At 38.5% G+C, this 266,838-nt stretch overlaps 1 protein-coding gene and 1 long non-coding RNA gene across 10 annotated transcripts; one reads left to right on the top strand and one right to left on the bottom strand.

Annotated features, from left to right (window-relative positions):
• The first annotated feature begins 24,191 nt into the window (after positions 1-24,191).
• Positions 24,192-36,244, top strand: LOC124158284. The gene is made up of 4 exons (XR_006864759.1): positions 24,192-24,383; positions 26,086-26,394; positions 27,229-27,418; positions 35,996-36,244. It is a non-coding gene; the product is annotated as an uncharacterized LOC124158284 (long non-coding RNA).
• Positions 36,245-49,507: 13,263 nt separating this feature from the next.
• LOC124158224 (protein NDRG3) lies at positions 49,508-181,208 on the bottom strand. Of its 9 annotated transcripts, XM_046533422.1 has the most exons (11): positions 145,447-145,596; positions 144,770-144,984; positions 142,050-142,100; positions 87,359-87,558; positions 79,934-80,054; positions 61,507-61,648; positions 60,588-60,734; positions 58,911-59,210; positions 57,174-57,258; positions 55,010-55,051; positions 49,508-50,984 (listed from the first exon to the last, which is right to left on the bottom strand). In XM_046533422.1, exons 2-11 carry the CDS (start codon positions 144,970-144,972, stop codon positions 50,698-50,700), a joined length of 1,578 nt encoding a protein of 525 aa, XP_046389378.1. In that variant the 5' UTR covers positions 144,973-144,984; positions 145,447-145,596; the 3' UTR covers positions 49,508-50,697. The 9 variants fall into 9 exon arrangements, 8 of the variants coding, with proteins under 8 accessions (XP_046389378.1, XP_046389384.1, XP_046389390.1 ...); XM_046533428.1 differs by lacking the exon at positions 55,010-55,051; XM_046533434.1 differs by lacking the exon at positions 142,050-142,100.
• Between the last annotated feature and the right edge of the window lie 85,630 nt (positions 181,209-266,838).

Raw genomic sequence — 266,838 nt, 5'->3', positions numbered from 1 at the left:
ATCTTGAAAATTCTTCAATTTTGGGTCCATTCTGTACTATGTTTATAAGTAGCAAGCTTAATTTTCCTAAATCATTCCACAATCTTGGCTGTTTCATTCTTTTGGGAGTTCAAACAGAAATTTATTTATATATTAGTACTTTCCGGATTAGAAATACTGACGGCGTGATAGTTCCTTGATGTAGAGGTAAAGCGCTTAACTCTAAAGATCTAAAAAAACGTCCATATGCTTTCTCTTTGTACACCTCTTGCAAACACGCAGCTTTTAACTGTCACATCACACAAGGGTATTGCTAGATTCATAGCTCAGCTCACTTTGAGTAGTGACCTATCTTATGCTGGGCGGCACGTGTACGCTCAGGGCGTCGCCCATACTTCCACTCTTTCTTCGCCTACATACATATATATATATGCGTATGAATCCGCCACCGATTCCCTTTCGGGGTAGGAGTTCAGGCTGCACACATTACTAGTACTTGGCTTGCTTGAAGTGCTTTGGCTCCGTTTCAACGTCTTTCTTTTTGCCAGTCACCGATCCTCTGTGTTTAATTACTGTGATATTTTTGATGCATGTACACCTCTTGAATTTTGGAGTGTTCACAAATGCAATAGTTTCGAAATATTAATGGGCTTTTCGGTTTCTCTACATCATATTTAGAGAGATTTTTTTGAAAAATTTCCGAGGTTGCTGCAACAATATTTAGGGATGTTCTAACGTCCTTAAAATCAAAAATTTCAAACTGATCTCTAATGAGGGTAAAATGGTGAATGAGACTTGAAATATCTCCAAAGAATTTTTAACAGCGCCATAAAAATACATGCATTGGCACATGCACTCGCATTTGGGGTGACATTTCTTCAGGCCAAAACTTTTCTTAGTCGAAAAATCTCTGTAACTAAATGATTGCCTATATCTACGGTTTTTTAAATGTGTTTGATTTTTGAAATTAAAAACAATAAAAACACGCATATTTAAAACAATTAATTTCAGAAAAAGTACAAGCAAAACTTTCCAGACCGTTTTAGAGATAATATGAATATTTGTCAGCTATGTTGCTGAAAGGACGTCAAAGTTTGATATTGTGCATTCATGGCCACTCAACATGTAAGCAGGTGTAACATTAGGCTGCAGAATCGCTAAAGTTATTGCTCATCCCGCCTACATGAGTGATCTACTTTTCCGGAACTGGCGCGTAACTCACATATGTTATCCACTTAAGCTGTTTTTGTTTCCTGTATTTTTTCCTACAATCGATTTATTTTTATGTAGAGTATGTATTTCTTAACAGCGTATTGTTGTCAAAAGCGCAAATAGTAAATGAGCAAATAGTAAATATAAGCAGTTTGTTTCGAAGAGATGTCCATAATATTTAAGTCTAGTATACTCGAAGTATCAGTTCCTTTACTTTGCTATTTTTTTAACATTTTACCTCACAGTGTTGATCTCACATTATTTGATGCAATAAATGCTGCGGTATGATTTCTAAAATCAAAGAGAATACAAAAAGATCAATTTATAAGTATATCCTTCGATTTCTCTGCATGCTTGACGATCCGTGACAATTGCCGCTCTCTAAACCCCTAGAATTCTATGAAGAAGTACTATTCATGTGATTTTGAGAAATTTCTTCTTCGCAAAGACAACCATGACTTACGTATTGCATGTACTCAACCCGGATTCAACCTCAGAAACCTTTGGTAAGGTGTGTTTTGTCTTCAAAGCTTCGGTTCTTTGGAAATTCAATTTTTTAGAAGAAAATCATTCTTAACCGTTTTCCGATTAATTTTGACCTCAACGTGTGTGTTGTCATGGTTCCTATACTTTCATTTGCATTGAAATTTGTTGTTGTACTATATCTCCATTTTACTTAAGATTAAACTTTCTATCTACCTATTAGGGTTTGTAATAGTGGCGATTTAAGAGCAAATAACGATAATTGATGTTGAAAGTAAAAATATTTAAAATATATTTATATCTACGTTATTCCTTTACGTTTTTCGTTTTATATTTTGTCTGTTCCTACGGAAATCCTCGGATTTGTTTTTTTTAATCTTCCATCCTTCACCCAGGATAATAGTAGTAGTTTAATGTATCGAATTCAAATGGATGGTGAAAATTTTCGGGGATTTGAATAGTGTTAAATGTTATTTTCAATAATTCTGATTACTCCTTCTATGCAGCTGCGTAGCCTTCCCATCATATTAACTGGCGGTACTATTCAGGCATCACTTACTTTAATATCAAACGCAGCCGATAAATGCTGTCGTTTGCTGTTTTGGTACAGTTTTACTTATTTAAATCATTTTTCGCATACTGCCCTGACGCCAATTGTAAGTGAAAAATTTAACAACACATAAAATGAGACGAAAACAATAATTTGCCAAATTAAAATCTGAAATAATGGTCACTTCTCTACCACTAGCATTATACAGGACGGGGGTTGAAGGTTTAAAAAAAAATAAATTTGAGGAGGTCCGTAGGGCAAGAAAAATGGTTTACACAAATAAAAAAACAGTACGACAGCGGTGAACGACGGCAGTTATTGGCCGCGTTTGATGTTAAGGTAAGTGATGTCCGGATAGTATACTACATACCAGTTAACCTCTCTGAACTGTTGCTCAATATTGGCTAGGATTTTACACGATCATTCGCCGCGCACCAGCTCAATGGAAGACTGATTCTATAATACTTAAATTTATCATCCAATTAGTTCGAAATTTTTTTAATCATCGAATTCAACGGTGTCAGTTACCGATTGAATGTGTTTTGCCAACCCCGTCCCTCGCTAGTGCCTCCAAACTGATGTCAACCTTCCCTCCCGCTTATTTATGTTGAGTCACTCTCGAGTAGTTCTGAGAAAAAAAAGGGAGCGGGCGCGTGCGCACTCATGAATCGCGGAGCAGGAAGAGATCGAGCGTAGCGGAGGTTGTCTGCATGCGGGAATGGGTGTTGGGGTGTGGAGGGGGAGCAGATTCCGGCGGTGCCGCCACCATTGGTCTGAGGTCGTGAAGGGAGTGGGTATCCTTACCGGACGGAGAAAACTATGCGTGCATACGCGTAGATCGGAGGTGGAAGGGCGAAGCATAGAGATAAAGAGAGAGAGAATGGAATGGAGAGTCCGGTCGGGTGGGCGTGGAGGAGGAGGGAAGGAGTGGAAGGAAACGTGCGCGACACCTAGCGCCCGCTAGCGGAGGAAAGTGAAAGCGGGCGGGCATCGTGGGGTGGTGGGTTTACGGGCGTGAAGTGGACGGGGTGAGCGTCGAAGGAGGTTAAAGCACGCGCGCACGCACTCACTCACTCCGCCGTCTTTTGCCCTCGCAAAACGGGCCGAGCCGGGATGTGAGCGGGTTCCGCAAGGAAAAACGGAGTGGGTATGGTCGCTCCTTTGGTCGCTTAATCTTTCATCACATACGAGCCTTTCAAATCGTATCGCCAGCCATCAAGATTTTTTTCCTCCCTCTCTCTCTCTCTGCCCCTCCACTCGTTCTGTCGGCTTAATTAACGTGCCTCTTATGTGCTCCCCATGTAGGTTCGAGCCAAAAAGGTAACTCTCCCCCACAATCTCGATTGAAAATATGGTTTCATCCGACGATCGGCGTGCCAAGCCCTGTGGGCTCGAGTGGACATTTGCGACTGGAAAGGAAACGCAGCCTGACCTTGTCCACGAGTGGCAGCGGCGTGAAGAGAAGGGTGCAGTCATGAGGATCAGCTTTGAATTACCCCCCCATTAGCTCGCGCTCAGGCTATTTCTTAGTTTCTGCCGTAATTTCATACGATAGTAAATCCACTTTCAGTCGCGAGGCTTTAATTTTCCTGTCAACGCTTTAATTGCAATGGGCTCGTGCGGCACGTACACATCTTGAATTGAGACATGTTGCCAAGATGGATGTACTCCTGAGTATGACTGATGGGTGGAACCTCTGTCTTTGCGGTTAAGATTAGCAAGAGATGTTTCTGTCAGCACTAGAATATTTTCCATTTCCTTCCCTGCTTTCCCCAGTGAATCACGTTCTAATTCCGTTTTGATTCTCAGCATTCTCTCAGTGGTCAGTGCCGCTCTTTTCACGCTCGTGCAGATTCTCCGCTTCCGTGTAAAACAAAAAATACGTAAAGTTCGCTTTTGATTCAAAGGGTTTTTAGAATTATCCGTCGAGAGATGAATATATTCCAGTTACGGATTGTGATAGTGATACACACCCCATTAAAAACTGCTACAATGTTTAAACAGAACGCTATTCAGGACAACGCAGAGACTATGAAAAATATTGGGTGGCTGCTTATATTTGATGTAGATTTACTGTTCTTCAGGGATATATAATTTGTCTAAATTCTTTTTTTTTCTAATTCTCATTTTCAAATAATGTCAATAACCTTGAGGTCACCAAGGTATGCAACTTGTCTTGGCAAAATCATGTGCTAGCCATCATCAACAAGGTTTATATGATCCTTCATCAGCTTAAAATTCAGAAAAAAACTCCTAACCCATCATATACGTAAGCAACTTACCTCCTCGATGTTTCCCCCACTTTGGCTATTGATGCCTCGTGTACCATGACATTACTGAGGAGCTTAGTGTTAAGTTAGAACGTCTAACGAGTATATGTGCAAGGATTATCTTAAACCCCAAGAAAGATGACCATATTTCCCCCTACTTTACAGGCTTCCATGGCTGAAGGCCAAAACCAGCAGGTAATATTTGCGTGGTTTATATGTGTATTGTCTCTTTCAAAATCAGCAACCTGGTTATCTGAAGCAATATTTCCCTCCTAAAGAAAACATGGCTAATGTTACCACCCGAATGACTCCTGATTATTTGATTCCTCCTACACACAGGTGGAATCACATCATGGTTACCATCGCAATACACCATGGTTACAATTTTACTGGATTCATTGAGGAATTTCAGGAAAATAGCAACAATGAAGATCTATTCAATTATTCCGATCTAGGTTCACCTCAGTACAATTCTGCTCCCTCCCCCGTAAGCGGTAGCGTCAGCTTCGGGAACAACTGGGTTAGGGAGCTCTTTATAATAATTGCATTTGGAAAGGCATTGATTATTACCTAATCTGCTATTTATAGTGTTTTTTTTTTCTCTAGCGCGAATAGAATTATATGTTCAGGGAAGAACTTATTGAAGTAAAATTACGGCTGATGGATTTAGAATGACGTGATGCATGTTCCTTTCAATGCAATTCAAGCGAGTGTGGACAAAATAAATATTTCATGCCATAAAAAACGGTGTAATTTCCATTTCTTGTTTTTGTGGAAATTTGTTCTTATGGCATGAAAGTTACCTCTTGACGCGAGATTATTGGGATATTTTTTTTCCCTTTTTTATTTATTGACAGCCCAGTTTACGCCGTTCGAACCGCATTGCAATGAAAAGGCTGTTAAGAATTTTTTCCTCGGCTCCATAATCCAGTTTGAACTCGTGAGGAAAAGTATGAATTAATGACTTTGCGTGCATTATAACAGTGTAAAAATTATTATGTAAAATATAAGGAAAATCAATGAACCAACGTGTAATCTGAGGAAAATTATCTACAGCAAACGTCCTTCTTGTTTACGTTGTCTCAAATCCAATGTGTTTTTCTTTGTTTACACCAATGAAATGAAAACCATAATGTCGGTGAAATATGCTACACGTCAAAAATCATAGCCATTTTCTTCGAAGGTTAATTTCAGACTATGAAGGAAGAAAGGATGGTTGATGGGCGGGTGGTGTAACTTGTTGTATACCTGCCCGCTAATTGGGAGAACTAAGTTCCAATCCTAATGATTTGTTTCATGCTGAATTTCATTAAATAACTTCTCACCCTTGCGAGTTTCTGCGTACAAAGTCACATTGATCTGCAATCCTTTTTCTATTTTATGCATTGGATAGTGATTTTGGCGTCATTGATATTTTGATATAGACGATTAAAGAGCACTTTCTTACGGATTAAGGAATTTTTATTTTACTGCGCCGGAGTGGTACATAGATTCACGCACTAAGTGCTGATTGCTGGCTTGGCTATTGACGAATGGACCTGAAGCGATCTACTTCCTCACTCGCTCCTCAAGCACGTAAAAAAATTACTGCCGCGATGAAATAAAAGCCTTTCGTGGATACGACTTCCAATATCCTTGTCAGAAAAATTCTCTCGGCTGTCAAGGATATCTAGAGGGAAGTGGGGTTAAATGTGAGCGATTACGAAGAATGCGTGCCCAGGAAAAGGCATGGCGGGTCAGGCATATATGTATGCAAATCACAAAATGTAAACACCTGTTTCACAGAGTAGGAAGATTTTTGGGAGACCTGATTCGTAGCTGGATGGATCTTTGCTATTAAATATTTGTTTCCCATCAATAAGAATTGTTATTGAAACGAATGCGGACGTGAGTCATTTTTTATGACTTAAAAAGTCGTACGATTAGAAAGCACTACAATTAACCCAAGGGTATTAACATACAGCAATAACTTATTGGGATTCTGTTCCTGTTTATAAACTGGGAGCCGTTTCCATTTAACTACATTTTTAGAAGGGAATATTAAATCTTTATTGGGAGGAGATCAAGAGATTGCGGAAGAGAGTGAAAAATACAAAGATATTAGGAATGTGGATACAAAATGTATACAATCTATGAAGAATAGAGAAATAATGCATTTAGGATTTATATCTTTGGGATATCAATTTTAAGTAGAATTTGAAGGCTTAACATTAAAATAAGCATGGACGAGTTTCTGGAAGGGCTGTATGAGGAATAATTAGGAATGAAACTATAATTATTTGAAGAGTAAATAGTGGGATTGCGAGTGATAAGAAAAAATAGGTAGAATAATATGTTTATGTTATAATAGATGAGAAGACAGCGAATCAGAATAAGAAAAGAGCGACGGTCCATTAATTTTGAAATTATGCTCTTCGAACTGGGAAAGATTTTTATAACCATGGAAGGGTTCATCTAACAGGGTATTATTTAGAATTGGTGCGGTAATTAAACGTTTTTCCTCACGTAAAATATTGAGCTTTGGATTATCATAAGGATTTTAGTGACTGGCTGGAAAATAATTTGCTGGATGTATAGAATAATATGGAAGCACAAAACATGTTATTTTAATGGATGTCTGTCTACCAGTGATATTAATATTAAACTGATGATCAACGAAGATATCGTATTTCCCACAAATTTTATTATAACATCGTATTATACGCGTTTCGATTGTTATATAATCATCATCAGGTTGTGTAGCTATTGAAACACGAGTAGAACGCTGTTATAATAAAATATATGGGAAATACGATATCTTCGTTGATCATTAGATATGTTGTTCCACGACATCTGTCCGCAAAAAGTTGATTTTATTGAAATGATGATGAATTTTTTTCTCACTTAGTATTTATACATATAAATTGGATTCGTGCCAGGTAAAATTTATTCCTCATTAGTTGAAATTGTAAAACAAAATAAAAGATAAAATTCAATTAGAAGGATACTGAATATGACAAATATTTTCCAGATTTCATCTGCATGATTACCCGCAAGCTACCTCAATAAATGTGCGGCGGGGGTTGTTAGGACACCAGCCGTTTCTGTGATAATGGTGAATATTTTCGTGACTGTGTGGTCAAATATTGATGAACATGATTGTCTCTGAATTTCAGTTTTGCTTTAGTCTTTGGAGGGATGAAACGGTTCTATTTTGTAGCTCAAAATTTAAAAGATTGATGTGAAGTTACTCGTCATTTCCTTCCGCGAATGAATGAGGCGGCAGGAACTTTGAAAAGAACTTCTGTTTATGCTATGAAGGCTATCATGAGTACTACTGTAAAGCGATATCATTTAAAGTTCTCGCAGGTACAATCTTCTGTAATATTTTATTTAGTAAAACACTCACGCTCAAAAGTCACGCGAAGGGTCAGCTGGACCGGTTAAAAATTCCATCTGGAGAAGTGGAAAGACGAGTGATAAATGGAAGTGCAGTTGGGAGAGAAAATCCAGGTGGGCGACCTGGAGGCTGGTGAAAGGACGAAAATACGGGCCGAAGAGAGACTCCCGGGATTCTTGATTCGGATTTTGGGAAGGATTTCTGGAACGTACGGCATTCAAATTAGCCGAATTCCAGTTGTACGTTAAAATGTTGAAATCAATTGTGTTTTGCTGTAACAGGGCGAATTGTGAGTCTTCCGGAGATCTTTTCGCAATGGATTCTATACATGGATTCTGTCTGTAAATTTCCTTTCCGTATTTTCTCATATAGCTGGCGATTTTACATGAATTACCATTACTGAAAAAATTGAGTGAGCCAATGAGAAAAAATTCCCCTGGACCGGGAATCGAACTACCGTCATTTGGCTTTCCGGACCACTACGTCATCCAGGTTCCTAAATTCCCATGGCAATTGTATCATCGTCATCGTCACTCTCTCAATCATTGTATTATGTCTGTTGCAGCGTTTCGCTTTGTTTTGACGATTACATTATCACCCTCCCTGATGAATTAAAAATGTCACTTGCACTATGGCTGTGCATTAATTATATTCACTCTTATTTCACTGGATCCATTTTTTTTCTAAATTCTCTTTATTTAGGTATTCTAATTTTTTATACCATCTTCTCTCTTTGCTTTCTAAGTATTTATGTTCCTCATTAAATCCATAACATGAAACTTTCAGGACGAATTTTGCAAGTAGCTTTAATTCAGTGCTAGACATTTCACTCGTATTCTATTATCCCAAAGCCGTACTCGACACTATGGCTTTTCCACTCTGTTATGTGAAATCAATGAGCCATCTTTCAATCTTGCATAATTTATAAATACAACGATTTAACTTCGAGCAGACAGGCGGCACATCCCTTCCCATGAATCCTCTCTTCGTTCATCATATTCTGTCCGTTGAAAAGTTCCGCATTCTTTTAACGATTACGTTACAACTTTCCCTGATGAATTAAAAATGTCACTTGCAGTTTGGCCGTGCATTAATTATATTGACTCTTACTTCATTAAAAAAGCACTCCTTCTTCGAATATCTGATAAAATTTCCATAATTACGTGGGGATATCATTAAACCAAAGTCGTATTCTTGCTCGTAATCTGGATTGCAACAGGTCTGTAGTACACGTATTCTTTTTTCATCCCATGACTTCAGTTCATTAATATATATTTCTGATATACCTTTCTAAGTACCTTTTATCCTAATTTTTTGTACTTTTTCGTTGTTATTATTCAAAGAATCATTCATAGATCGTAAAACTTTCTTATTGCATTCGGAGTGCACTTGCATTGGGACACTTTCTGGTTTTCATTCCGTTACCCGCCTGCATCCCATTCTTTTCCTATCAATTGCATTTTACTTAAGCTCATATTTTTGAATGGAGAAATTTTATTTCGGATCGGTACGATCTTTTGCTACCTTAAATAATCTACGAGGAACAATTACTGATTGTGGGACTCGTATGAAATTATTATGCAATATAGTCCAGCTTCCATTTTCCAGACGAATAAATGGGAAAGTTGAGTTACATTTTAGAAAGGTTTACGAAATATATTTTTGGATGCTTTCTGTAACCTTTAATGTAATTTAGCATCGTCGTAACTTTTTAATATACCTGTGACGCTACCGTTAGTCAATGAAACCATCATGAAGGCAGCTTTAACTTTGGTTTGTAAATGACATTTAAACCTGGATAAGTAAGTCATCGTCGCTGGTACACAATGCTAATTTTGGTTTAATGCAGCTCCACACTCAATTTGCATAAAAATGTGGTGGTTTAGCTGCAAGTCCCCACGATAAAAATGTGATGGTCTCCCCTGTCCTTCCTAATTGCGATACTACAGGCGTTAAGGTCACCGTTGAATTCTAAATGGGTGGTCTTTAGTAAAAATAAAATATTATTAACCAATTCATATAATAGGGAACTTGCATATATTTCAGATATAATCAATAGCCCCAAAATTATATAAAAATATATGTTTGCATACCTCGGTGAAAGTTTTTTTATTATTTTATGACGTGGTTTGCGATATTTAATGCATCAAAGTTCACGAAAATTTTCAAATTCAAGTGAGAAGCGAAAACGCCCGATGATTGGCTGGTAGAAAAGTGACGTCATAGTTCAGTACAAGGAGGCATGGCCATAGTACTTGAATTGAATACATGCGACGGCGTGGTTATGATTCATTTATTGAAGTGCAGACGTATCGGAGTTGTTCATTGTGACTTCAGGGCTATTATTTGATCTATTTCTCCTCCATCGAAAGCGATAGATTGCGTAAAGATGAAGGCATATGGTTATTCTTACGCTGATCCTAGCAAGCTTCCTGTTACTGATTCCATCATGATAACAGGGTATTTTAGTGAAACTGTGGACTTCGTCGGCTCGGAAAGTCGATGCCGAGAAATGGAAAGGTAGCTGATGTGCATCTGTAATGTTTTATAGTTCATAACAAAGTGAGACTTGCGTATAATATTGGCGAAAGCGTATACTCATGTGAAATGTGTATTCTTTTGGCAGTCCGGTAGAGTCTTATGGTGAACTTATTTCCACCTCGAAGCTGTCGATGACACTTTCAACTTAAAAATACCTTGCCTGGAGGGCGACAGGAAGCTCTGAGGAAGCCAGACTATCAATGTTTCAATTAAGTAGCGATAATATTGACGAACTTCCAACACAATCTACCATCTTGTGACTAAAAACCCCGAAGCCACTTCCTATTCTGCAGAAAGAATCGGTCAATCGCACTTCGATCAATATAATAAACACAACGTCTTCAGGTGTTAATAAGTTACTTTTGAAATGAAATACTTCCTAAATTAGCATTAAAATGTGCATGTTTTCCAAACAGTCTTTAATACATTTTGGGAGCTTTTCTCACGATATATCTGAAACCTACTCTAAAGGCGAGCTCATCGTCATTGCGATCGGTTGTCACTTAAAAATTCCGTATCGGAAATCCTAGAGGGATGACTTTCGACGATGACCGTGATCACCTGCACTCTCACTATCACTGGAACCCGTGGTGAAAATATCATCCCAATCCAATTTCTATTTGGTTTTAACCGGGGAAAGAGCAACGTAAAACTGCGCATTCTTTGGGCAACTTTGGGTTTGACTTTCCCTCAAACACACCATTTCCCCTGTGGTGCACATCAGTCCTATCTTTATACGATGGCCTGACAACCTTTAAATGGATCCTTGGTTTATCCTGACAACCAACTAAATGGAAATTGCTGATCCACACATGTCCATTCTTATCTCCATAGTTTCCAAATCAAAGGCAGCGGAACATTCCTCTTGTGACTCAACTTTTTTTTTGAAAAGCAAGCAACGGCGTAGAATAAAATCAAAGAATGCTGCGATTCATTTTTTGTGACCACCTCTGGATTCCATTCTTTTTCCATCTACAACTTCCTTTATCTTTCGGGGTAAACCATGGGACAAGATAATGTTTAAATATTTTCATTAATTTATAACAAAATATAAGTTCGAAAAATACCCAAAAGCCATTTTATTAATCCGCACTGATGAGTGTAAATTAATGTGGAAGATGAATGCTGTAAACGTAGTAGTTTTCCTTAGGTTGAGTTGCAAAGTTCATGAAGTTGACAAAACGGCTAATATTTCGGTGCGCGGAGTCATTTATTGCACTGACCGTGTCTACATTTTTCAATTTTTTTGTAATAAAATAAATCAGAATTTAGGATAAAATTTCCTTTAAAATGACGTATAGTTCATTATTATAGCATGTAGTGAAGCCAGGATATAAATTTGCAAAGTACAGCGGCACATCATTTTGACACCGACAGTAGAAGAAAACGCTGTCTTCTTGGCTGGCACTCGAATGCATGAGGATCAACGTTGCTCTATATTTTCATATTTCCTCCTTTGATTTTAAACATCATGGAATTTTCTATGTCCTTCCGTAACTGAAATTTGACAAGTGCCTTAATAATTTGAGTCCATCGTAACCATCGAGAAACACCTATCTCGATTTTTGTTCGGAAGTTGAGTTTTTATTCTACGGCGGCCGAATTATCGAATAATCTATGTTTCAAGTTATTCAGTCAATGAAATATGGAAATATTATTAATATTAAAGTTATCTTCGCTCAAATAGCACACGGGTTTATCATTCCGTTTATCATACTCTTATTTTTCCGAAACGCTCATCCCGACAGACGGCATGCATCGAGGCTTTTCTTCTAATTTCCTCCGTGGGAATGCAGACGAAATTTTTTTCTGGGGTGTTATTGCACAGAGGAACAATGCACCACTTGTACGTTTTCCTTATTTCACCCATGTTCTCCTTTAAACGCAACGTGGCTCTTCCAAACCTGCAGTTACTGGGCTTGGATCTTGGACTCGTACTGAACTATGACGTCACAGCCAAAGATTAGTGGGGGCGGTATTTTTTAGCCCGCGAACCTCGGGCGACTTTTGGGAGTCATTTTCTAGGGTATAAACTGAATTTTAAGCGGAAAAAAGTATATTGCTGTACTAAGTGTTTACTGTAGTATATCAGCATACTGTTTATAAAAAGTATGCAATTTCCCTATTATCACCAAAATTCATTTGCAAAAGGTATGGTAGAGAACTTCGTAGGAGAGAGTAATTTTTCTCGGCTGGACCTCATGAAATGGAGCCATCTTTTCCTTAATCTTCATAAGTGAGTGTGTATTCCGTAACGCAGCATGAGTGTGTATTTTTGCAACGCGAGTTTTTACACTCATTCCGTACAGTTTTTCTGTAAATAAAATTTTTTCATCCCTTTCCATCAAGGGGTGGCGAATAAACAAAGATATTGTACTGCCCACCAATTTTATTTAACAGCTTACAACACAAGCATCATCAGATACTGAGCAATGAGTGTAGCAATCGAAACTTTTGTGTCATTCGATATCCTGTTCCACGATTTCTATTCGCATAGAATTGACGTTTTTCTGTGGAGATGATAATTAGCTCTTAAACATAAGCCATCGGTAGCAACAGAAATTAATGAAATTGACTGATTTATTTTATTGTATTGTTAATATTTTATGAATAAATTGATAGATGGCCTTTAGATATGAGGGTGATGAGAATTTTAATCTGTTGTAGTTGAGACAATTTCTCATATATACTGTGACAATTGACTGTCGATATTGCGGTGTGGGAGAAGGTGTGTGGCCTGCTCGGGCTAGACCAGTCCGTCGAGTCTGTCCAAGTTGGTCGGTACGTGTGTGTCGGTTCGGTCGGTTGGCCGCAGTCATGGTGCGAAGTTCGCTAGATCCATTCGTGTATGGTGTATCATATCCTTTTTGTCTTTTGGAATAAAGTTCCAATACCCAGAGAACAACTGTGCAAATTGATTCACCCCTCCCAGATAATCAAATAATACAACTCATTTTCCTTCCAATTTCGGAAACTAGATTAACTAATAGCTCGTAATGCATCTATATCAGGGAAGATTTCTCCTGACTAGCATAAATGTATGAAATAATGGCTGAATGAGAAACATCAATGAGAGATGTGAAAGCCATGGTCCTTTGGTCATCACCCTCATAGACCTGGTTCCATTGTACATGTCTTTTTAAACCATACGTTTAGAGTTAAAAAATATATGATTTGGACACAGCTAAAAGTATTTCTATCGTCTTTTATTCGGTAAGATATGTTTCAATAGCTCTCACAAATGTATCCCGTTTAACAGCCCAGGTAGCATTCGGAATATCTGAGACATTTTTTTAATTTCTCTCTGGTCATCTAATTGCCGGCCTTCTCCCTTTCCAAAGTGTAACTCCATGATTCTTTCCGTCTCTTCGCCAACTTGCGTGGAATACATTGTAATCACAACTCAGCAAATACCAACTTTCACATGAAACTTGAGCCTAGTATGGGCTTACTCCTTGTCTCCCCCTTTTTTGCTTTAGGGTCTGAAATCGTATATCAGAAACCAGGACGAGACCTTGAATTTCACGTGAATGGCTTGATAAAATTCTAGTTCATCTTTAAATATGAGGCGGTTAGTCGCTTTCCTCATATACATTTTTTATACATATTTCCTGTGTCATATGTACCTCTGAAATGACATTAAAACGACCCCAGACCAATAGTCGACTTTATTTTATACACATTTTTCTTGCTATCGATGTGGTGAAATAAGAGTATTTTTATTTCATAGAAACTTATTAAATTACTGGATTGGAATTTTAAAATATGGAGAACGTTTTCTAGTCACCTCACATATTTTCAATGCAAATCCAATTTTCACATTTCCGCAACATTGCGCTCAATCATCATACATATTGAGCCATGGCGAATCCATGAAAGATGGATTGATGGATGAAGGAGCGTTCTTTTCGTGACGAGTGTCACTGATAATGCGGTAATTGAATGAGTCGTTTGGTTCCATGAAAGAGGGGAAAAATATGTGAAGTTCACGTTCAAATTTCCGGTTTAGCTGCGAGTTGAAAAATTGCTGAGTTGGAATTATTAGATTGTTTTTGCGGAAGTGTACTGCTCGAATTTTTCATGGTCTTTGAGGGTTGCTTATAGTATTTGGAGTCTAATGGCTTAGAGCTCTTGATGAGATGGGATAGAGATAGGTGATGATATTATATTATATCTACGTAAAGGAGTACATAATGTGCATCTAATAGCCTACCTAACAGCTTAAGAAAGGAGCACAAGGGTAGACTTCTCTGGTTTAATAATGATTTTAATCAGATATTGTATCTCCCGAAGTCCGAAAACATAAGGTAAGATGTAATAAAAACACCTAATGAAAAGCATTTGTGTGAATGAAATTGTTATGTGATAAACATGGACGCCGGCAAGGCAGATAAGAGGATTCTTGCTGTAGTGCTTCAGCAGGATGCCAAACATTCCTTAAATAGACGAAGTCTGTGGTAAAGAAGTTCTCGCACGTGTGGGGTAGGCCCCTTGTTTACTGAATTCGCTTAAAAAGAGAAGAAATATGTGGTTCGGCCACCAACTAAGGAACAAACCTTGCTGGCCGTCATTTTCGAAGGCACAGAGGAGCTCTTTATCTGCCTGAGAAGGCTAGCATGGAGTTAATTGAACGACCGTTGAAGGCGTCTGGCCATTTCACGCATGTGCAGTTGGTAAGAATGGCACAAAACCGAAAAGGATCGACAGCTGGTAAATGAGAAACGTGTAAACAAGGCCACACTGTGGATGGAGTGGATTAAAAAAAAACAAATGCTAGATGATAGGGTTTTACGGGCTTTGCCTGTTATTTCAAGGGGTGGCTAATAGAGTCCCCAAGAAAACGGGCTGTTGTTAACCGCATAGTTATTCTATTGTTAGTAATTACTTGTTGGGGACTGTAAGCATTAAGGGATTACATTATCTCAGCTCAAGAACCAACTTTATGCGATTCCAACCACTTTCAAGCATATCTCTCAATATATTGTGCTGTGAATATTCTAACTAGTACTTTCTTTTAACTATGATGCCTGCTTTTTCTCGGGTGGACTTTTGGAAATTTTGGTGCCAATATTTGTAATTTATACTACTTTTCCGTCTCCTGGAGTATGAGGATTTTTTTCTAATCACAATGTGACTCAATGTGCAGATTAGTTGGTCCTTCAGATCATAGTAATCTATGGATGTTTTCCTAGTTTCATTTTACTTTTAGGATTTAATATAGCATCCTTTGAATAAAATAGATACGTCGTGTATAGTTGTCTTTTTGAAGCACGTTGAAGAAAGTGAAAAGTTACGGACATTATGCATTACCATTCGGATTCAATGTCTATAGAAAAATAAAGCACCTGGCTTCTGCGAACCATAACCAGGGGCGGTCTAGGGTGATTTGGGGCCCTCGGCTGGGACTCATGATGAAGCCCCACATTACCGGGGGAATTGAGGGTCCTCCCCCGGAAAATTTTAGGAAATTGTATGTAAGCAATTACAATTTCCAAAGAAAAAAATACGGTGAAGGGTAAAAATTTCACGGCTCGTAAAATTTAATAATGCATTATAGTTCTATAATCTATTTAGCGAATGTTTTCGTTAAAACTGCATTAAAATCTATAAAACCTCTAAATAACCTTATTGGATAACCCTTTCAAAATAGCGTCAGGTTGTCTTTTGTCTTATGAAACTTCCATTGATTTATTTTTCATATGCTATTTTTACACTAAGTATATTGTAAATAATTCAGAATTATGGAAACGTAGAATTTATAATAGCAAAAAAGTTGGACTCAAGTAATCAGAGCCTTTTTATTACACCTTTCGTATAGGCTTCACGGTAGAAGCGAGCGTTGTGGGGGCCCCACAAGCTCGGGGCCCTCGGCAATCGCCGACTAGCCGATCTGGCCAGACCGCCCCTGACCATAGCTAAAAGCAATGAGGGTGCATTGCAAAGCGCATTTTTATTTTAACATATTCTACGGTGATATTTTTCGGTGAAAATGAATTGTCAAATTTTTGTTACTCGCAAGGTTTTGGTATGTAGGCCAGTAAACAGCTTACTTAAACTAAATTGCTAGTGTAATATACAATTTTAATGGATGTAAATGTATGCATTTAATTCTATTTACGACTTAGGAAAATTCTTATGGCTTAAATACTTACGAATTTCCTGGAAAATGAAAATTTTTAAATAGCCTGTTCATTTAATACCCTACCGAGCCAAATGTACGATTCCGAAAACTCCGATTTTACAAATGATTAAAGACTTATAATGCTTCAAGAGCTGGAATCTGACTGCCAAGGAAAGCTGAATCTGATTAGGGATTTCAATCCGAGAATAAGTTAGAGCTTTTTATAAATGGGCATTGGTGAGAGTTGACAGGCTTATCGCGCATAAGCCTTATTAAGTCGACATTGATGTGTAGGTCCTACTCACTTTTTAAATTGGCATCGATATTAAATTTATTCGAGTCCATTATCCCTCTAACGTTAGACAAGATCAGAAAAAGGTAAGTACTTCTCCTATAAGCACCTTATATTTCCACCCGCCATAATGTCTATTTCCATCGACACGGAATCGCCCTTCTATTTCCCCACCATCCTCTGGGAATCAGGTTCGATTTTCCTCAGCTATACCTTTTTAATTCTCTCTTACATCATTTCTGCGTATGTATTTTTGTAATATTATTCTTACTTTAAGAGCAAAAAAATCTCATACGCATTCTTACTCTAAGTTACTTCCGACATTTAGCTGTTATGTATTAAATTACTCTATGTGTAATACGTTGGTTAATATTTATTTATGATGCATCCAACTTTCATCGCCCTTTACCTTCTCATATCTAACATGTATTATTATCGAAAAATCGCTATGTTGTATTTAATTCTCCCCAGCTAGCAGCACCCACACTCCTCTCAACCTCGCCAATCATTTACAATCATAAATAAAATAATTTAATCTTTGCTATCTCTCTTTTGTATAGGTAGTTTGATGAATGATAAATATTTTAAAACTAATTTATTCTACTCAAGTAATTCTTTTCCCGAGCACACGTCTTTCATTATCATTTAACCCCATAAAACTGTTTCATGTCACGACTTTGCATTAGTAAACTAGTCGATTCACGTTTATTGCCAATTTACCATGGCTTGAGGTGTAATGGTTCAGAATTCTTCATTATGTGTTTCTTTTATTCGCTACGCTAGCGCAGTGCGAGTGTTTTGTTCCATTAATCAGGACATTGTTAGTCATCTAGTGCTTTGGTTATGGCCAAGTTTTTTCCACAAGTATTTCATGACTCGTCAATATTGAATGGCGAAACAATCGGATTATATCTTCAATTTTCCATTTTCTTGGATAAAAAGCGATATGAATCAGAGAAGCATCGTATTGAGACTAAGTGATAGAAAAAGCTTAGTGGTTTTGTGCTTATGCTTGTCGTAACACTTTGTTCGTGCGTATCATAACGTTGAAGAAGTAAGGCCATTGGTGAAGTGTGAAGTAGGGAACGTAAATGACTTTCATTCGTATGAAAATAGGTACTCCTCCGTAGAAATATGACTGATTTTTTCAAATAATTGTTATAGAAACGTTTTCAGTTACTTTCTCAATTGAATCTCAATGAAATGTATTGCTCCCTCTCATTGGTTTAGTGGTCATTTGGGTGGCGACTGTTTACTGGGGGATCATGGGAAATCTAAGGGTGGTATGAGGAGAAATATTTAGAGGGGGAAAGGTCATGCCATTTTCTTATTAATCTCCACGACAAATCCCAGAAGAGATAACACTTTTGTCTACCACATGGGGGGAGTGGGCTACACTTAGGGCATTGGTCTTCTAATCACGAATATACATTGACTGATTAATTAATTTAGACTGTAAATATATACTCTAAGGCAGGGGTTCCCAAATTTTTTTTACCCCGCCCCCCCCCCCCCCCCCGCTACACATATCAGCTTTCCATTTTGCTATACCCTATTTCCACGGTGCCGTACATACCAACTCCTACTTGCACAAGTACTTGTACTCGTACAATTATGTGCCTGCTTGATGCGGTGAGTAGGTAGATTTTTTTGTTCACTGTTGAATGCGGTAACGCAGAATGGAAAGATTACAATTATGAAAACTTAGAAAGAATTTATTTCAAAGATCTGAGGAAATTATTTTTGTAATTTTTTTATTTATTTGATTTGGGTGTCACGCCCCCCCTGGAATTCCTCCACGCCCCCCAGTTTGGGAACCCTTGCTCTAAGGAAACACATCGACCATATACATTGAGGTGATTACGTACTCTTTCTTAGTTAAACCTGTTCGATACCTCGAGGGAATTAAAAAACATTGCACACGATTTCGGGAAAAAATGCCACAAATATGAAGTATACAGAAGTATATAAGAAGCCAAGTATACATGATAACCGCATTATAGCACGTTGAATATAATCATTTCAATTTGATCAGTGTATGATGATGGGGTTGTAGGAAAATTGTTCGGGGAACTCGAGTGATATATGTATTTTTACGGGGAACAGAACTGTTGCGAATTGCGAAACCGTTGGGGTCGGGTTCAAAAATACTGCAATGACTTGCAAAATGATTACAATTGCTTTAGGCAGAGGAAATAGCTTTTGTTCACACTTCGCCATGTTAATTTTTGGATTATCTTATAAGATATACTCGATGGAATGTTTGATTGTGTATTCTTTGTACTTTTTAGATATCTAACTTTTATCCTCCTATTTACTCCTACAAGACTAGCTGAATGTGTCATATTTGTGATGTCCTCCAACGTCGTCAGATAGTGGCTCTACCTTAAATCGTCTGTCTTAAGGTCAATCTCATCTCGATGTAATTATTGATCTTTTCATACTCCGCTATAAGAAAATGAACCTACCAAACAGGAGCATTCCTTCCTCGTAACGCGAGAACCAGTCTTCTTCGTCCGGTCAACAGCCTTCAGGCTGGTGGAGAATAGCTCCTCACTCTTTTCGCCTACCTCCCTTTCCTCTTGAGTATGCTGTTTAACGTGCCACCCGATTCACATGTCATTTTATCCATCCCATATCTTCTCCATAAAATCCAAATGTCAGTAATAAGTGGTTAAATCGATTTTAAATGAATTCAAAGTGTATAAAGCCTTCAGATTGACTTCTCTGAACTGGTTTCTCTCATTGATGTCCGAGCTCCTGGTACGTCCACAGGTTCGCATTCCTCATTCAATGACGTACGTACCCAGTATTACCCTCGTCAGGCGTTTATCCGCCATTCCTCCCATATTTATTCTTTGCCTGATAATATTGATTCATTTTTTGATATGATTTCTAAGAAAAATGATCTATTATTATAATTTTATTAGGTATTTGAGGCCAAGTATTTTTATTTAGAATAATAAATTTAGTTTTTCATTCTTACATGAATCTTTCGTAAGTCGTGTCATCAATTTGTTCATAATGGAATTATTATTATTATCAAAATAATTTTAGAAAATAATTCCAAAGCAGGAATTGGTTTATGCTTGAATTGTAGGTTTACTGCTACTTGTATAATTTTATCATTCTTGCTTAAGGCCGTTTTACTCGGTGCAAGATTTTCTACAAACAAATGAACGTGAGAAAATATACTTGTCCGAAATAAATTAGAACAGGTTCTATTTTGCACTCGGTCATTTACCCCATTTTACACTTTACACGATGCAATTTGCCGCATGAAAGGGTACCACGAAAATTCAGATTTTAAACATTAATATTTTATTGCGTTGTGTCAATAAAAAATCTATCCCTGTAAGCCTAACCAAAATGGATATTTTTCTCTCCTAAAACTCATTGATGAAGCGTATCTTCTTTCATTATCAGATAAAGACCCGAAAATCTCCCATTATTCAAGAGTTTTCCTTCGGTTATTCTTCCATCCCATATTTTACTTATATGCTTGAATATTTTTACCATTTATTTTCCTGTATTTTTATCAACTTTTGAAAAACATTTAATAGTAGAAATGATGTATGAGAGCAAGTAAGTAACGAAGTGTATAAACAAGTCTTCCGCGCACGATAAATGGCATGTGCTTTTGGTTGCCTGTACTCTGTAATATCACGAGTAGTTTTTTGTTTAGTCATGTCTTTGTTTTTTTCCTATGGATTAATTCCTATATGAAGGCACGTAGTGAGTTACCAGAGTTATTGGTTTATTTCTTTTGACTTTAAAAGGAGATAATACTGAAGATTTGGGGATTGTGTGGGAGATGGAAGACCGCAAATCCATTGCCGCAACCGCAAGTTGCGGTAATGAAGTCCAGTATATTTATGCATCTTGAATATGTGTAGCATTGTGAACAGATGACATTAATTTGAAAAAAAGTGTATTTTGCTAATTTTTGTTGATTTTCATCCATCATTAGAATAGTTTACACAGTGTGACACTCTACAGGTGATTTATATCTGTGTAAACTTAGTAAATTTCCTAAACGCAGTATCCCTTCTCTATATCAATAGAAATTAACGTCAAGTAAATACCTCTATAAAGTGATATTTTTATAGCCAGGTGCATGTGAAAGACATTATTAAAAGTGAATATACGTTGTTAAAAATTTCAAACTGCACTTGTAAATCTTGAAACAAAGAGAAGTGACGGTAACGTGTCGTGTGAGGGCATTGTTGAGGAATTAATATGGAATTAAAACGAAATTAAGTGCTTTTTTTTCTCTAAAAATTGAAATATTGATAGTTGTTTTTTTTAGGAGTATGGCTATTCTAAATTAGAATTTTGATGTGTCGTCAATATCAGTATCTTTAGCAACGTTGTCGCGACATACTGATTTCCATGATAATTGAAAATCTCTGAATTCTTTTTAAGCCTGCCTCCATAAAATATGTTTGCTAATCAATATTCGTTATGTTTATACAAAATGCCTTTTTTATTGCATCCCTATCCGTGAATGACTAAATGCTTATTATATTTTACTCCAAGTAAAATATCGCTTATTAAAAATGTTCCAGATCGATATCATTGGTATGCCGTTTAATTTCGCTGCTACTCTTCTTCTTAACTAAGTTGCAAGCAATATTAATCTGCATAAAGGCATCCTTATTGTTTCTGCTTTGTTTTCTCTTGATTTGCGGTCTTAAACGTTAGTTTGATCTAACTGTAGACATCGTGATCGGATTCCTAAGTTCATGTTCTATTGTACATCTCTTATTCTTCTCTAGTTCATCTCTTATTCTTACAATAAGTGGATTTTTATAAACGATAAAGTCTAAAGTGTAATAGGATCACTACAAATCCTCAGAGTTTTTAAAGTTAAAATTTTAACGGCGATTGTTTTTTCATATTCGTCCGACAAAATTCTACTCTTGATATTTGTAATGCAATTCAGTAAATAAATATGAGTTCTTTAAATTACAATGAATTAATGTGCTATCAATTCCAAATTTATTTTTCTTGCATTTAATTTTTGAAAAATTAAACTTTTCTTAAAATTGTCATTTTTGACATCGAAACCTCTTTTTTTAGTATCTACAAGTTGCTAGTAAGCTTACCATTCAATGTTAACGGCTTTTGGGATACCCCGCCGGTTAATCCCAACTGCCACACACATAAGAACCTCCTTACGTTACTGATTGTTGAAAATTATTTGGAAATTTCCTTTATTTCTGTCTCTCAAAAATATGAATTTATCGATAATCTTTTTTACTTGGTGTCAAATTCCCCCTTCTCATCGATTTATTTTGCTCAGTGATAATCTGGTGGTGACCATGGTTATTATCTCCTTCGCCCTTATAGTCGAGGTGTTAATCTTTGGTCCCCTTGTCCAGGTTCGTATTCCTATCATCACCTTTACTGAAACTAGATTTAGCTGCTGCCTACGTTATTATTGTAACGTACAATCCCGTGTGCGAAGGCAACGCTATCATTCACACCCTAGCAACTCTTAAAACATGCCCAAAACTATCCATTGAGGATTTTCTCCGCCCTTGATTTGCTCGCTGAAATGATAAGAATAAGATGTATTAGTTAGACGTTAGGTGGAGGCTTCTATGTAACTTAAATGGCACTAGTTTTAATTAATTAGTTGCAATTAATTATCGGGAAATAGTGGAGAGTGAAGTTCTTCATTACAAATTTTTTCGTGGATTTTTAACTACAGAGTGTAAGTAACGTAGCTTATATTTATTATTCCCTATTTATAGAATTAAATATATACTTATATAATGATATCTTTGAAGTATAACTTCTATTAGAAGGAAAGGTATACACCTAAATCATGAACAGGCTACAGCTTATTATAATAAGCTTGCTTTTTGGTAAATAATATACCTCCGAATGAGGAGGATCCATGAGGAGTAGTTTTGTTGTGAGGATTTCGTTCGGATCCTCACGTTCTTCCATCTCTTTCTTTTTTGTAAACATCCAATTATTCTACTAATGGATTTTCCTCTTTTGTCGCTTCACAATATCATGAAATACACTCAGTGTATTAGTATAATAAGACCGGATAAAATGGAAGGCTTTTGCAGACCAATCTAAGGATTTTGACCCTAGGAAAAGAGGATTTAACCTTGGCGCATAGTGCACGAACCTCATCTTCTGCTTTTTTATATTCGCTTAGACGTCAATCCTTCTCATGGTTCAGATAGAGTTATAGAAAGGACCTTGTTTGAAGTTATCATTTCATTTTTTTACTATATTTCTATTTGGGTATTCATCCTCGAAGTATAACCTTGTGTGACAAGAGTCAGTCAAAACCGTGGTGTATGAAGGTGTGTACTGCTGCTTGTAATTAGATAATATAAAAATGTTTTTTTTTGTGTGTTACTCTCCGGGAATTCATTTGTGGTATTTTGAATTCTTACCCTCAATTCTCTCCTCCCGATTTTTTCGGCGGAAGTGGAATTGGTCTGATTGGCACTATTATCAATTTACCATGTACATTGTACATTGCGATTCAACTAAGGTGAGCGAGGTCACTTAAGGGATATGCAGTTGCAGTTGCAGCTGTGCAGCTGAGCCGGCATTAAGCACCGCAGTATGTTCGGCCTAGCAACGAATTGTAAGCTTCTTATCAACCACTTTCCTAATTGATATCGTAGCCTTTCGCCCGTAATGCACTGACAGTTATTTTTTAATGCATCAAATTAGCAATTAGTCCCGCTGGTCCTACTAGTAGTAGTATAGTAGTCCCAATTTAACTCCTTCCCCGTTCTATTTCACCACCACTCATTGTTAGTTGAGTGGGCGACATCATCTTGAGGACGGCGCGCGGTCGGCCGTTGTCTACCCATCAGGGAGGTCGTAACAAACACGTGACTTCTGCGCATATGTTCACCACGCGGATTCGATCTTTCTTGATCAAGAATTCAGGCTGAGCGGACGGGCGAGGTTCTTGCAGGACTTGGCTTTACGGAATTCTCGAAGTGTTTTCTTGCGATTAGCTTAGTCAAGGATAGACCTCGAATAGTAAAGACGATTATGTACTACTGCTTTCAGCATAATTTTCATAGCGTTTAATTATATATTTTGACAATTTTTCTACTACGCGAATGCAGTCTTCCTGGAATTCCTACCTCAGATTCTCCGTGTTCAACTTCGCCGGAGGCGGAAATTTTTTATTGTCTTAGTGAACGTGGATCTCTGGAGTGGTCTATTGTTAGAACACTAGTAATCTTTATCTCATAATTAGTTCTTGTTGCTTGTTACCGAACCTAATAGTGATTGTTTATGATCGTCATCTTGTCGCGGAAAATGTTCCAAGTTATTTTTTTAGCTGTAATTCCCTCTTGGATGTTTATTGGCCCATGATGACCTGCAATGTCCGTATCTTAATAATTTCCGCTACAAATTTTGTATTCTTATCCTTTATTGTTCTTTATCCAGACAAACCGAGTGGATGGACGAGGTTGGAGTAGGACTACATTTGGTATTATTGGCATTATTCTAGAAGTTTATTCTTGAGTGACAAGAGTCCGACTAAACCGGGGTTAATGAAGGTAAGTGTCACTGCTTGCAATAAGATTATCTGAAAATGAAGTTTTATAATGTTCTATTTTCATGAAATTCATTTGTGATATTTTGAATACTAACCATAAATTTTCTATACCCGATAGTTTAGGTGGAAATGGAAATGGCCTATCGAAATGACCAATTTATGGCTGCAGTGCTTGGGTATTGGGTTTAATCGACGATTCTGTTTTGGTAATGAGTGAACTAAAATTTTGCTGCCGTAGTGAACGCTATTAATTTCCACATTTCAAAATTTATTTTATTGGTTCCTCCAAGAATCCATCGCATTCTACGTTTTGCGCTTTACAAAGTCCAATTGTTTTTTTTTGCACTTAAATTTCTTCTGAAGTGTAACTGACTTATGTGGGCTCGAAATATTCAGAAATATTCCCAGCTAGTAACAAGGAATATATCTGCTGGAAATTTGTTAATTTCTATTGGCTTCGAATCCCATGTACTCAGTACTCCAACAAAATCGTCTTACTAAATAATCCATCATTCCTAATTTATCAGTTTGTTGGCTTTCTAAAAATATCCGAAAATTGTCGTGATTTCATTCGACTTCCCTTGTAGGTGAATCATTTCCCATTAAGGGAGCGAGAAAAACTCTGGTTTTCGCGGTAATTTTTTATGCGATTCATTCTACCAAGATATAATACCTCCATGGATAAACAAGCTCGCTCTTCGTATCAGGTGCTATTTTTCGAGCATGCATTTACTTCTTGCAGGATCAAGTTTTTACGAACATGGAAGTAGAAATTAAAAATATTATAAATAGTATCTAACTGCTCCTGGGCAGCAACGGCAATTGCCAATGCTGGTTTCTATTCACTCCAACTGAATATTTGTTGTCGATATAAGCAGTGATCTCAAAGTGGAAGCCTTAAGGTCTCCTAATTTATTGGCCGATATTCTACTGTGTGATTAATAGAAATGCTGTGTTGAAAATGGAGGCCTTAACTATAGAGTGCTTAATTTGCATGCTGGAAGCCTCGGGCATTTCCTACCTGCACTTAGTGCTCGTCAGGTTAAAACTCAGGCGTAGATACTCTAGGAAGTCTGAGAAAAACGCAGTTTGTTAAATTAGAGCAATTTTCATAGAGCCTTATTTCTAAATAATTATTTTAAAGCGGTACCTCTAAATGACTTCATCTGAGAAACGACGTTTCCTATTGAGTTGAGCGTAATGGAACGGATAAGGGAGAACGCGGTTGCAAAACTGGTGGATCATTATATCTAACGGAAAACAAACATCGTGACTAGATGATAATTTCTCGAATCAATCTCGTATCCCCCAGGAAATGGCACCGGCCATTCCTTCACAAGATTATAAAACGGATCTGCTCTGTTACTAGCGTGGGGAAGGAGAGGGCCCTCGTAAATCCCGGAAAAAATTATAAAATAAAAATTATTAAGTGTGCTTTGCAATTTTATTTTTTATGCCACTAGATCAACAAACAGTATTTAAAGGCAATTAGAGAATATCTAAACTGCCATTTATCTGAGGTGACGCATTATCGCTCAGAGGTATTGCATACCACCGAGGCATCGCGGAAATTCCAAGCCTCCCCAGAAAATAATGACTATCTGTAAAAATAATAAAAGATGAAATATTCGTATTATAATGAATATATACGCGTGAAGACTGTAAAATTAATATGAGATTTACGCGTATCTTTTTCGTTTCAGATGAATTACCAAGCCACGGTCAACGAGACAGTTATCGAAAGTTCATCTGCCATGAAGAAATGAAGACTTCTCGATCAAATGGAGTACGCCAGATAATTTCATCCGCTCGTCTCCATCTTCTGTCGACATCCGTGTGGTTTCTCCAATTGGTGATTAGTGAAAATTTGCTTTAAAGCTAAGCTTACATAAAAGCTTATATGAGGCAAACATGAATCAAGAAATCAAGACTATGCAACTTGTGCGATGTAACCATAAAATAAACATTCTGGATCAACATTTTTGAAGCAGCCTAACCTGCTAGCAGTTAAAGTAAGTTTGAAATTTTGAAATTTTCATTGCAAATAAAATTTAACAAAGGCAATTTAGCGTTACATTGATCTAATTGTTGAAAGCAAGTTTTGCCGTATTTCGTTTTCTGCTTGAAAACAATATTTGCGTCGAATTAACTTTCAGATACGGTCAGATTAAAAAAATATTACCTCATACAGTTATTGAATACAAATTTTTATCTTTTTTGGCTTTTGCTCAGTAGATATAGTTGTAATGCTGTGGGCAGGGGCGCAGCTAGGAATCAAATCTAGGGGGTTTTAGGCACAACTAATACTGAAGGATCTGGGGGTATGGGATACCCGCCAGAGTAAGCGGGAACCATCCCCCATAAAATCCCCCCCCCCAGAAATAAGATCAATGATTCAAAATGGTGAGTTTTATGGCTGAGTAAATATTTGATGTTTTTTTTTGTGAGCCATCCGCCCCCCTAATATTAATAGTAAAATTTGTCGCATTAAAATATTTTTATAAAACAAATTTCTCTGAGCTCTAAGGGGGACTTTATCCCCCTAAACTCCTCCCCCTCGCTACGCCACTGGCTGTGGGTAGCACTGTTTACAAATTATGGCTTTCAAATCAATTCAGCAATCTGAATCAGTATATATGGGACTGAAATATGTTTTATTTATGTCACTGGTAATTCAAGATACCGTATTTTATTCGAGGTGGTTTCTGCTTGTTTATGATGCACGGATGTATCCTTAAATTTTTATGAAAAAATGTATAGTTAAATATTCCAAAAAGTCATACTTACAGTTGACTAGGAATGATTTCAATCTTTACCATGATTTCATTTGTGTTACTTTCTTTTAGATCCATTGGGTTCAACTGATCATGATCACTTGAGAGGAACGGTTGGGTATCGGTTGATCAATAACCATGAAGTAATGGAGACTTCAAAAGAACGTACTATGCATTGGATACATTAATGCAATTGCAACTATGAGCCAACCATTTCTTAGAGATTGCTCCATTCAGCGAATGAAGAGAGGGAGGAGGTCAGGTGAGGATTTACTTATCTCCATACTTGTCATCATGTGGGATATGCCGCGTAAGCAACTACGGCCCATCACTTTTGCAAATAATTTAAGTGGGTAGTTTTGAAATCGCTATTTCTTTATGTAGTTAGTTTGGAGTTTTACAGCTTGTTTGAAAGCTTTGCTGCATTTACCTTTCTGCTCGAATGAGATCTTCACTCGCGCCTAACGTATCGCTTACTGCACAATTCTCTGCCACTGACTAAGCCAAATTCCATACATACTCCATCAGCAGCATTATTTATTATTTTTTTTTTTTAACTTCGGATGGCAGGGGAAACTAAGGTCTAGGGATTTTGTACCGATCTCATCGGGGAAAGGGCTCTTGTAGATCTTTCATGGTTTTTTTCGCAGCTAAAGCTATATTATAAATGCTTTTCATTACATTCTTTAACCACTGAATATATTCAAAACTTTAGCCCCAGAATATTCGACATGAATCACTTTATCACATACCTTTGCCGATGCATCCTTCGACCCTCGGTCCAGTATTATCGTCGGTACTCACATCTTTTAATCTGATTTCAAGTAAATTTCATTCATTTCATGTTCTACGCTTTCCTTTCAATGCTCATATTTCCTTAAAATGGGATGATATTAATGCAATGATTTGTATCATTCATTACTATTTATAACCATTTTCGTCTCCTTGGGAGAGATATTTATTCCTTATCATTACGTATACTTTATTTACGTTAGGAATGATGGAGTCAATTGTTTTCTTATGGCCCTATTTTATATCTCTTTATTTCACCCTTTGTGCATAAATACCTGACATCATTCATAGATTAATATGTGCGATGGCATCTAATAATAGACTTAACACGGAGGATCGTCCCTGCGGCCGCGGGTGGTATGTGGACCCCACTGCTATAGGTCATAAATAATGTGATAGTTTCTTGAATGAAAATACGTCCTGAAAGTGTGTATTCTGAAGGTAAATACACCAACTACGCTGAAATTTTGGAATAATTCTAGCACATATTTGTATCCCACGTAGTTTTGATAGTTTGTAAACATGACCCGTGGGCTTGAAAAAGTTGCCAATCCTTGGATTACTAGAAATGGTTTTCAAGTAGCTACAGTTACATTTTTTATCAAATATGAATCTATCTATTTTTTCTCATTTTTACATTCTATTCTTGAAAATGATCTGTACAATCAGTTATTTTGATGCTGTTTCTGTATCATGGAATTTTTTAGTTTATTTTTTTAGGAGTCAGATTTAATTTTTAATATTAATATTTACTTTTTATCCCACTAAAACATTCCTAATATATTCTATTATCACTTTATATTTCTACCTTCTATCATACTTTAATCGACTAGTGTTTCCTTGCTAAAAATAGTCATGAGCCGGCAGCATTGTTATGTGCTTCGAAGTATTCCTAACTTAAGTCTGTTGTACACACTCTCAAAGCTTAAGGCTGGTTAATATAAATCAGTTTCCTTTTAGTGGTGCGTGTATTTTGTACCAGGTGAGTCATTAAATCCCCAGAAGGAATTCATTTTAGAACAAAAAAGAAACAAAGTGCTTTTCCACGAACTGTTTGATGCTGTCGATTATTCTCGATGGCTATAGCGCTATTCTCGAGGCAAAAAAGAATGATGACGCTATAGCCGTCGAAACTAGTCGCCAGGATCATAAAGTTTGTGGAGCTGTTCTGTGTTTCTTTTTTGTTCTACCATGAATGTCTCCTCGTTCCACGAAGTCACGCCAAAATCAGTTGATTTCATTCCCCAGAAGGAATTTTCGAAGCTAATATTTTTTAGCTTTCTTCCACAGCAGATGGTTTAGATGTGTGTCAAACTAATTTAATTCAGTTTTCCTCCCTTAAAGTTATCGAATATTATCAGGTGGGTGTCATTAGTTTCCTTTCTACAGTATCCCTTACTCCGCCTTTTTGTGGATTTCGAGCGTTTCTTTCCCAACTCATAATTTCATCCGCGTTGACATCTTCCTTCTTAAGATTTGCTGGAACTTATCTGCCTCGAAAATGTTTTCTTTTCGCAAATATGTAACAATTCACTCAGCCATATGTTTGAACTCAAGTTTATAGTTAATTTCATCGGTTCTGTAAGCGTATATCATTTATCCAGGTGCTAGATGCAGGATTCCACCCATTACTTCCAGCTTAACTCAATGTCTAAATTTTTTTCTCTCCAGAGTTCTCTTCGGAGTACTCCTGAAATGTCTTCAAGCTGATCTCAAACTAATTTTTCCATTACTCCGTTACCTGAGTTGTAAAATGTGAGGTAAAGATTCATTTAGGGTTTCGTATATCCAACATGCTACTTGATAAATTTTCTTGATATTCTAGACGTTCCACAATTTTCACACGGTCTCTCTCCTCAACGGACGTATTCATATTCTCTAAGGAGGCTTTCTGCACGTTATTTCAAAGATAATTCTCCTAAAATCGTCAGGATTCTTCGAATTACTATTTGCGTAAAACTTCTACGTATGGCTAATTCTAGTTTTCACCAAATTTCAGTTATTTTATTTACCTATGGCTATTTTCCCGTTTATATTTCTCGACTTGCCCCAAATACACATCTCGAAGCCTCCGTGAGGTTCCATCACCTTCGGCGTTTCTTCAGTTAAATTAATGCTCACACCTTCCCTTTTTTATGGTTACCCCTCGGTGTTATCCTTATGCATATCGCTCTTGCAACGTGATTTGTTTACCTTCCTTGGTCTCTCAGATTTTATGTCCAAATGATCTTCTGTGTCCTCCTCGAAAACCAGGTTCTTAAGGTGTTTCATTTTCGCTTGGATCTTCCATCGGCCGGTGATTCTGATGTGTAATACCGTAGATTAAATTGTTGACAGATCATGACTTACACATTATTTTTTTCCGATTACAGTAGCTTCTCATTTTCTTCCTATTTGTTCCATGAATAAAGTAGCGCACTTGATACTTGTTGCGAATGGCGTCGATTATGAGCGCACGGCATACCGTGTTTCGTCAATTCCACGTACAACTCACAGCTGCCGAGGTTGGTGAATGATTGGTCTCCTTTAATCGTTCTTTGGAGTCGTACACCAGCCACCGTTTCTCTTTCTCTCGTTGTGCAATGCTGCTGTGACAGTATTAGTATGATTTTTTATTTCATGCCTTGATTATTCTCTTGTGGTTATTTGATCACTTACGTCATAAATATTTTGTGTTGCTTATTCATCCGCAAGTCTCTTATGTGCATGATTCCGATCTCAAAACTGGGATTCCATATCATCCTTCTACCAGGGCCGGAATATGTTCGTTGTCTGGGGGATGGGGGCGAGGAGGAGGCGGTCCACTACTTTCCACGGTCCCTTGGTAGTATGCAATCCCTCTCAGCTATAATGTGAATGTTTACAGAAAATTGGCCTTTAGATATCCCCCAACTGTCATTAAGCATTTTCGAGCTGGTGCAATTAAAATTTGCATTGGAGAGCCGCCTTAGTGATTGCCACCTTTCATATTTTTCCTGGAATTACTAGGGAGAAGGGGTCGCTCCCCATAATCCGCCACTCCCTTCCACCTCGCTCTCCTATTCTTTTACATTTCCTCGGTGATATTTGCCGCTAAATGCCTTATCCATTTTGGATTTTCATCTCTTCACTTCAACTGCATTTCTTACAGAAATATCTTTATACTTATTTCTCATACCGCTGAATCTTGGACCCATTTCCTTGAGTTGTGGCCTATCATCATTCTACACACAGTCTACTTTTCCATAGCTCGAGATTTTTCGTTACCGACAAGATACTTATTCCAAGTTTCTGCAGTACTCTTGATTCTCCGTTTTATTCCGTATTTTATTCTTCTTTAATATATTTTCCCTTCTTTTGAGTTTGCATTACTCTATGACCTTCTATTTTTTAACAATACTCTAATGGTAAGACTAAATTTTGATTCCTGGCTTTTTTCGGAACTTGTCTTCTTCTTAGAACTTTGTTTGCGTCTTTTTATAGTTTACTTATACTTTCTCTAGCTTTCCTCCTTCAATTGTTTTTTACTACTAGCCTCGTAATTTTTTTTCTAGATTGCCATCTGCAGTTCCTGCTGCCTTCTTTCGTTAGCTCTATATGAAACAAATGACTTTGCTCGCAGTAACGCGCACAAGTACAAAGCTAAATACACCAAGGAGGAAATTCGCCATGAAAATAAATTATTTGGCTTAGCCGGAATTCGAACCCGGATCTCCCTTTGCTACCAGTAACACCACCAACCCATCTTCTTTTGAGATTCGCCGTGGAGGAAGATGACTTGGTAATTTTTCTGGTGGCATACCTGACCGGCTGAGCCAAATGACTTTTTTTCTTGGCGAATTCCATAATTGGTGTTCATGACCTCTTTCAAGTTTTTTTTCTGATACTCATTAATTAATATTAGCCATTGATTTTTCACCTTTCCGTTCAGTTCCGTGAGAGTTTTAAATGGTTTTTTATTATCATTTAAGTAAGGTTGATGTATGTCGCCTTCCATGGCGGCGAGGTGAAGTCCTCACATAGGTTGGTTGTCCCTATCGAGGGCATGGTTGTTTTTGATCGTCCATTATAGTCGTTCGTTGTATTCCTCCGATTGCAAGGCTTTCACTGCATTGTTTTTGGAATGGTTGATTGATAAATAAATATATCACCAGGGAAGCCTTTGCATTTTTCACTTGGTTCATAAATATCTGCTTCTTCACTTAAGTGTATTAAAATAAAATATTGTCCTCTGGAATTTCCCGCGTATATTTTCTTACGTTAAAATATTTAAACAATGTGCTTCGTTTAGTGACTCACTGCTGGTCACTTAGTCATAGGAAAATACGGCGAAAAGAATAAATGCCTCCCTCTCAATACTGCCCTTTAAATTTTCTTGTATGTATGAAAATAAATATCACTCACAGATGTAACTGTTCATTTATTTGTTTGAACCACCTGTGAAGGCTCATGATCTCCAATCTAGTCATAAAGTAAAAATATCCATGTTCTTCCTTTTTACGCGTGGATTTTTTAATTAGCTTCCTGTTTGGGGTACTTTATTTATTTGCTTTGAAAGAGTTGCATTAATTGTAACGTCGTATCTTTGGTAGACCAATGAAGCATTAGTGACCAGCTCAGAATGGGATTGTTAAAATGAAAAAATACATCTAAGTCTTATTCATCATTGACTTCAGGCACGGAATCGTCAACGAGTGAAGCTGTGGTAGTAGCCGACTTGAGAGAGGTGATGAAATGTGACGAGGAGAAACAGGAACTAAAATTTATAAAAGGAGCGTACCAAGTATTAAAGTTAGCATTAGATATATGAAGTGATAAATTTTTGCAGCATCTTTAACAGAAAGAAGGCAATATTTTGAGGGACATTTTTTTTCAGCGATTGAAATCTATTGTATTCACTCACATTTTCATAGTAACGCGGGGAAATTTTAAGTCCAACGTCAACGAATTCAATTTCCGGCGCTTAGTGCGTATTTTTATGTTTCCGGCAAAATTAAAGCTTCTGCCATGTATAGATGAAAATTATAAGTTGCTGCCGATTTTGGAGTACTTTTCACGGAAAGTGAAGCCAACTGCCATCTATTGCTCAGTTTTGACAGCAAATTATCCGCGGCGTGGCCGATCGAATGTGAGGTTACATGTATTTATTTATAAATACATTTTCAAATTGTACTCAAGCAAATAATTTCTACCTTTTTCCATCTGCTTTGAAAAAAGTGCCTTTATTTTATCACGGTAATATTAGCTAAGAATGATAAATATCCACTTTGTTGCTTTTAGAAATGCCACGTTTTTCATTTGGATTTTCATTATTTTTCATCAACCTCGGTGAAATGGAGAAGTTCTTCTGGTTCTTCCTTTACCATGTTTCACCATAATTAGTGTGACTTCATGGAAGTATCTTACAGTGGCGCATCGAGGGGGGGGGGTTTGGGGGATAATCCTCCCCCCCCCCCAGAGCACAGAGAAATGTTTAAGTTTAATCCATTTTACTTAATTGGATTGATATTACTAACAGAATAGTGTAATAATTAATAAAATATCCCTCAGAAAAACGTAAAACTCACCATTTTGAACCATTTATCTTATAGTTCCGCAATTTATCTTATAGTTCCCAAAAACTCCAGCACCTACCGCTTATCCTGGTGGGTATTCCATACCCCCACACACCCCGGTATTAGTTGCACCTAAACCCCCCTTGCAGCCTTAATTCCTAGCTGCGCCCCTGGTATCTAATATTGATATATTGTACTCTTCCATAGTCCTTTTTACAAATATTCATACATTACATTGTTTCATCAGTTTCACGAGTCCACCTGCGAGCACTTATTCACGAAGTATTATATACGGCGTCATAAATATATTATCTACGGTGTAGATCAAGGGGCAATGCAGGATTTTTTCTGGTGGGCACAAGGGTCTGACAGGCAAACGGTTTTCTCATATTAGATATTAAAAACAACATAAAACTATTACTGTACGAAATATTCTCTTTACTTTAATATCAAATTTATTATATAAAATTAAGTGATTGAGGCTCTGTGATACACAAAACAAAATGAAAGTTATGATAACCGTATTAAAAATCTTGTCTATTTTTTAAGCGTCTGGGGGGGGGGGGGGCATGTGCCCCCGTACCCCCCCGAAATCTGACTATGGTGTAGATGTTTATTTAAATACTTAAAAATGATTTGTATGTTTTCATTGATTTTGGCTTGATTGTAGCTGAGAATGCTCCTGCGCAGTAAAACCGGTTTCACCACCAATAAAAAGTACATTAATCCATATATATATATAACCATTTTTGTCCAATTAATGGCTCGCATTCACTGTGCTCCAGCCTTAATTTTGCTAAATTTTTATTCTTTTCCATAGAATGGACAACTTTACATTTTTTTAAACCGTCAATCGTGACATAATTTAAATGATTTTGTGACTTTTTTTTTCTTTTTGAGAACATCCTATTTCTCTAGGTATGTGTGAAAGGAAAATTGTATTCCCTGTCGTATTACTAGAGCGACTGTTTGTATCATTGGCGTCTTTCCTCTGTCATCCACTGGTAAGGTTTTTCATGCTGTATTGTGCTATCATACTTCAATTATTGCATGTGTCTGTAAGATATTTTCTCGGTGTTCTCAGTCTTTCATGACATAAAGCATTTAATTCTGCTGTTTGTAGAGAGCGGACAAATCTCCATAATTTTTCCGAAATCTTCGCCGAAAAAGCCGCAATAATTTGGGAAGAAAGTCTCTCAAAAGTCTATCAGTATTTTGTCCGAGAATTGCTAAATTCAAATTTATTGTTCGAAAAAAAATAGCTCAGGTTCTTCAGATTTTGAGGTTATTATGAACTTGACGAAAGGAAAAAACCCCAAATTACTATTTTTCAAATTATAAAAAATGTAAATAGGGTAACTATATGAAAGAGATAACATTTGACGTAAATGCTTCCTTTAACCTTTGAGAGTGAATACACGCATCTTTTGGCCTATTTTTATTGCTAATGCTAATTTTAACTACTAAACATCAGCTTTCTGATCTATCACACTTATCACCTCGCGCGGAGGCGAATTATCTACACTATTCCTTTTAGCTGCTTCGACTTTTTGCCTGCAAACTTAGTTGCGGAAAAAGGAAAGATTGTTGTTTCTTCGCGACTCTGAAATGGACTAAACGAGGGGCTTTGGCCATTTCCTTAGTATATCTCACGTTCAGAATCACGTCCTGGGCCATTTCATATGGAGTGATTGGATTTGCGGGTGTGCAGTGTGCTGAGCATAGGTTATCACGATACCAAATATTTATTTAAGCGAAACGATAAAATGATTAGTCCAAGATAAGTAGGTATTTTTTCTAATCGAAAAAAGTCCTGGCACTCCCAAAAAGTCTCTTGCGAAAGTTATTGCAAATGTTTATTTTATGCAATTAGTGAATATTTATATTTTAAAACTCGAATGCCCCACTTGTAGAAAAATTCGAAGGACATTTTTCCCGCTCAATGGTCACTCGCCATGAAAATTCTGAAAAATCCACTAATTTGTCCCTCAAAAACTCGAAGGCGACTCATTCAATGTTTTGAAATTGCATGTACAGATGTCTGAATTGTAACAGCTTGGAATTTGAATCAAAAGAATTTTATTAATTAGAGCTTTGCCGCCACTCCAGAATTAGAGGAAACAGTGTCATTGAGCATGAAACCCGCGCGGGTAGACATATCGCGCGACTCAGCCATTATTATCCACGCATTTGTTTTGATTTCACGAAGCTCTGCAGGCGGGCGGCCGTCCGCGTCCTTTGATTGAAACAGGCAAGGGTTTGCCATAAAATATCGTAATATACCTGTTCGCGAGTATCATTACCATTTTTATTCCGTCCACGAGCGTTTGTTGATTTAGTGCAACGCTATGTCGGCTAAGGTGTGGATGGATGTCAAATACTTGAAATTTTAAAATTATATATTGGAATTCGAATTAAAAAATAGAATCCAAAATCCTTTAAGAGTTTTTCTTACAATTTACAAGTATATTTCTTTAAATCAAATAGTAACTATTTGATACTGCATATTTCAGATGAGCCCCGGGTTTTAGAGCAGCAGTCATATCTCACCTAATTCGATGCATTGGCCGGCTTTGCAGGTAAGTTTGCAGGAATCAGCCTACATTATCGTCACAATTGTAATTGTTCTAAAGTTACGCACTAGAAGCAGAGGAATTTATTGCAGATGTTTTGTTTCATTTAGAACCACATTAATTGCTAAAATTGTTGAGAACTGTAAATTATTGTGGAATAAAGTACACAATAGGTTGAGATTTATTTATTTCTTTGAAGTGTTATGGTAAGATATCGATTTTTCCATTTTTTCCCATAACTTTTGACACCTTGGACAAAATGAGAATCATGGTGGCAGACCTTTACTAGCATAAGGCATTTGCATGCAAACATGACACCCTACATGGTCCATAGAAGATAAATTGTTTCATCAGTTTCATTCATACATCACTATGACCACTTTGAATGCAAGGGATAAAGTAATACAGTGGAAAGGTATAAAAATAGAGTCTGAATATGTATATCATTAAGTACCAACATGAAACCCAAATTGCACTAATAATAACACATCAATTTAGAGGCAAAAATAGAATTCAATGCAAAGAATAGAACAAGTCTTTGTGGCATTAATAAACCATAAAAATAATGAGTGTAAACATTAGAGCTCACAGGAGAAATGAGCGGAGGGAACCCGGAAAACACAGCACTTGTATTACGTCTGTGTTACATCAATAATAAATGGAAAAGATGTGACCAAATACATAAGTGTAGGATGAAATACGATTGTATTACTTCTGTATATTTGACGTATAAGTGCTTCAAAAGTCCCACAAGGTACATATATGTATATGTGTGCATTACTAATTGGAAATGTTTGTACCCATACGTGAAATATACATACATATGTATCTTCAGGCCATATATGAATTATACATGTTGATTTTTCGGCTCTCTTCCGCTTAAAATACATATTTGTAATAAGGTGCATATATGAAAAATTAAAAAGTTATACTAAATATTTATTTTTTTAATTCAGAGGGAATTTTATTCTGCTCAAACTTACTTCAATTCTTGTTACAGATATAATGTCAGGAGAAGCCTGGGGATTCCACAGGGAAAATCCAGCATACATTCATTTAAATTAACATTCTTAAAATGAGTATTTGATGATTTTCCCCCCAGATATAGAAATAACATTAAATAATTAAAAGGTTAATGTTAGCTTGAATCATCTACCAATACAACCCCCTTGAGAGAAATCCCTCCCTGAGAGGTGGAAAGGATTGCCCCTGGCGAAAAATCTGTGTAACAAATATGTGTAAAAATATGGTACGTTATGTAAAATTACACATTTACTACACTTTTTTACTCACAAAGTTACACAAATCGTACAGTCTGTGCATCCTGTACATCATTGATACCACAGCCGTACTCAATGTGATGCATCAGATGTTACACAGATTGTACCACTAAGTTACCAGTCTATTCATGCACCAGAATTGTACTCAATATATACACATCAATCACTATTTTTGGGGACACAAATGTCATCACAATTTTACCACTGTGTCGCGATACCATTATATTATGTAATTATTATTTTTTAATATAAAGGATTAAATATCGTATTTTGAAACTTGCGCCAAAGGCCAAAGCGACCGGCGGCCATCTTGCATACCATGTCCCAACAGCCGTCGCGCTGAAACATTCGCAGCTACTGTATTTTGTGACTTTGCGAATTAAGCTATGCTGTAGAATCTTATTTCACAAGCAAATTTACGTTGAAGTACGCAATGGGAGAAGTAAATAATCCGTGTTTCGCAATGAAGACTGGCAAAAAGGAATTGGTAGAATACTATTTCAGGGACTTTTTAAATCGACGCCGTTTTAAGTTCCTGTCTGTTTCTGTGTACTGAATTACCGGGTAAAGTGGATCCTAGCGGCACGAAGAGAGATATAAGAATATATCCTTGTCAGCATCAACACATATCTGCTGAGCTGACCATGTAAATGTAAGTAAATGGAACATTTTTTCTATTCGTTAGTAAATCACCGAGGTTGTGCATGTAATCTTTCGTATGTACTAACGCGATTAATGAACCGCTAATTTCTGTCCAATAAGTATTTAAGATTATTAATTACTATGTTCACAGTTTAATTACAATTTAGTATGATCTTTGCTTTCGCGGCCATAGTAAAAATACAATCCATTCAGACCGATTAAGTGGAAATACCAGGGTTCTCGCAGAAGAATCCACTTTGTTAGCAGTTAGTTATGGCATTAAAGTATCAGTCTCAATCTCAATTAAATCGTATACGAAGAGTTTTTTCTTGAAAATGTATAACCATTGGAAATACGTCGAAGAATTATAATAATTAATAAGCTGTTCAAAACATAGCCATCAATTTAACTCTCTCCGATCATTATCATTTAGGTATTGATTTGTGCTTCAGTACATTTTTTACGAATGCCTAAATTGCAATGAAAGTCATAAAGAGTTTTAATGTTATCAATTTTCACAATTTACGCATCTACCTTTGAAAATGAAGATTACAATGTATATACTTTGTTAATTTCATTGCAGATTTCCGAGTTGGCCCTAATTGGAGGCAACACTTCTAAATAAATGATTTTAACGAACTATCCGGTATGTCATGAAAGACATCTTGGAAGCCAACTATAGCTGGATAGGCTACAAAAATAAAAGAGTATTTTCTGAGCTTGGCCTGAAAACAATAATTTTTGGTAAGTTTTATATTACATTTTTTCATCATTAGAGGAGAGATACTATCTGAGGCAATTCTAAATCAAAAGGATATTTCTTTGTGAAAACACCCCAAAAAACATCTATCCCTTTCTTCAGTAAGACTTATTTCTTATTAAGCTCTTCATCCCCACTACATAAGTTATTGTCTAACATATCTCTTCCTTATTTTCCATATAAATTGATCCTTCAAAAATTTTATAAATTACCTATGATGATTAATTGGACTACATGTTGTTGATATCATTGTCATAGAGAATACCCCTTCTTTTACAGATGCAGTTCGACTTTATCACCTAAGTGCTTCATCTAAGGATTTAGAAAATTACACAAAGCATTGGCTTAGACATGACAAATTTAGGGATGCCTAGAAGAAAGGCCATCATATTGATCATCCTAATCAGTAGTGCAGTTCTCACTTCTTTGTAGCATTAGTGTGTAATTAATTTTCCCATATTATGTCAATTGGTGTTTTAACTTTTAAGTTATATTGAATAACAATATTAAATTTCCTAAATTTGATATCTTTGTGGAAGTATTCTGAAGCTGTTTATTAGTGTGGCTTCTTTTAAAATTCTGTTAGAAAATAAATAGAGTTGTGATAACATAAATGCATAAAATTACTAGAATTTAATTTTCTGTTAATAACCAAATGAGTTTGATTAATGGTTGCACAAAAGTCTGCAGAGGTGATGACCACGTTGTCAAAGCTGGCCAGCGATTTAAATGGAAGACATAACACTGGCTTGGGGAAGAAGAAAATCTCAGGAGCCTGGCTTCGTAAGTTACTTCAAATTTTATTTTACCTATTGGCTTAATATAAGTTGGCTGGAATCAACATGGTATGAGGTAAAATAAATAAGAGCAGTAACTTAAGGGGTTGTTATTTATGAAAATGTTGTGAAAAATAAGGTTCTCTCAACCACTGTTTCATTTCATTAAAAAAAAAGAAAGAATGTTTTGACAGAAAGTGTAATGTTATGCATTAAACCAAATTTTTGTCCATTTTATCAAGTTATAAAATTTTGCTTGACAAATGTTCTTAATTTTACTTTTTCATTTAACAGGAACTATCAAGATCATCAAGAGGGAGTAGAGGAGGCAACAATTGATGATTTATAGTTCTTCTTCAAACAGCAATAAAGATTGATTTTTAAACATTCCTGCATTTATGTTTTTAATTTTAATCCTAATTGCATGGTACCCTTGTTACCATTATTGTACACCTGTGTACTAAATGGTACTATAGTGTACATCATGTACACATCATGTACCACTGCAGACTCTGTACTCACTGTACACAATTCAGCGCCAATTGTTACACAAGTTACACACAAAACCTACACAGATTGGGCCACTTTACCACAAAGTTACACAGATTGTACACTGGAGTTATAACTATGTACACTATGGTTACACACAGCCTTCTCAGAGTTTACCATTTTCCTACACTAATGGTACACTCAAAAGCTACCATTAGGTTACACAAATGTTACCATTCTTTTTCGCCAGGGTGATTGACGCAGCAATCAGCAGCCATCGCCCTCCGTCCCTATTAGGATGTCAAAAATCTGCCAGGGCAGCCACCCCCTCCTACTTTGAACACGCCCCAACTCCCCACTCATCAAGGCACATTATTTCAGGATAGCTTATGGAGGTAATAAAATGATTACCAACAGCATGAAAGATTTGGTGTCAAAATTGATTCGATGAAAAGTTTATTTTACATAATTTTTGCAATCTAAGTGAATAAAAATGGTATTCATCAACACATTTTGAAGTGAAGTCAGGTGGGGTGAAAGAAATTATCTGTATTCTTGAACGAAAGGTAACCTTGAAGTAGTTGAACTGTAACTATTTGATTGAGTTGAAGGATGCCTGGGGAGAGTTATGTGTTCTATTTTGGAATTTATTCTGTTCTAATGAGGGGCAATTAAAGGAATAAGAAAAAAGAATTCCAATACTTGCAGTTAACACGTTGCTTACCGGGGTATTTATTCCTAGGAACGCTGGGTGTTGAGATTGGAAATATGTGCCTATTAGGGGGTAATGTCTTTGGTTTAAACATGGTTAAAAAGCTAATGTTTAGAATATAACTTTACCCAATCAAACGCTATGATGCATCAATTCATTATGAATAACGAACAACAACTGAAAATGTACTAACGAATATGGAATTGTACGCTTTAAAATTGTTTAGGTTGACGTGCCTAAATGACGAGAATCTTCGTCATCCATCCGGAACGTTCGGGAAAAAAATGACGAAAATTCTCACCATCCGTACGCAACGTGTTAACACTTTCAGTGCGGATGACATATATATATGCCATGAAGGCTTTTCCACTCAGGTGGAAGACATAAATGTGTCTTCGGGAGTTTGTTTTTCAACTGGTCACTGGGGTGCTCCGAGCATGCCTAGCTTTACTTTTTCACCGTCTTGCAGTTCGGGAGTGACCTTACACCATTGCGGAAGTGTCCGTTTCTTGTTCTACTTGTTCCTTCATTTATAGTGTTTTTTTGTTTACATTAGTGCTATTTTTGGAACAATTTGGTAGGTTGAGATTTTTCTTTTCATTTCCTTCACCTCTTTTACATTATTCTTATCGTAAATATCCCATCATTTCTTACAAATGGAATATTTTTTTAAATTAGCTTTTAGCTTTTTTTTACCTTCCTTTTTAATTTATTCATATTTTATATGCTATCACAAAAATTATGATTAGACTAACTTTTTATTAAAGATATTTATCCCCGTTTCATACTCACTACATTACAAAAAAATGATCTTAGTGCGGTGCTTTGGTTAATTATGTTATATTTGAAGTTCTTTTTCTAGGAACTTTTTAATTATTGCAAATTACGTTTATCCTGGGTGATTTTTTTGGGTCTTTTTCCTACTTTTACGGCATATTTTCTCATTCGTTTCTCTAGGTCAATTACCAATCCTCTATTCATTTAGCTTTTATTTCATTTTCTGAGTTATTCATAGTCTTGGGGTTAATTGCAGATTTTCTTCCTTTTCATAAAAAATAACATATTTATCGTGTATGCAGCACTTCATTACATTATGTACAGTATTGGTCTATTTTTTTACTCGTGTATTTATTTCCTTAGCTTCGTAAACGAAATTGCGGAAATGAATAGATAAACTCAGAGACATTTTAAGCATTACCTATGGCATTTATCCATTATTTATTCCCTTGAATTAGTATTTTAATCTTATTTTCTAATTTATTCATATCTTATGTGCAACCACAAAAATTATGATTAGACTTAGTTTTTGTTAATAACGTATATTCCCATCTCAAAACTCACTATTTTATTCCAAAATGTTTCCAGTGCGGTTCATATTTTATACTTCATTAATAATTTTTTAAATCATTATTGCAAATTACGTTTTTTACATTTTTTGGGTTTTTTTCCTAATTTTACGGCATATTTTCTCAGTCATTGCTCCACATCAATTACTTGTCCTCTGTTCATTATGGTGTTTTCATATTGTAGGCCAATAATACGTTCTAGTGTTGCGTACAAATTGTAATATTTTGCTGGATAATTTATAAAGCTCAAGGTCCCTCCCGACCAGCGGCACTCCCAGGGATTATTTCAACTTGCAAATGAAATTTTCCTTGAAATAATCATCTCGCAGAGTAAAATGCAGAAAGCATTTTCCTCCGAAATCCTTCACCAAGGGCCTTCACTAAGGGCATAATGGGTTGGAAGCCGTTGGGCAGGGAGAACTGGAAACTTGGCTGGGCCTTCTTCTCCATATGGGCGCAATTAGGGTTTACACAATTTCTAACGATTGGGGGAGGTCAGAGTTAGTGCGAGTACCAATATTCGGGGAGAAAATGTGCCGTGATAGGTTTTTAGGAATGATGCAGGCTCTTCATTTCTCGGCAACCCTCGAGAAAATGAATCTTTACCTAGCGATAGGCTGCATAAAATTAGACCCCTGCTTGACTGTTTCCAGTAGTCCATGAAAGACATTGTTTCTCCACGTAGGGAATTATGCATTGATGAGTCAATGGTGCTTTGGAGGGGTTGGCTGATATTTAGCCAATATTTATAGGGTAAGAGGCCTAAGTATGGCACTAAAATTTACATAATTTGTGAGCCCTTTGGCCTTGTGTTGAGGCTCTTAGTGCATGCTGGAGCTAGTGATTTTGATATTAATCATTGTGACCAACTCTTGTCATATTAGCCTTGTGAGCACAAATCCCTTAGGGGGTATAAGGAGCTGGCAATTAATCTAATGCACATGATAGTTGTAAATAGTTTTATTTTGTATTATAACAAATTTAGTGGGGCTAAGAAAAGCCTGCATGAATTTAGGTTAGAGTCAATTGAATCTCTACTAAAAATAGGGTCGCAGCCGGCCCCTCCTAAGCCCATAGATACCTCCCACTTCCCTGCCGGAGAGCAACGGAAGAAGCAGAAAAGTTGCAGAGAGTGCCATAGTGAAGGCATCCGTAAGCCAGTGACTACAATTTGCCCAGAATGTGAAGGTCAACCAGGGCTCTGTCTGTGGCCTGTTTTCAAATATATCATAAAAATTTGTAAGAATTTTTATTGAAATGTTTCAATTTTGCAATATTTCTGAGGTAACATAGATTTGCTTTGATTAAAAAAAATGTTTATTCCATAAATTTATATTTTTCTTGCCGTTCATTGTGTGTTCAACTTCTGTGACTTGAAAAAATAAAATCTACGGCCTTTAAAATAAAAAAATACACATAATGACTAATTCCAAGATATTTTCGTCATTAACCTAAGGTATCAACAGTAGAAGAAGTATTTTAAACGGAAATATGAAAAGTTTACTACTTCATACAAGGAAAATTGCATGTGTATACTGCGGGTTGCGTGAATTGTCAATTACTGGTGATGGGTGGCATATATGTATGTCATTAACGTTTTTTACAAATTGCGAGAAATAGAAAAAAAAAATTGCAAATTCTGTTGTATTACTTCCAACACTATTGTAATGAAGGAAAATCACCCATCCGTCACTGGAGGTTACGGCGAAAATATCATCCGCATTGAATGTGTTAAGGAAATACATTACTCAAATATGGACCCTAGAGACAAGATTGACACCTCATTTTTCAGGTTTATCGGTCAGCAATTTTGAAGAATTACATAAGGTTTTCTAAAGGTTGAAATAAATAATTACAATAAGTTTTAAACCTCCTTCTCTCTCAAAACGGTGCCTAACTCTCTTAATTTTGAATGTGGAATTACAATTTAAGTCCATGTAATCATTACACTTTGGATGCAGTGGCGCCGACTCCATGGGGCCTGAGGGGGCCCGAGCCCCCTCAAAGATTCGTTTGGGGGGGCGGAGCCCCCTCAATGTTTCAAGAAAATAATTAAGTTATATTATGCTTTGTGAAATCACAAAAATATATTGGTAATTTTTATTTCCCATGCTTGACAATAACCTTTTAAAATAAATTCAACAATATGTTAAAACAAATAATAATAAGGTTAAGCAGGTTAACTGAATCAGGTGCTGTGAATCATGATAGTGTTTCGGTGCTGCGACACACTTTGAATTTAACCTCTTCCCGGGGCAAGACCTCGGATATGGGCCCCCCAATATTTTTTATAAGTCGGCGCCCCTGTTTGGATGTAATGCAAAAAGCTAATACTTTATAATGGTAGCGATAAAATATTTAAAATTGTAGCAAGTGAAGACTCAAGTCCGCTGCATGACCTTGCACATGTCACAGTGAGAATTGAGTAGGCCAAATATTAGAATCTCAATTACGGAAGAATGTAAAAAGAGAAATTATCGCAGAGCTTGAAAAATACCTTATGGTGAATACATACAAATAATGCAGTACATTTTGGTCATAACTGGGGCCAAAAAATCAACAACATAGACAAATAATATACTTGTAAATATCACAGCGAGGTACACATAATTCATAATGAAAGATCTTCTCCTAACTTTCTTAATATCGGAAGAAGAATTGTGTCAATGGAATCAAGTTGGTATGGTGGCTTGTATTGACTTACCTATACCATAGATATGATTTATCTGTACCTCATTTGTGATTTGAAGCTGCATAGAACAAAAACATGGTGGTCAGAGTTCAAACCAATGAATGACCTTGGGACGAAAAGGTTTAGCGCAGACTAGTGCAAAAGCCAGTTTTCTCTCCACCCTTCCCTCATGGCCCAAATGATCCCAGCTGTCAGTTGCTTCCTCCAAATACCGAACCATTATAGCACAAAGATGACTGTAATCCTCACAATATGCTTGTTATGTTGAATATAAGAAAAGTAAATTATTCTGAGAGGTACCAAATTTGATACCTTTTTGCACATGAAGACATCCTAGCCAGAGCCAATGGAACAAGAGCATGACCATACTCTAGGAGGCAAGGCAATTGAATTTTGATGTTAACTCTTCAACACAGCTGGCCGGACATCTTTGTTAATCACTGCCATTTGCAGTTGTATGTGTGTTGTACATAGTGTCGCACCCCTGCCATTTATATTTTTTTTTTCATTTCAACAGAGGACTTTCTGAATGGGAAACTTTGCCTCTCCCTAAAAATAATTCTCTTCCACTCTGAGGGAAACTACTTTACTGGCATAAATAGTAACTTACCTCAGCAACTTTGGCATCTCCCACATTATCGCACTGAGGTTTCACAGTGCAATAATGTGGTGTTTGCCTTGAGTTCATCTGGTTTCCATTTCATATCACTTCCTTTAAGACTGACCGATAAATAGTTAATAATACAGAGCCTTTCGACACTTTTACCAAGAGAGGCACATGGCTTTTTGATCATCCTTGTGTAAGTTGAGAGAAGTGATTCTCAGTCAGTTGATTTCTTGTGAGAGGATAAGATGGGCAGTAAGCTCAATTAAAGTATATCAATGGGTTCTAAAAGTAACAGGTCACTTTAGAGCAAAGAGAAAATCCTCGGTATTCCAAATTTAAAATTCTGGAGAAGAAGATGAAAGGCTTCTTGGTTCAATTCAGGTAATGAATTTTCAAGTGAAGAAGAATGTGATAACAAGTGAATACTTTTCCACATAACAGCAAAGGTGTGACAGTGATACTTCAGGTAGGTAATACTTCTGAGCTTTCTTCTCCTTTGGTCTGAGATGATTTTGTTGAAGGCTGGATGGTAGTTTTTGATACAATATTTGAATCTTTACAAATATTTTTGATAGTGAATCGATCAAAAAAAATTTCTGAGACCAACAGATATTTAGACAATATGGTGGTTTCCTATTATTTTTTTATTGCCTTAATCGAAAGATTATTACTCCTGGAGTACGTATTTCACGCTTTAAGGTTTTTAAATGGCAATATCTATTTTTCGCGATTAAATGAAAAGTGAAAATTTTCAAGCGCGCGAAAACGCGACGCTCAAGTATGAATGCCGGGAAATATCTCCGTACGTCGTATTTCTGGTTCCCCCTCCCGGCCGGTGAGGTGACCTTGAGGCGAGGCTTAGCGCTGATACGTCGCAGGCTGCCAGCGGGTAGCTGAGTACCTTGCTGAATGGTAGCGCTTGGCTTAAAAAAGGTTTATTAATACCTTATCAAACGAAGAAAACTTTCCGACCTTAGCCAGTTTTAGTAGGTGATTATTAAGACATGTTTCCCTGAGCTCTGTGCCTCATGCATGCATTGGTAACCTCAGACGATGTATAACTCCTATCCTCTCGTGTAGAAACTAGGTCCCTGTGACATCACGTGGAGTGGAATTGCATGGGCGCCAATCTGGCCTTTTTCAAATGAGGATAAAATTTGACCCTTGCCATTCGTCTAAACCGGTATTTCAAAAACCAAATAATTTGTGTATTATGAATACACTAATGGTGGGTAACGAATCGCAATCAATGCCTTTCGTTTTCTTTGATGAAGGAAACTACCCTATTGCTTAGAAAATAATGCACTAACCCCTCAATCACACTTATATACAAATGGAGAACAGTAGATATATAAGAGACTTACTTATAGATACGTTTGATTATATTTATATGTATGTGGTGCATGTGCAAAAACCAACCATTCAATTGACTTTTCATGAAACTTGCTTCTGGAAAAAGACATTTTAGCACAACTATGACCCATGATAGATTTGAATACGTACATCTCAACATTTTTTAGATAATTCAAGAATTTGTGACTACATACTATGGTAACTAAAAGCTTTTCAAAATTCAACCTTTCACTGAATCCCTTACCCTATATCGATGGCTAAGTTCTAACAACAAATATCTCAAATTCGGCCAGTTTGAGACAGGTATCTTAAACAAGGTGTAATAACATTGAAAAAATAAAATGCAAGCATAAAACAACTCTTTGCTTGCAAATGAATGCTTCTTTTTCAGTTTTATGAACTCCTGGTTTTTAATTTCAGTGTACAAGTAAAAAAAATTAATTGTTTTTTTGCTATCCTGAAAAGTTACTATTTTTGAGATACATGTTGTTAGAACTTAGCCATCGATGCGGTTTATCATTAGGCAGCATATTCCTATGAAGTCATCTAAAGTTGGCATGAAAATCTATGAACTTTGAGAATCTGACAATGGTTACGCACAGAGTTTTATTATTTTTTTCTGGTTCTCTTTGAACTTTATAAATTAAAGAAACTCTTGATGGACTAAAAAAATTGGCATTAGTTATTTAAATAGAACAGCCTTTATTTTAAAAAGGTCATTCATTATGGTTGAACAATTATTACAACTCCCCTGCGTTGGCAAAATACATATTGCATTGTGGTACAAAATGTTACTGGAATTTTACAGTTATCTTGAAAAAATAAAACTTTCCGAAAGTGATGAATTTTGCAAAGTTTAAAAAAAAGAGAGCACATTGCAAACACTTGTCATACACTTATGGTCATAAGGTGAAAAGAAGCCAACTTTTCGTTTACCTCAACATTCGATTGCAATAATTTTTTTGAAAAAAGTGATAAAACTAAACCAGTGTGCATTTTAGAATACATTACAGCATTGAGTGGTGTTGATTTAAAATATCAATAGCTTCAGACGTACTCATTGGAAACAAAAAAGATCACGAAATGATATAAAATTATTCAGGATATTGAATGCTTCTATTCATACTTAACATGCTGCTTAACATGCATCAAGAGCTGTCAAAATAAGGTGAATCACCTAAACTTTCATCTTGAGCCAATTCACCAACTCTATGACAAATATGGAAAGAACTTAAATATACTGACTGCTAGGAGTCCACCCACAATTCTGTCACTGCACAGTTCAGTCAAGGGGCAATCCATTGAAAAAATTCTGCCTATTGGAAACATGTCCAGGTCTTCGAGAAGTGTACTAGGTTGAATGGAAAATGAGGTGCCCCGACTGCATTTGCTGCCTGATGTTTAGAGGAGTGTTTCGAAAATTCTCACACTATAACATAGCTTTTAGGACCCAAGTCTACAGGTTTTCTAAGTGGGCACAGGCTAAATTATTAAGTAATAGATAAGTAAAATTTTTATCATACAAATAAAAATTTTTAGTTAACCCTTTCGCTGCTGTTCAATCTCCGAAAACCTTCTCCACACATGCGGCGAAAATGTTAAAATGCATTTCCTGGGCCCAAGGAGCAGGTACTTCCAGGATGGGTGTGGTACACCCTCCGAAGGGTCACTAATCCGCGACCCTATCCTCGACGAATTCACCCTCGCAGGACCGTCTCATCGGCCCTACCAGCGGGGGCCCTACCTCCGGAAAAGTGACCGCTCTGACTGCAATTTGAAAATCAATCAATAAATCCGATCATCACAATATGATTGTTCTCATCGCTTTCCTGCCAATCAAGCAATCAAGTACGTCTTTGAACCGTGTCTCTGCGATAAAAAATAACGATTTTATTAACTTTGATATAATGGCCGTTTTCCGGTGGTCCGCAGCCACATTTTGTTGCAAAGTTAACAAAAACGTTATTTTTTATCGCAGAGACACGGTTCAAAGACGTACTTGATTGCTTGATTGGCAGGAAAGCGATGAGAACAATCATATTGTGATGATCGGATTTATTGATTGATTTTCAAATTGCAGTCAGAGCGGTCACTTTTCCGGAGGTAGGGCCCCCGCCAGTAGGGCCGATGAGACGGTCCTGCGAGGGTGAGTTCGTCGAGGATAGGGTCGCGGATTAGTGGGTCCCTTCGAAGTGCTTCAGCGAAAGTGCTGACCGCATGACAGGGAGGAAGAAAAAGTACGTCCACCGCAGTCTGCCGTGCGGACGTACTAGGTACGTCCACAGCAGTGAAAGGGTTAATCACCCTAAATGTATAGAATATACCAATAAAAAATTGACAGACATATAAATAACTCTTGGGATAGGTGCACAAAATGTGATTATTTAAAAATTTGTTCAGTAAAAATGAGGGGTTAACCACCATACCATAGGATCTTAAGTTAAAGACCATATTTTTTTACATGATCTGAGACATCTTACAGTAGTCAAGAGTGAATCTTCAAAATCCTTCAAATCCTAGACAACAGAATATGTGCATAAATATGCAATACAAAGGCAAAATATATGTAGAATGTTGACATTACATGTTACAGCATCTTCTTACAATGGCTAGAATGGAGTAAAAGTGGTTTCCAGATTTGGCGATAAGAATATTTACATTGCGTATGACCCCAATCTGCCTTAACACATACATCTGTGTACGTAAATATGATCCATATCTAAATACCCATGACGATATTACAATTATAGTAAACATGCATAGGTTGCATACATTTTATTGAAATGATACACACATTAAATAAGAGTAAAATTTTATTGGTTTCAAATTATAAAAGAAATGCTTTTAATGAAATTTCCCAAATTTTTAACTCACATTTAAATACGTATCACTTAGGATTTACAAGTATAAATTTAATTTTGAAATAATTTTGGACAAATATAACTAAAAGTAAGATTTCTAAAGAGTTATAACTAGGCATCTCATGGAATAGACAGCACCTCTAAAATACCTAAGTAGCCACTCAATGTAGCAGGCACATTTCATTATAGTAATAAAAATAACAAAAATTACTCAGAAAACTATGAGACTCAATTTAAGAGACCATCTAGAGTCTTTCAATAAAATACTGCAAATATATATACATAATAGTAAATCATCGCCTCTTCTGAAAGCTGATGATGGTGTTACCTATGGAATTAGTCTACACCAGCATGAAAATTCTAGTACAATTAGATGACACATTCTGTACATTTTGTAGTAAATAAGCATTCAAGCAATCATTGTACAGTTGCATCAGTGTAAAGTTGCTTGCAATAAAAAAATGAGTCCACTGTTTCGATGTGACTAGAAGCAGATTACATGAACCTGCCACTCCACCACAATGTGAAATGCACAAGCTCTATCGATTAAGTGTTTTCTTTTCTACAAAATATGTTTCTTTGCATTTGGCATAAATATATGTGAGGAGCATTCTTGTTGATATATTGAGAACTCATAATTTTTCCTCTTTAAGTTCACAGTAAACAAATAGGCCACATTGGATTCAATTATGCTTTTGTAAAAATCAAGTCCCAAAGGATTTTCTCTACACAGCAGAAGCTCTGTATTAACTATTTGGTATCATCAATCACTAGAATCTCCTTCTTCCTTCAAGACTCATTCGATGATATACAGGAGAATAAATGCACACAGATCAGCCAAACCTATTCAAGTGAGCAGGGCTATTCCTTATACAGCCAATGCTACATGATATCTCCCGCAGTTCTTTCCAATCTGAATTAGGATAGGCAGACAATGTATGCCAAAAATCAATGTTTTCTTTGAGCTGATTCTGCACCAGTAGCAGAGGCCATTTGCAGTAGCAGCAGCCGTTGTGGTCAAGAACATTTCTTTAGAATTTGCTTGCATAACATTCCCTCCAATCATCATCCCTAGCAACTCTCTCCCACACAATTTTTCTCATTTTCCACTTCCCTCAGTCTCCCTAACAAATCGCAGCTTCAGAAATGGGGTTCTCAGTAATGTGAATGTTGGTGCTTGGCCAGTGTGTGGTCTCATCTCTGTTTTGAGGAGAAGACGAGGGTGGGGTGGCAACGGGGACCATCAGGGGTGACGAGGGGGCAACCTGCAGTGCTGAGGGAGGGTTGTGGGATCGATGCTGGATCTGCGGCTCATGCTGCTCTGCTGCTTGGGACTTGGATATGCTCTCTAGGCCTTCCAGGGAACACGCCTGTCTGTACGCAGACAATTTAGCCCGGGATAGGGGCAGAACTGAAATAGACCATGGTGCAAGCAAGCAATGAGCATTTGGTAATGTTACAAATGATAGCTTAAGCATGTACAACATTAAATGGTAAAGATGGGTTAATTAGCAAGTGAGAAATATACTTTACTAAATGAGAAATACAGAAAACATAAATATAGTAAAACACTTATCAAAATTTATGTACACCAAAGCCATCTTTGAAACCATAAATTCCAATCACAATTGTGTTTAAGACACTTACATGGCACATGCAGGGATTGCATTGTGCTTACTTTGGTTCCCATTGAGGAAAAAAAATGCCAAAATTAAATCTATAGAATTTAGAATATGAATTATGACTTTTCAAGAATCAAGAAATTATAAAACGGCTTTATTCAAGTTACTCAACAAATAAAATAAGGAATTTTGCTTTGAAGATGCAATTAATATTGAAAGGTTAGTTTATATTTTAAAGGTTAAAAGCAAGAAAGTCAGAAAGTCAAAAATGAGATTTTTAGGAAAAAATGCCAATACTACAATTTTACACATGAATAATAGTGTGGGCTTTAAAGCATCATATAAATAGCTTTAGTAGAGAATTTAGTTAAATAGGCAATTTAATTTAGCACAAGATATTTTCTTAAAACATAAAATTGTATCTACTACACAATCAAATCCAAGAATATCTTTCAAAATAGAAACAAACAAGCCCAAAATTTCTTAAAGCACAAACATTTTCCTACCAGATATAGCTCAAATAACATCTCTTGATGGAAAAATCTGAGGCATTGTAAAAAAGTAGCTATTGAAAAACATGATAATACTGACATAGAGATAGAAACAGAATGAATACTATAAAAATACAAAAAGTAAAGAGTTACATTAGGTTAAAATGAAGAGGCTAAAAAGATAAAAAAAACATTTAAGTTGAAAACTACAAATTATGGAAATAACTACGTACACACTACAAGATTATTAGGTATAAATGAACACTAAAAATTAACGTATTTCAAATACATAAATTTGAAGTCATGCCACCATAACTACGACTAATTTTTATACTACCTGGCAAGCAATGTGTGTTAGGCAGTATTTAACAATATTCTATAAAAAAAAATATACAAGAGAGTATACTTTCCAGGATATATCTAATTTTTTAGAAAAAGAATTGCTCAATCGAAACTGGCAAGTTCCTGGACTATTCAAAAGAATTTGTTTTTGTTTCGACTCATTCCATCATAACTGCAAACCCTATCTAATTCCTTATCAGATGAAAATGTACATGTTAATTCCTGTGACTCCTTAAAGATATTAAATGCCTAATCCACAAAAAAAACGGGACACAAGTCAGTACAAGCAATCCATTCCCACACATATACATATGTTAGAGGCATACATTATTAATGTTGCAGGCATAAAAAGAGGAGTTCATTTCAACTTCAATGAACCCATGTCAGACAGAAAAAATAGCCAGGCAAATCGGTCGGAGGGTATCCAGACATTCAGGGCAACGAGTTGAAAGTGTAACAATTAACATAAATGCCATGGAATGAATGAAAGGGGTCATCAAGAGAAACACATTATAAAATTGCTTACCATTACAGATGAGAACTTCAAGACTTTGGATTCTGGCAGCAATTCTTAATGTACCACATCAAATACTTAAATAAATTCTTCAAATTTTACTAACAAACAAACAATAAAACCAAATTCATCTCCAGTTATAAATACGAGTCTCAAGAAGTGAATAGTACTGTACGGGATATGGAATTGAGATGACTACAAAATTAAAAATAATACAGTAAACTGAGAAAAAATTATGAACTCAGCGACATTGAGGTAATTGGGTGGTAATGGAAAGATTTTATACCTTTTTCCAACTACAAACTTAGGTCTTATTTCATTCAATAATTCATAAACTAATATTGCAAATCAATGTACAAAGATTACTTTGAACTCCTCAAATAATCTTCCATCAAATGAATACGGATAATTATTGTGGACAGATGGCTAAAGCTACACTATCTATTCTCATTTACATGTTTAGACGTACCTTAGGACTATGCCCTAAAAAAATACATATTTACTGGTCACATCAAAATAAGAAGGGATAACATTAATTAAAATTCCAAAGAGATCGAAATCTTTGCACACTAAAAATGTGTGGTGTTTCAGATGTTTAAATGCAGCTCTGGACAGCCTACCGATCTATTTATCCACACAGGTAGTTAAAAACCTGATATGCATAATCACATGTACATATAGATTTTTACCATCAAAACTTTAGATTGAGAAGCTTTAAAAGTATATTTTTATAAATTTCATCTGTTTAAGTCTCCATTGAGGCTATTTCAGTTATTTTCTTTACTTATGCACAGCAGAGTATTGAAATTCTGATAGCCTAACGTTCACAAAGACAATGACATAGGGAGACGACAGCCAGGTCACCAATTAACACAGGTAAAAAGCAAATCAATATAACGGGTCTAACATCTGACAAAGTCCAGGATTCGACCTGAAGGTTGATGGGGAAACATGAAAGTAGATCTCACCAAAGACTAAGCCACCGGTATGTGAATTTTCACAAATTAAGGGGGCCCGTTTCTTTCTCGGGGCCACCTCACTATTTGATGACATTAGATAAGGGAAGCCTGAATGAAGGTTTTACCTGGGATTCTAATCCAGCACCCTCCGGACAGAAGATAATAGCTCTACTCACTTGGCTACCATCTTACTCTAACATCTGATATGGCTGTGCGATTAATCACTCTTTTAAAATGTTGTTTTCAGGGACATACTAACTCAATGATCATGGGTCTCTTTGCGTCCTCATTAAAATATATTAACATAAATAATTTTTTTTCTGCATAAGAGATACAAAAGGGAGGTAATGAGCTGTATGGCCTCAAAGATGAAACATGAAATGAAAAAATCTCATAAGATAATTGCTCTACTAGCTCTTAAGGTAATATGTAGTTTCTTTCCTATTTTTTAGGTTGTCCACCTGTTGAAGGAAAAAGCACTTCCAAAGAGGTGTTGGAATTGCTTTTTCCTACAATCACTGAGGAGGGCCACTTTGGTATGCTGACATATGTGTTCAAACTGTTCCTCATACCCTTCTGACCATTGACTACCCTCTTTTTAGAGCTAATTTCTCCTGAGTGTGGAAGCCATCCATGTGTGCATGAATCTGTTTGTGACTATTTTTCGGAGTGCTTGTGTGTGTAGAGCTACCAACAGCTAGGCATCCTCAGCATAATCTCTCCAGCCCTGCGAAGAATCCCAGGATGTTGACCAAGAAGCTTTGTATGTGTGTGAGAGTTTGGTAATTCCAGTTAAGATGCTGGGGTTTGGTCCCTGTAGTGAAACTCTCCTGTTCTAATGCACAACACAGTGATTAATTTTTCCAAGGCGGACAAGTGTTGGGAGATATTATAACGCCGGTTGAGTTTCTTTCATATCATTTTCACATAAGAGGACCACTTTTATCACAATTCCTTTTTCTAAAGGAAACATTAAAAAAGGAGTAAATAGCACTAGGAAATCAACTTCATTAACCCCCTCTCCCATGTAAATTACAGCTGAATTACAAGCCTGTTGAAAGTTTTGAAATATGTATAAAAAAAAGATAGTGAGACTAAAATATTAAGAAAACCTACAAAGCTATGAAAATAATTCTATGATATCTATAAATCTACAAATCCTATGAAAGATTTGGGAAATTTATAGTAAAATCTTCTGTCACTTAGAGAAGGGACTAAATTTTTAAGGAATAATTCTACAGCAACATTTTTAAAAATGAGGAGAATGTTAGATTTTACTATTTATTATGCTTTGGGTGCACCTCCTCCCATTGCTACTAGGCAGAAATTGAATCAAGATTCAAAGAAAAAGCTAAGAAAAAGAGAAGATAGATACCATATCATGCCACCCACACAGGACACCGACGAGAACAGCAAATATTAAAAAAAATAAGCAGACACTTACATCAACCAATAATATGGGGCAGTATCTCGTCCACACAGAGAAGGATGTTTTTAATTACATTTACCTTCTGCTGAAGAGGTTGATATCTTCCGGTTTAGCTTCATAGCTTAAAAAGAAGAAAGTTTGCAATTCAGATACAGCCAATAGTTACAAAAGCAGAAAAAATTATGGGAGATATTAGTAACATTAGGCATCCAAGGCCTCCCAGAATTACTTGCATTGAGATCTCATCATTATTCCACAGTATTATAAAGTGTTAAATCCCAATTTAACTTCAGATTTTTTCTTATGGTCTAGTGCCGCAGTTACAAAATGTTAGTAGCCACTAACTTAAAAACTAATAAAAATTCATATACAAGTATATATTACAAAAATCAGCAGAAAGAAGTAAATGGCACTAAAATATCACACAAATTCACAAATAAATGAGAGAGGAAAAGGACAGGTGCAAAGAGAGGCTTGAAAGCAAAAGCAGTGCTTCAAGGAGAGTCGTATTACCTACATCTCCTTTGCATTAGAATGTAAGCATGGCTCAAGCAATGGCTTAATTTAGGCTGTCTTGAAGTTATGGTTTAGAAAGGGCACAAAATAAGACTCAGCTGAGAGGACTGTAATGTGGGCAATGTTATAAGCAACATAGAAGCTGAGCCAACAATGCGATAAGATTTGGAAGATTTTAACAGAACTATGTACTGTCAAAGAGTAAAATCACATAATTCTTAAAGCAGCAGTGTTCCTTTCCAAATGTCAAACTTCTAGGATAGACTATCTCTTCAACCTATTCCTTGACTGACTGATAACTGATCTTGTGACATCCAATTTGAATAACCATGCATCTCACCTATGAGTAATCTCAAATCTCGTGAAACAAAAAGCTAATTCTGCTATTTTAGGATGATATCCAATGCTGAACTGACAAAAAATTTTCACCGAGCACACTTTCGAGGCGATTAAAAACTTTCATGTAACAGAATAGCATACTTCAAGTAAATAATGAATAAAGGACATCGTTTTTTTTGCAGAGGCTTGCTCAAAAAAACTACGCTATTGAATGAATTTGTAATTGAAGACAGTAAAGGAAATTTGACATACATACCAATATTGCGCTCTCCCACATGAGTAACAGTGAAAATAAAGTTATGAACATAATCCAATCAGTTGAGATAGAGATCGACTGTAATTTTCCGATTAATTAAGACATTATTATTTGACAAAAAACATGTGCAGTTTCTCAAGTCTTGAAAACATGTTAAACAACTTTATTAATACTTTAGTCACAGATTTAGTCTCTCAGTTTATGGTCCAATATAACATACACAATTATTGCACAGAATCAATAACTTTATGAAGTGTTATAGGACTTTAATTATGGTGCTGTCATCAAATGCAGTCACCTCATTGTTAGGAGAAACATCCTTAGCATTTAATTCCTTAAACAACCACAAGGTCAAATAAAAGTAGTGGTGTATGCATAAGCAATTAAACTACCACATAAAAAATTAAGCAAGATTAAAAATATAAACTAACACACAGTGACCATAAATAACATGAGATCGGCATGCACAAAGGTGTGAACTGTTATTGATGATGCCTTCCTACCACAGTAAAAAAATGCCCCTCTTCTCAATGAAGTAATAGGAATAATAAACGTCCATTGTTTAGACAACATCAACAACTTCCTGTGCAGGACTACCATGAAAATAAGTAGTGCAAATTTTGGGGTGAGAGAGACATAGATTTAGCAGAAGAGAATGACTTACATCAATTAATTAAGGATCAAAAAATGAACAATAGTTTGACTCTCGGAACTGACAGAAGCACAACCTGCGAGTATCGATTACTTCTACATTTCTAATGTACAAAAGACATGACTTGCCAGAATCAATGACAATTCTCACATTCTACCTAATTTTAACAACAAAATTTCCACGGGGAACATTAGTAAATTTTTACCAGAATTGCTTCTAATCTATATCCCTCTTCTTCCAACTACAACAGGATTTTCTCCAGATCACACTTCTTATAACCCATTTCCTTTCACTATCACGACAAGTGTACTTGAAGAAGAAATCAAATTCTTTTCACCAAATTTCTACCATTTTTAATTCATAGAGAGTAAGTAATTCTCACAAAATAAATGTCCTTCTTTCTTCAAACGATTTTAAGCTCTTCCCAAACCCATCGTCTTCCTCTTGCCCATCACTGTGACCCAGTCACTCCTCACTTACCATAACCCAGGCCTTGGAGGAACAACCGAAATGCCTCGCTAACTTTGCCTGGCTGCTCTTCCAAAACCATTCCACAGTCTTGTATCTGGAATGGGAAATAAAAATCGATTTAGAGATGAAATTAAATGTATGGAAGGAAGGTTAACAGCATTCCAAGTGTTCATGTCACATATCCAGAGGGGTAAATCATATTTTTAGAATTTAACAAGCATAAAAAGTTCATTTTGAAAAGACACAATATAAAATCTTGGTTGAGGCTAGAAGACATTTACACATATACATCATAATATCATCAAAGTAAGATTTCAGATGCCAGGTACTTGGTGTTTGCAGAGTGAGCTGAAGTGAACTCCACACAAAAAATTCTGTAGTATTATCAATCCCTGAGAAAACAACACCTTTTTAAACTATTTCAATCACCTCTACTATAATTTATTAACTACTAAACATTTATAAGAAACTTTAATTTGATCATAGAAAATATGCATTTCAATCCTATATAAAAGTGAAGTTATTTACCCTACAATATTTTATGAAATTGAAAATCTGATGACCAAGCAAGGCCACCAAAAAGATACTTATGATTCAAATAAAATAAAATTTACTGACAATAACTGATTCTATAAGTCCGAATATGGTCATTCACTCCAACTTGTAATTGTAATTCATTGAAAGGATTCTGTACTTCGAAGGAAAAGATGAGTTGCAATGAAAACAAATATGTATTCCTCATTTACCCATTTCCATAAAAAGTTAGAAGTCAAGAAACTAAAGGCGGATGAAGACTTTTTCATCGATGGTAGAAATCTCAAAGTGTTCAAACAAGCAAAGGCAAGGAGCTTAGGATTAGCTGAGAAGTGGTGACCTGCCATTCGGGAGGGATCATAAACTTCTATGCCAAGTAGTAAAGGCTGTTGATCTTTTGCAACACATATAACGTGAAAAATAGACCATTAAAAAAAAACGAAAAATACAGGCTTCTTCGCTTTTCAAACAATCATAATGGAAAGTTTAAAAAAAAGAAAAAAAAAAGACACTGCTTGTTGCTAAATATTTCATCAAACACAATGCATGCTTCAAATTTTTTCCACCTATTCCAACTGGATTAATAATAAAAGTTAAATTTATGTAGAACTAAGTTGAGTGAAATTTATAAATATGTACATAGTTCAATCGGCTTTTCTTTAACAAAGTTTATAAAGCCAACAATATTCAAATAAAAATGGTTCTTTTTCCAACTCTTTCAATAAAAAATCAATGGGCATAAATTAAGCAACCAGTTCTTCATTTAAGTATAGAGAATCATGAGCACCCAGTTGAAAATGAATTCATACCAAATCAATCAATAAGAGGAAATTGCAACAAAACGATGGTAATGCACAAAAATGAACCACAGATGATAGATATAAATCTTGAAAATACAAGTGAATATAATAACTTGGCCAAATAAATAATATGAAAGAAATTATTTTCAATACCCATAAGAAAGGCTAAGGAAAATATTTCCCATATTCCAAACAAAGTACACGGCAATTACAATAAATTTCTTCAAAAATCCTGATCATGCTCATATTGCAAGGCTATTAATTGTGAATTTGTTACATGATCTATAATCCTCACTTAGATATTGAGTTAAATTGGAGCCAAATAAAGGATAAAAATATATTGCACATAAAACATTAAGTATGCAATAAATTCCTCGAACATAAGTAATGAGTTACACAAATATTTAAATACCTTCATCCACGTTGAATTAGTAGGATCAAGACGACCATTCAAGGTGACAGTGTCATCCACATGAGGTGAGAGGGCACCAGTGATATTCATGACAGGCATACGAAGGGTGCGAGAGCATGCTACGTCCCTTCGGGCTCCCTGACCACCAGAAGCCAAACACTCAACATCACCACGGATCAAGTTGAGATCTGTCCGCCTAATGTAGCTATCAATGAACAGGGCAAGGTTGGTTGGATTGATGTACCTCTCAAAATACTCCTTATATACTAAACCCAAATCATGGTTGCGCTCCTCTGTTGCCTGCAAAAATAAATAATATTGTCAGTTATCAGTAAATAAGTATGAAAACACCATTTTTAAAAGCTCATAAGCAATGCCCACTATATAAATGTTTAACCCTTGGGCAGATGGAGTTTGGAATATTAGCTGCTAGCCAGTGCAGAAGAGACCATCTGTGCAAGAGACACTCCCTGCTATGAGGGCAGGTCCGAGAGAGTTAAGCCCCTTAGTGATCCTTATGGTGAGGGAAAGTGCCCAAGTGCAAGATATCCAGGTAGCAATAAAAACTTTGGGTAAATGCCGCAGTCACCATGTAAAACGTATAATGACGTTCCCACAATCTAAGAGTTAAAATTACTATACAAGGGCGTACCCAGGTTCAGAACTAGGGGGGGGGGGGGGGGGGGCAAGCCATGGTTATTGTAACATTTAAGCATGGAAAAGGTGAATGAAACCAACATTTTAAGAAAACTTTAACAGTGCTTTAGTAGTTTTAAAAATTATTTGCTTGAAAAAAGCATTTTAGTTACATGTCTTATACTAAAATAATTTTTGGTGGATTTAAAGAAAATTTGCCGAAAACTTTCGTTTCAATCCAGTCCTGATTTTCCTGAAAGACTTTCCCGATTTTTTATTCTAGTGGGGGCAGCTGCCCTCTCCTGCCCCTCACTGGGTACTCCCATGCTACAATAAATAATGATTTTATAGATATGAAATATAATATAAACATTCCTAATAGTAAAATGCTCATGCAAACAAAATGTAAGAGACAATAGTTTAAAAAAATACCATACAATTATTTTATTCTAATAATGGATAATCCCATTGCTACAGAGAGTATGATCAAGAAATAATTTACCACCCAACAAAAAATTTCCATAATCTCCAATATACAGGAACTTCTTTTCTCCTTCTTTATGTTATGTCATCAATGTTAATATAAAACGTTCCCAAGAAATTTTCCTTCATGGCACAGCTCTAGCACTGAGTATTTTCTACAATTATAGGCAATTAAGTAGCTATGATATTAAATTTGTTTTTCATAAGAATAGTGCATACTGGCCATTTAAATAGATAAGAACATCAATATAGTAAGCTGATGTAACTGGAAAGCATTAGGAATTAGGTAAATATATAGAAATAAATAAAAGGGCAGAGAAACTTGTGCACTCTTTTCATTGTGGCTAGAATCAAAACCAGGTACATAATTCAATGGATGAGTTATTTTCTCACAATGTGATTTTTATGCAAGACTACACCCAAAATTATATACTAGTGTAAATGAGGTCAATGAATAAAAAAAATACTTTTAACCTATCCATATTATCATTTTGAGTACCAGTGCATTTTCGTCATAAAATTACAACTATGGATTCTATCCACTAGATTTCTCCATACCTTTCCAAAATGATGCCACATGAGGTAGTCTATCACTCCTTGTGTCATTCCTTTTGATCGCAAATGCCTAGCATTGAGCTTTTGATAACCCCATTCAATCCAACCAGCTTGCGTTGACATGCAGTTCACCAGGCACATGGCTTCAACCTGAAAACAATAAGAAAATATAATTAACAACAATAAACGATCAAGTATCAGGAAATAAGACACTCCAATTTATGAAGAAAATAATTTCCTTCAGTGGCTTATAACATACGGACAGCCATAGTGTTTCAGTATATAAAATCATAACAAATATTTGCTGTTTATTTTAAAATTTTAATCAGATGCATATGTTATGCTCACAACACATAGATATCATTGCAAATGAATCTAAAACGAATTCAACTCTGTTTTGAAGAAACGAGGCCATAAAGAAACTACCCTTGTGACCACAGCCATAATGATCCCCAAACACTTGTGGCACCAGAAATTCACTGAAATTGAGTAGCTCAGTGACTGGTGGCTATCATTTGCATGACATGATGAGAACGTTCATTGTCAGTCACTATGACAGACATGGTGTTCAATGTGTAGTGTTTGAAAATCTAATTCGACTATTGATAGCTAAACTCCAAGGAATACAAATTTTTCCATGCTGGGACAAATGAAATACTTGTAATTTTAAATTTAAAATATTGCTCAAAAGCCAACCACTTTCAAGGCTACCACATCATAATCAAGAGTAAAAGAAACGGATACTACAAAGTTGTCTACCCTCAGTAATTATGAGTTAGCATTGAAACCAGTTCGAGTTCTAATCAATTTATTGAATGTCAAATAAAATATGCTTCATTCCTCCCAGCATGCTTTCAAGTGTTGTCAAGAAACAAACTCATTTCACCAAAGATACTCAATATATTATTGAAAAATTCATTACCTTTTCTGGATGAGCCATAGCAAACCTCGCTAGGACATTCCCACCAGCTCCCACACCAAATCCAATGACACTCTTCAGATTGTAGTATGACATCACAATATTCAACTGATCAGCTAATTCATCCATAGAGGGGTACACATAACTGGAATAAAAATTAAAATAATATAAATTAAAAATTAATAGATACTGTGATTGATAAACAAAGATAAGGTACTGCCCACCAATTTTTTTTAACAGCTCACAAAACATGTTTCAATTGCCATACAATTATCATCAGGCAATACTATGAGTGATGTGATTCCCCCATTGAAATTTAAGCATATTATTTCTGAGGCAGCAAAAGAGAAATATATTTTGAATGAAGAGCAATTTTTATCTTTTTGGCACAGTGTATAAATCATTTTCTAAGACTTCCCAAGCATTATTAAAGAATTACATTAATTTCCTCAATTTTTTCATTAGTTATCAAAACCTTCAATGTACTTCAATGGATATTGTGAATAAAAGAGCCATCATGGTTCAATAAAAAAAATTCAAAATTGGAAAAAATAGTGAAAGTGATTGAAAATTGATTTTTCCTGAAAGCCATGAGATTTTCATAATGGACAATATGATAGAGTGCCCCTCACTGCCACCTCATCTCAGAGCAAAATCTAATACCTCAGTAAAGTTGACAAGCCATAACAGTATTTCAGATTTGATTTTTTTCTACATCAATAACCATCTTCTGTCAGAATTTTTGAGTTGAAGAGATGGAATTTGGAACAAAATAGCATATAAGCCATTCAAATTGACCAATTCAAAAATTACTTTATTTTTAGTTAAATGGCTCTTGATGAATACTTGGCAAGATTTAGTATGTAATTGCACATCCATTTTACATCGATAGAACGGCTTAATTCTGTACCCCAAAAGAACATTCTATAGAATACGCAACCCGCAAAACACGACGGCTTTTTTCTTCATTACTGCAGCAAATAACTCGATGAAAATGTGTTTTCTAATGGAAACCGCAGAATTAATTAAAGAAGATTGTCGAAATAGATCATAAAGATGAGTAAGTTATAGAATACACCGTTACTGGATAGCCAATGTTCCCCATTTTCATGTTTATCCAGATTTCAGGACCAGCTATGGTATAAAAGCGAATAATTTTCCCATTTCCTTGACTTATTTCGAAAATTTGCAGCCATTACTACTGTAGCTTCGAGAGACTCACTCGACCCCATCGGCTTACTTACGGCCTAAATTGAGAACAAGCGATTGCGTAGTGCGGGTAGCATACTACCTAAAATATTATGTCATCGCGTGGTGCAGTTACATGCCATCTTATCCATGAAAAATGAGCACTCATCTCAAATAATGAGGTCTACAACCAACGTTTATTAATGATTCCAACTGGAAATATTGCCACTCTGAGTGAAAATATTAATGACCATTCTGTTGTTTTCTATTATATTCTATATTTTTTGGCAATACAAGATAAAAATTGATTAAAAACATCTTTAATATTTTATACGGGTTGCCAGCTTTTTAACTTTTTTACGGGTAATACACGTCGCCATGAGTAAAAGTGGGAAAACGAAACATCCTTTTGCATAACTTCACAAAATATGCCTTTTCAACATGAAAAAATGAAATGACGTCAAAAATAAGACTGAAAAAATTCCGCCAAGTACATTTCGTAGAAATAAGTTAATAACGTTCCTTCATCTAAATTCTTCTTCAGGAGTTGCATTCCTAACAAAAATCTAAGTGATAAAAGGATCAATAACAAAATGAGTGGATAAATCCTTTGAGTGCAAACTAACTGGATAAAATGGAAGGAATTGGGGGTGTTAACTGGTGAGAAAAAAGTTGCCCAATAATTTCTTTGTTTAGCGTAAAACTTATTAAAAAGTACATTCCAAATTTATGATTTCCTTCGAGACGAAAAATGAAAGGAGGATGGGTCCCAAATGATAAAAATACTGACGAAATATCCCACTTATCACGCACATACCTTACAGCAGAACATTAGAGATAAAGGAATTCTATCCAACAAAGCTTTCGACGCTAAATCTAAGGAATCCTAATTAGTTAGTGCCAATATTTCATCCTTTTGATAAAATTCTTACGGAAATAAATGAAAGGTTAATCACATCCACAGATCCTCATTGAAAGCAAGCCCCTTTATTCAATAAAATCAGCTTCGTGGCTACACGGAAAAGGAATAGTTTCTGTACGCACACAAAGAGGAATCGCCTCCAAAGGGTCGCATTCCTGGCCATTTCCCTCGGGGCTCGCCGAGAAAATAATTGCATCAATATGTGAGACAAGACCCTAAGGGTTCTCCATGTGCTTGGGTACCTCAAAAGGGCAAAGGATACCCCCCAACAAACCCTTTTACCACCGACTAAAAATTCTATCGAATTCACATTCTATTGAGCCCTACGGCTACACATTGGAAATTGCCATAACACCTTCCTTCTCTTAAGCTTCGACAAAGAGGAGGGTAGGTGATTAACTTCCAGTTCAAAAGCGGAGGAAAATTGACCTATTAACTTGAGGAGGCTTCACTTAACATAAAGTCGGCTAGGTTGAGAAAATGGTACACCTAACGTCAACAACCAAACTTGGTGAGCACCATGGGCACCAAGCGTAGGACCATAGAGTAAGTATTTACTAAGTAAGACTTACTCTATGGTAGGATTCATTGGGTTAAAGGCCATGTATCGATTGCCACTAAATTCGAATTTAGCGGCGATTTCCTCTCAATATTTTAAAATTCCTAGAGAAAAGAGTAGGAGACCATTGCACATACTTAGACTACGATTGCTTAAAAATCGGATAAGCCTCGAGTGCGGTACCCATGGATCAGGAATCAATAGTCACAACTATCCCCGATAAAATAATTTCGTCGCAACACGAACAGCTGGTCGGAGACAAGACAAGTATTGGAAATAAGTGAGGGACAAAGCCTCACCCGGAAGAAAGATAAAAAATCAAATATAAAAGCCATATAACTAGTGAATTGTACATCGAAACGGAGGTTTTCGTGTCCTAGACTGCAAGAAAGTGATACCTGACTAATAAAATAGTGTAATTGAGTCTAGTTAAACATTTTAGGTAAATAATATATTGTTAAAATAAAAATTTGCACGGAATAATACAGAAAACTCGATATCACAGTAATGAACTACTTCTATGGATATTAATATGCGTGCCATTTACTTAAGAAACATTACGCAACGTTCGAAAGACTTCTCAAAAGACTTCTTTCATATCGCCAAGAGCACATAAGCTTAAGTTTGGCGCAGAATATAATCACCAATAATTAATCAAGTCAGAAAATCTACCAACCATAATACAACAAGATTCGCAGCCAGAAAAATTAAATGAAGCATCATCCGATTCGAATTAATAGTAATCTTCACATAAAAAATGGATGCATGAGAAATAAGTAAATATCAGCTAATATTGTCATACCGAAAGAAGATACAAACTTCATTTCCGCAAAATGGGATCCACGGAAGAAAATTAAACCCGTAATGAGTAGCTAATGGCAATCATCAACACGATCAATAAACCCTCGTGATACACAGTAAGATCAAAGGCATGGTAATGGCTTGCGAAATAGCGCTCAGGGAAGGGATCACTAATGTCCATGATATTGCACATTCTGAGAAAGGTCGGGAGAGAATTCCACTCGGCTGATAATGGACCCTTGGAGGAGGAGAGTAAAGCAAACAACAGAGGGGATGGATTCCAGGGAAACTGAGAGGGAGTTGAGAGGGAGGAGACATTATGAGGGATGGGTGGGGGGAGAGGAGGAGAAGAAAAGAGATTTTGAAAAAAGGAAGGAGGGGAAATTCAAGGGGAAGCCACGTGGAAATTGGGAAGTGAAAAATGGTCGGAGGAGATCAGGAGTGGCGGCGAGATGGAGGCGAGGCGAAATCATAGCAAAACCTCCACGGCACACGAAAAAAAAAAGATTTGTCAATAACTATCAAACAGGTATGATAGGGAGTATTTTTGTTAAATTTTCAATCAGAACAATGTTGTTTCTGGGATGAAAATCTTTCATATGCGCACGCTAAGTCGGTTTTATTATCCTTTTGATATTAGTACTTTTCATCAAACTTCTGCGGCCATTTTGATAGTATTTATCAAAGTGTTTACCGAAATATTCAATGCTCCATATGAACCCAAAAGTTCGATGAATATCATCAGAAACTGATATTTCTGACTAAACTTTTTTCCGTGCACTAACCGTCGGCTCGAGAAATCGAGGTGTCGAACGAGGTGCAGTCATCCACTACGAATGGGAGAGAGAGGTTGCCGCAACCAGAGTAACAGACCAATAAACAACAATGTAATAGACGAGAGTGAAGGAATGAAAAACCTCACATCCTTTGGTAAATACATTTATTATCATCGAGATTTGGCAAAAAGTAATGAATGCTACACGAAAGCAATTCATAAAAAAATTATAATTCCGCAGGAGAAACTCAAGGACATCAAACTGAAAATAAACAAAATTTTGTACAAATGCATATGCTATTTTACAGCAATTGCCAAACTAATTCGAGGTTCAATTTCAAGGATTAAGTTTTATTTTCCAACATTTTCCGTTAGACATGTCAGTTCCCAGTTCATGAATAATACAGAGGGAAATACAGCGCACAGAGGTCAATTTTTGTCAGCATTCGTTATCTTATAATGCAGTATTTAGAATATGGGATTTCGAGATACACATTCTCATCAAGGTTAAAAGGACACAAGGAATTCGCGTTACAACTACGAAAATTAATTTTTTTGCCGATCTTAGCGCATAAATAAACAAGCGTTGAATATCGTACCCTCAGAGTAGCATATACAAGTTATTTTATACACTAATGTGGAATTACAAAGTTTTATTTACTTTTCATAATACTCAGTAGATTCCAAAAAGTCACGCCTAAACTATAGCTTATCCAATCCATCTAACTATATGGCATATCCAAGAACTACATGTATGATAAATAATTTTGGATTGAGTTTCGTCAACATGATGACAAATTTGGTAGATAACTAATAACATATACATGGTGTATTTGATCAACAAAATTAGTAAAAATGGACGGAAAGTGTTGGTTGATCATTAGCCCTTTCAAAGGAATTATTGTGAGGCATGTAAAAAGGCGAACAATTAAAAAAAACATCCGAAATGAATCCGAAAGATATTCTCATTGCAATATTTCTATGCATGCGTTGAGATCTCCAGGATCCCATTTCGTGACACACACATAATTACACATATAATTAGTTCAAAATTGAAATTGATCTTTCTCGCCTATTATCAGAAGAGACTTTATGTAAATGAATACTTATTTATCTTTTCATACATACAGAATCAATACTAACCAGGCGAATTTCCACAAAATTTTACTCGATAGAAAAAGGCAACAATTTACTACAGAAGATTTGTTAAAACACGTTCGCTTCCAGGTTCTAATGCAGGAAGAGTTAAAGTACAATTATTAAATAACATGGTTGGAGCTACTCGGGAGTTCCTAATTTTCCCAGTAGCACACGTAAATCTTGTAAAGAGGAAGACAATGCACTTCCTTCTTCCTCTCAAACGCTGCAGACCAATGGGATACAAAATCGAACATTATCCTTTTAAGGCTCACAACACAAGCCACCGTCATGCATGATTTATGATTCTCAGAAGTAAACAGCATTTTCCACGGACGAGGGAGACGAGAAACGGAAATGAGATGACGGATAATGGCGCCGGTGGGAGATATACAGTCGACGATAGGTATGAACGCGCGCGTCCGCAAGCAAGCAGCGGAAGCAAGTCAGCGAATGAACATGAATTTAAAAAAGCGCGCACGATTGAACAAGCGAGACAACTACGCGGCTGCAAAATCACACGAGTACGTGGGAAAGGAATAACATACGGAGAATCGAGGGTGTGAGTCATCGCCCGGAGGCCTGCGTCCCGTCCCGTCGAAGACGACGACGCGCCGCGACACCAAACAAAGGAAGGCCATCCGGAATGGAAGGCACGCGCGGGAGATCGCTGTAGAAATGACGAAAGAGAGGCGAGGGACCGGTGAGCGTGCGCCGTTTACGCTGGCCGAGAGGGGTGCTGGGAACGGACAGCTGGTCTCGCAAGACACCCGGCAAAAACGGGCGAGCGCCTCCCTCGAGGAGACTACATGGAGAGGCTCAAGCCTATAACGCATAAGCTCAATTTATGCTGCCAGTTAACACTAGAAGGACCGGGGTTGTACGGCCACCTTAAAAAACCATACCCGTTTTTTGACTGGTAGTAATTATTATAAATATTTCTTAGTGTATCTTGAAATTTATTGATAACTTCATTAAATATAACCTCTTCCTTTGTTTATCAACACATCGAGTATTTTTTTTACAAATTATTCTAAAATAAATAAAATAAACAGCGGTCACGTCGCTCCTGCTCTCCATGGTCTACTACACCCCACTCGGTACGGCACATACCTATGTGACTTATCTACATTCAAAATATAATAAGGAATGTTAAATGCATAAATGTGCTTACTAAAACATCAAAATTGCCAGAAGTAATAAAGTGTGGTGATATCCTCAATAAAATACGAGTTACCTTTACAAAATAAAAGAAAAATTCTTGACCCGTCTTTTTCAATAGTGTTGATCTTTTAAGGTAGGCAAGTAGTATAAATCCATTTCCATGTGACAAAAATTAAATTATATTTTAACAGAATACGCACCATAAAAATTAAATGAAAGTCAGAAAATATGAAGACGACAGATGAAGCTCGGCAATATGATTACGTAATTAGAGGTCACCAGTCAAAATGACGTGTCTGGTCCTTCTCGCGTCAAACGTTCATTTTAATCTGTTTTCAAAAATGTCGCAAATGTGTCTAAGAATGCAGTAATCAGAACAGATATTTCGGTTTACCTGAGGTAAATAAAAATGAAGAACTACAAAAAATTCAATTTTTTTCGGCTCTGAAAATCAACATAAGCAGACACTCCGTAAATAGAGATACATACTATTAAAAACTTCAGCTCTTTCCGCCACTATCACTCATTCCATTTCTTCAGTATTTTTAAATAAATTTACCAATTATGATTATCTTGCCTTCTTGGAATAATAAAGGATATAAAATGTCGATATTTTTTAGCAGTGAGGCAGCGAGGGAGTTTGGGGAATAAACCCCCCCTCGCTCAGAGATCACCCCCCCCCCCCCCCAGAACTCAAAGGAATTTTAAAATTCAATCCATTTTACTTAATTGGATACATATAACTTATAGAGCAGTGTAAGAATTAATAAAAATATCCCTCAGAAAGCCGTAAAATTCACCATTTTGAACAATATATATCATAAAAATTTTCTGGGGGAGGGAACCCGCACCTCCCGTATTCCATAACCCCAGTATTAGTAACCCCAGTATTGCTCATAAAACCTCCCCTAGCCTTAATTCCTAAATGCGTGCCTGTTTTTATAATCGGCCATCGTCCTGAGGACTTTTTCGTCACAAAAGGGGTGAGTTACCATGGTTGAAGGACGATAGTTGGAAGGCAGGTTGGTTATTTGAGCGAAACCTGCGGCGGTTCAATGATAGTAGTGGGACAACAGTCATCGGTCCCACTTCCCCCTTGGGGGGAGAGGGTTCCGATCGGGTTAACTGCGCAGCAGCGCAAGAGGCTCGGTGGATTACTACGACTGCAGGCGGCAACGCTGTGTTTTGAAATCGTCACAACATGGTCACAACTTTCTACGCTCGGCGCCGCTATGGTTCCAAGGACTCAAATGTCTCGCACGAAGAGTCATGAATCGGATTAGCTAGCTTTTTTCAAATGGGAATTCCCTCAGTTTCAAGCAGAGCAAGGAAGGTCGGAGAAAACGCTGACTTAGACTTTCATTCGATTTTATCAATATCGTAAACTTAGGGGCACAGGAGGAAAATTTTGGCCTCTCTCAAAGCCAATATCAGAAGCTGGAGCGGTTATCTCTCAAACAAATCGGATTGAATGAAATGATTAGTAAGTGAATATCTATTGAATACAGAATGATTTGCACATTATGGCAATTAATGTAGTGACGATCCCTGTAGTAAATGACCACCTCCCCACACTCAAAATGGGTTCATGGAACGGTCCAATAGTTTCGCGTCACAAAGCAGAAGGCTAAGTCAGACTAGGAGGTCTTTCAGCATAAATTACACATCCTAAGTCAGCTTTACTAAACATATTAACGATATAGCCATAAACATTAAGATCATATTAAGATTAAGAACATTTAATGCTCAAGTCAGTTACGTCTCTCGTCGATTCCCAGCTCAATCGTGGTGATGTGACAACTAATAAATACATTACACAACCCATTGACTACGTGCAATTGAACACACAGGTGTAAGTCACAATCATTGCTCCTCAAAGCATAGTAAATCACTTCAAGCCCTTATGGATTGAATGATAATGAATTTACGGGAAAACATGGACAATAATGCAGTAGACAAAAAACAAGACATAATATAGCAGATAATACTGACATCCAGAGTTCATCCGGTCCAAAGTTAAGTACAAACGTACTCCAAATTTGACATTTGCAGTGCACACTGAACGTTTCTCTAATAGAAAGGCAAAGAGAAGGCGAGCTGTTTGTCCGGATATACCAGTGAGAAACGAGCCGAACCTAGACAACGCTCTGACTACAACCGTTAAGAAAAGAGAAATATAACTATGACACTGGCCTTGCAGAGTATGAATCGCTAAGAAATGGTTGGAGTTTTTTGATAGACGCAACTGAAAACTTTTTTCCGATTCTAACAACGAAAACAACTAAAAAACGGCTAAAAAACTTAACTTGAGATGAGAACAAACAAGGATCCTTCTCACGATTCACTATATAACAGAGGGAATACCGATCAATTACGTGTGATTACATGGCATTCTGCTCAGTAAAATGTTTTTCATATGAGGAGTTCAAACAAACCGTAAAGGGTATGACTAAAAACTGGTCATCCTTGAAGTCACTGAGATGAACGTGAGCGGACAACGAGATTTAAATTTATTTCTACTAGCTTCCCATTAACTTCCGCAAATGGTAATAAAACAAGAAGTCGTATTCGATCAATTTTCCGAAAAAATTATGAAGCAGCGTATACAATACCCCGTGGCAGATTGGGCAAAAATCCTTTCTGACATTAACTCTAGGGTTGGCGGTTGCACACTATGCCCGCCTTCATCGTTTTGGGCCATTTCCCCCACGAAGGGACGCACCCATTACGACTTCCGTTTTCTCGTAAAAATACAATGGCTATAAGGATGTCCCGGCAATTTCAAAAGGCGGAGGGATCAATCTACGAAGGATGCTCACAAGACACGTGCTAATAACATCGGGTATATGGGAGGAGGGGAGGGGACACCGCCTCGGGTGGCGGCACCTAAATCGAAGGGCAGACGGGAGATAACGTCACCGCGCCCAAACCGCGGTTGTGTGGGGTGACGAATTCCCAATCGACTCTCTCATATATAAACCATATGTCTCGCACAAGTAGGTTAATCGAGTGAATGTGCTGCTTGGAGCTCTACGAGAATGCGAGGGTCAACATGAAAAGGAAAAGTCACCATCATTCAATCACACTTTAAATTTAGATGCTGCAAATGCTCTGCGAATGTTTGGGTAGTAAGTAGTATATCGTGAGATCCCAGGTTCTCAAAACCGCGTTCGTTCACTTAATGATGCAAAAGTTTTCGAAATCCTACGGTCGAAGGTTTAAATAGTAATAAGTAAGATATTGAAAAAAATAGTAAAAGTTCAACAATTGTTTGTTTCATTGTCAGATCAATTTTTAGCACAATGTCTAAACTAGCAAAATTACAACAATAAAATGTCACGGAAATCCCGCAATAGGCTGGTGACTTTTCGGGTAGTTTCTTTGGCTTTCTATACCCTTAACAACATGCACCCACAAGCTTTCTGAAGTAGAGCGAATATCTCAACTATTCCCCTCAAATCTCACGCAGCTGTCGTATTGATAGGTATCGCATGAACGGACTTACTTCCTTTCGGAGGAAAGGTCACGGAACGGAATCCACACAAAAAATAAATGAAGGAGAGACAACGATGATTTTATTCGCACAGTGAGAAAGACGAATAAAGATCAAACTTCCAATAGAATATGAGACAAGCAATCGGAGGGTGCGACGAGGAAGCGAAAGGATTGGCTGAAAACCAAGGTTGAATCAATCGACGAACTGAATTGCAGTACACGGAGTTGTTTTGAAGCATCCCGCCATCTCATCTGAGCGAGCATAGGGAAGTGATCTTTATGACACGCACTAAAGCTGAACGGTTCTCACCTCACCCACTCAACGTGACGCAACTCACGCGTGAGTCAACGACGGCTGCGATTAAAGCTGCTCCGGAGAGACTTTATTGCTCGACGAGTGCACGCCGTCGCCGAGTATCCTTAATGAAATAATGAGGCTGTATCACGCCTTGAATCCATCGAGCGATTGAAATCACACTGCAACACTTCTCTATTATTCCACGGTAACAATCAAAATTGAAAACACCAACTGATAGACCATGAATTCACAACTGATTGCTAAGCAAATGACTTATGTTGATTTGTCGAAGCTTTCAGGGGCGACTTAAGAGTGACTATACATCATAGTAATTTTCGGTTCCGCGTATTACACCAAGACTGAAATGTCAGAATCTGCAATCACAATACTGTTCGTTTCCATGTTGTTTCTTCCAAAAGAAACTCTTGTATTTCCATTGAAGTCGACACTTACCATAAATAAAGAGTAACTTTATTTGCTAAATGTTACAATTTTCCCTAATAATTCCGGCGTTGGGGGTTTCAATTTTGGCCCCCGTGCTTAGCCACTCCGCATCCACCTTAGCACTCTAGTGCATATTTACTCTGATGGGTAACATTTGGAATATGCTTCTCTATGGAAGTGATGCATGGACAATCACAGCAGCGGAGAAATCAAGGATGGATGCCTTCGAAATGAGGTGCTACAGAAGAATTATCCCATCCATCAAATGGTTTGACCGAGTTAGTAATGAGGAAGTCCTAAGAAGAGTAGGAGAAAAGAAAAGTCTCGTGAAAATCTTGATAAGAAGACGGAACAGCCTTATAGGTCATATCTTGAGACATGATGGTCTGATGACGACAATCGTCGAGGGACAAGTAGTTGGCAAGAAGAAAAAAGGAAGACCTCGAACAAAATATATGGAACAGATAAATGTGAAAGAGAAGAAATACGTAGGTGTGAAAAGGTTAGCTGATAAGACAACTGAGTGGATAGTGCGTAAAATCGATAGTGCGTCAAAGATGCCGATGATCATAGGAGCATAAAGGCGGGCGGGCACAGGGGCACGTGCCCGCGAGACCCCTCGACGCTTCAAGACGCTTAGAAAAAACACACAAGATTTTTGTACGGCTATCATTAACGTTATGGTCAAAATAAGTTTTGTTTTGTGTATTAAGGAGCCTTAATCATTTATTTTCATATTAATAAATTTCATATTACAATAAAGTGAATATTTCGCATGATAATTGTTGTTTGTCGTTTTTAATCTCGCATATAAGAAGTGCCTGTCAGGCCCTTGTGCCCCCCCCCCCCCCCCAGAAAATAATAATGGATCCGGATTTGCTGATGATGATGGATAGAGGCTGCCACAAATTTTTAAAAGTGAAATATTTGAACAGAAGAACCGTCCTCCAAAAAGTCAGTATAGCGCCATAAGATTTTTTTGCGAAACAGGCATAGGAATAAAAGGAAGAGTAACTCGAGGACTTTGGCGCCGCTTTTGATACGATTAAGGGTAGCCAACCTGAGCTGTCTAGAAAGCAAGAAAAGATGACTGACGGCTGACAATTATAACCTCAGATATAAAAATCGAGAAATTATTTCACAATTCGTCAATATTTTGCAATTGAAAAACAACATCAGAGATGGGAAACGTTTATCGCGAGTAAACAGAAAATAATTAAGTGTTGCTTATTACGAAATACTGATTGGATAGCGGTTACGTTGGTAAATATCCGCGTCGCCAAAACGGGAGTGGATAGGAAAGAGAGCCTTGGGTAGCTCACGGCTTTGTGTGTTTTCCTTTCTGTTTTAGGTCTTCCAGGCAAAGTTACGTCACCACTAGAAGAGAGTAAGGCTTCGTTTTGAATTCCTCCACCCGCGTAAAGCTAAGTATCTCCTACGCTACTCCTTATCGTGTGACCCACTCTGACTACACGTAAGAAAACACCGATACCATTTCGAATATAACGGTGGATTGTGGATAGTAGGACGAGCATTGTGAGACTGAAACAAAAACTCACTGTCATGGAGCTGAACGTTTAATTAGTCTCAAACACAAGCCAATGTGACAACGCAGCTGTGTAAGACCCCAGTGTGGGGCAACAAACAACCCCTTGATCTCAAGAGAAAATACATACGACGGCGCTCAATGTGGATGTGAAGTAAACAAAAACCGATTACAGCAAGAGAAATGGAAAAAGTTTACTTTTTAAAATATTTACAAATAAATTTTATTAAAATCCAGATACTCCTTCTTATTGAGGGATACATTTAACGGAAATGAAAGTATAAGTAGAAAAAATAAAATGAAATCAAACGCTATCGTCAGAACTAGTCAATCAGAGACTAACAGGGATAAAGTGATTTCGGATATCGCCGTTTCAGTCTTGGCCGCATGCGCAAAATTCGACAATAGCTCTAGCTTAAATTTCCTCCGAGCCTCAAAACCGCATATATCCCTCCCTGCCCAGTTTGGGTGAGGGGAAGATTAGGCCTGACCGAAAGGAAGTGAGAATAGAGATCAGAGAGGACAGGAGTGAATGAGAAGCTATGTTAGGTCATGGATATACTGAAGCCTAAGGAGTCCATACTCGAAGTACACCACGCCCTTTTTTACGGGCATTGCATGTGTTTATTAGCGCTATACATCCTTTTACATAGTTCTGGCGCTTTCCCGGCAATTGAACAGGATAAATTTTCCTGGGGTTTATTAACCGTGAGAGTTTATCTGTATTGAGGATGTTTTGAGGTTCGAATCGTTTCTTGTCATCAGGTAGAGTGATGACCTTTTCGCGTTGATAACGAGGAACGATTCGGGTCTCGAAATTTCTGAAACCGCGGACCGAATCACGCGGTCGAATTCCCGAAAAAAAATGTCCCGTTATATAAATAAAAATAAATAAATACTTCGAAATGTCCCTCGACCAGGTAAATAACATAAAAATACCCCAGGTTGGGCAGAATCACAGGACACAAAAAAAGATAAAAAAAACACTCACAGTACTAAATTTTCGGTGGCACATTACCACCTTCCTCAGAGTTAGGTAGGACACCAACTAACGTCTCCTACCGTAGAACAGAGAAGATAGACACAGGATGAGAATTCGGAAGTACTAACATGATTGCTATGGCAAATTTAGGTTAAAGGAGAGAAAAAAACACGTCATATTCATATAAAAATTGATTCAAAATTTCAGATATTGAAGGCATGAGAGCAAAATGACTAAACTACTTTCATACAAAGAATAAAACAAAAGTAAGCTGGCGGAGGTCGTTGCCCTAAATTTGGTTAAAATGAAACTGACAATAGTTTTTGTAGTTGATTTCGAGGGATATCCCCGCCACTTCGCTTTCAAAATATTCCTTTCTTATTTATAAAAAAAACAAGGTCCGAGGAGAATAAAGGTCAGTGATACGATAGTTATGTGATGGGATCAGATTATCAAGTGGACGCGGATTTAAGATTATTACGCTCGATGACTGATAACCTAATTTCGCAAAATCGAACTCTTGAATGTATCTGACTCTAGACTGATGTTTCTTTCTTAAAAATGAGAGTGATTAATAAATACGGGCCATGGAAATTTTTTATTTAAAATGCTAAAAACTTTACATTTAAAATGTTAAGAATGAAATTCTCTCTCTCAGAATGATGGCAGTCAAAAAAACGTTCAAACTGAACACCTAGATGCTGTTCACACTTATCACTACCCATATTTTAATGGGGAGAACGAATCAGGAAGCGCGTCTGCCGAAAGAACTTGGAAGTAGACAAGACACTTTGCATCCAATATCAATACAGGCAATCTGGAGTCGATATCTCCCAATAACCGATATTAAAGAATTTCTTTTTCACTCAAATTGAGAGAAATTTGTGGCAAATGGCTTATAAAAAATAATTCACTTTAAAAGATAGTTTACGTAACGATCACAAGTTCTCTCTTGAGCCAATGTAAATAATATGGCCACGGATATTTTTGATCCTTTCCTGTTTCCCGCTTCAGTCCTCCCACGTAAGTATTCGCAAAAATATTCAAAAAATCTTCCTTCACAGCAAATACATTATAGTATTCGCTGAGATAAGATGACTTTACTTCAAAATCATGCATTTGTCTGTGCCCACGAATAATGTCGGTGCATAATCATAAAAAAACATTAAACTCCCGAGACTAGGCCAGTCTATCAACGTATATATTGTCCTTTAAAGAATAACATGATTAATAATGATCTGACTCAATAAAATTATTCTATGAATTGTTAGTATTGTCAAAGTACAGGCAATCAGTGTTACACTAGAATCTTTAGCCATAAAATCAGGATGAAATGCTCCTCATTCCAGATGGAAATGATGTGTATGAATTGTTTATCGGTTTTAGAAAACCGGAGATTAAACGGCCAACTTTATTAATAAATAAGTAGAAAATATATTTAGAAGCCTACTCTACGATTTTTTAAAACACCATATAAGCATGAAGGACAACAAATACAGCTGCGGGGATATGTTATTGTCCGTAATGCAGGAAGGAAGGGAGAAAAAGTAAGCCGACGCAACGATCAGGCAAAGAAAGGCAACAACAGCAACAGACGACATGCAACTCTGGAGGGGGGAGAGGGGACACTGATGAGATAACCTCCGTTTCATGAGGATGTGAAGGTGGGGGAGGAAGGAAGCCGGCCGCGCGGGAAGGGACGATGCTCTCTCCCAGCGCGCACTCCACGGCTAGACGCGGCCACTAACACAAGCCTTGTTTTGATTCACATCCACACGTGCGACACGCTCTCTCAAATGCAGGGTGGAATGTCGTTGAGGGCAATTGTATAAGACTCAAGAAAAATTAATCTCTCCAACAAGAAAGTGGTTACAAAGAATATAGTACTTAGTTGTAATATCTATATGAAAACCCAGGAGCCACGGGCACGACATCATTTAGTAAAGTTGAAGCCCTTCAAAATGAATTCAATCTTTCCCACTCATATTAAAAAATTGATTGTCTTACCTGAAAATTGATAAAATATTTCTTTTTTAAGTTTTACAATAAACATTTGGCGTCCATTCCAATAAACTGGACAATTAAGCTATTCGAATATACATTTAATTCGTAGTGAATGAAAGGAATGTTCCCGAAGGCTGAAAGGAACACGACAGAAAAAAATTATCAACATTCTGTACACGAACGGGCATTAGACAAATGGTAATACGGGAAATAATTAAATGACATTTCGAAGTTCCAAATGTTCCGTTTACCCTCATGTAAGAATGAGAAGCGAAGGGAAGATATTCCATAGCTACGGAGAGGGCCGAAGAATTAAAAAATATTTGAGACACTACAACAGAAGTTTGCGAACCAAAAAACATTTTGCGTATAATAAACGAAGAAAGACCATTTCAAACTTTCGCCTGAGTACTTATCTAATTTCACTATGCACCACAAGCAAATAATCATCAAACTACCTCCTAAAGATGATGATATTAACATAAAAACAGGGAAAATGTCATTTTTTGTATAATCATGGCTTTATGAAAAACAAAAAAAACACTCAGTATAGATGTAGGTAACTAAAAAGAGACTCGAGAAAAATAAATCTCTTCGACACAGCCACTGCTGTAGTTACATAGAATAGAGTAGTTGTAGAGCCTATATTTATACCTAAAATCCACGGGCACCACATTCATTACTTAATCATCACCAATGTAATTGATCACCAAAACACTACTTGGTAAATAAGAAGATCGTTTTGCAGCAGTCCTTGACTTCATCATAAGTAGGCATATTAGTTTTCTACCGGAAAAGTTTCATTTACATTTAAATTCGAAAGTAACGATTTAATTATACTCATAAACGAAACGCAGAGCTAAATTCATCTACTTGCAACATATGAAAATATATTACGCGCAACTAACTTCATCGGAATTTGGAAAAAGTATCCGCGCCAAAACAGTAGAAAACAAGACAGAAACAGCCATGCAGGCATTAAGATGGGCGAGATGATGTCGGAAGAAGACAGAGGAAGCTAATCCGATTATATTACGGGCACTTAACACACTTATCGTGATTTACTAACATGTCGAGCGTGGCCGTGGTGCGAATGCGCACCTTGGAATCACAAGTAGGCTTGCAATGTGACAAAAACCTGCCGAGGTTATGTCACTAAAAATTTCAAGGTGGTCTGGCAAGTGCAATGCGAAATTTGCTCCCAGAGGAGCAGGAGTCGACGCCTAAACGGTAAGCGCGGGTTTGATTTTAAGTGCGACCAAAACCGAACATTAAGTGGAAATAAACCTTTTTTTCTCTTTTAGGCACGCCTTTCGCGTCTTGCGTGATCGAAATGAAGAGGCATACGTGCGGAACCAAAGTTTTTACTTTCTGTCTCGGACTGGATACGGCAAAAAATCATACCCACTTGGAACAAATTCGAAATGATGAGATGATGATTACGTTCTTCTAGTAACAAGGGACTTTCACCGTTCAATGATAAAAAATAAACGGCCATCAAAATATTTCAGATTTCAAGTCGTTTATACACATATTAGCGACGCAACACACCAAAAGATTCGAAGAAACAAACTAAGAGAGCACGATAGACGAGACTAGTAAAACTACTCGAATTAGAGATATATTTTGATGATAGAATAGAAAAAATCAACCCTTTGGTATTTAAATGGTTTAAACCACAATACCGAAAGATAATACATCCTTGAATAATAATAAATATTTACGCAGCTTTTAAACTCCCCGTTCCCAGTAATATCTACACCTTCCTTGCCAATGAAGCCTACACATGATTTATCACCAATAGTCTTTTACAGTGGCGCAGAGCTCAGAGAAATTTTTAAGTTTAATCCATTTTACTTATTTTAAGTATACCGGGACTAGCCACGGTGATAACTTTTACGGGAGTCACCCGCAATGCACAATTGTGCGAGAAATCCACAGAGAAAAAATCATTCGCCTTGACCGGGATCAGGTCAAGGCGAATGATTTTTTCTCTGTGGATTTCTCGCACCATTTTACTTAATTTGATTGATATTACTAATAAAATAGAGTAAGGATTAACAAAATATCCCTCAGAGAATCGTAAAACTCGCCACTTTGAACAATTCATCTTAAAATTCTGCAATTTATTAATCTCGCACCTACCGCTTATCCTGGCGGGTATTCCATACCCCACACACCCCGATATTAATTGCACATAAACACCCTCAGCCTTAATTCCTAGCTGCGCCCCTGGGCTCTTACGCACAGCTGAAAAGCTTAGGGATCAATTAAAATCGAATGCCTAACCATAAAAATACCAATAGCTCTCTGAAAACTGGCACCCGAGAGAGATAAAAATCACAGCTACCTTTGGATTTATCAGCGGCACAGATCGGACAGAAGATAAACAGGTGACCTATTCACGAAAAATTACAGTGTTTCCCGATAACCACTCGGTCAAACTCTCCAATATTCCCTCGCGAACGTCATCAAAAATCGATTAGTTGGCGGACATAAAAGCCGAAGAATCAAATTGAAATATTTTAAGCCAAGTTTGCACAATGAATCCCTGAACGCATGATTAACGGCACCCGGATTTAGATAGCATATTATATACATGTTAAGTTCCAGAAATTGCGTAAATCGAAAAATTGGGGTGTTTATATGATGTAATTCCCAGGCTATTTTTCACGCATTAACTTTCACCGCATCATGTAATTAGGGCATTATAAAAGGAGTTGTGGGAGGACTTTCAGCGAAGCTCAAAAATGGCGCAATGATTACTAAAAAAAGTTAAATGACCATTGCTAAAATAAGAGGAAACGATTAGTCCACTACAGAAAGTGAAAAGACTGAAAAAAAACGCGACAAAATACGTTATAGAAAATTCACCGCTCATACAATTTCCATAAATTGTAAGAGTGACTTGGTGTGAAGTGATCAATAGCTAACAATCAGGTTTAAAAATTATGAGTAAGGTCAAAAATCTAGCTGATTATGGCCAATATCCGCATTTATCTAAAACTCCGCAGTCGTGAGTGGAGAGTTAAAAATGTCAGCTAACACCCAAATTCCATTTCAAAGATGATCACCGTTAGAAAAAGCAAAGGAACAGCTAAATTAGGATACTCACTCTTCAGGTAATGGAGGCGCCCCTTCCTCTTGGCCAGGAGCAGTCACATGATAAACACAGAAGTTTTCCAGCAGGGCCCTCATGTCAATGTAGTTAAAAAACGCTTGAAAATTTGAAATATCTGAAATAGAAAAGAAAATGTTATCATTAATGTTAATTTTTGCGATTTAAACGACGACATAAAAAAACAATAGGAGCGAAAGAGTTGCAATCTCAGCTAAAATATGAGAAATATATACGCTGCTGACAGAAAATTTCAAATGAAAACAAGATATCAACATTAACATTGAAATGTAGTAAAAATAAGGTTTATCAGGCAACGTTTTCAATAAATCTCACCCCGATGCGCAATTTTTTTCAAGACAATGAGGCAGACTTAGGTTCATTCCCGCACTTCTCTCTCTCGCAAACTGAGTGAAATGTGCTACTAAGTGACCACTAGGATTTCAAATATTAACATTTTCCGATCTCATGACCCGCCTTTCTCTGATGATCAGGTTAACCTTAACACTAGAAATATTTGCACGGATTATTATCTATTCTGAATTTATAAGTTAAGAATAAAGGAATTACGTTTATTAGCGCGTGAAAAAGAAAGTAGCAAATACTACTATACGTAATTAATTCGCGAAATAAACTCGCAATACGGCAAACACATTTCGACGACGCAATAAAAACTAAATAAAGGCTATTCGAATCACTACGAAGTGCATGACTGAAACTGACGACACCGAAAAAAGGAATAACATCCTTGATAGGAAAGGATAAACCTTCCGAAAGTACGGACGACTACGTAAACAGTCTGGTAATGACGAATAAAAATAATATTAACACGCGAAATAAAAACGGAACCAGTTTTTCAGAAACGAAGCGTTTATATCACCTAATTACCATTACTTTAATACAGGTCCACATCGGGTAATGTATACGCTTTAAATTCAAACTACAATATAATAGGCCATACTCAAGAAAAAAAACTAGAGTCCACGATTAGAAAATACAGCTAAGAAGAAAGAAATATTAAAACCAAATTACACACCCAGTTTACCTACGGAACACATCGTACATTGTCTTATCGTTCGCAGCCGAGTCATTGAACGATAAAATGGCAAATGTCACATTCAATACTTAAGAGAGCACGACCACGATACATGCCTAAGTAAATGAATGAATATTCTGTTTTCTATCGCCTTGACCACACGCAGAAAACTATTTTTTTAAATCGGTTATCCATTGTAATACTACAAAATATACCGCGCATAAGTACATGAGTCATGAATACTTGTATTTGCGCCCCTCGAAGACATGCGGATCGTACGACCGTAAATGTTACAGGCCCCCAATTAATTACGGAAGAATTTAATATGAGCGAATTTAGCGCCATTTATTCAGCAGGAATTTTCCCCGTTCATAATTATAGCCTTTTGTAAAAAATAGAAAAAAAAGCCAAAATAAGAATTCGACTCTTTTTGCTACGGAAACATATTCAAAAAATAAAACTTAGAAAATAAAAAGAAATGTCTCAAAGCACAAGCAAAAGAGAACAAATATTTGGTTACATAATCACTACCCCAGATATGATTCATTACTGAGAGATTCAATTTCTCATTTCATGTAATTATAGAATTTCATGCAAATGGCTTTCCGCAACACTGTGTGCACGATTTGAGACGTACTCATACTAACGTCAAGGAAAAAGCGTGCAAGCATTTTTCCGCGACTTTAAAGCCAGTGTAACTCTTCAGTAGGAAAATATCTAAATATCACAACGAGCTCACCCTCCATGGAATCTTGACTTTGCGCAAGTTATCTCATTGCTATTATTATTTAATGATTGCACTTGCTAAAATAACAAATGGAGTATATACGAAAGTTATAAATTATACAGAAATTGAGAGGGCAACTTCACGTTTTACACTTACTTGCAGTTTTATAAACAAGGAAAGAGGATTAAAAAACAATTTTAAAAATAAATAATTATTCCCAACCAATATAACAAACTATCTCCATCAATAATCAGCAGCATCAGCATGATCTCTTTGACAAAAATGTACACTAAAAGAGTTCAACAACACGCAACATACGTTCTGACGCAAAGGGGTGGTTAAACTTAAAAACCAAAACATGAAATGGCAAAGCAAACGGAATACAAACTCCTATTTAAGCAATTCTGTTGCTTGTTGTTTTTTCTATTATGATTTGGTCACAATTTTTCAAACCCTGATATTTATTCCAGATTTTAGAATTTCCTGAACATGGATAATTTACTAGTACAAGTCAGATACGTAAACATGTTAGAAATAAAGGATTTTTAATACCCCTTCACCTTCAAATTTCACTGAAACAAGCACTCGAAAGGGACACAAGAATTTTAATAGCTACTATATATCTCAATTCTACGAAACAATAAGACTCAAAAATGAAAAGCTGCCTTTCACGCATCAATAAATAAACAGAATAGCTCTTTTTGGGAACGTAAAATTGTACCTATACCCGCAAATTTTCTATACCACGTGGTCGTTTCCTAAGTCAGTTTCCATCATTTCCTATTTTCACTGTAGTATCAGTTGATTATCACTCTTAATTTTATTGAAAATAATATGTGTCGCCACAATACTTCTTTACGGTCGTGCGCTATGATTGGCAACGTGAGTTCTTCAGTGATGAAAAGATGGACCGGATCCAAGATAAAAGAGCGATACCGATCCTTAGCACTGGAGTCAACCCAGCAATAGTTCACCAGTATGGTTACCTTTAAACGATCACCCTTAGTTTTCGCTGAAGCAATCCCTAAAAGGAGCGGAAAATATAATTGTGACGTTTAAGCTCAAGAGGACATATTTCAGTCTCATTCGACCGTTCTGATTCCCTGACGTACTGCTGGTACAAAACTCACCCTATCAACTGAAAATTATCGTCGTGAACGAGGAAGTATACCCTGATCAAATATTATTAGTATCTCAAACAGAAATTCAGTACTTAATCTGACGTAAATGATGATAGTTGATTTTCATAAGATACTTTTTTTCAAGGCGCTAAAGTAAGCTCTAACCACGGATTTCGTCAGATAATAAAGACCGGAAGAGCGGAAGTGACGCTTTCTCTAAAAAAGGATTAACCCTAAACTGCATGAATTCCCAAATACTTGCCAAAAATTTTTTTCTTTATAAAATATATCCAGAAACGCTTCAAGTACTACATTTTAATAACTTTTTCTGCTATTTTTTAATTTTTAAGAAAACATTTTAACATGTATCAAATATGATACATTATGGTTATAGACAACATTTACATTAAATGAATATGTATCACATATTTGACAATTTTCCACAAAAGTTTTTCATTTCATATACTCATTGAAAGCTTCTCATTGGCGCCCGTATATTTACTAATTACATATGTAGATATCACTCGGGTAAATCCTCTTCCTCGTTTCTCATGTGGGGAGCTGACTTCATTCAACATAATTAGAAGCTGACAACTTTGGTACCTAATGACTGCTTCGAGAACAACATAGTATAAGGACAGGGTGTATAATATCTGCATTAGAGAGGAAGAATTATGCCCTTCAGAAATAATCGGCAATGAGAGTAGTGTATCATATATGATTAAAAAAATGCAGTGAATGGTTAAGAAAGCTAGATGAATTTTCTTTGCCAGAGAGAATTCACCAGGGAATATAGTAGGCAGTAGAGCACAACACTGAAGTTTTGAGCTTGAGTTTTAACAACGCTATATCCATAAGAAGACATATTTCATAGCACGGTGTAAAGACCATTAAAACACTAACGCGAATTCATCGGGTATTTTTGAAGCAGCATGCAGCGATGAGGCCAGCATAAACGGTTCCTCATGGAAATCAGCAAACCACATACAAAAACATCCGCGCAACTACCTAAATATTTCATATCTTATCAATTTCGTCATCATTAAAAAAATTCTACGTCATTTTGCACTACGAGGGCCGCAGTTATTCCCTTCACTGCAGTTCTGCGTGCCGCGACTCTATCCATGATCCGTGCTGGATTCTGTAGGACGACCGGAGAGCATGTACGGGCGACGAGGCCAAGCTATATGCACGGAGCTTGCGCAATATCCAGATCACGGCAGATGAAAACCTAGCAACCGCATCGAAAGCTATTGCTGCGCTCGAAGCAATCAACGTGAACTAACGACGGAGCTAATCTCTCACAGCACACAGTCTACGTCAAAAACAAATAGCCTCTCCCTTTCGCGCACACATTCTGCTCCATTACCCGAGAATCGTCCACTTGCGCATCGCTTCTTGTTGGAAATAGGGCGACTCCCTCGGATGGAGATAAGGTTTACCTTTACGGGAGCAAACTAAGTAAGTCATCGAGTTAAAAAAAGGGGTATGTTTTGAAATCTATTCAGACGTACACGAGAGGAAGATGAGGCAGCTTGTACAATTTTTTTCCGCGACGAGGAAAAATGTCTGCAATTTCGCTGTCGTTATTTCCTGCGTTGATGATAATCAACAACCTCCGCCCTTAAGCTGAGGAAAAATATGAAGACTATTTTTAAATGGCCATGATGACCATTTTTTTACGATTACGAACGAGTCATTAGGATTTAACTTTAAAAAATTCGGGATTTCAAAATAAAATCGGACATGCACAGAGAAAGATATTCATCCACACCATGGAAAAAAATAGCAAAGGCCATAGCAAAATTCTGTGAATATAGCATGTTAACCCCTGAAACTTCGAAAAACTTTTAAGTAACATTATTTACAAAACAACATGCATACACAGTAGAGGATATCAGTAGTATCTCGTAACACACTCCAATAACGTCACCGATAGCACTTCATATTGCCTCGTAAAGGCCATTTTCACGATGCTCGGGAAGTCAGTGATGTAATCATGACAGATCTATGAACGTACAAATTAGCGAATGAAACATTTTTGTCGCTGGGGAGATAGACATCACTACAACACAAATAATGATACGTTAGGAGACTTTCGCAACTATTCCATGCTGTTATGACGCATACGGAAAAAAGGACCCGAAGACTTTTAAGATTTCGCGAAGGTTTCCAAAGATTTAGGGTGCCTGCACTCAATTTGATTACGACGGAAAATACAAAATATTATAATGTCTCATAGGCACCACAATAGATCATATAAAGTCATCATAGTATCGACTTAAGGTTGGGTTCACACATAATGATTCCCAATAAACTTTTAAGCGTAATACATCCAGGCTTAACAGCATTGTACCCCAAAAGTTTTGGCGAGTAGACTCTAACATAACCGCGAATACAAGACCCAAAAAAATTCAAAGCGGGCAAGTAAGAAAAAATGAAAAATTCCATAAGCCGCTAATACAATAAGGTATCTATCTAAATGCACTATTTCCGATACTTATTAAAGTTTGTCTCCGCATCCTCGCATACCGTTATCTCTTGGACAAGAAAGAAAAGATGAAAATAGAGATAGTAATCCTCCTAAACTACAAACCATTAGCAAATACTTCCGCAGGATACCTAAAAGGAATTCATTCCATATTCCACAGTTTTCATTTGCCAAGTTATAAAGGCCTATTAAATTTTATACCGACCGCCATTTCTAAGACTACTGGCTCACTTGACATTCTGCAACTAAACAGACGATATCTAGTCACGGCTTTCAAAAATCCACTTCAATGGAATTAGATGATAAATATAGCAGCAAATGTCAAGCTGTCATTACATCCGAAACTCACGAGTCATTTGATAACAACCTGGCGAATTATCGGTCTCATCGTAGTGCTACAACTGCGAGGTCAGTCACAAAGAGCGAAAAACAATAAATATAAACGTGAAAATTCAGACTACCATCTTGGAGGGGGATATTACTTTGGGGTAAAATAAGAGGACAGATTTTGGAATCGGTGGAAGAGTTCTTTGGAGACAAGTAATGACATATTTTCATGTAATTTATAGATTAATAAGTATCTATGGTCTAATTATTGCAGAAAATAATTACCTTCTTTGTAATTACGTGGCTCAACGACGAGAATGGGCTCACATTTCTTAATTATAGACCTTAGGGAGGAAGAAAACTGGAGAAAAAAGAGATCCCGTCTCAATGCAATAAAACAGCCCATTTCCAGTTTTAATAAGGGACGTGCGACAGAAGGGCGAAATTTATTTTTTCCATATGGTATTCCATTTTTTTGAATTAACGGAGTACGGGTAGCAAAATTACAAGTTCAAATTTTTCCTCAAAATATTCGCCAAATAAGTTATAAAAAATGGCTTCAATGACATACAAATTGCATTGTTTTCGCAACATTATTTTCCCTTCGAAGAAAATATCTCTAATAAAAAATGTAATTAAGGGGCCCATGCACGACTGCGCGCCTGTTAATCCTCTCCTTAATGCATCAAGGAAGTCATGAGCACTATTCGGACTAGAATTGTATTTCATTGAGTCCCACTTCCTGAGTCGCAGCTAAAAAATTAAGGGGTTCCAAAGAATAGAGATGCAGATAAAAGGCATGAAACTATTAAAATGCGTAGCAGTGAAAATAAAATCCCTCTCGCAATGATAATTTTCAAACCATTGATTTCATAACTATACGCCGCATAAACCTCGCTGGCAGATCGATTTAACGTCGTCCGAGATAGAATAAACGGTGGTTACTATGGCTAGTTGCAGGTAAGTACTTTACAAATAGGTCAGAGGATATTCTATTTTGGTGAGCTTTAGTGGCACTTAAAAAAATCGTAATGATAAATTTTCGCATAACATGTGGTCAATAGTGCAATACATTTTGATCATTATATGTGTTTAAAACCTTGGAGGAGGCCTACATAGGTTAGTAATCTATCCTCAACCTTAAACGAATGGCTTTTTAGAGAAAATTTCTTCAAAGAGACGATTATTTCCAAACGTTATACCTTTTTCGATTGACGGGAAAAGGAATTCTCACACTGATATTATATCAGTATGAGAATCATAATCATAAACTGAGGTGCAAATAAGTTCTCAGAATAATTCAGAACTACCCTCGCTCAACTCCCTGAATTCCATGGAACCTTCCACGCTGACTCCAAGCGATAAAAATGCAAAAAACAATAGTGATGAAGAATACCAAAATTTAGTACATTAGATAATATTTTTCATGAAATGAATAAGATCAAAAGTTAAACGAGTAGCTTTTATTAATTACCTACTGGTACTTCACAAATACCAATCCTTACTTAACTCGTGAAGTCGCAATTGGGCCTTCTCGCATACTATGAAGTCAGTTTCAGACTTGGAAACGTGTATGACAGTACAAAAAGGCAAATCAAGCGCAAAAATTTTCCCCGATACACGGATCAACACGAGACTAAAGCGGTGGGCACCTACTACGCTTCGCTTCGAGCCGAAAGCATGGGAGACGAGGAGGGGAGATGGCGGCGGTGGGACTCACAATTGAGGCCGAGGTCGTGGTAAGTGAGGATGGCCGGCTTGTTCCTCTTGCCCTGCACCGCGACCAGGATGCTGCCCTTCTCCGTGTCCAGCCTCTCTTCGTTCACGGCAGTGTCGTCCCGCGACAGCGTCCGCGCCGTCGGGAACTGAAGCTGGATGTTCTTCAGCTCGATATCGTCCATGCTGTCTGAGGGCATCGTGCTGCAATAGGAAGAGAAGACGGAAAAATTTCAGTCCACAAATGCGGAATTAAATAAATCTGACCTGAAATTATACTTATTCTAAAAATACAATACCGAAATTTAAACGAATTGTAGTGATATAGGTCATGGATTTCGTCTTCTAAACAACAAAGCAGAATGGAATAAAATAAAATAATTACGTTCAATAACAAGCAAGCCTCAGTTTCACATTTTAAGAAAGGGATTACCCCAGAAATAATTCAACGATTGAGGCAGCAAGTACATTCTTCAAAGAAAACAGGTATACCTTCTAAAAATGAGATTCGAGTGTTAGGAATGACACGATGGAGCCATTTAATGCTGTAAATAGGATATTTATCTCTCAGAGACTTATTCCCTGAAAACTCCCGAGGTCCAAATTTTCGAAATTTTCTTATCAACCATCATTAAATGTAATACCTGAAAAAAGTCTCTCGTCTATCAGGTAATCATCGTGCAAAAAATAACTTCCTGCAAATTTTCCTCAACCCAACAGTGAATTCAACTTCTATCCCGTAGCAAGTTTAACGAAATTATTTAAGTTGCCTGAGTTAGACTATTTCTTTCTTGCCCGAACTATTAAAAAATTCATCATTTAATATAAATGAAGCATGTTTCCTTCGCGGAATAATTTTGATTTATTCGACAGTGTACTTTAAGTAAATTACGCAAGGACTAAATCAAATCTAAACACTGAAGTATTGCAAATGATTCACTGGTCACTCTGACTTATAGTTGCTTGGTCTGGACCAGCGGGGAAATACGACTCTAATACGCCAATAGTAGCCTTAATTTAAGAATAATTGCCAATTTTTAATTCTGCTACAGTAAGTAATACGAGGGTCGTTCAATAAGTCCTTAGAATCTCCAAGAAATTGCTCTCTCAGTGTCAAAATTTAATATTGACTAGAAAGTAGCACTCTTGACTAGTCAGCTGTTGAAGTTTCAGCTGTACTCATCCCATTGTTTCGTTGTTGTTGCCGATTGTAGTGAACAACTTTCATTTACTTTTAAAAATGGATAATATTGAGTTTTAAGCGATGATCAAACACTTGTTTTTAAAAGGGCTATCACCGAAAGATATCAAAGCTAACTTGAATGCAGCTTATGGAAGATCTGCTCATGTGTTGGAAACTGTTTAGAATTGAGTAAATGAGATCAAACATTGCCGTAGATTCAAAAAAATGAACATTGTGTCCGACGCTCTGTGGAAGTGTCTACCCCCCAAAATAATTGACATAATCCACGATATGGATTTAAGTGCTAGAGGAATCTAAGTGCGCGATATAGGTAAGGTCACAGGAATATCGCAATGCACCTTTGTTTTAATTTTGCACGAAAATTTGGGTGCGAAAAAAAATATCGGCAAGATTGCTGCTGCGTTTTCTGACATTGGATAATAAATTCAATCGTGTGGTCAATTCAACGCCTGTTTTGACGCTTTTCCTTAGCAATCCAGAGGAATTTCCGCATTAATTCATAGCTTTTGATGAAATATGGATTCCTCACTAGACTACAGACACAAAATAACAGGTAAAACGATGAAATTTTGAAGAAAAACGGGCTTCAGAGCAGGCGAAGATGTTGAAATGGGTCGGTCAAGTCATGGCAACGATATTTTGGAATGTATGCGGAATGATCTGCATCGATTAATTGAAAAAGGGAAAACGATAACTAGAAAGAATTAAGGATCGTTATTGGGCCGATTGATGGTAGAAATCACGAAACGCGGCCTCATTTGAAGAAGAAAATTTTCTTCCTTCAATAAGAAAATACACGGTTGCACGCCTGCTCAGAGTCAATAGCCAAATTATAATTTCACAACTTGAAGAAATGGCTTTGCGGACAAAGGTCTAAGGAGGAGGCCATCGCCCAAATCAATGCCTATTTCCAGGAGATCCCGAAATATACTTTTTAGGCGGCTTAATTTTATGAAAATATGCTAAAAAAATTTATATGGTAGAGAGAAGACTATAATGAAAACTATAAAAAAATTAACGCAACATGGAATGTCTTTTAAATGAATTATCTACATCGATTAATCGGAAAAGGGAAAAACGATAACAAGAGAGAATTAATTTGTTTTTATGCCTTTTTCTAAAGACTTATTGAACAACCCTATTAATATGAAACTTCGGCAAGAGTACACCGCATTTGAAATTCATCAGTTTATATCATTTCTGACTACTTACGTCAAATTCCATACATTTCTAAACAATTCCTCAACAAGAGCACATTATTTCCCAGATTTGCATACCCTCGGTTAAAACCCAGAAGAAAAGTGAAATTTGACATCAAATAGGCTTCTCGTAGTACATATCGTATACGAACCTTGGATCCATACTACATAAATTAAATTTGCTCCACTCCATCATTTCCTTAAAAAATACCAAAGACAGCTAGCTCTCTTCAAACAAGTTAACAAACTCGGAAATAAATCTTTCGTCTTCATACGGGATATTTCTCGCTTTCAGAAAGATAAAAATTGAAAAACGTACATACACCACTATATTGTCTCTTTACGGACCAACACGTTCACATAATGGCGCAGATCTTGTGGCCATAGCTTCACGGCTACGGAACAACCACTCATACAGTGGCCAATATATTCATTATTAGTTGGGAGTAAATATATATATGCACAGAAAATAATGCATCGGACGACACAGAAGTCCTGGCCGGCAGGCTTTACGGTGAATTCATCATCATCATCACTGGTCAACAATCCTAGGATTGGTTTGACGCAGCTCTCCACTCAGTTCTCCTATCAGCTAATCTTTTCACTCCTACGTATTTCTTCTCTTTCACATCTCTCTTTACTTGTTCCATATATTTTGTTCGAGGTCTTCCTTTTCCATTCTTGCCTTCCACCTGTCCTTCGACGATTGTCTTCATCAGGCCATCATGTCTCAAGATGTGGCCTATAAGGTTGTTCCGTCTTCTTATGATGAATTATATATTAAAATTGATGCCATGTAAGACATGGAAATAAGATCATTGCTAATCATTATACCGATACGGTGATTTAACAACGAACAAATGACACCTCATTGATGTATCATAATAAAATATCCTATGAAATACATAGGAATTAGAGCCCACTGAATTTTCCAACGTTATATTGAAAAATACGAATTAGTGAAAAAAGCTATTCCACTGCGAGAATGCCCTCGTCATTTTATCCCCTCATTTGCTACGTGAATGACTCAACCCAACGTCAGCCCAATGCTTCGAAAAAATATGCACAACGCTTTCGAATGTGAAGGCCATGGAGTTAGGTAAGGAAAAATGCGTCATGCATGAGTCACACAGCTACTGAAGAAGCAAAGTAAAAGTATTAATAACCCAGCAACTATTTATCATGTCTGTCTGCATAAATTATCAAAATAACTGCATACCCGCGAAATAACTTAGATAAAAAGGTCAAGACACGATAAAGAGAGACATGACGAAGAACTAGCGGCACTGCAGGACTCAAACATGGGCACGCGCGCATTCCATCCACACTTGGACGCCACCTCCGTCACCAATTATCGCCCTGACAACGCGCTCAGCGAATTTATCATGGAGCGTACATTTCCTAGAATTTGCCTTACTCAAGCGATACTCACATTTCCTCTAAAATTAGAGGGAGAATTTATGGGAGAGGCTCCGGATCGAAAAAAATTAGCAAAATATGACGTAATACCAAGAGGAAGATGCACCATCTCAAGGTAAGATAATTCCCATTGTAAAACACATTACCTATCCATGAGGTAGAAAGTCATTTGGAAAAGAGGGCTGCACGGTGAAATTCCGTTTAGGATATCGAATGCAGTTAGGAACACGTCTATTACGAATTTTCAACCAAAATCAAAGCTATGATAAACTAATATCTCAAAAAAGTTACTAACCTCCATAAACGGTCATAAAAAATCGGGAAAGAGGGAAATTCAGCGCTCTGACAAGATTTTCTTCGGGAGAATTGTTAGGTGTATGGGAGGGCTGGCAGCCGCCTTACAGAATGATTTAACGATACAGGTAATATTTATTGCTCAAAATTCTTAAAATTGTAGCACTTATCGAAAGTAATACACACGATACGTTAACAATGTGGTGTCCCTAAGATACATGGCCTCAAGAGAGAAACTACATGCATTCCATCGAAGTCACTAACCTACCTTAAAACTGACAGACACACATTGGCTCAAATCTTGTAAAATCATTAATTTTTAGACGGCAATTTCTTCAATTTTGCCTCACACTGATAGAATTAATTAAACGCATTCAAATGTCTTGAAGCTCAACTGAACTATGAAGTGAATCAAGAACTCAAATAAAGCAAGCCCCAGAAGAAAAGAGCCACTCCTCCATGCACAATACTTTGGATAAATAAAAGATTTAAAAAATTTGCTTTCATTTTGATAAAAATATAATATCTTGAAACGATTCAATCAACAACAAGCATATTCATTGCATAAACACTTTCGTGAAGACAATTTAAAAGGACATATAAGTAGCCCTTTCATAAATAAACTGAGACATATTTCTCATTTTTTGATAAAATTAATGAATTAGGATTTCTTTCACCAATCCTTTCCAAAAATATGCCGTACACAGTATCTACGATGATCCTACAAAAACAGTAAAATTACGGTCACCCGTAAAAATATAAGAGTAGCCTCAGATGCAAATATCCAACTTATTTACATGAAAGATGAACAGACCGCTATCTGCTGGGCTGGCTCAAAGAAAGTCGAAGGTTAAGTTAAAAATTAATTCAAATTGTTTCCTAGCCAGTGGATAAAAAACGTCGGATCAGCTCACCAGTCGACAACAGCATTTCAAAAAAATTTAAGAAGGCTTGATATTGATAAAATTAATAAAATAATAAGACATGTGCATGATAATACAATCTACTTTCAGCATAATCAAAGTGACAACTGAGCAAATAAAAAAATCATAACGGGTTAAGTACATGTTCAAAAGGAATGCTTTATTAGTCGACCGACTTCAGCTCGGTGAGCAAACACTCCCCATGCCTAGTACACAAAACGACCAGAGTGGTGCTAAATATTCTTCCACCTGGAAACTGGGTGTAAAAAAAGTATCGGAAATACATAACTTCACACGGAGAAGACAAAGGGGGCACTATTTCTCAGAAACGAGAGGGGCAATGACAACCAGGGAGAGGAAAAAGAGGCGAACATGAGTGCTGAGAATGGACGATTTTTGGTGTAGAATGAGGGAAACATAAAAAGTCATTTCTTTACTCTGCCATCCGCCCAACCCACCCCACCCACCCTCCTCTCGGGAGAGGAACGACGGCGGTCGAAAGACGAGGAAAGATTACGCGAAGGGGTTTGGGAAGGTCACGGGACAAGAGGACAGGGAGGATAAGGTAGCGGAGGAGGATGGGAGGGCACATGGTCTGGGATTCGGGAGTAAGGGGGGGGGAGAGGAGAGGGAAAAAGAGAGAGAGATAGCGTCTCGAGAGGGTAGAGGGAGGAGGTGGAGGAGGGTGGAGTAGGGTGGGGTGGGAGGAGTTGGTGCGGCCGACGGAGGTCGCTGCATATCGATCGCCGGGACTCGAACTTCTGCGCCGCCGTCAGCCGCGCCCACGCGGCTCAGTTCGGTCTGGAGGCGGGAGAGTGGAGTGTGGGAGGGATGAGGGCGAAGGGAGAGCCGGGAGGTGGATGGGTTGCGGGAGGAGGAGGAGGAGGATGGGGAAAACATTATGGAGAGAAGGGAGGAGGAGTTGAGCGAATGCGAGGGTGTGGGATGAGTACACAAACGGATTCATGAGGAGGAATTGAGAACATGCATCAAGCCCTGCATTTGATTCACACCACGACCAACTGGGGAGAACACAAAATATTAGGCCCGAATTTATTTCTCAGGGAGGGAAGGGGGCTGGGAGAAGTAGGGAGCAATTTGTATACAACACTAGGTGTCCTTGACCAAAATGGAACATTGGAGCGAAACGCTGAATTAGCCTTTCCACGAAGAAGCATCTTCGTCCGTGGGTCAACGACAACGAATAAAATTCATCCTTTGCCTTTCAAGTGACCTCAAGAGCGGACGTGAAAAAAACCCTTGTCCCACAAAAAAATGAGCGCCATGATGGTAAATTCCGGTTCAAAAGCGATAAAACCTCACCACCCCCCACAAATTTTCCATTAATTTTATTGGCCAATACGCGTTATGAGACAATAACTAAACACTTTCTCTCCCTCCTGAACGCTAATTAACTCATATTACATTAGGGATGATCCAATTTTACCTTATTATTTGTCATTTTTTAAATCTTATGAAGACTAATATTGGTACCCAGGAAAGATAGAGCAGAAAATTACACATGATTTACTTCTTTAAGATGTCGCATTAAGACCATGAGCATTATAAACAACAGTTTAGCTCCGTGATTTTACCTTTTTCATTACCAATGTAATCAATCTTAAATGGGAAACCTACTACCCCCGTCTGCGCGAAACTAGGTAAAATTAGAGAACAGATTGTAAGCTACGGCGAAAAATCCTTTAAGAAAGTGAGAAAACTCTATATGTTAAGCGAGTTATTAGAAGGATGGTGAAGAAGCCGACAGTGGGATAGAGGTAATGCGAAGATGGCACGTGTGTGGTGTCAGGAATTAAAGCAGCAGAAAAAAAACGGGAAAAGCGAGGAAACCGGACTCGAGCCACACCACTTGCGAATGAAGGCAGCCTCGTAAGAATGGGGAGTGGATCAATGGTACTGAGTAAACATGAGTTTTGCAGACGGGCTAAAGGATTAAATTAATAGGAGAGAGGGGGGAACGGAGAACAGGAGGAGGATGGCGGTTACTGCTGGAGGATAGACTTGAGGACGAGGGCTGAGCCTAATCTTGGGGCTATGCAAGTGAGCCGCATTTCCGAGCGGTGGAGGATTGAAAATACACGCCGCTCTATTGAACCAACGGCGGAGACTGGATGGAAGGCTCAACGTGGTTGGGTTGACCCAGATCAAAAAAAAGGGGGCCGAGAAAAACAAAAGCGCAACTCCAGCTTGCTCGAGGTCGCGGCGATCGGTATCGACTAACTTTACAGCTCCGCGCGCTCCACCTGGGTCTTGCAACATAGCCGAGCCAAGCTGGCCACCATTTCACTCCCTTGCTTTTATGAATGGTTCGGTCGCTACGACGACGGCCTTGTAGGAGGAGTAGGTCGCCCTCCCCCACTCCCACTCCCAAATGCAGACGCGCAAATCGTGGAAGGGGGCGGAGGGGACATTGTCGGAACCCGTGACTGGAAGCGCATTCCTCTGTGGAGGTGGGACCGAGGTTTTAGCCAGCCACCGATTTTATGTGGATCAACATATGGGGTCCACCTCGCGCGCTGGCCGTAAACGGGAGTCATCGGACGATCGCAGCCGAGCGAACTTTGGGATGGTCTTGGTTTTGGTAAATGTTGATTAAACTTTGAGAGGCAGGATCGGAAAGCATAATAAAAGTCCACGCATTTTACCTTCAGGAAATTCCCCTTCAGCTAATGATAGGATGATGTCCTGCTCAGAGCCTAAAAACCCACGCACGGAAAAATAATCTGTAATAATAGGTTTCGATATTTAGTAACTCTTTGAAAGACCATTGTTTAACAAATTATACAGAAGTCAAAGCGTTTTAACGATCTATGAATTAAAGCATTAAATTTTGGAAAATATTTCGTTTTATAATACGTAAGCATTTGTAAAAACGGGCCACAAGACTGGAGTAGAATCTTTACCATCGTTCCGACAAGGTTTGGATTTATTTTGATAAGAAAAAACTTATTCAATCCGCCAACACAAGCAGCAAAAATAAACCACGGTGAATGACATAAAAATTGCCCAAGAAAATTACCAATATCTTTCAGTGGAGAAATGGCAAAACGATAAAGAGTACCTATAAATGCACACTCACAAATGAGTGGCCAGGCGCGTCCGAATTGGGACAAGCTCCCGAAAGAATGCAGTTATTTGACGAGCAGAATCATAGCTGAATTATTACGGAGGCTTCCACGGTGAGTTGATTGGTGATAGTTTTCCGGGTTCATTCCGCGTTCATTCTTACTTTGTGCCCGAAACTGTCGTCCACAAAATAAGAATCAACGCGGAATGAACCCGGAAAACTATCACCAGAATCATAGCTGAATGGCAGGAATTCATGTCCGGATAGTTATCGTGGGCTACCTCTCGGGGATTTTCCATTGCACACACAGGAGAGATACTTTGTCACCTTTCTATGGTATTACAAGTGCTTATTTGCGCTCAAAAATACTTGGAGATGTGACTCGAGAAAGGCAAGGAATAGTCTCCCATAGTGAAACATTGGTGAAAATCACGTATTCGAACACAGAAACAATGCACAGGTAGACTAAAAGAACATTTGTTAATAAATAAATACGGCTATCAATTATAGACACATGATAATGAGTGGGCCACTAGAAAATATTGCGACTCAATAAATAAAATAAAGTCAACTACAAAAATTAATAGCGCAAAAGCAAATACGCCCACTCGGAATGATTTTCGGCGAAAGGAGAAAAATAATACGCATCTAAAAACTCATCTCTCCCCTTTTTGTCACTCGCACACTGCTCAAGCGAGTGAAGAGGAAGAGAGCGTGAGACTCGTCAGCCGAGAAGAATCCATCTTTATCCCTTGTCGAGCTGAAACACTGCGGCTGAGTGGCGCAGGATAAGGGAGACCCCGAGAGCAGTGTTTGAGCGAGAAGACAAAAGAGACACAGAAAAAAAGACAATCGATCTCTCTCACTATCTCCCTCTCTCAAGACAAGGGCTTATACATTGAGCGGGTGCTACCCCTCTTTAGACGAGAGAATTAAATATTTTTCTCTCCAAGAGGAGGCGATAAAACTCTCGATCCAAGATTGCGCGGCCATAAGCGATGGAACCTAAGACGCTTTCGAGAGAGAGAGAGAGAGAGAGCGAGGGGCGAGACGTCACTCAAAAAAAGACAGAAAAAAAAACAAGAGGAGGTCACTCACCGAGGAAAAATGAAGGAAGAGGGGAAGGGATGATGATCGCAGTGAGGGGACACGGAGAGGAAAGGGACGGACGGGGCACGTCAGTGCCATCACCGTTCACATCGGGGTTAATAAAACACGATCAGGACGGCTGAAAGAGGCAGCAGCCCCCCCGCAGAACCAAGTTTGACCTCGCCGCGAAGCGGGCAAAAATGAAAGCGATCAAGAGGGCAAGAAGGTACGCTACGTCCGTCCGTACTATGCGAATTTTCCGAAACGGGTAGAAAAGGTAGAGATAGATGGTCGGGAAATTTGTCGCGCAAGCCAAGCCGGAGGGGAAGAAAATATTGCTCGGACCCCGGATTGCAATGGTACCATAAAACGTTCAGGCACCAGAAACTCTGGGCTCGTATAAAAATTAATGAAGCACGCGGGTCGGGTCGTACTAAAAGAGACGGGGGTATTGCGCTACGACAGGGATTTCAGGGTCCTGCAACCGAAAATCGCCCCCAACTACTCCCAAAGGGGGAAGGATTTAGATAATTTGGCACCCTCCTACGCCGCAGTCCGTGGGGCGGATTATGTTTTTGGAGGGCAGAGGCTGTAAATCACGGGAATGGGCTATAATTTCCAGAGAAAATATTTCCAACCATTTGAGTAGAAACGAAATTGCTATTAAAAGCAATGAAACGAGCCTAAACTGAAAGTAAAAGAATAATTCTTTTCCTACACATATAATCTACATCATGTTCATCCCACACCCCTGCCAATACAAGAAAACATTATTTTCAATTGAAAGAGGATATAATGTGGCTTGAAAATTTCTTATTCCAAAAATGTAATTAATAATGGCAAAAGTTACCAAAATTTTAGAATTAAATTTCAAATAAATTAAGCGAATGAGTTACATTTCACCGTCAATGAGCGATCATTTGGTTTTAATTGCAGTCATGAAAATTTAGCCACACAGGAAAATTAACTAAGGTTACAAAAACGTATAAAATATTTCAAGTCGATAGAATAAAACGAACTTTTCAAACAGATTTAAATTCGATTAACCTTCCTATCCTTACTACTGTTGATATCAATGTAAGGTATATTCCTTAGCGGGACGTCTCCTTATAGGGAAGACCGTAGACATGACAAGGAGGGTAGAATCCATAACTCCTTCTCCTACATCACTATCATACATATCTTAAATTACTCTATGAGAAGCCTTTCGTTTTCCTCACTTTCAGCTCACTATACCATTGTCTCATCTCTATTCCATTAATTTCTATATCGATAAGCTATCTAGAATGCTCTGTCTGTTACTATCATCCTGCCGATATTATTTCACGTCACGCTTTTTTTCAAAATGAAATCACTACGACTTTCACCACCAATTTTCTGGACAACAACCACAACATAGAGCTAACATCTACGACAACCAATATATGGAATTGTATTTACTAATGTAATTAAGATTGATTTATTCTGAAGACAGACAACTATCCCGAGGTAAATTCGTATATAAAGGTACAATGTTTTTCAATTAAGAACGTCTCATATAAATTATTTCAAACTCCTACAATACCATATCATATCATAAAATACTCTGACGTCATTCTCTCATTAAACATATTAATTACATTTAAAAAAGCGAAAAGCTTATTTTTGACATAACATTCATGTACCTATGAGAAGTAGAAAGGTTATTGTAAATCTGCTCGTTCGATGATTATGGAGTACCGTTCAAAGAAAGTTATCAAATTTTGCTGTTACCTTGGAAAACGGTCAATAATTAATGCTGATATTTTAATACCTTATTTTCTGATCCTTAACCCTTCATAAAATTCAAAACGAATATCGCGCAAATACATTAAACCATGTAAAAGGACTATTCAGAATTAAAGTATAACTATTATTATATAATGTATACAAGCGAACTTAAAGTTTCCAATTGACAGATACAAAAAGTATGCGAGCTGTTAGCAGTTATTTATATTATCATGCTAAAATATAGTTACAATTGCTTATTCACGGTCTACATTCTATCTATGCTCTAAACGCATTTGTTACGATCGAATCGCAGTCATGCCATCCATCTGAATCTTGCATAAGACAGTTAATTCAGAAGAAAGAGCGAAGGAGAACTACTTTCTTTCGATCGATCACGATTCGTTCGTTAATTAAAAACGCAACGCGCAAGCCATTCAAATGGGTTATTTTCCACAAGGTACGATCTGGTAGTTCCATGGCCGATTGGAGAATTGAATTTTTTAAGAGAAGACAACCGCAGATGAAACTTAAGAAACCAATATTTCGATAGTAATTATATCAACTGAGAATAATGCTTTAAACCGGGTTGAAGAGGCCACCCAAATGAAATTGAGTGAATAAATTTTAGGGAAGAGTAAGAGATCAGCTAGAGATAAGTACGTTAATGACTAGAATTGAAACGGACCTATGTAAGTATGGGAAGAAGCCATAATGCAATGTCAACTGACACGTAAATGAAAGTGATTCACCACCTTAACCGTCAGACGGAAAGTATGCCCCAAAGGGAAATTATATTAGTTATACACCTCGATTACACCATTTACGCACACTTAACAGCGAAAGTGGGACTCGCAGTCTCACCTTCCACAGTTTTATAAGTTAATATATAAACAAATTTGCTAGAATAACTCTCTACGATATGCTAATCCATTGAGTGGTCCCACTCACAGAATCATCCAAGACCACTCACCGAGATGCAGAAAAATAACGTGCAACGTCACTCTGAAATGTGGTCAGACCTTGAAGTCGGCTAAAGAGTTGAAAAAACACACTCTGGCACGATTAAAGTTATATTCAATTGAATATCAACGGAACGACTGAAAATAAAGCGCTTTATTTAAATAAATGGATGGTAAATATAAAGCAATATGAATAGTACAAATAGTTCTCATATGCACGTTTGAAACAATCCTGGGACAAGATACCCAATATTGAGACAAGAAAGAAATCTTACCCCAATAGCACATAGACATCACGTAGAAGAAAGACAATAGCTTTGGGAAAGTAATAATTATTTTCGATGCTGAGATTCAGTGCTTCGCTGAACGATGTCATTAAAAACTCTTACGATTGCTCTGAAATTATATCTCACCTTATCAATATAAAAACCGCGATCACATTCAACGGCGTTTTCTTGGAGGCCTTCAACCGCTTCCTTAACTTTCCCGACCCGCCCTACGGACAACTGGCTGCTATCCAAAAAGCAATATCCTCCTCACGTTTTCCGAATGCAGCTGCGCCAAGATTTAGTGATGTTCCTGAACTTGAAGTGTCCCTATCCTTATTGAGCTCGAATTCCTTTCATTAGGGCATAGAACGCAGATGGCAAGGAGCCTGGATCTAGGGTAATAATCGTCTCTACACGGCAGTCATTACCTTTCTCCAGACCGCTGACATGAAAAAATGTATACGCCCCAAAAGAAATTTTCAACGTCGTAAGGGAAAAAATTTGAAGTTCTCAGCAATACGTATCTAGAGGGCAACGACCGAGAAGCTATCAACAATTCCAACGAATGATACTTTATTTATCTACGAAAGCCATCAGTTATTTAAGCAAGCAATAAACATGCCAATTGCAAGGCGTAAAACAGGACTCGCACCAAGAAATATTTCATATTCAGAAGCAAAAGTAAATCAAAGAGAAAATTCTTAAAGATAACCAACTATTACGTTGAATCATTGATTCTTCGCGAAAAGCAATATGAAAATAACAATGTGCTAAAAACAGGTTAATTAAAAAAAAACTACAACGGAGTTTAACACAAATGATCACAAGATAAACACACGAGGATATATAAAATTAAAAATTTACAATAACGTGTAACTGCTACAGTGACACATGGAGTTCCAATATTGCCTTTTGAATGACCATGAGAGATGGCATAAAGCGCAATGAAATAGCTGGATCTATATTTTAATTGTTTTCATAATAAAAATGGATTACAGTTAAACGTGACAGGAGAAATTACTGAGTAAAATTCGCAGAATGGACGTGATTCGAGCACTTGGAGACAGTCACATGCTCGGTTCTAAGGTAAAAATGATCAACGCCGTCATAAGCCCTTTTTCTCACTTGACAGCCTAAGTGCGACTGATGGATTAATTCTACGACGATAAATAGGGGCCAGAGGCGAGTATTAGTCCACATCCTCATGGCCGAGGCACGTCTCCCGCGGACAAACCGCCAAGGTTAGCTCGCTGTCGGGGAAGTTGTTTTTCCGGTACAGACTGATACGGTCATGCATATGAATGTGCATACTTATATGTACACTCCAACTGTCCATCCCAACCCCGCCGTTTCCCATTTCTTCTCGGCGAGGCGCTAACTCATCAACCCCGAAGGAGACACGTTAGATAAATTCTTAAGAGGACGTATCACACCTAGGCGACCGGTGGTATTTTATATTTTTTAGCGGAAGTTTCAAACGCTTAAAACTAAAGCTACCATCGCGAAATTCTCAAGATGTGCAAAGTAAATCCTTGCCTACATTTACCTGGGTCTCAACTTAAAAAACTATACTTCCAAGAAAATACTAAGGTTTTTTTACTTACTTTCTCATACTACTACTATACTTATACTTTCATACGGTCGACAAGAATCAAGATAAAGACTAAATGATTACAAAGGTACAATCTATATGCAAAGAAAACTTCAGAATAATAGTTCAATTTTTTTAACAACTGATGCGCAACGAAAAATTACCGGGAGAGCGCGAGTGATGCATCCTCTTAAAAGTAACTTGGGCTCGTAACACCTAAATATCTTTGGCAACCGTAGGAAAATAGAAAAAGACATGGGATCCCTCATTTTAGTTACCAAATGTAACAATAATTTCCATCATGAGGCGTAAGAATAAGCAACAATTTAAGCATGCTTCATACGAATATTTAAACAGACGAATGAAGTAGACAACAAACCGACTAGGGACATAAAATGGTAAAAAAATAGCGAGCTGATTTCGCCACCATGATATGTCATGATCGATAGGAATTTCACGAATAATTAAAGTAGGCGGGGGGGGGGGGGGTGAAATTGATTCCCCTATATGTCTATAGAAAGACAGAAAAATAATTTCCTTTATACATTTTAAGAAATAAGAAATTTTGCGGATACAAGTCACCGATTTCTTTCTATTTTCCTCATATTTCAGCGTCAAGCTCATTAAAACTGCTCCCAGGAGAGACAGTCATACACCGATCTACCAACAGCTTGGACAGCTAAAATAAGCTCGGATGGAATGGATGGAAGAATAACTATGTAGGGGGATACGGGAAATAAGGATGAAATTGAAATTAAATAATAAACAGGGATAGAGTAGATGTAACGAGACAGAAACAGGGATGTAACAAGACTCAAGTGCAAAGAAAAGGAAGCCTATCACGTGAGAAGAAAAATAAAGAGGAGGAGGGAGGAAAAAACTGAATGATGATTAAAGGTCGCCCAAAATTAAAAACGACAATTATGTATTTATCGCAGCCATTTGCCTCGAATCCGATGCACCAATAAAATAACTGTGTTTTTAAAAATGCTACCATTTACAAATTCAAAAATAAAAAATAATATTATGCCGAATTCACAGGATTATCAACTTGAACATTAGGCGAAGAGGAAAACGTAATCGGGAGTTGCGAGGAAAATTACGCTATAACGGGTACTCCAGGTATATTAAAATTGCCAATCAAACCTTTGCTCATAAAAAAAACCTTTTGCTTAAATAATGGACGAAAGAAAAAATGAAAAATCACAGGCTCAGTTAAAAAAATACAGCCAGCATTAAAAAAAATACCGGGTAGCATTCTGGAAACAAAACAAAAAACTAACTCAGGTTTTATCTTGAAAAGAGTTTTACAAAAATAATTTGAAAGATAAATGAATTACTTTTAATAGCCACCGTATCAACGACATGGAGAACTACAAAGTCAATAAATAGTTTTTTATAGTGTGAGAGGAATAAAAATTGTTGGGAATAACAATGCATAATCTGCGATACTGGGAACATGAAGAAACTACAGGATCGAAAATGAGAAGGAAGACAGTGATCGGTGGAATTACTATGTAAAAGTAAACGAAATGTTTGCGGGAAAGTGAAAAAAGAGAGATACAATGAAACTAGACCACGCGGAAAACAGTGTACGGGGAGAGTTAACCGTCCGTTCGACGATGCCTCTCTACTACGACGAGACTAAGGCTCTAATGAGAAAAATCACAAGCTACGTGCACACGAAACATTTTCTCTTCCGACGCAGACAACGGCACATCAAGCCAACCTCGAAGGAATCCACCAGGTGTTTTCGCAAGGTGCGAGGGCAGGTGCAACAGAACACGGACGTTTTTGAAAAGCCAACCGAAAATACAAGTTTATACCTAACTGATTACTTGAATAAGAAATCGCTTAAAAAACCAGGAGTTAAACTAAGAATTTTGGATTTTTCATTGTAACAATAGATACATTGACCGAGACAGTCGACCAATTTCAAGTAACAATTATAATCCTGGGTTCCTGCATATAAGACCAGCTTTTTCTACCAAGTCACAGCGTAAGAAAATGCACAATTATTATAATATTCGCGGAAAAAATGAACCACTATGCATTCAAATTCCAATGTAACACAGACACATTCCAATTATTACCTTTCGCCAATACATTTACGTTTACCCGAATACTAAAATCACGAAGCGTTTGACGAAAAAGAACAGCCTTCCATTACGGTACTCTCTTCAATGCTGCAGAAACCCAGCATTTGAGTGGAGACAGTAACAACTGACATACACACGCAATTACCTTTGCTTTCATCCGCTTATTGCTAGAACCAATAAAACAAACAAAGGACACTATTTACGAGCAAAAACACCCGAGCTGTACAGGATCATTGGGACTACATGCAATCAAAAGGTATCATTCTCGAGCAGATGACAAAATAGAACTCGTGCGACGGAGGATTCAAACTAAGAAAATACTCCGCTGGGCTGCGAGGGAGGGATTCGGAACAAATGAGAGACAGTAAATGCTGAGCGTCGGACCAGGTAGTATAAGGCACAATCGTACTGCTACATTTCTTTCATTCCAACGGATAGCTCCAACGATACAATTCCAGGAAACAAGAAAATAATAGCTCAAGAATTCATTACACGATCATTTTCGTCGTTCCATTTCCCACCCATTCCGCATCCCCAAAATGTTTACCACTGGTATCCCTTAAAACTCGAACGAAGCGCTACAATCACTCTTTGCAATTATCGGACATTAATGAAATAAAAGACGTATGAGTGTACAAGAAACATAACGTTCAAAGCGATGAAAAAGTTATTAAAACGCTATTTATGAAGCTATCACTGAATAAGTTCACCCAAAACGGTTATTTCTAGCGAGCAATCGAGCATTCGTTGGACATACCTATCCCATGAGATGGACGAAAAAAAATCGAGTGATTCAGACTTAAGGAGGAAAAGTACTTCGGTGGAAACGTAAAGCTCGAAAAGTAATAGCTGAAATTGGTCCTTTATTTTTATATAAAAATTCTACAATACATGAATTACTGCATACGGTATAGAAATTATGAGCACATATTTTGAGTTTTGTCAAAAACGCTGTGCAAAAATCAATGAACATTTTCGGAATATTCTACAGCATTTTGAATAATGCAGATATGCCATTCATAAATGAAGTTATGCAACCTACTCACATTCGACGATAAAAGACCAAAATATACCGCTATTACGTGATATCTTCATTTTCGAGGTCGTTTAAACTGGAGAAAAACGCTAGTTTTACACCTCTTTTTCCTCAGTTTAACGCTAAATTAAGCAATGTCTCATATTGACTGCAGAAATTCATCTAAACCTAGGGATAAACCTAAAAACTAAATTGCACTGTGGTTAGGGTTAAGTTACAAAATGGGAAAATAGTCTAATGCAGTGATGCTTTACAACGAGGTCGTGAGCTCCGCGAAGAGAAATGGGATTTCGCGGGGTAGGAAGGAGGCGACGAAGTTAATGTAAAACATGAGAAGATTTGGCAAAGGGTGCAGGAATGACGACTTGGGTGAGGGGGGAAGGGGAGAAGAGACATGCCGCTGAATGAATGAAAAGATGCCGAGATGGGATTAGAATGTAGAAGGCGTCAAGAAAAAGGACGAAGTGGTGGGGCGAAAGTGGTGGGCGAGACTGGAGAATTCAGCCCCTTTCCTTCTTCTCCCCACGCAGCGATGGCTGCTGGCGACCGACATCCCCTTAATCGCTCCAGATTAAGGTGTTGACGAAAGGAATTGAATAAAGACTTAGACGGGAACCATGCAATTAAGTTCACCCCCCTCCGCCTTCAACTTCACCCTTCCCTCCTCCATTCTCCGGTTCCCTTGTTTGCGCTTGGCTAAGAAGGTTAGGGTGCAACGTAGCCGCAAATAAGACAAATAATGGGAAAATCAACTGAATACACTTAGTGAGACTAAAAAAAAGGCAATTGAAAATGAGAAAAAGGCAAATGAGAATATCGATTGGCAAGAAAGATGGACTTTTACGACCTTAAGTGACTAGAATACATAAATATTAAAAAATGCTCGTAAAAATTAAGGCACACATCAGGGTTTAGAAAATTTTACACGGGTATATCAACGAATTATATGTAATCATTAATTCAATCCCCAAGAAAACGCATCAAAAGTTGACATACAAAATAAAACGAAACTAAGGTTAAAAAATGACCCAGGAAATTCATTTTAAAATTTGGTAAAGAAACTAGAATATACTTCCCAGTTTTATGCTACAAAAAAATAAAATATGTTAAAACAAAGGAAATTTCTTCGATGGAATGACCGGATCAAGAAGCAGGAAAATGTAACATTTTAATGCTTAAAAGTGTGTTTACTACTTTGTTTCTTTTTAGCACAGACCAGATTAAGAAATGGGCTAAATGATAATATAATACAAAATGGAGATGATAACACTGCCATACACTCATAAAATCAAGTATCGGAAATTAATCGGTCAAATAGACGGTTTGACATTGACAAGGAATGACACGAGACATGGAATGGTATTTTGTCATTATTTCCTCAAAATGCGATGATATTAAAGATTAGAGGATCCAGCTCTCAAAGGGAACAAATACTATTAAGCATTTGAAATAAAAAGAAATTATCACGAATATGAAACTAGGGAGTAGAATTTGATTCATGAGATTCATTCCTTTAAAAAAGCAGAAGAAATTCTCCAAACATCACAGTAGTGAAAATATACCATTTTATGATGGCGAAAATAGAAAAGATAACGTTGCATATCTGATCATTATTTCGGTTAAATAAAATAAAGGCTTCATAGGAAAAGCTAATTCTCAGTGAATACCTGTACGAGGAACTAGGAGATATTTGTATTGAATGATATTTATTATAAAGAGGATTTTTCTGAGCAATTAGCGAAGTATAATAAATAAATTATTTACCCGTACGCACACTATTCTCTTATACATTATTGCTGTAATTATTTTACTTAAGTTTTCATGCGAGGCCACCATCTACTAGCTGCAGGCTCTAGTCTTTAACTGTTCTACGTTAATAAAATATTTATCTTTTATAATTCTCACAAGTCGTCGCCGGAAAGGAAAAAGTAACAAAGTCACAACTACTCTAATTTCAAGTTCTGCTCACGACCCACTCTTCTGGAAAGATCTGAATAAACAAATGCAGAGAGAGTTTATTTTCTTCTTCTTCTTATTTCCTAAACCCTTTGAAGTCTTCCAGAACTACATAGGCACTAAAACCGTCTGGCCAAGTTAAACAAACTAAAATCCAAATGTAAAATACACAAAAACATTTCTCAAGGATGAAACGAACGAAGAAGCGATTGAACAGATAACTTCTATATCCGCATCGTCAAACACGTATCATTTGACGCGACACGCGGTAAATTTTCCAGAATAAAGCGCCAAAGACGGCGAAATCTGTGAGTAGTACTGCATAGCATAACCACAGCCGGAGTCGGGCAAGGATGCTAATTCGTCTCTCGTCCATTGACACAGGGCTTGGCATGCTCAGGCGCCTCGGCGTGCTAACAGCTGAGGCTCCGCGATTTTTTGTCGGAAGGAAGTGAAGAGGCTCTCCGGACGTATACACTCGAGGTGTTGTTGACGTCTTTCGTTAGCGATGGGAAATCGCCTCCCAAGTAGGCTTGGATGCATCAACTTGAGAATAGAGGAAACGAAGCAATAGTACCTGAGGCTTGACCATGAGCCTCAAACAGAAATTGCGAAGGCATGAAGCAAAAGAAAAGGAGCAGAGGTAAAGCTCAATATAGGTATATTATCCAAATTAAACTGTAAATTAATTATTTATTATAATAAAAAATTCATTAATTTACTAAATTTAAGGCTTTAAGGCAGAAGTCCTGGTGGTTTATTAAGTGTTAATTTCGTGTTGATAGTAATGCGGGCAACACTAAATAGTTTCGGGGCTATAATCGGCCCGCGGGTCGACAAAAGGTATTACTATGAGACGGTTAATACGTAAAAAAAACAGCAAATTCGTCCACGGTAAACATTTTTCTTTGTTTCAGGAAGGCTAATTCGCTAGTAATAAAGGTGCTGAAATAAGAGACCTTATGCCTTACAAAAGTTAAAAAAAAGTTAAAGTCCTACGTTTCCATTGCTCTTTCATCCACATAAATAAAACCTAGATAAAGAAACATCGTCATCATCCTTCCCATTTAAGCAATAAACTGGCGCACAAATATTACAGCATGAGATATAAAGCATGGGACCAATAACAATGAAACAAAGGAAATGTCAAGTGCACGGAAGATAAAAGTCAGGTCACCAAATTAACGAGACCCCAGTATTCAATAATACGGTATCTTACACAATAAATTCGTAAATAAAACACTGACAATGAGTTGGTAGTTTAAACGCTGATACAAACTTATAATCGAAGAATCCGAAATAAAATAGAATGTTTTCAAATAAAAAGCAATTGAATTTCTGAAAAACATCCCAACAATAATCATTTTCCCTTGATACTTGGAATTTCACTAAGCACCTAACGGAGCATATCATGGTGACCCTAAAATATTCTGCACACTGGACGTGATAAATTGATATTAATTTTCAGGTGGTAAGATACGGATACACTACCCCGATTCAGACTGAGAAAAGAAACAAACCAACGTTGAACGTAATCATGCATTTCTTAATTTAATTCGTACACCTCTAAATGTATGATATGAAAAATAGTTTCAACTGATCACTAACGAATACCACCAATATAACTCCACTAAAAATACAAACGGTAAGAATAAATTAAAACATTACGAATTCGGTACGGCGTAGTAACGACTGAATAGAATGACACACTACTAATCTGAATCATCAGCTTGATGAGCCTACACCTTTTGAAACATTTCATTTGGTAAAAAGAACGGCGACACAGGAACAAACAGCTTTGATGGAAGTCGCGTAAAATACTGTGAACATGACACGAAATTGACGTTTCCGATACACAGAAAGCTGACAACTTTATCACGTAAGACTAGCATTCTTATCACAGGTGCTTCATCAAATATTATTCCTGCACTTCAAAGATGGAAAGCGATAACTTCCAAAGAGATAAGGCGACCCAAAATACGTTTCATTAGCCAAATGTGTAATCGAAAGAGAAATATAGGCCTATGGCAATAGTTTCAAAGCAGTCGTTTAGGATTCGGCACACGAAAGCTGAAAAGCCATGAGTTGAGGGACAGAGTTGCTCTGTATTCATCAACCAAAATCCTCGAGCTTCACAAACACTTTCTATTGGAATGACAGCGCGCGAAAGTACCTCATTCCACTCAGGGGAAGTTCAGTCTCACCACAGCCAACACGTCCCTGTGTAACTTTCTCCGTCAAGTTAACTTTACATTTCCACGGTAGCTTGACAAAATTTGCCCTAATCAAAATGATTTCCTCATCAACGAATGGGTTTCAATGGGTTGGATTCCACGAGTAGGACCGTTAATCAACCTAAGCCGTGACGAGGAGAATGCTTGATTGCTTATCCGCGAGAAATTCTGGAAGGCAGTCGAGATATCCATATTTCTCTCGTGTTCCTGAAAGGACAAAGAAACTCCATTCCCGTCTCCGAGCGAAGATATCTCATTCAAAAACTTCCGAAGTGTCATCTTCCCAGGAAACTCTCAATAAGAGGCAGGAACCCGCACGGTGAATGGGACGCGTAATCCAAGAGAGTCGCCTCAAATCCGGAATGGCAGCGGAGGGTGAGCGACAGGAGATGAATTAAACGTGATGAATATGATCGCGCGCAGGAATAGAAAGACTCCGGATATCGAGAGGAGGCACTCTTTCAAGGTCAAATTTCGCACTTCCCCTCGCAAGCTCGAGCTATATCGATACCCTTCCGACACGAGCCGTGCGAAAAGGGGAAGTGGCGGCGAGAGGACGGAAGGAAAGGGGGGAGTAGAGACGGGCGTGTGTGATGTGCGTAAGCAAAATCCTTCGTGCCCACTCATCTACGCGGAGGAAGCCCAAGTAGGTACACGCGAGTAGAATCGAGGTGCGTGAACATATTATTATTATAGTATTCTACCGATTAAGGTAGGTTTCCATGGAGTACTTCAGAAGAATTCTGGGATCCTCCCTCCCCATCAACTACTTCCCTCTTCAATTCACAATATGGCCTACTCCCTTTCATTATATCTAAAAATCCTATTCTTTTCCTTCCTCTTCCTCGTTTACGTAACATTCTACTCTCTACACTGTTTTCAACATCCGCTCTCCGCTAAGTACTCGCTCCATCCATGTCTTCTGTCCCCTCCGTATCTCATCTAAAACCTTCCTCTCCTCAGCCACCATGTCAGGCACTTCATCGTTCCTCCTCCCCTCTGTCCACTTCACCTTCTCCATTTTTCGCCACACCCACATCTCGAATGCCTCCGGTCTTTTCTCGTCCTCCTTCCTGAGTCTGCACCGTAAAGCGCTACACTCAAATCGAAGCTTGAAGCATTTACGTGGTGGAAGGGCTCCATGTTAATAATGAAAAACACTTTTTTACTTCCACAAAATTCACAATTTCCGAAACCGGTAATAAAATAGAAACTGTGAATTTTGTGGAAGTAAAAAAGTGTTTTTCATTATTAACGCTACACTCAAGATCAGGCGTGAACATAAGAGAAAGAGACCACGAATATAACACTATAGCAGCGGTTCCTAACCGGTGGTATGCGTACCCCCTGCGGAACGGGAAGGTACGCCGAGAATTATCGGCAATTACAGGAACTATTTATCTCTTAACCAGGAAATATGTACGCATATTATATGGGGTGTTTAAAAAAGTTTCCACTTATACAATTATACATTACTGAAAGTACCACTTACCCGTGGTGAAATTATGTAATAAAATGTGCACGCTACATTTTTTAGGGGAACAATTTTAGTTATATACAAAGAGAGGGGTACGGGAGAAAAAAAAATTGGGAACCGCTGCACGAGAGGATTATCAAGTCTGCAACTAGAATTGCTGTCGCTCCGCGGGCATTACTATCTTCAAAATCGCAAATCCCTACCACTCATCTACTTATATCCACTTTTCACAAGGAAATACACGGCAGTTGTATGTCTGAGTCAATAAATCATACAAACCACACATTTGACGTATGCGAGACTATTATCAACTAAATTAGACAACTTTCACAACGGTTTAAGGCGAAAGTCAAACTGAACGAGATACAGCTGCCCTAATGGCGCCGTCGAATAAAATGCAAGCGAAACGCCAACAGATATAACTCTTAACAGCGATGTTCTTGGGCCTCCTTTAATGGAGTCCCCTTGGAAGAAACAATTAAGCTGCGTTTTCATGTGACCTTATCTGCTTGGCGCAGCCCCTACAACTTGCGTGGCTCAAAATCCCCGATTTCAAGCATGAGGCTACGGCTTCGATCGATGTACGAAGTGGGGTAAAGCCAAAACTAATCACTCACTGTTACTCGAGTACTCGAATCAATACTGAGTAAACTCGAAACAACACTCATATTGATTACACGAGTACAAGTTTGTGATGATTCCCGGACGGATACCGTGGCAACCAGGTTTCACTCTAGTTTATTTTCTAGGGATTCCAGTTCTCACTGGAGTAATTTCTGGTTTTCCTATTCAACAATATCTACTATAAAACCTACGAACTTGGTCCATAGCATTTAACCACAAGTGGATTTTCAGAAAAAAATTCTTCGGGCACACATGAATTCCAGTGAGTTCTCGAGTAACTGTGAGTGATAACTTTTACCATAAACTAATACCGAAGCAAAAAACGAGGGCGAGAAATAGGTGATCTCACTCAAGCTTACTGTTAACTTTTTCAAAATTATCCCAAACTGATGTAGACATTTAGGGACTCACGCATTTCCAAAAAGTTGTTTACTGATAACTGCAACTAATACAATTAACTGTGGCGTTGGAATTGCGATATTTAAGGAAAAACAACGCCGTAACTAAGAGACGAAGCAAAGACGAGATGACTCAAAAGCACGGCCTACAATTGCAGAGCATTGGAGGAAGGAGGAGAACACGGAAACTAACGGGTTTCCCCGCATTTATTTTCCAGAGGAAAAGCGGGCATTGGGACAGGGAGCAAGCTTGAGGGCGGACACAAGAAAGGGTTGAATCCTACGAGCTGGATAAATATTACACGATTTCCAGTGAGATGGTACGAAATTATTCACGTTGTGGCTTCCCAAGTGGTCTTTTTATGCGGATCTCGGAGATGACAATGACCAGGCAGGAAGCAGGAGGAGCACGAGAGCGACCAGGTGGGAGTGGACTGCGCCGAATTCGGATTTTAAGAGATCCGCGGTCCCATTCTCCGGTCCATCAACTCTGCCTGGGCCTCCACCGCAAGGCCACCCAAATCTCAGGCAACTAGGGAAATTTTCGAACGCTTTCATGCCACAGGACAAAAAATACTTACCTTCATACAATGTTTGAAGTTATTTATCGCGTAAATTACGGTAAAATAGAATAAACAATGAATTTTCATGACCATTGGAGACAGATTCTGAACGCTGACTTACACAGAAATAGAAGATGTGACTACTGGGAACTTGGAACGTTCTATTCCAATTTTAGTAATACTTAAGGAAACAAATAATACCTTCCTTATCATACTGTGTTTTTATTTAAATGTTGAACCGTGATTAGCGCGTATTTGCAAGCATAATATATAGTGATATAGTTTTATAATGCGTGATTGACCACTAGATCTTCAATGACTCAATAAATTGCATAAAGATAAGGAAAAATTGAGGTTCAAATAATACCCAGAAAAACTACGCTCAAAAAACAAAGCTGGCACACTTTACGCAAAATGAATTTCATTGAATCAAATAAATAACGATTTCGATAACGAACTGAAAATATATTTGATAGCCACTAGGATATAGAAGTGACTCTATACTTTTTCAATTTACGTCAATGCACAACCATTGTGTTCCAACCAAAGTTAAGATAATTAAACAAGTTTTCAAATGACAGGTAAAAGGAGTCACATTTTAAAATGATCAAATGGAAATCCATAGGCATTTAAATGATATCTCTCACTATAATTTATTATCCGATAACACAAGGTAATCCCTTGATTATAAATTCTATAATCCGTAACCAAAGCAGTCGAAATTTAACCATAGTTTCACCTTAACTATAAATAACATGCCCGCATAAATTCGTAAAGTAGGTATACCCTTAATATTTTACGAAGAATTATACCACCTTTGAAACTAATTTTATTCACTTAATGAAAGAATATAAAATTACATCACGAACTTCCGAGTTCAACGGCATGGGTGGAAGATATACTGATTCACAAATTTTATCAGTAAGTTGTACACCCATATAGACCTGATGTATAAATTTTACACGAATTACAGAAAGGAATGAGAGAAGAAGTACGAGACCATTTTCACCACCAAAACCCAACGCTGCATGCTTCAGTGGGCAGGACTGATACGGAATATCAGGGACAGGCACTAAATATCGTTTCTTAGAAACAACTAAGAGCGCTGGAAAGTGGAAACCCTTATTTTTCCCCCTCATTCCTCTCACTATCATCCCAAACACAAATTTCTCCGTCCCCAATGTCCACAAGCATGGCTTTCACAGGAACCAAAGCAATCCTTTCCAAGAACGGATGCAACAAATAAATTTCCCGGGAACCCCCAAGAAGGCCTAGCGCTCTCTCTCTTCCTCTATCACTCTTCGGTGACTGACGCGATGTCAAGGGAGCGGCGGACAGCCACCCCCAGAGGCACAAAAAGTTGCAGCTCCAAGAGCGAAGAAAACAAACTGGATTTTAAACACCATCTTGAAGAATTTATTGCCGAAGGATGTCCTCTTGATCTATGCCTTTCCACGTAATAAACGCCGAGATTATTAATCAGATGTTTGTTTTGAGGATAATTCATCCATTTTCGATGAAAATGTAAGAAAAGAAGAAAACAAGAGATGAAATTGTGTTTACTACCTACAAATAGATATTATGAAGGTCTCAGGATAAAATTAAAACCAGATTCCAAACTGTGGGGAGGATACATCAGATCGATCAGGATCGAGTAATTACGAGCGAAAGAATCAAGGGGCTCAGGAGACAAAAAAAAATCATAACGAAATTCAGGAGGTGGCTAACGGTTAATTTATGCAGATCCTAAATCGAGGAGGTAATAATTGTACACACGACCATGACACACTCTGAACTATGGGTTATGCCGTAATTCCAAAAATGTAGAATAAATATAAAGATGTGGCAAAGAAATACTATGATGAAGTATGAAGCACACATCTTAGGGCAGATACCCTACGAGAAGGTAACTCACGGGGTTAAAAAATTTTCGAAAGCATAATGGCCAATACTATATATTAAAAATCATGTAATGTTTTATATTACGACGTACTGATCCTATCATTACCTTATGCAATAGTCAAAATCCAGCAATGATAGAAAGCGAAAATCATCCCTTCACAAAACTCAAAAGAATAAGTTGAACTCAGATCAACTCAAATCAATGCATTAAGAACAACAATCGACTTTGATCGAGCTGAGAACATAGCAAAAAAAATATGGCTACGATCGTATTTTTTTCTCCAAAGATTCAATAAGCTTCCCACTTTTGAAACTCGCCGTGCACCAACACGCTCTTCGTCTCCAAGTCTATAACACACTCTCAAAATTCAACTCTACATAGCTGCATGGTTCAAGAGATCCTGATAAACAGGCACGCAAGCCGAATACGAGAGAGATTTTATCCCGCTACACCAAGAAAAAATAACGTAAAAAAGTCTTCGCCGCGCTTCTGAAAGGTTTGCCTTCTCGGAGGGAAATCGGCGATGTGTGGGGAAGGGGGGGGTGGGAGAAAAGGAAGCGAGAAGAAGGGATATGCAGGATTGTGCGGGGGTCGGCGACGAAATTCCCAGAGAGCGACCCAGGGAACAAGATCGCGGTGCACACAACTTCCGATATTACCCTCGGAGGAGTCTGCAAACTCGGGAAAGGTACCCCATAACTTCGCTAATTAAAAACTAGAGAAAACTACAAATGTTCTTCAGCTTGTGGGCCTGCGGGAATCGCTGTAGGCCAAATAATAAAGGGGAAAATTTAAAGTAAACTAATATGCAACGAGCACATCTCTTATCTTCCCAAGAAAATAATACATTTCATGAAATTCTGTCAGACACACTATACATACCGAGCATGAATTCGATTAAAATACATAAAATTACTGGTCAGATAACCAGTCTGAGTATTTCTGACGTCATCAACATTATATATAATGAAAAAGCCCCAAGAAACTATGTGAGCAGCTTATCACGTGACTCACACTCGTGTACGCACACGGTCAGAGACATGAACGATGACAGAAAAAAACAAATAACAGCTATGGACTTACTGAGTCAAATCAAAGATAAACTACGAAGTTCTCGTCAGGTTTCAAATCCAACGCCTCTTCATTACGCGTTATAAAATCCATATTATGCAGCAAAGAAAAAACCCAATAATAAATATACATGCGGAAGAAGTTTGTAGCTACTGAGAGAAGCAAGTCGGTCGAATCATGAGCCGCTGAGCGAAAATATAATGGAATTGGTTTATAGAGATTCCAAATCATTATTTCGCGTGTATTAAAAACTATTGACACAATATAGTGTACTCATAAGATATTATTTTGGCTGCACGCACATTGCTGCACACATCAAAAACGGCTAAAATCTCTGACATGGACATAATAGACTTTACCATCAACACTCTAGTTTCCGTTCAACATCGTCAAAGAGAAATCTTTAGTCCTGATAATCTAATTGTATGTGAAAAATCTCCAATAGTATTAACTTTGCCTAAATTTACTCCTATGTTACGATTACAAATTAGCTAAGGACATTGTACACCAATCGGCTCGAGCAATACAAAAGGCTTAAGAAGGTAATTTGCACGGCATTGATATCATGCTGAAAACCAATACAAAGATAAATCTCGTTTCCATAGGAACATTGGCTCGTTCAAATTTTAACGCCGATACCACATTTTCGCACACCTTGGTTCAACGCCAACCAAGAGTTACCGTCGAATAACCAAGGTATATTTGAAAACCGAAGGAGATGAAAGAATATATGGAGGAGGATTAGAGAGGAAATGAAAGACACACATTCCCGAGATCCTCCGGGTATATACGCGGGCTGATGGGAAAAAAAGGTTGAGGGCTATTTTCCGTGGGATAAGGTTGTGGAGACGGAAGAGGCGAAGAGCGCTTGAGGGATGGGTTGGAGCGGAAAGGGTAAGATAAGGCGGCGAGTATACACTTCGTCAGAGTGCTAGGGTAGGTGGGCTGGAAAACGCGAGGGAGGAAAACACAACGCTCAGCTTGAGTTAGTGAGCAACCGTAGGCGATGTCCGGATGAACCTTCCCCTAATGCTTTGATCTGACCTAAAGCATCTCAAGAAAAGAACACTGCGCTGTCCCACGTGAGAAAGAATGACGGTATAACACAATAATATATCTCAAATAACATACACAACAATAACAATAGATTACATCGATATAATAAAAAAACAAAACTGCACTAGAATAGCACGTAGAGATGTAAGTTGTTCCAAGAAAAAGTCCATCCGCTGTCCATTATTTGCATAATATACATAAAATGCCATTTATAATATTACTTCAGTAATGCACGAAATTAAACATGGACTACGGAGGCACTCAAAAAATCTCTTGAATTATAGAAACAAAAACAGCTACAATCATTGATTTTCAGCGCGGTTACACAGGCAGTAGATATAATATTGTCCCAAAGAAACGTCAGCGAAAGGCTTTCCCGCTAAAATGGTCGTGTGCCACGAAAAGACCTACCATTTGCTTCTCATTCTCGAAACAACATGCTTCCACAGTGAATTTTGTTCGTTCACTTTAACTATTCGATGAATGAGGTTTTTTTTACATGGAATCGACTCATTGCGTTGAAGAATAGTGTTGAAGCAATATTACAGAAAACAGATATCACATTCATTTCTCATTCCAGAAGTTACGGACATATTGTTTAACTTTATTGTAATCCCACGTGGCATTTTGAAGATTATTCAACAATATTTCAGCAAGTGCTCAATTATCTATCATAACCTGGATCTACGAAATGGTATTCAAATTTGCAGACTGCAATTAGTGGCGTTCTCAAATGCATTTGATAACATACATATTTAATATGCATGTTTATACGTTTCATGTATCACAATGCATGCAATTCAGCACATTTCTCGATTAAATGAAGTTATTTTCACCTCCCATAAGTTAGATTTATCCCTCGCTAATCAATTTGCTAAATATTGAAATTAGGAACTTTCCTTTTTTACGTGAACATGGATCTTGACTCATAAAATAAGCCACTTCTCTAGTCAAGAGTGTCAAATAATCAAGCAATGAAAATAATAAAAGTGGCAAAAGGACGAGCGTACAAATTGCGCAGCAACGACATTCTATTGCTTCATATATTTCTCAAGTAGACTCAACCAGACAAAGGGCCTAAATATTCATGATGCACAATAAGTGAACGATTCCGGCGAAGAAATGGCCATTTGAGTTGCTCAACTGCCGGTGTAAATAGCCAAAAGACATTTTCATCAGAGGCAGCATGTTCAGAAAATCATACCAATTGAGCAATTGATACCCGCAATTCACCTACAATGCGGGAAGGGCAAACATGCAGATCGGAGCGCAAATGCTAGCGCGGAGGAGGGGGGAAAAGAGGTTCTCTGATCGGAATGATCAAGCTTATGCAAGAGCGCTGCCCCAGATAGCATAAAGCCAAAATGGATTCCAGTCAAGCCGACGCGAACGAGAGAGCGAGTTTAACATTTGATCGGTCAGTCAAGGGTTCAGTGGCGTAAACCCGTCAAAAGGCCCGTCCATCGGATTCCCAATAAATCAAGGGCACGCCCCACATTACGCAGACGGAGGAGATTGTGATCTAATGTAAGCAAACTGATCGACGATCACGACGACTAATTGAGCTCGTTGACCACACGAAGAAGCAACTGAATTCGTTGCGAAATGCATTATAAAGATTCTCTATAGAAAAGCAAGCAACTCCATTTATTTAATCCAAAGAATACGCGGTAAGCATTAATAAAATCAATTACTTCGAATGTACCTTTGTAAACACATAAGCTTTATATATATGCGGATTGGCCTACATACAGCTAATTAGAGATTTTTTTAAACGCGTTCTTCTACAAATCCCTGATACAATATTATTGACTTTTAAGATAACAAATGTTGTTAAGACATAATCAACGCTTAAACTATTAAGTTTCCAAAAATAACATGAGGTGATTGCGACTACGGTGTAATAAGAAGACTCAATATTCAACGATTTAAACGACTACGGACGAAATTGGGCCGTCATACACAGCTTGTTAGAAGAGAAGACTAATATTATAGTGCAAGAGCTGAAACAAAATTACACAACTATAATTGCGTAAGAGTGAATTCGTGAATTGCACAAAGTATAATTTACTTGTGAAACATATTATAAGAATAATTACGCAGAATTCCAATTCATAAACTAACAACCTCGCTATTTTGCTTCTATGTTTTCACCAAGCGACGTAATCCGAAACATGGCAACTAATTAGAGCTGTTCCAAAGAGAGGAAACTTAGAAGGCTCTAAACGTATCTACTGCCGTCGATCTTCATTTTCCATGGCCGTGGCCTGGAAAGTGGAAATGGCAGAATATAGTGAAACCGGTTACGCTACCTTATGAAAAAGCTAAATGGTTTCTAGCGTACGAAATCCTATTGCCGGAAACAATGAATGTTTGTCTCCGAATGACTCGGAAAGTTCTCGACACTTCCAGTTGGTTTCCTACGAAGAGGACTAAACAGATGCCAAAAAATAATTCCAGACGGACAAGCCATCTCCTTCTTGGCGAAATCATTTTCCGCAGAATTTTTAGCGCTTTCCAAGAAATATAAAAGAACAAATTCCGATCTGTATATTTAATAAGAAATAGAGTCGATCAATACACATTGCGACGAATAAGTTATTCCATCAATCACGATAAATGACAGCTATTTCACAAGGGAAACTTTTTGCCCCGGAAAAAAGTTTTCTGGTAGTACAGAGCCAGGGTTTCCTGATCAATTTTTCACTAGGAGCCAAAAAGAAAGACATAATATACATTTTCCCTGTATTCGCCAAGTGAGTTATAGACACAAAAGCAAACATAAACTGCACAATATGAAAGAAAACACTGAGAAATAATAACCACAGCTTTAACTCCTGCACGATGGTGGCCGAGTCTAACGATAATAAGCAGGTAGTGGAGACACAATTTGCCCCGTCACGACAGCGGAGAATAAATAAGAGGAGGAGAGTCGGGCTGACTTCTTACATGAGAAAAGGGCAGAATTGCAAAATGGACTCGCCTCCTCCTCCAACGTCATTTTTTATTCCAAAATACGATCGAAGCGAAGGAATAATAGAAGACACAGCCAGGGCGGGCGGGAGACGTAGGGGGGCGGTGGGGTGGGAAGGGCGGCGCGAGGCACGGCGCACGAAACATGGGGTGTATCCTTGGTGGGAGGGGTATATATCCTTGCGAGTCGGGCAGAGGGTAAGAAGGAGAGCGGCTGCGGTTGGAAGGTGGGAATAACACGCGGAAACGGGCGAAGGGGGGAAGGGGGAGAAGGCGCGAGTACTCGCGGCGGCCGTAAAACACGTCTGAAAAATTGGCACTGCCAAAGGCGGCAAAAAGCGACCGCTGCTCCTCGGGAGTGCGCGAGAGCAAGACCGTGAAGGTCTGCCCCTCCCGCCGCGGGGCAAGAGCGGGCGGGCAAGACGGACAACCGAGTCTCGGAATATACGGAGTGGCACCGAGCGAGCGACCGGCAGAATTAATGTTTGAGACCGCGCAAGAGAGAGAGCGGAGAGGAAGTTGGGAGAGAGAGGAAGAGAGAGAGAGAGAGTGACAGGGTACGGTTTTTCACTGGGCGGCGGTGCACCCTGGGAAAGATCGTGGGGTCGCCTAAAGTAAGCGCTGGAGAAAATAAAACTTTCAGAAAAGTTAAGTGGTAAGGCAAGTTAGGAAAGGGAATTAAGGGTTTATAAAACATCGACAAGAAGTTACCAGCAAAAAGCAAAACATTTTTTAATTAAACAAACTTCTGTTTCCTCATTTCTTAAAGATACGATAAAGAAATTATTAGAATTTATTTAAAAACTTCATTAGAATTATTACCTGGATTCTCCAAATGTCTGTCACTGTCTAACACACACCGTCTAACATGAAAGAAAATAATGGATAACCACCCCCACGCCTCCCGCCTGCCTTCAATTATTCGCTCGCTTCGATCGTATTTTCGAATAAAAGTGACGTTGGAGGAGGAGGAGGCAAGTCCATTTAATAATTCTGCCCCTATCTAAAGTAAGGGGCCAATTCACCACTAATTTATTCCCCACTGTCGTTAAAGGGTATATCCTCTCTCCAATATAAAAATAATCGATTACGAATTCCAATACGTTAATCCAAACCATAAAGTAATGTTATTTATAATAAATATGCTATTAATAGGACCGTTACTACAGAAATAAATATTAAGTTATAATCCGTTTTTCATTATTTCTCTCAACCGTTGCAAATGCATAAAAAATATATATTCAACCAACAATGTCCTACGAAAATATTTTTAAAGGAATGTTAAGCCAATTAAATATAGTTACGAGCAATATATACGCCCTCTAATAATATTTTCGTACATCAAAGACTCACGTTTGCATGGGCTGCAATAATGACTTAAACACACCCCTAGATTATTTTCATACAAAAATTATTCGTCAAGCTCCTGTGACTAAAGACTATTTACCCCTAACGTAAAATCCTTCCATAACTAAGGCTATCCCCACAACAAATATCACGACTATAATTTAAGTAACAAAACAAGTAGAGACTTACTTTGGTATATAACACCGCTGAATTCGGAAGGCCTTGCAGTAAAATAGTATACCTACGTGGGCATCGATAAAAAGCAGAAAAAAAGAGAAAAGGAAATTTCCATCCATGTGCTAGTAATTTAAAGAAACGCTACATCACAACTACGGTTTACAACGAATAATAATAACAAATAAGAAATAAAATTACTACGACAAAATAATTGCACAATGAAAGATGTGATCAGCATCAAATCACTTAAGAAATCGTATTTCAGCTTTACTCAATCATAACGCTATTTGGAAATGTAACAGAGGCCATTGAAAGAGGTTAAAATATAATTTGGGAGGAGATGATGATTAAGGTGAGAATATGACGAGGTGATATGATGTGTTGAGAGAGGACATGGTCTGGATATGCGAAGAAGTGTCGACACCGGGTGCACGGAGGATGCCAAGGGAGGATGGGGGAGATCAGGCCGGTGGAGGGAAGGGAAAATTCAGTTGGGCGAGGGGGTTTGTGTCGGTGGGCACGGGTGCAGGGAGCGGCCGGGCGGAAGGAGCAGGTGCGACGGGGATCGGGTGACGGCAGGTGGCCGCACTCCCCTCCCCCACCCACGCATTGAAATTCGAATTTCAAGCACACTTGCAGTCAAGCCCCTGAGGGATGTGCCCGAAGCACGACTGCCAGTGAGGGAAGGAAAGAACTCATGAGCGTGGGACAGTCCGAGAAGCGACTTTGGAGAAGTTGCGGATCAGCAGAGCCAAAATGCATATCATGGAACACTAAATTGCGCAACAATTCAGAAACCCTCGACAGAAATTATTGTATTCATTGGTTCACCTCTTCCAATTCAATTTCTTTTCTTATATCGTGCTCCTATCACCTATTTACTTTTCCTGCGGTTCTCTTTAAAAGGAATGGTAGGTAATGAAATTACGTTTTGTGGTTTCTAATCAACGTGGAACAGTGAAATAAAAGGTGATTACTACACAATGAGAACAGGGCAATCGCTACTCGTATATAATTATTTTATTCCTTCCAATTTTCAAAAAAAAATATTTCATGAAATGCGAATTCTTTATGTACCTTATGGATGTTTTAACATAATTTAACTTTCAAAATTTATATTGTTCCCCTAAATAGAACTAAAATAATGAAAATCTGATGACGATCTATACTCATCATTGTGCAATTTCGCATCGGAAGTTCATGACGAGCTAGATTCGTCTATAAAGCGCAAGGGTTTAAGAATCAATAGAAGTACATTTAAACAACTGAAGGGATTGAGCTTGCAAGATTTTCGGCGCATCTCATACATAAAACTTCTGACAATTCAGATGCACTCACCGGCAATAATTTCCTTAATTACGAAATATATTTGCAAAATTTCGTATGCCAAGAGTGCCATTAAAATCTACAACTATCTAGGACTTATGTATCAAAAAGAAAAGAACGAATAAATACAACCCTGCTCATCAGGACACAGATTCGCTAATCGTTTTGAAAACCAGGGATTAACCGAACAGATGGCAAAAAAAACTTGTCAAACAGAGGAAAACACACTTATAACGCCGAAACGTTCGTTAGATTCATAGGATAGACAGTATAATACGTGAAATCCACATCAAAAATATATTTTAACATTTCTAAATGTCCCACAATTTTTTAAGATAAAAAAAAGAGACTCATGGAAAGCAAAGAGCAAAATACAAAAGATATAAAGGGTAAATATACCACCCTGTATCGAAGTATAATCACACACTACATAAACCCATTTACTAGCAAATGTAAGTAGGCAATATGATTGCACACTATGGTCCAAAACGTTAATCTCAAAAATCTCTCGTTCTTATCCGCGCTAGAAATTTACATGTCCTCAATCCGTGCGCTGAATTCACTGCAATAAAAACCTAATGATATCCCATAAACAATTAAATTTTATACCTGTTGCACACTTGACCAGTTTGGTCGGTTCTCCACCGGAAAATTCAGGTAATAACCAATTCATTGTAAAAGCAGGACAGGAAATTTTAACTTTGTCTTCGAGAGGATATTCTGCATCGTGGCAACAACATATAAAAACTATGATTTGATAGTTTCATGAGGCAATTGGAGCTGCATATTCGCGGCTGTTTCTCTTTGGTAATAACTGCACATCTCATAAAATTGAAAATCAAATAATGCTTCGAGATCACGATATAAAATTTTCAATTTTCCACGTATAAAATTTTCCGAACTTTATTAAGATATGCTAAGGGCATTCAACAAAACATTTTAATAAACGTGAAAGACAAGACAAAAAAATGGATAATCTTTAACTGCCAAAAAGGGAAATTATCGACAATTTCTGGCTGACTTCCTCGGCAAGAAAGGAAAGAGGGTTGGCATTTGCGAAGCGGAAGGATACAAAGGGTGATTGATTACATAAGAAGGGTTCACATGAGAAGTAATCAGGGGAAGGGCAGCAAGACAGGAGTGGCGTAAAGCATTAAGCCCTGGAGTGAAAGAAGCCCTCCCAAGCAAACAATTCATACGACATGGCGGTAAAGAGAAGATCCCTAAGGTCAAAAAAGGGCGACATAAACATAAAACACACATTTATAAGGGAATACCAATGAACGCGACATGTAGCAACTCGCATATTAGCAATTGGAAGGGAACCATTGATATGGTTAATTCTCAAGTAATGGGAATGAAATAATGGCTAGCGAAAATTGCAGAAGACTATCAAAGACGAGGGAGGAGATTACAATTGGTCCCTTATCTCCTTATCCCATTCATGGAGACTTGCAGGCCAGAAGAAAATAAATTGGAATATAGAGCATAACAATCAAAAAGATGAGAAGCAAGTTCCGTGGTTACAATGAGTCATTGGGACTCCCGATTGTTACGGAGGATACGTCATGAGGGTGGGTACCATTGAAGATGTAGCTGAGGTCGTAGGGCACGATTATATGTCACACAGGCACAAGCGGGAAATTAATGGGCGGTAAGTTTGAAGTTGGAGAGAATGGGAGAATTTCAACTGGAAAAGTTTTAAGGAGAAGGCGTCAGAGGCGTGCGTTGGGAGCAGTGAGAACGAGTTTTGTTTAACTTTGACGGGATGCAGGGGTGTGCTGAACTATGTTACTATTGCTTGCAGTGGAGTAATATTTGATGGCGATTTGGGAGGAGCAGTTGAACATAGAGTCGGCCATTTTCGAACTTCCACATCACCCAACTGTCGGTGTTCCACTATGGGATGATTGTTTCGTTACAATTCAATAAAGTTTACCTATAGAAAAATTATTTATAAACAAAAAAATTAAGACGCCTAGAACACAGCAGTTTCTATGCAAAAATTTGTCATAGTATTTCCATTAAGCTACGCCTAGTCAGAAGTTTTCAGCAGATGTGGGAAATCAGCAGTCCGGACAGTTAAATTTCACCGTAAATTAAACCCAGGGCATTAAATGGCAATTTAAACGTAAACAAAAAAGAAAAGTATGAACAAAAAAATTCGCACGTGAAATCAGAGAAAGATTACCAAGAAGTCTCCCTGAAGTAACATTAATTTATTACAAATACAAACTTACGAAGTATGAAAACTCAGGGAATTACCCTCGATAAAAATAGTTCGCTATGCGCTGTAAATGGCCAATATCCGAAATACATAATGAAACAAATAAAATACTTGCTCTCATAAAGTTGCGTCTCAGGAAAAAAAGCATTTTTAGCGCGAATTAGCGAAACTCAATAGCAGATACAGAAATTCCCTGATTTTCCAGAGAAAATTTTCCTAAGCCAAAGAGTGAAAACTAAGAGAAACACAAATACACGCTGAAAAGTATTTCAAAACTATTGAAGGTAGCGAATGTTGAAGTCACACATACGCATTTAATGCACATTATAGAGAAAAATGGTGTATCTAAATGAGTAAGTATACCTTAGCGTAAAAAACAATACATTTTCAAAGCATTAAGAGAGAGATTCCCTTGAGACATGAAAAGTTTTGCAAAGACTGTTGGATTTATCTGGCCAGCAAACAAATACACATTGAAAAAATTGTTATCACTTTATCTGTGCTCCGATTTGGTCAGCGGCAATATACATGAAAAACAATTTTCTTTAATTATGAAGATTAGTATTTACAGACTTGACTAACCAAATACAAAAAAGCGACGGGTGTTCCAAGTACACATATGAATTACAGAGACCAGCTTCAGACCAATTGTGCCACGCAATTCCTAACATTTGGTAACAAAATACTTTGCCATCCACCAACGGTGCCACAAATCAAGATGATCAAATATACCCAAGAGTAGAAAATAAACCTAAGATAATGATCACTGTCCGACAAAATATTGAACAAGAAAGAAATGGTGCTGATAAAAAAATATGATGGACGTAGTAAATAATGCCATGAATAAAACATATCAAGAATGTCATGAATAAAAGACCCAAAAATAATGAAATGTAAATGACACTCGGGCAGATAAAAGAATTCTAGTGGCCAAATTTAGCCGCATTATACGGTCTCCTGCAAATGTATTCAACTTAAACACTTCATTTGGTTAAGGAAACAATATATATGAAAATTGATGACCACCTTTTTAATGTTCGAAACCTAAAACTTTTTTGTTTCATGTCCATCAAACTATTAACATCACCCTACTTCAACGGCAGGTAAACGAAATACTCACTGAATGTACAAAATGTACAAAATATTGACAATTGCACATTCGTACAATTATAAATTATTTTTCATTGAATGAATTTTGATTTGAATATCAACTAACCAAAATAATATATTGATTGAAATATAACAAAACAGTTAATCACGAATTCCACTTTAAAAATATCTTCGCACTTACATAAACTGACACGATAAGACACCGACAATAATCACTAACATCCTTCAAAATTATAATAATTCAATCTCACTTAACAAAACAGAAAATAACCATACTAAAAATAGGGATACAATAAAAAATATTTATACGAAATGATAAGAAACGGGAACATTGACAAACATCAAAACAGATTCTATTACCAATTTTGGTGAGAGCACGGGGAAAAATCGAAAGTTAAGTAGGTACAGCAATATATTAAATTACTTAGAGTAAGAACACTCCCTAAATTAACAAAGAAAAAAATAAACGAAGACAAGAATCATCTGCGAAGAAAAAATCTCTCGGACCTATCACATTCGATATCGAGCTCTAAAAATTTACACGCAAATAAACCATTATAAATAAGAAAATATGGACGCTGCTTTTTAGAGACAGAAAAAAGTACACCGCAACCAGAGGACCGAAAATTTGCAAATTCGTTTTCAAAACTTAAGTCCAAAAATTGTCTTTCAATCATGTGAACTAGCCCAATTGATTTTGAAAGAGGAACAATTTCTCCGAAATAAAAATCACTTGTTCACAAAAGTTTCACGAAGGCAGTAGCAACACAAATTTACGAATAAAAGTCAAATATTTATACGTACACACCCCCGTCGATGTTCGATCACAAAAATCACTACGTATGGAGGCACACACGCTAGCAGGGCCACTAGGCGCATAAAAAGCCATTGGCAGACAGCCACATTACCTGGATTCGCAGGGACTCCTCCTCGACGGAACACTTCACCAAAAATCTCGATAGGACGCCGGAAACGACCCCCCGTGGCTTCGCACCCTCTCTTCTCGCCGCCTCGGAGACAGCGACAAATAACTTTTCCGAAGCGGATCCCCCACCTCCTCCACAGCCACCTTTTTTTCGAGTGGATATCGGAGGGCCACAAGGGGTAAATGGAGTGAGCGGACACTCCGGGGAAAGCGGCCGGGTCGAGAAAACTTATCCGGCGACGGAAAGGGCCGGGCGATGGGCAACGTTTAATTGGGATGCGAGTGTATGAGGGTGGGAAAGGTCCAAACGACGAATCGCAAAGGGGGCGGAAGGGTGTGGCGGTGTAGAGAAGGGAATAAAAAAGTTGGCAAGAGTGATGTGTATGCGAGGAGTGCGTAAGAGAGATGGAGAGAGAGAGAGAGGAAGATGAACGGAGATGGAGAGAGAGAAGTATGCAGAGGCGCGTGGGTGGGTGAGGGCACGGAGTGAAAGGTTCCTTCGACAGAGGACCGGGGCGCCACCCGTGGGATGGGGGCGGAGGGGAGGCGCCCCTCCCCTACGAAAACCCCCTCGAACGCCCCACCAAACCATTCCGCCCTCGCGGGGGTCCCAGAACTCAAACGGAGCAGCCTGGAAAACCCCTATCCCACCCTACTAACTCTCCTCACCTCGGCGGGGGTGGGACGAGCATTTCAGTGCCAGGTTGCCCGTGGGATGGGGCGAACACGACGTCCCTTCATTGGGGTGGGAGGAATGCGAGTAGGGCGGGTGGGGAGGCAGTGGGAGCCGTGTGAATGTGTGTGGGGGGGGAGAAGGGTGGGTGGGGCCCGAGAGTGTGAGCACGAGGCGGGAGTCGAGGAGGACCCGAGAGGAGAGGGATATCGATTTGGGGAAAGCCTCCTTCCCCTCTCGCCATCCCCGCCTCGGATACGCCCCACCGGGCGGCGGGAGCAAGCGAGGCCGGCCCGAGAGTGCGTCGACTCCGGCGGGAGAACCGCGAAGGACGGATTGGAAATGCTCGCATTAAATTTGAAGGGGCAGGCCCAGCGACACGGGACACCTATAACGCGGCGGAGAAAAATATAAGCGCCAGGGCAATTGAGCGGTATCGAGCGAGTTTCTTTTCCTTCTCTTCGTTTTTTCGGGATGAAAAAATTTGCGTCTCCACTGGATTTTTTTGTGTTCTTAGGCACTTGAATACGAACCCTACGGTCACGCATCCAAAAGGTTTCTCCTCGGCGAAACGTCGCCCTTACAAATCAGCGTTTGTTCTGAACTCGGCGACAGCGACTAATTAATAAAACTCAGCAAAATTCCATTCGTGTTAGCAGGTTTCTGCCAGTCCGTGTGGGCTTTTGCCTCCTCGCAGCAGGCGCACGCTGCATCAAACGAACTTGCTTCGAAATAAATGTATCGAGAAAAAACGAAATTATACCATTTTACTTTAAACGAAAAATATTCTTATAGCACAAGGTTAAATATATTTTAATTAAAAAAGAAATTATTCGGTAGTAATACTACCACATCTATGGAGCCTGGATGACGTTGCGAAGAGTAGATATTGATGATTTGCCTATGCCTCAGCCGAAGCTGTTTCGAATAAAAAGTTAAAATATTAAAATTGAGACATTAACGACAAGCCCTTACTTTTCTTGAGTCAACCAATTAAAATGAAGAGAACACGGATAGAACTAGAGAAAAGGCATAAAGAAGATGAGGAAACTAGTAGATCAAACGGGGAAAGGGCCCCGACGAGGCCTCTTACCTCCCTCTATTCTTTCGGGAAAGTGGAGGATCGTTTAAGGTCGGCGGAGCTAATTTCGGCGAATGAACTAAGTAATCCGTTAAGTCTAGGGGTAGGGTAGTTCCTCCGACGAAATTAAAAGCTAAATATTGTTAGCGCATCTGAAGCCAACATCAATATTGAGTGGAAATACTCCACTGACAAAGGAAATAATGAAAACATTAACCCGTTTTATATCCCCAAAAGTCCTCGCTCTAAATGGAAAAGCCCATTACCAATAACAATGAGAAGCATCGCAAGATGAAAAAATCAATGAGTCAGAGAGGAGCAAAAGAATAGAAATTCACTCAATGTATTTCAGGTCATGTCCCATCCGACATCTTTCTGAAAGGTAGCATTAGACGACCACAATTTAACGAAAATTTCGTCGGCTATTCCGCCAGTATTTTGTATATACACTTGCAACCGAAGACGCTGGCAGGATTGCCTGCAAAACTGTCATCAGACATGAGACAACGCGGTTGAAACCGGAAACCACGAGTGCATCGATCCTGGCCGAAAACTAATTAATACCATGGCCAGAAAAATGTCACAACTTTTCTCCTTTTGAAGTTATTCGCAAAAATAAATAAGGCATAAATATAAAGCCAGTCACAAAGCCTTCCAAGAAATTTTTAGAGAGAAAATATAAGTGAAAGAGAAAATAAGAAAACTTCATCCAATAATCCCGTGACGCGCATTTTCCGGTCACAACTCTATGCATCCAATAGAAACATGACAAGCCTCCGTTGTCTTATGCATTTTACAGCACATCGCCACTTTTATTCTAGTAAGCAACGGAATTTTGCAGAGAAGAGACAAAATTAAGGAAAAACCTTGGCAAAAATAAATCCATGACACCAAAAGCTTTACTCACGCATGCATATCCTATATAACGCTGTGTCATGTGTTAAAGCCTCCTCGACGACTGAGAAAAAACGTCCATGAAAATACGAGCTCCCCATACAGCCGTGCAAAGCGAGGTGAACTCTTCAACGTGCAGAAAGTCGAATTTTCTTTCGAGCAGAGCACGCCATCGCGTCTGTGTGACAGGGAGCGCGTCGAGAAATGAAAAGAGAGTAAAAAAAATATAGAGGTCTTTCCGCTTTTCCCTCAACCAGTGAGATTAAAATAAAATCGGGAGGGACAAAAGAAAATGAGGAGCTGAAGTAAGGCCCACGGGTGGCCAAGCAGGTAGACCAGTAAAGTGGCGTGCAGTTAGGTTAGGAGTTCGGGGGAGGGGAGATTTCGATTCCAAGCAGCGCGTGTTTTTTAAAAAGTCACGTGTTCCATTGTTATCGATCCTAGAAAATGGAATGAACCACCGCAACGACCCCCGTACCCTTAAGAGGAAACCATGGGCGATTAAGGGTTAAATTTAGAGTGAGAGTAGCTCCCGGTGACCCGCGCGGAGGACTGGAATCACGAGGGTGCGGGGTGTAGGGATATGCAGGGGAGGAGTACGAATACCGAGTTCCCCTTGGAGACATCCCTGGCTCATATCACGCTAATGCATTAATTACCGTTCGCCAGAACGACGGAAGGGCAGACGCAGGCGGAAGCAGGAAATACTGCTCGGGACATTAAGGGAAGAGAGGACTTGGGAATAACACGGACCAGGGCGATTGTCCCGAGTTTTTTTTTCCCCCCGAGGGTCTCCGGCAAACAATTTCTACTTTCTGAGATGAGAGAGGGTAGGAATTAAGGATATTAAAAAAGTTAAATTATTCACGCATACACTCAAATAATAACACGAAAGCTCAAGGCAAAAACGAGGTACAACTGTGATGGTGAAATTCTATTCCATTTAAAAAATTCATATTTAACGGTTATGAGCTTCGTGATGTAAATAAAACACATTTTCATGATTTTTCGCAAGAGTTTAGGCAGCATGTGCTTATAGTATCGTTCTAATTCCGAAAAAATTAGGTTCATATTTAAGACAGCTGTATAATATCCAGATAAAATCGAAACAATTTCATCAAAAATAAATTTCCAAGTAACATGAACTCTTCGACGAAATATTAAAGAAACGAAAAACATTTATTCAGACCCAGACGGAAAAATGGTAGGAAAAATGAAAAAATGTGAATTAAATTAATACTTTAAATGCTTTCAAAAGAATGTCGTTTCCTTTTGTAAGTGATGAATTCGACATTTTCACGACAATTATAGGTATTTTTCATTCAACCTCAGGAGCAGTAAGAACTTCAAAAGACATAGACTAAAGGAGGATACGTAGGATAAGACGGATGAGCAATAACATATTTTGTATTTGTTATCGGCTGGTGTCCTAACATCATCGCTACACGCTTACTGAGGCGGCTTGTGGGATATTATGTAGATTTAAACATCGCCTCTAAGTTCCGCGATAGTTTCCAACGCATAGAGGTAAAGAGGAGGAACATTTAAAACAATGCGAAAAATACCCAGATGGGCGTTAAGCCCACTGCATTTTGAGGCATGATTCATCTTTCACCTTTCTTCTCATCAACTCTGGAGCACGACGTAATCATTAAAACCAAACAAACAAACACGAACTTTTTCGTTGAGAGGAACTTTGAGGAAATGAGAGAAACCTGGTGATAAGAGTAAAAAGAGGAGCATGAAGTAGGATACATAGTTTCCCCTGAACTACAACAGCTAAGATAGGCAGGCAAAGAGAAAATCTCGGGAGCACAAAAAAAGAAAGGGAACAGAAAAACGAGCACAGAGTTGACGCAGGAGCTCATTAACACCTGGGACGAGAACTCCAAAGTCAAACAAAAGCCTTCAGGTCATCAACTCCTGCCGTTTTATTGACGAAACTGCGTAAAAAAATCCAATCTCAAGGACAGCCGTGGATTTTTAACGAGCATCGCGACATATACGGAGAAATGCCAGATCGAAACGCTTTTCTCCATGTTTTCCGACTAAAAATCACTGAAAATGAATATTTTGAGATGAAAATGCACATTAAAAATAAAACGGCTAAAAATTTTAAATGTTAAGTCTTTGAAGATGGTGAATAATTGCTTTCTTATTGACTTTTTACTTGTTACATGGACAGCTATGATAGAATCTGAAAATGTATTTCAATCATTTCTGAGAACCTAACTATGCCTGACTGAACTTTTTTCTACAGCTAAAATCTTGATTACTAAAATTAGTGAGGCAAAATAAGCACAAAGGTTTGCATTTCCTAAGCTTCAGATAACAGAGAGTCATCTCACAATAAAAATTGCCAAGTGGCATAGGATCTGAGAGACGATGCCAGAGAAAAATGAGTACGACGTAAGTGCATTATCATTAGAAATGAAGATAGAAATGGGCTACGAAATTTGAGCTCTAATAACTCCTAATGTAAAACACAAAAGGTATTATTTATTTACGAATGTAGCTCGCACAGCCCGAAGATGAACCAGTAACCTATGTCTTTTTCGTGATTCGTCTCTTTTTTGGAGGGTAGGGGTGAACAAGAGAAGAGGGAATGAGAGCAGAGGTAACAAGAAGAAATGAAAAGAGAGGGCACTCCGCATTCGACTGACAATGAGTGTCTCCGCTGTAATGATACGACATATTCGCACCGAGAGGGTTATTAGGGAGGATACGGGAGTAATTGGGCGCCCATTATTTTCTCTTCATTCAAGGATTTACAGTCCCATTGTAAGATATCGACCCAGTGCGCCCATTCTGATAATGATGCAAGGCATATTTTAATTACTTTCGACATACATACGAATGAGAAAAGTCCTAAAAAATCGATGTGAAAAGTAGAACAATACATGGAGGGTATTCTAACATCACAAACAAGTACGGAGTATTTTTTTGCACCTATCCATCTTGAAATAGCTGAATTACATTATTTCAGCCATCACTTCTCATCGAAAAATACGAACGTGCGAGGGAAATAATTCCAAAACATAAAAAAATTACTTCGTGAAAACGGGTAAAATCCATCGATGTACCTAAAAGTAATGAAAAATGAGAATCGAGTACGTCATCTTGCCTCATAATCAATAAGAAGTTACTATGACCGCCAAGAAGGTTTAATGATTGATTGATATTATTTCAAACTGACTTTCAAATGTTTGACGCATGAAGTAAAATTCACAAAAATAAAACTAACAAAACTTTCATGGCCTATTCTAAGGACCAAATTATGATAAAAGGATGTAACAAATCCCCATGGATTCGACCCTGAGGACAACACACGCGACTACCACCCTCGTGCACGCGAACATAGATGAACGTAAGTTGCAGATACATCTACGCAGATGGCTTTGCCGTCAGATAAGAAACTAGCAAATAAGGTCCATTAAGTACCGCGTAACGCACGCGTCCCCGCGAGAGTAACGGGAGGGAATCCCCGTCGCAAGGTTTGAGTGCAACAGAGCCTCCCGCGTGACTCATCAACGCCAAGAGGAGCACGCGACACGGTCTCCGCACCCGACCCGCACAACCTCTCACCACTCCATCACTCGACGGGCGACGCCCCGTCCGCCGCGGCGCCGGGACGCCAGAAGGAGAGAGAGGCGCGCGCAGGACGCCGCGGCGCATCAGCGATGCTATTTAAGGGCCCATCTGATTATGCAAAAACCAGCGGTCGAGAGGGAGCTGTTGGCGGCTCTTCCCAGCCGGCGGGCACTTTAGAGCGACGCCTTGTTGAAACTCGGCTGATCTGAAGAGCGCCTTAATGGATTAAGACCAGGCCTCGGGATCTCCCGAATCGATTCTGCTCGGCTAGGCGACTGCAGCGAGACAGACTGGCACAAAATATTAACCTTATTGATCTCATTATATCTCTTTTTGGGGATTTGTGAACTTCGAGCGAATTTTCTCGAAGCATTTCGCCAAAGTGGAGAGAAAAAAATCACAGATCATCTGTTCCTTTTCTCTGAATCATCTGCCATCATTTTGGAGAACCAACCGTTGAATTTGGTCCTTAATTGATTCTCTTCTTTGCTCGGTTTTTTGAAATTAAAAACATCCCTCTGATGGAACCTGAAGGCAAGTTTCTCATTACTTGTATTTGGCCCAAGGTAGGCAAATTACAATATTTCAACGAATTTTAATCATGCCGTAAATCCCGAAAAAATAGGACTTGCACAATCAAGCCAAACTTAATGTAAAATGCACAAAGCATAGGTAAGCTTAATTGAAAACTCTTTTGCGTACGACGAAAGTATATTTAAGCTTAGTCATGAAAGCGTAGAGCCGGGAAACGAAAGTTACCTCATTTAAAACTTCGGAAAATTTTTCAAGGAGTTTCAACGTATATGGAAGTATTGTTATTAACTTTAATTAAACAATAAATTAGCTTAGTTGCATCATACATTTCCAACAGATACATCAGTTAAATTTTAACAATGAATATTTGTCTTTGAGTATTTTACAAAACCAACACTGTAGAAACAGTGATTGATTGTCCAAACCACAACTCTAAAGGCTAATCCAACTAATCAAATTATTTAAATGGTATCAACATACGAAAACCCTAAGGATGATTCAAGCAGACTGTTTTTCAAGTATTCCCGAGTTATTCCCTCGTCTACTTAGTTGACCAATAAACATGGATAGAAATCCAGCTACGCATTCCGCAGATACCACATTGAAGTAATTCTTCACTCTAAAACAGTTTATAAAAAGGCACCGACTCAAGCAGTTTACAATTCACCACATCAAATTCAAGTAAAGGTAAATATACATCCGATATTCCTCGAAATTCGCCACATTAGTGCAAAACCTATGATAATCTCCGACAACGTCGTGCTGTACTAAAGCCGATTACTATATAACTAGAGTAAACATTCTAACACCCAATAGGAATTGTCTTTCATTTTCACGCAAATTATATTCATAAGCAAGAGCAATATTATTTGCATCCAGAGGAAGGCAGAATTATTTACACACAGTGGCCACTCCGTGATAAAAATCAGCAGTGGTAAATAACATCCTCGTTCTATTTCCAAGACATTTTATGGCATAAATAAGGGGTTAAACCGTTCCATTCGATAGATTCATAAATATGCATTAGACATTTTCATTTTTATCGGACGTGAAGAGAGATGAGTCAAGCCAAAAACTCAACCGGCGTTCCATTGCAATATGGGAAAAGGGATTGATACCCCTAGAACGGGGTGAAAAGAAACATTGGGGTGAATAGAAAGGAAACTTCTTTTTTATGTATAATCAATTTCCTACATAACTATGGGTAAATAGCGGAAACTACTATTTTTTTAGGTTTGTACACTTTTGGCTGAAAGTGAAATAATGGTTTGTTTAGTTGGCAGCACTGGTTCCTGTTTGTTTGTCATGTTGAATTTTACCACGTGATTCTTGTTTTTTTTTATCCACTTTGAACTTTCCAGGTAAGTCAGAATACGTAGTGTTCTTAAAAGTAAATAGCTGTAAAAAACGTAGTTTAATTATTCATATAAAAAGGCACTCAGGGATTCAGGCTTATTTTAAGCTTTAACTTTAACAGTATTATTTCAAAAATTATTCATATTTTTTTCGGTTAGGTTTTCAGAATTTATGGGGCGAATAGAAACAAATCATTTTTAGTGTTTTATTCACCCCGCAAGAAAATTTTTTCAAAGATGACCGGTCTGATCTCACAATTTACTTATCATAATTTAATCTAGTTAAATACGGTAATTGTCTACCTATTCAATTTGTTTACTTACAGTTATGTAACTTTTGTTTATGTACTGAATTAAATCATTATGTTGAGAAATAAATTTGTATTTATCCATTACAAATTAAAAATACCATATCTAACTGTTTCCATTCACCACCGATTCGTTTCAATAGAAAAAAACATGAAATTGAAGTACTATTTCTATTCACCCCCATTTGCGGGGTGAATAGAAACACCATGTTTTAATTTTTTTAAAATCAAATAAAATTTTAAAAATTAAATACCATAAACAAATAGGTCTAACAGAGACCTGTGTTTGGGCAAAAAATTGTTTATATGGAACAACTACAAATATGCAAAATTTCAAACCAAAGCTGAAAATTGTTTCTATTCACCCCGTTTTACCGGTACATTAGGGTAGACGTGCGTGCATTTCCATAGCGTGTATTCAGAAGGTTCAAGAATGTATTTCCGAAGAAAAAAACGATATTTAATCATAACAAGAAATTAAATATTAATTTAAGGTTCCAGTTTCTCATTATCAGACAAAGAAGAAATTTAAACTACGAATTTTAAGTCTTCACTGACATAAGATATACCATATGGATTACGATTTTCCTCCGAAATATTTGTGTGTGGTACGCCTAAAAGTTTTTTTGGAAAACGTTATCCATACCACATCCATGTTACAATACAACCATAGTCAATAAATTACTATGACAGAAAATATTGAAAGTATTTATCAGCAAGATGACAACTACTTCTGACCAAAAAGTATTAAGTAGTTATTAGACTGAAAATACAACATTTCAATAAATTTTCACTAAACTGATTTAATATTAGATTGCTAGAAATACTGATATTTTGAGGTTCTCCATTTGAATTTATCATTCAACACTTTTTTGTCCTTCAAAAAAATATTACAGATGAGCTCCTGTATTTTACAAATTGCGATACTGCTGGTTCTCATGTCTCACTACTCTCACAAACTAGAAAAATGATTAAATGGTAAGTTGACCAACATAATGGCGATAAAATAAACATATCGAAATAGTAGAAAGAGCAACGAAATCGGCAAGTGGGACGCAAAAATTCACGAAGTAGAAGTTGACTCATCCGCTCGCACGATTCACCGAAGGTGAACTGTCTGGCAACATAGCTCAAGCCCAGCTTCAAGGAAACAAGTTTAATTATGAAAATAACATTGTTGAAATGACACATTGCAATATTTCCACTTATAGATTTATTTTACACTACGCGTTTCGTCGTTGGAGCGACATTTTCAAAATGTCGCTGTAACGACGAAACGCGTAGTGTAAAATAAATCTATAAGTGGAAATATTGCAATGTGTCATTTCAACAATATTACGAACTTCCACCACATCGTGCCTAACATCATACAAGATATGAAAATAACAGTTAGAAAACAGTAACCACCTAAATCGGCAGCATACTTAGATGGCACGCCCAAAGAAAACTCGAATACTTGAGAAAATGAGAGGTATCGAGCCATTAAAATGACTTTTTAACGACCAATACCATAATTATTATCGTTTCAATTGTAACTAAAAACCTCACAGACATACGCACGAAAAAAAAACGAAAATCGATCAACAACAGCGAAACAGCACAGACACAGCTCGGCAATTCAACTTCACTTCCATCTGATGACTATCTAAACCCACATCATGCTACAAGTATTGCTACCTCCCCCGTCACTAAAATCGAAACAAACAACGAGTGTACGCACGCGACCGCTTGCACGCGTGACATACTTATTATCTCTAGGCATTTGTTCCTCGACCCGCAAAACAAGCCACAGTGTGGCGATGATAAAGAAGGGACTATGTGACCCCTTGAGTGTACAAGGAAACGCGGCACAGAGGACGGTGTTGTAACGCTGGCGTGAGAGAGACAGAGAGAGGAGGAATACATCGGAGAGAGGTCAGCAGGAAAATGGTGGGGCATAAACGTGGGAGGGAGGGTCGAGGTGAGGTAGCGGCACTACACCACCGCGATCATCGAGCGGTCGAACTGCCGTGAAATGGGTGCACCAACCCGCAAGAACACCACCACGAGGAGGGCGCTCTCGCAGTCACGCGAAGCGCACGGCACCCGACGGGGACTCGGGCCCTCCCCGCCGTTCGGTCGGGAAGAAACTAATAAGGGCGCATTACGGCAATCAGGGCGGGAAGTGAAGAAAGCGAGGGCAGCGACACGACCAACCGCAATGGGCGCGTGTGGGTGGAGTAGCGAGAGGGATCACCACCAGCACAAAAAAAACAACGAACGCAAATCGGTGCCATGAGATTTACAAACAAAGACATCTCTGACAACTTCCAAGCACAATAGTTAGGTCCTCCTCAATGATATTAATATTGTTTTGTCTTTTTTTGGGCGACGCATGGACCAAAAAATCCTCTCACCTGCATAATCAGTCCTAATTCATAATCATGCTGTTGTGTACGTGAAGCCTATAATAATTATAGGTACCTATTGTTACAGAGTAATAACAATTTAAAACGTAATTATCATTAGCACAAATAGAACAGGAGACCGACCCTACCACTCCACATCAAATATGGGAAATATAATAAAATAATCATTACTTGCTGGATTAGCGAAAAAAATACCAGTCACTTTACGTCATGGGATCAACATCTGCATACTACCCGGCAAGCCGTCGAAAAAAATTGAATAAATGTAAAATATAAACATCACAATGGACGTAACTAAGAGCGCGGAGCTACACTCGGTAAAATCAATACAGCTGAGGCCCATTAAAAAACGAAACTATTCAAGATGATGGTGGACCTTCTTTTGTTATGCAAGGCATAAATGTTTATTTGCTGTTTTTACCATTAAAAATAATGATAGAACAGGTTTCCTCATGCAATTTTTCGTGCCATTTACAAAAGAAATTAATCTTATTTTCTTTAAGGATAATACAAATTGGATAATCAAAAAGAAAACTGTATACAGTCAGTAGACGACAAACATGTGTTAATTGTAAAAGGAGTGTTAAGGGGTACAAAGGAAGGGTTCCGAAGTCGCCCGAAGTCTGAAGTGCTGGGATATATTGATGAAGAAACACACTTGCTCAAACTAAAGAACGTAACTACGAAAGTGCAGCTGAAGTCAGAAACAGCTGAGTCCCATTAAAAAAGAAGCTATTCAAGAAATAAAGGGCACAAGAAAAAACCTTCCGAGAAAAGAAAGTATTTTCGAAATCGTGTCCACACAAAAAAGAGCAGCTTTTACGAAGGGATAAACAGATTATTCACAACAGCGTACCAAACGCATTCGCCTGGGAATGAAGTCAAAATAAGGCTTGTGCGATCATAAAAATATCTGAAAATATTTATTCATCTTGTAAATGGATTATTTATTTGACCCATAATAATAATAAAATGTAAGGAACAATCCGAATAGATTATGAAACAGGCGGAGTAATAAATAAAATGACATCATCATTAGTAAACAATCCTAAGATTGGTTTGACGCAGCTCTCCATTTCCCTCTCCTATCCGCTAATCTCTTCATAGCTACATATTTATTCTCTTTTACATCCTTTATAACCTGTCCGATATAACTCATTCGGGGCCGCTTCGGGTGTCAATATCAAATAAAATGACATTAACAAGAAACTTACAATGTAAAATTACTGCCACCTCTCAGGTTACTAACCACAGTCAGATTAGGGATTTCAGCTTGGCGCCTTTGTCTAATCAAAAAAAGTTAAAGCAGACTTAATTTTTCAGAAACACTCCAAGCAATGATCTTAAGCGAAAGGCTAGTGTTTTTTTTAACCGGAAACCGACATGCTCATAGTAATGTAGAATAGGGAAAATTGGAATGGAACTGGAAAGATCCTACACCGATGAATTCAAAACAAGGAGATGTGGCGCAAAACTCTCATATATCCACGCTTAGATTTACATGAGATTACTACCCTCATCCCACCCAACCCCGCTCCCTCCCATGTTTCGTTTCTTCCCTTCGTAGAATCGGCTGGCTCGGTTTCAACGCTCCCCGCCCCTTCCCTAATCCATCGCCCACGTCAATCCTTCCTCTGCTGGTGGTGGCTGGCGGCGGCGAACAGTGCGGTCGATCAGCGGGCCCTCACGCAAAGTATCCGAGGCGCACGGAACGTGAAGAGTGAGCCGAGGAGAGAGCGGAGAGAGTCCACTCAATGACCCTGTGTTTGTAAATGCATACTGTACTCGGCAGAAAAACGAGAGAGGATGGGAGGCCTCACAAGGGCCGAGCGGAAGACTAAGATCTCCCGGCTCAACACCGTTACGCTATTGCCAGCGCGTAAACACGGCCCTAAGAGATAATCGAGTCATCAACCTCGCACACACACATCGCATAATTAGTATTTGAGGGCATGCGTTAGGAGCAAAGTTCGATAAACCCGAGGACCAAGATTAATACAATCCAACACACTGAAACATCTACAATCACAATAACGATAAACAAAAAGAAAGTAGCAGTTGTGAGTGGAAAATTTAGGCAAGGATAGGAAATTTAGGGGTCGAAAATTTTCAAGTTTCAAGTTCAAATACTTCGAGGTGGAAATAAAAAAGAAAACATTATCAAAAATTATTAGCTTGAACGGAAGGACAAAAGGGAGAACCTAATCGCAAGCCAAAACTGTTAAGCTTAGACAGTAGAAATATCAAGATTCAATAAAAGCAGAATATTTAAGTCGATGAAATTGACGATGTCTGACGTCAGTATATAGTTACAAACTAGTATTTGAAATTTAAGACCTCACAGGACTCGGCTCTATGAGCAAATAAATTATTTTTCATAAAATGTATCCACTTTAGTTGTTATACGAGGTCGTTCCCTAAACTTAACCAAACCAATATTTATTTCAACCAAACGCCCTTCATTACGCCCAACTCATGCTGATGCACCCCACATGCTGACTCACAGCTTTGAGATTTCAAGACGTTCGAGACAATAAGCACGCACAAGGCAATGACCAAATCTCAATCCATAACATTCTCACGTAGTGAGAGAAAAGTTCATTTCAACACATGGAGAGCTATCACTTTGTTCTGGGAACTTAAAACAGAAAAAAAACAGTCTTGGAGCGACTTTGTCCATAATACCGAGTACCTTTACGAATGTTCGAAAGAAAATCGCTTCCCAGGAAACGTAGATCATAAAAATGACTAAGAACTCGGCTGGACGTAGAAGAAACATGACAAGTTAGGTTAGGGTACGGGTGGGACGAGTGGGAGAGATAGATAGGAGGTCAATGGGAGTGTTGAACCCCATCCCAGGCGTTACACGGAGATGACGAACCTAAAAGGAGCCCGCTCAACCGTGAGCGCCGAAAAACCGTCCCACAGCCTGCGTCACCACCGCCGCCTCTCTCCCTCCGCTAAACTCCTCCGACCAACGTCATCGTCTCGGCCGAGCGACATGGCGCAAGACGATATGCCGGGCGGCGGCAGCGGGCAAGACCGAGGGCCTCCTACGTACAGAGAGAGAGTCGTCACAGCGTGGGAGCCCGAGCCTTCGGGCACGACCGCCTCCTCTTTCGTCTCCGCCCGTCCCTCACGTGGTGGTATCGACCAGCCGACCCGAAAAGTATTCCGGTAGGTCACTCTAGGGGGTACGGTGGGGGGTGGAGATGTGTAAGGGGGGTGCAGAAGGGGGAAACGACCCTTCCGGTTCGCTTCCCGGAAGAGACCCCCGCCATAAAAAGAAACTATTTGATTCGGGAAAAGGGGTTTGGCCGTAGGAACGGAGTGATCGCAACGAAAAGGGACAAAAGGAAACACAGGGGACGGCATCAAACGCATAAAAGGGGGGAGGAGGAGAGCGAGGAAGAAGCTTAGGTATTTCTCCGCAAAGGGGAAAAGTAAACTTTTTCCCGCGGCCTTCGCGGTCGAACTTCCCGTTGGGTGAAGGGAAAGAACGACGCGAGATCGACATGCTCGAGGAAGAAGTGAGAACCTTCCTAGAAATATGAAGTGGCATGCGATACGTTACCCAAGAGGAAACGAGGCGGAATTTGTATGAAAATACTAGGAATCGATACTCCGTAAGCGGGTGGGACTTGGGGAAAAATGACCTAAATATAAACTATTGATCGCACGAGGGACTAAACACTGCGACAAAAAAAATCATCATTGATAAATTAAGCATGTGGCTATTGATTTTCGGCTTATTCGCACACTTCGATGGACATGCGAAATTTCACAACTCGAGCCCGGGCAGCGGCAAGCTTAAAACACTCCGCTAAACAGATTATGAATCGGCAATAAAAATACTTACACGTTACAGCAACAAATGCTAGGTATTAATAAAAATAATGCCATGAAAAATGATTTCTCTGAGAGATTAAAAACGCATGCGACCCAGGCTTATTAAAATACCACTGGACTCATTAGAAGTCAGGTTAACAAGAAATACGTAAGTACCTTAAATTAAAAAACCCATGCAAATTCATAGTACACTTCAACGTGAAGTAATCGAATAAAGATTTCAAACGTTACAACATACAATAGAACAATGGCGTACATCAATAATTCTAACAGCGATGATTTCGAATGTCATACGACGTACAATGAATGGATAAAAAAAAATAAAATTACATATGATCTAAAACAAGAATAATCTTTACATAAAAGCCATAAAAAGTGCAACCATAGATATCAAAAAGCAAATGCAAGCATCTATAAATATCATGAGCAAATGTACAAGCAAAGCATTAGATGATTTACTTCACCAGAGTGATAAGGAGTAACTACTTGGAGATTAAAAGGACTGTACATACGTATTATTCGTAAGAACTTGGGGTGTTTCCTGCTATTGGACACAAAATCCTGGACAGGATACGATTGAGACAGCAAAATGGTTTGAAGCCTAGGATGCTTAATACTGAAGAAATTTCTCAGCTACATTCAATAAAATCATTTTAAGTGGATAAATTAGATCTCAATTAGTGACAATCATACATGGGTGGGGAAAAGAGTTATCTAAAGATACTGAGGCGGCCACATTCCAACTTTCCACTATAGCTCATGGGGGCTATAAACATAAAATTTTGGTTAGCCAATTTAATTTGAATAACTATAACCTGAAAAGAAATTCACCAAGGAGAATTTACAAGGAAGGAATTGGGGAAATTCGGCTGAAATTCAAAGAAACAAGTGAATCATGCTTCTAAATACTTCTCCACCCCGATGAAATGTTACCACCACTAACCTAGACATCGTAGAGGAGGAGATAATGTGAGGGTCATTGATAATTTCAGGTAAATAATTATTTTCTGATGGTGAAGTAACAATTTCTCCGAAAGCGATACGTAATTCACAGAAAGGAGCTCAAAATATACTTCCTACGCCGTTCCCCAGGAGTATAAGAAAGGCTTAGTTATGTACTGTGCACATCATGTTAGCATGATGAAAGCATTAGCATGAAAATGCTCGCTTTTTTTCTCTATTTCCTCCTGAGATGTAAGGAATTTAAATTGAACTCCCATAGTGAAAACTCATCCCAGCCAGCACCAAACATGCCGTGAGAGTGAAATAAATATGATGGTGAAAGAAAATGGAAAAAAATTAAAAAAAAAAAACAAGATGAAGGTGCTCATGCTCTGCAAAAATGACGGTCAATGATGAGGCTCTTGATACCAGCCCGAACTAAACGGCCCTGGCGTGACATAAGAATGAAAGAGATGGAAGAATCACGAATAAAAAAAAGTGAAGTGAATGATGCGTAGGTGGGGGACGGGGAGGGTGTTAGAAGGATGCTCGTGGAAGGAGAAAAGCACGAAAAGGAAACTTTAGCGAGACAAAAGAGCGCTGCTTCCCGGCGACCACTTGCGGCCGCCGACGTACAACTCCGCCACCGACACCACCACCGAATGCAGACGCGCGGACATAATAACGAACACATACATACGACACCGTGAGAGAAATCATACAGAGTACAGAGCAAAAGAGGGTGGCACTTGTGTGGGGCGCCACATCTCTTACCCCAGCAGCGCTGTCTCCTCGGCGGACGCAGACGCCGGCATCTTCCTGTCCCTAGAAGGAAATCAAGGCAGTGAGATTAGGCTCGCCGCGGATTTTCTTCCGAGAACTATCCCGCCTTTGCATCGAGAGCTCTTCTTTTTTATTTAATCAAAATAATAGAACAAAAGAAGGAATTGACAGCTGAAACAATCATCCGTTTTTTGGGGGAGGAGTGATCACAGCCTACTAATCATGGAAGATTGGATTTATTAGCATCGATTTCGCTTACGATATGATTCCATTGCGCTATCGACAGATTTACCTGACGCGCGAGTACTCAAGAGGAGGGCCGTCGATGAAGCACTTCTAATGCATGCTGAAATAGGGCGATTGCGGTAGGGGGATGGGCGGAATATGTATTGGTAGGTGTTGTTTTCATCTTGACACCCGGGTCTGAACACGAATAAATGAATACGCACACGCTACAAGCGTTTCACCGTCGCCAAAACTCATCAGGGACATAAATAACGAACGGGTATTCCCATGGACCATGAGGCCATGGACATTCACTGGGAATCTCCATGTCGCCGATAACTTTTACGAACAGCCTAGAAATACTAATTCCAATAATGCCTTGTAACACATGGTACTGAGCAGCACCACCAGCCAAAACTCAGAAAAAGAAAGGAGGAAATAAAGTCGACAATTTAGTGCATACCTTTTACGCAATGATAGGTCCAAAAAATTATTGGGGCTTCACTAGAAAGGTGATTACATTTTAAGGAGTTCAATTGTAAGGAGCTAGGGGAAGACCATATCTCAAAAACCTTTCTTAGGGCATTTGAACCCCATTATCCCTCCTAGCTATGGCCATGTTTTGAATGACATAAAATGAAATCAAAATCTTTGGGATTAAGAATATTTCAAAACTTAATGATAAAGAGAAGTTAACGACAGGATTTGAATAATTGACCACAAATGTAAAGGTACAATCAATAACACCTGCAGTGACAATAATGGGATACAAATTTTCAGTGCAATAGTAGAAAATAAACCACTACGGCTCCTGGATAATGATTGCAAATAGCATATAATTATTCTTCGTCCAAATCACTGATATGAGTACATTTTAAACGTATAATGATCACTCTGATGGTTTCCTCATAGGGACATTGGCAAAAGAAGTAAAAATTAAAGTGACAAACATTAGTTCCTCCAAGAGCAATATATCTCAATGATAAAAGAAATTGATAACGCATTATAAGTGCTTCATAAGTAAGATGATACACATGATTACCACAATGGATCAATTTGCTGTAAATAGACTGAATTGTCAAATGGAAAATTATCTAACAGCATGGACAGCTAGCAAAGAATACAATCAAAATGAAGCTGAAATTGATGTAGGGAATATATTTAGGCCATAACTATTTTGCAAATAAAAATACCACCTGAAATTCTTTCTTTGTGTTGGATTGAATACATCAGAATGAAAATATTCACAAAAGTAGGGTACAACTGACATCGCAACTGACAATTACTATCGCAACTGAGCTGAGAATAAACATTATTGAATATCTGTAAAGCTAATCAAGTCAGCATTGCATCACCAAACCCCTGGATGATATTAAACCCAATTCAATTTTTTTAATAAATTATTTTAATGAATGACAAAGCAGAAGACTTGAATAGAAAACTATTTGAGGCTCCCTAACATAAAAAAGTACCGAGCAAGACCTCATGAGACAGAATTAACTATAGAGCATAACTGTTGGGTACTGACAAAAATGCAAACAGTCAATGTGACTTGCTGCTTGGACAGTACCTTAATCATAAAAACAATGATAATGTCAACATCATAGGTCACTATGAGTGAATGATGATGTCTATCATTATTAATATACTACATACTTGAAAAGCTAATCATAGATTGATGTTGAGTCTTAATCAAGATTTTTCCAGCAGTATCTGACGTTCTTGGATAAGAGGATTTATGATTATATATGATGATATAGCTACACACTTCAGCTTCAATTAACATCCATCAAAGAAAATTACTAACTTAATAGATAGCAAACAAGAATGCAGAAAAGAGCTGAGAAATGACCTTCAAAGAGTATGCCAGAGGATCTTGAAAGTCTAACGATGTTTGATCAAAGGAACATGGATGAGTTAAATTTGGGTGAGGCCATTCAACCACCGAAAAATTCATCACTTAATGATCTGTGATCATAGATAAGTAATAAACATCAGGGGTTAAATAATCAACAAATTAATTAGGGAATGAAGTTGCAATACCAAATATTAGAGGGTTATTTCAAGGCTGTCAATTCAAGAAAGAGCTTCAAACAAATAAATAATGCATCAGGAAACTTATCCAAAACTAACATGCAATCCAAGTAGACAATTTAAACAGCATATCATTTAAATTCCAAGAGAAACTTTAACGGAAAACATGATTTTCGCATAAGTATGTAAAAACCTATTAATTAAAATTCTTTTGTTACATAAGCATTTATTTACCACTAGCAGCAGCTAATAATGTCTTAGTTAGGTAGCTCATGATAGCGGCAAATTCAGGTGAACCAGAGAATAGATTTATATAAAGGCACATACATAACTTCATCAATGTAAACTATGGCAAGCACTAGGAATACATTACGAATAATAAAAAAATAAATATAGATCATGCAATTAGCGATTTCGTGCAGTTGAGGAAAAACTACTCTTCATAAAAGTACCTTGTAATAATTGCTGTTGGATCATCTGATTGCTCCACATCTGTATGCAATACCACCGTATCATTCCTCCGGGCTGGTGACCCATTGAAGTTAAATGCTTTCTTGACAGAATCAATCACACTAAACTTGTTTTCTGCAACTGTTGTGCTTCTGTATACATCATCAGCAAGTGATCTATATGATGTTCCTAAACCAGAAGGCATATTGTCTCTTGCCTACAGAGATGCAAAATAAGAGTAACATATAAAGAAGAAACTAAATAAGAAAACCATGCACAATCAAATAATTAAGCTGACATGACAAAACATTCAAAATATAAGAACGGTGACCAAGCATATGACACCATGCGAGTCATATTCAGATAAAAACCATGCTAAAATCATATAACATGTTCAACAAACATGCAATCATAAAGCTTGAAATCGTGAATGAAGTTTCAGTGAAATATGACATCACATAAAATTTCACATGCACCGCGAAGTGCTATGTAATGCTGGAATAACATTCGATGTAACAGCGAATAAATTCTCTCACTTAGCGTAATGGAGACGTTCCAAATGCACAACTGATAGGGATTGGCGCGCTATAGAAACATTCATGAAGCTAACATAATAGGATTAAGAATACCCACTAATGCAAATCATAATGGGTGAAGAAGACTACAGATAACCACCCACCTCTTCTTCAGGAACAAAGAATAAAAACAGAAGTATCAACACCCCAGCACTTGTGATGATCCACCACAAAAACAGATGACTGAACACAGACTGATAATACAAAAATATTAAGCAACCTCAAAGAACGGAGTCCCAGAACGAATAGCAGCCAGCGTTCTCCCATTGGTCGGAATACCCCACGTGACTGGGTACAAAAGTGATCAATAGATGTCACTACCGTCCGAGGACTCAAGATATCGCGTAATAACGTAATGTTTAAAACAAAAACATTTAAAACCAAATACGTGCCTTATCGATGAATAAGTAAAATTAACGACGTTATACCAGTTGTGTTCCTTTTCGCTTCCATAATTGAAACTCCTAGATTTAGCTAAAGCATGGCCACCTATAATACAGGCCGGAACATGGAATTTTGGCAACGCTGTGCCGGGGTGCGATTGTGTTTGCTTAAGAGCATGGCGACTTATGCGTGAAGAGTGTCCGTGTGACCTAAGAAGCATTAAATCTCTTGTTAAAAAGGCAGAACTGGACTTATTTTGTGGATATCCCATTGGCTAAAGGTACGTACAATAGTTTAAAGATATTTTTTGGGAGCTGAAGGAGGAAAATCACGTTTATTACTTCAAAAGTATTGTGATCACATGCCGGCCGGCCATTAATGGAGGGGAATTGAGAGTGCAACAATACTGGTTTTAAATGGGGAAAAAGAATTATTTTTCTGTACTGTGTTTTGCCTTACGGCAAGTAAAATAGTTAAAAGATATTCTCAGTGTATTGTGAGTGGATATTCAGCAGTATTTCATCCAAAGCATTGCGTCTCTTGGCGGCCGGCCACGAAGGAACATTAAGAGAACACAAATGAAACGAAGTGTATTTGTCGGGTATTTAAATGCTGCGTTGTTTTTTATAATATTATTATTCTTGAGTTAACAGTGATTGCTATATTTGGTTGCCTTATGAATAACTATGTGTAGCTGTATCTATAATAACGTCGTATATTATTGAAGGAAGAATGGCTACTCATTAACTCTATTAATGTTTCTAGGTACTAATGTCATTCATATTTTCCAAACTAATCATGAATGCACTCCTTTTTTTCTGTAATCAGCGAAACTATTTTTATTCATGCAACTTTCCATTGTTTTCATTTAAGGTGCCCAAACGTTATCGTGTGCCATATTGCAGAAGCAACTACCTATCCACCAAGAACAAGGGGTATGTGACTGTGTTCCAGTTCACCAAAGATGAACGCAGTTGACAGAAGTGGCTGAAGAATATCCCTCGGAAGGATTGGAATCTTTCTTCAAGCGCAATAGTTTGCGTCAAGCATTTTGCTGAGCAGGATATCCTACACCGTGTAACTTACATGAATAAGAACGTTGAAGTGAAAAGTTACGAGTTAGATCGCCTAAAGTTGTCCCCTGGTGCTACTCCCACAGTGTTTCAGGCCCTCTCCTCTTCTTAAAACTTCTTATTGTGATCAGTGAACCATGAAAATCTGTGAAAATAAGTAGATGAGTTGTACTTCTAAGAAATGAAATCAGGAAATATTGTATGAATCAGTGGAACAGGAAAAGACTGCTGATGAAATGATAATATTTATCATTATTTCCGAAATACATGCTAATTTGACATCTGGCCGCCTTCTACTACTGAAGGTACATTGGAAAATCAATTGCTACTAAGTGATACGGAATATATAAGTGGTATTTTGAACTAATTCATCTTTCCCTTGCAGGTAGAACTTCTTGTTGTGATCAGTGAACTATGAAAACCTGTGAACATAAGTAGATGTAAATCTTGGAAATGAGATCAACAAATATTTTATGAATCGGTGGAACATGAAAGAACATTGATGAAATGTCAATATTTGTTCTCTTATCGATAAGGGCACCTTAATTGATAATTATCCGCCTTACAATATTCTAGGTATATTGAAAATCCAAGGGTACTGAGTGATATATCTATACGTGGTATTTTTGAACTAATCCATCTTTCTCTTGCAGGTAAAACTCCTTATTGTGATCAGTGAAGCATGAAAATCTGTGGAAATAATTAAAGATGAAATGAACGAATATTGTATGAATTAGTGGAACATGAAAGAACTTCTGAGGAAATGACTATATAAGTTTTCATATTGAAAATACTTAGTAAATTGACGTCTAGCCGCCTTCCAATACAGTAGGTATATTGGAAAATCCATGAGTGCTGAGTGAAATTACATATATGTATGTAGTATTTAGAACAATATAATAATTTTCTCTGCAGCTAAAACTCCCTTTTGAGTGAACGTTTGTTAGTGAACCTTGAAAATTTGGCCATATAATCAATTATGAAGAACCTGTTGTGGCTACCATTATCGAGATTAATTCAATAATTTCCTCTCGTTTGTAAAATTTGATTTTCTTTTAATAAGTATTGAGTTAAATGTTAGTATAATGTTATTTGTTGAGATATTTTTCCAATTCGGAAGTCGTTAATATTTCATTATACTGATCTTGTTGTTAAGAAATATTAGATTGAATATATATTTATCTTCCTTGTGGCTTCATATTTTTTAAACGTTGTCCAATTTATATAATGCTAAGACTAGTTTTTTTTATATCACATAGTTTTCTAATTAGCCCTAACATTTGTACTGATCATTTTTTTCCATCAGGTAATGTGGTGCCTGTGAAACTGATAGCAGTTGCTGGTGACGGTTCATCGGTGAACTTCAAATGGCAAGATCTATGGAGGTTGTTTCCAGCTGAAATTGAAATTAAGAACCTGTGGCAGCTTTTATTTATTCCACTTTCTGGAGTAATATTTATGCTTTTATGGCCATGTCTTGTGACATTGTGAGGTTGTTTGACCTCTTCAATATGAAATGTTTACCGGAAAATGTATATATCTGATTTTTAGTTCAAATAAATGTTGTTGAACTTCATAAATTATTTTTCTCTCCTGAAATACCGCGACGAAAGGTGCTAGAAAATAACGAATTACTTTTTAACATGTTAATTTTTTAGGTTATGCAGGGAGGTGAAATGATGTTTATTTAAAAGCCGCTCTTTATTTCTAAGTCAATAAATTTTATAGGGTGTTCTTCCATATTAACAACCAATGGGTTAAGTAGTAAACTAAACGGTATATCCCTCTTGGTCTGAACTTCTGGGACGTCGATCGCAGTACTTAAATATATTTCCGTGAATAATCTCTCGTATCCCTTGGCTTGTTATTAGTTCTCACGATTACTTTTAATAAATAGCTGTTAAAATACGAAATATAACTACTCGAATAACTCAACCCTACCGTAATTTTTAGCTTAACTTTAGGGAAGGTGAACGGAGGTCCAACCGTATTAACGTCAACAGCTGAGAGGCCGATCCACCGCACCCCAGGCGATGTGCAGAGTAGCACCCCTGACGTCACGTAAAGCGCTGTCGCCAAATTGCATGTTCCGGCCTGTATTATAGGTGGCCATGGCTAAAGCCATCTCAATTAGCGGCAAATTCAAAACCGGCATTTGGAAAATTTAATTTGCGACACTGTATGGTATATATCGTTTTTCTTTCTTTAACTAAATCGATAGATAAAAAATAAATAGTAATATGCGTATTAAAACAAGCAATAACTATTATCTTTTAATGTAACAGCATCAAACTTTATAAGAGTTTCCAACTATTAATCCGACGGCTAAATAAAGTACCTAGCCCAGTATCGGCATGCCTTATCGACAGTTTGCTAATTAATATCTAAAATATATAATGATTAAAATATTAAATTTGCCGATAATATTTCACTTGGACATTTCAGAGTAAAATTTTATTCAAAAGCACATTCTTACAACTCACCTATGAAGTATATTTAGTCCATTGCATGAGCAGATATTAGCATAGCAACGGCAGCTACGAAAATCTGCGCTAAAGATCCCGCAGAAACACTATCATCAAAGAAGAATCGGCAAACTGAGCCGGCAGGCTCGTACTCCAGAACATGAGCGGCCTTCTTTAAAACCTTGGGTCTCTCATTAGCGTGAAATATAACATTCATAAAAGCACTGAATGCGTTAGCATTTATAGGCATTAATGCCTGCAGTAAATTGCGGCATTATCCACCTGTCATCTTGAAATTAGTAAGATTACTATTCCTTCAAATATGAATCTGCGTTATCAGCAAAGACGATATAAATTATTTTAAACTAGTGGTATAAGCTTGCGCCCGCTGATGGTATTCGGGAAGTTCATTTAAAATCCGCACTCCCCCATAGCGCTGGTGCACAAGACTGAATTGGCTTCGCAGAGCGCCTCTGCCCTCTATCAATATCCCATCTAACTACTTACTCCATGCCGCAGCTGTGGCAATGCTGGAAGAAGCGTAAGGATTTGAATGATGAATATATTTATCACACCAAATCATTTTGTTTAAAACTTTTTGAAAGCAATAAAATTTTTACTGAGTTCTCAAAATGAAAGTGAAAAGTTATTCTCGAAGGCATATGCCACTTTAAAGCAAATTCCAATGACATACGCACACAAGCACCCATCCACAACAGAACCGATACCGTACACAAGCACCTTTGCTTAAAAAGTCAGCTGTCTTTCAAAAATATCAGTGTAACTTCTGATCTTAACTTCAAGTTGAACATAAAAATGCGCCCCACAATCAAGGAGTTAAATAATGCCATTACATTTACCAAAAACATGTTTGGATTGAAATGGTATAATAACTTCATTTTCACAAAAATTCGAACAGGTAGTTGGGTCATTCTCACATGATTGTACAAAATTATACCCTCGGACTGCCATAAAAAAACAATAAAATGAAAACAAAACTAAACCGGCTTATTATTTTATGTACCCTTTTACTACTTTTAATGACAAATTAGTAAAAAAAAAATATTTTTCACAAATTTAATGCCCATCAGACTATGGTCTTATTGGTCATGTCCGTGGGAAGTCCCACATGGATTTTCGAAGAGGTGTTCATTTTATTTACAAATTATACTAAATAATTTATCATAATAGCTATCATTAACCAATTACACCAGTATTAACACTACAATATAGTTTTTTGAGTAACTTATATTTCATAATATTTCTTATAGGTAATATTAAAAAAACTTTTGTCCTACCCAAAAAAGTAATGTCCGTGGACACAGAGGAAAAAGGGGTAATTATTCCTAAGAGGTGATGGCAGCCCTGAACAACCAGTGTGCAGATAAAGTAAGCTATATCGGGTTGTTTGAGTTTATACTTGGTTTAGAGCAGTGGCGGATACAGAAAAAACTGAAGGGGGGGGCGCAACATATCTTGAGTTGTCTTTACTTCTATCGTAATAAAAGATGATCAATTCAGAGGCAAAGTATAAGAAAATTATATTTAAAGTGATTATAAACATGTAAAAGACAATGCCATCTTGATATAAAAAAGTTACAAGTGTGGTTTTGCAATGTTCGGCAATATATAGGTGGACCCGCAAGGGGGGGGGCGCGCGCCCCCTGCGTCCCCCATCTGTATCCTCCACTGGTTTAGTGAATGTTTCAATACAGGAAGAAACGGTTTAGTTCAGTTTGCTGAAAGAGCCGAGATCATCAATCATTTCCGTGGACAAGGAAAAAGAGGTAACTCTGAACCTTTAATTAATTACAATACAGATTTCCTTCACGGCTTTAAGGGCCCCCGCGCACTGGCAACTTTTGCAAAGCAATTATTTAGTTGCTTTGTGGAAGTTAAAATGAAACACACAGCATTGACTGTGGCCTCGCGCACGGGCGACTTTTTAGTTACCGCAACTAAATAATTGCGTCCGGACCTATTCCGAGGGTGATTAAACTGTCGCCGTCAGGAATAGACCACGTGGGTTTTTAGCACCAAATTGTTGCTTTGAAAAAGTTGCCAGTGCGGCTAAGATACAAGTTCTATGTAGATAGGACAGTGTCGCAACCTATAGTCTGTCCCAGCTTTACCTTAATTTAGAGGAAATCATCATATCCATGTACGTCATGTCCGTGGACATCATGTCCGTGAACTCTGCAGTCCACGGTCATGACAGATGGTAACGGACATAAAGATACTCTATGACTATAGTTACAGAATGCCCAATAACTAATAAAACAGACTTTTCTCATGAGTAAACACATAATATTCCTCTTCTGTCGTGTCCGTGGACATTTAAAGGCTGTTCGTGCACAAATGGATCATGTTCGTACATAACGCATAAGGAAAAAAAACTGTAAATGTTACTAACGATCTCCACCACTTACGCCATTAGATTGCACGTATGACGATCTTTGATGGCACTATTATGGTTCTCATAGACACAAAAATTAATTTTTTAAATTTTGACCGTAGAAAATGAACGTTTTTGGGAGAATGATCCAGCTGGAGATACTCAACACTTATGCAGCACCACCAACTAACCTCGCGGCTTACAGTCATATTTCCTCCTTAGTTCACCTCCTTTTAATAGGGTGGTTTCCTTTTATTGTTTCACTGACTAAATCGAAATATTATTACTCCTGGAGTACATATTTCACGCTTTTAGATTTTAAAATGACAATATCTATTTTTCGCGATTAAGTGAAAGGTGAAAATTTTCAAGCGCGCGAAAACGCGACGGTTAAGTATGAATGCTGGGAAAAGCCCGTGTGACGTCTGGCTGCTGCTGTGTGAGGCCACCTGGGTGCGAGGCTATGAACGCCGCTACGATGCTGGCTGCTTGCTGCCGAACATGGCGGTAGCGTAGAGTACCCTGCTAGTAGGTAGCGCTTGGCATAAATAAGGGTGATTAATAACCCTATCAAATGAAAGAAACTTTCCGACCATAGGCAATTTTAATAGGTGATTATTAAGAAATGATTCCCTGAGGTCTGTGCCTCATGCATGCATTGGTAATCTCAGACGATGTAAAACTACTTTCTACTCGCATAGAATCTAGGTCCCTGTGGCGTCACGTGGAGTGGCATCGCATGTGCGCCAATCTGGCCTTTTTCAAATGAGGTTAAAATTGACCATTAACATTCGTTTAAAATGGGATTTCTAAAACCAAATAAGTTGTATATTATGAGTTCACTAATGGTGGGTAACGAATAGCAATCAATGCGTTTCGTTTTCTTTTATGAAGGAAACTACCCTACTGAGAGTCGATAAGCACTAAATATCCCGGCACCGTGGAAGGTTTCATCAGATCACAGGCGGTCCCTACATTTTCACAGGAGATAGTATGGCTAGCAATAAAAGCAAATCTGCCGGGACAACGAGAAGAGCTACCTTATCAGACCTCACCCCGTCAGACTCCAGTGTGGATAAAAGGGAAAAGAAGTTCCCCTTAGAGGAGTCGGCTTGGTCATCACATAGTGACCTTTCCCCCTCGTGATCGTAAATTACCCAGAGGCGAGCGTAGTGTCGTAGAGTACACCTTCGGGCCAGTCATGAACCAGTGATTACGCAAGTAGTCTGCCGTTTCTTCACACTTGCTCACACACTGGGTACTTTACAGCTGGTGGAAGTTCACTTCCAACTTCTCAAAATTGCTTCCTTCTAGCTATTGTCAGTTAAGAGTCGAAAAATATAAAAATATACAGGAAATTATAAAAAGGGATTACATTAATTAATACAGCAACAATTGTTTTACTTCCACAGATTGGCTTCCTTAATTAATTGAGTGGCAATCGTAACCATTATATAGCCAATCCTCCCTCCGACATCATCATGGAATAATTGCATACGTAGGAGATCAAAATGAAACATAACCCGCCAAACATTTGGTATCCTACGCGTTGTTCTGCCGTCTGCTATTTATCTATTGGTTAACTCTAGCGCAACCATGTACTGTTGTTTACGTTCCCTTAGCCTCTCGATCCGATATCGACATCCGAAAAGGTAACAACTCTCGTTTTTGTTAATATAAAAGGCAGCTATAATTAATACTTCGCCGAATATAATTCAATACTCCCACGAAAAATTTATAGGCATGGAATAATGTTTTGGTATAGGTATTTACTCTGATTTTCCATAAAATTGTCTAAATTTTGATCATAAAACAGATACCATACCTTAACACGTGTCCTAAATAGATACATTATGCAGCTAAGTTCAACTGTATTGGGCGAGATTTGGTGGAACGATTTAGGAAAAGAATTAAATAAAACTTTTTCGCACTGTCCATTTTTTTATTGAGAAAATTAACTACGTTTCCATGCATAGCATTATCATCGGGTCGATTGGATAGCGACCAATTCCGATTTTTTTAACTGCCTGATGATGATGATATTATGCATCAAAACTCAAAGGTGAATTTTGCAATAAAAAGTAGACAGTACCGAAAAAAATATTTAATTCATTATTACATTGTAAACATTACAGATGCCATGGTATTCGTAGTGTTTCAACACGGAAGCATTTAAAATGCTTACATTCGTTGCATAATAGCAGTGATAGCCAACAACAGCAAAATATCCGTATAAATAAACATTTTAATGAAAGATTATTGGAACTTCGTGCGTGTATGAGTACTAAAATGAAATATATAATTAAGTTCTTGATAAATAAATTAATATTTAACGCTTAAATATGATAAAACGAATGAACAAGCAGACACATGGTGCTGGGCAATAAAAAATTCATTTATGTTAAAAATGATTATTTGCAGGAGGCATAAGAACCAGAATGTAGCTATAAATGTCATAAAGATAGACGGAGCCACGCCACCTCAACAAGTACAGAGAATGACCGAAAAGTGACTTTAGGATTACATATTTAGTGCTTAAAAACCAGTTACAAAGGATGTAAGATTAAGAGCGACGTGGAGTTGTGTATGGCAAGAAGGAACGAAGAAAATATTATGACACCGTGGAAACCGAATTTTAATCGCATTATTTAATCACATGAATAACCAGAAAGTACCTCAAAACAATCCGAATTTGGTTTAAAGCCTTCATCACCATATTCATTCCTTTATTTCAAGTCTAAAAATAAAAAAAGTTTGTCCCCAAAAAAATGAACAAACGGAAAGCCTTATCGTCACGAATGATAGCATTCAATGGCTTAATCACAAATTTGTCAAATTCTTATTACATATAATATTTGCTTCATAAAATACGTGGGTAAAAAAACCTAACCCATGCATCAAATATATAAATTTTCATGATGAAAATAAAATTAGAGGCATACCTAAAGGCGAAATAACGCATCTATTTAAACAAGGTAGCATTAATTCTCATATTTGAGGAATTATCGTTTAGAAGGAATATTAATTACTAATTTGCGGCATTTTGTTTACAGACAAATCAAATGCTTCAATTTTACAGTGCCTCGCTAAATCGTTTTTTTAACTTTAAATACAGCAAAATATACGATTTTAAATACATTTAAATACAGCAAAATATACTCTTTTCCTCTTGTTTGATGACAGATTATTCACTAATCAAAATTTCGGTCAGCAAATTTGAATCCGGGTAAAAACACGATTTCTATGGATTTGTAAAACAGAAATAACAAAGCGATAGAGCACGATAGGCTTCAGATGGATGGTGAAGGGTGCATTGATGCTACAATTATTTTATTGGGAAGTACCGCAAGAACAAGATACATAAACATGGAGGAGTTTCATAGTCAAACTAAAGTCAGAGTCAGAGTACAGCCAAACTAAAGCCAAGCAACGTATTCAAACAACGAAAAATTACATTTAATTCACTTAAAAAGAATATTAAATGGAGTACAAGAATTTAGTTTCTAAAGGCAATAAAAAAATCTTTAATCAATTTATCACATTTACCTTTAAATTTTGTAACTCTCATGCATCAATAGCAAGGCTGAATTCACGGCTAAAGGCAATAAAAAAACTTCAATCAATTTATTGTATTTACCTTTAAATTCTGGAACTCTTATACATCAATAGCAAGGCTGATTTCAAGCCACAAAAGAACTTTTGCGAAGTAAGGTAGGATGAAAGCTAAGTTAATAAAAAATGAACATCTACGAATGATTCACCTGGTATCAATTACATGATGGATTTAACTCCACCAAAAATATAGAATAAAGGAATTGAAACTCTAATCAAAACAAAATCACATTGTTCGAGTTCATAAAAAATTTACAGTTGACCCACGACACATAATTGTAATGTCTGTCAAAGAGTCATCGGAAGGGAAGCGAAGGAAAACTGAAAGCGTGAAACTAATTAATGACAAATAGCACGGAAACTCTGACAATGTAGACCATCCCATAATTTTTATAGTCTGAAAAACGAACTGATTAAAGTTATTTTTAGGGGGCTATTTGCCATATTTGGGTGCAGAGAGACGGTGCTTAACATTTTTGGATCATGAATACATTAATGGCGTCGTCAAACTTTAGGAGGCAAACTTGTAACAATAAATTTTAGATACATTAACATAATTACAAAAAAATATCTTTGGCAAGGTATGGTAACATTTCCCGGGTTGCCGTTGCAGCATATGTTCAACAAAAGGCACAATCAAAGCAACTTAATGAATACCATCAAGTAGGATTTGAAATCCGCATGCTAATATTAAGAAGTTATTATATTTTTTTACTTCACTAGCCAGTATTGCATATTTATTTTAGCTACTTTTTATTAGTTTCGATTCGTAAGTAATTCAAAATTTGTAAATTAATTTTATTCAAGTACCAATTAAAAGGCGCTGAAAAGTTTCTTTGCTCATCAATCGTGATCATTTCTAGCTAATTTAATCACAGAAATAGCTTAATTTGACAGAGAGAGTGGATAATTTAATAGGTAGATTAAAAGACTTTCGATCTCTAGGGCTTAGTTCTTAGCATGGGAGAAATGCCCTAATGTAACTATTTAAGCAGTAAATTATGATTCCCTAATGGTGAACTCAGGTGCAAGAGACGAAAGCAATGCCTTTAACACAAGTTCGATAGCAAATTAAATAGACATAATTATGGCTTGAATACTAGGAAAAGACTCATGAGATGAATTGAAAACTGCTTCACTAACATTTAGCAAACCTTTGGAGCTATTGCTCCTATGAGATCCCTGTGATCGAACGAAAAGGGATCTAGGTTCGTATCTTCCCCGGGGAAAATTAATTTAATTCCTGGATTTAAATTCCTTCACAAAGGAATTTTATAAATCCAGGAATATTTTTTCGCTGGGTAGGCAAATCCCCGGAAAGTACCAGAGAATAGAGTTACTGATATCCTACTGACTTTTCTTTATCTGCCCAAAAATAGTTGGGTTAACAGGGCGTCGATTCCAGAAAAAGATTTATTCGATGTAAATTTCTGAAACTCCTACACAGTACTTCAATTATCAAAATATTTTTAAATTGCCGATGATTAGAACATCTATTGCTCAAAATTTTTGATTGAATATTTTCAAATATTTTCAACGATCGTATGCTGGTCATACCACCGAAAAATTGACTTCATCGTTACCGTAATAATTGATTGTAATTGAGATCTAATGGAGTTATATGTTTACTGAACAAAAGGAGAGAAATATTATTGAATATAAGGAATGATAAAAATAGATTGAATTATTATTTAAACAATGAGGAAAAATCATGTCCCAAATACGAGTTCTCTGTTTCTATACAGTTTAGAAAACCTTGGACGCCGAGAAAATTGATAAATTAATGCAATTACATATTGACGAAGTTTAATTACCATTTTTGTACGAGCTTCGATTTATTTCTTGCCCCGGAAAATGTTTCCCATGGGCCGAGAATCGATCCAACTGGACCACTGAGTTGACCATTACGCTATCTAGGTTCCTAGATTCCCATTGAAATTACGGGAAATTACGCTTTATAATAATAAACATGAATAGTAATATCTAGGTTTACCCAGTGGCATTGCCTTCGTTCATTGGATATGTTTAAAAGGTTAAGATATATAATTTTCATTTTTTAGTGGGAAAAGACATCAAAACTGCGGGCATTCCTGGAAATATCCATCGAGAATCTCTTCTGGGGTAAATACAACACGTTACATGCTTTTTTCAAATGCAAATTGTTTGAGAATCTTTCCAAAACTACTCTGTAAATATCTACTACAGCTGGTAATGATAAAATCCCAGGAAGCACGAATCACCTCTACTCCTTAAGTATTCAATATATCACTGAACAATGTTTCTGTCAGGGTTGGAAGACATGCTCTCGATACTCCATTATGAAACGCGAATGGGGGCTAGGGTCGTAAAGTATATAAACACGGAAATCAACAGCAAGGCACCACTTTCATTCAAAGGAATATTAAGTCACAACTAACGCGAATGATTGAAACCAAGGAAAGGAAGGTTATGGGAAGGTTTTGGCGCATGACAGGTTTTATTGAGAGCAGCAGTAAATCGGCATTGAAGCGGCGTGCGTCGTCTCATCTCTCCTGAACGTTCTCCAGTCCGTCATCGCATGAGGAGTACGTTACCATAACTGCCATGGGCCAGGGCACGACCACCGAGAGAGAAAAATAATAAAAATATATAATAATTCTCTCTCGGTGGTCGTGGCCAGGGTCGCACACCCCTTTTTTATCTAGCCCCCACACGACTGAATATTCGCACCTACTTATGAAAGGGGTATCAATGCGCCAGGTGCTATCTTGGCTTGTGCGGTTAGTGGTCGTCCTCCCATACTCCTCTCTCTTCTCTCTGACAGAGAGGGCCATGGTTTCGTGGGCGGCTCAATCGGTGTGAGTGACGCTGGTGCTAAAGCATAGTACTTGGAGGAGTCGACTAACTTCCTTGATAGGGGTAAGGGGATGGAAGGGTGGGAGAAAAACTTGTGCATGGATTTATCCTGCTATTGATGAATAATCACCATGCATCGAAGGCCACAGCAGTGCGCTGGTCGCGATTCTTTAATCGAACTGCTTTCACCCAGCCCAATAGGAGGATCGGAATTCCGCAGAAAATATCTCCACCAACCACGGGATTTGAACCAATATCCTGGAAGGCGTAGCCACCGAACCAGTCTTAGCAACCCTGGGGCATGACCCTGCCCGTTATATATATATCGAAGTGTCCGGCGGTAGTTTGGACGGAAAACTTCACCATTAGCGGCAAAGAGCAACAAAACTGACCTATAATGGAATGAGGGGGAAGAACGTGTGGTTGGAGGAGAGGAGCATGCATGAGTGTGTACTCAAGGGAGAAGAGAATAGGGGGGGGAGACCATCTCCACCTCTCGAGTATAATAATTCCAAGGCGTTATTGCGCCGCTCGCACGCGATTGGCCGGCGAGGACGCAGTGGAAAGGGGGGGGGGAGCAAGAGAGAAAATGAAGAAGAGTAAAGGGGGAATGAGTAGAAGGCGAACTAAAGCAGCGGCGAGGGGCGAAGCAAGCGGGCGAGACCAGCCGCAGGAGGGTGGAAAAATTCTTCACATCCTTCACAGCGGTTGAACTTCGCTCCTCTAGACTTATCGAAAATAATAAAGGGTTGAAAGGAAAAAAGATGACAAGAGACGCAAATAAAAAAGGTCCTGGAAAGGGGAAGGGAACGGGGTGCTCTTTATACGCTGCAGACCTGCCCTCCTTTCCGGAATCATCCCCTCTGAGAAGGAAGGGGGAGGTGGAGAACATGAGCTTTGGGCTTTAGAGAAAACGAACACACACTCATGCACTCAATTCAGACTCACAAACATAAGACTCCTCAAGTCTTTCGGATGCGTTCGAGGCAGAAATTAACGGTCGTCATCAAGAGATGCGAGAAACCTTCAAGACGCCAAGAATGCATCCTCATTTCTCTGTATATCTCTCTCTCTCTCTTCTTTTGCTCCTACCCCTCTCCCCGCCACCCCTCCCCCAAAGCACAACACTCTCTTCACTTCTTGATTTTACGCTCCGATGACCTTGGAGCAGAGGTATACGGGATGGGTAGGATGAGAAAATTCCTATTTATGCGGGAGGGAGGGAGAGGAGCTATGTACGTACTTTGCGAGGAGGAAGGATTGAAATCTCCCGTCAGAAGCGCGAGGATTACATTCCGCGTATGAACCGAGCTAAAAAGTTAGGTCGACGAGAATCTCGGCGCGCCCTGAGAATTTCGCCCCGGGAGATGTTTTTTTCCATTGTCGAGGAGGCGGAAGGAAATGTAAGTCTCACAATGAAGCGTTTTGCAAAGCATCCCATCTCCACGTCTGTATTGATGATTCTTTGTTATCAAAAATAAGCCGGGAGAGAGAGAGAAAAGATGCTACGAGGATGTGTAAAAAGCGATTTTTTAAAAGCCGAATAGCTCTTCATTCGTAAAAGATGCACTCTGACACATGATACTGTGTGAGACCACAGTCGCGGTTTCCGATTCAAAGATGCATTAACGCAGTTATACATACGGTTTGAGTATGTACATCATGGCAAGAGTGGAATATCTACAACGCAAGACAAAGCCAACGGATCTTCAAACATCATTTGAAAGTGAATATTTCCCCTCTTCGTATACGCCGAGAAATAAGACTACAAAATAAAATTAAAACAAAAAAAAGATAAAAAAACAAGCGTTTTCCAAAAACAGTTTAAATTACCTGTAGTGAAATTACCGTAGAAGGACCAGATAGCTGTGTAAGGATTGGTACGCAATGTTAAAATCTAAACCTTATCAGCACCCATGCTTTACTCTCCGAGTGATGACCAGCTTATTTTTTCACTTTTTAGTATTTTACTCTAATTTGTGGCAAAAGCGTGTGTTCCAAAAAATCTTTTTTTTTCCTTCTTTTTAGACGTGAATCAAGTAATCGATTAAATCAGAGGTGTTAAAGAAATTTTTGCCAAAAAAATTATAACTATCGCAATCTATTAAGGAAAGTTAAACTAATTTTTCAAGTGGAATTTAGTTGATTAATGAAAATAAATTTCAAATATCTGATTATTGAATAGTAAATTGTCATCAGATGAAAGCAAGCCGATAATATGAAGTTTCTTAAAAACCAACTACAAGATTCCATCGATGAAACAAACAAACGGAGAAATCAAGCTGAGAAAAGGCGTTTAAAAAGGATAAATAATACTTGGGTAATAACATATATTTCAAAATTTGAAAACAATCCACAAAAATCGTTAAGGCATACGGTTTATACTGATTCATTCGACGATAAACTGCTATGTTTGACCTCCAAAGCAATATAGATCACTAGATCTAGTAACGGAGATATTTATTAGGGGTCGAATGTCACGATCTCATTGATAATTACCGAAATTTAGAAGCTGCAACACAATTTTCATGAAATTTTCATGCACCGGGAAAGAGCGCAACGATAACATTTCATAATCATTTCTTTATTACTCTCATTCAAATGGCCTATAGGCCCTTTTATTTTTCGTAAAATCTCGGAGGGGATTTTGTAGAATTCCATGAAAATGTTATTTTTTAAACCCTCCAAGTTTTAGCTGCCAATATCATTGTGATTTCTATTCCGCCCTCTTTTGAAAATATTCAACTTTCTTAAAACATCATCTCGACACTTCAAGGTCTCCTTAAGAAATTAAGTTTTAAAATACTTCATCTTAAATCATGCGCTATTCTTGAAAAAGGCCTTCAATCTATAAGCCACTGATCCCTTATTAATCTGTAATTTGCCAACGTATATATGTTTTGATGATATTTTACTTATTTTAAATTCTTATAACTTGTACAAATATCTCAACATTATGTAGAAAGCCTTTAAGACGTCTTAGGGGATTTAAAATACACAAGTAAAGCTTTCTAACATGGGCGTACCCAGCGAGGGACAGGAAAGGCAGTTGCAAAAGTCTTTAAGAAGCAAAAATCGCAGCGAAAAAGTATTCAGCGAATTTTCTTTAACCCCACGAAAAAGTATATGTATTAGTAAAAGATAAGTAACTAAAATAAAACTATTTTTTCAAGAAAATAATCTCAAAAACTAATCAAGCGCTGTTATAATTTTCTTAAAATATTGGTTTCATTCACCTTTTTCATGCTGAAATATCACAGCTTGGCTTTCTCCCCCCCCCCCCCCGTAGATAATAGTTTTCCCACCCCTATACCATGGCTTGCCTCCCCCCAGTTATGATCCTGGATACGCCCTTGCTTTCAACACAACGATGGTGCGTTTCGAACCATATACAATGATCGTAAGGAGAGCTGACGTCAATTAGAGTAAAGGTCAAAATTATGACTTCTTTGAGAGGAAATGTAAGATCACTAAGATCCCACGGATAGACTCTTCATCCCTCCCAGTCAAGGAGGAGGAGAAAAAAAAAATACAAAACTACTCGGACTGAGAATAAGAATAACAGCAATCGCGCCAGTCACCATTGAGGGAGCCTCCGGTAAAGCCCTCGACGGCCTCGACGCCAAATCCCTACGGATCCAAGATAATTCCTCCAAATCCTCCCTCCCGCGGAAAAAAAACATCTCTCGAATTTTTACGATTCCTTTTTGTTTGCCTGACTTTTCTTTTTATTTCACGGTCGATGGTCTCCACCAATCAAAGCGGGGTGTGTTTATTTTTTTCTTCATTCCCGGCCGCTCCAGAGTAAGACTTGCCACACCGGTTTCCAGGCTGGTTCCCGTCCACGGCGCCATCCTGTGCCCAATCTCCCCAGTCACGGACTCCCTGTATTTCGTGTGTGCGCCACAGGCAGTGCTCTGCAGTAGGGTCGCATTCCCGCCGTTCCTCTTCCTGCTTCCCATCTCCATTTGCTCCTTTCCTCTCCATACTCATCGATTCTCCAAAAAGCCATCATTCATTCCGTAGAATCTTAGTTCTCCAGAGGCAGATAGTAGGCTTTCTCGGCGAACTGATAAAATCTTCTCGGTTTTGACACCACGTACGGCTATTTAAGGTCACTTGCAACGTTATCACGTCACTTTAGTGTCTTCTAAAGACACTTGATTTTAAAACACTCCATTATAAATCATGCTTAAAAAAGGCCTTTCATCTATATACCACTTATTGATCTGTCATTTGCTTTTATCTATATGTTTTGATGATGGTTTATTTTTTAAATTCTTATGACTTAATTAAATTTTAAAAGAAGAACTTAGTGCTTTCACATTAATAATATATAAATAAATATAATAAATATTAATGTGAAAGCACAAAGTTCTTTTTTAATTCAATTATGAATCGCTTTCACCAAGTTACGCCTCAAACAATCAATTCTTATGACTTATTAATAATAATATTGAGTTCCTTGAGATTTGTTTATTTGACATTTAATGATAAAAAATACTTGGTTCCGTAACTTTACCAGCCTATATATCACTCACAGTTAAGTCATTCCTCGGCGTAACTATAGTCATCATCATCACTGGTCAACAATCCTAGGATTGGTTTGACGCAGCTCTCCACTCTATTCTCCTATCAGCTTATCTTTTCACACCTACGTATTTCTTCTCTTTCACATCTCTCTTTACTTGTTCCACATATTTTGTTCGAGGTCTTCCTTTTCCATTCTTGCCTTCCACTTGTCCTTCGACGATTGTCTTCATCAGGCCATCATGTCTCAAGATGTGGCCTATAAGGTTGTTCCGTCTTCTTATTAAGGTTTTCATGAGGCTTCTCTTCTCTCCTACCCTTCTTAGGACTTCCTCGTTACTAACTCGGTCGATCCACTTGATTTTCATCATTCTTCTGTAGCACCACATTTCGAAGGCCTCTATCCTTGCTTTCTCCGCTGCGGTCATTGTCCATGCCTCACTTCCGTATAGGAGCATACTCCAGATGTAGGTTCTTATAAATTGTTTCTTTACTTCCATATTTAAGTTTCCCGCAGTAAGCAGGTCTCTCTTTTGGTGGAATGCTCTCTTCGCCTGGGCTATTCTGCTGATAATTTCTTGCTTGCTTCTCCCGTCACTAGTTATCTTGTAATTATAGTATGAATTTGATTTAAGGATACACCTATATGTAATTTTGGCCGAATTCAAACTTACAGTTGATCCGAAGGGTGAATCATTGAAACTGGCAATGTGTATGCCCCGTAACGCCAATGTCTCCGTTCAAATCCTATCTCAGGAGCGAATGTTTGATTTTTTTAAATAAAATTTTTACAAACGAAATATATAAGTTGTTTTAAATGGTATTAGATAGTAGTGGATCAGGATATGACGCTGTTCGAAAAAAATGTAGCTCGAAAAATAGATAATTGAAAAATTTCCAAAAAAATCCCAGAAACCCACTCGACGGTTGAGCTGGGAAGTTTCAATATAGGGCGCTATAGGGTTATAAATAATCACCGCCAAAATCCGTGAGACCCATAGAGGGACAAAATGAACAAGATTAACTCTAGCAATTAATGATCAAATATGCAACATGAATAATTACGCCTCACTCACTGTATTTACGCTTATTTAAAAATACCCAAAAATCCACATCACCAGGGGAAAACACCCAGCCAAGGCATTTATATTTTTTTACGTTCAGCATACAGTGTGGAAAATTCAAATTTTACATTAATCATTACAACATATATTGAAAAAAGTATGCTATGCAGCATATAACTTTAATTTTGAACTCCTCAGAATGTCACGCGCTGAGGCAACATTTTTTTAAGCAATATTTACGAAATCATAGCAAAGAAAAAATTGTTTTATTTCCACAGACATTATTTATAAACTGACCTAGGTTTCAACAATATTCACCGTCATTATCAAGATTATCATTACATTTTTTATCTTTATATCGATTCTCAATTTACACAAGGATCGCCTTAGATGCTAAACTCAATATTTACGAAAGCGGAAAGTACGTATTTGTCTTGAAAAGCACAACCACGGTGGAATCTCCTTAAACGGACGCAAAGCCAAGGTTGAGGGTGTGCCAGGGGTAAGACAAGAGTGACAGCGACGGAGTCGTGGCGACGCAAAGGAATTCCTTCGGAGGTAGAAGTTTTCGGGACACGAGTATCCTCTCGGCGGGAACCGCACAAAGCATTCAACCTTCCGAACGCCGCGCCGCGACACCTCCCCCCTACTCCGTCCTCGCCTCAATTTTCTCGAGTGAGTGGCAGGACTGTTTAACCCGGAGTTGCGTGACCTCTTTCCCTGCCCTCGGGGACGACCGTGCCCGAAGTGGCTGTGGGACACAGGGTGAAAAAATCTGCGTGAAACTCCGAGGAACTGCTTGCAGACTGCAAGTGAGGTGCCCGTCCACGAAATTTACCGTCCTAGCAACCCCTCAAGCTTCCTAGCAAATTTACAAGAGGGCTCAAGTTGCCTGAGCAGAAACCGAAACTGAGGTCAACATTGAAGCACCCATTACTTCAGTATTAAAATAGAAAATGGACGAAATGTTTTCAAAGAAAATACCTATGGATGGCTGCTGTAAAAATCATGACAATTTTCTATCGTGGTGAAGATTAATTTGATTGGTAATGATCTTTCCAATCGAAAAACAACTTGAAAACAATCACATTCGTCGAAAACAGCCAATAATTACGTGATCATGGATATTGCCATTTAAATATAGTTTTCATGCGCGGAAGTCGATAATCAATCTTGTTTATATTTGCTATAAAATCGAGGGCTAATGAGAATGGGTTAAGTAAAAATGTTTCATACACAATATAGCGGTAAATGTAAAGACGAATCCATTCTTTCACGGGAATAAGCAAAAAAATATTTTTTATTCATGACAAATTTTGCATTGGTGTATCTAAGTTTGTTGCTATACATATTAGCATATACATTATACATATTAAAAATTGTACCTAAATTTCTGAATAATATCTAGTTTATGGCTACAATTTATTCAAATATGTATTGCTAAAGGCGTAATGAAAATTCACTAACTCTACAACGTAATAACGTAATGAAAATGACATAAAAATAAAAATTATTTCACAAAAACAGTCTTCCTTCACAGTCATCATTGTTGATGTAAATATCATACTGAAAGCTGAATGAAAGAAAAACAAATATTCAACGTTTACTATTCGTAGATTGGCAAGGTACAAACTTACAGGACTTCATAGAGGGATCAATAAAAAAGTTATTCCTTTTTTAAATTTTGGTAAAATATAATTGCTCCCGTTTCACAAAAATTACTCGTGACGACGCTTCGCATAAAAATAAGGCTCAGGGTAAAAATCACAGCTTATGTACCGTAATAAAAATAGTTAACTAATTGCATATACTAAAACGTATCAAGTACACCGCAACTGAGATTATATAAACACGACCCTTGAGAAAAAACTTCGAAAGCAGTAATCTTCTCTAATTTTAATTTTTATTGTTCTCGACTTTCCTCTTATCGAAATTGCACGAATAAATTTTAAGGTCACAGGCAATAAGGCAGAAAAATAAAACGATATAAAAGGGAAAATGAACACGAGTCTCCAAAGAGATCTCAGATTGCTCAGCCCAATTCTAATATCACTACTCGGTCTATTAAAGACAGAAAAAACACGCGGGAGTGAACTCCGAGGGAAACATAAAGCCGGGCAATCATCCGACGTGGGGCCGAGACTTATTGCCTTGATAGACGCGCACCCAGGGAGAGCAAAAACTAAGCGAATCATGAAAGATATTCAAGTGATGAGAAAGCCACCGAGTGGAAAATTGGAGCCGAGAAGTCTTTAAGGAAAGTAATTTTCCTTTGGCGATATCGGATTCGGAAACTAAGCGAGGGAGAAATATGAATAGGGTGGATGGCAGGCTTAAATGAGCAGGGGTTGATTGAGGGGTTCGAAAACGCTGGTACGGTGGATTAAACTTAATACTGGCACTGAATACAAAAAAAAAACAACGTTCTTCTTACATTGGTCTCTTGAAAGAAGTTCGTTGAAACGCGAAAAAAGAAACGAAAGGTATGCGATTTCAAATAATTCGCAGAATCTAAAAATAAAATAATGCTATGAAAAGCTCAATAAATTATTTCGGGGAAAATTTTATTTCATAGTATGATGAAATATATTTTGACCACTAAATCAAGAGATTAAGTTCTACCGTTTGAGTCCTGGAAAAATTCACTTTAAAATTCTTATAATTATGGTCTCGCAATAAGTCATACCTGAAGCAGAGGAAAAAAGCATAATTATATTTAAAAATCAAAAGTGTTGATTATCTTAATATTCGCGTTTATTGGATCCAAATACAGAAATATTTTACAACTATTTTAAATGCAAAAGCATTTTTTATTTTGCAGTTTTGAACTCGACAAAAGATGAATACAATGATTTTAGTATGTTTTTAATCATCTATAGGGAAACAATGACTGAAAACTGCTACACATATATTTTTTTTAATTCCCCCTGCTTAAAATAAAGTTTTGGAAGTGATAATAAATGAATTATATGAGCCATAAGTTTGCCTTGGAGGTAGGAATTTATTTTAAAAAGTTTATATGAGTAGCATGCATGGCGATTGCTTGGGAATAAAACATGACTTTGCTGACCGTAAGCCGAAATGAAATGACGGAAGGTGAGTCACCATTGGCGCTAAGAAGAGAGTTGGACTGCTATCGATACTGTCATTCACCTTATGGATACACGCTTAAGACTTTCGGAAAACTCGTTTATCCGAGATAATGTTGAGCTCCTATTCATGTTTATCTCCGATTTTAGCTGGCAACAGCGTAATTTAATAAACTATGACGTCGCAACCTGGTTAATTTCGAGATCTTCCTAAATGAGTAATGAGGCCAGGCTATGGATTCACATGGAACAAAAAGGGGGATTCGATTTTAGAACTACTTTTTTTAAACGCAGAATTTGCAAATAAACCACTCAAATATGTGATACAAGTTGGGAAATAAGAACATTAATAATTTAAAGTAAATAAAAGAAAAGTAAATGATAAGCAAATAAAATGTCAAAGACCTCGAATGTGCGAAAGCGATACTTGAGAGGCGTGAGCCGACTAGGTACGGCAGACGGAAAACATAAAACAGAGTCAGTCACCACTTAGAGGACAGCTAAAAGTTTGAGGCCGGATGGCAAGCTGTTGAGCGGCTGGACGACGAATTACGTAGATAACGTAAAAGAAGTTTAGCGGGATGGGTATAAATGCGATTCGTGCATTAAAATATCTACCTTCTTTAATTGAGAGTTACGAGTGCATGAGGGATTCATTTACGAGTTTACGAGAGATGCGAACACATAAAAAATTGAGATATTTATTTTTAATACAGGAAAAATAACATTTAAAGGAATACAGATTAAAATAAAATCACGAAAAATACGGCACACCTAAAGAATATTTCTTAGAGAATATTTCCCGATATGTCATTACAAACAGACTATCACAAATAATAAAATTATATTCACTTTAAATCCTGTTGCCTTACTTCACCTTAACAAAAAACTATAAACTTGGAAACCCTAATGGGAAACATAAGGATTACCATTCTTATATGCATATGAAAATGATCTTTAACTGAGCTTTCGAGTAGCTTGGACAAGAAATTTAAATGTTAGCCGTGACAAGCGCATCTTTCCGTGATAACGGTGAAGCAGCACACCAGAAATTTTTGGATATTTTCTTACAAACGCACAGGAAGAAACCAAAATCATGCAGAACACACGAGATTGTTTTCAATTCCAAGGCCATAGCAAGTTTAGGTATTTGGGAGTATGTTGTTTTGAGGGGACAGGCAAGAGTTACGAGGGAATAAAATTTAATAATAATTTAGTCTTTGGAAAGAATTTTATGTCGATAATTTAGAAAAAATTTATCTTATAGTGGAACGTAAGTAGTCTTGAAAGATAATTATAAGGATCTATCATTAAAAGAATGGGTTATAAACAGCGTAGAACCTTGAATTCGAACAGGGCAATGGTATGAAATTACCGGAATTTTCCTTTAATTTGCACACGTTAAAAGAGGATGAAGAAGTAATGCGAGCACTAGTGCCGACAGATAATATCGAATAAGAACTGGATAGCACAAGATAATAAGCAGCGAATGCAACCAATACGTACCCTTAGATACTTCTTTATCTTATGTCAACCTTCAGCAGGAAAACAAAACGCTAAGTATGCATTTACCAGTAGAACTAGGGAGATTTTATTATCTTAAACATTTTTGAACATCCCCATTTTAAGCTTGAGTCAAAATAAGCCTGATTATTTGAGATGATTATCACAGTAGATCGCTTTAGCTAAGTAACTCGACGGTCACCAAATTCATATCCTGAAAGTGCGACTTGTTGTTTGAAAATAAATTTGTTACTTTTCCCAAAGTTTGAGCACAACTAGTAACAACCATTACTGGTTATAAAAATTGAATACAACAAAATAAGCTAGAAATAGACGTACGTCGGCGAGTACACTATGTAGGATGATATTAAAATTTCATTTTTAAGTTACAAGGACTGAATACTTCATCCTTTTATCCACATCAAACGCACACTAACTTGCTATTTAAGCGAGCAAATAAAGGAAAAAATCATTATAATACTCCGTGGCCTTAAATACTGAGAAAATTAAGGAATTGGATGGAGCAAAAAATCTTAAAAACAAAAATTGATTTTTTTAGGCTAGTTATCATAAAAAGGTACACATGACGTAAATTCACAAATAAATGTCACCGGTTTCAAATGCAACATAATATAATTATGATTTGGTATTAAGACGGTTTTACTGCGTTGGAAAGCAAGACAAAAAGGCTATCAGAAGTAATGCAGACATCAATTTATTGAAACATCGAGAATGAATTCCGAAGTGCCTGTGCCATTAATTCGCCTGGAATTCCGAGTCTCTTTTTTTACACAACGCGACAGTTGCCAAACTGCCCTGACTGCTTCATCTCGACTATATCCTGGGATACTGAAATGGAAATGTGCCTCCCACGGTAAATTTACGACCGTACCCTCGAACGGTGAATGCTTCCGTGTTCCTTCTCAGCATCGCCGATTCGCCTCCCTTCCTGTCAAACGTACCCGTTCCCTCCATCATTGATCAAAGAAATACTTAAAAGAAGTCGGTAATAGTATGTTAATCCGCAAAATCAGACCGTAACATTTATTACGTTTACGGATATGAGGTAAAAAAAATACAGATGGTACGGCAAGTAAAAAAAATCTAGGATATGGCTATTATATCTGCATTTCAACCAAATTTCAAAAAATTTACTTCTTAAGTATATACCATCAAAAAGCCATACCACCACCAAATACCACCAAAAGTATGATATAAAATCGCCAATGCATCGTTGGACTAGAGCTAATATTACGCTTAAGATAGTAGTCAGAGTTGTTGAACTAACCCTATGTTGCAATAAAATTTGCATATGAATGAAACTCTCAATAAGGGAACGAGACTAATGCAAGAGGGTATAAATAAAGGATATTTCCAAAAAAAATCATTGAAATCAATTAATATTGACATCCATAGATTTCGTAAGAAGAAGGTAGTAAATATATGTATCTCAATCAACCACACGTGAAAAGAGGCTTTGATAGAAGAAAATACAAGGAGTACATCTTTTAAAAAAAACATCACGCTATCACTCAAGAAGTTCATGCACACATCGCTCAGTCCGAGAAAAAAACAATTTCAATACCATTCTCAATTGAAATTTTAGCGTTAATAATTTCTGTACCAAAAGTGGACCCACAGAAATAATTACTAATAATCTGTCCTAAATCTTAGACTTTGCAGTACTTTGTAGTTTATACTTTTTACTAATAAAAATAATTATTTTTTAATAAAGTAATTTAGAAAATAATTGAAGACATGTAAGACCTCGATAACGGACTAATTAGGGTATTAAGTAATTTTATTCCTAATAAAAAACTTAAAACTATCAATTTCGCCTTGTAAGATGAGAGCATGACAAATAATTGATTTTAAAACCCTTAATTCTCATACTTTATGAAAGATAAAAACCACACACTGAGCAGTGTTGGATGACATATTTCGTTCTGATTTAATTCAGAATCTTATCGAGTAATACTTGGAATCCCTTCTTCATTAACTTCGATAATAATTGATAAGCAAAAATACGTTAAAACGCACAGAAAAGAGAAAACCCTCATACTATTGATATTGTTAATTATTTTTATGAATATCAGCGGCAATGAACCTAAAAGCAAAAGTAGGTTCGCGCTCTTAATCGGCGAGCGTGATCAGGGAACTGTTCAAGTGAAGTGAAAGACCTTCACTGATCACGCTCTTCGATCAAGATCTTCTTCGAATGCAGGTAAATAGGTGCAATTTTCTAACGAAAAACTTAAAATTGTAAGAACATTTTTCAAACTCTAATTGGTACGTAAGAAATTATAAAATCGTAGTCAACAAGCCGTTCTTCTGGAAACTACGATAGGTCTGTAGTTCCTTCCACATTATGTGTCATTCCATAGGCACACCACGGCATTGATGCGGAATGCATACTAATTGTAAGCTATTTCCATTGCCTCCTCCTCATTCTCTTTAGAGTTCCGAGTGCGTTAAATAATTTAGCTAACCATAAAACAAATATAACAGCAACATCCAGTCCGTCCATCCCAGCCAGGTGGAATACATAAGATTTCAAGTCAATAAAAAAACTGTCTTCATTTCTTAAAATATAACGGAATTAAAAGTGATACTGTTTCGTTCATTATTGCAAATAAATATTTAAAAAATAATATATCATATTAATGCAGTTGATTAGTCAGGTCAGAACTGGATGGAATTCAAGTCAATTCGAAAACAAATTGAAAAAAAAAAACAAACATTGATATCCAAAAAATACAACCAATCAAAATGTGTCACAATTCTTTGCACTGAATTCCAAAGAGCGATTTTTCAAATTAATTCAATCGGTTAGTCTCTTTAGTATTCAGAGGTGAAAGTTACACAGAATCCTGAAATTCGTTTCGCCTCTCAGAGATTATTCCCACTCCACGAGCAAAAGGCCAGGGCAATGAGTTCGTCGAACTTCTCACACCACTGATACGCTGATCAGGGAGTCCAAAGACGTTACTCAACATCGAAATGGAGCCAGAAACTACCTCAGTTTCATGTCACGTGTCGTAAACGTGTGTTGGGTACATGGAAGATGGGCGTGTGATACATAATGTCATTCGCATTATGCGAAACGAAGGAACCCTGCCACTTGGCAGTGACCTAAAGTTGAACAATTCTGGAAAGGGCGCGTAGCATGATAATCACTAACGCTTATGGCTCTCTAAATCTGAAGTAGATGTGGCGATGTTAAATGGAGGCGACGAAATATATGCTTCGCAAGTAATGTTAGGAATATACTTTCGGCCTTGAATAAAATCATTCCTCGTGAAGTAAGTTAAAACTCGATTTTTAAATCTAGAGGTTCGAGTAAAGTGTCGAGGAGAGCATGCAGCTTTGAATGCTTACAGATGACATAATCTCCACCCAACTCCCTTGCTGGAATATACACCAGTTGAAGGCACACAGTTAAACAAATACTAAATACACATGAAATGGATTGACGCATAACATAAACTCCACCCAACTCCTTTGCTAGAATATGCACCAGTTGATGGTATGAAGTTAAACAAATACTAAATACGCATTGAATGGATACCTTAAGTAATGGACATGTACAGAACACGAAGGTAACAGGATATAGCAGTCATAAGTTTTAATGCCTATGAAAAATAGATATAAAACCAAATGGGTTCAATACTTTCGCTTGTTTCGAGTTTTCGTGGAGAAATTAAAACATATTATTCACAAAACTCACGTAGCTATCAGTATCTGTTAATGTTGAAGTTGAGATAAAATTATGAAAAAAAGAGATTCTGAATTTTAATTCCACAAAATGCGTCTAGAAAAGTTCACATTAAAAGATAACTTATGTTTGATAAAACTGATGCAGCGGAATGAGAAATAAAAACATAAGAGAAGATGTTTCATTTCAACTTCCGAACACCTACCTGAGCCTCGTTCCACAGTAGGTCCTCCGAGACGTCCAGTCGGGTCGTAATTTTTGGGTCCCGTAATCATTGAGACCAGCTCGCTGCTAACAAGAAGTACAACCAGTTGGGGATGTTTGAATATCTTGAGCAAATAAGGAGATCACGGTGACGTAAAAATAGCTATCAAGTTCTTTTCTTCTCGGAAACAAGTCCGATAAATACACCTAAATAACGGTGGGCATTAGTCTGCTTTGCTGGATAGGCCTTGGGAGCTCAGGAGTCCGTAAAATTTCACGGTAGGAAAGATAAAGCTCGCCGAAAACAACACAAATGGCTTCAACTGTATACAGTCGTTGCACCCATGTTCAATAATCAATTTAAGCGCGCATACGGACCAGCAAGGCGCGCCGCCATCCGTCCGACGCGCCAATCATTTCAGCATACCAGACCAAGTCAACAAATGTGTTTTATGGTTCACTTAAATTCAAAGAAATTCTGTATTTACGAGCTATACAGTATAGTAATTACGTTATTACTTTTTTCTAATAACCACGCAAAAAATTAATAAGGGTGTAAGAACGAGCTAGAGTAAGTATTTGTTGAAAATAGCTATATTTCAGTGCACCGCATTGAATAACTGAGAAATAAGTAAACTCAAACGGCTCTTCCAAGAATGGAATTCAAATCGAGCAAATCAGTGTGCGCCTGATTTGCCTAACAAATAAAGAATTGCAGTTTGAACCCGAAGACGGGAGCTGGGATGCGCCCGAAACTCTTAAAAAAAATTAACCCGGAAACAATCATCAATTTAATCACCGCGGAAGCCTCCGTAATAAACTCATAATATTTTCCATTCAAAAAAATTCTGTGAAAAAATAATATGCCTCAATACACTTCGCTTTTCAGAACACTTCATTTTCTTTTCAGTCATTTATGAAACATGAGAGAGTGGCACCATATTAAACCATCCATTACGTAGAAAGTAAAATTAGAGAATATTCCTACAAAATGAACGCAAGTGCAAACATAAAATAATGGACAGAATCACAAATTAAGCCATAGAATAGCATTTATCTATGATGAAAATGTGTGATGGTAAATTTATTCTCTTTCACTCAGTCATTACCTGACACCAGTATAGATATTTACACAAAATTCAGCACTCATTCTTTAATTGAATAAACTTTCGCACGTCGGTACAATATAGAGTCAATCATTTGATGACTGGTTCAGCTACGCACATAAAGAATATTTGATAGATTGGCCGACTAGAATGTGTTTCTCTGGGTATTCCGATCAGAAAAAAACCGTCACCAAGCGCAGAAGCCAAAGAATAAAATTCTACAATTGACAACAAAAATAGATGGCGGGCAGGATGTATAACTCCATGGAGATGCTACCCATCTACAGCTGACATGCCTAATCGCGACATCTAAATAATTAAGAAAAATTATAAATGTGTAACACAGTTGTCTTCCGCAGACTGGCCTCTTTGTGCCTTTCGGGTTATCCTCCACGTTTTTTGTTCAATGATGACGACGAATGGTGACTTTTTTACGATCTCCGCTACGTAATGAAGACTGAAACCGCAAATATAGCCTTAGTTGACCAAATAACGCGGGAAAGAACCTGAAAGACTAGTTTTCACTAAGTATACGGAAATGTGAAAACCGTATGTGAAGAAAGTGAAGACCATCTCTGAGGACTGTAGCCATTGCGCATGGATCCGAAATAAAACTGAAAGAAAATCCTTCCCGCTGGCGAGGCGGGAGATGAGTGGAGCGAAATGAAAGGGAGCATTCATCTTTACTCGGCCACACAAAGCGAGAGAGAGAGAGAGAGCGAGGAATAATCTTCCTCTCCCACCGAAACGACACGAGTGGGCGAGGAAGGAAAGAGGATGGGAGAGCGAAGGGTCCATGGGACGTCCTTTTGATTCGATGGTTAAGTTCCTATGGCGACCGCCGTGTTTTCCAAGCGGAGCAAACAACCTCGGGTCGATACTCGGTTCAAGAACTCCAAGAGAGGAGGAGTTGACTCGAGACGACGATAATAAAAAAAGGGAAGGGACGAACGAACGAAAGGGAGTTTCCTAGAAGATGTCTGGCATGGGGTTTCCCCCTCCCCCCACTCCTCGAGATCCACCAGGCGACATCTCTCCTCTTCTCTGATAATTCAAGATCGGCAGCAAGGTTGTGACACAAGAAACTTTCAGAATTTTTTTTCAGGGTGCATTAATGATTGATTCGACCGGCGCCAACTTTTCCAGTTCGGTTTTGAATTCGCAGGCGCTAACTCTTTCCACGGTCTGCCGCGAAAGATGACATCAAAAAGGATCAAAATGAGTGGGGATACGAAGGTTATGTTTCAAACAGGGCTTCGAGGGAGGAATAGCGGATTTATGCGGAAAGAGAGAGAACGGCAAAACAGGTGTCCCTCCCGTTTCCAATCATGAAATGATTCCTTCAAATTACCTACGTTCTCTTCCTTCATTTTAAGGAAGATCAATTGAGAGAATAATTTTAATCATTCCTTTTCCATGAAATTTCCAAGTAGCTGCTTAACTTTTTCTTCAATTGACAGAAGATAAAGAATTAAGTTTTTATCTCGTATTTCCTGTAAATTACATCTGAAATCCCCATGCTTATACAGGCTCTCAGCACAATGGCAGTATAGGCGTGGGAAAATGGTTAACAACGGAATATAGATGCAGTTTTGATAGAAAACTGATACAACCGCGTTATAACGCAAAAAATAATGATAAAAAATAAAACGGTGCACGCTGTCATACTATTTTTTGAGTTATTGGCGGACTGTTATTAAATGGAAGCATAATGGCTGGATGAAAATGGCGCCAATGTTGGCTAAAGTAGATTGGAAAAGTGTTCATTTTACATAATTTATACACTTAACAGCTACATTATGCACAGAATTATTTTACTTACAAACCTAGAAGAGAGAGAGTCAAACCTTTCTGTAAAAAAATACGTGAAAAGTATGTTTTGAATGGTGCAGTCACTGCTGCATTACACTTTATTACCCTTTAAATGAAGAAGTTTACGTTACTCATAATCTCTTATACACCCCCTGCACCTTTTCCTCATCAACCTTCTCTTACTCAACTTCAAATCCGACCCACGCTTCCGTTACATCGATTGTGACCGTGTGTTTGGTGACTTGTCGACTACGCGATCGACCGATGTATCCCCCCAGGACTCAACCAAGGAAGGTTGAGAGAAATCAAGTTAAAATTCCTTTTCGAAAGAATTCACAGTAAAAAAAACAAGCGACGGATAATGCGCCTGAAAACTATTGAATCACGAATGATGGAGCATCGTAAATCCTCTTACACCGAAAGATATATCACTTCATTTCCAATCCAAGAAAAAAATATTCCCTATTAAAAGGCAAAGGGTGAGGCATAGGTAATAACAGAAGCAGAGAAAAAATATGGACGCATAAAGGCGTACCCAGGATCAAAACTAGAGGGGCCAGCCGTGGTCATTCAAGTGTTAATACAGAAAAGGTTAAGAAACCAAAATTTCAAAAAAAAATCAAACAGCACTTTAAATTACATATTTTATATCACTTTCCTTGAATTTAAAGAACTTTTTTTACTTTCTTTTTGAACTAAATTTACTTTTGGTTCTAGAGGGGGGGGCAGCTCCTCCCCCTGGCCCCCACTGGGTGCGCCCATGTAGACGCATTCAAGAGGTTATAGAGTTTATAGAGGAATAATTATGAAGATCGGATAGATGGCAAGAGTAACAGGGATGACCTAAGAAAAGTGGGAGAAAGAAGTCTTCAGAAAGTCTTCCTGAGAGAAGAGCGGGATAACTTTATTGGCCACAATGTAAGAAATGATGGTCTGATGAAATCAATCATCTTAACAGGAAAGATGAGTGTAGATCTGCGGCAAACCAATCCCAGGCTTGGCGACCAATGACGATGTTGATGGTGATAATTGGAGCCCACAATTGCAATCATTTAAATGATTGATGATGACCCGATACATGTTTACCGAGTATTCAATTCATCGCAATATCCCACAGCACCAGAGGAGATCCCGGAAAACAGTGCGCAGAATAATGGAGAGTGGGAGGGAGGGAGGGAGGAAGAAAAAAAGAGAAACGTGGCGGAAGTGATGGAGGCTGGGTTGGTGAGATTGGAGATCGATGAAGTTGGTCGGCCGTCGTCGACTGTTGTGAACGCCGCCGAGGGAAAAAAAATATCCGACGCGCAACAGAAAAGAAGAAAAGAGTGGCTTTTAGGACGAATAGAAGGGGGAGATATGCAAGGAGAAATGTCCGTACAAATACATGGGAATCTCCGCGAATAGCAGAAAGAGGACGTGGGTATTTTCCTACACGACTTTGAGATGAAAACGAATGTCAGTTACGAGGGAAATATTTGCAAAATGTATCGATGAAGGAAATAACTCAATCTTCGAGTTTTTTTCAATAGGAGATATCGATGCTTGTCAATATCTCATTGCGAGTGATTAGGGTTTTTAAAAGAGTTACCTCGCTTCACGGTTTAAAAAGTGTTGATAATTACAGCACGTACACACAGTAGTGCTCTCTCTAGAATTACATGAATCCCGATACATCCCCCTTAATTTATTTTATCAGCGGTGGAAAAGGACACAGAATACTTAATAATGCTAGCAATTAAAATTTTATGACAGATCTTAACGCAAATTTTGTTGATTCTGTGATAGCGGGCAGTTTTTAGTCTACAGCCTCGAAAATCGAGAATGTACAACAATACTGTTACATTATAGATGTATATTTAATTGAGTTTATGCTACGCTATTAATTAATTCTTCACACTTCCTATGAAGGCGTGGGGGTTGGTACCAGCGTTATATTACTCCTTCACAACAAGCATAGCGCCATAATGAAACCGGATTCTAAACATTCCTTCTAGGAGAAAGATATCGCTCCAACCATCTTGGACTTTCAAGGACAACTTGAAGAAGTCAAAGATTCCTCGAGGAGTTTCTCCGACAGGTGAAAAATAGAATGAAAAACTTCTCTTCCCGAAAATTTCTGTCATAGAAGGAGCTAAGGTGAAGGTAGTGCAGGTAGAAACTTTCATGTACAGGCGATTAACAGCGACCACATACAGCAAATAACGGTGTTTAAAGAAGGTTATTACCGGGAAATGTAGGAATGCTGTTAGGAACTTTTCATTTGCTCTCATACATATAAAATGGCAGGAAAGGAATAATTCTCCGTCCAATTAATTGTAAAGCAGATATTAGTCTGAATTTAAATTTCCAAAGTAACTAGGAGGATAAATTACATACACAGCTACTTAGGGAGATCGAAGAAGTCGGAAACCTTACAATAAAACGTTTTTAGAGTTAAAATACCCATAAGAGTCGAATGATCAGTTTGGTATATACAACAGAAACTTCAATTGAAGGGATGAAATACCTAAGAAAGTCACACTTTCAAACGCATTCAATCATTACTCATTGAGTGCGCTACTGGGAAAAATCAAATCAGAAACAAAGCAAATATTTAGCGTTCACCCGTAAGAAATCGTTCGTGAAGACTCATTTATTGAGAAACAAACAATATGAATTAAAATTTAATGGGATGCCTCGGAGGTGTGGATCATATTTTCATTAAAAAGGTCGATTTCGCGGTATTTTGGGAACGGGTCATTCTTCTTCAAATGAAGCGGTAACTCATAAACACCAGTGGCTATAACAGAATAGAGTAGATTGCCGTGTCAAGCGAAAAAATTAGAAAAAATACTGGTATAAGCAAAAGTAGGTTAAGCCTCAATTGAAACTGAAGTAGGACATTTTGCCCTGAAGGTAGCGTTTAGCGAAGAACAACCAATGATTTCGTGCAAAACGAACGATTATTCCAGACAGCAAAACTATCAGTCACGGTTAAAATATTATATTAGAATTATTCACATCACTCCTAGCGAAGAAATTACGTTCATCAAGCGATATCAGGACAATAAACACAAATGAGAGAGAAATAGAACAACGATACAACAATCAATCCAGATTAAATATTCAGATTTTCGCGGAAGCGGTAATTATGCAATTATTCAGAACCTTAACGAACCCATTCTGAACTGCTGTAACCCGTCCAGCAGGAATTCTAAATGAGATATGATAAATACATATAATCTCGAATACTGTGCATACCCTTTAAATGTCTCACATGAATATAAACGAATTCTGTACAAGAACATTACATATCAACTTGTTCGGCAAATCATCTTAACTCTTTCTAACCCAGAGCTGCTTCTGGGAGAATTTAAATTTCAATACTTCTCATTTTTAAATGTAAATATTTTCTACTCAATCATACTTATTGTTCCAGCTACATATTTCGCCGATAAACCTTGTAGCACAAAAGAATGCGTGGTTTAAATCTTTCCAGAATAGACTTATAAAATCGTTCGCATTTTTTATGTTACTTAGTAGCAACATTGGGTTATAATGAGTTAATAATCAAAGCTATCTAACAAAAATCGGATGAAAATAATTCAATAGAAAGCTAAAGCTGTCACCAAATAACGAATGCCAGAATTACAAAAAATCAGACAATCAGAACGCAGCAAAAACTCAAAGTCCCAATAAAACCAAGACGTAGTAGCATTTCCTAGAATTGGTGGCCTAATTACAAAAATTTTAGAGCGTCGTCAGTGTAAATTTGCGGTCAAAATAAATGTAGAGTATTGCAGTGCAGCATAAATAGTGCACATTTCACGATTGAAATATCTCCGATCCATAATGGTATAAATATCTGATAAATTATTAATAAATGAATTAATTTAAAATTAAGACCTCATTTTCAGCCATTGCCTAAATCCTTTTCGAGCCAACACTTTCGAAAACTTTAATTTGTGAGAACCTAATTGGCTATGATGCATCTTCACATTTTTGAAATCATTCACATGTAAAAACACATATTGAAAAACCTATCTTTTACCCGAAAAAGACAAATATAATGTATAACCACTATTTCCAGAAACATTCGGTACAACCATATAAACTAAAAGGAAATGCGGAGAATGGACACTAAAGAACAATAAATATCATAGGATTGAGCAAATTTTCGAGATGCGGTGGTAGGCCACGTAAATACGTGCGGATAATTTCCATCTAAACAAGTAACACATCAATCGGAATCACTTATTACAAGGATTGCAATATCATAGATTATGAGAAATAGTGAGGCATTTTTATTTCTATTCGTACTTGTGACGTTAAAATGAGGAATATCAGGCGTAAATCTTTACTTTCGGATCTACGACTCCAAAAATAGTTACACCTACCTCAACCTGGGTATTCTTCTCCATGCCTCAGTCATAAAAATAAACACATTCGACAATTTACGACAAATATAACTCACGCGCTTTCAAAATTTCATTCCATGCACTTTTAGCCATAGCATATAAACAGCTATTCCATATGAGAAAATGCGATTGTTCACGTCTGTAATAAAAAGTCGCACAGTTAAAATATTAACATAATAGATATATTCACGAATATTTTCGAGGAAAAGCGAAAAACAGAATGAAACTAACGGGAAATGTAAAACATAAATCAGGTAGGATAGGTTCCAACCAATAAAAAATATTGAAAAATAACGCTAAACCAACAAACATTAGTAGCACTGGGGAATTCTAATAGTATAATTGAAATTTCAGGACACAAGCCCACGTCTTATGATGAATTTCAACAAAAAATTAGAACTTGCGCCGTAAAATTGAAAATCAGTACCACGAAACATATAAAACATATTATACAAAGAGTTTTACGTATTTTAAGATCCCCACTGGAAACCTAAACAGCAGTGCCAATAATGCGGGATATTAAATTGTAATAAAATAATAATCAATTCCGGATCTTTTACTCTACTGACTTATTTGTGGTAGTAATTGAGTTTGAACTCGGATCACAAATCGACCGTAATTTCTGTTGCCACTGCGTTAACTAGAACACCTGGCACAAGAAAAATTGCGTACTCAAGAACAGTAAAATGATTTCTACGTACATAAACCAAGATGGCACAAGAAAATCGCAAGAATAAAGCGATACCATAGAGAACATTTATAATCAAATTACTAAGATGGCCGTGAACATAAAATCTAGCTTAGATTATATGAAGGAAGTGACAAAATTAAATCCCTAAATGCGTACAGCCACCCTCTGGACCATCGATGCTGGAAACCAAGGGTCCACGCGAATACAACAGGGAAGATGACCTGGAGAGAGACGCTTTTCGTGGGGGATGGGGGTGCGAGGAAACATGAGGTGGGGGAGAGCGGAAGAAGGGGGTGAATCGGAGAGGGTGGGCCAACTGTTGCGTCTGCCCCCCTCCCACCTCGCCAACCCCCGCTCGCATGTCCACAAACAGGGGTGGGAAAACAACACGAGGAAGGACCACGTTGCACTCACCGACCCGCGGAGGCTGCTGCATTACGAGACGGCGAGGGCGCCACCGGGCCGAAGGATCTCGAAGTCCCCCGGGAAGCGGCCTCGGCAGCTGAAGGCACCACGACCGCAACGACATCCTCCATGTCGTCCGCCCGCACCGTCCCCGGCTTCATCTCCATGTCCGTCATCATGGCGACGGCTCTTCGAAAGACAAAAAAAGATGCGAGCCGGTGTGAAGAACAAAAACCAAGGAGGAGAGGAGGAGGTCTTGGACCTCAACGAATGAGCTCCACTCCCTCGTCACACGTGCGCCAGATACTTTTCCTGGCAAACTCGCCAAGAAGCTCACACGTGAAGGGAAGGGAGCACGTTGCCGAAGTATGGATAGATCACCACAAGGAGAATCGAGAGGGGGGCGTACTCGATACGTGCACGGGGGATGAACACCTCACTGTGAGACGAAGTGGGAATCAACAACACACAGAGCACACACGTAAAACCGACACAAGGCGAGGGACAATATCACTCGGGCGTTCACGATGACACACTGCCGATGCTTTAACCGGCTCACTCACACAAAAGACGACGACGCGAGAGAGGCAAACGTTCACGTAATTCTCTCCCTCTCTTTCCCCCCCTCTCCGCCATCAAACGCTCCCCCCCTCTTTCCCGCTCTTCGGCACACCACCCTCCCCCACCGTATCTGCCGCCGTCGACGATTTTAGACGCGGGGGCTGGCAAAGGAGCGATGAACGCTCGCGGTCTGTCGTCTCTCTCTCGTGCAACTAAAGGGGAACGCAGGGAAGAAAGAACTGCGACCAGAACGAGCTGCCGGCGGCTGCGAGGCGGTGCGAAGGGGGGAAAAAGAGCCACCACGAGACACGACACTGGCGGCCAACAACATACATTTCCCGAGACGGAACCTCACTCTGTGTTGGGGCGTGCCGGACTAGGACGGTGGAGCTAGAGCGGAGGGTGAGGAAGCTTTTACGGGCAGAGGAGGAAGGAGGAAGAACTCGCCTCGAGGGGATATGGAGGAGAAGAAAGGAATGGACGAGGAAAGGAGAGCGAACTAGACGCGTGCGCCATTAGTAAAAATACGATGACGGCGGCGACCGGGCGTATTTTTGGCGTACTGGCGTCCACGCCGATACGGTCACTAGCGATTAAAATTGAGTTCCAAGTATAAAGAAGTGCATTACCAAGATGCAACCTAGTTCTGAGTAAACTATTGAAGATTCACGATTTCATTATGAGAAGACGCGCCGCGGCATGGACTAGTTTTCGGCGACGGCGCCGCCCACCTCTCTACAGCGAACGCAGGGAGAAAGAGAGGCGATAGTTAGGATAGGCGCTCTTCGGCGTTGTTCCGCCCGACCTCGTTGGACGTCCGCTACGGAATGACCCCGTCCGCCGCTCACAGACTGGCCGCACTTTGCGAGGGAGACCAACCAGTCGGGAAGTCGTCCCTCCTCTCTCTCTCTATCTGCCTCGTACACACACAAAACAGTCGGCTCACAGCTGGTTCCATGCGAGGGGGAGGGGCCGTCGGATGAAAGGAACGTATAAAAGGGAGGGGGTTAAAGTGGGATGGGCGATTGGGATGGGAGGCCCAACTAACCTGAAGGATGGCGAGGGATACTTTCGAAGGATCCTCGCGGCAAGGACGTGACGGGAGGGATCCGCTGGGAGGCGGGAAAAAGGATCGAAAGCTGCAGCCGGGTGGATTCATCTCTTCTATATATATAAATGTATGGGTATCGGCCAAAGTGGTCGATCGTTAAAAAAAAAGGGTTCAGCCAGCCTTGTATCTTTTGGTTCAGGAATAGGCTCCCCCTCGCCTGGAGGGTGTGAGGAAAGGTCACGAAGGACGCCGATAGACAACAAGACAGGGGAAAGGTGAGGGAGGCGCTCATGATCCTATCTCTCTTCCCGCAAATTCCGAGTTCAAGCGAGTGGATCTCCTGCGACCTCCTCCACTCTCAAGGACGTAAACACCAGTGTCCTTACGTGAAGACCTCCCTTACCCGTCTCCGGTCTTCCCTAAGATGGAATTCCCAACGGTTCAAGAAAAATAAAAAGTACTGGAAAGGTAGACAGGGCCTGCCCTCAACACAAAAGAACCTCACTCAATGAAGATAGCACTGAGGTTAAGCGATTTTCTTGTGGTCAACTTCTCAATGATGTTGCATTAACAAAATATAATAAAGCATTTTAAACAACGCTTGATTGAATACAACGTGGCGCTTCCTCTTTGCACTACTGGAGAATTTCTTGAACTTTTTAAATCAGCATATTCAGTTCTGAGGACTACACGCGAGTCGAGCATCGATTGGAAATGGTTTACCACAATGTTTGACACAGTTTTTTTACTACAATTACTTAACCTGAAGGAGAAGAATTACACCAACGTTTGTCTGACATATCTAATTTCCTAAACCGACAGAGAGAGCTTTATCGAAAACACTCATTATCATGACATTACGGCCAAAACGATTTGTAGTCTCATCATCGTCGAAAAAGCCTTATGAATCGGTATTAATGTCCTCAAGACATTAAAATATATAAAACATTCGGAAGAGGGGCGTATGAATACACTTAAATCCAGACATTCAGGATTCTGAGATCGGGTGGGTCCATATACTTGAAAAAAAGTAACGAAGAACGTTTTGCTCGAGGGCGTGTTTAGTGCCCGGAGTTAGCAATCAAGGAATGTTCGGCGACTGCCCCTGGGAGCGTGATTGCGTGCATGGATTTCATTCCCACCCCTCAATGAAAAACCTTTACTCACACCCTTCTTTTCGCTTCCTTCCTCTCCCGCACCCCTATGCCAACCCCACTCCGGCACTCATTTCTCCCCCTACCCCTCTCCCCCACCAAGACCCTTATCTCCTTCTTTAACCCCAATCTCGTCCAAACTTCCCTTTCCTCCTCAAGCCTACAGTTGACTTCCCTTTTTCCCTTTTGTGCATTTTTTTTCTGCAAGCACCTCTTTGTGCCTAGACTCACCCCACTAGCATTGTCCATTGTTCCTTATCCTCTTCTTTCTCGTCCAAACACCAAACGTTGCCCCTGCTCTTCCCTCCCCCCCAAGTAAACCGACTATTCTCTTTTGCGTTTGCATTGCACATACTACCCTCCATCCCTTTACAAGCCGTTCAATCGCCAGCACCCTCGCCGTCAATCCTACACAAGGTAGAGCTCAGCACCCAGACCTTTTACAGGGAGCCATTACCAACCCGTTCATTTGTCACGCTTTAGGGAGATCTAGAAAGTCCAGCCATTTGTGTTCATTGAAAATGATTCTTTCCACTACACATATGCTCCTCTGTGCCTCGCCATCAAGGCGTTGGTGGCGGTAAGGTAGGCGTGGGGTTCCTATTTTCAGCTCTATCGGTGTCGATACGGTTCGACGTATGTAAATAGGTCACATCTGAGAGATATGTTCTCTATTCGCTCAAATCGTGAAAGTTTTATTCGTTACGTAAGATGCAATCAGAGATGATCCGGATGTCTAGACCATACCCGGCGTCGTCCATGCGCTTAGAAGATGCAGCATTCTCGTCCAGGAACAATTTACCCAAGAAGAAGGGTGCAACGACTTCAGGGAGCCCGAGGGCGAGTCCTCGATCAAAGTTGACCAACAAAAGACTTTTTCAGCGATGCAGAGCCGAGAGGAGTCTAGCCTCCTCCGTTTTCTCATCGCCGTTGTTTTCGTCCTCATCCTACTCAACGCGTACGTGCTCCCCTTTTCGTCTCGAGCATCACACCCCCCGAAGGCACGCAACAAGCGTGTGTGCGTGCTTCCTCCTTTGCACACGCGGGAGAGAGACGCAAACGGGCGCCTCTCAACCCCCCTCCCCGCTCCCCTCTACGACTCGCGTCTCCCTCAGAGCCTCCTCATATTTTCACCGCATCATCCTCCCCCCCCCCCCCCCGGGGCTCCGTTGCAGCAATCTCCTCCGTTCCCACATTATCTTTCTTTGTCTTTCCCGTCTCCGACCTCTATCTCCCAGCTCTCTTCCACGCCGTCTCTCCTCTATCTCCCTTTGCATATATCCATATATCTTCACCTTTCGCCTTTCGGATGATGAGGGACCCGTCGCCGACGCCGCTGGCTGACGTTCGCTCAGACAATACATACGTACCGCGCCACTGACGGAGAGAGGGATAGACACACACACTCCTGCCTCACCAATACTCTTTCTCTCTCTCTCGAGGAGAAGAGCACAAGGAACGCGCATGCCGTGGACGCGAAAAAAAACACACGCACGCTCGACTTGCGAAAGTATAGAGACCAGAAGCGGAAATAAAAGAGCATCAGAGGGGGCCGTCGTAAAAAAAGTTTAAAAATTGATATCGTAATGCGAGCGGCAATAAACTTTCCCCCACTTCCCGAAAGAGGGTCTCCCTTTAAACCCTGCCGTTCTTTTCCGGGTCTACCAATCCAAGAGAAAACCCATCTGCCTCCTCCTCCTCCCTTCATTCCAACAACACCCGTGTCAACTCGTCCAATCCGCCTTCGTTCTCTCTCCTATCCCTAAACCCACTGCTGTACCTCTGTCCGTCTTCTTTCCTCTGAGGTAGGCCAGGATGTCCTTAAAGTTAACCATTTCAAATATCTGTTCACCCATACGAATACCTTGATGCTAAGGGTAAAAAAGGGATTAAACCAATTTAAATTGAAAGAGTATTTGAAAATGGTGTAATAGCCGAAACCGGTAATAAATAGAAACTCCGTGAATTTTGTGGAAGTAACAAAGTGTATTTCGTTATTAATATGGAGTCATTCCACCACGTAAAAGCTTCAAGTTTCGATTTAATTTAGATTCAAAACATTTTTGTCTCTCATCACCATCTCCATACCCAGCTGAAGACATCACGGTAATCATCAGCAATACAAATAAAACACTATTGACCTGATGACCATGCACCTATTAGTAACCATAATATGCCGAGGCGCCCACGCCAAGGCAATAATACAAGAAGTTGCGAAAAACCTCATTCATCTTAAACTCCTCATTCACTCATTCATCATACATCCTAAACACGCGTTATTGTTTTGATATTTTGTAAAGGGCTGCATTATCTAATGATGGATGCAAGTCGCAAACTTAATCCATTCGTGCACCGAGATGATATCATAGATAAAATATTGTCCAGGGCATTTTGGAAGGACATGAACTGTATTGGGTAAGGAGAAAAGGGGAGGATTACACACACGATGAAAATCACGAACCACGATTCGCAGCTGTTCCAAAACAACCTTCTCCCGCGCAGCATAATAGCATCAGCATAATCCAGGAATGGCCACGGAAGATTTTTCGAGACGAGAGAGAAGTGAACGCAGCCGAGTCGTGCACTTCATTCACTTGTTTCTTTTTCTCCATCCGCGGAAGGCGCAATCGCTTTTAATATGGCCGCGAGGGGCCAGACGGAGAGCGAGAGTTCGAAGTCAAGTCTCTCTTCTATTTTTGCCCATCCCCCTCCCTCCAGCAGTCAGGTCCAGGCGAGTGTTTTTTAGCAGGGGCATCAAAGGGGTGGCGGGAGAGGGGGTGGAAGGGCCGGAAGATAACGCGCAGAGATTACGTGCAACGCCGCCGCTTCCACTTGGCGAGATCCCCGCCAGCAACAAGTTGCCATGTGCCCTGCGAGACCTTCGGGAGTCCACTAATTAGCGGAAGTCTCCCCTTTTTTAAGAGGAAAAAACCTCACGCAATGACGTCCCCGGTCGCCAACTAAGCCACACAATAGACATTTCACGCTCGAGTCTGATTTAGCAGCCAGTTTCCGATGAATGAGCACGAATAATCGTCCAGCGCCGTCTTTAATAAAGACCTTTGAATACCATCGTATCACTTCATTACCCTGATTACATTTTTGCACCGCCAAGAATTTTAAAAGAAGTTCTCTATCGAACAAGCAGTTCTTCCGCTCATAAAATGTCTACGGAGTAAAATAGTATCCTAGGAGCACAAATATGCCCGATCTCACGTGAGGAGGAAAATGCTGCGTCTACCACAGAAGCAAACAATAGGGTAGTTTCCTTCATCAAAGAAAACGAATGGCATTGATTGCGATTCGTTACCCACCATTAGTGTATTCATAATATACAAATTATTTGGTTTTAGAAATACCAATTTGGACGAATGTTAATGGTCAATTTAACCCCATTTGAAAAAGGCCAGATTGGCGCCCATGCGGTGCCACTCCACATGATGACACAGGGGCCCAGATGCTATAATAGTAGTCAGTAGTTCTACATCGTCTGAGATTACCAATGCATGCATGAGGCACAGAGCTCAGGGAGACATCTCTTAATAATTACTTATTACAATTGCCTACGGTCGGAAAGTTCCCTTCATTTGATAGGGTATTAATAATCCTTATTTAAGCCAAGCTCTACCTGCTAGCAGGGTACTCCGCTACCTGCTAGCAGCCTGCATCGTAGCGCCGCTCCTAGCCTCGCACCAAGGTGGCCTCACACAGCGGCAGCGGGAACCAGAATGACGTCACACGGGCTTTTCCCAGCATTCATTCTTAGCCGTCCCGTTCTCGCGCGCTTGAATTTTTTCACTTTTCAATTAATCGCGAAAAGTAGATATCGTCATTTAAAAATATAAAAGCGTGAAATGAGTACTCCAGGAGTGATAATCTTTCGATTTAGGCAATAAAAAATAAATAGGAAACCACCCTTTTATGAATAGGAAACATAAAAAGCTACAGCAGAATTAATCCAGGCAAACTTATGAGAAAAAATTACTCCAGAATAAAAAATGGGAAACCAATAATGCATTAATTAACTCTTTCATGACGTTAAAGACACGTCGTTAAAAACAAACAATGCATTCAGTAACAGTATAAATGGCTTAACAGCGTGTAAAAAGTATCAGATATATCCGTATCGACAAAGGCCAGAGCAATTTACTAGATGGCAAAGCTATACAAGTTCTCAGTACGCGCAAGTTCCTTAATTTGATATTTTCCGTGAAAACGTTCGTACATTCCGGTTCAATGGCATCATCCTCGAATGATTTATGAGAGTTCAGGTCAACATGGTCGCTGTTTCTCAATCTCGAGCGTATTTTATGCCATTCAACTCTAGATAACCCAGTACATTCCAGATAAAACCGAAAGCAGCTGGACTGAAATACATCAGGGACGAGTAAAATATTTCAACTCGCGGGTACTTGGATTTGATGAGGTAAAAATATTGGATATATAGACAAAAATATTGGATACAGTTTGGGGTTTGGAGGAATGCCAAAGATTGTAAATTCTTGATGCTTAATGTTTACAGAACATAAATAAGGAAACATTTGGAACCTCGTTAAAAGGGTACGAGGAAATTCAGTACAAAAAAAATCAGACGCATTCCATATATTCGTGAAAGACGGTATAAAGCAAAACTAACTGGGGTATCAAAATGATAATAAGATACTACGTAGAAGTCGAAAAAATCACAGTAAGCTACAGTCAAAAGTATGAATGCGTACAAGCCAAAATCCTGCGTCATCAAGCCAAAGTTTGTTCTAGCAGATGAGAGAGCATCGCTAACTAAATGGCCTACGGCGTGTGTAATCACGCAATCGAGAGAGAGCCAAGCTCCTTTCTCTGTGCTGTCCACGGTTTTCAGCATGCTCATGCATCCACAGCAAAATCATTCTGTGTTTGAGCAACCGGGTTTGGAGGCATTGCTCGAAATTAAAGCAGAAGCGAGGTGAATTTCTAAAGATCCATTAAATAATTCAAACAATGAAAAGAAATATTGAGGGCACATGATGCTGCACGAAGAGAGAATAGCCAGACATGGTAATAAGAAATGAACGCACGAAAAAGCTATAATTTAGCCACGAAATATTCATCATTGTCACGTCTGGCCATTTCTGCTCTATCCACTCCTTTTTCAGGAAGCATAAGACCTGATTTAGACGAAAATGTGAGGATATTACCATGGTGAGCCTTTAAAAATGGACATATAAATGAACGACAATCACCCTTAACTCGCATTATTGTTTAGATGTTCATTATACACTCTACAATCGTACAGGCACAAGCGTATTTTATGTTATTCAACTCTAGAAAACCCAGCATATTATAGCCAAAACCGAGAGCAGCTGGATTGAAATACATAAGGGATGAGAAAAATAAATATTTAACAGATATTCTCCAGTCCACACCTTTCGCGAGTGAAAGCTCCGTTTCACCGCGTATACTTTAAGGCAGGGTATACATCTATTCTCGGAAATAGTTGCGCTTCATAAGATTTAGAACTGGAGGTGGTAATTTTTTCACACCTATAGACCGCATGCTAAAATTGTGATGGTCTCCATAGACAAACCTGCGAAAAACAAATATTTTCGCGAGGTTTTTATCAAGAAATTATTAATAGGCTTAATGCTTTGTGCAATACCTTTCCCCAGAACGCACTGTTACCGTCATTAGTGCATGTTATAATGATTTACAGCAATATCTTTCGCGAGAAGCAGGTTGCAGTTTTCTAATTTTAACTGGAAAAAATATCGGGAAATACTAACAAGACTGATTGACACTGTTTTTGCTTCTCATTCCGCTGATATTGCTAATATTAGACTATTAGCATTTAATGTATCATGGTTTTACTAATTCAAGGCAACTCGTTCCCATGACCATAACGAGACCCGTTTGGCACATGACGTCACTGAATTGCACTTCGGTGCAAAAGGTACACAAAGCTGCAAATAAATAAACAAAGATGTAACGATGAATTTTAGATAATTTAGTCGTCATTATAACGTCAGAATAGTCAGGATACAGACGAACAATCTAAGGTACGGCTAAACGATACTTATTTTATTGGTTATAGCGGATTTATGCGATGAATACTTAATACCAGTAATAATAGTATGTACCATAAACTGCTAATCAAGAAACAAAATAAATTCATGAAAGTTTTATATGATAGAATAGACAAATCATATACAAATATTGAACATGTTTATAAATATTTAGGCATTTTAAGGTTAGAAAAATTATATAGATATATAATTATACAGGACAATTATTTCTGTAATAAATATAAAAAAATGCGTTCCTTTCAAAATAGTGAAAAATTGCGTTCAATAAGAAAATTTTGTGTTCCTTTGAAATATACAGGTTATGGTAATAATACGTTTCAAGTGATTGTACCAAAAGAATTCAACAAAATACCAAACAGTTTATCTACATTAACTACTAGACATGAAGTCAAGACAAAAATAAAAAAATGGTTGTTGGAAGAACGATAGGTAATATTTATGTGATGTATTGCATTAAATGCTTAAAAAAGTTCTAAATTACATATCATAATTGAATATATGTACCAGTATGCTTACATAGGTATAAAATTGAAAAAAAAAGTCATGTGTGTATTTTATGTATGTAATAAGGAATAAGTGTATGTTTGATGATCAATGGTTAAAAATTATTGTTAATATGTTGTTGAAATATCTGTTAATTGGTTGTTGGAAAATGAAAAAGAAGGTAAATGAAATCGAGTGACCGTTTTTCTAATGTATGTTATTATCCTTGAAAGCAATATATAAATATAAAAAATGTATATAAATGTATTAGATACTGGTATACTAAAGTATATGAATATCAATTGAAGGCTAGTTCGCATGTGTATGTATGCTTGCATTAGTTGGGAAAATGTATCTGTATTATACAAATGCTGTCATATATTTTTGTGATGTATTGGAACCCGCTGACAAGTCATTGAGACTTAGCGGGGCCTAGATTGTTATATGTTAAAAGACATGATGGAATATGTATATATTGTTATTAATAATGAAATCATAAAATTTAGCAAAAATAAACTACCCACTGCGATGTTGAAGATATAAGAACTGGAGTTCGTCATTGCCTTGAGTTGATTGTAAAGATTTAGTGAGTAAAGTTTACCTAATCATAAATTGATTATAATTCGGTTAACGGGAGCAAATAAAGCAGTGCGCACGTATTTTATTGGTGTTTAGATTCACGTAGTTGATTGCTTATTTGCTATGTATTTGAGATGCATTGCGTTTGTAATTGTGCGGGTGATTTTTAGTTTCTCTCGTAGCTGTTGTGTAGATACGAGGTGAGTTAGAAAAGTAATGAGACTGATTTTGTACTGACTGATTTTTTTATTTTTCTCAAACAATAATGTTACCCCCATCAAACTAGTTTCCTAAGGCAACTATATACCTTCGGAGTCGTTGTTTACCACTCTTGGTAGCGGCGCTGAAAGTCTTGAAATGGCATGGCTTTTAACTGATCGGTCACAGTCTTTGAATGTTCTCCAGAATTCCAAAATGATGTCCTATGAGGACATGTTTCAATTTCGGGAAAAGGAAATAGTCACAAGGATTCAATTCAGTTGAATAAGGGGGTTTAGGAACAACAGTAATGCATTTAGAGGTCAAACATTCACCAATTTAAATGGCCGTGTGGCACGCGGGATTTGTCATTGTGAAGCATCCACTTGCCTCCATGTCTTATCTCACAGTAATCACTCTTGGCAGAAATCTTTCGCATGTTAAAATCGTCCGTCAAAATTTGATGCACGGTGAAAGCGCTTAAAATTTAACTGTTCACTCAACATTCTTAACGCTAACAAGAATCCTCAAACTTTCAACGTTTTCGTTAGTTTTTAAAGTTGAAGGTCTCCCTGAGCGATGTTCATCTTCAACGTGTTCTCGGCCTTCTAAAAATAATTTTTGCCAGCGGAAAACTTGTGCTCTTGATAAGCTATATTCCCCATAGGCCAGTTTCAACTTTTCAAAACTCACACTCGCGGATTCACCAAGTTTAATACAATACTTTATCACATAACGTTGCTCTAAATTCCGATGCTTCATTTTTGTAACACACAACAAAAATACAGCTTCACTGATGGCGCTGTCAAAAATAATGTGTTAGCTGTATGGAGTTGAAACTCGCACTGAGGTAGTGGAAGAGATGAACAAATTGGTCTATTACAGGTCGGTAAATTCGACATTGCCAGTTAGCTTGCAGTATAGCCAGTCTCATTACTTTTCTCACACACCTCGTAGATCCGAGGGAAATATTAATAAACCTTCTTTTTCCTTGTGAAAATAAACAACATTCCGTGACTACCAAGCCATTGCCATACAACTGTCGGTAAAAAATAGTAAAGATACTCCAATGACGTCACCACTGGATGCGTAACGATGAACTTTGTGTAAATGTAATGTAACTTATGCTCCCGTACATTGATTCATACTTCAAGACGAAAGCAAACAACACTCTCAGACTCAAGATGAAAATACTCTCAGGTTTACTTACACCAACAACGCTGCTACAATATTCTTTGCTGAAAACGCCCAAATTAACCCCATAAATGGAAAGGGACAAGAAAGCTACGCTGAAATTATTGGTTCGATCCTTCGGCTAGTTATATCTGTCAGTAAATGAACCAGGATGGGGCACGGAATGGGAAAAGACGGCCTTTTTAACTTTTAACATTTCAGCTCATGAAACGCCATACTGCCGTAAACGTTACTATTATGATGTGATTATTCTTAGTAATTCATAGAACTAATTATGACCAAATTAAATTAAAAACCCTAAAATTTACTAGCTCATTATTACCTGTGAGGCATTCCATTATAAGGAACCTTGGATGGCATCTTGTCTTTTAAACCTAATGCCACTCTGAGAAGACTGCTTGTAAAATGTAGGGATACGATTGATCAGTTTGACAGATGTGGAGTGTATACGTGAAGTTGATGCGTAGTTTTCCGCGGCGTTGTCTAGATGATGTCTCCATGTTCCTGGGTTTCACCGCGTGGATTTTCTTTGTGACGACAGTTTCGCCGGTATTCCAACCGGCGTGAAATCGACCTGAAGACGCCGGTTGGAATACCGGCGAAACTGTCGTCACAAAGAAAATCCACGCGGTGAAACCCAGGAACATGGAGACATCATCGTGGAGTGTATACGTTGAAATGCAACGATTGCAATGGTGTTTACGTGGGGCAGACAGGAAGAAGCTTCGAAGTTGGGAAGAAAGAACATTTAAGTGCTCAACGAAATAAGAAAGATGATAAAAATAATTTTGCTAAACACTTAATATTTAACTGCCATGGAAATGGTTTTAAAATGAATCTGTTAAAATTATGCATCGACCGTCGCGAATTAGATTACAGAGAGCAAATGGAAATTTAAAAAAATTTTGGAAACCAGGACAACACTCTGATCTTCACCCATACTTTTCCCCTATTCTGGCGACCGTTTCATAATTCATCTCTTCCTCCGTTATGTAACAAGCTTACGATAATAAGATAAATACATACTATTTTACGGCTGAAGATGATGATCACACATCGAAACTCAGGTCGCTTTATGCAAAAAAAATTATGGTATAAGTAAAGTTTACTATCCAAGATACCTTAAAACCCTAGAGTCTGGAATAGTTTTTTTAATCAAATGCTTTTTTACTGCCAAATCATTTTCAAGGATAATACCCATACGCAAATAACAATAACCAGGGAACTGGGGGAAATGAAAAATGACCAGGTGATAGTTAACGGACAATGCACACATCTGAACAATCCAAAATTATGCTATTGTTAATCCACACATTGTTTCAAAATGCTTTCGCTGAGACAAATATATTGCGGCAAAGGTTTCCGAATTGAGTTTGCTTGACAGACAGCCAAGAGACACGGCTGATAACAAATTCAGCGGAGGAAGTCCACTTTCGATTCGTGATCGGACTGAGAATCGCCACCTAGTCCCCATGCCGAAATGAAAGACGAAGAAAGGAGATGGGAATGACACGCAGCCATAGATGAAGGGCATTTTCGCAACAAGACCAAGCTCTTTTCTTGAACGTAAACTCCTCGAAAGATTTTAGACGTGTCTCCCTCGCATCAATATCCGGACTTAACCAGCTGAAAACATTGACCGAACTCAAAAGTGGGTCGGAAAATTCGAAACAGCATATCGAGAAAAAATGGGCATATTATGACCCATTATAATAAAATCAAGAGCACAAGCACTGAACGATCGGAGAAGTATGAGAATAATTGGGAAAAAACAAGAATCGAGTGACATTGGCGCAGTAGAACAGAGTTTTAAAAATAAGTCCCAAGGAATGGAAAAATCAAGTATAGATTGATGATCCATTGAGGCTATCCAGGCGACACAGATGAAGATAATTTCGGTAAAGTTTCGGTTGGATTTACACCGCTTCGGTCCCTTGTCATACACAAAGTTTCACTTTTATTACAGCAGGCGTCTGCTATGCATCAACTGTTTGAAAAAAATCCGAAAATTTCTCTATTGAAAAAGTCAATTTTGGAGAAAATACACCGCTTTGGCCCATTATCATGCAATAAAGTTTCGCTTTTACTATAGCAGACGTCTTCTGTAAATTAATTGCGGGAAAAAATTCCGTGAAGTGAAAATTAATACTAATCAATAAATGACATTCATTGGCACAATGGAGTTCGATAAATTACTTAGAAGCAAGGGCATAAAATATGGAAGTAGTATGAGAGCTTATATAATGGATAGTGTCATAGAATAGATAATAAGTTAAAATTAAATTGTGATTGCATCAAACAAATCTCTTCGAAAGCACAATAGACTGAATAAGAGGTTTGCGAAGATTGTGCTCAGGTATAGTGGCTAAGCATGGGCAGATAGGTTTAAAAGGAATAGAATACTGAAATTCCTTGTGGGAATCTGCCACACAAGAATGAATACCAAGGTGCGTCTTGATAATGAGATAAAGATAAAAATTCAGCCCTTACTCGTGAAACTGAAGTACTTTCAACCGCGCCTCCTGCGCGCATACCAGAAACCCAACTACCTTCAACGCCCTCGAAAAATCTTGTTCATATCGAATAGAAATTTCCGATGTATCGAGTTATAGCAGAGACTGATTTACTTTAAAAATATCTACTTTCTATAAATACTGTTTTTACTTCACCGGTCAATCTGGTTTTTATGAAAAGAGACACCTTGTCCAACTGGATTCCTTACACGTAGCATGTACTGCCTCTCCCACAGCACGTTGGAGCATTACAGCATCTAGAAATTCCAAAATCGTAAAGAAAACGGAATTTTGGGATGGTCGGTGATAACTTATCATTTTAGACATCAACCGAATAACACTTATAAAATATAACCCTCTTCACTTTAAGATTATTTCTCATCCACTCCTGTATCATTAGGCTGGAGAAGCAACCAATATACGGCGCTATTTTCGGTGTAGGGCAAAATTTTAGTGAGGAGGATCTAATAGGAGACGATGCAGATGGAGGAAAAGACGTAATCATCGTGCTCCAACACATTCAACATATTTAAGAATTTTGGTTCATTTCTTAAGTATGGAATTGGGATGCCAGGCTTCTGCCAGAAACCGGTAACCTAACAAGGGTTGCATGGGCCACGAGAAACCTAGGTCAGTGTAGGTTAGATAAAACTGTGGGAAATATTACAAAAGTTCGTGTGTTCTTTTAACATCAGCATTTAAAAAATCCAGAAAATTAAATTTGAGTCTACTGTTTATATTAGCAAAAACCATGAGAAAACGTATTTAAAATACAATTCTAAAGGAAAATTTTCATTCTAAATTTCTTTTACAGAAACACCTCGAATCGAGCATGACACTCTAAAACACAGAGTAAAGATAAATGTATGCTAAAAATTCTCCGTTTTCCACGTTTCCCATATGATGTCATGAGGACGTTGAGAATGAAAGTATTTCATCGGCCAATTAAGTGGCAAAAGGGAATCTGTTAAGCCTCTGTTTAGTGGTCCTAGTGATCTGCTTTTATCAATAAGCAATCTCTTCGAGGGGAGATCGTGACGGCTGCAAAATATGCATAAGGCGGGAAATTGAGAAACCTGTTTGTGAATCCGAGACCGAAAGAGGAAGTTAATCTGTAATACGGTCGCATCTCTCTTCAGACAAGCACTTTATGAGTGAAAGATGATCGCTAAGCGATACACGTACTCTCGATCAATCAATTAGTCCACTAACAACCAAGGGAATGATGGACCTAGCTCACGATCAAACAGTAAGATAGGTCTGGTAGTGACTTTTTATTTTGCATATTTAATATCTTTACTCCGCTTATTTGGGCAACAACCTTGTCGCGGTGGAAAGGCTTGCGCGTTCCTATGATCCCTAGAGCTGCGCTGGCGGGACTAATTCGCAATTATTCCTAATAGGGCCACCCATTCCAGATAATTGGAAGGGTTGGAGCCAGAAGAAAGGTAGTCCACGTGATGGTGTCACGTAAAAAACACTGTTGGAATGAAGCGGGAAACTTTACCAACTACCTCTTTCCTGAAAACATGGAGTTTGATCGAATGAGCCTCCGATGAAATCGCGGGACCCAGCCCTTAAGGGCGGGTGTCGTAGGTGGCAACGAGATCGGCAAGGTCCTCGGGGTCCTTATCATGCGAAATCCTTGCAGAGACATATCATCATCATCCTTTTCAGCACCAGCAGCAGAATTCAAGGAACATGACAAAAAGACCGAGAGGAGAAGAAGAAGGCATCGATAAATGCAGGGAAGTGGTATGTGAGGACAATGATGAGGGCGGGTAAACTAGAAAATATGAAAAGGGAAATGCAGAAAGGGAGGATAGATATCTTGAGTCTATCCGAAGTTAGGTAGAAGAACATCGGGGACTAGCTCACGATCAAACAGTATGATAGGTCTGGTAGTGACTTATTATTTTACATATTTAACATGTATACTCCGTTCATTTGGGCTACAACCTTGTCGCGGTGGAAAGGCTTGCGCGTTCCTATGATCCCTAGAGCTGCGCTGGCGGGATTAATTCTAAATTATTCCCGATAGGGCCACTGGAGTGACGGGTATTGGGTTATATATAGCGGTGGAGAGGAAAGTCAACGAGGGGTGGCTTTAGTATTAAACGGGAAGGAGGGCAAGCGTGTGGTAGTTATGGATCAAGTAAGCGATAGAATTCTTGTGGTAGAAATTGAGGCAACACCCACCAACCTTGTGGTGGTTCAAGTTTAAATGCCCACTAGCTATCACAGGAAAAGAGAAGTTGATAAGGTGTATGAACAGCTCGAGGAAATAATTCGAGAAACTCTGGGTTAGAAAAATCTGGTAGTGATGGGGCACTGGAACGCTTCAGTCGGGGAAAGAAGGGATGGAAACGAAATAGGAGAATTTGGATTAGGAATTCGGAACGACAGGGGTGAGAATTATCACAAAGGGCGGAGGTACACGTGGAAAAGTCCAGGAAATATATCAGGAGATATTAGATATATTACATCATGGTAAGACAGAGATTTAGGAATAGAGTGCAGCTTCTTTGCAGCAGATGCGGATTCATACCACAACCTAGTACTTATGAAATGCAACCTAAGATTCATAAGACTTATGAAAGTTAGGAAGGCGAAGAAATGGAACGTAGAAGCTCTGAAGGGGAGTATGAGTAGAGAATATTTTGAACTTGTTGAAAATAGCACCCGGGAGATTAAAAGTACAAAGACTTGAGGAAAGATGGGATAATATTAAAATTGGAATAGTCAAAGCGGCTGAGAGGTCCATTGTCTACGTTGACAGTAGAAAGATCTCGTACAAAGAAGCCGTGAATAACGGAGAAGATGATAAGAGAAATGGAGGAGATGAGGGTGGTGGTAAGATAAAGGTGGGTGGTGAAAAGCTTGAGCAGGTTGAGCAGTTAATCTATTTAGGCAGTATGTTAGAGGAAAACGGATATAGTAGTAAGGACATCGGGTAGATAATTGCATAAGCAAAGTAGGTGTTCATGAACAAGATGGAACTCATGAGAGGTTCGCAATGTAAGAATTTAAAGAAAAAGTTAGTAAAGAGTCTGATCTGAAGTGTAGTGCATTACGGTGCAGAAACGTGGATACTTAAGAAGAAGGAGGACGAGAAAAGGGTGGAGGCATTCGAGATGTGGGTATGGCGAAGAATGGGTGAGGAGGGCGGAGAGGAGGAGGAACGACGAAGTGGTGGGTGAGGAGAGGCAACTTTTAGATGAGATACAGAGGAGACACAAGGAATGGATGGAGAGAGTACTTAGCGGGGAGGGGATGTTGAAGGGTAGTGTTAGAGGGTAGAATGTTACGCAAACGAGAGAGAGAGGAAGGAAAAGAATAGGAGTTTTAGAAAGAATGAAAGGGAGTAGGCCTTATTGTGAATTTAAAAGGGAAGTGCTTGAAGGAAGGGGAGGCTCCCAGAATTCTTCTTAAGTACTCCATAGAAACCTACCTTAATCGGTAGAATAATTTAATAATAATATTTTTAACTAACTTACACAATTTCTACACAATTATTACATAATTAAAAGACTCAGCATTTACAATTACGTCTTGAAAATAAAATTTGGCCTGATATACAATAGCATATAGGATAGTAATTAAGCATATACTCGCAGCCTAAAGGGCCTTACACAGATAATTTATACGTAACTTATGTAAATATGGCTTGCTAGTGCTGATAAGGTCCATATAACAGCTATCTTATTGTTAGTAATACTTATTAAAACCACTAAGGTATCCGTACTTAATGCTCAGGATTGACATCCAGGGATGGGTAGGTCAATCTTCCCCGCAAGTGGTTGGTCTACAAAGGTCTCGACCTCGCTCCAATGGTTGTAATACTGACGGATTTTTTTTCTTGCCATTGTATGCGGGAATATTCTCTCAAATACTCATGTTCGGCTTTATCATCTCAAAATTCAAAAAGTTCTCCCCTTTGGCCAAAATGTTTGGCCTTACCAGTACCGCCGACGGCTGACTCCAGGTGTCTCTCCGATAAATTGCAGCATTTCCGTAGATAAGCTACGATCATAGGCGGATTTAAGGGGAGGGTGGGGGCACGTGACGCTCAAAAAGTACAAAAGAGTTTTAATACGGTTATCATTATACTAGTTTTGTTTTGTGCAATATGGAGCCTCGATCATTTAATTTATTATCAACTTCCATATTAAAATGAACAATATTTTGCACATGAATTATTGTATATTGTTATCAATCTCAAATATAAGAAGACCGATTGCCTGTCAGACCTTTGTGCCTCCCCCAGAAAAAAATCCTGGATCCGCCCTTGCCTACGATTAATGAGACTGAGACACCGCTGGATGTAAACATAACTAAAGTTGAAAGGTAAAGTTTTTGAAGGAATAAATGACTATATCAAGATTTTGAAAGCATTAAGGTCTCACAAAGAGTGTTTCAGACAACCCTGCCAAAATGAGCTCAGTGTTAGTATAATATAGAACCTACTCAGCTCTCTCCATCAAGTCTCTCGCCCTAGGGTTCGAGTTAGCTATAAACCTGAACAAGTCTCTGACCCAAATAACGCAAGTAAAAATTAAAAGACAAGATAATGTTCCTGAAAAAGAAAATCAATTTCACTCATTAAAATGTATGATACTTTTCTCCGCAGTGAAGAATTCAAAATCCTAGCAATGAATTTTTCACCACAAGACGAAATCATAGCCAAAAAAAGAAAGACTTACAAGACGGTTTTTTTTAGCGCAAAAGCTTTTAGAAAAAATATCCAATACCGCAATTTATCGGTGCCTAGTGTATCGGCGTTTTACGCCCTTAATAAATTTATGCTTATCCTTTTTCTTTTTTCCACAACATTTCTCCTTTGAATAAACTTTCCGCCATAATTTCCTAGAATATTGGCAACACAAATATTCTAGTGCGATTACCTAACGAGTTTTTGATTCATTTCACCTCTCATTCAATTAGAAAAGGCGTGATTTCTCCAAATAACCATAACTTATGTACGAGACAAATATTTTGACGAATGACAACAACATTTAGGATTCAAAGAGTAACAAAGTGAAGCTTACGAATTTGGATTCAAGAGGAATATCAAAAAACATATAGTAGAAAATGTCTGAGATAAATAGAAAAAGAGGAAACGAGAAAAAATTAATAAAGAGATGAATACATCAGCGTACACAGATAAAAACCGAAAATACATGGATAAAATTATTGCTTCGCTGAAATATTCCTACTAGTAGTGCGGACAACAAGGGAGTATATGGATGACGGCTAGTGACCTAGGTCAAATTTGCAAAACCATAAAACATGAGACGCTTGAATTTTGGGCAGGATAGATTTTCGTACCAAACGCGGTTTAGAATCATTCCTTTGAAAATGCCAATATTTCCCCACAATACCTATCACCACACAGCCAAAATAAAAAAGGAAGAGCCTTCGAAAAGTCCTTGTTTTCGCATTTCCCACGTTGCAACCGACAAGCAGCCCCTCTGTCTCTCTTCCGACGAGGCCTAAATACAACTCCCCTCGAGGCATTCAACGCGGAGAGCCTCAAATGCTCCCAGTCGCGAATCTTCCTGCGAGAGAATGCACGCGCGGGTGAGCGTTGAGAAATCCACTTGCAATGCCTCTCACGCGAAAACTCTTTCGCAGGATGGATCGCTCTCGTCCCAAATACAAGTTAGCAAAGGGTTGGGAAGGGAGGGAGGGAGTAGAATAAGGGAGGGGAAAGAAGAGAATAGACCTTTCAGCTCGTGTCCGGAGACGCAATAGCAGAGAACCGACGGACCGAGTCGGGTCTTTCAGCGGCGAGCCGGAAGGTCAGCGGAAGGGGCGAATGACGTCGGAACGGGGACGATCAGCTAATCCCCTCTTCCCCCCTCCCACTTCCGGCCCCGACAGTGGCGCCCCCTCCCTTCACTGTCCACTCTCTTTCTCTCTCCCTCAGGCGCCTCACCCCACCCCACTCTGATGTCCACATCGCTGAGCCAAACGCGATGCTCCCCCCCCAACCCCTCGCACACCTCCACGGCACCCAAATCCGCATTCCGATCCCAACCCAATCGGCCTCCTCTCCCTTGACTCTCGAGGTGTCCCACCCACTGCGCTGCGCCGCCAAAGTGACTACGTGTCGCACGTTGAGGCCGCGGCATGAGCATTGGGGGAGATAATGGGGACTCGGCCCTACAGGGCGGAGCCAGAAAGAAATTTCGGGGGGGTTTCACTTGGCTGGTGAACACCTAATAGAAGTCGCATCACTTCCGCCGGACTAGTATTTTTATGTATGACTTTATGAGCATTGCTTCTTTCATACTTAAGGTAGCACATTCGTATGTAAATATATTCGTAGATAATTATATAGGATAAAGATTTTTATCAAAAAATTTCAATGAAATTTCAGGGGGTTTCACTTGGTTTGTGAACACTGAAAAGAGGACACATCATAGCCACTCGACAAGTCTCTTAATGCAAGACTAAAAGAGGATTACTTGTCTAATACTTAACCCTTTCAGCGCGGCGGGCCGATATATCGGCTCATACATCGTACATTATTTGATTTGCTATAACTTATTACTTTGATATATTTTATTTCAGTAAAAATAAAAATATTTTTTTAATATTAACCAGTTTAACTTCAATAATTAAAATAAAACTGCTTATAGATATGTAATAAAATAACTTTGCATTGCTCTTTTCATAATTGCTACATTTTATGAAAATACCCTCCGCATTTGTCGCCAATACCCTAGGAAGAAGGATAGCACGAAAAAGGTAAGGCTATCGTCTTGATATCCTCGGGATATAAATTTTTATCAAAATTTGGCCGTATCTCAAATTTGACAATTTTACCTCCACAGGGCATTTCAGGAGGAATCTGCAATACTTCAGGAGGTTGGAGGGGAGTCGATTTTATGCATATTTTGTCCTTCCCCTCTCACTAAGTGCTCACAAAGGAGTATTTATGCGTGGCTTTTAATTTCTTACGTTTCCAACTGGATTTTAACGCTTTTCCATATTTACAACCTATCATCGCGATAGCTTCTCCAGTGTTTCAACAGGAAAAATTGACAATAAATATGGGTTTTTCGAAAGTTTAGGGCTCCTAAATCGATCTGTATGACAGCAATAGGAATATACATAGGATACATTGATAGTATTAGTTTGAGCATGGCAATTCATGAATTATTACATCAAATTGCACTCAATTCCCAGCCCAAATAAACTCGCGAGGCCAAAACGTTGAATTAAAATATATATTGATGATGTTCCATAAGCCTCTTGGCCAAGAAATTCTCCTCAAAAGCTCCGCTTACTTTTCCTTGCGGCTCGTTGTATTGGAAGGTTGCACGATATTCTATGCAAGGCCTTAGAGTAAACACATACAAGAGCTCTTACGGAGAAAGCGGAGGAACTTAAAGCAAACATTTTAATTCCAGCCTCAGCATTAGCTTGGGAAATGGAAAAAGTAAGGAAATGAAATACTCATCAATGAATTTTATGAAAATTTTGATACTTCTCCGACTTCGTGAGCATTGAATTTCATGTCAGTAAATTTTTAATTAGAAATTTTTAAAAAAATTAAAACACACTTCATTCCCAGTTGCATACGAAAAACCGAAAATTGCTCTTGTTTATATTTACTTTGAGACTCAGAGTCTGAGTGTTCGCCTTGTCAAAAGTGACATCTCGTTGGATGCAATGCGGGAAATTAAAAACATATAGTAAAACATATTTTAGCTTTTTTTTAGTATTTTAATAGGATTTAACCCTAAGGTAGCGGGGAGGCTGCACTGCTGCGCAAAATCTGCAGGACAAAAGGTATTCAATTACAATTAACATCATACAGCGTATCAGAATAACATTTATGGTACACAATGCAGCGATTAATGTTCTAACGGATGCGACACTGTGCTAGGCGCACTTAACGCTTAACAGAATCTGATACCACCGTAGTCTATAAAATGCCAAAAAAAGTCCAATGATCATTTGCAATGAAGTCCAACACTCGGTAATTTGCTTTCACTATATATTCCTCTTAATTGTTACAGTTTTTCTCAAAGACTATATCGTGAAAGCAAATTACCGAGTGGAATCTTACAAAGTTTCTTTTTCACTAGAGTAAGTGCCATCATGTCTGCCACGCTGTATTGCCACAATGCCCTCGATTACTTGAGGGGCGATGCCATCACACACGCTTATGACGCCGCAGCCATATACCGCTCCAACAGCACCACACGCACCCGATCCCCTGCCCCCTCTCTCTCTCTGCCGCACCCGCGCCGGCTTTCCCCACCGAACACATGTCCCTCCCCTTCCTAAAAAATCATCCACTCCCTCCCTCCGCCACCTCGCGAACGACATCCGCGGTTCCCATTCTTATGGCGCCCGGCACGCAAACTGCAGCGCACACGATTTCGTCGCTTCCGTTTTAACGCTCTTCTCACTCCGGGTGTGTTAAATATAAAAAAAACTGAAACGCGGAACGCTCGAATTCCCCATCGATTTCGGCGGAGAGGATGAATGACCTGGCGGAATTATTTTGCGGCGACCACGTCGACGAAATTGCAATCGGGACATCTCCATTTTGAGAATTTCGGAGCTCTCCCATACGCGTGCGGTAATTTTGCTCGTTCTCCTCGACTGATTCCTCGAATAATGAATCCGCATCGATAACAACTGCGGAAAAGCACTTCAGGTGAACTTGTGAAACAAGCTATTCCGAAGTTTGAACTCGTTTTGTCGTGGTAGTCCCAAATTAAATTATATATATATATAATGGCTAATTTTCTAAGGGCCCTACGTTCAAATCTCGTAAGTCTTTGTCTACCCTCGAGCAAAAATCCTCGCAGTGCGAAGTTTCTCAAGGAAAGGAACTTGCCCTTGCCTCCCTTCCTTGAATTTGAATTTCACATTAGAGTGAGCCCAAATACTACTTTTTCTAGATCAAATATTCCCTGAGCGGGAAAGTTTGTCTACTTATATCAGGGTCTCAGATCCGAAATATTTTCAAAATCGGACAATGTTAACCACTATCACCTGAGACCTGAAGTTTGGCTGAATTACCAAAATCATGCGAAAGTTCAGGCTGATTTTGTAGAATAAAATCTATGGAGAAGAAATTACAGCAATAAATCCTATTTATTAAATAAACAGTGATGATTATAACTTTAATAATTATTTATACGGAGTTAAAAGTTTTCCTAAGGAGTTCTTTGGTTTTGCGATGGGATTGAATGGGCGACAAATGTCGAGATTAGGCAACCAACATAGCATAAAAATTGTCTGGTTGTTTGTGGCATCACTTCACATTTCGCCTTTAGGAAGCCGAATTTGTGTTGAATTAACAAATTTCTTCAATACTGCACTTTTTCAAAAATTAAAATGATTCTTAAGACGAAAATAATTCCCATAGTGAGGCCTCAACAATAGGGTGGTTTCCTATTATTTTTTTATTGCTTTAATCGAAAGATTATTACTCCTGGAGTACGTATTTCACGCTTTTAGATTTTTAAATGACAACATCTATTTTTCGCGATCAAATGAAAAGTGAAAATTTTCAAGCGCGCGAAAACGCGACGCTTAAGTATGAATGCCGGGAAATATCTCCGTACGTCGTATTTCTGGTTCCCCCTCCCGCCCGGTGAGGAGACCTTGAGGCGAGGCTTAGCGCTGATACGTCGCAGGATGCTAGCGGATAGCTGAGTACCTTGCTGGATGGTAGCGTTTGGCTTAAAAAAGGTTTATTAATACCTTATCAAACGAAGAAAACTTTCCGAACTTAGCCAGTTTTAATAGGTGATTATTAAGACATGTTTCCCTGAGCTCTGTGCCTCATGCATGCATTGGTAACCTCAGACGATGTATAACTCCTATCCTCTCGTGTAGAAACTAGGTCCCTGTGACGTCATGCGGAGTGGAATCGCATGGGCGCCAATCTGGCCTTTTTCAAATGAGGATAAAATTTGACCCTTGCCATTCGTCTAAACCGGTATTTCAAAAACCAAATAATTTGCGTATTATGAATACACTAATGGTGGGTAACGAATCGCAATCAATACCTTTCGTTTTCTTTGATGAAGGAAACTACCCTATTGTTAACTTTAAAATTATTTGATACGGAAAGATGTGATATAATGTTTCAAGGATTGAAATTCTTATCGCATTGTGTTCCAAAAGTGATTACCGGTAGTGTTAGCGTATGTGTATTGAGAGACTATTTGGTGATTTAGTGAAATAGGAGGATTAATTGTAGAAAATATCACGATGATCGCGCAGCGAGCGAAGAGCTATGAAGGTATGCCTATTACCTGAGGGAGAAAATATTCTCATGTGATGGCCTCATCGCAATTCCGGCTCTCCTCACTATTTTTGCCCTTCCTTCAACAGACAGTCATTATCACGATCCATAATCTTTTTTCACCAATGGATTCGCATCTAACCTACGTATTCCCCCTTTAATACTAGTAAGATCACATTTATTGCCATTTGTTTTAGAAGTTTCAGATATATACTAGAAATTGATTTTAACTGTGTATCACAATGTTAGTTCCTACTTCGAATGTTTTTAAATTACATAGAAAAACTAAAAGACACTTTTACTGGAAAGCTAGATATTATACACCCACAAAAAGTTCAGAAACTTTGTTTCGAAATCTTTTGGTGAAACATTGACGTATTTTGGTACCTGTGTAACTGAAATTTAAAGTCTGGTTCCTATCTGGTACGTACCAACCATGGCCAGAAGTTATAGACACCATAATACAATATTTAAAGTGAATCGGTAAAATATTATACCCACCTACCGGACAGAGTCCAACAACATCATAAAATATTCAATGGCTGGAAACGGCTATAAATCTCTTCGATTTGTGGTAAAAAGAGAAGTTGAACTTGTTTTTGCAAATTGTTTCGAATTAATTTCCCTTGGTCATATACATGAGATAATGCTGCCGCAAGCTCGGCTTTGTCTGTTGAAGCTAATTTATCCAGAAAAAATGTGTAAATGGTTTTCGGGGGCTTTTCTGCTTCTCGGAAATAAAAAATGTAAAAAAATGATTCTCAGATGACGTGCGAATACAAAAAATTGAAAAGATGGATCATTAGAGGAATTTCCGTATTAGTATGTATTCTTTGCGGGGTAAACTAAATGAATTCACTGAAGGATGTGATTGTGCTGTAAGAGTAATAGGATGTGGCACAATGTTCACGAGTCTTATGTCTCGTATATGAAGAAGAAGGAATTTTGCTGTCGCTAAAAGATTGAAAATTTATTCGGAAGAACATTGAATTTGTTCCTATGTTCCCCTCGTCGCATTATAAGTGGTTCTCTGCTTTTTATACTTATAATCTAACTGGTGATGTTCTGCAAAGGTTATACAACAAGTCTATCGGTGAGGAAATGCAAAGAATTTTTCAGACATTTTGGGTTAAAAAGTACTCATATTGTAATCAGCACTTGGTCAGTAATATTCAAAGCTAAGAAAATAATAAAAAATATCTTCGGGATAAAAAACAATCATTTAATTGAACAATTTCGAGATACCTTTCTTGTAACAATAATGAAAAAAAAATTTATTCCTGATGGTTCACAATAATTTTTCGTACCTCAAATAACGAGATGTCGAGTAATATTGGACTCACGTACCTCATACTCTTCAGCGAAACGATTTCTTTTCCGTAGTATCCATTTTTGAAATATTACTAGCCGTAGTATTGGTCGTGAACTACAGCATTTCATTTGCCTTTTTCATAGAACACTTCCACTAGTCCAGCTTCCACTAGTTCCAGATAATTAGTTACTGAACCATAACTACGTGAATATCTGCAAATATTTTCCGAATTTTTTCTTTACATTCTTTTTATTTATTTATGTACCCATTTTATTCCATAATTCATTATACTTTACAGGAATCGTAACACTTATTCTGTGAATCCGGTTACCTCTACATATTGCATTACTCAGCTTATTGCTTAAATGACTCAGGAATACAACACGATCTTATTTAAATTAATCGCTACGCGTTCAATCGACGTTTCAAATAGTTCAAGTTAACAAGGAAAGATCCTTGCCTTTTTATTGACGAAGGATATTATAATAGCCATCATTCACAGGATAAAGAAGTGCTAAAATAATTTCGAAACCAACTTTATCCACATGCTTTACTAGAAGGAAAGCCTTTGAAATTTAAAAGCTTTCTCGACCACAGCAAAAGTTAACGTGATGCAGTGTGTTATCTCACGTAGTATATAGCCTATGATTGCAATTCTAACTTTTAAAGAAATTAAATACATTATTTAAAGAACATTTTCATATAGCTATTCTAAATTCTGAAAATATTTTATGACACAGCTGATATTGATCTAGTAATCACCTCACACCAACAGGAGTGTAACCAAGCATTAAGCATGTTTAACATGGGACACTGATTTCCACTTCTTCAAGCTACATCTTTCTCTTGACCGGACGTTCAATCATTATACAATTGTAGCAATGGCTATTTGCCACTTTGAGTTATTGAGCTCATGCATTTGCGTATGCGCTTAGACAATTCTCGCCTTTGCACGCTTTGAAAGGTACGCACGTTCATACATGCAGATGACTGTGCAATTACATACGTGCCACGTATAAAACGGGCTTTGGGTCCAGCAGAATTAATTGATTTTTCCATTGCTCTAATTTCATTACAGAAACCTGATCCTTCCGAACCTTCCCACGAATATATCAGAATAAACCTTAGGGAAGTGCAAAATCGTATCGCACCCAAGTTTTTCCTGGAAAGGAATGGCTTTTATGCAAATAGTTACGAGAGACAGCGAAGCACTCAGGCGTGCGGAGGGCGGAACACAAGATCTTCCAGCGGAAAACCACCGACGGAACTTCCCGGCGTGCGCTCCAACGCAGCCTCCCAAAAATCTTCTCGCTCCCTCGATACGGAGAAAGTACACGGCGAATCCCATCTCATTTCATCTCTTGTGCATTTTTAATCAACTGCTGTCTCCCTCTCTTTTTACCGGCTGAGCGAAGTTGAACTCGCGGAATTTCGAAAATATTCGAGAATGTCTCAATATACAAACGGAAACCGTAAGAGAGAGGTGCAGAGTTAACGAGAATATTTTGATGCGGAAATCGCAAACTCTCCGATAGGATGCAGTAATACGTGCTCCCAAGAGATGGGCGTAAGAGTCGCAAGCGAAGAAAGATAAGTCGCCTACGACTTATCCACACCAACACGTACGTCAAAAAATTTTAAGAATATTAAAACTCATTTCAGGCGCACTTCGCTGGGTTACCAATATCGCAAGCTGGGAAACTCTAGAGTGAAACACGGGAAAAACGAAAAAAAGAAGGAGTGGGTACCTGAGGAAGGGAATGGGTGGCAAAGGAAGAAGTCGGATCTCAAGGGTATCACCTCTGGGGAAGGATAAATCCTCGTTGGAAGCCGCCGTTAAAAATTAAAGCATGGTTGAGGAAGATAAGCCTTCAAGCCGCGCCTGTGCCCCTTGGTTCTTATCTCTCTCTCTCTCAAGCCTTAAGGAACTTCTCCGAAGTGCTCCACTTCTTGCTTTATCCCAACACCTCGAACGATCCTCCACCCTACCTCCTCCTCTTGGAAGGCAATGTCGAACTGTTGGGAATGTGCATTCGAATTTGGAATCCGAACCTGACCCCAGGATTAAAAAACAACAATGAGAAACAAAAATGATGAATAGGAGATGGATGGATTAATCAGTATATTTTTTCCTTTTCTGTTTTAATTAAGAAAATTTTCTCGTCACTTTATCTAGAAAAAAAAACAAACGCAAAGAGACCTAAGAGAATTGCGCTAGCAATGGAGGTAAAAAAAAGAAGATTTGGTTCATTTGTGTTTACACCATGAGGTACTTAATTAAAGGAAATATTTGGTCCAAAAGATTACTAACTCGTAAAATTTTCTGTCTCAAACAATGTTCATTACATTATCTAAACTAAGAATAAAGGAATGTAACGGAGAAAATAATAAGAAAAACGAAGCGAGTGAGGGCAATAAAATTTTATGGCGTACAGAATAAGTCACTCTTTTGAGAAGGGGAAATATGAAAATATATGCGAGAGGTAAGACGAGAATGAAAGGAAACAATTTTTTACGAAAACTAAGTAAAATTGGTAAGGAAGGTTTCCCTGCTCATGTATTTTCGGGTCGTAATTATTTTTCATGTTGAAATTCCTACTTTTCACCAGGCCTACTTCCTCCAATATGATTACCGTCTCTTACCCTGTTCCCACTGGATGGCTAGGTATGGCTATAAGTTTACCAGAGTAATTAATTCATGATTGTTTGATTACATTCGAATAGCATTGAATTAACCTTATTGGTTCCATCCCTATTTATTTACAGCAAGGACCGTATTCAATTACAGATAGAACTTGTCGTCTCTTGATCTGTGGACCAAGAAATTGCAGAATAAATATTCAAAATCACCGGGAATGTTTTTTTTTTTGCTATCTCTGACAAAAAATAATGAGAGATACAGATTTTCAATAATGGGAAACGTGCAATGGTACAAATATCGCTCGCAACGAAGTAATTTAATGCTACGATCACGATCCGACCACATTGGATGTCCAATATAATAGAAACTCATGAATGTGATCCGCGACAGGAGAAAAGTTTATTGAAGGCATGTGCATCGCTTTTCCACAAAAAAATTTGCAATTAAAATGCAAAATTTGGGGCGGGGGTGGTGCATGGAACATTCATTAAAGCAGAATTTTCCGTCCAAAACAGAGGTCGGAAAATCCATTATGCGATTATGGAATTAGAATGACAACGATCGGAATATCGTTCAATAAAATTGATGGATTCAGGGTTGCTTACCCACTGAATGAATGAAAAAAATTGAAGTCTGGGGAATCGTTTTACATTACTCGAGTCGACGCGTTCCTACCCCTCCTCTCGGCGAGCAGCAATTACACCACCTTTATTGACTCGGATGAATTCATCTCCAGTGGATAGGGTCTTATCGCAAATGCGCAATTCGGTGCAACTCGAGGAAAAAATCAATGAGCGGAAACAAATCCGCATTGTGGAACGTTTCGGAGCTCCGGCGCTCGCGAGAGCCTGTGCCCATCACTCCCAGAGGACGCGACTGTAACTACGCAAGCGTTATTTACTCCATCGACGAATTTCGCCGACAGAGGGTCTGACGGATGGAATTTTTGAAATTTGTGCCAACAAACAAATTCTCTTCCAAACTTCTACAATAAGAAAAAAAAAGAAGACTCGAGAAACCATTTTTTATCTCGTTCATCTCGGGTAATTCACAAAGACACAGGTTTTTGGACATACATCAATTTCAGTAAAATTACACACCGTGTCCAAACCAAAACTGTGTAATTCGTTAATTGGATCAAAATCGCCTCATTAATTCACAAAATGTATTCGCATACCTTTAGCAGATCATTCAGCGGTGTAAAACGGTTCGATGCCGAATTCTCATGCGCTTGACAAATGCGTAATGTGGCCAATTCCGGATTCATTCTTTTGTCTCTCTGTTTGGGTTATATTCAAATACCCCGGATGAATGATATTTTTCTGGGGTCATATATGTGGATATTGCGGTAGCATTTATTAATGCATCAGTGATGCCGACAAGTCTATCCGCGGATACGTCCGATGACAAATACCGCGAAAATGTTGGCCGTTATGATTACGGCATTTGGAAATACGGCATCATTTCAGAGAAACAATACGGCGATTGGACCGGATTAAAAAATATTTCAGAATCACGAGAGTAATGAATATTCAAACTAAAGGTCCTGTCGATTGACCCTACTTCATTAATTATCTGAATTCCTATTTCGCTGAGATGACAGATTTATTCATTGAGATTTCTCGTTATTTTCCGGGAATTGCAGATATTCTCACCCTAATGGTACCCGTTGCCATTACAAATGCTATCATGAAAATATTGACCAACTTGAAAATGGTAATAAGAAAGAATAGATTAAGAACATAGAGAATGGCATCGGATAATGTGTGTGATTCACATAAAGAAGATCCACCGCTGAAGTTTAATAACGGAGGAATTGTTACAAATGCATCCTGTTAATGTGTCCTAATTCGCAATTAAGGAGAAATTGCTTCCCAAATTAACCCATAACAAAAATACAACGTGAAAATTATCTTAAAGTGGGTGATTAGCAATAAATGTGTACTTAAAAAACCGATTTGCAAAATAAAACACAAATTTTCAGTATCTGAAAGTCAAACTATTGAATCTAAAAGTGCAAGTTGTGTAACTCACATCACCGTCGTTTGTCTACATGATCCTATCCATTTCCCTACAGCAGGCATATTAAGTAAAATCCAATTCGATAGTAAAAAAAAAACAATTTGGAAAAGACGCCACTTGCGCACCAAGGGGTTCAAATAAAAGATAACTCAAACATAGATTAATTAGGAAAAAGCTGTTTAGTATTAAAATGCCGGCGTCAAAAAAGGTCAAAGCAATATAAAGCGGCGTAAAATATGGACGGAATGCTCATTGACTTCTGAATAAGGCCAGCTCCGGAACTACTAGCAAAAATTCGTCCACGTAGGGTTCGCACATTACCAGGAATTTTCAAACCGCACAAGTTAAGTACCGGTGAAATTCAAAGAATGCATTGCAATGAAAACGCGTTAAAAGTACAACTATGAATTCTTCCGCCAAGTTTTTCTACTCTCTTTTAAGAACTCTTTCGCTCGCGTCTCACCCGATATTGGGTCTGATACCGTCGGTGTACCTGCGAACGCAGCCGACACACTGCGCATTGACATAGAAGGAAAAATCACTGCGATAGCATAGTGGTTAAAACATCCGGCTTCCTTCCAAGGGTCTGCAGATCAAAGTGACGAATGATTAGATGCTGCACTCAAAATGGTCCGACGGACGGACCAATGGTTGACAGAACATTAGCATTTGACCAACATCGCCCACCCTGGTTCAGTCCCCTTATCCATTTTCTGCATATGCGCTGTATATATGAACACCCCATGCTCTCCTCCTTCACCTACTAAAAGGAAAATACCTTGAAGTTGGGCAGTGCAGAGTGGAAGCAGAATGTCAAGGCACCATGAAACCTTTGTGAATTCGGTTTCAGTAAACATACTGTAATTCCAAAACACTTTTTCAACACAAATTTTTTGAATCACTCAAATGGAACTAATACAAAAGACCATTTGGAAGTAAATGGGATATTTTAGTATCCAATTAAACTTCGACAAGTTATTTAACATTTTGGTGATGGTTTTCCGGGTTTACACCACGTTGTAAACCCGGAAAACCATCACCAAATAACTAACCGCGGAAGCCTCCGTAATTATTTAACATTTTGTTCGAAACGATGTATCAACTTGGTCGTGAACCTACTTGTATTGAAAAAATAATGCTTAGGAGATTATATAAATAGAGGGACTGGTGTAAAAGTGAAAAGCCTGTTTTAAATTATGTTATAACTTGCTTGTTTTATAATGAAATTTTTCTAAAATCATGAAAAAAACTCACAAAGATACTACCCTTTATTTTTTTTTATTCTAAATTTATCGTTTACTTCATAAAAATAATAGTAAATTATAACTTGAGACTTTGATTAGATTTTCAAAATGTGCTGGTAATGTGTAAACGTTTGTATTCTGGCTATAATACTATAGCAATGTGAAATATCAAATCATCTACTTATTATTCATGGAAAAATAAACGAAAAGGCGTAAAAATAGCAATAAAATGTTCACTTGCAAAAGTCGCAAATTTAGTTCTCACTTTCATAACTGGCGCACAAAGTATGTTCTTCTTTTCTCTTGCGGAAACAATCGCTTTTAACATAGATTGGACATCCCAATTTTCCCATTTCCACTTGGGCTTGGGGCCAAAAATCTACACCGGCTTCTGAAACTGGCGAAAAGGTGATGTAGTAGACAGAAAACATTTAGGTGAGGGAAATGTGGAAACGTTGTATTTCCACATTACCAGCATCGGCATATTGAACTATGAAACTAAAACTATGCTACATTTTCCAGCTAGTAGGTTACTTAATTGCACCAGATTGTAGAATGTTTTATGCTTAACAATAACTTATATATAACATTAAGAAATAGCTTGGTGGACTAGGTGATTATATTAAACTTAAAAACTTACCTAAAAAATTTTACGAGTGAAGAGAAACTTGGAACAAGTATTTCACAGACCATGAGTTAACTTTCACCGCTCCTACAGGCTTACTAAAGAAGCAGGTCAAGTAGTTGATGTGGTCACCGCTTGCCTACAGTACCTCCCAAGCCCAAAAGGTTGTGCTTCCACATTACCAACAAGCTCCCACATTTGCACCAGTCCCTATATATATTTTGAAACCTCCTGTTAAATAAAAATTAATCTTTATTAAAGTATTATTAACTTTGCCAACGTCTTTGAATGAAAATAACTAAAACTAGTGCCTATTAAGACACAGGTGTTAGACCTCCTTCTTAGATATTTTGAAATCTATCATTTCAGACATTAAAGAGATGCGGAAAAACGCGTAGTTAATATTTTTTATTTACCGCCAATCTAGTTAGATTACTCAACGATTTCAATGACTTATTGGGGGGAAATTATTCAAATGGTAGCGTAACGCAGTGACGATACATTCGCTGGTTTAAATCGATAAATTTGGCCGAAAAACGTATAAATGCATAATGGAAGATAACGACTTGGGAGTTACGACGAGAGTGGTACTCGGCCGGTACACATGTCAGTATATTTCTTTAACTCTGATTATGAAATAAGGGAGAAAATATAATAGAATAATTTAAACACAACGCATTAATCGATGAAAAAATCCTTAAATTTCAGGAAGATGAATAAAAAAATAGCAAAAGTCAATAAAAAGTAGCCACTAGTTTATACTGAGAGGGAATTTTAAGGAATATAAACGGATGTAGTGAAACCTATTTCGGAAGAAGAATTCCCTTGAGAGAAACACTCACAAAAATATACCTAAAAACTGATGAATTGCTTTTCAGTTCAGTAGTCAACTGATGAACACAAAAATAATATTTCCTACGTGCTTAAATTTCTACCCAGAAGGATTAAAAATTAAATTTTCAATAATACATCTATCACTGACTATATCATTCACATTGAAGGTTGTAAGTCTTTCTACGCCTCAATTAAGTACATCAATGAACGTCTAATTGAATTCAATAATTAGATAATAAATTTCCTAAAATAATTTCGTCAATATCTTCGTACCCTTCATAAAATATGGTGTAAAAATTCTACCATAGAATCTCTGCTATTTTCCGATCATGATTGCACATCTTTATTCCAATTTTTTGCGAACAAGTACAAAAAGAATTACAGCCAGCAGAAAGTAATTTTTTTCTGTTAACAGATAAAAAAATATTGAGAGATACCCTTGTACAAAATTAGAATATAAAAAGAACAGAAACAGATGCATTTTCAAAAATTTCACTATTTCCTCATAGGAATTGTTGTAATATTGACTTTGTATACTTTATTGTATTGAAGATACCAGTGAACAATATTCCTATCGTCATGAATACAATTTATTTTGAGTGCGGGAGGGGTGGCTATCAATTGATAACTGCCGAAAACCTCAGAGATACGTTCGACGAACATCGTCTCCGGAATCCTTTGAGGTTTGGAAGGTAGTATTTATCCCGATGTTTTAAAATTCATGAGAGTTTGGGGGAGTGCACCTGCTCGGTACCGCGGCACTGTGACTGCCCTCGCGGAAATTCCAACTCGCAAAGGTGTCGTCCCGGAAAATCACACACTTAAAAAATATTAGGGCCTAGAGATAGAAAGGGGAAGAGGCGCGCGGAGGCGAGGGATACAGTTGGGATAAAAATTGGAAACATGGCGTGGGACACGTGTGACTACATCCCCTGTGTGTGAGCGTGTGTGAGTGTGTATATAAATTTTTTTAACGATTTCGCGTGTCGAGCGAGCGGAAGAACAGAAGAGAAAAAAGTCGAAACACAAAGTGAGGAAGTTTACACATTCATGCAAATGGAGCGGAAAGATTCAGAGGAGGAGGAATGATGGGAGCCTTGTCTCATCCGCAAAACGGGTCGAATGCAAGGGAGGAAGAGGGGTATGCATCGCGGGTGCCCATCTTTGTAGTCCACAGTTTCGCCGCCATCGCAGCTGGCTTATTCAGGTCGATGAAGAGCGGCATCCATCGTCTTTTATACACATCCGTTGGAGTTAGGCGTCTTCTCATTGGACCGTGGAGGAGGCAGGAGAATTCACTGTAGTCCATCTTTCTTGGCGTTTTACTTTTTATCTTTCTCTCCAGTTGGTTGGAGCACTCTTTTCCATGATTTGGATAGCTGGCATTGGTCATTCCTGTCGAAGGTTTTCGGGGATTTCATAATCTCTATCGCTTCCATGAAGATGACTTTGCTCTCTTCTCCTTGGCAATTACTTTTATATTTTCTTCGTCAATATCTTGAAAGGGCCCACCCCATGTGTGGTTAGCTATGGCTGGCAGGCGCAGATGTTGATTTCTTGTGGATCTTTGGTTTTCTCGGAGCCGTATCTTTTGTTCACTTGAAATCCTGTTTGTTGTTTCGTAAAAGCGTCCTTCCAAGTCTCTTTTGTCACAATTGACTGCATTTCATTTCAAGAGTAACTTGACAAAGTATTAAACTGCAAATAGATAGTTCATGTATGACGAGGGGTTAGATGGAAGATGGGACTTTATAGTCCCTATCTCGCCCAATTAATTCGATTTATTATTATCTTCAGGGCTCTGCATGCTTTCCCGATATATGTACAGATGTCTCTACCAAGTTAACTGCAGAAGAATCCAGCTGCAATGCCGGCGAAATCGTTGCCTACAAATATGGACACATGCGAGGCATATCCCGTAAACATCTTCGCTGAATCCGCGAAAGCCTACACGAGGATAAGGGAAGAATATTCAAAAGAGGAGACGGAAAAAGGAGCAAAAGAAATTAAATGGGAGAAAATATTCCGGAGTCTACGGAGAGGAGACAAAAACAGGGAATCGGTGGAGGAAGATGTGAAAAAAGTGAAGAAAATATTTAGACTTTTACAGAAGCTATAAAGGTACATACACACTCCGAGAGGTTCAAGAGAAAACTTTTCAACTCATCGCCGTTTCCTTTTTTTCCTTATTTTGGGTGGATGGCTCCAGATGGTAGAAAAGAAGCTATTTGGAGAGGAACGCGAGATGTTTCTTCAGGACTTGACGAGCTTGCTCGTAAGAATTGAGTAAGCGGTTGAGCGTAGGTGTGTTGTGTTTGCTCGTTCGTGGTGGCGTCCATGCGTGAAAGAGTAGGTGTTGGCAGGGGTGATCGCTGGAGGATGAGAATGCAGACACATTGGAGATAGGGTATTGAGGTAGGGGGTAAGAGGAGCAATGGGAGAGAGGCGTCACCGCTCTCCCGCTTCCTTGGCGACATTGTGACCGCGTCGGGGTGGTTTGTGGATAGGTTTGGGGCGGAGGGAGAAGGCAAACGAAAGAAAGGTTTCCATGGAAACGCCCTGGGGACCGGAGATAGTGGGAATGGCATTCATAAATTCGCTGTGAATGAATTTTGACACCCTACTAATGATTTACGTCATGCTGAGAGATATATCACATAAACTATGGAAAGAATTGATTTATTTAAGTATTCTTACCATTAAGGTAGGCTTGAATGGTGTATTCACGAAATATTATGACAGTATCCCCTCCATTCATGGATTCTTTTCTTCAATTGAAAATTAGACCCACTCCATTTTATTCCATCTAAAACTCCTATTCTCTTCTTTCCTCAACCCCGTTTACTCAATATTCAAACCTCTTCTTCCCTCCTCATCCACCATGTCCAGCACTCCGTTGTTCCTCCTCCTCTCTGTTCACTTCATCTTCTCCATTCGTCACTTCTCGAACGTCTCCAGTCTTTTCTCGTATCTTCTTCTTCTCGTCTTCCTCCCAAAATACAAAATTTCCATGTATCCTTTCCTTCTATCTTTGATGCTACTGTTGATGACTATAAGTCTCTGGAAGGGTTTGGCGCGATGGCGACCTCGAGTGCCTTGCCGACCTCGCAGCTGTGAACGACACCCGCTCTTGTGAACGAGTTCCGTTCGATGAGTTTCCGAGGCTCATTTGATTTTACTCTTTGTTTCCAGGGAAGAGATAGTTGTTATGGTAACTCACTTCCATTACAACAGTGTTTTTCGTATGGGACAACCTAAAGTATCGCATAACACTTTCAATTTGATTTGGAATTGAATACACACTCGAGTCTTTTTAATGCACTATGAGGAGAAAAAAAAACAGGGAGTCAAGATAGAGACTGTCAGTACTCCGTCTATTTCCCCATAATGAGATAAAATTTGATCGCCAATGTCTTGAATTTGAATGGAAATTGTGCGCAAGTAGCAATTATATATACAAAATAAAAATCAATACGCAAGGTCATAAGATACCATGAGATGTGAAATGAGAAATGAAAAGAGCAGATTCTATAATTCATGCGATATTAAAGGGGTCGTTGAAAAGTTTGAATGCTGAGTCGTGGCTTGACTAGAGATTGGAGAGGAGAGAGGCTTTCAGGCAGAGAGGAAAAGGATCAGTTTGCGGAAGAGGGGGCCGAGAAAGAAGTCAGGTGAAGGGTTGCATCGCCGAGGGAAAACAAACCGGAGCGAAAGCGGAGCGGGTGACTACAAAGAAGAACAAGGGGTTTTTCCATGGCTGTGGGGACAAGCGAGGCGGAGGGGGACTTGGGAGGTTATGCGCCACCCATAAGACTGGGACAGCGGGTTGCGAAGGTGTTGTTTGCGCTATGGTGGGACGCAATGGGAGTAAGAAAGAGAGGTGGGAGGGGAGAAATGGGTGAGTGAGAGGGGAGACGGGTGGAAGGGAGAGAAAAGGGGAGCGGCTGATAGGAGAACACGGGAGGACCCAGGGGTGAAGCGGAGAAGAGTCGCCGCCTTGCGTCCGTCGTAATGAGATGCCCAAAATTCACGGCTCCTGCGGGAGCCAAAGAGGTGGTGACACTGGGGAGAATGGGTTGGGGGAGAGGGAGGAAAGTGGATGCAGCAAATAGAAGAAAGAGTGAGAGAGGGAGTGGGGAGCAAACTGTGTCCGCCGAAAGGGATGAAAGGGGAGAAGGGTGCGTGATGAGCCTCCCACGTGGAACCCTTATCACCATCCACGAGGGTGCTGCACAGCTTGTGAAATTTACCTGTGAAAGAGGGATGGCAAATACACCGTGTTGATAGATGAATGTGAATATTATAATACGAAAGCCATTAGTACTTATTTGAGGGATAAGAAGGAGTATCCAGAGATACCTAATTAATTAACCATTGAAGTAAAGTGACATAAGGCTATTACGCTGCATAGTTTTACTGATATGATTCGTACTAACGTGAGGGATAAAAAAGAGTGTCCAGAGAACATTAATTGGCTATTGAATTCATGTGACATCATGTAGTATTGTTGCATATTATAACAGATACCATTACGAGAAGTTTTCTTGAAAATCATTTTTCGAGTAAAGAATTTTAGCCTCTCAAACAAAAGCTTTGTATCCTTTTGCGAAACCAAACAGAAAAATCAAGTAGAATAAGGCTATAAAATAGCACTAAAATTACTTCAAAATGTACAGAGAAATAAGAGCTATCGCAGTGAGACAAAACGCGTTTCGTGAGTACCAGAGGGATGAGAGTGGAGCATGAAAAGAATTAGAGAAGCAGAATTCATCACGAATGGATGAAAAGATGGGCTTTCAAAGCGAGTGATGTGGGAAAGAAAAAATCGTGAGAGCAAGCGCAAAAGGAATCGTCAGAATAGAATTACTTTCTTAGTAAGCTGGCACTCATGAAGAACAAAGGGTATTTTGACCAGACGACGGAAATATACACGAAGCCATGGTGATAAAGAAAGGAATAGTCCATTAAAAGGAAAATGAGGCTACTGGAATAAAAATGCTACGAGCTCGAGAGTTCTGGAATGCGCCAGGAAACTGCATCCCGGCTTGTATCCAGTAACAGCATTTCTTTTAGGGACAAAAGCACGACAATACAGTCGCATGAGTGCAAACATTGAATAGAAATGTAAGAAATATGGTAACATGAGGGAAAAATATGAAATTCAGGAAATAATCACGCAGCAATTCATCCAAAACGTAAAGAAACTTTCAAATTAAACACGTCCTCACCAAATAGTGGAAAATAACTTTCTCCTTGTAATTTTTCAGCATGTACCCTAAATTAATTAATAAATTATTTATTGGTATATTATGCGTTCAGAATGGCGCATAGTTTCACATATCAAATAGACATAGGAGTAATCTGTTCACTTAATCTGCAAAACAGCGATAAAGTTCACTACTGTTAAGCATTAATGGTTATCTGCTTGAGAAGATATCGACATTTTTATAAGACGGTAAAAGTTTATATCTCGACGACTGTACTTGTAATGCTTTCTGATTAAAAAAATGATATCTATGGCAATTAAAGAAGTGAGCGACATAGTTAATATGAACATAGGATAAGATAATTTTAAATCCTTGAAGATGGATACAATAAATACCGAAACTTTTGCAGAAGAAATGACGGTACATCATTCATTAAAAATAATATTACTAACCTCCGAGAAAATTAGAAAACATGGAAACTAACCTTTGTCGTTCTACATTAACAATGGATTTCGATAGAGATATTAGTATTAGATAGAATTTGATCCTTCTAGAATAAAATGGGAAAGGAAATTTCATTCTCAGATGCTGAGTTTGAGATTAACCACTATTTTCATTCAGACCATGTTATAACGGTAAAGTTTGCCTCTAGGGTATTTCAAAGTTCAAGATAGTTTCGCTGAGACTGAGCTCACCTTCAGTGAAAAATATTTTCTTTAAACTAGCCAAGAAGAAACAAACAATATCCAGACGACCATCGACTGTTAAGAGCGACCATAGTCATTGCGCTAAGTATAAAAATAATAGACCAAAAAAGGAATTCACAGTCTAAAAATCTGTAACAATACCGTCATGCAGCATTACGTTATCATATAGTTACAATTTTATCACCGCAAAAAGGCGGAGGATTTTTTTTACAAAATACTTATCCTGTGCGCGCATTCAATTGCAAGTTTACGAGCGAGTAAATGCAGCTCGCGCATTCACGCGACCAAGGTGGTGCCATTCCAAGCAAGATTAATGAAAGGATTCAAAAAGAGAGCTTAAAGCTACCTCACGCTCCAGTACCCAAGAATATGTTCCGCTGTTCTTTTTTTTTTGTTGCTAGAGCGCGGTAACCAAAGTGACCAATGGGATGTTGAAAGTGGATGGCGCATGGCGGCAGCGTGAGAAGATGGGGAGGGAGATTAAAAATAAAAAACTGTTGGTGGCGAAAATGAGGCATGAGTGAGGGATGGAGAGAAAGATGATAAAATGGTGGGAGGGCAGAAGCAGCGGCGTAATGTTGGGGAGAATGAATAAAGCCTCGGGGCTCGGACGACAGAGCGGGAAGGGCCAAAGGTAGGTAAGGTAGGTGGGGGAGGACGTAAGGAGATTTAAATGAGGTTGAGGCAAAAAGGTAATGGCTCACAAAACGAGTTGGCGCCCGGAGAGACAGGGGGAGAAAGAGTAGTGAAACAATGGTCTTTGCTCCCATTAAACGTCGGACAAATAACTTCCAAATGCTCACAAAGCACATTAAGCGCTCCTTTGCTTTTTTTTATCCGAGCTAAGCAGATTACTCAGATCACCTTTACGCCACAAATAACGTTAAAATGTTGGCGCCTGAAAAAAAAACACGATGTTTGCATTGAACTTTTTTGGGGCAGGTAGGGTAAGTAAAAAATAATGAAGCATATTAAAAGAAGAGAATAGCGCGTAAAATGGGGTGCCGTGGTGAGTTTCTACCATTCGTAAACTTCCGTGACGGAGCAGTAAAAGGAGTTGTTTCCATATCACCAAATATTACACATTAAAAGAAATGATACTTTCATTTATATACTATACTGGGGCCATATTAATACATTATTTTGTTTTAGTGTTGTGTATATTCAACTTTTCTTCTAACAAGCTCATTTGCAGGCGAAAAAAATTAATTAATTTAAAGTTTACACTTAAAATCTAGAACTTTCGAGAATAATTTTGAGGCAATAATTCAATTATCTTATTAGCGTAACGGTTGATAGTCATTAAGAGTGAAGAAAGATGATTAACCACTAAAATATCTTTATCAATTTTTTTCTTTAGGAGCAGAGGATTTTGAAAATATGCATCGAAACTGTTTTTGATATGATTAAATGTTAAATAAAGAGTGATTTCATTCCAACGGAAACGATTGAAAGTTGTATCAATTAAAAACAAGCAAAATCCACTGTGATGACGTAAATTATTATCAACCCCAGTTTCAAATTTTCAGTTAGGATGAATTTTAAGGAAGGGAACATCTCGCTTTCACACATCGTACGCAGGGGGTGAAATTCATCACCCACATTTTAATATATTCTATTCCGCAGATCCGCCATCCACTTTTCTGATTCCTCGACCACCGCCGACGGAATACAGAAAAAGCACCCTCATCCAAAGCCATTCCTTATGACAAGCTATCACGGCGCGGAACGTCTCTCTAACAGCTTTCGCGAAGATTTTGGCATTAGCACTTTTTCCCTCAGCGAGGGGTTGGCCCGACGACAAGAAGGGGGAACAAATTTCGGGAAATTGCCACCGAGCATGAGAATTAGATACGGATGCTCAGGAGGAGGATGGGAGGTTGGAAAGGGGTTGATAGGTGGGAGAAAGATTCATGAGGGAGGGAGCGAGACCGAAAAAATTCTCGCAGGAGAAGAGATGGGAAGGACACACCTTCAGCGAATGAGGATGAAAGGGAAAGCATGCGATGAGATAGCGTGGGTGTGAGGGGAGCTGGAGCAATAAAGGCCCGTTCAGAGCAACTCGACTTGTTGTAAATCGGCGTGTTATGACGTAGACCACAAAAGTGTGCCAAGCAGCACACGGTATCCATCAGATATCTAAATAAGGTTGATGTATCCATAACACGTTGTTATTACACGATGGATATTTTGACAAAGTTACATAGATATCCTATTCGTAACATCCACGACGAGTTGTAAAAGTAATGCTGCATAGATATTCAAGTTGTAATAACCGGAATAATAAAAAATTGTTGTTCCAAACAGTATCTAGATTTTAGGTAGAATATGTTCTGCATAGAATTGAAGAGCTCAAATGTTTTGTCTGTATGCCTGGTGATTACCAAAAACTATAATAAGCAGGGCTTAGGTAGATGTTGTAATATGGACCTCCATGTATACTGTTGAACATCTCTGCAACGTTGTTTGGCGGGTCCTTTGGATATCTGACAGTTATCCACACAACGTTAATTGGATTAACATGGATATCGCACGGATGTCATATGTTGACGCCGTAAATATTGTCTGGGAATTGTTGGGATATTGATTGCTGCTTGGAGTGCGAAAAGATCCAAAAACCATAGCCGAGACCGCTAGTATTTTTAAAATCGATCTTAGGTGAATTTTGATAGCTTATATGACTCCGCACTGCTGAGAATAGTGTGGGTAGGTTTCCTTCCGCTTTTACCCATTTTACGGGACAATCCTTTGTACAATAATCTTACTTTGTCCAGTACAATGGATAAACGTGGAAGGAAACCCGGAAGAATCGATTCCTACCGCCTAATTGGAAGTATCCTGGGGAGTTGAACATCGTGGTTTCCTTTTGTTTACGATTTTTGGTTTGGTGAGTTGATATTTCGATGGGCCTATGTTTCTAGTCGACGTATAATTGACGTAGGCTATTTCGATGTAGGTTTGAAACAGGAGAGTTTCAAAAACTTAGGTTCGGGGAAGAGCACAGGCCCTGATCACTCAAAAGAAGTTAATAGAGAAGAGAAAAATCTCAAATATTGGCCACATTATGAGAGGGAAAGAGTACGTAATCCCCAGTCTGATCTTGGAAGGGAGAGTTGTAGGAAAGCGCTCAAGAGGGAGAATAAAATGTTCATGGGCGAAAAACATCAAAGACAGCAATTAGAGATACTGGGGACCTATTTCATCCAGCAAGAGAGCAATGCCTAAGCAGCCAACACACTGATTAGTGTACGGCATCGAGAAGAAGAAGAATATAACTCTAAAGAAAATATTATCGCTTGCTACATGTAATTTTGAGATAGATTTGAACTTTGCTCAACTAATATTCCAAGTCCAGTTACGACTCTAACAACTGAAAAATGTTATTTCGTGGTATGGTAGAGAAGTCTATTGTCGAGCGCCATCAGACGCCCTCCTAAGGTCTTCAATTACATAGCTACGCCAAGTTTAGTCGAGCTAACATGTTGAGAATAGGACTTCAGAGAGATCGTGAGAAAAAGATGAGCATATGCGAGAGAGAACTGTGGACGGCACCTGAGGGAGGGGTACGGGTTGGAGTGGTTCGCTATGGACGGAAGGGTTGGGGATCGTCGTCAGGGGAATGGGATGCAAGGGGATCGCGACAAGATAAGGTAAGGGGAGGGGAGGCTCCCGCAGGGTCCTCCATATAAGGGATTCTGGGTGGCAGCGGGGTGAAGTTCGGAGAAAGAATTGAAATGAAGATAAAAATGGGGAGCTTGGAGAAACGCTCAGGGAGCGAGGGAGTTGAGGACGAATTCCTCATCTGTCGCTCAGGCATTCGCATATTCACCTAGATTTTATTCGCGCTGTCGAGCAAAAAAATTGGGTTTTCCAGGAAGCATTTTGGATTACGAAGAGGATAAAAAATTAAGAGGACAGTAACTGTGGAGAAGGAGCCTTAGGCCATGATTTCATTCAATTATAATATTAATTATCCCCAATTTCCAGATAAAGTAACATGAGAAGGAATTTTAATGGCAATTGAAAATGGAAATGAGAAAAAAATTGTTCTTCCACTGAAATCTCTCGTACGTAAAAACTTAGGAAATAAGGAGAAAATTGAATGATGCTAAAATCATTAACAAAATCTAGGTGAAACCAACCATCGCCTAACCAACCAAATCAAACCATCGCCGCGGAAACCTACGTTCTAACTTCACTGTTTTTTTTTTACTTTATTCATGTTTATTTTGGCGTTGACGATTGGCAATAATAGGAACCGACTGTGATGAGCATTAAACGATATGAGGAAAAACTAAAAATGGCGACTTTCTAGCAGTAAACAAGTTGAATGAGAAGTGGAATCTTTTACATTATTTGGTGCTTTGAAACATCAATAAATAATAGGATAATGTGGCGACGCACTGATTACTGATCATGTGTTGTGAGATACGCACATTTAAATGAGGATTCGATTAAATTACTTAATCGAATTTTTAATACCTCTTGGTGATTATCCCCTTAGGAGTAATTTAATTGTGAACCTCGGTATAGCCACGCACCAGTTTGCAATCGAGGTAATTCTCGGAAGTCCCTTTATTGCCGTTCATGAATGCGAATTTCTGTTAATTTAAACAACGCCTTTAGGCAATGTCATAAGCGGAAACATTCACGGCTTGAAATTTTCTGATTTTTTTAGGTACTAACTCTCTAATGACTTCTATAAGTATTTAAAGAGTGCTTTGCTCGAAGGATATCGATTTTGTTGGATGAAAAGCGGCGGAAATTGATCTAGTGATGCTTACTCTGTAAATTACCACTTCATGTTGCAAAGATTATGTCATCTTGAAGGATTATTTTGTTGGTGAAAATTAACATCTTTAGAAAACATGGCTAAAGAAACTTCATGAAATGTATGCGGTAGAGCTTTTCTCCACTACAATTTCCATTTTTCCCTCCAAATAACAGAGGTAAAATAAAATAATGAATATCGGGCAAGGAGTCCGAAAATCTATCGTAGTAGTCATACCTATTTGTAATTAGTAATATGAAATATTTATCCTGAATAATTGACAGGTTTAAATAATGTATGCGTACTGTAAGATTCAGTACAGTCTTGACAAATAGCGCTTCTTAATTTTTCATCCTCCTCATATACGGCGATTTCCACAATATAAAATTTGCAATTTATTAGTTAAAGATATCCCTGAGGAAAGGAAATGAAAGCTTCTTCACAAATATACTCCGTTCAAAACATCGCTAAACTCGCTAAACAGTCCTTATACTGATCATATTTTAGCCTGCGTACAACATAAAGAGCGTTTATAGCATATGGGTAGTCATTAAAAGTTGTTTATACAAAAATCCCACACTATGGCAGGAAATCGAGCTAAAACTTATGACTTATTACATTCTCATTGACCCTTTATTTTCCACAATGACTCCTCATTTCCGATACACTTTGTAGACGTTAGGGATTCAACGTCAATTTTATGTGTTAGGAGTGTGATTGTGACGAGTAGAAAGGAAACAAAAAATACAGCGTATACGGAAAAGAGTACATGAGAAGAAAAGATTACATCAAAATTCATTGGAAAGGCTAGAGTAGGTTAGATAGGTGCTGAGATGCTAGGGCGATGATCAAGAAGTGAATAAGTATGTGTAAGAGTACAGTGGTGGACATCATATTTTGTTTGCCCCAGGTAAGAACGGTTGGCGGTACTCAATGGCTTCCAGTAAAATTCCAATAGTAACCTCGACCTATTAACTGCAATGACACGCAGTTCGGGAACAGGAAAAATTAAATAATAAAATGAAATACAGGTTTCACAATTGAGATAAAACAATTCCCTGGAATTCTCAAGTTCCAATTAATTGCCGTGGCAAGGCGTTTAAGAGAGTATATCGGTTCTGGTTGTCCGATCTTTTTCCTTGACATACAACACGTTTCCAACTAGTGGAATTATCTTTAAATTTTCAGGTATATAAAGTACACCCTCATCAAGATCCACCGATATTTGAAAATTTCACCACAGTATTCCCTCACATTAAAAAAATTATATTCGAGGCACAGGAAAATGCTGTGCATACCCTGAAACATTCAAAATGATATCGTAGCCCTGTCGAAAAGGAAGCGTTCGGGGAAGTGTCCGGGTAGTGTTGCGGGAGTGTTCAGGAAGCGTTTAACGGTACGTGAACGCTTCCCGGCAGCTTCCCGAACACTTCCTCAACACTACCTGACTGTCGACCCTTCGCTTGCCGAACACTTCCTCGCCACTTCGTGGTTGAAACACTTCCCGGACGTTTCCCCGACACTCCCGGAACGCTTCCGAAGCGTGGGAAACACTTCCTCGACGCTCGCTGGACGTTTCCCCGACACTCGACCGCGACCGTTGTCGACACTCCCCGAACGCTTCCGAAACACTTCCGCGGAAGCGTTCCAAGTGGGCCATAATCTGCTTCCCGAACACTTCCGCGACACCTCCTCAACGCTACCCCAACACTTGCCCGCCACTTCCCGAACACTCCGTCCGACGCTTCCCCAACACTTCCTCAACACTTCCGTTTCGCCTGGGAGGTTCGAAACGAAAAGATTTTCTACGAAAAAAGATAAAATGCGACCGGTTTAGAGGGAACGATACGTTCTCTTAAGCGGCAAACAACATTAGCACAAAATTTTAGTAGGCTTTAAGTTCATTCAACTGACAGAAAAGCTTCATGTTATCGCACCGTTTCCGCACAGGCACTACAGAGACTCCAGATTCTGCAGTAGAGAGAGAGAGAGAGATGGGCCAGGGTCATTGACCCATTTCCTGCCATCTTCTCCCAAGTGTCCTAATTTCTCTCTGCTCTTTTTTTCTTTCCCTTATTCATGCTCAGCACGGACCACCACTTGAAGGCGGAAATAGCTAAATGTGTCGATTACATCCCGTAAGCAATAAAAAACAAACTTTGGAGATACCAACGTTTCCCACGATATTGCAACACTTTTAAACTGCAGGTAAAGTAACTCGTCCTTTAATTCCTATCAGCGATGATGAGGTAATTCTTTTCCTAGTTTATATCCTTTCTGAAGACTATTTATATCCTGTTCATAAGACCTCCAGTTTAATGCAATTGAGAGATTTATCCCGAATGAAGTTGGACGTAATACGGTTAAGAACTTAAATATTACCGCGGTTACTGGGAGCTGTTAGAAAAAAATAGTTGGCCCTTACTTTATGAGACCCTCTGGATGCGTATATATGAACAAAACCAATGGGAATTAAGCTTTTTGATATTTATAGAGAACTTTACAATTCAAGTAAATAAATGTCCTAATTTTATGTCAAAAATACAATAACTATTCTCTCAATCACAGTCTATGTGGTTTCGTGGAAGTGGTAAGTGTAGCAATATATGCTAAAATCTAATATACACTAAAATCAATATTTTCTCTGTTAACATTAGGAATCGAAACATTGAAATAAATGAATCAAAAGGATTCTTTAAATGATTTTTAAACTTTAAGCTAAGAAAATTTATGGATTTTACCAATATCAGCTTCCACACCTTGAATGAATGAATCGAAATATGATAATAAATGAACCAAGAGGATTCTTGATGTCATTTTTAAATTTTAATCTAAGAAAATTCACGGCATATACCAACATCAGTTTGCCCACCGAAAATGTATGATAGTATTTTTTCGTACAAGCGAGAACGAAAAAGTGATAAGATACATAACGGAAGATGTACAGCAAAAATATCAACGAACCGCGGAAATGACTATCCTAAATAATCATCTTACCGCACATTTTTATCGCTTATATGACTCTTTCCTTCTTAGCTTCTAGTTTGACATCTTCTCATTTTCGTCTCCTTTATCCTTCTTTATGTTATCACTTGTTCCCGATTGCCTTCTCACATCTCCACTTCCTTCGTCGGCGTTTCCGCCTCACACACACTTCCGTTTCCGTTCTTAGCGCCACCCCTTCTCTACCCTCCCTCCCACATTCCTCCCCCTCTCAATCTACTTCGCCCGCCCTCCGAGGAAGGGCGCCACTGGGTGTAACGGGATGCTTTCCATTAAATCGCAATGAGCCCGAGGAATAACCCTTGAGCCGCAAAAGCAGCAACACCACCGGCGCAGCATCCCACATATTTTCGCAGGGGAGGAGGAGGAGGTGGGGTTTTAGTGTTCGAAAGAGAAGGGGAGGGGTGTCTTCCCCCAGATAGCAAACGGAAACTAACTTCTCTCTCCTTCTTTTCTCTGCGAGTGACTAGATTTCTTTCTCCTCGGTTGCATCTTCACTCTGTCCTTTACCCAATTCCATCTTTCCACCATTAGCCACTCTAGAGGACATATGCTGTTCGACACACTAAACCTTCAAAAATATGTAGCCCGTCTATATATCCGCACTTTTCATCCACAATTTTTTTATTCTACATCAATATATTTTGAAGTTTCTCGACACCACCGTGGTAACACAGAAGGAATGCCTTCAAGCATTCCATCCTCACCTTGTTTCTCCACTAAAAATATCTGATTCTGAATAGTTTTCACAATGGATATAACAGAGCTCAAGTGAGCACATCTGCATAGGGAATCATCAGTGACAGCATAATTTTGCCATTGAGACAACTGTGTGACGTCTCAACACTCAAATTTATTGCAATTGATTATACGCCGGTGGGCTAATCCGGTCGTGTTCTAGAGCAAATACCGTGAGATATTGTGGCTGTAGTAGTTTCCTTTTTACTAAGAGAATGATCATTGTGTAAGTTAAAAATTAATTTCGCTAAAAGTTTTCAATAAAATTGTGTAAAGCAGGGGTCTCCAATTTACTGGGCCACGAAGGTCACATTCCAAGTTCCGAATCGCCCCGCGGGCCGGATAGCAAATTTGCCGATGACTGAAGTATTCGATACCAACGTCTACTGAAGAATCCGGTGGCGTACTTCTTATTTACGAACAGTTGAAGGCGATTTTGACGTGCAGTACAGCGCTGCAATGCTCCTAGCGGCGTCTCACAGAGTTAAACGAGCGAGAATCGTGCGCTACTTGAAACGAGTGCGCGGGCCGGATGAAAGCCCTTCGCGGGCCGTATTTTGGAGATCCCTGGTGTAAACAAACAATTTTGTGTAAATTGTCGGGCTACAAGCAATTTTGCTATAAATTCTAAGGGTAAGGAGGACGCGTTTTAATTTATAATCGATCTTCTGAAAATAACAGAATCATATTCCGCATAAAAAGGGAAATTAAAACTCTTCACTCAATCGTAAAGTTATCAACTTCGAAAACCAAAGCAAACTCTAACCAAATCCTAAAAGTATTCACCGTCACGAAATGTCATTTTTTAGATATGGCTCAAAATTCCTGTTGTATCAATATGCTTGCATCCTCCTACAATCACACACAAATACCTACAAACACTAATGAATGAAGTGTACCATGGAAACAATAAGACCGACCTTTTCAAACCAAAAATCCCCATGCAACAGTCTAGTATCCATCAATAATATCATACAGTCTGGTTACCTTAAAATTCGCCATGAGAGAGGATAGTGGTGTAATACTGTGAAGCGCACTTGATGGGCAATGTAAGATTAAGGGTCGGATATTTTTTTGACTACTTCCATCTTTAGGTGTATTTGTCTTTTCAACTTTGCGCTTAATACCATACAAAACTAATGATAATAATAATATAATATTATACCAAAAAGCAATGTTATTGCAAAAATTGGAGGAATTTCGAAGATATAGAGTACCTAATCTAAGTATAATTCAAATTCACAATTGGAAGAGATTCAGATAGGAACATGAAATAGCCAGGATTAAAAATATGCTCCCATCCGGAAATTTTAGGAGCACTGCAGGGCAGTAATGATGATAACCGCATGCGTGCTCATCACCAGCATTGCATACGTCGTCTTCATAACAGATGGGATCAGTATGAGATCTATGTAGAGTGATGTAGAGTAAATAAATGCGGGGTGAAGGAAATGTCTCCTGTTCAAATTAGTCTATCTTACGTCTTTTAATAGTCAGAAGCTAATCCTTCAAAGCAATGGAATGGCACTCAATATTTAAATCTCATCAGTACCCACGTTTTGTTCTCCGGGTGAGAAAAATCTTATATTTTACGGTTTAGACCATTTTGAAATGTTTTTGGAAAAGCATGTTTTTTATATTTGTTTTTTCTATGTTCTTTTTTATTTTTATTCCCTATTTTTAAGTGGTGGATCAAACAACCGGTAAAACCAGAGCTGTTAAAGAAATTTCTGCCAAAAAATTGTAACTAACGCATTGAGAAAATTTAAAACTATTTTTCCATATGGAAATTTAATTACTGGAACATATTTTCAAATCCAATATTACTAGATAGTGTATTTTCATCAGAACCATGCAAGTATTCGAATTTTGAAGCCATAATGGGGAACGGGTTAAAATTAAAATACAAGATTCGATCAATAAATTAGACAGACACACGAAGCAAGTTAAAGTAAAAGCATTTGGCAAAATATGAAAATGATAAATTATCGAAAATAGGATGGAAAGTGAAGTTGAAGCACATGTTCTATTTATACTGAAAAATTAGAGAGCGCAACATAAGTCAAACAAATATCATTCCATCTCCTTTCCCATGTAGTCGTTTCATCTCTTTTCGAGAGCCGTTGCCACACATTTCCTGCGAAAAATACACTCGGTCCATTCCACAGATATCTCCTTTTACGCCTCCAACGTTTTTACGTCCGGGAAAGGGACGGAATATGAAGACTTCCCAGGGAATCATATCATATCTCTCATTCCACTTCAATAACCGAAAAAAGCATCTCTCACGCGCAATCATAAAAAGCCATGAGCAAGGCGTTACGGCAGTGCAAACCTTTTTAAATTCTTAACATTCACTCAAATTTAGAAAAGCAGGTTAGAACATCTCAAGGAGCACCATAATCCACTGTAAAAATATTACCCATTACTCAAGTAAGTCTTGAAAATAATATCAACTGTAATTATGTATCGGTAATTCAGTTAAAAAATAAAGCTTTCAATGTATTTAATAGCAAAAAAGACACTAAATAGGCAAGATACAAAGGACCAAGATAAACGTGAGGCAATAGAGAATTTACCGAAAGACAAAATTATATAAACTCGCCAATATCATGGTTATTTAAGGATAATGAGAAAGCCAGACAATTCCAATCAATCATACGGTCAATAAACTTTCGAGATGAATTCCAGAGGTCACATATCGAATTCTACTGAGCTGTATCCTTGTGGTATGGAGATTAATTTAGGATGGGATTTTGTATTTTTAACCTCAAATATTTAATTTAAATGATAGTTTTAAATTCTTAATGTTTTATATAGAATTATTTAGGTCCAATGTATAACATTGTTAAAATATTTAACTACAATTATGAATAAGAAAGGACGTGCAATAAGCTTTTCTCATAATATCAGAAAGAAATAGGATTATTAACTTTTGTATTTGCGGAAGACGCATGAGGGCAACTAGAAAAACAATATGCTAAAGAATAAATTTAATTTTAATTTTTTTTTCATCCTCTCGAAATGAGAACAAAGCCAATTACTCAAGGACTCACAACAGCAAATAAAAAAATTACTAGCACCAATAAACAAAATAATATTCAAAAGTATTATCAAACGAAAAACAAAGCATGGTAGTATTTATAGGGTGGTGCGAGGAGTAGGGGGAAATTACAATGCAAATGGTGCAAGATAGATTAGGGATGAAATAAAGGATCAAAATTTGGAACACATTTTGAAATATTTTGCATTTGCCAATTTGGATTGAGTGCCGAGTAATTAGTTTCTCTGGTCGTAACCTCGGAATAAAATTTATTCAACCAATGATATTTACGATGGAAGTGAAGAGGCATATAGAAATTACTCGAATCACCGTGGTAACTCGTAAATATTATGGTGATGCCGACAAAATTCAAAAGAATATGTCACGACAAAAACTCGATTTTTCCATTAAAATTTGTCTCTTTCTCCCGGTATCTATTCCATATCTCCGGCGCATTTCCCTCGATATGCCCTTATTCCCTTGCGGTCTCAATGTCCGCCGTTTCGCCGCGAGATCAGGGACTCTGGGAATCGATGTCGGTGGGACATCCGTCTTTCCCCGCCCTTCGCGCCGAAATGGATCCCCAGATGCTGAAAAATCGCACCTAAATCCGAATGAAATCGGGGACGATAGGCAATGTCCCCATTTCTTTTCCCGTATCTACATTGCCGTGCACTCTCTCTCTCCATACCCTCTCTCTCTCTCTTTCTCTCTCTCTCTCTCCATTCCATCGCATACGCCTCGCTCGCACCAGTCCTACTGGATACTAGTCCTACTACCAGATACCACTTAAAACACCTGCGTTCTCCTCCGGGTCACCAGCACCGGAGCATCACATGAAGTTTCTGATGGCAATCCTTCCTTCTATCTTTATCACTTTTCTGAGAGTACCGCACCCTACCGCAGAAAATCTTCGGCTTTCGTAGAGACAGCGAACTGGATCGTGAGTAGCGAAGACCAGACCAGCACGATACGTTAAAGCTGAATATGATAATTTCATTAGTGATACGAATCAACAGTAACAATTAAGATGGGATTAATACACTATCGTCCAAATATCTTTAAAATATTTTAATAAATATTTAAAGAAGTTCCTCCGGGTAATTTTTGCAGAATGAATCATTGATATTTTAAGACACTCTAGGCTATACATCAGGTTGATGAGGACCACAGAAATAGGGAAATAGATTTGGAAACGGCGGGATACAAAAATTGATTCTTCTCGGGAAAGAAAAAAGACCAAAATAGAGTTCTCCGAGATTTTGAACCAGGCCTTCTATCAGTCATTTTTGTCCCTTGAATGGTTTCTCACTCAATATTACAGAATAATATGCCCAGTAATACTAAAAGGTCGACGGACATTTTTTGCATGATCTTAGTTTGTGATGCAATGTGGATTTGGGATAAAATACTGTCATGGGTAGCGAAACGAATGTTTTACGCTATGAAGGAGCTAACGTTCGCCACAGTGACAGCACTCTTCTAGATGTAGCTTAGTGCATGCAGGGGGTAAATAATCAACCGCTGCCTATCACCCTAGAGATGGCTCTCATATATGTATAGAATCAATTGCCGCGTAAAAAGTAAAATGCTATTAATCGCTGGAAATATTAAAATGTATTTAACAAGCCAGGGTATCTCCAAAAAACTCTCCTTTGTAACAGATCGATCACACGGTTTTACAGGTGGGCAAATCTGGGAGGTTCTGGAGCCTACTTATGACCTGATGCTAGGATCGTTTTTCTTTAAAAATTTCTTCCAAGCCGATAATTTTGCCCGTCGTCGATGATTAAGTGCATACTTCCAAGTTCATACATCCTCATGTGGAAAAGCAGGTGTTGGAAATTTACCATGAACACTAATAATATTCATCATTTTACGCCACTCTAAGGAGACAACCATGGATGACGCACAGATGGCAACTGAGACATTTTCAACACCCAAGCCACCATTAGAAGTACATATCGAAGAAAGTTCATCATTTCTCAAGTAGGCCCATTAATTTTTCCTTCCTTTATTTCCGACATTTTAAGGCCCATTCTTATGACGTTAAAAAGGATTTGCGGAAAGTAATAATCTAATTTTAATTCTTCTTCTAAATACGGCTTCCTAGATTTCGTTGTGCATTGATTCATATCTACCGATTTGTCTCCTGATTGGAACTTACTTGTTAGTTTACCTGGCATTGAGTCCTTTCTTTATTCCACGAATACTCCGACTCTCAATCCTACATCCTAAATAATGTATAGACTTTCGGTTGTAGTACCCATTCCCCCATGAAGTACCTGCTTGTAGTACCCCATATCTTTATATGCATTATCCATGCTTAGGTACTTACGCATACATTGATTAGTGCACTTTATATACTCCAAAACAAAATATTTTTAATAATCAAAGAGCAGTCATTCCCTCTATTTACAGGAAAATGAGATTCACACTCTTATCCCAAGAAAATATCTCGGACCGAATCTCTGCTCTCACATTCATCTGCCGCATTTATCAGCGTCTCATACGCAATCTTCACCCTCAGTTATTTCCCTAAACATCTGATGAAACAAGGGCATTCGGTCCCCAGCCACCTTCCTCCTCAAATCTCTTCTGCTTAGCAAGCATGAGGCTCCCCTCCGATCTCCCCATCTCACATTCCTTCTCTTCCCATCGCCTCCCTCAACACCCTCGCACTCCTTCGCAATTCGCCCGGCTCGTTTCCATCGCTTCCAACAAAGACTCACTCCATTTCTCTCTTTCTCCTAAACATCCACCTCCCGTCCTCTTCCTCCCACTGGGCTTTCTCTCTTAGGCCTCCCATTCCATCCCCTCGTGTCCACCCAACATCTCGGAATTCAGCATTTCTCTCACCTCCTTTCCCTCACCTAACCTCCCTTCCATCCCCCGTCCCTCGCACCCCTGCTCCTTTTCTTTTTAAATTCCCCCAGGGGGGTGGGTCGCGCGGAACCCCTTTGCCCTCCACACCCAACTTCCTATGCATACGCCTCCGCTCAATTTCCACTGCGACCACCGCTCGCTGCAACCCCTTTGGTCCAAGACATTACCTGCGCTCCCCTGTCCTCCCGCACGCGTGTTCCTCGACCATTCTCTCCCTCCTCCAAATGGACCGTTTGTCCCACTCCTCCTCCTTTCTCACTTTCTTTATCGATGATTTATTCCCTCTCTCTCTCTCTCTCTCTCTCCCTCATCTCGCATTTTACCCGTCTTCCCTCTTGTAGCTCCATTTAATATCTCCGAAATGCACACAATATTTTATGCGGCGGAAAAATGCTGGCTACTTTCAAAGAGTAGATATAAGCCTTTTAAAGTTTTCTATGGAAGTAAAGTTGTGACCACGTTTATTTCTTTTCCAATTTCCATGATAAATTTCCAATTTAAAAACTCAAGCCTTCATTTTCAATAGCGGCGGTAGTTTCCTCTATCTTCCTTTTTTCTCCGCTATCCTTACCAGTAAAACAGTTCGTTATTAAACAAAAATACCCGAAGCAGCAACGTAACAAATGACACGAATCAAGAAAGGGAGTATATGGTGGGTAAGCTTAGGCAACGAGTACTAGCTGAGGTCAAGTTCAGTAGCCATCACAATAACGTGTGTTGATGGTTAATTAAGATACAGCAAGAGGGCTTCAAATTTCCCTCGATAACATGAATATTCGGAAGCTCAATGTTCTAAAACACGGTTGATGTGATACAGGGAAAATAAAGAGCCAATCAGCATGATTTGGGACTAGAGAAGCTATCCTGGTAATTTTCGTATTATTTCGATGATTTCATACACCATATACTATTTACCCATCAAGCCCCTGTGATACTAATTCATCGCCAGCAGGTCAATAATATAAATGGTAAAGGCTTCATAAGCGTCAATTGTCAATTGGGGGTTGTATAAATACTATGGTCAGTCGTCAGAGTTTCTGGCCACCATGTCGATATAACGGCAGCTTTGAAACCTTTGAAAGTTAAATAACTGACCCGCCGAGCAAAATACACACTGAATCCGATATTCAAATGCATTCTGTTGAAGCAGGTGCACGAGAAGCGGTGCAGCGGACAGTGAAAAAAAGCCTAATCAGACCGAGAAATGAAGCATATATACAGATAATAATTTAACTCACACTTCAAGGAAGGACCTCAAGCTGCTTTCCTTAAAGATTGCGTAGCTTCAAATAAATATAATTTTATAAAATTTAAAGAGATATAACAGCTTTAATGCTCCAGGAAGAACCCAAAGCTATACATTCGTACTCGAAATGGTAATTTACGGCTAGTAACTGAACACACCACTGACTAGGCTACTATTCATCCCTCCCTAGGCTTATAAAAATTGCGTATCCGATAATTGCCATGATCAATGAAAAAGAATGAATTTATGCTATAAGATACTTCACAGAGGCATTTAGCAAGTGCGACATTTATTATTGGCTATACACGAGAGGTCAAAGGTCATTTAACACTATACTTGATACGTTATTTATTATTACTGACACATGATAACCACCCTTAGGAAAAATCAATCATTTACCAATATTGCAATTAATAAATTGCGAGTGTGTGCGGAGACTAGGGAAACTACATTCGGAAATTTCATATTGAAATAATCTCTACAGAGCAGAACATAAGCTTTCTAATCTCAGATAAAGTCTGCTATGACCTGTTTCATTAATTAATTATAACAAGAGTGATATTATTATAATTATTCCGGGCAAAAGTATTACATTGTTGTGCCATTTATTAATCATTATAATATTAAAAATGTGCATCCGTTTGCAACACGATAGATATCGTTATTCAATTGTAAGAAGCTTGAGAATCGTACAAATTACTACTCAAAACTTTAATAACAATAAAAACTCATTCCTACCTCTCCCTTATTTCTATATTTTCCTTATTTATCGTGTTGTCCGTTTTATTTTTTATACAAGCAGAGGAACCCGTTGATCCCCGCCTAATAGTCGCGGAGAATTTTCAACATCCAAAAAAATTTCGCCTGGGCGTTCTGCTTCATATAAATAGATTTTAAATCAAACTAGAATATCCTTAGCAACGTACAAAAAGGATTCGAATCAAGGAAAATAACGTGTAGGCTGAGAGAGATCTTCCCATCATTTCAGAACTGTTTAAAAGCAAAATTACGCTTAGTTTGCAAAATTAGAGTACTATTCCCGAGAAGATGATGGTATTCTTTGATTATGCTAAAAAAATCAACGCGTTACTAAGAAATAGTTTCACCCGTAATTGTAAACTATCTTTTAGGAGCAAAATACATCTTTCTTCCACATACTCCAATTTTGCATCTCGCCATCTTCCAAACCCAACTTCATCCCCGTCGCCTCTGTCTCTTTCGTTCTCCAATCTTGCCTCTTATTCCCTGTCCGCCTGCTTTCGCACGCGCGACTATCCGCTTTTTTCCTTTCTCCACTCCAAATTCCTCCCCCGGGCGCACTTTGACTCGTGGCGCCACCGACCCAAAACCCTCCCACACACTGCGCCCCCCACCCCCTCCTGCTTGTCATTTCCTCGTCTCCCCAAGGTGAGCCCTATTCCTCCACACTCCTGCAACCCTCACCTTTTGCCCACGCTTTTTTTTCATAGCCCCGCGTTTTGTCTCTCGTTTCCGCCAGATAGATATTTTCCTTTGACATGCCCTTGAAGGTGGCGGAAAGGAATCCTTCCAGTCGGCTTCCCCATTTTCGCCCCTCGCTTTCGAAGGGACGGAACGGTTTTTTTAATGGTCTCTCCAGTTTCAACAACTGTTGAACTCTCATGTAAATAATAGAAAAAAAATTGTCCAAATTATTTGGTAGCAGAGACGGAGGTAGGGTGTCAAGTGCACATATATCTATATGAATGCATATGAAAATAAAGACGATATCACACGGTCAGGACACAAGTATCACAACACGTAAGTGACACTCGCGTCCAGAACTGAAAGCAGTATATACCTGAGGCCTGCATCAAATTCTTGCTTACAAGTCAGGTCTCTGACACAAGTCGTCATCATTTAAGTGCACATATATGTATATCCTTTAGAGCCTCGTTAATTTGGGGTCCTCACCCCCAATGCCCACTCCCTGCTCCGCACTTTCTCGGCCCTTGCGAAAATTAAAAAAAAACACGGCCGCGGGCCCGCGCCTCCCTCTGATCATCTCTAGGGCGAGGATGTTAAAGTGTCGAGTTCTCCGGCAACTCGGGCGGAGAGAAGAGCCTTGTTAGGAATTTATTTTCGAGAGAGACAGAGGATGAGTGGGGCTGAAAATGTTGCGCTTGAGTCACGTTTGAAGCATGCTCTGCGAGGGAGGCGAAGGGGCTCACGCGGAAGCGACGACGATGCGTGAAGGAGAAGGGCAAAGAAAGGAAAGATGGGCATTATGGGGAAAGAAACCATCACTCCACCACATTTAGATGGCAGTTAAATTCTGAAAACTTAGTGAAAATCCGACGTTGGTTGCATGAAAAATAGTCCAAAATTGAGGGAATAGCCATAGGAAAAAAAACAAGAATAGCCAAGGGGCCAAGAAATTATGACATCGATCATCACAAAATTGAATGCAAAGGCAGACAAGCCACTTTCAAATATCACAATACAATTATCTCATAGTAAAATTTGGCAGTAAGAATAGCCAAGCAACACATAAGCCAAACCTTGTTCACATCTTCGAAATAGTATTCTCTGATTATTCATAGGAGTTTCTCAGGGCTCAGATAGCAGAGACAATTACCACATTAACACGTTAACTGATATACGTCTATAAGCCGAAACTAGAAAAGAGTTTTTTGCCGACAGATAACCTATCATCCATTTAGCGATAAGTTAAGTTTTGTTACATTAAGAGGATGAAAGTTCTAAAAGCGACATAATAAAGCAACGCCGTTTCGAATAGCCGTACAGGCAAAACATAAGCTATACCTCGCCTCTAACTTCACATCTTGCCTCTAAAATTATGCATGAGACTCAGGACTGGGAAAACAGGTAGAAAATTGCCATACATTTGCAATAAGTGATTTCTTAGTGATCGGGTAAAATTATGATAAACATTACTGACGAGAGATAAGATTGCAAAAATTTGCACATAATGCATATAACACAAATAAAATTTGGCACTTAAAGAACGTAGAAGTCATTTAGCGGATGAATAATACAACTTCTACAAGTCCATACCATATCAAGCAAGTTTAATAAAAAAGCAAAAATTCATTGAAGAAATAAGAATGCTATTAAAAATCTATGCAGTTAAAATTCTTAATTTTGATAGTGCCATAGTAATTTTATCAAGGCTATAATGGCTATGATATTATAAGCAATTAGCCAAAGTTGCCATAATTTACAGTGAACATTTATCTTCCAGGAGCAAAGTAACAAACCATCCTTTAGGCCGTAACCACCAAAACCAAACGTATAAAAAAAATATCTCGCATTATAGCGTGCACAAAAACTCCAAGGCAGTATTTATTTTCACTTCTTCCATCAGTGTAAATGGCCTCTGCACTACAACATTAGTTTTTCCTCTGGTTCTCACATATATGTATTATTCATTGACACAATCTGGTTATGAAGCATTAATCAAAATTAAAGCAGAGATTGATTTTTAAACTAAGAACACTAAAGCCTCACGCGAAATAAGAATTCAGTTATGACAAGGATAATGAGGATGACACTCAGCAGCTACTCATCAGAGGGTAATTAATTAGTCCATCGCAAAGAAATGATGACATCGATCATTCCAAAATTGAATGTAAAGGGAGACACAACATTTCCAATACTCAAAATGATTTGATGGGAGATTAAAAAAACTTAATAAATCTGATGTTTTGCTGATACAATACTTATAATCGCATTCATTCAGTTCACTTTTTATAAAATGAAATCGAACAATTAATGGGAAATAGTTCTCCTATTTTCGATTCGCGAGTCATGTTGATGACTTTTATGGAGATCGGGGAATTTATTAGTGGTAGCCCTGACACCAAAACTGAATTACACTTCCATTAACGCCAGCCTCTCAATCAAATAGCAAATTCAAATCTGTGCATAAATTAATAATGCTAAATAACTAATTCCTTTTTTGCAGCGCCATGCGCCAGCGACAGCTTACAAAGCAAGGAACAAAGGTTGAAAGTACTTGGTTCAAATCCAAAATCAATAGCATTGATTTCTTGCAAAAGTTTAGAAGATAAAACATAAACTGTCAACAACAATTATCACGAAAACGAGCGTTCAAAAGTTAACCTTACTAATGTTGCTAAGCCTAACATTTTATCTGGTGCATCCGACGAAGGCTATTCCCCACAACCACCATGTCGAGCGGAAATTCCTCAACATAAAAAGAAATAATGCTAGCACAAAAATTTATGAGAGGGTAATTCTTTTGAAGTTCTTAATATATGAAAGCAAAACACAGCAGTAATCAGGAGTCACAATGCACCGTCATACAATACTAATTAGTAATATGAGAATTTTGATCAAATATTAATTCATAAAGGGAAGTTAAGGCGTAACACACAAAAAAGAGGCTTAAGAACAAAAACTTACAGAGGAGAATATTTCCTCGTTTCCCCGCGGCATCAAGAAGAGGGACTCGAGGAAAGAGCAAGTGTCTAATTAAATCCAGGCAATTCTTTAAAATTTCACAGCTTTTCTTTCTCCCCGGCTTTCCAGCCTTGAATTTTTAAAATTATCCTTCACCACGACTTACAACGGAGACGCGAATATTGTGGCCGAGTTAGGAAAAAAATTATTACCGTCCGCCTGGAAAACTGGAGAACCAACAGTAACGGAAAAATAATTTTCAGCCACTTTGGAAGACGGCCTGATTACGGAGTGAGAGGGTACATGAAAACACCGCAATACGCCATCCGATGAAGGGATAAAAGAAAAGATGAGAAGAGAGGAAAAAAAGAAAGCAACTTCACCCGATTCGAGATAATCTTTCCTTCACCAGACGCCCTCGACGACCCCCGCGAGAATACCCTTACATCCCTTACTTCCCCCAAACGCCTTCCCCCCCCCTTCCCTCCGACAAACTACCTCGCGTAAAAACGAAGAGAAAAGAGGCACGCTGCTACACCGCCACCACCTCGATATAGAGAGAGAAGGGAGAGAGAGGATAATTACATCACTCACGATCGCATAAAAACGCAACGGGACCCCAATAATGCTCGAGGAGAGAGAGAGAGAGGAAAAAAAAACATTCTGCCGCCCTCGTCCGGAAACTTACGTGCGGGTCGGAAAAATTTCCCCATCGCGATTCCTGGGAGCACTCGGATTAAATCGCAAAGACGGATGAATCCGGTATTGGATGGAGGGAAAGGTTTGCCGAAGGGGTCAGATGCGAGAGAGAGAGAGGCGGAATATGAAGAGGAGGGAGTGGAAGTTAAGGCCCACACCGCCGTGGATGGAAGGGTGTGTGTGTGTTGGAGGCGCAGTGGGAGCGGCAGGTGGTGCGGGGATGAGATTTAAAAGATGACGCGGCAGCCGGGTGGGTATCCACTCTCTCTTTCTTCTTCTCTTCCAAGGGCTTATGTGGACTTACCGCTTTGCCCCTTTCTATTATCCATGCCTCAACCCGGGGATGAGCGCATTTTTGAAAAAGTAACTGCCCCCCTTCGCCTATGTGCGAAGGCCCAGTGTGGGTGTGCCTGTCAATGAAGTTAAATCATTCCATTAATGCATATTTCTGAATGATGTTATTACGCTCTAGAGGGAGAATTATGCGATATTTCAAAACGAACCAGAAAAGTAGTAACTTTTAAAGGAAATATGCTCGTTCTTCGAAGGTCGTGCAGAGAAGTTTTTCGATCTACAAGGATATCTTTTTTTAAAAATGGATCAGAGAAACGTTTTTTCTCTCCGGTGATAACCCGCGCTCTACGGCCTGGATAAACGAATCAAGTTTTGGATTGAGGTGAAGATGATCACGCAAAGAAAATACAGCCATTTTTTTCGGCAAAAAGGAACGAGAGATCAATGAAAAGGGTAACACTAGTCCCGAGTTATTGTTCTTGAAACTAAATCGAACGTCGGAAGACTCTGGGAGATTGTAACTTTCAGCGTCGCTCTAAGTATAATCAATAAAAGCACTTGTACACTATTTCTCTTCCAGAATGGATTGCCCCTAACTTGACGACATGAAAAACTTTTTCTACAGACACTCACTATTGAAGGGAGTTTACAATTGCACACTTAATCTTCATGGAAAAAATCATTTTTCGTAGTTTCTAGTTATCACCTCTAAACCTAAATCTAAGGATATCGCTCTCTAATCCCTCATTTACTACAAATAACAGATTTTCCAAATTCACAGCTCAAACGATGATCTCTTCTCTTGCACCTCCGTAAATCTTCATCGTGTAAGAGTTTTCAAGCGTTTCGGATATTATATGTGAGCCAAGCATGCTAGCTCGTAATGCATGTGGATATGTCTGTTATTTCGAGTTTTTAACCAACCCAGGATTGTTGCCGTAGAACGCCTTATCTCAGAAATCTATGAAAATCTTGAGTTGGAATCATGTTACTACATTGAAAAATATAAGCAGCTGTATCATATGAGCTGCTTATATTTTCCTCTCAATAAGATGGTAGAATTAAGTTAATCTGATTCGCATGGAGCCTACGGTTGTGACGGAAAAAAGAAAAAATTCCCACCGCCACCTTTGCAGATAGTTCTATTTGGCTACCGTGACTTCAAGTAAAAAATATTACACAGTTTTCTTGATGGCTGCAGGAATATCGAATTTGACAACAAGGAGGAAGCGTGACTTAGTAATTTGCCTATAATGGCCAAAATAAAAAAAAAAAATATTAGATCTTGGAAAATTTCCATGAGTATTGGTACAAGAGTTTTCCAGGTCGGCGGTCACTACGAGGTAAATATGAAGAGCATTCGGATCACCGAAGCAGAGCATTTTGGGCATTGCGTTCCTCACTAGCTCTATTCGTGTTTTGCATTTATTATGACTCTTGTGAGAATTATTGTTACCTACGCATTTTACCGATACTAACTCTTAACACAATTCTATTCCAATCCGAACTGTTTCCTAAAACGACTCTATTTTAATCATATTGATAACTCTCAATGATGCAAAACAAGCATATATTAGCTCAAAATGAGTCGACAAGTTTTTCCACAAACAAATCAGATCCTGAAAGTTACACATGAGGGTAGATATTTAGGCCAACCTCAATCACCACTATATATGACGTGAAGAGACGTAATACAGAGAGATGGGATACGATTTCGACACACGAAGACATGATTAGGAATTTCATAACCATCAGATAATCTTCACGGATGGAAAATTAATTAGCTGGGTTGTGCGGGCAAAGTGGAGAGTAAACTCCGGACTGACCCTTCGCTGGAAGCCCTTCCCATCAGCCTCCAAAGAGAACCGTCGATAACAACCATATGTTCGGGTCCAAAATGAGTTCCTAGGTCACCGACCATTCCCGAGAAATCTCTGGTGGAGGAAGTTGTGATGCGAGAGATAAATTGAGTGAGGGAGACGTAGAAACTGAGGATGGAGCGAGTTTGGCGAGGAGCAGTCCGAGGGGGGAAGAAATTAGGGGGGTCGGAAGGAGTATACATGTGTATTGGGTAAATATGCATGTTGGTATATATGCCTATGTACTACGTGTGTTCACTCAAAAGGCATGGATCAAATGAGCGCATGGAGCCAAGGAGTCGAAAAGCCTATTAAAAAAGAGATTATATTGAGGATTACCTTTCGCCGAAGAGTAAAGTTTTATCAGCAGTGGCCATTCGCTTATCCCATACTGACGACGGCATAAAAAACCTGGCATCCGGATTATAGCGACATCACCCCTATTGCACGACAAACTTCCACTCAATTTTACGGGCTTTGGAGATGAGAGTGAGAAACGCCGGGGAGGGAAGTTAAGGTTTGAAGGGGAAAAGGAGAGTGCTCCTGCGAATCAAAGGGTCCTGAGGAGAGAGAGAGAGGGAGTGCCCTTCCGAATTAAAAGGGAATGGACGGAATCAAAAGACTGGAGTAGAGGTGACTAGGAAGGGTGGAGAAAGGAAAGGCAACCCTTTTTACGACGAGTGAGGGTCAGTGAGAAAAAATTAGAAAGCAGGTAACATGGACCATTAAAAGACGCCCGGAAGAAGGACGAAGAAAAGAGAATAATGCAAAAGAATTGCCAGATGAATAACTGAGGGAGTGAAGCTCTTAGCGAGAAAATGTCTTAAACAAAAATTTAACATCAAAGGTAGAAATAGTATGAATTAAGGGATCAATCAACTTACGAAAATGAGACAGTGTCTCAACGTCATTGTATCCAACGTCCCTGAGAGGGCGTCTCAGTGAGTTGAATACAATGAAATGTCTCTGTAGCAGATCATTAGTGAATTGGGATTCCGCTCGTAAAACGATGAAGCATACAAGTCTTTACGGTGACGGAATTGAATACAGAAAGTGATATCAGCAAGACGAGAATCCCTGTTCCTCAATTAGAATAGTATTTTGTCAATTATTTTCATGTAATGAAGAAGGATACAAATCTTTCAGGGGAAGACAACAAGACCATATAACTCTTTCAAATACGGAAGACGGACGATGAAATTAGCAAAACGAGGAAAGGATAGAGAGATGGCAACTAGGTTTGTCGATTAATATTATTGATAGTCATCAAATTTAGTGTTCAGTCGAATGAAAGATCAGAGTACTACTCCACATCATTTTACACACTCGAAGGTGAACTCTGTGGCGCAAAATAGACTTGAAAAGGAGACAGGGCGATTGGATAGATTCTAACACGCGAGAATGGAAGGGAGCAAAGAGAAGGCATGCGGATTGAGACGTAGCAAGCATGACACGCCCGGTGATGGGTTCTGATATACCCGACGAGCAGGTGAGAGAGAGATTAGGAAGAGGTATAGAGGAGGAAAAGCAATCCGTTTAATCCGTCAAACTTGGATGAGATGAATCAAATAGAGGTGACGGTGAGTTTCAGAAGCTTCCACGAGGAGAATCTCGAGCACGAGGAGGAAACGCAGATTAATTTACCGAGTTTAAAATCAAAATACTCACCATAAGGGGATAACTTTCTCAGAAATTATGGGAAAGGGTGTCCTCCATCTTTCCATCCCCCCAATGTTCTTCAATGATCCCCTCAATGTTCTTCAATGATGAGTCCTCCATGACATATTATCAACAACCAACGGAAACTGATTTCCAATCAAATAAACAGAATGGTGAAATTCTAAAAAGGCAGGGGTAGTATGCCTTTTAGCACCTTACAGGCGTTTAATTTTGAAAACCCGATGTAGTTAATACTACCAAATTATTATAATTGACGGTTTAATTTTCTTTATAAAATATTTTTACCACAAGTGCTTTCGCATATCATGTAATACAAACTGTAGCACTTCAACATCCTGTTTATTCAAAATCACGACGTTTCTCGCATAAAATTAAAGCTCTCCGCGCGGAAATATCTCAATAGAAGGTCAAAGAAGGGATAAATTGTTATTTATCGGCATTTGGTAAATTATATAAATTTAAAAAATAGTACTTCAGTGCGTTTCAGGCCAATGCAGCAAATTATGCATACCTGGCTCGGGAGTTGCATGTCATGCTTAATACATTCCAGAATGAACAGTAAAACTTGTTAGTTGAACACCATGTGTGGCGCAGCAACAATTCAAACTATTCTTAAATAGTATTTTTTTGGGAGGAAGAAGGGTAACGATAGCATTTGTTCTATCCGTCTTAATACTGAATTTTGTTTCTAATTTCACCCACTTAACAGGTAGGAACGTGACACTTACACCGTTTCTAAGCCTCTCAAAACTGTTTAAAATAACTTCCCCAAGCAATGAAATTAACATGAAGTATGAAGACTGAAAACTTTTAAGAAAATATATCACCATAAATCCGCTCCCGAGATACAATGCACTCCTCATCCTTCCGATCCGTTGCTATATTGGCTCACAAATATGACTGGCTCGAATATTAATCTTGCCCACGGAAAACAGCATTACGCATGTAAGGGCCCCTCATCCATCCCCCCAAGCAGCTACCCTCCATAACATCACACATGCAGCGCCCCCCACGTGCCTTTTCAATCCACTTTCCAGAAAGCTAAGCGGAGTGGGTTTCCCACAATACTTCACCAACCAGATGGAGGCGCATGACTAACTAATCGCACGCACCCTGTCCCAACCAACACTCTGCTCCCTCCTTCACCTTCCAAGGCGGGAAAGAGTCCACCGCTGGTAGCACTGAGAAAAAGAGTGCAAAAAAGTGTCCAAAGGGAATGCGCATAAGACTGAAAACATTGATATTTTGGTCGGTCGAAAACATTAATGGTCAAGCGACGTAAGCATCCAGGGTGAAAAACTCAAAAGTAAAAATGGCTCCAATATTGCAAAATATATAAATAATACATTCAATAATTCAAAAATTTGGTTGGTTTTGGAGAGTTGAGGGAGTGGCTACACAGATTCAGCCAAAAGCGTGCGAAAGTCACACATTCAGGCTCCAATATTACAAAAATAATAATAATCCATTCAATAATTCTAAAATTATCTCACCAAAATTATATCAACTGCAAGTTTCGTTTTTGAAAGGTGAGGGAAGGGCTCAATCCAGATTAAGTCACAGGCGTTTGAAATTCACATTCAGGTTAGGGCGCCAATTCCTCTTTCCCTGTGCCATCTCATACGAACGGGAATTTTATTTTTGGAGGTCCGAAGACCTTACCCGGGAACCTGAGGCCCTAAAATCAGTAACCCAACGCTTTACTCACAAGGTCACGCTCAACATAATACCACAAGCTAAGCTAGATGCCATTTTTATACATTCTATACTTTAAGTATTCCATCATAAAATAACCAAGTTTAGACAGGACTAATCAAGAAACTTTCTGCCACTACCAGGATGCAAGCTCCAGCCCCCTTAATATGTGTCATTCGATAAGTGTTGCGTCTCTTAAAAGAACGCATCACTCCCTATCAATCGCTCTTATTTCCAATCGTAAATTTTATTTTAAACTGAGCTATCTCCTTGAAATTTTTAGGTTACATACTTGGAGTTGACCTAGTCAACAAAACTTGTATCCTAAGGATATGAAAATGTATCCTGATTATATTCCATACAGAAAAACCTTTCTATTTGAGACCAAAGTATTTATTAAAAAAGTACTCCGTACTCCATGAAAATTTCAATATGCTAGCTTTAGTTTTAAACAAGTAATACGCAAGAAAATCGAGACAAAAAATCCGGTTAAACGTGATCAATATACCCTCTTGAGCTAGATATTTTTTTCCGCCCCTTTGAAGTGTTTGTTCACGTGATGGAGCAAATAACAGCTAAAAAATGATCGATTGACGTGACCAATTTCGAGGATGCTACGAGCAATAAGACTCCCATCTATTTGTCACTTACCGAGAACGTTCCTTTTTCTTCTCATGATACCATCAACCAGCCAATCATAGCCGTTTGCAAGCTGCGATTGCAACGCCACTTTTAGCCTTCAGAGAAATGACGGTGGGAAATATTGAGCCGACGGCGGAAATGAGCGTATGAGATTAAAAATCATTGCTTGAAATATATAATTCTCGCGATCCCCGAAAAGGTAATGCAAGTGCTATCCCTCAAGAGGGCCCGAAAAAGTGATTGGAGAGGAGGAGCTGGATTATACGTATCCTTCCTGGATAATGGGCAGATTATACGTATCCTTCCTGAGTGCACGTGACCAATATTAGACACCCACGCTAAAGCTAAAAATCACTACCCTCATCCTTACTCCGCAGGTGGGAGGGAGGGCTTGCGGCGCGGGCGGTCGAGTGCGGGAAGGAGTCAAAGAGTGTGGAGGCGGGCAAAAGCAGAGTGCACGTGTAGTGTGTGTTACCCCACTCCACGATCCGCAATGCAGGGAAGGGGATTTCGGATGAAGCAGATGCCGAAGGGAACGGAGCACAAGTGAATGGGAAGAAGGAGGAGGAGGAGGAGAGAAAAAATTAAAGAGGGAGGGAGGGGAGGAGGGAATGTTTTTAAGGGCGTGTTATGGGTTGTGCGGGGGTTGCAGCGGGCCCAAGGAAGAGAGGCGCGGTTGGGCGACGGATGATGTAGAGGCGGAGAAACTACAAGACACGTCGCACTGAATAATTGAACAAGCACGGGGAGTTGAGGGAGGGAGAGAGAGAGGGAGGGGGGTAGAGGGGGAAGAAGATTCCGGAACGAAAGGGAAAGTGGGGAAGAACGAAGAAAGCGAAGAAGAAGAGATGAGGCGGAAGACGGAATCGGGAAAAGGAGTAGCAGAAGTAGTTTGAGCGAAGGGACAGAGCAATGCGGGATGGGGGAGGGGAGAGATAGTTCCAGCAGAGGTAGGTGGGACGGGGGTTGTAGATTCAAAAGGGAGCGGGGAAGGGGTGGAGGAGGTCGGCAGGAATGGAGAGGGGCGGCGGGGAGAGCGGGACGATATGAAGGGACACAAGGAGCGCCAAGGGGGTCGCGCACGGAGGGGGTGGGGGAAGGGAAGGGTTTCATTTATGCATAAGTCCATCACACGCAACGGCAGGGGTCGCGCCCGAAGAACGGGAGTGGGAAAATGGGAGAGGTACAAGTGGGAGATTTTGTGTGGTGAGGGGAGGAGATGCAAGGGAAGGAGGGGGGAAATGGTGGCACAGGACGCGGGGACACCGTGTCGGGAGAGAGCACTAGTGCAGAAGCGCACCCCACACACCCCTTCCCTCTCTCCCAATCTATTCCGCCCTAGCGCGGTGACTCCCGGAGGCGGGGCCATGAAAACTCCGTGTCGCACACATATGCCAAACACCAAAGTGGCAGATTTACATCCCGCTCAAGATGTGAGAGGCCGACTCACAACAGCTCTTTCAAACGCCTATGCAAATTAATCGTCCGGACCGACTCCAGTTAATTTTAGGATATAGAATCCTCGTTATCCGGCTTAAGTACCCAAATTGATAGGAAAATTTCCAAATAACCCTTCGTTTACATATATTCAAGGCCGAATTTATGAGTGAACACTATTTGTGACCTAACCTCAGCCGCATATGGAGAGGGTTCCTGGCCCAATCTAATGACCAACGGCTATAGCCTTCCGTGAAAATTCAAATTGGGTCAACAATGAGTTAACGAAACCTATATAAGCTCGGGACAAGAACAGTTTCCCTCCCATTCCCTTAAAAACACTCCCAGTAGGAGGAGTGAAACGTCGAGCAGATAATGTTACCTACGAAGCATTTTCCGAAAGCCACCACCAACATTATTAGTGATAGGTAAATATTTCCGTTAGTCCAGTAATGCAAAAATTAACTTTATACGGTTAACTAACATTATAAATTTCTTGAACATAAAACGTACTTAAAATCCAAAACATGTTTGAATACAGTAATAGGGCGAGGATGCTCCATTTTTTTTCTAATAAACAAATATTCCAACTGTCTCCCTCATTAAAAAAGTTGAAATTAATGCCCGCCAAAAATGAGGGAGTGAAAACTTATATCTAACCACGTGTTTTGATTCTTGATGCACGATCTGATTTACGAAATACAACCAAATAGATATTCTTCATTCTTGCTGCAAAGTCAGTCTCAAAAATTTTTTTTATCATTGCGTATCAATAATTATTCCTAAATTATGATTTTTTTACCTCCATAAATGCTAAAAGCCCTATGAAAATAAATTCATCTCCCGTGGCGTATAGCAAAATTTTTCTAAAAAATTATTTAGATCACCGGGTATTCACATTATATATCCCCCTAAACATAAGCACCCCAAGAGCAAAATTATACCCAAGAAAAAGTTCTAAGAGGTCAATAATTACGGAACCATCACCTCCCTGGAGGTTTCCATGCACCATCAATTTTATTGATTTGAAAAACATTACGTAGAGGTCATCTCACTGTCCCGGCACTACCATATACTATTTTTGTGGTCCCAATTCTGATCAAGATAACACCTTTTTGCCCACCATTTTTTTCATTTCTAGCCTGTGTTTTGTGAAATTCTTAAATATTTACTCTGTAATAGTAATAAAACAAGCCGATTTTGGATAGACAATATTGTGGAGAGAAGGAAGTATTATCAGATTAAACGATCTTTTATCTTAAGACTGCTAATCTTTGTAGAGCAAGAAAGCCTGGACAGTGATGAAAATCTTTTTGTACACCAGGAACATAGAGAAAATACTATGAAAAGTAGCACCAAAACATTGAGGCAAATTTTTACGCAGTGGCAGTTCAGAGGCATGAGCAATCATGAAATATTGTATTTTAACCAGATGCTGAAGTTATAGGGGTGTAAACTAGGGATAAGAACAAACGACGAGATAGGGTACTGAAAAAGAGATATCGTTCGGATGTCAAAAAGGAATTGGCAGAGAAAATAATGGAATGGAGGAATGCAGACGACCGATTTTGGGCTTACAAGCCTCACGGCAACAATTGTTGGTACTTCGACAGTTGATGTCACCTCACCAATACAGGTAGCTTTTTTTCTGACGAAAGAAGCAAACGTAATTTTACCTAATTGCAAAGATACTCAATGCAGTTGATAAAGTAAAACAGTAACCTATACTACCTCCACTCTCCAGGAATGCCGCAACGGGTCTTGTGATGCAGAGTAATCGTGTCGCGGACGAAAATGATTCACTTAAAAGATAAACACGGTAGTTGTGTAAGGAAAGACATTTGTGACCGTGTGGGAGGGAGACTGAGGATAAAATTCATGATTTAAAAGAAACTAGTGGATTCATTAAGCAAGGGTTCTTCTTAACTTAACTAAGAAAAATAAACCATTCAAATAAGGAAGTTATACTATGCATATGGTCTATTGAGATCATGGAGGAGGTTACTTCAAAGGTATTTGAAAATGATATAATGAAATAACTACTTATGAAGGAACGTTATCGTTGTGTTATGGTGCATTCATCATAGGGAAATAATGTAGCACTAACATGAATAAATTCCCAGATTAAATATTCTTTCAATTACTAGACATGCATCGTATAAGAAGAATTAGTGATGTACACATTCATGGTTGCTATGCACTTTTTTACAAATGGAAATAATCCAACGGATTAACGAACCAACGGAGAAAAAGATGTCAAGAGTCAAAAACCTTTTTATGTGTAAGCTTGCTTACAAGACTCGTTAATGACCTTGCAAAACTATCAATACAAACAAACAGTTCAATGACTTCATTACCTTGGAATTAGCGGCATATTCAAAAGAGTGAATTCCACCATTCTTGTTTTGATAAAATATTTAAATGCTATAGAGCGACCGGAATTTTGCAGAAGAATTTATTTTTCGTGAAATATGCGGGTTAAGTTTTAGCCTCAACCAGGGCAATGCCAAATTGTAACGCACTTTAGCTAATACTTTATGGACCAAAGAATATATCAGCACCAACTTTCACTTCTTTCATATAGAATACCACCAAAGAAAATTATGAGCAAATCATGATTGATGAGATAATAAATTACTCTCTGAATAATTTATTCCGTAGGTTGATTTTCCGGCAAAATAAAATTTATTCTTTTTTCCAATTCAGACGAAGGAACAGTAGACAGAGGAGTCAAACTACAGTGATGGGTTCCAATCGTTTACTGAATATAATTAGCATGTTTTGTCATTTAATATTTAAGAAATACATTTGACAAGACTATCGCAAATCCCAATGTATATGGGAAATTCAAAAGCTCGATGAGAGAATAAATGAAGGGCGAACAGTTGAAAGGATTGATAAAACGAATGATAAATTATGTTCTTGCCAATGGATTTATCATAAAAACACACAAGAATTTATGAAAGACCGGGAATTTGCCTCTACAAAAATTTATTATCACTTGTTATTTACAAGATTATTATAGGTTAATTCATTACTTCCATTTCTATTAAGTCATTAAATGCCATTAATTTGAATCCATAAATAAATAGATATATGCAGATCACATTGGTAGCACGTAGACTTTAAACAATTCACTACTGATGAACTAATAAATAAATTGCGGATTTTTATTACCGCGAGCTTCTGCAAATTAATCTCTGACAAATTCTCAATCTGTAGTAAAAAAGATATTTTCCTATATTAAGAACCCAAAAGAAATTAGGTACAGTAGAGGCAGAGGAAGATTCTTCACCGCCCTCATACTACGCAGAGAACAATATAGGTCAATGTACAAAGCACTGCCACGGCGCGCAACAACGAAGTCACACACAGAAAAGCTAATAACCTTATAAATTTCACTATACGTCATATCAAATGTCCATATATCAAATGGCCGTCGTCACCCAAGCAAACACTCTCAGCGCAATTGAAAGGGAGGGCTTGTCGAGGAAATATATCGTTCTAGGGAGAGTATAAGTGAAGATGAGCGTGAGCAGCTGATCAGGAATTATGCTAGACTATAAATTATACTACCTACCAAATTGCGTAACCGAAGAGATATTATTGGGAATTAGGAACTCACAAATATAGTTGAAATTTTAACACTGATTGAGTCCAAATATCGATAACAGACATCCCTTTCATCAGGAAGGGCATGGAACATTTTTGGAGTTTTTGTGATTTCCCCAGTAGACTGGTTTAATTAGCACACGTAATCCTACATGAAATCTATAGTTTACACTATAGTATTTTAAGCTGCAACAGGCTATCTATGAAAATAAATACTTACAGGTAACGGTGAAAATGAAAGGTAAATAAAATACTGACTCATAAGTAAATAAAATACTAGTATTATAATATACTGAAAAAAAACTATAAATAACTAACTTATCAACAAAAAGAGGGCCATTAGAGGAGGGGTTTTTAGGAGCAGCTGTGGATCTGAAAAAGAGAAAATTAACGATTTCAACTCTTATTAAAAGAAAAAATCCCGTTATTGTATCCTTAATACGATCAATTACTTGCCATGGGTAACGTAATTTAATACAGGCTAAAAACTTCCAGAAACTTCATAAATAGAGGTCCAGTCGCAAGCTACCTTTAGTTCTATATACTTATACCATTCAAAATACCTTTGTATTTCATTAATTTCAACTCCAACAAAGATTGAGGAAAATGGCCATTTAGCACCAAAACTACACCCAAAAAAATCAGAGTAAACATGGCCAGTGCCTCCGTTTAAGACTATAAAAATATTCGGTGTATATTTGAGTCACGGTTAAGTAAATGCTATTCAAGGGCAATGAAAAGACAAAATTACTTTAACCAAAGGGATTGTCATCAAAAGAGCTGTTTGTCTTGGAAAAAGAGGAGGGGTCACGAGGATTGTGTTGGAATAAACGGAGAAAAAGGTCTTCCCAGAGGAAAGAATGGGCAGAGAGAATAGAAAGTCTCAATCCACCCAACTTTTCCTGAGCCCTTGCGAGGAGCGAGTATCCCAAGCGAGCGCCCCCCCCCCCCCCCCGCAACCTCTCCGATGATCCTTCTCCAAGCTCGCGAGTCTAGGTCTGAGACACTTGGGTGGATCCCACGGGCTCCAAAACGCCTCTTTCCCTTCCGATCCTCACTTTCTCCACGGACAGGATACGTGAAGATGTCTCGGAAAAAAGCCGAGGGTGTGGCGTCCAAAGAAATACTCACACCAACACTACTACAGCATAGAGGCTAGAACTACAAACAAGTTTACACGAAATACACCAATCCTCGACAAGTTTATTTTCCTCCGATTAAACCCTTCTTTCTGCATCTGTCCTCCGCGTCTCCATCATTTCAATCACCGCACGGGATCAGCCTAAGGAAATTCTTCCAAATTTCCGGACCTCCCTCCTCTTTACATAGAAAAAAAAAAAGATATCTTCCTATCTGTATAGTAAGCTTTCTTTTCTTTCACTCATAGTCACCAACTCCATCTTTGTCTAAAACTTCCAACAAAATTCTCGAAAATATATTTTATGTCTCTCGGTTCTTGTTGATTACGTTTCACTACTTTTGATTACTTTTCTCCAGGTATTAACAATGAATAATTAATTTTTTTAAAGAAATTTCCATTCTTCCCAGTTGTAATAAATATCCTTGTTTATATATTCCTTTCATTGTACATTTATCTTTTTTTATTGCACTCTGGTCGGTCTGTGATTACTTCTGTAATTAAAATATCTAAATATCTTACTCCTTTACTTCAATGCTGTTCTTTTTTCTCAGATCCCACTGTCCTTTCCAAAGAAATGAGTTTGCTGATTTTGGCATTAATTTAAATCTCTCCGAGTATTTTCTCCAACACTTTTACAGCATATTCAGCGTGCCTCAGTAAATAATAAAGGACCTGGTCATTTTCTAGCAGTTCTGTCATTTTAATCCATCGAGGGCTTCATCATTGATCCCTAAAAATCCATAGAATGCTTCCGCAGAGTTACTTTTTGAGTTATGCTTTCGGGCAATGTGGTGGATTCCCGTTGCCGTCCACCTCGCCCTGTACCGTGAACTTCTATCTCACCCGAATCTGTGGCGGCAGATACGTAACGCATATTCTGGATATGCACCATCAGTGCCTACGGCTAAAATAAAAAAACTGCCGCTCAGGTACGAAAACGAGAAATTGAAATTTTAAGATTGTGTCTCGCATAGGAGGATCTAGGGGGGAGGGGCCACGTGCCCCCCAGACCCTGAAATATAGGCAAGATTTTTAATACGGTCCCTTTATCATTGCGTTCGTTTTGTATTACGAGGTATCCTTGTGCCCCCCCCCCCCCAGAACAAAATCCTGGATACGGCGTAGCTTGTGCCCCCCCCCCCCACCCCCCGAAAGATTTCCTGAATTACACCCCTGGTGTCTCGTTTTTTTTTAAGATTTAATGTTCTAAAAAGAGCCTACGGTTCGAGGATTTAACTAGTTTGGTTCGGCTCAGAGATTGGGAACGATAACCATCACACTGCTGCAATTTTATTTTCAATTTCTGCAAAAAAATTACCTATGCACATAAAAATATCAAATCAAAGGCTCGCGAGTTGTCTTCGTGGAATGGAGACATTATAGAATAAAAATAGATCAAATTCGGTATTTTTTGGGTACGTATGAAGCAAACGCGGAGATACATTTGATGAACATTAACCTAAAAAATAACGCTAGGTAGAAAAAGAAATATTACTAACAATACACTTTCATCAGAAGGATAGGGAGAATATAAAGACGGATACTTCTTCTGCGTTATTGACAGCTGATAGAGATAATGTGTTTAAGGGAATATACAGCCGATATATCACAAAATGGATTCACCAATAGGCAATGCAACCCACCTTCACATGACAGTGCAATGCAGTGAAGCTATAGAGAGTGAATAATATCTTTGAAAAGAGGAAGATTAGGTACTCAAAAACATAGACAAACGATGCAGTGGAACAGGTGGATTTAGGGAGGTAAGATTTACTAAAACCCTTTTAGATGCATTTTTATATTTTTCTAAGGTATTGCTTTTCTTCCAAACGCCATTTCACCATTTCAGTTGTGCAACACAAAATTTTAATAAGCGAAAAATCTAGCTCAGGAAATCTATCATAAGTTTTAGTACAAAATTTATCCACAAATATACATGTAAATATAATAATTACATAAATAAATACTATGAAAAACGAATACTCACATGGGTTTACAATGTACAATTCCATTGGGAGAAATAAAATAATACGTACGACTCTAAGGCAATTGTATTCAAGGTTTAAGTTTGGTAAAAATTCCAAAGGATTTTTCGGTAATTTTTGACGAGGTAAAGCGCACGCATTATTTCATTCCTCTCAATGTTCCTTATGATACTCTAATAAAATCTCAATAAACTTTGCTTCTTTTCAATCAATTGCTTCTTTTTCTGAAATAAGATACTCCAGTCTCAATTCCACGCTGTATTTTCTTACTTGTTTTATGGTTGGTTAGATGTTCCTCATTTCGATGCTCTTCTGTGTTTTCCTTGTCACGTATTCTAAGTGCTCGTATTCTTATTCAACGGCTTGAACGTCAATGTCACTAAGCATACGTATCGTGCGAAGCCAAATAGTGCGTCCATTGTGTTTCAGTACTTTTTCAAGTTTTTTTAAATATTTGATCTAGTGTATTGCGAAGAACTGCTGGAGAGAATGAAAAATGTAAAGCAAAGAAAACCATTCCTTATGTTAAAAACTGACTTCGGGTAAAGAGCAGCAGATAGGGCTAAAAAAATAATGAGTTCCACTTATGAAAGGCAAGATATTCAAATGCAGTTAAACGAATGTCATGAATTTTAAAAAATTCGGCTGGAAATTTTCAAAAGAGAATCTTCATTTACCACGAGGGTGAAATTAGCCTAAAGTCTGAGGTTGAAAAATCATACTTCGTCCATAGCCTAATTATTCTCCATGAAATAGAGACCAACTTAACGGGAGAACAGAACCTCCGGGGATAGGAACAACAGACAAGTATTAAAATAAATATTTCCCTCAGCGTTTGAAATTGCCCGGCTGGAGAAATCAAAACCCCGCGCACTGTTTGCTGTGCCTCAGGCCACAATACGCAAATTTAATGTAGCGCGATCACGCAGAGGAATGATGGGATAGAAATGGGATGGGTAGGAATGCAGCCACCGGAAACGGGCGGATGAAATTAAATAAGCCTTCATCGGGATGAAACAAAAAAAGGAAAAAAACCTGATCACGAGTCCAAATTTTATGATCCCCACCTCAAACCGATATGTCCGAAATAAATGTTACTGAACAGTGTAGCTGAAATAAATATAATTTAAATTTACTAAAACAGGAATAATCATGAACAAAACCATCTTGTTCAAACGAAAAAACTGATAATTTTTTTATTTAACGGATAATCAATCCACAAAATGGAGCCGTACAATCACTAAACGTTTTAAAAGATTATACCGACAAAATAAATATGTTAACCACAGAACTAGCGGAAAATTTCACGTTCCATGCAAAAATATCTGTTAGTTCGGATTCCGCTGATTTTTACTCACGATAAAAACTAACTTAAATGCATCATTAGTTCGCGATGTAAATTTGGTTCCATCCAAACGAGCTCTTTCCCTATTCACTGAAATAAAAAGTCTGTGTCACTCGCTTAGATCCTGTAGTACGAAATCACGCAATATCAATTAAAAATGATTCCCAAGTCTTAAAATCTTTAGCACAACCCATATCCACTCTATAAATTTCGCAGAAGATAGATATTACGCCTTAGTAGAGACTTTCGCTCGTTTCATGGATTAAAAAATAGGAATCTTTTCTCGAAAAAAAGAAGTTTTAATGCGAAAATAAATTATCATTTTACAAGAATAATGAGAGTTAAAATTTCCAAACAAGCTTTTTCAACTCCGTTATAGCAATGACTTACTTTGAAAATAGAAGACTTTGATTTGAGATTGGAGATTGACCTTTAGAGTATATACCCATAATAACGACGCTGCAGCGCTAAAATTGGTGGGGTGGCAATCGATAAATGTTGAGAAAAATTCCTAAGCGCTTCGTTTCTCCTCGAATTAGAACATACTTTTACAAATTTAAGCTAGCAACAGTTCAATTACAAAGGTCAAATATCTTTGATATAATATTTCTCTTCTCTCTCTCGATCGTACTCTTTCCAAAACGCATGGTTAGGTAGAAAAACCTTCCCCATTTTTCAAAAACTCATTCCAATTTATGAAAGCGTATCAGACACGTCATTGTGGAATTACCTTATATCAATGTCAAAATTAAAAGCCGATGATAAGTTTCAAAAAAAAATTTCAGATTACAGATCACTGTTTCGGTATTTAGAGCCATTATCGAGACCACTACTAACATCCCTATCTCCTATATGTTCCGTCCAAAATCGCTGGATCAAACTTCCTTCGGGTATGGATAATCTCAATGAATTAATCTGCAAAGGTCGGAATCAAGTTGGAATGGAGTGAAGGAAGTTCAGGAGGGAAATTATGCGCGGTCAATTGATGTCAAGGATATCCATTTCAAGGCGCCCGGAAAGACTCTTCCCCCTTTCCTCATCAGGTTACAGATAAAGGGTGGCCTCCTCGAACCGGAGAGAAGTATTCTGCCTATTCTGTACCATTCTCACGGGATATTGTGGATATTTAAATTGAAGCTCTTTTCAAAAGGCTATGCGCACGCTTCTGTATTCATCCAGCACCGATGTGTGAGTCATCCTTGATTTTACAGCGTTCATTTGATTTCAAACTTCCGGTGCCTAACCCCGTATGTTGAAATTCAACCATTCGTTACCGAGGATATAACTTTTCTTCTAAATGCTATTACACCATTTCGGCTTATCTTGGCCTTCCTTATATTACTGCGAGAATCAATGGCGTGTTATTTCTTACTAAACTCTCACATTAAGAATAGGAACTAGGCGAATAATGAATCCGGTAGAAACTTCGTGAATTCATAAAATTCGAGAGAAGCAAATGAGAAGGAAGCACTGATTTCAAACCATATAATTGAAGAGACAGGATGTAGAGGATATTACAGAAGAGTTGATAAAACAGTAAATACCCTATGACCAACATAAAATCCCAGCATAAACAGTGCAATAAATGAATTTTAAGTCCTATAATAACTCAGTGGCAATCACCTGATAAACTCTCATTGCCTATTTTATAAAAAATTGGAAGGAATCCATCAGGAACCTTAAACATTTTAGTATCACTGAACCTCGAGTATAACCACCTATATAAAGTGTAGGTGGTCACTTGATGATGACAGCCATTCTTATAGTTTCTCCCACTCGTCAAAAGATGGTAGGACAGTAATCATATTGTAACGAATACATTGGCGAACGGAATACAATTAAATAGATGTCAAAAATGTTAATTCTACAATATGAAGAGAATGTAGAATAAATTCCATGTAAATTGCTACAAAAATTAAAAGGGCTCAATAATTATTTCACGGCTGTCTATGGATAAAAATTAACCATTAAAACTCCAGCCAAGTTACGGTACTTTTACCTCAGTACTTCATCATTGTAACAAGGTTGTACTTAAAAGAGTAAGCTCCTTTTACATCACTACATCTGCGATATACCTTTGGACGAATTTCAAGGGTTTTGGGAATGAATGATACGTTGAGTAGCTTTCACATAATGAGGATCATATAATATTTGCGATTTTATAATTACAAAACTTGTCCTTGCAACATCGCAAAAATAAAGCTCTCCTTCCGAAAAATATTTTCACAAAAGCAAGCACACAACCGTGTTTACACGGAAGGCGGACAAATCTCCCAATCGTGAGAGGCGTAACTTATTTTTGGATCAATCGATCGAAGCCTGCCTGTTGTTTGAAGCGTCGTTCCCTTGGATACCTCATTGGAAAATAAAAGCACGTGGAAATTTCGTCGCCGCGTCGTTATGGTTTTCATCATCACCACTGGTCAACAATCCTAACATTGATTAGGCCATTCAATTCTCCTATCAGCTTATCTTTTCACACTTACGTATTTCTTCTCTTTCACGTCCTTCTTTACCTGTACCATATATTTAACTCGACATCTTTTCTAGCCAACTCCTTGTCCGTCGACGACTGGCTTCATCGGGCCATCATGAGTCAAAATATGACCGATAAGGTTAATCCGTCTACCATTCGAGGTTTTAAAGGGGCTTCTACCCTCTCTTAGAATTTCCTCAACAATTACCCGGTCGATCTATTTGATCCTCAATATTCTTCTGTAACACTAGATTTCGAAAGCCTTCGCCCTTGATTTTTCTACTGCCGTCATTGTCCATGCCTCACTTCCGTAGAAAAGCAAACTCCAAATATTCTGATGAATTGTTTCCTTACATCTACGCTTAAATTTCCCGCTGTAAATAGATCTTTCATTTGGATGAAAACTATCTCCGCCTGAGCTATTCTCCTTTTTTTATTTTCTTGCTTCTTCCTTCGCTAGTTATTCTACTTCCAAAATAATATAATTAATTTACTTCTTCCGGTTGGTTTCATTGTTAGTCGTGACTTCTTCTCTTCTTCTGCACATTAATATCTCAGTTTTTGTGTTTATTTTCAGCTGACATCCACCACTCCTCTATTAATATTAAACAAAATCTTTTTTTTTACCCTTCTCTGTCTCTGTCATGGTCAGCTATGTCGTCGGCAAATCATAGCATGCCAATTTTTTCTCCATCTCACCAATTAAATGAATTCCCCTTATGATTTTATACATCAGGTTATATATTTCTTTCTCCAGAAAATTTTTAATTAGCTCTGCTGGAATATCGTCCATTCCAGATGCTATTTTCATCCGCAGGTCATACTGCCGCATCAAATTTGATCTTAAAATTCGGGCTCCCATGCCATCTTCATTCTTTCGTTTTAGATAGCCTTCTTTCTAAGGCTGTTTTCGTTGTATAACTCTTACAGATATTCTTTTCATTTCTTCAACATGCCTTCGTTTTCAATCATTATTTCTCGATTTTTGCCACTAGTCTTTTCTTGGCGTGGTTCTTCGCTATCCTCTTGGCGGCCCCTACTTCCATGCACATGGTTGTTCCGTATGTCTTTACAGATACTTTTCATCCCCACTTCAATATCCTTCCTCTCTTTGCAACATATCTTGTTTCTGATTCTCATGTCACAGTTTTTTCTTCCACTCTTTTCGAACTCTTGTACTTTCCTTTTTCCTCAATGAGATCTAAGGCGTCTTGCCAGATCCATGGATTTTTCATAAAGACTTGTACCACGAACTTCTTCAGCTAGTGCCTGTAATCCACTGCTAATGTTTTTCCAGCTCTCTTCCGTGGATTTGTTGGTCATATAATCTCTTATTTTGTATTCTACAGCTTTTATAAATTCCAGTTTCAACTAGCAAAATGTTTTTCACTGCTTCCTTCATTTTTTTTTATTTTAGGTGGCATTTCGTCATAAATTAGTTAGAGCCACTGTCGATATCTGCCCCTGGGTAGCTTTTACAGTCCTTCACTTGGTTTCTGAATCTTTTTTTCACTAGAATGTAGTCTATTTAAAATTTTCTGAGATTTCCCGGCATTTTCCACTCGTATCTTCTTCCCATGGGATGGTGGAATAATGTGTTGGCGACCACTAGCCTGTGCTCAGTGCAGAATTCAAGCAGCCTTTCTCATCGGTCACTTCGGTTTCCTTACCCATATTTTCCAGTTAATTTTCCGCCCTGCCCTTCTCCAACGACTGTATTCCAGTCACCTAAAATAATAAGGTTTTCTTACCCTCTTACCTGTTTGATTATTTCCGTTACATCTAATTAGACGTCTTCTACTTCTTCATCTTCATAATCTGATGTAGGCATGTAAACCTGCACCACTACAGTAGCTACGGGTTTGGATTCTATCTTCACCATTACAATCCTTTCATTAAACTGCAGGTAGCTTTTAGCACGCATCCCTGCACTCTTTTTAAGCATTATCCTTACTCGAGCATTACCATTTAGCAATCCTGAGTATTATTCTGTAGCTTCCACTCCAAAAGTCTCCTTCTTCAGGCCATTTCATCTTGCTGATTCCTAATACGTCGAGGATCATTCTTCTCATCCTACCTTCAAGTTTTCTGCGAAGCGATCCAACACACCATGATCCTATCCTTCTCATTCTATCACATTTGACCGATGCATAAACTCAATGGATGTACTCTCTCGAGTAAACCCCACCCGGAGATCCGAACAGGGGACTAATTAATCTCCAGAATATTTTACTCGAGAGAATACCACCACGTCATAATATAAAATGAGTGGAGTAGTTGCGAATCCTCGGGATAATAATGTGGTAGTTAGTCCTCTTGCCTTCTACATTGCAATACAACAGCTGTTACAGTAAATGTCACCACGTCCGAAGTGAAATAGGTGTCGCTGTACCGACCAAGATGTTCTCCACCTTCTCACACATGAGCAACAGCTGCTGCCTTTTACTCCGGGTGATGAGAGCAGGACTGCCAGGCATGATTTTTGGCGGCCTCCAGTCGCCAAGTCACCTCTTCGCAGGTTTCGGTATAATTCAAATGGCCTACCTTCCCCAATGATAGACTAACACCCCTTCACTAAGCTTTTTGTCCATTGCTGCTTGTTCAATGAGTGAACTCGCTTATCTCGCAGCTAACCTCTTTATCCAGAACACCCATCATTCACAACCCGATGGACGCACTAGGTGGCTCTAAGCTCAGCCGCGAGGAAATGGTTTTCTGTAATTACTATTGCAACCTTTAACTCAACCACCAATTTGATAGAAGCGGAATGTCTATTTAAAACAATAACCATTTATATTTAAAGCACTGAAGGAACAAGTGACTTTGTACGCAGTCACGCGCACGGGTGCAAAGTTAAATACACCAAAGGATGAAGTTTGCCATGAAAAAATATTTGACTTAGCCGACTTGACTTGACGGGAGATCCGGGTTCGAATCCCGGCTAAGTCAAATATTTTTTCATGGCGAGCTTCATCCTTTGGTGTATTTCATTTATATTTAGTTAATTTTCATTTTCAATAAATATGTTACTAAGAATGAAGCTCATTTTATCCTTGAAGGAGATTTTACGTACATCATGATCCAAAAGGCATACATAATTTATAAATAACTCTTCGACAATTAATACAAGGTCTCAGTGCATTAATAAAATGCGAACGAGTATATAAAAATATTTAGGTTGGCCATCAAAACGTTTATTTATGGATGAAAAAATACTGACAAATGTTCCGAGGGTATTTTCAATATGACCGCATTACGTAAACCACTCAATGACAAAGGTTTTAATGAATACAGTTAAGCAAATTAATGGATCCGTGCATTTCAAGCATGAAATTCTATCAGTTAAGTAATTTCTGATTGGTAGTAATGGTCCAGATGGATTACAACACGCAATCAGCAGGAGTTGGTATTCTTGTAACTAATGCACCGACAAAATGAAACCAATGAAACGACATAGCAATTTTATACATTTTAACAAGCCCTGTAACTCAATTGCTCCATTAAAATGCAATTTCTGACGGCCATTAAAAAAAAGCGACAGCAACACAAGTATTACGTTCCCACTGAGCCCTCGGAGGAAAAACGATAATTACAGAAAATTGCTGGGTTATATTTAGAGCATGGCGGTGAAGTCCACCCTGATATTCAATTTCACATTGATTTGAGTAAAAAAAAAAGGAGCATGTTTCGTTTCAGTGAAAATTGGAGTCTCATATTAGCGAAAGATCGTCAAAGCAGGTAACTAACGTTGACCAGACGGGTACAAATTTATCGATTACTGCGAGAGCAAAAACGACGTCGAATCACAATGAAGGCTTTCTACAATAAGTTGCATCATCAAAGAGAAATGACAGGTTTGATTCGTGTTCCACACCGGAGGAAAAATTACAGGCGATCATTTGTTTTCAAATCATCTCACAGCGCATCGTATGGCTTATCCGTAAAAAAAAATTAACCCTGACAATTAATTTTTGTAGCGTAAGGATCATCCTTTTTTGGATCGCAGACGTGGGCTCGCGGGAAAATTTTCCACCAAAAGCAATTAGCAAAACCTCATTTCTAATTGACGTAAAGCTTGTGCAGGAAACCCCGCGGCCAGGCGATATCGGGGATTCACTTGAATAATAGATTTTCCAATTCCATTCGCTTTATGAAGGCATATTGACTTATCGAATCCCCAGCTGTTTTACCTGTCCTGCGGAGCACTGCTCAAGCGCTCGCGGAAAAATTACAGTGAAGAATTAGGCACTTCAACGTCAGATCAATTTAACCCCATCAAACAATTCGAAATTCGATTAAATATCAAAAGGGACATAGAAAGGTTTAAAAGATAAAAAGACAGCTTTGCTGACATAACGCACTCTGAATTTCGTCAGCAACGAAAAATGTAAACTCAGGGAAGGTTAAAAAAGCGTTCCAAACAGCTTTATGGTAGTTCTCGGTGGAATTAGTAGTCAGAACAAACGATTTTGTAAGTGAAAATACATCGAGAGGATATATCGAACTACTGAGATTACCCCTTCGTTGATGAGTCCCTTAAGAGATCAATTAGATTGCCTTTGGAAAATTAGAAGAGAGTAAGATCGATTAGATTACCTTTGGAAAATCAAGTTTTTCAGCTGTTACGGATGTTGGAGCCTAAAACACCTTAAGAAGGTATATACAAAAGGAATAAATTTCGAACTTTTCATCAACACTCAGCAGCGTCGTCTCCCTTGTGAACAAACACAGCGAAAAACTTACGTCACTCTTAACCTCTCACGTGGGCGCCAAAATAAAAACAAGGAACTGGCTATGAGCGCGGAGCACCGCAACGTCAATGTGCGAGCGGATCTCTCGACTCAGAACTCAATCAAAACAGTGTTTCATTTTCAACAACCACCACTAATCGATAACATTCAGCCCATTCCGTGAAAGCAATGTAAAGACGAAGAAAAGAAAGATTGATTACTCACTTTTGCAGATCTTTTAGAGGCTCAGGACTCAGGATAACTCCATCGTTGGCGGCGCACGTCGAATTCAGCGACAAATCAAGACCTGACAATGACCTCTGCCCGGTTGACACCTCCGTGGAAACACCTCCACTGTTGACCATAACGACCATTTTGGGAAGCCAAAATTACACCAATCAGAAGTAAAAGAAATCTTACAAACGTGATTTTTTTTAATATTTGCAGCCAATTATTTTTTCACCCCAAAGATAACTACGAAATCAGCGATAAACTTTTGTCGATAAGACTGAAAACAGATGATCAATTGTATTGGTATAGCACTCCCAAAAAATCGGTAAACTCAGCGACGCGAAAACAAAGAAATGTTATGGTCGCGGCGAATGCGCTGGGGAGGAGAGGAGGGGAAGGAATGGAGGTTTGAGAATGGTGCGGAGCAGGGAAACCGCGAGAGAGAGAGAGAGAGAGAGAGAAAGAAAGGCGATAGACTCGAGAGGGGTGACAAGATCCGAGAATAAAAAGAGGAAAACAGCAGAACGGCGACGATGCGTGCGTGCGCGCGTGCAGTGGGTCGACCGAGCGTGGCGTATCTGTGTGGAATGCCTGAGGGATATATGAAGTGCCTGTTGGGGTGGAAGTGGCAGAGTGGGCGAGGGGGAGGAGGGTGGGGCAGGGCACGAGGTGAGATCCGAAGGGAGGGGAGAGTGAGAGGGGGAGAGCTTTCGTGAGGGAATAGAGGGGAGAGGAAAAACCAAAGTGAGGGAATTTTTCGTGGAAGGGGAAGACGTGAATGGGATGGGAGGCAGAGCACGACAGTTCGTCACGGAAACGAGCAGGAGGGGAGAGGGACGAAGAGGAAGGCATAGTGAAAGAACGAAATCTCGACTGGTTGAATGTACAATAATAAGCGCTCGCGTCATTTCGGTGGCTGGATCACGGGGGCTTTCCTCCTGAAGGGGCTGCATAGATAGATAGCGTCCGCGGAGGACGGAAATATTTCATAGTGCCTCCGCTTTGAGGCAATCAATCCGCAAGAATAGTAAACCGCCGTTCTGATGGAACTTTGACTCCAATTCCACTTCTTGAACAAAGTTTCGTTAGACACACACACTGCAGGTAAACCGGGTGATAGTCTTCCCTTTGACCATCCACCCAAGCTACCGACTGTTCAATTCCGGTCAGAAGCGCAGATATGTTCAACATTTGAAATGCATTCAAGATCTCGAATTGCAATTTGGCGACGCAGAGAGAAGGGAGCACGGATAAGGTTAGGACAGATAGATGCCCGAGTGGGGTGAGAGGTAGGTCGGGTGGAGCATCACAGTGACGGAGGGCAGGCGGTCATTGAGGGCGGGCGGCGGCGGCAACTCACGGTCGTCCCACTCCACTCCCTGGTCAATATGACGGACGGCTCTCTGACTGGCGCGGTGGGCGGGGGGTGGAGGGAGGGAGGGGTCTCCGCTGCGAAGGCAGCTTGATTACTTTGCCTCTCGGACCCTCAGAGGTTTCCCTCTGACCCCCTATCCGAAGAGGGGTCGGCGGGGAACGAGAGAACACCATCTTCCCGTTTGAAAATATACGCAAAAAAAATAAAGGAGGAGAGTGCTTTTCATGCTTGCAATGACAAGAGGACGGAAGCGAGGGTGAATAACAGCCTCCTCGAGTGACGAGGGGAGAGATTGCGGAGGTGGACGAGAAAAAGGAGATTGATTTCAACGCAAGGGAGGTCTCCCCCACTCAGAAATTTCATCGCTCCACCCGTGCGGACGATTTTCAGACCGTCGACGCACGCGGTATCATTGTCGAAGACACTGGAGGAGGGGAACTCTGACTTGAATTGGTCCTCATCATTCTCCTCCATCGGCGGAGAGGATTAGGGTCTCTAAAAGGATATCAATCATAATTCCAAATTAATATTTATTGAGAGGTATATTCAAATTCTGAATGAGGAACTATCTTCCTCATAAGAACGTAGAAGATTTTGCAAAGGAATGCATTTTAAATGCGGCGGAACAGCAGGTGGCGATGATCAAATGCGGGCATTTTGCCAACATTTATACCATAGAGTTTATATTACTATAGGAGGCTCCACTGTGGGGCAGTTGTCGCGTTAATGTGAAACCGGTCCCCGAGCATTAATTCGCACTCCAACTTTAGTCACCAGTGGTGAAATTTCCACTTTTTTGTGCAAGAATTTTTTTGTGCTCATGTGGCATATGATGTTTTCCCAATTTTTATCTTCGATTTATTTGATTTCCTTGTCGCAACACGGCGCATTTTTAACATACACCTGTACTTGGATTCTTTTCATATTGAATTACGGGCTTGTGGACTCTTGAAATTCAAGCCTATTTCTCAAATCATTGGAAAAGAACCGTTGAAAACCAGATAGAGCGAGCCAGGGAGGGAATGGGTTCTTCCTCCAGAGTCGGGGACCGTCAGCCAGACAGACGGGATCTTCTCACTCAGCGGGCTGTCTGTCATCTAACAAGAGGCTCCAGAAAAGCGTTTTGTTGGCAAATTTTGTTTTTTCCATCAAGAGAATTATCAATTTTAATCATCTAATAATGTAGCTTTTCCAGTAATGTTTTTTTCCTACTCGGCAGGGTGTTAAAAGTTCTAATAATAACGAAATCCGATTCGAAAACTAGGCATAAATTATAGAATGGGTTTAAATCATTTTGCAACATAAAAGGAAACCAAATACATGTGTATATTAATAATGCGCCGTGTTAGGACACGAAAATGCAGCAATTCAAAGGAAGCTTCCGTGTGAAAAAATGGGAGATCATCAGACGTAGCAAGTGTACAAAAACATTTCCTCGCACAGAATTAAAATTATCAGTGAAAATCCTGAATATAATTGTTGATAGCAGGTTTCCGAAAAAGAAAAAGTAGAGGGAAATTATGAAAAAATCACATCATGTGGGAATCGAACATGGAACTTAATGATGGTATTCCATTACCTACTGGACCATATTTACAAGTACGTAGTGCGGGCTAATACTTATCTTTTGAAGGGACTACATTGCACTCTTAAATGTTTACCTGCGTCTTTTTAATTATTAGATATGAAATTAAGCTTAATATTAATTAACTGAGCTTGATTTTGAGCAATAAACGATTACATTCAACGCGTAGTGCATCTCTTGCGGACTAATACGTATGTTTACCTGTATCCTACCGACTGCAACGCCTCTATTTATTGCGACTGGTGGGAACCAATGGAACAATGGGAGTGGAGAATCCTGAGTAATTTATGATTTATACGATCCTCACATCTCAGATTTACGCAGCAATGGCAAGAAAGGAATAAAATAAGAAATTACTGAGGTTCTCTTGCAAGAAGGGAACTTAAATTGAGAATTAATTACGCGATAGAATCAAGGGTCCAGAGTATGCACGTGCGTGAGACGAAAGCAGAAATGGAGACACTTGAGAAGACACAAAAGAAAAATTACCAACTATTTAGGAATGAAACAAAAATAAAGTTTTCAGTAAATCTGAGGCCGCACACAGCCACACTCGACGTGAAAACAATTTAAAACAAACGTTTTACGATAGAAATAAAATACCTCATAAATTTTTCCCGTGACCTGTAAAAAACAATATTTCTGGAAACTGGAAAGGGTGATGTTAAACGAAAAA

Source organism: Ischnura elegans, chromosome 1, assembly GCF_921293095.1.
Source record: "Ischnura elegans chromosome 1, ioIscEleg1.1, whole genome shotgun sequence".
NCBI classification, from domain to species: Eukaryota; Metazoa; Arthropoda; class Insecta; order Odonata; family Coenagrionidae; genus Ischnura; species Ischnura elegans.
This window is presented reverse-complemented; position numbering and strand designations above follow the sequence as displayed.

Coding starts and splice junctions, on each gene's coding strand:
- LOC124158224 (XM_046533422.1), bottom strand. CDS start 144,972: ATGCCTTCTGGTTTAGGAACATCATATAGATCACTTGCTGATGATGTA. Junction 59,211..60,587: donor TGTGGCATCATTTTGGAAAG/GTATGGAGAAAT, acceptor TTATTTTTGCAG/GCAACAGAGGAGCGCAACCA. Junction 55,052..57,173: donor CCTCCAAGGCCTGGGTTATG/GTAAGTGAGGAG, acceptor CTTCTTTTTAAG/CTATGAAGCTAAACCGGAAG.